Consider the following 288,358-nt stretch of genomic DNA (forward strand, 5'->3'; position numbering starts at 1 on the left):
ACTCATAACGCCCGCCACCATAGTCGCATGGTCGATTTACAATAGCATGTTCGATATGTATCGTTTGGACCCTGTAACTTCGATAGGCAATCATTTTTGGAAATTACCGAATATAAATGTATGTGATTTATTTAATATTGTGACGTATGTATTCAGGCTGCAAGTGCAGTGAGTACTGATGCTCTTTATAAACTGCAGATTTAGTTTCATAGTTGGGTGTGGGTGAGGCTATGCAGCTGTGCTGTATGCAACTTAGTACTGTTGTAATGACTGTTGGAGGACCCCTTCAAAGTTAACTCTTTAACTTCCATTGAATATCAAGTTATTTTCAGTGCCCTCCTTCATATCAAATTGTAGGTAGCTGAACATATCTTATATTGTACTTTGTGAAGTGCCATTCTTCTGACCTTGATGGCTTATTACAATTGTTTATTGTAACAAAAATTTGATAGTTCACTAATGTCCGAGTTCACTCAGCCACGTCTATAACAGAAAATATTGTTCACTTTCATCTCCCATTGGGACAACAACTTTCCATCTTTTAGTGAATACTTCAGAGCAACAAACCTAGCAAACTTGTAAATTATAACTGCATACTCAAGCTGAGTTTAACATAGTAAAATTAACAGGATAGCTTTCTTTTAATAAAGCTATAGTAGATAGCTGTTGTATTTATGAGTTGTTAGTATTATCCACATAATGACATCCGCATTTATCATAAAGTAATTGTTATCTTTGTCTTACAAAAGCGTGGGTACTGGTAGTTCAGCTAACAGGAGTCCTTAGGTATTGAATCTACATAATCATACCAGTGGAAGGACTGGCTGGAAAGTTGTTTTCGAATTTATCTTGAACTGTCTCAAGTCATTCTTTTCTTTCAGAAATGATCTGTTCCACCAATGAACCAGCTATTACGGCAACTCATATATTTTACCAGTGGTAATTTCCTTCTGCCCACTGGAGATGTTATTGGTATGGCAAGGGGATCAACAGCACGATTATTAAAATGATGTCTATGACCCTGGGCAACATATACAAGAGGTAGTTTTTTAATTTTTATTATGAAATCATTTGTTTTTGTTTTCTGGTTGTATTTTGAGCTTTATGCTCTTTTTTAACCAATCCAGTAGTTATTCCCTTCTCTGGTTCCCATCAAGCTACTTTTGATGCAGCGCCATCTGCAACTCTGCTAATTTCAAATTGGAGAAGAGTTATTTTCACTCTGAAAACAGAAGTGACAGTTCTAAGATGTCATGACTGCAGAAAAGAAGGAAGAACACAGTGAATGTGTCACATCTCCCGTTACTTCCCCATCCTTCCCAGATTACATATAGCTGCTAGAGATGATTGCACAATCCAAAATTATGTATGAAATAGTTACTGTTCCTCAAACATTTGTGGTGAGGAAGAACATGTCCCCAGTTTGATATATGCCATAGGTACATTTCTACTCCATAATTATAAAAAAGATAATGGTTCCTTATTTTACATGTTGCCATCTTATTCTGCATACATACCTTCAATGTGATTAATAACCACCACAACATAGAAATAGGAACTGCAAATGTGGATGCAGAAATAGTGTTCAATAATTCAGCAATGGTATTTTATGTAGCACGACGTTGACTACTGTAATGAATAAATCATTCTAAAACATAAATACAGAAGCAAACTAGCCAGTAATCGATCTCAAAATTTTAAATCAACTCAATCTCCATGATATTTGTGTTGTCAGAATTTGTTGGAGAGACTGAAAAGACCAACTATTTTACAAAGCAGACTGCATTTCACAGTTTCTTTTATATTATGAGTCTACTCACAATCAACCATCTATCATTCAGGTACATTTGATGGAATACTGTCGTATGTAGAAATGTTGCATCTGAATCGTACTGACTGCAGCGTCCTTCTATCGACAACTTTATCAAATCGTGTACTCCTCTGTACACATTATGGAACATACATTTGACTTATGGGGGCGCCACAAGTCTCTAGCCCCTGCTATCTTTTCTTTGCGTAGTATTTACGTGTTTCTTTCTTTTTTAAAAAAGAGTCTTATGTCTGTTGTAGCTTCTCAGTGGATCTGTGTGAAGTTGTTTGTGAATGGAACCTGTTGTAGATTTTTCCTGCACTTTATTCCGAAACCTAAAAGGATCTCTTACTGATCAAATAACAAATAACTGATCCTTTAACTAAATTCAAGACACATCGTTATATATATATAAGTACACTACCAATTTAGTTAAGTATTTTATACCAATATTTCATTGAATGAGACTACTGCAGTTTTCGTCTTTTCTGCTACATTCTTGAACGCATCTGCAGTATCTGCCAGCCTTAAAGTACACTCAAGTGAACAGTTTTGCGATCTGGAACGCTCATCTCTCGTGTTTACCATTATTTCTGCAGACGACGACTAAGTAAACGTGAAATGACATACGCGAAAATATCCAGCGCACTCGTCAGTTGTTACCAATTTAGTTGGAGATGAACGCTATTCCGGGAATAACTAACAGGGGAATAAAATGGCCTCATACAATGTGCACTCCAAAGTAACCCTCGGTTAGCCTATTCGTCGGTTAGCTACGCCTTGATTTATCCTGAGATTATACAACCTTCCCTGAATAGAAAGTCGATAGCCGATCAAGTGATCATCGATACTATGCGTGACAGCAAAACCACGTCATGTTATCAGGAAGTGGTGTGAAACGAGTGTTACTCGCACACAGCCCTGGCTGCAGCGTGCATTTTCTCGGAGCCTCGCCTGGCTGCTAATTGTAAGTAATGTAGTGGTAGTAGTAGCACAGTCTAACATAATAGTCGCGACACTCACAGCTGTAAAAGTTGGTACCGTTTGACAGATGGAGCTACACTAGCGCTCCAAGCGGCGAGTAAAGTGAACATCAGACGCGTCGTAAGCATAATGTCTGTTTTGCATCCATTTCCTAAGTAATTTACAAAAAAATATTTGAGTTATTTTCCTCCCTCCAATGGTTTGTGTAGTATCAGAAGGCATATATGTTTCTAAAAATGATTCTAAAACAAGTGCAAGTACGGACAAAAACTATGAATCGAGTGGAAAGCTACAACACATTCAAGAAGAAACACTTGTGACGTTAATTAGAATTCCACCTTACCTCGTTGATATCAAAAGAATATAAACACACATATTCACACCTAAGAAGCACAGACATGTACCTCTACAAGCAAAAGCTGTCGACAGCTTATTTATCGTTCTGTAGGCCTACAGTGTTTGTCATTGTCGCCTGCTGCCACAAGTACAACCTTCATCTTTATATTATTCTAAGTGGGACAAGCAACTGCCAAACAGTGGGTGAAATATGTTGAAAACATTATAATGAGCTGATTACATTACATTTCACGAAATCCAAATATTTGAATAATTTTCTAACAATCTGTCAGTGAACAAGGTGCTAACAAAATAATGTCATCACACGAAGGCAGCAAGGAAAATTAAGTGACTAACAACAGAAGTGAATGAAATACATACCAAACCTTACGCTTTTGTAAGACACGAATAACTGCACTCAATCTAACCATTTCATCGTCAAAGCAGATCTGTGTTGACGATTCACACGAATCTGGCACTGATACATGGAGAGCTGAACTGGCTGCTTCTGTGTTGTAGGACTGTTTTACAGCTTTAGATGGGTTGTCGAATCATTGGGGCAGTTTCCTCTTCATTGTCAGTTGAGGTGGCTTGTTTAGGACATCAAACAGTGCGGGTACTGCATGTCACACGAGTTTATTATTGTCTGCGTTCATGAACTGGTTTTGTTCCAAAAGTAGCGAACAAAACCTAATATTATCACACAGGTAAAATGGGTCTTTTTTGGTTGGTTGGTTGTTTTGGGGAAGGAGACCAGACAGCGTGGTCATCGGTCTCATCGGATTAGGGAAGGATGGAGAAGGAAGTCGGCCGTGCCCTTCCAGGGGAACCATCCCGGCATTTGCCTGGAGTGATTTAGGGAAATCACGGAAAACCTAAATCAGGATGGCCGGACGTGGGATTGAACCGTCGTCCTCCCGAATGCGAGTCCAGTGTCTAACCACTGCGCCACCTCGCTCGGTGGGTCTTTTTTCATAAGGTCTTCTCGCCTGCTATTAACTAGCCATTTTCTGCTTCTAAAACGAAACATTAATCATTAATACGCATGTAGTTTGCAAGGAAATCCTGACGATACACTTTAGTAACATTACGGTATATACCTCTCAGGACCCTTAGGAAACCTTAAAAAAAGACAGCTGTGGTGTCTTCTTCCTGTTGTTGCTGCAATTTATTGCGCTACAAACGCTCCCGCTTGTAAAAACCATTGTAGAAATCAAAATAAACAACCACTATTCGCTTTCACGATCGCGCCGAACTCACAGTTCAAGTTACTGGGCGCTGCTGGCGCGGTAGGCAACAAAATCGAGGCGAAGTGTCGCGACTGTTATGTTAGACTATGGTAGTACTCACTGCACACACAAACACACACACACACACTGGTGATCTCTGGGCCATTTTCTGTACCAAAACTTCCCATTTGCAATCCTGAAATACTGAGTCAGCATCCATCTATAATGAGTGAGATGTTGAGCTCAGAAAGAGGAAGAGGTGTTAGTATTGTGCTATGCATAGCTTGGAGGTACGTTTTTCTAGAAAAAGAAAAAAGAAAGGAAAAAACATACTATGAAGGTGTTATGTGGAATGTTGGATGTTTTGTAATCATTATTATTTATTTGTATAACTTTTTTAACCAAATACCTACTGTGTTTTGTCTAAGTAATTCTTCAGTGTATAAAATGTATTGTATAACAGGTACATTTTAGCTGCCTTTTTAAATAAGTGTATTTTGCAATTTCTTTAATCTCTTTTTGTAATTTATTGCACAGTTTTATTCCTTGGCAGAAAAAGCTATTTGACTTTTCTGTTTATTTTTTCTTGGTAACTGTAAGTTGAGTCTAGCTCTTGTTCCATGGTCATGGACAGAGCGGTTTGTGCAGTAATTACCAATGTTATTTTTGATGTGGACAACTGATTGGTAAATGTATTCACATGGCGCACTTAAAATCCCCTGTGTTGTGAACAGTTCCTTACAATGATCTTGACTACTATTTATGGTTATTATTCTTATGGCTCTTTTCTGGAGGTTGAAAATTGTGTTCCTATTTTGTCCATTTGTTCCCCAAAAAAGAATGCCACAGCTAAGAACTGAGTACATATGAATAGTATGTAATTAAAAGACACTCTATATTACACACTGATGATAGTATTTTAAGGGCATAACACGCTGATGACATTCTGTTTGCAAGTACTTTTGTGTGTTCACACCACTTCAACTGAGAATCAATATTCATTCCTAGAAATTTTGCATTTGTTACACAGTCTATAGAAGTGCCATCTACATTTAATTTAACATTTCAAACTGAAACTCATGGCATTAGTTTTCTTTATGTTCAATGTCACTTTATTGCTTATTGACCAATCATAAACTTCCTTGACAGTTTCATTTATTTTTCTCTTGTTTTCTCAGTGATTATAATATTGCTGTCATCTGCGAAGAGAATTTTTTCACCATGAGTAACATTACTGGGGAAGTCATTGATGTATATCAGGAATAGTGTTAGTCCCTAATATGCTTCCTTGCAGAGCCCCTACATCAATGTATTTTGGTTCTGATAAGTGTTTTGTTAAATGTTTAGAGCTATTTGAAGTATGTGTTATCTCTACTCTTTGTGCCCTATCTGCTGGGTGTGATCGAAACCAGTCATTAGCTACCCCTCTAATTCCTAATGTTTCTAATTTGTTTAATAGAATCTTGTGTTCGACTGTATGAAAGGCCTTAGAAAGATCCAAAAATATGCCTGTGACACACTCATTTTTGTTAAGAGCATCAAGTACAACTTTTGTGAATCCTACTACGGGTGACTCCATATTTTTGCCTTTTCGGAAACCATCCTACTATGGGTGACTCCGTATTTTTGCCTTTTTCGGAAACCATACTGTGATTCACTTAAAAACTTGTATTTATTCAGGTAATTCATTAATCTGTCTTTGATAATTGCTTCTGTTATGTTTGAGAATGGGTACAGCAGAGAAATGGGCCGGTAATTTTCTATGTCTTCTGCATGATCTTTCTTAAGCAACGTTACAACTCTTGCCTGTTTTAACTGCTCTGGAAATGTCTCTGACGTGAAGGATTCATTTATTATACTTGTTAAGGGGCCTTGTATACTGTATGCATTGGTACTTCATCTAAGCCTACTGACTTCTTATTTTTTAGTTTTTGAACAGTTTTATTGACTTCATTCTCTGTGGTTGGAAGCAACATCATTGCATTTAGGTCAACATCATTTACAGGTGTTATATTTGTTTTGGGGAATGTTTGCTGTAACTTCTCTGCAATACTTGAAAAATGCTCGTTTGTATAGTTTGCGAAGTGTTGTGGATCATTTATTACATTATCCTCCTCCCTTATCAGTATGTTATTCTGCGTTTGTTTGCCTCTCCCCATATCCTTTTTTATAGCACCCCAGACTGCTTTGCTTTTATTCTCTGCATTATATATTAGTTCATCATTAAATGACTTTTTGCAGAAGTCAGCACCTTCCTATAGATCTTTTTGTATCTATGATAGAAATTTAAGAATTCTGGATCATTGTGACTCTTTTTCATGGAACTGAGATATTTAAGTGTTTGGGAGGAGTTCTTAATACTTGCTGTAACACATCGCTGACAAATCAGAGCATACTCGCCAGAATGGCCTACCTTTTTAGTCCATCATGAATTGGACGATCGCGATTACAGGATGTTTAAGTGCAGAAGCTCTTGTGTGCTTGTGTATGAAGGTCAACCAGTCGACAAGATCTGGAGCAAAGTGTGTGTTAGAACAGAACGAAGATCTGAAGATAAGAGACTAGCAACCATGGCTCAAAATGACAAACAAGAAGAAACTAAGGAGGTAACGAATAAGACCTTGTTCAATAGTGGAATACCTGGTATTTATCCTTTAAATAAGGATCCATGTCCCCTTTCTCACACGGAGACATTAGTGCAGTCATCGGGTATTAAATATGCTAGTGAACAGCAATTGGAAGAAGCACAGACCCCACAGACAGAAGTTACATCTCAACCAAATGTAAGTACAATATATGAACAAAATAAATCCAACAAATATCAGACTGATGCAGTTGGTCTTTTTTGTGTGTTTGTCAAGGGAATTTATAGAAACATTGGTAAGTACCATCCCATGGCTCTGGAGAAACTGTACACCTCATACTCTGATTATAATAATAAAATTGCATATCTCGAGATCATTGGGAAGAATAGAATTTGAATTGATTTGCTACAAGGACAGCCGCCAATAAATTTGTAGAAGACACACCACTGAGACACAAAGAGGTTACTGGTGAGAAGTTATAAGAAATGTCTATCAGAGCAAGAGCTAAAGGACGTGAATCCATGTACAATACCTGTTACACACATTCAAAAGATGTTCAAATGTATAAATAACTTATGCACACTACACAAAGTGCCTCAACAAACATGTGTCCTCACATTTGCGTCACAGTTCTTACCAGATCATGTTTCAATAAGTGGTACGCGATGCCCAGTTAAGTCTTGTGAAACAGCACTTCCGTTCCCAGAATGACATTTTCACTCTGCACTGGAGTGTGACTGATATGAAACTTGCTGGCAGATTAAAACTGTGCGCCAGACCGAGACTTTAACTCGAGACCTTTGCCTTTCGAGGGAAAGTGCTCTACCATCTGAGCTACCCAAGCACGACTCACCCCCCGTCCTCACAGCTTCACTTCTGCCAACACCTCGTCTCCCACCTTCCAAACTTTACAGAAGCTCTCCTGTGAACCTTGCAGAACTAGCACTCCTGAAAGAAAGGACAGGCCGTGAGTCGTGTTTGGGTAGCTCAGATGGTAGAGCACTTGCCCGCGAAAAGGCAAAGGTCCCGAGTTCGAGTCTCTGTCTGGCACACAGTTTTAATCTGCCTGGACGTTTCAGTGCTTCCGTTGTCTACAATTTGGTCACCTAAGCTTTCAGTGGCGATCAGAAGTCCATTGTAGTACTTGTTGAAGTAACCATTAGGCAACTCTGTGTACAAGCCAAACTACTTGTGTACATTGCAAAGAATATCACACATTGAGAGACAAATCTTGTTCAATGTACCTGAAACAGCAGGAGCTTAAAAAGACATCAGATATTCTCAACATGTTATTAATGGAAGTTGAGGAATATGTAAATAAAGGACTGTGCACAATAGGCTGCATGATGTGCAACTTCACTCCAGACGTCTGTCTTTGCAACCACGACACCATGAAGCGCGGTACTGCAACATGCTGAATGGACATTTCAGGATTGGCATCGCGTTCTCTTCACCGATGAGTGTCGAACATGCCTTCAGCCACACAATCGTCGGAGATGTGTATGGAGGCCACCCGGTCAGGCTGAACACCTTAGACACACTGTCTAGCGAGTGTAGCAATGTGGAGGTTCCCTGCTGTTTTGGGGTGGCATTATTTGGGGTTGACGTACGCCGCTGGTTGACGTGGAAGACCCTGTAATGGCTGTACGATATGTGAATGCCATCCTCCGACCGATATTGCAACCATATGGACAGCATATTGGCGAGGCATTCATCTTCATAGACGACAATTCGCACCCCCATCTTGCGAATGAGTTCCTTCAGGATGACGACATCGCTCGACTAGAGTGGCCAGCATGTTCTCCAGACCTGAACTCCATCGAACATGCCTGGGATGTATTGAAAAGGTCTGTTTATGGACGACGTGACCCACCAACCACTCTGAGGAATCTACGCCGAATCGCTGTTGAGGAGTGGGACAATCTGGACCAACAGTGCCTTGATGAACTTGTGGATAGTATGCTACAACGAACAGAGGCATGCATCAGTATCAGTGCTATTGGGTATTAGAGGTACTGATGTGTACAGCAGTCTGGACCACCACCTCTGAAGGTCTCGCTGTGTGGTGGTACAGCATGAAAAAAAAAAGGGTAGAAATGATGTTTATGTTGATCTCTATTCCAGTTTTCTGTACAAGCTCTGAAACTGTCGGAACCGAGGTGATGCAAAACTTTTTTTTTATGTGTGTATATTACAGAAACTTACTTCCTTTATTAATACACTTTTTGTCCTTCACGAAAACTGCATAGCCAAGGTCGCAATAGTTATAGTACCCTAATTTTGTAAGCTTTTGAAGCTGACAAATTACTTTGTCAAAACAAATAAAGCATAATAAAATATATATTTATTTATGCAAGCATTTTGTTTAACAAAACAGTAGACTTATTGGACAAGGATGCTGCCGTATCTGGATCTTAGATAACAAGCTGTCTTGCACTGACTTATTACATCAAATTAAAATGGATATCAGATCCCAGAGAGTATCCGATATTTAAAACAATATTATCGGTCATCGATACATCGACGCATCGCCCTATAAATACATCGTCTGCACATTGTAAAAATACTGCCGGTTTTAGAGCTGGCAGCTGGGTATCGAGTTATTATTAGATATTCCATACATCAGCATTCTAGCATTCTGCCTATCTCCCTTGGAGCAAGAAATGAAAACTATGCACATTCACATTTGACGATAAGCACTTTGCAAACAATAGCATGCAGCAAGTAAGTGGCACAATAAAAGGTGTCCGATGGGTCCGTCGTTTTCATCACATGTTATATTTGTCCGAAACTCTTCCCCGTTTTTTTCATTTCTGCCAACGCCAGCGACCTGCTGAAGTGTCAAAATTGCATGGTGATGTTAAATGTTGCAGTTTCAGTTGCTGACGCCGATTACGTCAACATTTCGCCTCGTACGTCTCCGCGCACCGCAAGGATCAATCTTGTCATTTAGACTTTTATTCAAAATTTTCAGCAACTGTTTTTTGAAGAATGTTGACAGGAAGAGAGAGTATACTATTCACATTCAAAATTGTTTTTTAACGCAACTGAAGGGCTACTACTTCACATTATAAATCTCGTTATGCCATTCACACGACCCCCCCCCCCCCCCCCCCCCCACCTCACTCCTAGTGTAATCCTACTTTGTGCCACCTAACTTGCTTCACAGAGTCAAATAGAAAGAGAAGACGTGATGAAAGCTCAAAAGTAGTGATAATCCTGCACAGAATGAAAATAAAATAATGTTCTTCTACAATTTCACATATTTACCAAGCATTGTGAAAAAATATATAATATAAAATAAAAGTATTGCTCTTCGATGTGGATATATCGAGCAGAAACGTATCGCCGACATGGGTTCCATTTCGTTCAAGTATTATCAGTCTTTTAATAAGGAATGATAGAGCAGGGCTTCAGTGTCTGTCAGGATTTATTTTAGTGAGCAATTTTCAAATCTGACACCAGAACCCTAGGTTAGGTGAAACACTAGTGTTTAGAAATTAAGTTTGCCTTTGCTTGCATAATAATGCAGAAACAATGTTTAGTTACACTAATGAATCACATTCATGACCAAGTTGAAGGTATTAAAAACATGTGGTTGCAGCGTTATCGGCGAGAGACGTAGAAACAAGGTTGAGAGGGAGATGGAAACATTTACAGGCAGGAACAGTACAAAATATTCTCCACAGTTGGTGGACAATGTGGCAATACTTTGGCAACTACTTGCAACATCAACAGTATTGTCCATCCACACCACAAAATTGCTGTCTATTGCAATAACGGCAATATTTCCATAAAATACAGCCCACCTAAACGTACCTTCAGAATTTATGATTTTATGTGGAAAATTATGTTGGGGTGGGTGGAGGACTTTCCACGTATTTTATTCTGTGGTCTGAGGTCATTAAAAATCATGGGTTTGATTGTTAATTGGGGATAGGACCATTTCTCATTTCAGTTCTGTAGGAACACGACATTATTCTTTCAGTATTATTAAAGCCCTGTAACAGTAGTCCAATGTAAGTTAGGTGTGGGTGACTTGGTCCAGTTAGAACACTTACCACCACGCTGAGGGGAATAGGTTGTGGCATATGAGTCTCTAACTATCGTGCCAGTGAGACAACCATCTTTTCATTTGTCATTGCCCCAGATGAAGCAATTAAAAGGACTAGTGGGGGAATTGTTTGAATATGGGTTAATCTGTCCATCTAAATCGTGCAACTTTGTTCAAACAAATTTTGGGCTTGCAGCTGGTCGTTGTTTAATTCATCCCACAATATTTTGACTAGGCTCTTGACAGCCATATTCAGGTGAGCTGTCGAAGACTTGTTCACGTGAATAAAGCTGGTAGATGCAGAGTCAAAATATTGTGGCATGAATTAAATGACTGTCTGCAAGCCTGAAGTTTTTTGGATATCAATTCACCGGAAAAATTTTGAAATTGACATGCAACTTTATTACTGTTGTGGGGCCAAAGTTTATCTGGAGAAAATTTTATGGTGTCATACCAGGTGTTAAGCCATTTGGAAAACTGAATGCTAATTCCTGAGTGTCTATTGCCTGTGACTTTGTAATTGTATGGGTCAAATGTTAATAATAATGCTGGACAACAGAAAACCTGTGCCACATTCACAAGAAGACACTGCAAATTACGGTATACAAGGCCACACCTTTAGACAGGACTTCTTATTTATCTACAAGGGTGGTTGGAATAGTTCTTGGAACACAATATGAGAAAAGTACATACATCACTTAATTTTTTTGTTTTTGAATGTAGTGTCCTTGTAGATTAATGGATTTAGTCAAACGATGTTCCAGTGCCTTGATTCCATGTCAAAAATTAGTTTCCTCCAGGCCTGCAAAATGTTTTATCAACTCCGACTATAAATTCTTTGTCTGAAGTGAATCTTCGTCCACCAAAAAAAATTTTCAGTTTTGGGAAGAGATGGAAATCTGATGGAGCCATATCAGGTGAATGAGACGGGTGTGGCAAGAATTCAAACCTTTGTTCGTGTAATTTTGCCATGGCGACGGCACGTGTGCGGGTACGCATTGTCTTGTGGAAAATGACTTTCTTCCTTGCTAAACCTGACCTTTTTTCACGCATCTTTTGTTGTAACTTGTCCAGGACGTTAGCATAGTATTCTCCAGTAATAGTTTGGAGATAATCTACAAACAGAATCCCCTTTTCATCCCAGAACACTGATGTCGTGACCTTTCCTGCCAAAGGAACTGTCTTTTTTTTCTATGGTGGCAGAGAATCAGCATGTTTCCACTGCTGTAACTTGTTTTGTTTCTAGGGTATAGTAGTGCACCCAAGTTTCACCTGAGGTCACAAACCGGCTCAAAAAATCTTTTCCACTTCTCCTAAAACGAGCCAAACATTATTCCAACTTGTCCATTCTTATGTGTTTTTGATCCAGCGGCACCCATCTTGCAGATAATTGTTTCATTTCGAATTCTACACTTAAAATGTGATATTCCCTTTCAGATGACATCTGGCAAGCACAAGCAATTCCATGCACTTTCAATCGGCGATCCTCCGTGGCCATTTTGTGCACTTTTGCAATGATTTCTTGTATATGAATGAGCAGAGTCCTTCAGTGTATTCGGAAAATCGGTATTAATATCTTTGCTTTCATACCTTTCTTTATGAAGTACTTAAACACAGTCGATTTTTCCATCTTCGCAAATCACTATGTGGGACGAACAACAGAGCCACGTCACCACCATAGCTATCTTCCAGGAGCACTGACATGGCACATGTTTACAGGCAACAGTCCATTGGATATCATGTGAACAACTTGTTGCACTAGCACTGACCTCTCGTAGTGATTCCGAAACTTTTCAAACCACCCTAATATATGGAAAGCTACTGATCACATAGAGGGATTTAGTTCCAGACAGGCACAATGACAATGAAACATATTTCTAGCATTATTTTTGGTTTTGGCAGTATGCTACTACTAACCATGTAGAGGTGTTGACTCTCATTCTACACTTTCCATTGCTAAATTTGTATTAGATATTGACAAGTTCCTGTTTTTTAGAAATGCTTTTCTTGCTATGGCTTCAGCATTTGTCAGTTATCTTGCAGCCCAAATAGTTGAACTCTTCACTACTATTTAATATGACTATATTCCATTACCTTTGTTTTAGTTTTGTTGATGTTCATGTTGTAATCTCGTTTCAAGACTTTAGGCATTCTGCTCAATTGCTTTTCCAAGCTCTTTGCATCTCTGATAGATTTATAATGTTGATGGCAAACTTCACCTTTTTTTTCTTCTCCATGAAATTTAATTCCGTTTCCAATTTTCTCCTTTGTTTCCTTTACGGCTTGCTCATTGTACAGACTTAATATCAGAGATAGGCAACAACCCTCACTCACTCCCCTTCTCAACTACAACTTCTTTTCACAACTTTAGATGCTTATAACTGCTGTCTGGTTTCTATACAACTTGTTGGAAACTTTGTGCTTCTTGTACTTTATTCTGCTGTCATCGGAACTCAGTGTTGATCCAGTCAACATTGTCTTATAAGGTAAGGTGTAGGGTCTGTATAGACTCACATCCTCTTGCGTTTCTTTGGAACCCAAACTGATATTCTCCAAAGGTGACTTCTACCAGTTTTACTTCTGTAAATAAGTCATCAGCATTTTGCACCTTAGTTCCTTTCTCTAATTTTCTGCTGCATTTTAAGTACAAGGTGTCTCACGAAAGATGTTTGGGAAGGGTCCATGGATTACGCGGTATGTCTACCGGCCTCCACTGCACACAACTCTGACACTAATCCGCCGTTAGTCGGCTGTGCGGGCACTTCACGAGAGTTATTCATAAACAACGTTGCCATCTGATTAACTTAAACTTACCTTTTTTACAGTAGGTGCTCAAAATGATGTCCCTTTGTGGTAAGAGCAGCCTGACGTCACCTGAACATTTAGCAAATTCAACGAATTTCCGTTGCCGAAATCTGGGAAATGACTGGCTAACCTTGTTTTCAGACATGTGGAGGATTGGTTGGATACATCTTGTTTTTCATCATTACTGCAAGATAAATATCACATGGATTTAAATCTGGAGAACTAGTAGGCCTGACAACAATCCTGTCATCAAAAGCTCTTTGTACTGGTGTCATAGAAGCATTGACAATGTATGGTCTTGCATTGTCCTGCATAAAATAACTGCACATCTTTCCCATAGGTGTTAGTTCTCAAAGAAGGAAAAAAATTTTAAAAATGATGCAATATGTTGTTCGCATACCTGTCAGAACGTGTTGTTTTGGGGGACAAGATTGGTTCTATAATTAGTCTTGCACTAATTGCACACCACACTCCTGTTTTCACATCATGTGACGGTTGCTGATGTAATACAAAATGATTTTCGTGCTCCAGCATTAACTAATGCAGCCATCCATGCTTCATCAGAAAAAAAGCATCTCAGGCTCAACTTCCCCATCAGCCAATTGCAATGATGATGTCGAACAACAGTATACGAGTTCCTCAGTTGATGCACTACCATTATTTAGTATGGTTTCAATTTCAGTTTGCGCACAGCTCTGTGAGCAGATGCTCTTGACGCACCAGTTTGAAGTGCCAAACAGCGCAGAGATTTTCTCGAAATTCTTTCCAAGGCCTCCTCCTTCTCATCTAATTTATTTTCAGTTAAAGCACAGATTCTCTAGGCCGACGTTTGTGCAACAAAGATAGTTTCTTGAAATTTCTTCACTAATTTGCGTATTGTTGAATCATTGGGAGCATGCACACCAGGAAATTTTCATAAGAATTCAAGCCAACATTCCACATACAATTCTGTTTTTGCACAGTTCAACACAGGAAACACTTTTTGATCCTTCGTGTATACCATACTGAATGGAAACTTGACAGGAAACTGAACAAAACACCCCAACACGCAGTCTGTGCGAGGACTGGGCCCAACTACATACGGGGAAGGAAAGCCCTGGACTTAACACAGTTGCATTAATGACATCTAGCGACAATATTTTAAGTGATTAAACTTGACAAAAAAACTCAAGACAACACCACTACACTCAGTCGCACAGTGTAGGGAACACGTGCGAAGTATTGATGTCCGAGAACTATGCATAGCAACAACTGGCAGACGTAATGGCAACAGTTAGCAAACGCACTGCGGCACCCATGGACCCTTCCTGGGCTTCTTTCATGAGACACCCTGTGCTTTTATATAAGTAATATATGATGTATGTAGCGCTATTCCAAAAGTGTAATTAAGCTTTTTTCCATTTAAATTTATTGCTCAGATTACTTTTGGCTAATCTGATTCCAGGAGTAACATCAGTTCGGCTACAGAGCATGGTAACCGAAATTAGCTCTGTAGTTTCTTACATGTAAAACTTTATGAGCCAGTCAGCATAATTCCATGTGACACACAGCTTTGGAATGGAAAGCATTCCAATTTTTGAGTAACATACTTTATTTTGCATGAAACTGATTACATTCCAAAGTAATCAGATTTGAAGTTGTGTAAGATAGCATCATTTTTCATTGCGGATTTTGTCATAGCCACAGTTAGATTCCAAAATTCGACTACATATCTATGTTAGTTTAATTTCTCTAGACAGTACGACAGATAACATTTAGTAATTAATTTACTAATTAATAATTTCATCTGATTTATGATTTTTAATATGGCATGTGCAGTTTACGAAGTAACAGTTTATATGTATGCCTTTCTTTATACGGACATCTTCGTGACAAATTGGCAGTCTGTGGTCAGAATCTAGACGCATAACGTCTGTGCCGAAACATGTGAAAAAGTCTGCATCTTGTGTTAACTTGTGTAAGGAATATTATAAAAAAAACTGTTTGTATGCTGAATTGGGAACATAAGACTGTGCCACACTTAATTATTTTAGTCGGATTGATGTTTAGAGCTGTGTTCGAATTATGGAATGTGTAGTGAAAAACTATGCTGCAGTTACATGACAATAGATTTACTGAACTTCACCACAGTGACTTAGCTATCTCAAGGAGTAGACTGATGCGGACACTAATATATCTTACAAACTGGTCACTGTCTCAATGAAAACATCTATAAATTAATAAATGTGTGAATCAGAGAAACAAATTGTTGAGGCGTGTAAATTTTTGAATGGAAACCTACCAATAGTTAGTTAGAATTTGCAGTTTTATCTATAGACTGAAGAGGCAATGAGTGGAGGCAAACATCAGGTTAGTGACAATACAGGATCTCCCAAGGATCAGCAATTCCCAGGGAGTGTCATTTACTGCAGGGGATCAGTTTTGACTTAGACCTTTCAGAGCACCATAAAATTAGTTTTACAATATCAGTATCTCCCATCTCACATGCATTTTCTTCCTCCTCTCATTCTATAATGCTGCCTCCAGCGTTTCCCTCACACACAGCCCTTCAACGTATTTCTTCTACCTTTCTGCCATTCCTTCTTTGCTTAGTATGGATTTTTCATCTGAGCTTTTAATATACTTATAGATTCTTCACTTTCGTCCAAAGGTGTCTCTTATTTTCCTATATGCTGCTTCTGCATTTCCTGCAGTCATATATGCTTTTACAGCCCTGCATGTGTCCTCTAACATTCTGCACTTTTTGTCACTCATTTTTTTTTTACTCCCTTTCACCTGCTTCATTTGTGCATTTTTCTCCTTTCATCAATTATTTTCAATATCTCCTGTGTTATCCAAGGATTTGCACTAGGCCTTGTTGTTTTACCTGTTTGATTGTCTGCTGCTTTCACTATTGCATCTCTCAAGGATACTTATTTATTATTTGTTGTGTTCCTTACCCTTATTTACCTAACGCCTCCCTTTGAAACGCTCAGTAAGTTGCTTCTTTCAACTTATCCAGGTCTCATCTCCTTAATTTCCTACGGTTTTTTTTTTTTTTTTTGCAATTTCTTCACTTTTAAACTGCAATTCATAACAAACTATGGCCAGTCTTCATTCACTCTGGAAATGTCTTACAGTTTAAAATGTGGTTTTGAAACTAATAATTACATAATCAATTTGAAACCTTTTAGTGTCTCCGGGTATCTTTGACATACACAACCTCCTTTCATAATTCTTAAACCTAAACTTGTTTTCAGCCATTCACAGAAGCAACTGAGTGAAACCACAATGGATCATGTTACGAGGTCAGACCAACCAATCATCCAGACTAGCCCCACAGATACCCCTTTCCAATGTGGTTGCACATTCAGTGTGGCTATCTGACACAAATGTATGCGAGCCATCCCATCTAGTCAAGCCTCATGGTTTGTGGAATGGACAGTGGCAGCATGTATTTTGATTGCAAGGGATGGTGTCAGTTTTTTTTTCTTCTGCAAGATGTCATTAGAGGCAGATGCACCACTATGAAAGAAGGCAGGGAGTATTATGTTGTCAGTAGAGAAGCAGTACTAGCACAATTGGTAAGGAGAGCTCAGCAACTTCAAATGTGGACTAGTCATTGGATATCACCTGAGTAACAAATCTACCAGAGACAATAAGCGGCTCAGGCACGAAGAGAATAGAAGCCTTTGAAATATGACGCTACAGAAGAATGCTGAAGATTAGATATGCAGACTGAATAACTAATGATTTGTTACTGGACAGAATTGGGGAAAAAGAAATTTGCTAAACTGCTAAACAACCTGACTAAAAGAAGAGTCTGGCTGATAGAACATATAGTGGACATCAAGAAATTATTACTTTGTTAATGTAGAGGAGAGTGGGTGGGAAAAATTGTAGGAGGAGACCTAGTCATTGTTTTGTTTTGTTTTAGGGTGCTAAAACAACTAAGGTCATGCGTGTCCATGTCAGAACTGTAGAACACTAAGACGAAAAAGCAACTACACATTAAGCCTAATCGATGGAAGGAAACACAGCTAAAAAGTAGAATTTCCTCTTGAAGAAAGGTCCACAGAACACGCCAAAGAGACAATGGAGGTCCTGAAGCAAAGATTAGATGTCCTTGGTCATATTACTATAATGGATAAAAAGTAAAATGCAGTCAACAGCCCATACGGTCAATAAGTCAGATGGCATACATAAAGCAGAATTTAAGTGGCTAAAAAAGGGCCTTGGGTCAGGAAATTGCGAACCATTGAAGGTTGAAGAGCACAAAGTGGTGGAGGAAAGGCAGTGCCCAATACACAACCTAACTAAAATAATCTCCTTGTGGCGAGAGGTGGTCAAGCCAAGTAGCTGGGAGAGGCTCAGTTCCCTGGAGCTTGTTCCCATTAAGGAAAGACCAGTGGTGACGCCAAAGTAACACCGCCTGCTGGCAGAAAGCAATATGGAGACCACTGGAAGGAATGGAACAACTAGCAGGCTACGAAAATTGCACCCGTGGCGGCAATGTCAGCAGCCTCATTTCCCCTCCAACCTATCTGACCAAGGACCCAAGTAAACATCACAGTGGCTCCATCAAGAGTGAGCGAGTGGAAGCTTTCTTGGATTCGTTGCACTAAGGGATGGACTGTGTACAGCACGCAGAGGTCCTGAAGGGCACAGAGTCAGAGCAGATAACAAAATTGAAAAGCCTGTGTCATTGGATATACTATGTGGCCTGACAGGGCAAAGAGCTTTGCTATAAAGATTGAGCAATGTTCCGGAAGCCAATACTGAAACTCATCAGTGTCAATGATGAAGGCACACCTGACACCGTGGTTAGTCCGAGAGCCATCAGTACACGCAAAGGTACTACTGGTAAGTTCTGTGCGATGGTAGAGGAACTTACAGCAACTATAGTAGTTTCCTTAGGAAGCGCATGATGTCCAAGATGAACATGAGGTGCTGCACAAAGCCAAGGTGCTGAAGGGTCCCACCCATCGGGTAAGTGGCATGTAATGTGAAGTTAAACTGATGGAGCAATAGCCGAAGGTGAACTCCAGGAGGTAACAGAGAAGAGGGACGCAACCCATACTGGCACTCAAAGGAGTCATTGGAGAAAGAGGCATGCTTATCTGCTGAGGAGGACATCACATTGTTATGACACGTGTAGTTCAGCAGCAACTGCATAGAGACTCTCACCCAAACTAGTGTAAAAGGCACCAGTGGCCAAATGGATGCCACAATGGTGGATTCTATTAACATGACATGAGATGGACGATGTCCAGACACATAAACGAAACACCCATAGTCTAGTTTTGAACGGACAAGGATAATCACAAATGGAGGCCGCTCCCCAGGAAGTACCACTGAAAACACATAGGACACTGAGGAAACGGGAACACGGCTGGCCAGGTAAGACACATGGGAGGACCAAAAAAGTTTTCTATCCAGCATGAGCCCCCTGAATTTGAAGTTTCAGCGAACGGAAGAGCAACAGTGCCCATGAAGTTAAGACAGAGGAAGAAACCCATTGACATGCCAGAAATTCATACAAACAGTTTAGTCAGTGGAAAAGCCAAAGCCATTCTCAAAGCTCCACAAGTAATGACGACCGATGCATCGCTGAAGATGACACTCCAGGTGACAGGACAGTGGAGAATTACAATACGCTGCAAATTTGTCAACGAAATGGAACTGAAGATGCCCAGTGGGAGATAAGCATAATAATGTAATGGCAATAGCAAAGAGGACGACACTCAGGGCGGAGCCCTGAGGCATTCCGTTTTCCTTGATAAAGGTGTCTGACAAGGCAAAAACCACATGTACCTTAATGAACTTTGTCTTAAAAATTTCTGAAGGAAACGGGGCAGGCAGCCTCTGGAGTCCAACATGTAAAGGATACAGAGAATACCAGTAATCCAGCAGGTGGTATACACTTTCTACAGATCAAAAAACACGGCCACAATCTTGTATTTCCACAGAAAACCATTAATGACATGGGATGACAGAGTGACAAGATGGTCAACAGCAGAACGGTGTGCCCAAAACCAACACTGTGCAGTGGTTAGTTAATTGCCACAATACCAGCTGGGTGTGAATCACACATTCCATCATCTTGCAAATACTGCTGGTGAGAGAAATGGGATGGTAGCTAGAAGGAAGGTGTTTGTCCTCACCAGCTTAACTACGGGTACAGCAGTAGCTTCACAACAACGTCTGAGAAATGTGGCATCTGCCCAGATGCGATTGTATGTAAGAAGGATAATGTGCTTGCTTGCAAGAGAAAGACGCTGCAGCATCTGAATGCGATCATTGTCCAAGCCCTGGGGGCAGAAGATCGGGATGAAGTAACAGTACAATCTAGCTCCCTTATTGTAAAGGCAGAACTGTAGAGTTCATGGTTCTCAGAGGAGAAAGTGATCACCCGAGCCCACTCCACTCATTTCCAATGGAGGAATGCATAGTGAGAGTGGAAGGAGCTCAAAATCTCCCTAAGGTGTTCGAGATAGCAATGGGGTCCACAATGACATCATCTGTTATGGTCAGGCCAGAAACAGGGCAATGTACATTGTTCCCAGAGTGTTGTCTGAGGTCAGCCCACATGATGGAAGAGGGAGTGGAACTTTTAGAAGAACTACTAAAAATAATCTAGCTAACTTTTTTGTTATACCGAAGAATTCAACAACACTGTGCACATAACTTGTTTTGAATGCAGTTCTCCATTGTTGGATGACAGTGAAAAATGCAGAAAGCATGTCTCCCTGTGCGAATTGTCACAGCATGACTTAGTCAACCAAGGGATCAGTACACGTCGAAGTAAAGGTCAAGTGCGAGGAATGGAACATACTTTGACGGTACAGATAATTTAATTTTATCCATATTTTGCAGCTTCAAACGATGGAGAAAAGAATGTATGATGGTGCTAAAACGTTAAAAATGCTTTTCTTGGATTATTTTATAAGTTTACACTGTTCATCTTTTCCACTATTTCGCACATATTTTGCATGTTTGACTTACGGAATTCATAACTTAACATCAAACTTTTTCATGACAGGAATATGCATTTCACCTCAATAAAGCATTTATTAAGATGAATTACACCTGATGATTGACCCACAGGGTCCGAAATGCATCGTGTATTTCGGGTGATGCTGAGGGAATTAGATTAGGAAATGAGACAGTAAAGGAGTTTTGCTATTTGGGGAGAAAAATAACTGATGATGGTCGAAGTAGAGAAGATATAAAATGCAGACTGGCAATGGCAAGGAAAGCGTTTCTGAAGAAGAGAAATTTGTTAACATCGAGTATTGATTTAAGTGTCAGGAAGTTGTTTCCGAAAGTATTTGTATGGAGTGTAGCCATGTATGGAAGTGAAACATGGATGATAAATATTTTGGACAAGAAGAGAATAGAATCTTCGAAACTTAGTGCTACAGAAGAATGCTGAAGATTAGATGGGTAGATCACATAACTAATGAGGAGGTACTGAATAGAATTGGGGAGAAGAGGAGTTTGTGGCACAACTTGACTAGAAGAAGGGACTGATTGGTAGGACATTTTCTGAGGCATCAAGGGATCACAAATTTAGCATTGGAGGCCAGCGTGGAGGGTAAAAATCGTAGAGGGAGACCAAGAGATGAATACACTAAGCGGATTCAGAAGGATGTATGTTGCAGTAAGTACTGGGAGATGATGAAGCTTGCACAGGATAGGGTAGCATGGAGAGCTGCATCATACCAGTCTCAGGACTGAAGACCACAACAACAACAAAAACTTCATAAAACACAGGTAGCACACAGGAAACGGTCGTTCAAGTATGTGTCAGAGGGAACGGACCACTTGAGACTACAAGCAAGCTGAGCAGTGCTACACGAGAGGTCCAAATGGGAATATGTGTATGTGGAGTCTGAAACAAATATGGTTGCTCCTGTGTTAAGGCGGAAGACATTGAGCTGATTGAGATGGTCAGCCAAGAGGGCACCTCTTGTCAGGTTCACAAAGAACCCAAAGAGAGTGATGCACATTAAAGTCACCAAGCAGCAAAAAGGGCTGAGGGAGTTGCCCAATAAGCTGGAGGAAGTCTGCCCTAGTGACACCAAATGACGGAGGAATGTAGATGATACAAAGAGAAAAGGTGAAATGGGGAACGAAAATGCAGACTGCAATAGCTTGCAGCCGGGTGTCAGTAAGATTGTTTAACTATAAATTTCATCCCAAATGAGCAGCGTGACTACCCCATAAGATGGAATGCCATCCTTGGGTGGAGAGGGGAAGGTCAAAGCGGACCAGAAAGAAATGCAAGACATCAAATTGATCATGACAATGTGATTTTGTCTCCTGGAGGCAGAAAACAAGTGGACACTGTGGCTTGAAGAGCAGCTGTAATTCCTCCTCGTTGGATGGAACGGCGCGAACATTCCATTGGAGTTGAGTCATGACGGGGATAGGGGAGAGAAAAAAATGATGGATTGTCACCTCAGTGGCTGCTGAATGCCTGCCTTCAAAGACTCACTGCTACAAGGCACAGAGGCCAGAGGATCCTGATCCATGAGATCTACAGAGGCATAGGCATTCTCACTGTGTCGGCCAGCAGATTCCAGGACAGAGGAACGGTTGGCAGTGCGCACCAGCGAAACGGAGGTTGGCCAAGTGAGGCTATCACACGGTGACACTGTAGAAGAGGATCTCTGAGTTAGTGAATGAGAAGAATGTTTGACTTTGTTTGGTTTCTTTGAGCCTTTGCAGTTGGCAGATGAAGACTCAGGTGTTGGTTGGCTGGAGGGACATATAAAGTATTCGTGGGAGTATTCCTTCTGTCCTTTATGGCCTGCTGGTTGTGTAGCAGGTGATTTCGCCACCAGAGGTGAAAATTGGGTGGCTTGTTGCACAGCTGGACGACGAGGAGATGGAAATGCTATCATGACATTAAGCAATTTTACAACTTTGGTGCTGCATTTGCAGTTGCAAGTCTGCATGGCCGTGTCCATCATGGAGCGCATTGTGGTAAAAACAGTACTGTAAGTACCATATAGTAAAACGTAGGGTTTCCAACTAATCAACAACTTGTGAGTGACAGGGTAAGGCACTTTCACTCGCCCAGATCTCCTGGACGGCCCACTCACGATACATGTGACATTCTAGGGATGAGGCTGCACGGTCGCCATTGCAATTGATGCAGCAGGAAGGAGGAGATGGGCAATCGCCCTCGTGAGAATCCCTACCACAAGTAATGCATTTGGCCAGGTATCAAAGGAACATTCAACTGTGGTTTGTATGTGTGGAATAGTAGTAGCGCATCGAGTTCGGAATGATGGTCAGACCGTGATGACTTCATAGCCGGCTTTGATCTTTGATGGAAGCACTATTCTATCGAATATGAGAAAAAAAAGTGCATGTAGGCACGCAGGATTCAACAACCTTTGTCATTATCGAATCGACTGCAGTGACTCCCTTATCAGAGAGGCTACTTTGTATTTCACCCTGTCCAATCATCACGCAGACTAGTGTAAATAACACCACGTGAAGAATACAGGGTTCAGTGAGTGACATGAACAGGATGGAGGAGTGAACCTGCAAGCAGTTGTGCCTGAGAATCACAATTAGCCTGCAAAAGCAAAGTGCCATTGCATAAAAGAGAGCAGGATTTCACAGGGCCGGCAACTGCATCAACACTTATGAAAAATAAACAGATTAACCATAGCAAAGGACTGGCCTCCTCCAGCATGCGGTACCACAAGGAACCGAGGTGTGGGTGGGAGAGTCTTCACATCTTTAGCTTAATTCTATTTGTGTTTAGTAGATGTAAACTGAGTTGGTGATTGGCTCCTTGGAAGAAAATCCCCCATGATTGCCAAAGTCTCCAATGGTGCACTCCTTCCAACTGGGGCCCCACTCACTCAGAGGGGGACTCATCCGCCTTAAGTGATTGTTGAAACCTCACGTAACACCTCCCCGACTCCTCACAGAGGGACCAATTGGCAATTTGGGAAGGTAACAGCTGAAGCAATCACTCCTCTCTGGTCCTGGCCTGTACTAAGGTGTACGTGTGAACCCTACCTGTCGGCCTGTGGCCAGGAATTACACACTACCCAGTCACCTTTTACGCATCAGACACATGGGCTGCGGTGTTCATGTGTGCACAGGGAGGAAGAAAAAACAAAGAGGAACCTCAACGCAGAGCAGTGGAGGAAGGATAGGAGATAGAGACTGAAAAAAAAAAAAAAAACCAGTGGAGGGATTGTTTTGAAGTCAGGCTACTGAAAATTAAGAACATATACCCAAAAATATCTCAGATATGTTCCCCAAGGGAGGGGAAAAAGAATAGCAGAAGGATAGACATGCAGCACAGAAGGGGAAAAGGTGGTGCATAGGATGGAGTTCCATGGTAGCCAAGCACGAACTCACCAAAGAGTGGTGATCCCCATGGGAGAGACCTAGTGATGAATACAGTAAGCAGGTCAGGTTGCAGGAGTTACAGATGAAGAGTCCTGCACAGAAAATAGTAGTGTAGGCAGCTGCATTAAAATAGTCTTTGAACTGAGACCTACAACAACAAATTCCACTGTGTTTGGGGACTTCAAATTACGTATGCTTTTCTTTCATACTGTCTATGAAGCATGAAAAGTTCCATTTAAAGGAGAACATATTGCTACAAAAATGCACTCCTTTGATGTTTCTGGTGCCTGAAAAATAGATTGTAAACAAAGTAATAACAGATAAATTTTGACATACTGGTCGCTTGTCCCTTACTCATATGTGCTCAGAAACTTTGCCAGGTTCATCACATGCTAGTTTGTGTGTTGTGTAAAAATAGAGATTTTTTTCTTTTTTGGATTGCGGTCAAAGTATCGTTGTGTAAACAAGGTGTGTGTATCACCAGCTCTCTTCCTGAAAAATTTTAATAAATGCACATCACACATGGAAGCAGCACTGGCTGCAGCTTGTTAGCACTTGCCGTAATTAGCACTCAGTTGGGAAAAAAAACACATACTGAAATCAAGTTCATAAGCGTGTACCAACATTAAGGTAACCATTTATCTATGTACTATAATGGAGAAAATTTATTCCTGCTAAGACAGTGTCCCCTTTTGTTTGCACATTGGGACTTTACTATGTACAAATTGTATATTTTTTTAAATAATAATAAGCTATAATAATTCCTTTCCTTTTGGCCTACTAAAACTTCACTGAACGTCTGCAGTTCACCATATCAGCAGGTGGGACTCTGCTACACTCCTGTTATACAGTTCAGACAGTAACCCTGAAACTAACATAATACTTAGCATGAGCATCTTGTTATTGTGATCCACATACTGAGTGGTTACTTCAGTCACTTTACTGTCTCAAGAATTATTCTCCACACACTAAAAAGTTTTGCATCCCCTCGGTTCCGGAACCTGTACAGAAAATTGGGAGAGAGATCAACATAAACATCATTTCCACCCATTTTATTGCTCATGAAAACCACACTTTGCATGTTATACCACCATGCAGCGAGATCTTTGGAGGTGGTGGTCCAGATTGCTGTGCACACCATTAACTGTAATACGCAGCAGCATGTCCTCTTGCATTGGTGCATGCCTGTATTCATCGTAGCATACTATCCACAAGTTCATCAAGGCACTGTTGGTTCAGATTGTCCCACTCCTCAACGGTGATTCGGTGTGGATTTCTCAAAGTAGTTGGTGGGTCGCATCATCCATAAACAGCCCTTTTCTATCCATCCCAGGCATGTTCGACAGGGTCATGTCTGGAGAACATGCTATCCACTCTATTCGAGCGATGTTGTTATCTTGAAGGAAGCCATACACAAGATATGCACGATGGGGGTGCAGATTGTTGTCCACAAAGATGAATGCCTCGCCAATATGTTGCTGATATGGTTGTACTATCGGTCGGAGGGTGGCATTCACATATCGTACAGCCATTATGGCACTTTCCATGAACACCAGCAGCGTATGTCAGCCCCACATAATGCAACCCCAAAACAGCAGGGAACCTCCATCTTGCTACACTCACTGGACAGTGTGTCTAAGGCATTCAGCCTGACCGGGTTGCCTCTAAACACATCTCCGATGATTGTCTGGTTGAAGGCGTATGCGACACTCATCACTGAAGAGAACGCGATGCCAATCCTGAGCGGTCCTTTCGGCATGTTGTTGGGCCCATCTGTACCATCTGCATGGTGTCGTGGTTGCAAAGATGGACCTCCCCAAGGACGATGGGAGTGAAGTTGTGCATCATGCAGCCTACTGCACACAGTATGACTCTTAACACAACATCCTGCAGCTGAACAAAAAGCATTATCAACATGGTGGTGGTGTTGACATGGTTCCACCGAGACATAATCTGCAGGTAGCGGCCATCCACTGCAGTAGTAGCCCTTGGACGGCCTGAGTGAGGCATGTCATCGACAGTTCATGTCTCTCTGTATCTCCTCCAAGTCCGAACATCACTATTTTGGTTCACTCTGAGACACCTGGACACTTTCCTTGTTGAAAGCCCTTCCTGGCATAAAGTAACAATGAGGACACTATCAAACCACAATATTGACCATCTAGGCATGGTTGAACTACAGACAACATGAGCTGTGTACCTCCTTCCTGGTGGAATGACTGGAACTGATCAACTGTCAGACCCCCTCCATCTTATAGGCGTTGCTCATGCATGATTGTTTACATCTTTGGGGGGGGGTTTAATGATGTCTCTGAACAGTCAGAGGGCTTGTGTCTGTGCCACAATATCCACAGTCAACATCTCCCTTCAAGAGTTCTGGAAACTGGGGTGATGCAAATTTTTTTTTTGGTGTGTGTAGTTTTTGCTGAATTCCTATCACAAAAACTACTTTATTACTAATTTGCAGCGACTTGAGAGCAAATTTTACCAGACACGGGATTTCCATCGAAGTGCACATCTCTTAGAGGCGGTGAAATCAGGAAACACCTCAATGTAAATGATAAGTCACGTAGGGGATAAGTAATCCAAACGTCAGACTGTTTTTAACACCATAATATGACTGTCCAATTACTGAGGCCCTGATGAGACCAGATTTGTTATTCAAAATATGAACATCATGTATGTACGATAGGCTGTTTTACAGTTCTGATGACACACATTTCGATCTCCTGAAATACAGGTCCTACGAACTAATGTTTGGGAAACTGAACAATAGAAGGGGGAGAAAAGCAGACATGGCAGGAACAACCCAAATCAGTAACAAAATACAAAACAAAATTAAAATGAAGAAACATGATGTAATAGACTTTCAAGAAAGGTGACAGTATATTAGCATGGCAAGGTCTCCTGAATGCAAGAGGAAATACTGACAAGCCAAAATGCTGACAAACTGGTGTACCAGAGAACACACATGGGCTATGAAACAACTGAAAAACCAGTAGTAGTGACAACATACATGAAAAGAATGAGTGCTGTTGAAAGAGCCAAACATTACATTGCTGCCTACAGTTTACTTAAGAAATTGGGAAAGCATTTTTCCAGTTACTAGAATTGTGTGTAGTAGGAGTAAACCATTTAATGTGTTTGCGCTACCAATACAGGACAAAAACTGCTTATCCTATGGGTTAAGTAGGAATGAACTGTTTGCTATTTCTCTAGAAGATAGGGATTCTGTTATTAGTTGTGGCTGAAAGTATTGTTATTCTCCTCTCTTTGTTTTCCTAATGACTGTGTATGGTTCTGTCTGCAATAAAGTTTAGTGAAACAAAGACAATAGTGCTGATCGAATTTCATTGTCAGATGATGGTTCACTGGTGCATGCAACTCCCTGAAGGTCATCAAGTACACTCAAGAAACGACAAATGACACACCATGAAGAAATTATCCAAAGGGTATGGAAAATGGAAGGGGTGATGTATATGTATCGTACAGACAAACCGATGATTACAATTTCCAAAAAATTGGACGATTTATTCAAAAGAAAGAACTCACAAATTGCACATGTTAATATTATTTTGGCCCTTATGCTAGCAGTTATTTGGTTTGTACTGGTTGATAAGAGTTGTTGGATGTTCTGAGGCATATCATACCAGAATTTGTCCAATTGGTATGTTAGATCACCCTGCCGATAATGCTCCAAACATTCTCAATTGGGGAGAGGTCTGATGACCTTGCTAGCCAAGGTAGGGTTACGCAAGCATGAAGACAAGCTGTAGAAACTCTCGACGTGTGTCGACGGGCACTATGTTGTTGAAATGGAAGCACAGGAGGCTCGCCATCAAGGGCAACAAAACGAAGCATGGTATATCGTTGATGTACTGCTGTGCCGCAGGGATGCCACAGGTGACACCAAAGGGGTTCTGCTATGACCGTCCCTCATCAATTTTTGGAGCTGGTCCACAGCTCCATGATTGGGGAACACAGCAGCCATTGTGATGATAATGTTGCATGAAACTGTCACTAGCACTGCCATTGTAGTGTGTGACAGGTGGGTACTGAGAAACCTGATACCCAAAGAGAGAATTAATTTTTATGAACAATTTTGCAACTCTGGTTGTTTCTATATAAAAAAAATTTAGCTTTATACTTACTTGCGAGTCTGGAAGAACAGACACTGTTAATGATACACTGCTTTACGAAATACTTCAAAATTTATTCGCTGACTGACTTTCTTGATATCAGCTGTACATTTATAAATCTACTATTCAATAGTGACACGTGAAAATTTGTGTCAGACTGTGACTGGAGTCCAGATTTCCCAATTACCTTGAGTGGTTGCCTTCACCACTTCAGCTATTTGTGCTTGTGGAGGGGTGATATTCAGGTACAGTGCCACATTATTTCAGTGTGTCACTTTACAGCTCCAACATTAAATGTTTTAATTGAAAATACTAGAATAATATTTCCAGATCAGAATTATGAGTTGAGAACCTTTAGTTGCTTAGTTTTAGCTCTTATTCACGTGTTAGATTCCATTCAGCATACCCAGTTTTTAATACAGTAATTTATTTGTTGTTATTATGGAGGATGGGGAAAATATTCCATTCATGTAATGTATAATCACAAAATAAAAAAAAATAAAAAAGAATTTGCTTTTATGTGCAGTATGAATCAATGGGCACTAAGCTCCAGCTGCAAACATGGACAAATATCTTTGAAAGATTTAAAGTAATATGCCACAGTAATGTGGCAGTGTGATCATCTGATCTGGTGAGAGACACGGTCTTGTGTGACACACTACATGAAAACCTTTAAACTAATGTTCATTTCACATATTCAACATATATCACTATGACCTTAAAACAGATTTTTCCCTATTACTTTGATCCTGTAACATAGGATTCTGCCTTCAGTATAGCTTACAGCCATAGGCAATATTACCAGGACTGTTAAGAATGGAGCTGACACTGGAGGACTGGAAACTATTGCAAGCCATATATGTTAAAGTGAATGCAAAATTTACCTGGTTACTCACAGGAAGCTACCAGTCATTGCAAATAATGTTAATAGGCAAAAGTGACGTTGTACAGATGCAGTGAGGTGTCCACTTCATGCAAGTACAGAAAAAACAGTTTCCAACAGTCATGGTCATCATAAACATGCCAGCCGGAGTGGCCGAGTGGTTCTAGGCACTTCAGTCTGGAACCGCGCGACCGCTACGGTCGCAGGTTCGAATCCTGCCTCGGGCATGGATGTGTGTGATGTCCATAGTTAGTTAGGTTTAAGTAGTTCTAAGTTCTAGGGGACTGATGACCTCAGAAGTTAAGTCCCATAGTGCTCAGAGCCATCATAAACACCTATTACTAGCTACATATGCCTTATTTCTCATCTAAATATGACTTTGTGAATGTACCTTCAAGACAGGACTGCCAGGTTGGACCTTAACCAGGATCTTTTGTCTTCTTCACATGCATATCGTGCACAATTCATCTCTTTAGTTGAAGTTCCTGTAATTAACAATGCTGACTACTGCATGCATAGTGATGGATGTTTCACCACCAGGTAAGGCCAAGACACAGCATCAGATGAGAGACTCTGCTGTGGCAGCTGGTGGACACACAGTGTTTAGCATAAGGCTCTGCTGTGGTCTGGTGGCAGTCAACTTATTAAAAATTACGTTTTTCATATCTTTTCCTCCTTAATCAAATCTTGAAATTAAGCTTTAAGAAACTGCTGAAGTTCAATATATATGAAAAACCCTTACCACAAAATAGTAAGAAACAACTACACACATTCTAAATATCTAATAGTAGCTTTCATAACATAATTTACGACAGTGTTAGATCTCTTCACAGACTCAATTGGGACTCAGTTCTGCCCATAAAATTTCTCTGTAATGGTAAGAGTACATAATTAGTGAATTAATAAATACTAAACACAGAAATTAAAGCATACAGATTTGTGGTCCACATGGTATACTTGCATTAATACACCATGGGAACAAGAATGAGTCAATATCACTATAACGGTCTGGATTTAACAAAAATCAATCTAATTCTGTGGCACCATTTTTCATTTTTCCACAACATTAGTAACAATTTTTCTAGAGCAAATACTTTACAATCAATAAAAAGTTATAAACGAATAGCAGTTCACGGGTCCAGCAATAAGGATGGCAGAGACATTGAGTCACAAAGTAACAGTTTACACCCTCTTAAATCATCTCTGGTATACAAGAAACATGTGTTCATGACATGGAAACATATTCTGTACCAATAATTATACAAGCCATCAACCTCTGCAAACAGTGACATGGGCTAAAGAAATGACAATTCATAAAATTATAATTTACTGTTCCTCTCAAAAAATGTTACATTAAATCGACAGTAAACAACATACTGTACATGTACTCTGGATGTATCAATAGTTACATTCACATATTTCAAGACAACAATTAGTCCATGTTGGCTAACAGAGATCCAGTGACCAAAACAGCCTGCCTTCTTTGGAACAATAGTGCCTTCAGTACACAGAAGGAAGCAACAGAAAGCAGTGCTACAACCAGCAGCAGCATAGCTTCCCATCCATAGGCATCAGTGACACAGCCAACCAGGGGACCTTCCAGTACTGCTCCCAGGCTCCCAAAACCATTTACAAGACCAGCCACAGCGGCACCAGCTCCTCTGCCATCACGTTCACCTGCAGCTACTGCGAGTGAGCCTCCCAAAAGGGCATCAGGTCCACAGATGCATGCCCCTGCCAGCAGCAACAGCATAGCATTGTACAGGGGACCCCATGCTGCAGTTACAAGGAACAGGATGAAGGCCAGTGCACTAACCACCACTGCTAGCCATGTGTGAAAGAGAGAGCTGTGACGATCTGCAGCTAGTCCCAGCAAAGCACTTCCAACAACACCGCCAGCATCGAATACTGCTGACAAGATGCCTACCTGCAGAAGAAACAGAAAAAATTGTAACAGGTCACCTTATTTGGACGACATTAAAACTCACTGAAAAATGTAATGGAAAGGTCTCAAGAAATTTGTCCAGAAAATATTTTTTTTTTTTTTTTTGAATGGCCAACAAACTCAGCAAGTGGTGACATGAAAGTTAACACATGTAAATGCTCCAGTCTCTTAAAAAATACATATCAACCCCCTTAACGATTTTTTGTTTTTCAAATTATGTTCCAAAAAATAATATTTTTTTATTAATGAAAAACATCCTATAAATAATGACATTACATATAGACACAAAGACAGTTTTTAAATATCAAAATAATGAGCTACAAAATTTTTGAAGATCACTAATAATAAAATATCAAGTATATTCGATCACTGGACTTCATCTAACATATCCTGAAACTTGAAGTCATTTTGTAATTTCTGTGTAGCTAACCGTGTATTTAAATCTTGAAGGAGCTGGCTGGAGCACAGTGAATGTATTTATCTCTTAGCACTGGCCAGCACTTTTAACACAACTGATGAAATATCATCACTTTCAGTCTAGAATGTAATAATTTTACATTCTTCTTCACTTCCTGAGCCACTAAATTCAATGTTCAACCCAGGATCACTATAGCCATTCTTTTTTGAAAGCCTTGCCTAAACAACAACACAGAAAAGAGTCAAAACATGCATTTTGTTCTCGAGTACCCAAAGCTGCACACAGTAAATATGATACCTAATGACAACCATAACACAATAGCCAGTCTACAAATGTAGTACCAGATGTTATCTTGTGGCCAAAAACTTAACTATCAGTGCCAAAACAAATGAAGTAGGGTTCTATTTTTTCAAAGATTGTTTTCTAAGCTACCCAAGTATACTAGCAATTTTAAGCTTCCATCAAAATAATAAAAATGAGATACCTGGTGTTTTAAGTTAAGGGGTTAAATCACAAGTAATGGCCTGGATCACGGTCATCGATGGCATGCAAAGCTGATCTGTGCACAATGTGCTGCATGCGTGTGATCCAAGGCTTGGCCTGTCTCAGCACTACTTGGTAAGTCTCAATTTTGCTTGGTCCTTCTCAGAAGCACTCTGTGAACGGCGACATTCCACATACCAATGCACTGTTGCATTTCTTATCAGTATGACATTCTTCACTTCGGCAGAGTCATGGTCTCAGCACTGTTTACCTTCGCTATTTGTTTGTGGTACAGATAAAGTTGAGAGGTCCAGTGGCTGACTGCACAAAAAGAGGAAGTCAAGCAATCTAACGTCACAAGCTTTAAAAATGAATTGGAATGACAGAAGAGAAACACGAGAATTCTCTTTTATGTAGTTGCATAACACGTACAACAAATTTGCTATGGAACAATGTTACAACATTGTGCAGAAAGGATTTAAAGATATAGTTGATGATGGATGAGAAAAAAAAATTGTAACAATCGACAGATTTCTGCAGAATTCCTTGTTCTATACGTCAAGAAGCACTTCATGCTAAGTTTGCAGGCATGGAGCAAATGATGAAACTGGGGGTATGAATAGTAAATTAAACTGTCATTCGCTACAGTTTTTGATGGAACTGAACAGAGTATGGAGACTTTAAATATTATTGAAAATTGTATACATGGAAGAACCCTGGAGATACTAAAAGGTATCAGATAGATTATATAATGGTAAGACTGAGGTTTAGGAACCAGGTTTTAAATTGTAAGACATTTCCAGGGGCAGATGTGGACTCTGACCACAATCTATTGGTTATGACCTGTAGATTAAAACTGAAGAAACTGCAAAAAGGTGGGAATTTAAGGAGATGGGACCTGGATAAACTAAAAGAACCAGAGGTTGTACAGAGATTCAGGGAGAGCATAAGGGAGCAATTGACAGGAATGGGGGAAATAAATACAGTAGAAGAAGAATGGGTAGCTTTGAGGGATGAAGTAGTGAAGGCAGCAGAGGATCAAGTAGGTAAAAAGACGAGAGCTAGTAGAAATCCTTGGGTAACAGAAGAAATATTGAATTTAATTGATGAAAGGAGAAAATATAAAAATGCAGTAAGTGAAACAGGCAAAAAGGAATACAAACGTCTCAAAAATGAGATCGACAGGAAGTGCAAAATGGCTAAGCAGGGATGGCTAGAGGACAAATGTAAGGATGTAGAGGCCTATCTCACTAGGGGTAAGATAGATACCGCCTACAGGAAAATTAAAGAGACCTTTGGAGATAAGAGAACGACTTGTATGAATATCAAGAGCTCAGATGGAAACCCAGTTCTAAGCAAAGAAGGGAAAGCAGAAAGGTGGAAGGAGTATATAGAGGGTCTATACAAGGGCGATGTACTTGAGGACAATATTATGGAAATGGAAGAGGATGTAGATGAAGATGAAATGGGAGATATGATACTGCGTGAAGAGTTTGACAGAGCACTGAAAGACCTGAGTCGAAACAAGGCCCCCGGACTAGACAATATTCCATTGGAACTACTGACGGCCGTGGGAGAGCCAGTCCTGACAAACTCTACCATCTGGTGAGCAAGATGTATGAAACAGGCGAAATACCCACAGACTTCAAGAAGAATATAATAATTCCAATCCCAAAGAAAGCAGGTGCTGACAGATGTGAAAATTACCGAACTATCTGTTTAATAAGTCACAGCTGCAAAATACTAACACGAATTCTTTACAGACGAATGGAAAAACTGGTAGAAGCCAACCTCGGGGAAGATCAGTTTGGATTCCGTAGAAACACTGGAACACGTGAGGCAATACTGACCTTACGACTTATCTTAGAAGAAAGATTAAGAAAAGGCAAACCTACGTTTCTAGCATTTGTAGACTTAGAGAAAGCTTTTGACAATGTTGACTGGAATACTCTCTTTCAAATTCTAAAGGTGGCAGGGGTAAAATACAGGGAGCGAAAGGCTATTTACAATTTGTACAGAAACCAGATGGCAGTTATAAGAGTCGAGGGACATGAAAGGGAAGCAGTGGTTGGGAAGGGAGTAAGACAGGGTTGTAGCCTCTCCCCGATGTTGTTCGATCTGTATATTGAGCAAGCAGTAAAGGAAACAAAAGAAAAATTCAGAGTAGGTATTAAAATTCATGGAGAAGAAATAAAAACTTTGAGGTTCGCCGATGACATTGTAATTCTGTCAGAGACAGCAAAGGACTTGGAAGAGCAGTTGAATGGAATGGACAGTGTCTTGAAAGGAGGATATAAGATGAACATCAACAAAAGCAATACAAAGACAATGGAATGTAGTCTAATTAAGTCGGGTGATGCTGAGGGAATTAGATTAGGAAATGAGACACTTAAAGTAGTAAAGGAGTTTTGCTATTTGGGGAGCAAAATAACTGATGATGGTCGAAGTAGAGAGGATATAAAATGTAGGCTGGCAATGGCAAGGAAAGCGTTTCTGAAGAAGAGAAATTTGTTAACATCCAGTATTGATTTAAGTGTCAGGAAGTCATTTCTGAAAGTATTCGTATGGAGTGTAGCCATGTATGGAAGTGAAACATGGACGATAAATAGTTTGGACAAGAAGAGAATAGAAACTTTCGAAATGTGGTGCTACAGCAGAATGCTGAAGATTAGATGGGTAGATCACATAACTAATGAGGAAGTATTGAATAGGATTGGGGAGAAGAGAAGTTTGTGGCACAACTTGACCAGAAGAAGGGATCAGTTGGTAGGACATGTTCTGAGGCATCAAGGGATCACCAATTTAGTATTGGAGGGCAGCGTGGAGGGTAAAAATCGTAGAGGGAGACCAAGAGATGAATACACTAAGCAGATTCAGAAGGATGTAGGTTGCAGTAGGTACTGGGAGATGAAAAAGCTTGCACAGGATAGAGTAGCATGGAGAGCTGCATCAAACCAGTCTCAGGACTGAAGACCACAACAACAACGTTGATTACGTAAAGGGATATGCCTAGATTTATTTCTCAGTTTAAAACCAGCTATTGTTAAATTTCTGAAGGAAAAAGGAAAGCAGGAACAGAAACCAGAGCATTTGGAACGGATTGCAGACCTTGCAAAGTGGATTTGACAGCGCACAGTCCACAGTAATACGCTGCAAGGTGAGAAACAATTTATTTCTGATTGTATGGTGATGTATTTAAAAAGAAAATTGCATCATAGAAGGAACATATTCTGACACACACACTGTCCATTTCGTAAAAGACAACGCAAATTTTCACAAAATCACCATGAGATTGAAAGAATTACAAGGACAATTTTCTAAGCATTTTGAGGACAATGCCAATAACATATCTGTTTTTGAGACTGATTCCTGTTTCAGGTGAAAATACCCCCGTGCATGTGCAGCTGGAACTGGAAGCCATGATTACGTGGTAACACATGTGACAAAACTCCGCAAAATTGTCTCGATGCTGACAGTTTATACCAGATAAAAAATTTATTATGTCTTCCGGGTGCCAAAAATGATGACTGAAGACTGAAAATTTGTTTTTGTGATTTATCTTGTTGAGAAATGTGAAAGCAGACCACTTGCAAGCCATCCAACCTTCATTGTGCACCCACATTGTCAATGTGGGGTATTTGTAATTTCTTCCTCTGCCCCCTCCTACCACTCAAGAATTGTGTACCCAAGGGAGAGAGATTCGCACACATGACGGAACTGAATGTGCACAGAATTCTTGCTGTCTATGGGCTAGGTGCTGATAAAGAGTTTAATGTATGTGACATAGACCAATGTAACCACTTGTGGAAGTTTCTTTGATCTTACACAACAGGAACAGACTTATTCTCACATTCTCTGCCACTGGTGTGAAAATTCTTTATTACTACTGTGCCTGAAATAGTGATCTACATTCTACTTCTCTCTCCCTACATTTCTGCGTAATGTAAGTCAAGGATCATGAAAGGTATTGTTTCATTTGTTGATTCCCAGTGCATCTGCCAGGAATAACTGATAAATCAGTATTCTGTAACATACAATGCCATTGTGATTCATGTAGGATCCCTAGTCATTTGTTGGAGCCTTTGGAATTTGAAGTTTGTGCTGGAGAACATCTGTTTGATTCCAGTCATGGTACTAAGTAGGACGTGGCTACATATCTGAACATGGGATTTCTGCAGGTAAATTATTAAGAGTAAGCAAAATGGCATTTGCCATCAAAATTAATTATAGTTTCCAAGTCAAAATAGGCACCCCCCGTGGTGTCCTTATCTTATCATGGTGGTGGAGCTTGTGTGGTCAAGTGGTCCTGAGAGCTAGGCTGGGGGTAGCTTCGCTTCTAGTAGGGTCTCCCATACCAGATAGGTCAAAGGTGGTGATCCACACGAAATGGGACAACCTGGTCCTCCAGGTTGGGGGTTGGGCGTGGGGGCCAACACCCCCACATTGTAAAAAAGATGATAATTACAAAACACCAAGAAATAGCCTCGAATTCGGTATGGAACCATGGAAATGACCCCAGGTCAAAGCTTAATGCCAGGTGGTCACGGAAGAAACAGAGTGAAGTGTGGCACTTGGAATGTAAAAACACTATTCTCACCTGGAAATGAAACCAATAGAGAAAATGAGTAAGAGCAGAGGATGGTTTAATGATAGGTGTAGAGATGCGGTCACCAAGAGAAAAGCAGCGAAACTGTTACAGCGTACAAATGAACAGGACGAAAGAACAAGGTTGGGATACATGGAAGAAGCTAGAGAAGCAACAAGACAAGTCCTTCGAACAGAAAAGTGAGAGTTCACAGATAGTAAAATAAAGCTGGCAGAAGAAGACCAGATAGCAGGAAATACAAGAGACTTTTACAAGACAGTCAGGTTCTTCAAGAAAGGATACAATCCAAGGATTGAAGTGATCAGAGGTCAAGGAGGACAGATAATCACAGATGAAATAAAAGCTACGGAGGAATGCAAAAACTACTTCGAAAACCTCCTGAATGTGGATGTAAACACCCAACAGAAAATGAAGAAGATGAATCATATAGAGAAAACAGAGATACTGTACCACTTGAAGAGTATGAACTACCAAGCATGGAAGAAGTAAGAGCGACCATAAAACTGCTGGAAGGAGTCTGTCATATGCCCTATACTGAAGAAAGGAGACTCAATGAGATGTAGCAACTATAGAGGAATCACACAACTATGTACAGCTTATAAGATCTTGGGATTTCAACAAGTAGGTTTCAGAAATGGAAAGTCAACAGTACACCATTTACATACAATATGGCAAGTGCTAGCAAAGAGCTGGGAATTCCGCAAAAATGTTCACTGTCTCTTTGTGGACTTCCAAAACGCATATGATAATGTGAATAGACAAGCAATAGGGCAAGAACTCAAAAGGGCTCAAGTTCCCAGAAAACTCGTAAAACACACAGATATGCACCCAGGAGACAACATGTATGGTGAAAGTGGATTGGAGTGTGACAAGGAGACTACCTCTCCCCTTTTCTGTTTAACCTGGTACTGGAGAGAGCCCTGAGAGAAGTAGCAAGCTTAGAGACAGGAATGCAGCTGGGAAGAATCAGCACCCTGGCCTATGCAGATCATGTAATTTTAATAGCAGAGAAAGAGCAAGACCTGGTCCTGATGACAAGAACATTAATGGAAGAGGCAATGAGAGCAGACCTAGAGTTGAATATGGATAACACAAAATACCACTTAGCAGAGAAAATGACGGACCCCTGAAGGTGGAGGTCAAAGTCTTTGAAAGGGTAAAAGACTTTAAATATCTTGGGGCTATACTCAGCGAAAGGAACAAGATAGACCAGGAAATTACAGCACAAATACAAGCAGGAAACAGGTCCAGATTTGCTCTGGGAAATCTGTTAAAGTCCTGGCTTCTATTGAGATCCTCAAAGACCAAGATCTACAAGACAATAATACAACCTGTACTCCTATATGGAGCAGACACCTGGACCATCACCCAAAAGATGGAAAGAAAACTCCTGACATTTGAGAATGCTGTTCTCAGACAGATTTTTGAGCCAGCGAAGGATGGAGATGAATGGAAGAAAAGAAAGAAGACTAAAGTGGTATAGACACGTAATATGTCGAGAAGGCCAGATCACGAGGCAGGTAGTGGAGGAAGATGTTAGAGGCAAAAGACCATGGGGAAGACGATGACTCCGATGGATTGATCAGGTCAAAGAGGATATGAGTACACTGGGGCTGTCTGAAGAAGCATACATGGACCGAGGATGCTGGAGGAGGCTGATTGGTGAGGCCAAAGACCGAATGCGGCTTGTGTGGCCAATGCAGTATGTATGTAAGTAAGTAAGTAAATCTAGGCAGAGAATGTAGGAGTAGAACTGAAAGTGACCATGTATATTTAGGTGTTTGGTTGGATGGTTGGACGGGAGGAGAGGGAGTTAAGGGTCTTAATGGAAGCTCATCATGCTCTCATTCAAGGGATTGCCCATCTGCAGTTACGAACATCAGCCACCAGAAATTTGATCAAATTTCTACAGTACGCAGGAGCGGTAAAAAGCAGGTTTTGAAAGCAATATTGATGCCAGAAATGAGCAATTGCATGAGTGACAAAAGTACATCACTCTGGCCAGTCCCAGATAGCAGACGAGTTCTGGGTCAGGATGAACTACAGAATGATGAAAGAAATCCATTCATTTTCACAGGAGAATATTGGAGGCCATGGGAAAGTGTCCAAGTAAATGCCCTTCAGAAGGCTCCTTGGAGCTGGTGGGCAGCAAAGGCTACAAATTTGGAGCTTTACCAAATACAGAAGTTGTCGGCATACAGAGTGGGGGTAACTAACGGTTTGACAGAGGTCACTAGCCCATTAATGGCGACAATGAAGGGTGTAACGCTCAGCACTGAGCCCTGAGGGATGCCATTCTATTGGACTCAAGGGAGCTGATTACCAAATATAACTTGAAATGATTGGTGGGATAAAAACTGGCAAATAAAAATCAGTTGGAGGGTAAGTAAAATATGATGTTGCGAGGCAGTGTTGTATGAAGACAGCAACGAAATGTTGGCATTTAGGAAAAGCTAGTCAGATTGCGAAAGCCATCTTAACCAGATAGTCAGTTGTAGATCATCATCACTTATAGAGGGACAAAAGGTGCTAAATTCAAGAACTGAGCACAATTGTTAGCCTACCTTCAATTCAAGCATTTTGCACAGCAGGTTTGAGACGCTAATCAGTCAGCAGCTACTAACATATGACACACTTTTGCTCATTTAAGGACTGCAATGTTGACAATATCTCTCCACTGCGAAAGGGAAACACCTTCTGGCCAAATACAGTTGAGGGCCCTGAGTAAACAGAGACTGAGATGCACTCAGTTGTTTGGTCATTTGATTATGAATTGCATCAGGGTCTGCGTCCGTATTATGACGCGAGTCATGAGACTGATGCACTTACCAGTCAGTAAATGTTTCATTACATAATTCAAGGTTACTGTGCCAGGGGTTGATAACCTGCGAAGTGGGCCACAACAACTTCAGAAAACTTATGCATATGTAGAAATACCACCAAGAAGGAGGGGACTTTGAATAGTTGCTGATCCTTGGCAGCCCACTAGACTACAGAGTTCGGTTCACATCTGGGATCAAGATGTAAACCTTTGCAAGGAAGAGACAAAACACTCCTTTTTACTGTCTTTAATTAGGTAGTGAGCATTTAGACCAAGCCACCTAAAACTGATGAGGTCAGTTGTGAAGGATGTTGCTCAAGATGTTGAGGGTCCTGTAGAAAGGAGGATAGAAGTTCCAGCAACAGAGACATCTTCAACAAGGGATGAAGGTGATGGCAGAGGTATACAATTGCCAGAGATTCCAAGTGGCAATTGCTCTATTGGGTGGCGACAAAGAAGTGACAGTATTACTGGAAAGATACTGTCATCACAAAGATCATCAATTAATGACCATTGTAGTGAAGCCACGAGATTGGGTGAAGAGATCATAAGGTCAAAAGCCAAAATGGTACCATGGGCAGCACTAAAATGGATGGGATTACAATAATTGAAGACACACAGATCAAAATCTGACAGAAGCTGGTCAATAAGAAGGCCCCTACTGGTACTCTCCCACGAGGGACGGACTGCACTGAATTCCGCTAATGGGAAAAACAGGAGAGAGTTGTCAGATTAAAATGAACAAATCAGGTTAAGTAAGTGTCAGGCCTGGGTGTAAGTAAATGGCACAAGCAGTGATCACTGGAGTCATATGCATTAGTAGTGTTTGCTGTTTCAAATATGGTATGAAGAGGAATCCACACACCGACAATACCTGTGTGAACCAATGTACAGATCCCTCCAGATGCTCTCTCATGGCGACTATGGCTCCAACAGAATGCAGGGTAACCTTGAAGTCTTAGAATGGTTATCCATGAAATGCATTTGTTGGAGAGCAACAAAGATTACAGAAGGGAAGGACAACACTGCACTAGGAGCATCACAATAACAGACTATGATTTTGAGTCTCTCACAAAGTAAAACCTGAACGTAAGGACGGATGAATACTCTGCTGTCTCCTTATTGTCTGGCACACCTAAACATACAAAGTGGACCCATCGCCTATCTAAGAGTTTGCAAAATTCTCAATCCATCTGCAGTGTTTTGTTTTGTGCTGTTTTGTTTTATTTTAGGTCAAACACACCTATAACACTAATATGAAAAAGGAGTTAAAAAAAGTGCCTACATGTTAATCCCAATTGATGGAAGGAAGAGGGCTAAGAAAAAGGACTACTAGTTAGAGAAAAGTCCACAAAACATGGTGTAGAGGCAATGGAGGCATCCAACTAAAAGTTAAATGTCCTTTGCCACATTGTCACAATGGATAAAGAGTAAAACATGGTCAACAGCCCACGTGTTGTTTGCTAAAACGGCCAATAACTCAAACAGCAAACATACATGTGCATTCAGTCAGGAAATGGCGAACCGTCAGAGGTTGATGACATTGAGCACAGAGTAGTGGGAGACAACCACCTAACAAACAGCAATGGCTAAAATGGCAGCACCCAATATGCAACCTAGCTAAAAAGATCTTGCAACAAGACGGCCTAGAGGAGGTTGGCCAACCCGCTGGGAGAGGTTTAATACCTTGAAGCTTGTTCCCATGAAAGAAGACAAGCGGTGATGCCAATGTGACACCACCTACCGACATATGGCAACATCGGGAGAAATGGAAGAACTAGTGGGCTGAGGTAGGCGGACTGCAATCCTGGCAGCAGCAGCCTTGTTTCACGTGAGCCTGACCAGGGACCCGCATTAACATTACAGTGGCTACCTCTAGAACGAGCAAGTGGAATCTTTCTTGGACCCATTGCACTTGCACTTGCACTAAGGGATGGATTGTGCACAGTACACTGATGCTCTGACGGACACAGAGCGAATCGGATCAATGACAGAATTGAAAAGCCTGTGTTACCAGATGTACTGCATGGCCTGATACAGGGCAAAGTGCTCTGCTCTAAACACTGAGCAGTGTCCTGCATTCCGGAAGTGGATTCCGTCTGTGTCGAAGGCACACTTGACACCACAGTCAATCAGAGAGCCATCAGTGACACAAAGGTACTATTGGTAAGTTCGGTGGGACGGTTGAGAAACTTACAGGAATAGATAAAATTTGGAGTAGTTTCCTTAGGAACCACATGACATCCAAGGTGAACACAGACTGCCACACAAATCTAATGGTAAAGGGTTCCACCCATGGGGAAAGTTGCAGGTAGCATGCAATTACACTGCCAGGGCAATAGCCGAAAGTAAACTCCAGGAGGTAGCAGAGAAGAAGAACACACCCCATACTGGCAGTCAAATGAGTCATCAAAAAAGCCATAGGATGGGTGACTGGGCATGGCAGACAAACAGCATGCATTTCCGCTGAGGAGAACATCACGCCAATATAATCACGGTAGTTCGGCAGCTTCTGCATAGATACACTCAACTGAGCTAGTGTAAAAGACACCAGTAGCCAAACGTATTTCACAATGGTGGATTGTATTTAGACTGTGTAAGATGGACTGATGCATAAATGAAACACCCATAGTCTAGTTTCAAACGGACAAGGGATTGGTACATATGGAGGAGGGAGGTCCGATCTATTCTGCAGGAACATGTAGGACACTGAGGGACCAGGTACAGCATATGGACGGTAAGACACATGGAATGATCAAAAAAGTTTTCTATCCAGCATGAGCCCCTTGAATCTGGTAGTTTCAGGGAACAGAAGAGCAACAGCACCCATGATGTAAAGCACCACTCCTGGAGAGACTTCTGTGGAGACCTACAATAGACCACAAAGTCATCAACGAAAAGAGCTGGAGATGCTCAGAAGAAGACAGGCCATAATACAGTTAATGGTTGTAGCAAAGAGGATGACACTCAGGATGGAGCCCAAGGCACCCGTTTTCCTGGATAAAAGAGTCTGCCAAGGCAGAACCCAAACTTACCTTGAAAACACGGTCTTTTAAAAATTCCTGAAGGAACCGAGGCAGGCCGCCTCGGAAGCCCACGTGCAGAAAGTACTGGGGATACCAGTCAGCCAGCAGGTGTCGCAGGCTTTCTCCTAATTAAATAGCACAGCCACAGTCTGATATTTCCACAGAAAACCGTTAATGACATGTGTTGGCAAAGTGACATGATAGTGAACTGCAGAACGGCGTGCATGAAATCCACATTGTGCAGTGGTTAGTAAATTGTGAGACTTGAGCCACGATACCAGCTGGGCATGAATCATACATTCCATCACCCTGCAAACACAGTTGGTGAGAGAAATGGGGCACTAGCTAGAAGGAAGGTATTTGTCCTTAGCAGGATTATGAATGGGTATCACAGTGGCTTCACCCCAGCATCTGGGAAACGTGTCATCTGCCCAGATGCAATTGTATGTATGAAGGAGAAAGTGCTTGCCTGCAGGAGACAGGTGCTGCAACATCTGAATGTGTTCATCATCTGACTCTGGGGGGATCATCGGGATGATGTGAGAGTATTCACAATTCTGAGAGGAGAAAGTTATCATCTGAGCCCATTCCACTCGTTTCCGATGGAGGAAGGCAGGGTGAGAGTGGGTGGAACTCGAAACCTCCCAAATAGCAGCCTAAAGTGTTGGAGATAGCAATTCTGTCCACAATGACATCATCTGCCACAGTTTCGCAGGAAATTGGGGAATGGACCTCGATCCAAGAGAGCCATCAGAGGTTGGCCTACACGACTGAAGAGGGAGTTTCGTGGGTTGTGCAGGACGTATTTCCCACTAAATGTATTTCTTTACATCTTTTAAGGAAATGTGTTACTACTTCTGTAGGCTCCTGGCATCTAGTGGCAGTCTGCTGCAACAGTTGTAGATTCTGTTTGTTGTGGAATATAGCCTTCAGGACTGTCAGACGTACATGTTCCACCAAACACTGGTGTTGTAATTGTGCTCGGGAAGTATGACCACAACCAAAGTAGCTTCTGGAAGGGGATTGGGAATTATACTTATCACAAAATTGATCTGTTATCTGTGGTCCTTGGGAAGTGTACTTACCACCAACTTAGGGGTATCCCAAAGCTTTTGGGAATGTCTTACCATCTCTGTCTATGCCTGACATCTTTTGGTAGTACACTGAACCAGTGGTACGAAAACTGCTATGACAATGTCGTGGGGTGCTACTGTTGTTGGGACACATTACTTCGCTTCTGCAATATACATTATTGTGACCTGTATCAGGTCGTACTTTTATTGCGTGATAAAGTTTCTAGTATTGTTTTCCCATTGTGGTAAGTACACTTTAATATCAATAACCACCATTTTTTTAAAATAAAAGGAAATATGAAATAAAAACTGAAAACACTGTTCATTATTTTTTTATGTGTAATAGCAACACACAACAGCACACAAAATGGAAATGCAAAATTAGTTTACCACCATAGTTTTACTATCTCACAAAGGTAGCCATGGTGATATATGTACGATACTTTTTGGTCCTAAGTCACAAAAACAAATTTATCAAAAGATAAATATAGTCAGTTGATCACAATTCTAATAGGATAGCAAAAAAAAAAATTATCTTCACTGAGCTGCTACAAAATATGTGCATGTGAAAGGGTTAAAAGAACAAGTAAATGAAATCCAGCTAGCTTTTTTTGCTATCCCAAAGAATGTGACAATGCTGCATACACAAAAGATTATAACTAACGTAGTTTGTCATCATAGGATGTCAGTTGAAAATGTGGAGAAGCTGCAAATTGTGTTGCGGCACGCTCAGTCCACAAAGGGACTAGGACATGGCGCGGTAAAGATGAAGAGCGACATATGGTATGCTGTGTGGTGATAAAGATAACATTTGTAAGATACTCTACCTGGTCATCACAACTGGGGAAATGTCATTCGTCAAAGGTCACCAAGGAGAAGTAAAGCCTCCAGTCAGCGACCTTTTGTCTTTGTTTCATTTCTTTGAGCCTTTTCAGCCTTTGCAGTTGGCAGATTACTCAGATGTTTGTTGGCTGGAGGTATGTAAAAAGTCTTCGCCTTCTGTCCTTTCTGGCCTGCCTCTTGTGTAGCAGGTGATTTCGTTACTGGAAGTGAAGATCTGGTGCCTTGTTGCATAGCTGGAGGGGGAGGAGAAAAAAACGGATGCTTCCATGACACTGGGTGATTTTTCAGCTGCAGTGCTGAATTTGAGGTCGCAAGTCTGTGTGGCCGTGTCCTCTGTGTAGCGAAGCATAGCAAGAATGGTACTGTAGGTGTCAGATGGTAAAACACTGGGATTTTGACTCATCAATAGCTTACGAGTGACAGGGTAAGGCACTTTTTCTTCACCTGGATCTGCTGGACGGTCCGCTCATCGAGATACATGGGACATTCTTGGGATGATGCTGCAGGGTCGCCATTGCAATTGATACAACGGGGAGAATAACGTGGGCAATCACCCTCATTCGCATCCGTACCACAAGTAACACATTTGGCCATGTTTTAATAGGACATCTGAGTGTGGTTTTAACATTGACACTGGTAACAGTGCATCAGGTTTAGACTCTACAGTCAGACAGTGATGTCTTCATAGCTGGCTTTGATTTTTGATGGAAGCGCTAGTCTACCAAATGTGAAAGAGTACCTGTAGGCACTAAGGTTGCATCAACTTTTTTCATTACCCGGTGGACTGCAGTGACGCCCTGATCAAAGACAAGTTAGGATTTCTCCCTTGGTCAGAGCGAGGTGGCGCAGTGGCTAGACACTGGACTCGCATTCAGGAGGACGACGGTTCAATCCCGCGTCCGGTCATCCTGATTTAGGTTTTCCGTGATTTCCCTAAATCACTCCAGGCAAATGCCGGGATGGTTCCTTTGAAAGGGCACGGCCGACTTCCTTCCCCGCCCTTCCCTAATCCGATGAGACCGATGACCTCGCTGTCTGGTCTCCTTCCCCAAAATAACCAACCAACCAACCCTTGGTCAGATCATCAAGTAGCCTAGTGTAAATAACATCATGTGAAGAATTCAGCAGTCGATGGGCCTCAACACGAACAGTACAGTCATGGAGGAGTGAAGCTGCAAGTAGTTGTTGGGCTTGAAAATCACAAATGGCGTCCAAAAGCAAAGTGCAATTACATAAAGGAAATCACGATTTTACAGATCCTGCATCAACACCTTTCTGAATAATAAACAGTTTAACCATAGCAAAGGACTGACCATCTTCAGTACACAGTACAACGAGGAACTGAGGTTCTTGGAATCTTTAACCTCATTCTGTTTATGTTTAGTAGATATAGTCTGAGATGGTGAGTGGCTCATTGCGAAAAAATTTCCCACGACTGCCAGCGTCTCCAACAGCGCGCTCCTTCCTACTGTGGGCCCAAATAGCAAAACTCCTTTACTACTTTAAGTGTCTCATTTTCTAATCTAATTCCCTCATCGTCACCCGACTTAATTCAACTACATTCCATTATCCTCGTTTTGCTTTTCTTGATGTTCATCTTATATCCTCCTTTCAAGACACTGTCCATTCCAATCAACTGCTCTTCCAAGTCCTTTGCTGTATCTGACAGAATTGCAATGTCATCGGCGAACCTCAACGTTTTTATTTCTTCTCCATGGATTTTAATACCTACTCCAAATTTTTCTTTTGTTTCCTTCACTGCTTGCTCAATATACAGTTTGAATAACATCGGGGAGAGGCTACAACCCTGTCTCACTCCCTTCCCAACCACTGCTTCCCGTTCATGCCCCACGCCTCTAATAACTGCCATCTGGTTTCTGTACAAATTGTAAATAGCCTTTCCCTCCCTGTATTTTACCCCTGCCACCTTCAGAATTTGAAAGAGAGTATTCCAGTCAACATTGTCAAAAACTTTCTCTAAGTCTACAAATGCTAGAAATGTAGGTTTGCCTTTCCTTAATCTATCTTCTAAAAAAGTCGTAGGGTCAGTATAGCCTCACGAGTTCCAATAGTTTTATGGAATCCAAACTGACCTTCCTCGAGGTCGGCTTCTACCAGTTTTTCCATTTGTCTGTACAGAATTCGCATTAGTATTTTGCATCCATAACTTATTAAACTGATAGTTCGGTGATTTTCTCATCTGCTAACACCTGCTTTCTTTGGGATTGGAATTATTATATTTTTCTTGAAGTCTGAGGGTATTTAGCCTGTCTCATACATCTTGTTCACTAGATGGTAGAGTTTTGTCAGGACTGGCTCTCCCAAGGCTGTCAGTAGTTCTAATGGAATGTTATCTAATCCCGGGGCCTTGTTTTGACTTAGGTGTTATGTAGCAGTGAACAATTAAAGGAGAAGAAATAAGAGCTTTTAGATTTGCCGATGACATTGCAATTCTGTCAGAGACAGCAAGGAATGGAATGGACTGTGTCTGAAAGAAAGGAAGGAAGGAAGACAGATTGGGTTTAGCGTTCCATCAACATCGAGGTCACTAGAGACAGAGCAAAAGCTCGGATTGTGTCAAGGATGGGGAAGAAAATCAGCTGTTCCCTTTCGTAGGAACCATTCTGAGATCTGCCTGGAGTCGTTTAAGGAAATCACAGAAAACTTAAATCTGAATGGTCTGATGCATGTATGAACAGTTGTATATCATGTAACTAAGGACGAGTTACTGAACAGAACTGGGGAGCAAAGAAATTACTGGTGCAACCTCACTAGAAGAGATCAATTGGTAGGATACATTCTGAGACACCAGGGGATCACCAATTTAATACTGGAGGGAAGTGTGGGGGCGTAAAAATTGTGGAGGGGGACCAACAGATGACTACAGTAAGCAGATTCAGAAGGATGTAGGTTGTAGTAGTTATTCAGAGATGATGAGGCTTGCACAGGATAGAGTAATGTGGACAGCTGCATCAAACCAGACCACAACAACTACAATTAAGACAGAACCATTTTGTAATTTATTAAGTAAAGAGGTTTCCACAAATACATTTTCAGTATTCTCCACAAAGAACATTGGCTTAGTAGCTGTAAAGAACCTCTGCTTAATAACCAGAAAGAATCCTATGCGAGTCCAGATGGAATCAGGCATTGAGGGAATAAGTTTCTGCAGTTTGCTTAATTTTGATTTCCTTACATGGCTTAAGTTATCTGTACTGATGCATTAAGGTCTACCTGAACTGACTGCTGCAGCAACAAGGCCACCAACTGATAACTTCTGTCTTTCCACTGCACCAGATATCCCCCATGAAGATATCGAGGGCTCTCCACACAGGTGCCACCAGACCCGAGCAACGGCCACCTACCCTGACTGCCACTGCCCAGAATTCTGGTGATTCCAGTTACCTACTCATTGGCATATTCCAGGAGACAACAGCTCAGACAACAATGAGGCATCCCCTGCATAGTCAGGGGGCTACAACAATACTACTGTTACCTGAAGACCCCCGCCCCCACCTCCCTGCTCCCTCACGGACTGGCTACCATGCTGTGCACTGGGAATCTTCCTCGGACAGCCTGCTCTTCCATAAAAAAAAAGGGGGGGGGGGTTTGGAAAAACTATAATCGATGTGCTATGAGCAAGCTGGGTAGTCAGGAGGAAATCTGATCTGGAGATCAAGTCTGAGAAAAGACACAGTCAGAGAGTAACACTGCAGTAAAGGAAAGGAAGGAATATTGCAATGGCGTGATGCCCATGTTTATCATGCATTTATTCACTGCAGAAGAATTGTAAGGGAAAGGTTGAGCTTCAAGCACAGAATTTCCATACTGGGTTAAAAAAAAAAAAAAAAAAAAAAAAAAAAAAAAAAAAAAAAAAAAAAAAAAAAAAAAAAAAGAAAAAAAAAATATTAATTGGTCACAGTTGCTCTACATGGGATGTGTTTGGTTGCTGAGATTAAAGGTCACTAAACATCAAAATTGTTAGCAGTAAACTAGATGAATTGAAGGAATTCGGCTACCTTTGAATACATTACCAGGAAAGGAGGACGACATAGAAAGTAGATTAAAACAGGCAAAGAGGGCATTCCTGGCAAAACAATGTCTACTAGTATCAAATATTGGCATTAATTTGAGGAAGAAATTTCCTGAGAATATGACTGGAGCACAGTATTTTGTGGAAGCGAATAATGGACTGTGGGAAAACCAGAAGAGGAGAATCAAAGCATTGAGATGGGGTGCCATAGAAGGATACCGAAAGTTTGGTGGACTGATAATATAAGCAATGAGAAGGTTCTCCGCAGAATCGGCAAGGAAGGGAACATGGAAAACGCTGACAAGAAGAAGGGACATGCATTATGACATTAAGGAGTAGCTTCCTTGGTACCTGATGGAGCTGTGGAGGGTAAAAACTGCAGGGGAAGACAGAATTAGTGATGGAATCAAAACTATCAATTCATTCGGTTGTAGTTTTATGTATCAGTTACATAATTATCCATTCATTTCTTTCAAGTATATCTGGTCTGTAAGCATAACCAAATGGAAACAGCCAATGAAGCCCATTTTAGTTCTGCATATTGACTGAATTACCTATTCTTTCTTTTCAAGTGAAATCGGTCTGTGGTACTTCCATTAGTTGAACTAACATAATGGTTTACAATCGTGGTACACACAACCCCGGAGGGTAGCTCAACCACCGAGGGCATTTGAAGACATCTCAGGGAGTACGATAACATTAAAATAAACATTATACATTCATTTAATTATGCACTGAACACAATAATTTTTCTTTTCATTGCTTACAACTTATTGGATGTATTGCCATGGAGAAAGTGGTTCCAGATGCAATTCGCGTAACTAATTGAGCTGTATCGTTCGCAAAACAAAGTTCAGCACAAAAATGTTCCCTTAGGGGTCAGTGAAGAAGAAAGGAACCCTGCCAAATTTTTTTGAGTTTTTGCATTCCATTTTCCTGAAAATGTGTTACGATGTCCATTAACTAAAAACTAATCTAGCCTCATAGATTATGTGTGCATCTTCTGTGCTCCCTATGCAAGGAGGAGGTTCAGTTGCTGGTGGCATGTTTGTACTGTACATCAACTGGGCCTCCTTGAGCTGGCGCAATACAGTCCTGCAGTAGGAGGAGACTGCTGGCCTGCTGGCAGCTGGGCCACCTCCTGATACTGGCTGCACTCCTGGCAGCATCAGGAGCCTGCCAGCAGTCGTGCCATATGTCATGGGGGGAAAAAAAAAAGATTGTCAAACCAAAAGACTGGGTGAAAACACTCGTACAGCAGACATGGCCACAGAGACTTGCTTCACTCAATTGGGAAAAAAAAAACTGACTGAAGGGAAAGACAATTGCCTCAATCATCAGTTGTGAAAGACATTCTGTTGTTACATCACTATGGATGGGAATATATTCAACAAATAATGATTAAACTGATGGCGAGAGAGAGAGAACACCAAAGACATGTGGCAGTGTGTTTCAAGCCTTAAGTGGTCTGCACTCTACTATGAGAAGTTCTGTCATATGAATAGTAGGGGCTCCAAAACCGCATAAACTAAATGTAAGCTCCATTAGCTAATCCGACACCCTTGTGATGCATTTACGACGCAGAGATCATGCTGACAATACAAGCAAAAGATAGACTGCTACTCACTGTGAAGATGACATGTTGAGTTGCACACCGATACAACAAAAAGACACTTACACATTAGCTTTCAGCCAATGCCTTTTTCAGCACATTTCATGCACAGATGACCGCCATGTCCAGCAGTTTGGGACAAGAATGCAACTGTCATGTAGAACAGAAACAGCAATCTGGAGGAGCTGAGGATGGGAAAAGGACAAGAGGATACAGGTGAGTGGAGAGAAGAGTGCTATCTGCCACAGTGTGCTGATGTGTGTGTGTGTGTGTGTGTGTGTGTGTGTGTGTGTGTGTGTGTGTAAGGGGGGGGGGAGGAGGAGGAGGAGGAGGAGGAGAGGAGCGAGGAAGGGGGAAAAGGAGGAGGGGGAGGAGGAGGAGGAGGAGGAGGAGGAGGAGGTAGGACAAAAGCGGTGGAAACTGTTGGGTGGAGAGTAGGTTACTGTAGATTCAAGCCGAGATAATTTAGGAAATGGAGAATGTGTTCTAAGGATAAATCCCGCCTGCGCAGTTCAGAAAAGTTAGCGTTGGATGGGAGGATCCAGACGGTCCAGGTTGTGAAGCAGCCACTGAAATCAAGCATGTTATGTTCAGATTCTACTCTGCTCTTGGCCACAGTTTGGCAGTGGCTGTTCATCCTGGTGGACAGGTGGCTGGAAGTAATACCTATACAAAAAGCTGTGCAATGATTCCAACAGAGCTGTTACATGACATAGTTGCTTTCACACATAGCCCAGCCTCTGGGGGAGGTAGGATAAGCCCTGTAACAGGACTGGAATAGGAAGTGTGGGTCGGCGGACTGGACAGGTCTCCTACCCGGGTCTTCCAGAAGGATTAGAATTGGGAGTGACATAGGGATGTACTTGGATGTTTTGGAGGTTGGGTGGGTGACAAAAAACCAGGCTAGGACATCAATCATTTCAGGGCATGTTGATAGGTAAAATTGGGGTGTGTGTGGGGAAATGGCACGAGAGATTTGTTTGTGGACTGGGGGACAGTGCTTGTCTGTGAAGGCCTTGCTGAGACCCTCAGCATACTGACCAAGGTGTTGATGGGATGGCAGTATCTGTCAAAATACAGGTGCAATTGGTGGTTTTAACATGGACAGAGATATGGATGGAGCCTTCAGAGAGGAGGTAGTCTACATCCGGGAAGGTGGCACATTGTGTTGAGGAGGACCAGGTGAAGTGGATGTGACAGAAGGTGTTGATATTGTTAAAGAATGAGAATAAGAGGTCTTGGGCCTGAGTCCAGATCGTGAAGATCTCATCAATGAACTTCAACCAGACTAGGAGTTTGGCGCTTTGGAAGGTTAGGAAGGTCTTCTTCACATGACCCATAAACAGATTGGCATGGCTGTGTCATGGATTTGTATGTATACCTTCGCTTCAGAGGACCAGTAGTTGTGAGTTAGGATAAAGTTGGTACGATGTAAAGAACGAGGTAGTGGGTTTGGATTGTGAAGGACACACAGAAAGGTTTTGTTCAATAGTGTTCACTTCCATACAGCTTGGCCACATGAGGACGGCATATCTGCAGTGACAAGATTTCCCTTGCCCACCATACTGAGGGTCTCATCAAGGTCTTCACAACAGGCACTATCCCCCAGGCCTAGTACGCAAACAGATATCCCGTGCCATTCCAGACAAACCATTGCCAATCCTAACCCCCAGCCTAGAAAACAGGGTTTTACATCACACAGGGAGACCAAAATCTTAACTTTTTCCATTAATAATTCCCCTCAAAAACCAAGATAAATGTGCTGGTATTTGGTTATCTTTACTTTGTTGGACCCCATAGATAAAATGGATACTCTGTCTTTCCACATGTGCACACTAATCCTCATCTAAAGTAAAACATTAATGTGGAATACCATACCCGTAACAACATACAAGTTCTTTAGAGGGGTAACTGTGACAGGATTTTGCGGATTTTGCTGCGCCATAACAATGCCTGTTACTGAAAGGAGGTGGCTGTTTTAAATCAGAATGGATACATTCTGCGCTTTGTTTATTGAAGACATATGGCCACCAGCATGGTTCACTTAATTCCCTTCAGTGGTACCACCCACTCTGACAAAGGGCTCTCCCCAAGTCCAGCATGCCCTTAAAGCAAAACTACCAAGCATGGATGTCACTGCCTTAAGTCCTTGTGTTCTAAATATGAAAAACGTATCACTGAAAATAGTTAATTTTCCATTTTTGAAACATAATGTAACTGGATAAATTAAAAAATTTCACCAAGCATTGGCAGGAGAACACCCGGGGTTCTGGATGACTTTTCCACAGTATCCCCATTTCCTAAACCTTGCCAGTCCTTTTACTTCATCTCCCTTCCTTTCCCTTCAGCCCCTCTGCCAGGGGGAGGAGCCACTGGCTCCCGAAAATTGCAATTTTCTCCTGTCACCATTTGGTGGATACATTTTTTAAATAAGATAAATACTAACACGAATTCTTTACAGACGAATGGAAAAACTAGTAGAAGCCAACCTCGGGGAAGATCAGTTTGGATTCCGTAGAAACACTGGAACACGTGAGGCAATACTGACCTTACGACTTATCTTAGAAGAAAGATTAAGGAAAGGCAAACCTACGTTTCTAGCATTTGTAGACTTAGAGAAAGCTTTTGACAATGTTGACTGGAATACTCTCTTTCAAATTCTAAAGGTGGCAGGGGTAAAATACAGGGAGCGAAAGGCTATTTACAATTTGTACAGAAACCAGATGGCAGTTATAAGAGTCGAGGGACATGAAAGGGAAGCAGTGGTTGGGAAGGGAGTAAGACAGGGTTGTAGCCTCTCCCCGATGTTGTTCAATCTGTATATTGAGCAAGCAGTAAAGGAAACAAAAGAAAAATTCGGAGTAGGTATTAAAATTCATGGAGAAGAAATAAAAACTTTGAGGTTCGCCGATGACATTGTAATTCTGTCAGAGACAGCAAAGGACTTGGAAGAGCAGTTGAATGGAATGGACAGTGTCTTGAAAGGAGGATATAAGATGAACGTCAACAAAAGCAAAACAAGGATAATGGAATGTAGTCTAATTAAGTCGGGTGATGCTGAGGGAATTAGATTAGGAAATGAGGCACTTAAAGTAGTAAAGGAGTTTTGCTATTTGGGGAGCAAAATAACTGATGATGGTCGAAGTAGAGAGGATATAAAATGTAGGCTGGCAATGACAAGGAAAGCGTTTCTGAAGAAGAGAAATTTGTTAACATCCAGTATTGATTTAAGTGTCAGGAAGTTATTTCTGAAAGTATTCGTATGGAGTGTAGCCATGTATGGAAGTGAAACATGGACGATAAATAGTTTGGACAAGAAGAGAATAGAAGCTTTTGAAATGTGGTGCTACAGAAGAATGCTGAAGATTAGATGGGTAGATCACATAACTAATGAGGAAGTATTGAATAGGATTGGGGGGAAGGGAAGTTTGTGGCACAACTTGACCAGAAGAAGGGATCGGTTGGTAGGACATGTTCTGAGGCATCAAGGGATCACCAATTTAGTATTGGAGGGCAGCGTGGAGGGTAAAAATTGTAGAGGGAGACCAAGAGATGAATACACTAAGCAGATTCAGAAGGATGTAGGTTGCAGTAGGTACTGGGAGATGAAAAAGCTTGCACAGGATAGAGTAGCATGGAGAGCTGCATCAAACCAGTCTCAGGACTGAAGACCACAACAACAACAACATGTACTCTTGGACACTCAAGGTGGTAGGAGAGGAAGGGGGGCAGCACAGGCACAAACCGTGCATTCTCTGCTGAGTCAGGGGCCTACCACCACGCAGGTGTTGTGTACATTGCGGCACTACTGAGAAATTCTGAAGACACAACAGAGACCAAACCCAGTAATGGGAGCCATTTGTAAATGATTCAAACAGGTAGTTGGACTTAATAAAAAGGCAAAGTTGAGTAACAAAGCAGAACAGGGTCAAATCAACATCGAAAAAGGCATCTGTTGGAGATTAAGTTGAATGAAAAGAGCGAGTTCAAAACCCGTACTGCATTACAGGAAGAGGAGAAATGCTGCAATAGTTCATGGCATACAAAATAGTTCTAGATCAACTGGTGGGAGGGTGGGAGAGGGGTGGGGGAAGGGATGTCATCTGCTACATCATAAAAAATATTTATTCTGAAAGACAGCAGACTAATGAAATCACAAACTTCACATGGTGTAAGAAATGTTTTTCTCTCTAGGTCCGTGCAGTTTTTTAAATTATTTTCTGTGAAAACAGTCAGAAAATCATAATACATGTCATCTTTCATACATACTCTATTATGCCCTACTTTCATAAATTTATTAAGCAATAGTTTTATAAATTTATACTATGCATATGGCTGTATCCAGTGTTCAGCTGTCTTCATCCCATTCCTGTACTCAATTTGAATCTGAATTTTTGCTGTCAATTCTGTATAGTTATTTTTGTGTGTGTTGAATACTATGTCTAAACTGCACTCCAGCTATCACAACCCAAATTTTAGTGCAGTTATAATTATAGTTGAAACTGCAGTAGCAATACAAGTAAATGCTTTTTCATACCGTTGCAGCGTTTAGTCCTAAAGCTTGGATCAAGTAAGTAGGCAGCCACAGGTACACAGTATAGCGCACCAGCTTCAGACAAAGCACTGCAACAGCCATCTCCGCAACAAGCGGAAGTCTCCAAAGTTCAAGCAATGATGATCGTGGCCTTGATGAAGAACCAGTCTGAACAGATGGGTGCTCTTTGCCAGGTACAACTATCCCAAAGTCAGTTGGTAATCGCATTGACATCCATGCAAGAAGTGATAGAGCAAGAACCACTGCACCCATTGGTAAGTAGACAAGACGCCAACCATATGCCGCTTGCAGCCACACTGCCAGACCTGTAGCTGCAGCACCACCAGCATATGCTGATGTTGACATTAGTCCAAATATAGTGTTTAGTGTCCTATCTGGAAACCTGAAATCACAAATAGAAGAAAATTATTTAAAGTACTAAAAGTATCATGGGAGAACAGAAAAATACAGCATCTCAAAATGAAAATGTGGTGGCCCCCTGGAACAAATTTTAAACTGAGATCAAATATCAGCTGGTCACCCAAGGACAAGTATCACTTGGAAAAAGGATAGATACCATGTTTTCAGAATTGCATCACAAATACAATTCTAATCCTTCAATACAGAAAGTTTTTTTGTATGCATTATACATCCTCATAATAAATGCATGTCCCTATTTAACAAAACTAGATATAAATTTACAGGGTGTCTCCAACACAGGGTCAAAACGGTACAGATAGTATACGATCTGTGATTGAGTACTTCAAGAACAAGCCTTAATCATCAAAAATGACTATTTAGTATTTTACCAACACACATTATTTCAGTCTTTGACATTCTGAAGGTAATGGGAATAAAATACAGAGAGAAAACATTTGTTATCTACAGCTTGCACAGAAACAAGACTGTAGTTATTAAGAGTTGGAGGACATAAAAACTGAAACAGAGAGAGAGAGAGAGAGAGAGAGAGAGAGAGGGGAGGGGAGTAGTAGCATATCCCCAATGTGATTCATTCTGTACATTAAGCAAGCAATAAAGACAACCAAGGAGACATTTTGAGAGAATTACAAATCAGTTGGAAGAAATAATGCCTTCGGCTTGCTGATGACAGTCTAATCAGGTCGGAGATGGCATAGGACTTCAAACAGCGATTGAATGGAATGGACAGTGCCTAGAAAAGATCATCAATGAAAGTAGAACAATGGTAATACGTGCAATCAAAGACATGCACATGAAAATAAATGTGTATCTAAATAGGAGATGCATAACATTCATTTGATCAGCCACTTCAAAATAGCACTAAAGGTGGTGTTGATAACCAACGATGACGCCAATGCAAAGAGTAGAGGTTGTGTGATATCTGTAGTATTGCGCTGCTGATTACTTAGTAAACATTACCACGAGTAATAAATTTTCATTGTTCAAAAGTATTTGGTCTGTTGTTCTTATACACACACTGTAGCCCCTTTTAGTGGAATAAATCCAGATACTGCTGTGCTGAACAAGTCAACAATAATGTGATTAATTTCCCATTTGCAAGAATGAGGATCAGTTCCAGATATGAAGAGGACTGTGAGACCAGCCTTTTTGACGACACTCAACTGGGTGAGGCAAAGATGTGATGCGAATTCACCTGGAAAGAGTTTGGCAGTGCTTAGAAAGTGATGCAAAATTTAAAATTTCATGTGTACCATGTTTGTAGTGTCCAGAAATTGAAGTCGAAGTACAAGAAAAGTCTCTAGCATACTGTACATAATTTTGGTCAGTTGTTGACACCCACTGAATCGCAAAATGGACCGTGTGTTTTTTTTTTTTTTTTTCATGTGTGAAAACTCAAAACTTATGAATTTGGTCAACTGAAAATCTCCATGTGTTCCATTAAAACACCTTGCACTGTCAGAAAATTAGAGCGCGGTGTGCTGTATCATGTAATCAGAAAGTGAAGCCTATTTTCTTTGAGACTACAGTGAATAGTATTGTGTACCACGATGACATTACACAATTTCTTTTGCTTATTGAGGCTCATGTACAAAACAGATTGAGCAATGCTGGGATTAGGCTACAACCCTGTCCAACTCCCTTCTCAACTGCTGTTTCCCTTTCATGCCATGACTCCTAATAGCTGTCTGGTTTCTATACAAGTTAGAAAAACTTTTTCTCTCTGTATTTTATCACTGCAACCATCAAAATTTCAAAGGGTGTAGTTTAGTCAACACTGTCTAACAGTTTCTCAAAATGTACAAATGATAAATGTAGATTTGCCTTTCTTCAACCTGTCTTCTAAGGTGAGATGTACAGTCAAGCATTGCTTCCAGTGTTTCTATATTTCTTGGGAACTCAAACTGATCTTCCCCAACATTGGCTTCCACCAGTTTTACCTTTCTTCTGTAAATAATTAATGTCAGCAGTATGAAACCATGATTTATTAAGCTGACTGTTCTTGCCTGTCAACACATGCATTATTTTGGAATGGGAATTATTACATTCTTCTTGAAGCCTGAGGGTATTTTGCCTGTCATATATCTTGCACCCAGGTGGAATAGTTGCCACTCTTCCAGGGATCTCAGTAATTCTGAGAGAGTGTCATTTACTGCAGGAGATTTGTTTCGACTTTGAAGCTTCAAAGTCCTGTCAAGTTCATCTCGTACTATGTTATCTCCCATTTCAACTTCCTTTACCTTCTCTACTCATTCTATAATACTATCTTTGAACTCTTTCTCGTGTACAGCCCTCCTACCTACTTTTTCCCCCTATCAACCATTCCTTCCTTGCTTAGTATGGGCTATCCACCTTGTTGTTGTTATGGTCTTCAGTCCTGAGACTGGTTTGATGCAGCTCTCCATGCTACTCTATTCTGTGCAAGCTTCTTCATCTCCCATTAACTACTGCAACCTACATCCTTCTGAATCTTCTTAGTGTATTTATCTCTTGGTCTCCCTCTATGATTTTTACCCCCCACGCTGCCCTCCAATGCTAAATTTGTGATCCCTTGATGCTTCAGAACATGTCCTACCAACCGGTCCCTCCTTCTTGTCAAGTTGTGCCACAAACTCCTCTTCTCCCCAATTCTATTCAATACCTCCTCATTAGTTATGTGATCTACCCATCTAATCTTCAGCATTCTTTTGTGGCACCACATTTCGAAAGCTTCTATTCCTTTCTTGTCCAGACTATTTATCGTCCATGTTTCACTTACATACGTGGCTACACTCCCTACAAATACTTTCAGAAACGACTTCCTGACACCCAAATTTATAATCGATGTTAACAAATTTCTCTTCTTCAGAAACGCTTTCCTTGCCATTGCCAGTCTACATTTTATATCCTCTCTACTTTGACCATCATCAGCTATTTTGCTCCCCAAATAGCAAAACTCCTTTCACCACTTTAAGTGTGTCATTTCCTAATTCCTTCAGCATCACCCGACTTAATTAGACTACATTCCATTATCCTCGTTTTGCTTTTCTTGATGTTCATCTTATATCCTCCTTTCACGACACTGTCCATTCCGTTCAACTGCTCTTCCAAGTCCGTTGTTGTCTCTGACAGAATTACAATGTCATTGGCGAACATCAAAGTTTTTATTTCTTCTCCATGGATTTTAATGCCTACACTGAACTTCTCTTTTGTTTCCTTTACTGCTTGCTCAATATACAGATTGAAATAACATCGGGGAGAGGCTACAACATTGTCTCACTCCCTTCCCAACCACTGCTTCCCTTTCATGCCCCTCGACTCTTATAACTGCCATCTGGTTTCTGTACAAATTGTAAATAGTCTTTCGCTCCCTGTATTTTACCCCTGCCACCTTTAGAATTTGAAAGAGAGTATTCCAGTCAACATTGTCAAAAGCTTTCTCTAAGTCTACAAATGCTAGAAACGTAGGTTTGCCTTTCCTTAATCTTTCTTCTAAGATAAGTTGTAAGGTCAGTATTGCCTCATCCAAACTGATCTTCCCCGAGGTCGGCTTTTTCTAGTTTTTCCATTCGTCTGTAAAGAATTCGCATTAGTATTTTGCACCCGTAACTTATTAAACTGTTAGTTCGGTAATTTTCACATCTGTCAACACCTGCTTTCTTTGGGATTGGAATTATTATATTCTTCTTGAAGTCCGAGGGAATTTCGCTTATCTCATACATCTTGCTCACCAGATGGTACAGTTTTGTCAGGACTGGCTTGCCCAAGGCCATCAGTAGTTCTAATGGAATGTTGTCTACTCCCGGGACCTTGTTTTGACTCAGGTCTTTCAGTGCTCTGTCAAACTTTTCACGCAGTATCGTATTTCTCATTTCATCTTCATCCTCTTTCATTTCCATAATATTGTCCTCAAGTAAATCGCCCCTGTGTAGACCCTCTATGTACTCCTTACACCTTTCTGCTTTCCCTTCTTTGCTTAGAACTGTCCCTTCTTTGCTTAGAACTGGGTTTCCATCTGAGCTCTTGATATTCATACAAGTGTTTTTTTTTTCTCCAAAGGTCTCTCTAATTTTCCTGTAGGCAGTATCTATCTTACCCCTAGTGAGATAAGCCTCTACATCCTTACATTTGTCCTCTACCCATACCTCATTAGCCATTTTGCACTTCTTGTCGATCTCATTTTTGAGACGTTTGTATTCCTTTTTGCCTGCTTCATTTACTGCATTTTTATATTTTCTCCTTTCATCAATTAAATTCAATATTTCTTCTGTTACCCAAGAATTTCTACTAGCCCTCATCTTTTTACCCACTTGATCCTCTGCTGCCTTCACTACTTCATCCCTCAGAGCTACCCATTCTTCTTCTACTGTATTTCTTTCCCCCATTCCTGTCAATTGTTCCCTTATGCTCTCCCTGAAACTCTGTACAACCTCTGGTTAGTCAGTTTATCCAGGTCCCATCTCTTTAACTTCCCACCTTATTGCAGTTTCTTCAGTTTTAATCTACATTTCAAAGCAACAGATTGTGGTCAAAGTCCACATCTGCCCCTGGAAATTTCTTACAATTTAAAACCTGGTTCCTAAATCTCTGTCTTACCATTATATAATCTATCTGATACCTTCTAGTATCTCCAGGATTCTTCCATGTGTACAACCTTCTTTTACGATTCTTGAATCAGGTGTTAGCTATGATTAAGTTATGCTCTGTGCAAAATTGTACCAGACAGCTTCCTCTTTCATTTCTTACCCCCCATCCATATTCACCTACTATGTTTCCTTTCCTACTCTCGAATTCCAGTCACCCATGACTATTAAATTTTCATCTCCCTTCACTACCTGAATAATTTCTTTTATTTCATCATACATTTCATCAATTTCTTCATCATCTGCAGAGCTAGTTGGCATATAAACTTGTACTACTGTGGTAGGCATGGGCTTCGTGTCTATCTTGGCCACAATAATGCGTTCACTATGCTGTTGGTAGTAGTTACCCGCACTCCTATTTTTTTATTCATTATTAAACCTACTGCTGCATTACCCCTATTTGATTTGTATTTATAACCCTGTATTCACCTGACCAAAAGTCTTGGTCCTCCTGCCACCAAACTTCACTAATCCCCACTATATCTAACTTTAAGCTATCCATTTCCCTTTTTAAGTTTTCTAACCTACCTGCCCGATTAAGGGATCGGGCATTCCACACTCCGATCCATAGAACGCCAGTTTTCTTTCTCCTGATAACAATGTCCTCTTGAGTAGTCCCCGCCCGGAGATCCGAATGGGGGACTATTTTACCTCCGGAATATTTTACCCAAGAGGACGCCATCATCATTTAACCGTACAGTAAAGCTGCATGCCCTCAGGAAAAATTACGGCTGTAGTTTCCCCTTGCTTTCTGCCGTTCGCAGTACCAGCACAGCAAGGCCGTTTTGGTTAGTGTTACATGGCCAGATCAGCCAATCATCCAGACTGTTGCCCCTGCAACTACTGAAAAGGCTGCTGCCCCTCTTCAGGAACAACACGTTTGTCTGGCCTCTCAACAGGTACCCCTCCGTTGTGGTTGCACCTACGGTATGGCCATCTGTATCGCTGAGGCACGCAAGCCTCCCCACCAATGGCAAAGTCCATGGTTCATGGTTTAACATTCATACAGCTGCTTCTCTTTTCTCCAAGGATTTCGTTAATTTTGCTACTGATGGCATCTCTCTTTCCCATGTCATGCATGCTTCAATGACTTCCAATCCTGCTTATGTCTTTGGTATTTTTTTGTCAACTTCATTTTTTAGATATATTTTCCTTCTGTCTTCTTCATTTGACGTACTTTTATACTTTTTCCTGTGGTCAAATTCAACATCTCCTATGTTACCCAAATATTAGTACTAGGCTTGTTCTTTTTACCTATCGATCATCTGCTGCTTTCTTCACTACATCTGTTAAGCATACACATTCATCATTTGTCATGTTCAGTCAGTCATTATCTAATGCTCCCATTGAAACTCGCAACTACTTCTTTTCCTTTCAACTTATCCAGGTCCTATCTCCTTAATTTCCCAACTTTGTGCAGTTTTTTTCAATTTTAATCTCCTGTTTATAATCAGTAAGTTATGTTCAGTGTCCATAACTACTCCTGGAAATGTCTTCCAGTTAAAATCTGGACTTAAATACTCCTTTTATACAATCAATTCAGAATTTTCTAGTGTCCCCAGGTCTCTTCCACATATACAATCTTCTTTCATTATTCTTAAGGCAAGTGTTAGTGATTTCCAGTTGCCCATCACCATTAACTTTTTGTGTGCCATAACTATCTGAATAATTTCCTTTATATCATTATACATTCCTTCAATCTCTTATACATTTGTGGAGGTAATTAGCATATAAACTTTTACTATTGATTACTTTTGAATGCATTATGGGAACAGCAGTGATCAATAAAATTGTAAATAATTACTATTAAAAACAGTCTTGATCACAATTTATTTTATAAGGTGACCGGTTTCGACCACTGCTGTGGTCATCTTCAGACCATTGAGTGGAAACCCCTTTCTGTTGGAGAATCACAACTGATTGTGATTCTCCAACAGAAAGGGGTTTCCACTCAATGGTCTGAAGATGACCACAGCAGTGGTCGAAACCGGTCACCTTATAAAATAAATTGTGATCAAGACTGTTTTTAATAGTAATTTTTTACTATTGAGGTGCATGCCACCTTCGTGTATTTTGGCTACAATAATTTGTTCACTAAGCTGTTCATCGTTATACCCTAATTCCTATTTTTTTAATTCATTATTACACCTATCCTGCATAGTCCTATTTCATTTTGTGTCGACAGCCCTGTACTGACCTGACCAGAAGTTCTGTTATGCTTATCAACACATTTCATAAATTTGCAATATATTTAACTTCAACTATCTATTTTCCTTTTGAATCCTCTAACCTATCTAATTGATAAAGGGATCTAATATTTCATGCTCCAACCTGAGGTTTGATAGTTTTGTTTTCCCTGAAAGTTATATTTTGGGCAATTCTTATCCAGAGATCCGAATGGAGCACTATTTTACCTTCAGAATGTTTTACCTGAGAGGATGCCATCACTTAATCACACGGTACAGCTGCATATCATTGCGGAAAAAAGGGGGAAACATGGCTATAGTCCCCCCCCCCCCCTTGTTGACAACTGTTCACAGTAACAGCACAGCAAGGGCAAGTTGGCTTATGTTGCAGGGCCAGGTCAGTCGATCAACCAGACTATTGCCCACCTGCAACTACGGATAAGAATGCTGCCCCTTTTCAGGAACCATGGGTTAGTCTGGCCCCTCTGCATATACCCTTCTGTTGTGGCTATCTGTACTGTTGAGGCATGCAGACTATCTCATCTTGGCAAGATCAAGGCTTGTGGGGAGACGTTCTCTCTACACTTTGCATTACTGTTTTCAGTTAAGTGGATTCATGTTGCTCCTGTATGTTTTCTAATATTGTCCACCCACTTTCTTTTAGTAATTGTCTTCTTTTACCACTCAAAAGCCAGAAAAGGACTTCATATCCCCATCTACAATCCATTTGCCTGGCTCCATGTCCTGCCCCCTTCTGTTAATTTTCGAAGTCCAAATTAATATCTTACATTTCAGCCTGTTTGTTATCCATCCATCCCTCACTCACTCAGCAACACTCAGTTTCTGAATGGTTTTCATACTGAAAATCCACACCATACTGCCATTTGTCAAAACTGACACTACACACCAATTGCAAACATTCTGTTTCAAACCTATTGTAGCTTTGTCTTCAAAACTTTGCAGGACAGTTTTACTCCAGGTTTGTTTCTTTCACTGCCCCAAAAACAAGGAACTTAACAATTTGTTGTATGCCTTCAATACTTCTGATTCATCTCTCAAATAAATCAAATGTTTAAAGGAAGTTCTGAATACTTTTAAAATACTCTTTGTTCTCAGTTACTGATGTAACATGATTCTACCCAACAATAAATATAACTGCACCTTCTCGCATTCTCTCAAAGATATTTCCGAATAGTTTTATGGAGTTATCCACATTCTATAATGTTGCTACATAACATTCCTCTTTAATAGTTGCCTAGAAATATTTCAAATTTTCTCTCTAGCCCTCTCTGCACCTGCAACATCTTTTATTGCTTGCGTAAGTACCTTTGATAAATAACTGATGATTTGGTATAATCTATTTATTAGTATGCTAAGGTCATAATTTCGATCTGGTATTTCTTCTTTTAATCATGTCTGGTAGTCTCTCTCTTTTTTCTAACTTTGTCTTCATTATTCCTCCACACAGTAAGAGGCTATGGCCACTTCAAAGTCTCATGTGGTTTAGAATCATCATATCCTGTGCAATTCCCTTGTTGTTTGATAAAATAGTGAATTTCATTTTTTGTTCCACTTTGAATGTGTCAAGTACATTTTTGATTTATTTTCTTCAGGATGACTGCAGACAAAACCCAATCTTACTGGCAAAAAAAAACTATTGCATTGTCCGTGTCATTTCTACAGCCATACTGAAAAATCAAGTTTTAGTTTTTGCCCTACTTTTGAGTTAACACTCCATCTCCCAGATTATAATTTCTGGTAGGATCTTCTGCCAGTTCATTGAGGTCTTTGTATTTCCTCCTCACAATGTGAGCCCATAAGTGCACAGACTAATTATTTCTGTGGAAGAGATTTTCTTTATTTTTAAAACAAATGTTCCCACTCTGTCCAAGATTGCTACATATCTGTTTTTAAAATTATTTCTTGATTACAATAAAGCCTAGTTCTGAAATTCCTACTTGCTCTGTTTCACCATAATAGCACACATTTCCCAATTTTAATTCAATTTGTTCTTTGATCGATATCTAATTATATACCATTTGATTTAAACTATAACATGCCTTTCTGTTTATTGATACACATGTTACATTTGTTTATGTCAAGAGCCAATTTTACAACCAGCAACATGTGTCTATTCTCAGAAGGTTTTGTTCCACTTCACTAAAATCTTATGTTGTTGAAATTTCCCTAATTACCACATACTTTCAAAGCTTTTAAGATCACTTTTACTTAATATACTTCTCTAACATATTTCTTTGGTACAGTTGCTGTAAGTCATTGAGGATAAGACAATCTTTATACTTCCTAGCAAAGATTTCATATACGTGTACAGCAAGCCACTACCAAGACCCTTAGCCTGATTCTGAGACAACTAAGAACAATGAACTAGATACTACAACTTCTCAAAATAAATAAGGGTGCCATGTTACAGTATATTCCCATAGCCATGCTTCTCTTTACTGGACGAGAATAAGTGACCAAAACACATCTGTTCTGCGCAAAATGTTTGTGAATCCACACATGTGGCAGTGAGTTCCACTGATTGAAGTTTGATCTGGGCTAGCTGACTGACATTGGAATTAAATCACTTGGGTCAAACACTACAGGGGAGAGGGGAGGGCGGGGAGGGGGGGGGGGGGGAGAACCACCACACATTAAAATTCTTAACATCAACTTACTCCTATTCTTGAGTTATTACAATTCCTAAACATCTGATTATTTATTTTGATTATGTCAGATACACAGATGATGCAAACCATTACAATGATATTAACAAGCACAGAACATATACACTCCTGGAAATGGAAAATAGAACACATTGACACCGGTGTGTCAGACCCACCATACTTGCTCCGGACACTGCGAGAGGGCTGTACAAGCAATGATCACACGCACGGCACAGCGGACACACCAGGAACCGCGGTGTTGGCCGTCGAATGGCGCTAGCTGCGCAGCATTTGTGCACCTCCGCCGTCAGTGTCAGCCAGTTTGCCGTGGCATACGGAGCTCCATCGCAGTCTTTAACACTGGTAGCATGCCGCGACAGCGTGGACGTGAACCGTATGTGCAGTTGACGGACTTTGAGCGAGGGCGTATAGTGGGCATGCGGGAGGCCGGGTGGACGTACCGCCGAATTGCTCAACACGTGGGGCGTGAGGTCTCCACAGTACATCGATGTTGTCGCCAGTGGTCGGCGGAAGGTGCACGTGCCCGTCGACCTGGGACCGGACCGCAGCGACGCACGGATGCACGCCAAGACCGTAGGATCCTACGCAGTGCCGTAGGGGACCGCACCGCCACTTCCCAGCAAATTAGGGACACTGTTGCTCCTGGGGTATCGGCGATGACCATTCGCAACCGTCTCCATGAAGCTGGGCTACGGTCCCGCACACCGTTAGGCCGTCTTCCGCTCACGCCCCAACATCGTGCAGCCCGCCTCCAGTGGTGTCGCGACAGGCGTGAATGGAGGGACGAATGGAGACGTGTCGTCTTCAGCGATGAGAGTCGCTTCTGCCTTGGTGCCAATGATGGTCGTATGCGTGTTTGGCGCCGTGCAGGTGAGCGCCACAATCAGGACTGCATACGACCGAGGCACACAGGGCCAACACCCGGCATCATGGTGTGGGGAGCGATCTCCTACGCTGGCCGTTGAGGGGACACTGAATAGTGCACGGTACATCCAAACCATCATCGAACCCATCGTTCTACCATTCCTAGACCGGCAAGGGAACTTGCTGTTCCAACAGGACAATGCACATCCGCATGTATCCCGTGCCACCCAACGTGCTCTAGAAGGTGTAAGTCAACTACTCTGGCCAGCAAGATCTCCGGATCTGTCCCCCATTGAGCATGTTTGGGACTGGATGAAGCATCGTCTCACGCGGTCTGCACGTCCAGCAAGAACGCTGGTCCAACTGAGGCGCCAGGTGGAAATGGCATGGCAAGCCGTTCCACAGGACTACATCCAGCATCTCTACGATCGTCTCCATGGGAGAATAGCAGCCTGCATTGCTGCGAAAGGTGGATATACACTGTACTAGTGCCGACATTGTGCATGCTCTGTTGCCTGTGTCTATGTGCCTGTGGTTCTGTCAGTGTGATCATGTGATGTATCTGACCCCAGGAATGTGTCAATAAAGTTTCCCCTTCCTGGGACAATGAATTCACGGTGTTCTTATTTCAATTTCCAGGAGTGTAATTAAATATAAACCTGCATGGTTTGTGAAATATTCCTTCGTTATTTCTGTCGTGTGATAAAATACAAGCCGAATTTCAAAGGCAGTTCAAAACAACAGTGACAGACACTGTGTTTCATTACATTTGGTAAACCTGAAAGAAGCTTTTGTGGCATCATGCACATACTGACAATAAAAATTTCAATTGTTCATTGTACCATGCAGCAAGGCACTTGCAACAGGCTGGCCAAGCAGGACCCTGAGCTGCTCCACAAAGTGCCAACAACAACATTGGGCCTGCAAATCCACTCCAAGCACCAATAGCTGTCGCTACAGTGCCTGCTACAGCCAGAGATGCTGCCGCTGTAAGACGTGGTCCCATACGATCAGCAGTGGCACCACCGAGTGCCTGTGCCAAGGCATAAGGTAGTAGTAATGCAGTGTCTAGCAAGCCCAGACGAGATCTAGATAGCCCCAGTTCCTTGGCCATTCCAACCTGCAAATGGGTAGACAGCATCAATATTATCTCAGTTGCATTAATAAACCACATAATTTCACTCAACTCTGTCAGTGCATAATAAAAGACGACAATGACATTAAAAAGGAAACACTTCCTGAAGTTCTTCAAGTATTTGTTTGATCATAAACTGACTTTCAGCTACTTATGCACATATGTGTTTTTGAGTTAAATTTGTAAAACAATTTACTGTTTAACTGCATATGATGATAATTACAAGCGTCTCTGGCCATTCTCAAGTGATGACTGAATGGTACAACCACAGGTAAAGTGACTTGCAACTTACACAGATATTACAGATACAGATGATTGATTAAATGGTGAGATACAGTGTGTTAATTTTTTAATTATGAAGAAATCACTAAGTTAATAAAAAGGAGCAATAAAGTTGAGTTTACTATTATAATCTGACATTTGCACAACTTAATTTTACAGAATTTAGGAAGCAGGTAATATTTGCACTTTTAAGACATGGCTGGCATTGTGTGTCGCATTTACTGATTTCAAACATTTCTATTTTTCTATTTCTGACAGTATGTAAAATATCAAAATGCACTTAATGTGGGTAGTTTTCTGTTAAAAGAAGTTCCAAAAAGATTGATTTCTGTGTTTCCTAGGCTTCAAGTTCTCTCATGTTTTGATAACCTAATTGACATAGGCCTCTCTGACTGATGCACACACTTTTATACACTATTTGCTACAGGTTTCACTGTGTCTTTACTGCTGAATTCACTGTACAACAGATCTGTAGCTGCAAGACTAACTTTTTTGCAACACTCTTTGAAATTCTGCTAAAATATGGGTTAATGCACCTGTTTTTGCTGACTGGCTATTTTGGTCAGAATTACATACGTGATAATTTTACACAGAAGTTTCACTACTATTGATAAGCACTTTACAACAACAACAACAACAACAACAACCTCATTTATTAATAATAATTATTTAATAATAAATAAAAAAGATACAATTAAACCATTGGCATAGAGAGCTACATATAAAATCAATGGCCAAGCACAGAGAAAAAGTAACCACTGGCCAGTCAGGCAGAGCTGTGCAAATTAGGTTATCTGAATACAAAAGAACCTGGAGATTAGAACAGACATAAATCAATCTTTTTGGAATATCTTTCAACAAAAAATTACCCACATGTTTTAATTTGTGACTTTTACACAGTGATATGAAAAGCAGAAAGATTACACTACCGGAAATCAATAAATATATTACACAGAATGCTATCTTAGTTTTTAAACAACCAAGTACAATTCCATTTTTCACTCAGTTAAAAATGCTTCAGTCAATGAAAGTATCAGTTAACAATAGTTAATTCAACTTGACTTTTAATTTATTGTTAAAAATATGATTTAAGCATGATATAAAAAATAATATGCAATCTGGTGTCTTCCTGGCGTATTTCTAACTTTGAGAATTCTTGGATATTTGTCCGGATCATGTCATAAGTTCTGCTCGATATTTCAGCAAAAAAGCTCATAGTGATCTTCAGGTGGTTCCTTGTGGCTACTGCTCCGCTCTTGTTGATGTTCTATACATGTTGACAGTTACCCCCTCCATCCCTCTGTAGGTAGCAGCAGTGGTGGTGGTGGTGGTGGTGGTGGTGGTGGTGGTGGTGAAGGTAGTGGTGCCAGGTTGCAAACTGTGACATTCAGTATCCACACTTTCATTGTCAGGTGTGGACAGCTGCAGATGTTACTCCTGTGCTCAAAATATAAACAAAAAATATATGAACTTCTTGATGAAGCAGTGCACAGGAAGACAGACTAAGATCTGTCAAGTTGCCTCTGGAGGAAAAACACTGAAAGTCTTTGCAGTACCTTCAATGTGAACACTGTTAATAAACTCTGACCATGAGCTGCTGCACCATCACAGCTGTATGAGCTGCCAAAAGTTCACAAAGGGGGCATTCCACAGTATCCCGCAGTTGGAAATGTAGGAGCACCAACATATGGCTTGGCCATACACCTAACTGTTCTCCTGAGTCCATCTGTGGGGAAATGCAAACATCGCATCTGCAATTCCATTCATTTTGTATATCAACAAAAACTTCACCTCACTGATAGTGACCTGTTGGTGAGTCGTCATGACCCTCTTCACCAGGGTACCACTAAAGGAATTCATGGAATTGATAAACAGGAAATTTGAGACCAACCTGATGAGGATCTTCGAGTTTGTGCTTACCTCAATTTACTTCCTGTTCAATGGAAATTACAGCTACAGTTGGGTGGGACAGGATGGCACCTTCCCCCTTCTTGATGTCTTGGCGAAATGGAAACCATATAGCAAGCTGGGATACACTGTGTATAGAAAACTTACACACTGACCAGTATCTACATGTTCCCAGTAATCACCACAACTCCCAGAACAAAGGAATTTTATGCACACTTGTTCTTAGGGCGCAATCCCAGCAGCAAGCAGAAAGGGCTTGTGTTTTGGCAGGTTGTACTTGGAGAACAGCAGGAAGAAACAGAGGAGCAAAAATCACTAGCACACATCCTCTTTGTTACCAATATCTGCAGAAAAGTTGGCAGAATCTTGGAACATCACAATGTTACATGCGTATTTCACCCATCCCCTAAGACGTTGATGCTACTAGACTTGGTAAAGAACAACCTAGGCCTTTGCAAACGAGCAGTCTACCAAATCCCATTAGTGTGGCAAAGCATACCTTGCAGTAAGCCTAGAAAAAGAAAACCATTCCCACATAGCGGCACCAACCCTTGACAGCAGTGCAGAGACAGGAGATTACAGTTCACAGCCTGGCACCGCTACTTGTATCTTGGCCCCACCCACTGCGGCAGCTGCACAGATAGCAACATAAGCAGCAGGAGGAGGCGGCATAGCAGCCAATGTATGTAGGATGATAAGTGTGGAGCAACAGTCATCAGGAACCACCAAAAGATGGTAATGAATCTGTCTGCCAAAATATTGTGGAGAAATAAAAATGTGACCGGTCAGGCATCTCATAATTCTACAAGTAGAGAAGTAATACTTTTCTTTGTAAATATCCTGTATCATCATTTTACAAGTTTTCTGTATCGGTAAAGTCTCAACTCATTTTATCTGTGATTGCATCATCTGATGTTGGCCTAAGAAGCTGAAAGCCAGTTTTTAAACAAACAAATAATATTTGCAGAACACCTGAACAGGGTTTATTTATTAGTGTGAATTACCCAACTGTTTTTCACAGCAAACATCAGTTGAAATAAGCCAGTAAAATTAAATGACTAATTATTCTCACTTCTTTTGACAGTGAATCTGGGTTCGCATAACATCCTTTAATATTAGTATTTTTATTTCATTAATGATTTTACTTATTTCTGTTGCATAAAAATATTTTTTCCATTCTCCATTAACCAAGTGATTTATCTCTGGAGATGCTCGATAAGAAATAATAAGACACAGCTAAACAAGAACAAAAGTTTATTATGACCACAATACAGAGATTTAATAACAAAGGAAAACGCTTCTCAATAAAAAAATAAAATAACTTCTCTGACACTAACAGGCATATGCCTCAAATACACAATGAATAAATGTAGTGGGACATAAGGACTATGCCACTGATAATCCCTAATGACGGAGGTTGAGCATTGGGCGTAGTTGACCAACAGGTACATCACAGGATATCGCTGGAAAGTCTTAGGTCCCACTATGGTGGCTTCTGAAAGGGCACTGACTGATGGGCTGCTAAGAGCCAGCACATGAATTGGCCCAGATCTTTGGTGGAATGTACTGCTGACGTGTTGGCTCAAGCCGCCCCATCTAGCCAGGGCTGTGAGGAATTCATGCCGATCCAGTTCGCAAGCATTACACAGCGAAGTAAATAGGTTCCTGTCACAGAGGACATCAGGTGGAGCTTGTCCTGCCGTCTGTCATGCTTGTTGTGATTTATACAGTCTGGGGATGTAATGCTTTGTTCATATACAAACCCTTCGTGCTTCTGTGTGAGGGCTTGCTAACTGTTTAGGCAAACATTGGGTACAAGGCACCAAGCATTTTTGTTTCTTTAACTGGAATGAGGTTACAATTTTTCTAGACTATTTTCATACATGAAGCTCTTACTCTAATTCACAAAATATCAGCAATACATCAAACTAGACCTAGGACTTTTGGGTGCAATAGAGTGATGAAGAAAGTATGAAGTTTTAGTTGAAAAAGTTACCAGTTCCAGACGCAAAAATTTATAATGGAAAGCCTATATAACTCATTAAATCATAAACCTCAAAAAAGAATTTACTCTAGAACCGAAAAGCCTACGGAAAAAGCCACTGACTGAGGTTGCATCTACAATTCCTCGGCAAATATTTGTAAATAGAAAGGAACATTCTTCTTCAACAGAAACAGGAGCATATTTTATATCTAAATGGTAATGCACTTTTTTTGAATTCTGGCATGGGATCTACATCTCTGTATACAACCTAAAGGTTATTATAGGTAGACACAGCAGCTTTTAATCGAGTACCACATCTAGTGATAAAGGGAAATCTGATAAAGGAAGTCTTTTTATACATTTACTTTTGTATTATGGAAAATCATTTATCAGAACACAGACCTGAGATTTGGGAAGACAAGTAATATGTAAGGAAATTTATCTGTAAGCGTACCTTACCATATTTCATTCCATCAAGCCACTATACAAACCATGCATTGTTAAAATTTCACATTGTGGTGGAACTGTTTATTTTTTCCAGGAGAAGTTCACAAAGAATCTGTTTCCCTTTTTCTTTACTAAAATGTATCACTAAAATACTCAACATGTTTGTTCTGTACATCAGTGTTTCATATAGAATTAAATATACTGAATCATCAGAAACTACTTGCCCTACTTGAGATATTTTTTCTTCATGTAGAAGCTGGAGGTATTACTTTCTTATGGTAATCTCTTTGGTAATGGACTTTTCAGTACGCTTCCAAATACGATTTCATAATGGGACTGTTGGGGCTAGAAAGTACCACGTAGCAGAAATGCCACCACTGTGTCAAACATTTTTCGTACTTTTTGGAGTTGAAGATACCAGTGGCTCATCAATAAGTAGTGCGTTACCACATTGTAGTTCCTTCACCACATTATTTCCACTTTTAGTTCCTTATTCTTGCCATGTTTTGTGTTTCCAGAAGCTGCAGAATGCAATTTCATATATGGTTTTCAGAAATTGTGACAGACACATTACAAATAATACCTTACACCCTGAGAATAATCACTACTACTGAACAATGTCACACATTCTTTTATCGCCCACTTTGGATTCTGGCAGCTTTAATGAAGACAAAAGAGCAAAATTAAACAAGCAGATCATCATCATAAGTTGCATTGGCAACACTCTTCACTGTATGCGACATACTGAAACCCAAAATGCTTCTGTATATGGTGTGGTCACCCTTTGAACAGCACGGTGACCCTTGTTAGCAATTACTTGAGTAGTTTCTCCTCCCATGAATTTTCACAGACAATTCAAGTAAAACAGGAACAACTTTTGTTGTTACATTAGCCTTTTTGTGATTGATTTACTCAGTTGTTAAAAGCACTTCATCAATTTTCTCTTACATATTTTATTTGGGATTTTTAAAAATTTTTTGTTTGTTATTCATGGCAAGATGATAGTATTTTGTATTACTAAACTACAATTCTTTCTTCACTATATACAAAGTGTCAAAACATTTCTGTTCAGAGTATTATGGTACTGCTTTTACTTCTGTTTGTAACTTTACTCGTATTTAGGCAAGCTAATCAGCTGCCTAGGATTAGTACAAGGTGAGGTGAATTTTTTTTTTTTTTTTAAAAAAAAAGCTGTGCGGCCCCAGGGCCAATGAACAATGTGGCTGGGCTGGCCGCCACGGCTGCTCCAGGTGAGTGCATGCACTAACAAAGGACCGGATGTGGGGAAAATCCCTAAGCTGGGAATGTGGACAGCTGTTACTCGCATGGCCTTTGTGCAGGAGATGCTCCGATAAATGGCAGTGTCTCAGACAATCTTAAAAATGGTTAGGTTACTGCTCTCTCAGATCTGATGATAACTCACATCAAATATTAATGTAAATCTGAATACATTTATGATCTCAGAAAAGTGAGGCACATCCAATGACAGAACAGTATTTCAATATCTTTAAAACTAAAGAAGTTTATATCTCACGGCGAATATAAATTTTCACAATGAACCTCTGAATTAACAACTTCTAATCGCTTCAAGCAATTTCAACGTAATGATATCTCAGATGGCAGCATTGTGCTACAGCTATCGTCCCTGAAAGCTGTGTGTCTGTATCTATTTTATTTATTGACTTTTAACATCTTTTATATGCTTTCATTATGCAAATGTTACTGAAAACATCCATTCTCCACATTTACAGAGCAAATGAATACAGCATCAGTGCCTTATATTTTGTCATACTCGTGTATTTATTAACTGAACCTTTAGTATTTAGAAAGTGACTTTACTTAAATATTGATTGCAAGTGCTAATAAAAAACGGTGCCAATTTAAAACTGGTCAATCGCATGTGTTAGTGGACATCACAACTGAAAAGAGAACTGAAAGATGCTTCTGTTAAGAAGATGTAAATAATTGTTTAAATACTATTTAGCGATAATCTGTAATAATTTACCATGAGTATGCTTGCACAAGAATACTGCCATATTTATTTATGGACAAATTTTTAAAATAGTTATTGTATTACTATGATTTAATTATTGTACATTACCTGGATATGACAATGTTTATAACATTTCTTTATTTAAATATTATTATAACACGTAAGTTTAGTCCATGATGTGGTCAACTTGAATCACACCATGTCTGCAGAGATTGAGAATGATATATTTTTGATGGGAATGACCTTCTGCCAAAGAGTTTGACAGTGGCAGAACAGTGCTAGAGTCACGTGAAGACTGGGACTTCTCGAGTGAAGAGCTCTAGGGAGCGAGCCTGGACACACTGTATTGAGTGCTTGAAGAAAGCAGACTGCCTATGGTAATGTGAGAGATTCACCGATCTAGGTGATGGATTCTGAGTGGGAATGGCTGCTACAATACTCTCTAACTTTTGAAGGGACTAACTCACGAGGGATCTGAATGTGCACCAGGAACTGAGAACAGATTGAGTATGGGTTACTATTCTTTCTATCGTTTATGTGAATCATCATGTTGAACTCTGAACTGTTCTGAGCTGATGAATATTTCGTATACTGTGATCATGAAATGGACTTAGTTTCGCCAGTCTTTGATGACTATTTAGTTTGAGTATTTTGCTACCATCCTTGTAACACACTCAACGTAACTTGACTGCATTTGATAAGGGTATTTTCTGTCTGTATTTTAACTGATTATTGTAGGACCATTCCCTATTTATTTGAGATGTCCTTTCTTGAATGAACATTATTCATCGTAATTCTCTGTCATCTACATCAATTATATACATTAGAATAGAACCTTTTATTACATTATTCATTGAACTTTTATTTTATATTTCTGTGTATTAAATTAATTCACAATTCTAGCTAATGTGTAGACTATCCCAGATTATCCCCCACCCCCTGTGAACCATGGACCTTGCCATTGGTGGGGAGGCTTGCGTGCCTCAGCGATACAGATAGCCGTACCTTAGGTGCAACCACAACGGAGGGGTATCCGTTGAGAAGCCAGACAAACGTGTGGTTCCTGAAGAGGGGCAGCAGCCTTTTCAGTAGTTGCAGGGGCAACAGTCACTATGATTGACTGATCTGGCCTTGTAACACTAACCAAAATGGCCTTGCTGTGCTGGTACTGCGAGCGGCTGAAAGCAAGGGGAAACTACAGCCGTAATTTTTCCCGAGGGCATGCAGCTTTACTGTATGGTTAAATGATGATGGCGTCCCCTTGGGTAAAATATTCATGAGGTAAAATAGTCCCTCATTCAGATCTCCGGGCGGGGACTACTCAAGAGGAAATCGTTGTCAGGAGAAAGAAAAGTGGCATTCTACGGATCGGAGCGTGGTATGTCAGATACCTTAATCGAACAGGTAGGTTAGAAAATTTAAAAAGGGAAATGGATAGGTTAAAGTTAGATATAGTGGGAATTAGTGAAGTTCGGTGGCAGGAGTGGTCGGGTGACTACAGGGTTATAAATACAAAATCAAATAGGGGTAATGCAGGAGCCAGTTTAATAATGAATAAAAAAAATAGGAGTGCGGGTAAGCTACTAGAAACAGCATAGTGAACACATTATTGTGGCCAAGACAGACATGAAGCCCACACCTACTACAGTAGTACAAGATTATATGCCAAATAGCTCTGCAGATGAAGAAATTGAAGAAATGTATGATGAGATAAAAGAAATTATTCAGATAGTGAAGGGAGACGAAAATTTAATAGTGATGGGTGACTGGAATTCGGTAGTAGGAAAAGGGAGAGAAGGAAACGTAGTAGGTGAATATGGATTGGGGCTAAGAAATGAAAGAGGAAGCTTCGTGATAGAATTTTGCACAGAGCACAACTTAATCATAGCTAACACTTGGTTCAAGAATCATGAAAGAAGGTTGTATACATGGAAGAACCCTGGAGATACTAGACAGTTAGATTAAAACTGAAGAAACTGCAAAAAGGTGGGAATTTAAGGAGATGAGACCTGGATAAACTGATTAAACCAGAGGTTAGACAGAGTTTCGGGGAGAGCATAACGGAACAATTGACAGGAATGGGGAAAAGAAATACAGTAGAAGAAGAATGGGTAGCTCTGAGGGATGAAGTAGTGAAGACAGCAGAGGATCCAGTAGGTAAAAAGACAAGGGCTAGTAGAACTCCTTGGGTAACAGAAGAGATATTGAATTTAACTGATGAAAGGAGAAAATGTTAAAATGCAGTAAATGAAGCAGGCAAACAGGAATGTAAATGTCTCAAAAATGAGATTGGCAGGGAGTGCAAAATGGCTAAGCAGGGATGGCTAGAGGACAAATGTAAGGATGTAGAGGCTTATCTCATTAGGGGTCAGACAGATACTGCCTACAGGAAAATTAAAGAGACCTTTGAAGAAAAGAGAACCACTTGTATGAATATCAAGAGCTCAGATGGAAACCCAGTTCTAAGGAAAGAAGGGAAAGCAGAAAGGTAGAAGTAGTATATAGAGGGTCTATACAAGGGGATGTACTTGAGGACAATATTATGGAAATGGAAGAGGATGTACATGAAGATGAAATGGGAGATAAGATACTGCGTGAAGAGTTTGATAGAGCACTGAAAGACGTGAGTCGAAACAAGGCCCCGGGAGTAGACAACATTCCGTTAGAACTACTGACAGCCTTGGGAGAGCCAGTCCTGACAAAACTCTACCATCTGGTGAGCAAAACGTATGAGACAAGCGAAATACCCTCAGACTTCAAGAAGAATATAATAATTCCAATCCCAAAGAAAGCAGGTGTTGACAGATGTGAAAATTACCAAACAAACAGTTTAATAATCCACAGCTGCAAAATACTAATGCGAATTCTTTACAGACGAATGGAAAAACTAGTAGAAGCCAACCTCAGGGAAGATCAGTTTGGATTCCGTAGAAATATTGGAACACGTGAGGCAATACTGACCCTACGACTTATCTTAGAAGCTAGATTAAGGAAAGGCAAACCTATGTTTCTAGCATTTGTAGACTTAGAGAAAGCGTTTGACAATGTTGACTGGAATACTCTCTCCAATTCTGAAGGTGGCAGGTGTAAAATACAGGGAGCGAAAGGCTATTTACAATTTGTACAGAAACCAGATGGCAGTTATAAGAGTCGAGTGGCATGAAAGGGAAGCAGTGGTTGGGAAGGGAGTGAGACAGAATTGTAGCCCTTCCCCAAAGTTATTCAATATTTATATTGAGCAAGCAGTAAAGGAAACAAAAGAAAAATTCGGAGTAGGTATTAAAATCCATGGAGAAGAAATAATAACTTTGAGGTTCGCCGGTGACGTTGTAATTCTGCCAGCGACAGCAGAGGACCTGGAAGAGCAGTTGAACAGAATGGACAGTGTCTTGAACGGAGGATATATGATGAACATCAACAAAAGCAAAACGAGGATAATGGAATGTAGTTGAATTAAGTCGGGCAATGCTGAGAGAATTATATTAGGAAATGATTAATGGAAAATCTCATATAAGATGTGAAACAAATACTGACAAAGAGATAGAGGGGCTGGCCAGTACTTACCTCAGCTCAGTACAGCCGATAGATACACATAACAAATTACTCCGCCAGGGATATGACTTTCTCAAGTCAACCCCTGAAATGAGATCATCCCTTGACAAAATTCTCCCCACACCACCCAGAGTTGCCTTTCGTCGCCCCCCTAACCTCCGTAACATCCTTGTTAAACCCTACAATATTCCCAGACTACCTTCTCTACCCAGCGGTTCCTACCCCTGTAACCGACCCCGCTGCAAAACCTGCCCCATGCATCCGCCCACAACCACCTACTCCAGCCCCGCGACTGGTAAAACATACACAATTCAAGGCAGGGCTACGTGTGAAACTACACATGTCATTTATGAACTGACGTGCCTGCACTGCACAGCCTTTTACATCGGCATGACAACAACCAAACTGGCTGAGCGAATGAACGGACACAGACGAACTGTCCGCCTAGGAGATGCCCAATACCCAGTAGCGGAGCATGCCCTCCAGCATAATTCTAGGGACCTAGGAACCTGCTACACCGTATGTGCCATTTGGCTTCTCCCACCCAACACCAGTCCCTCTGAACTGCGGAGATGGGAACTTGCACTCCAACACATCCTTTCATCCCGCCATCCCCCTGGACTGAACCTACGTTAAACAACCTCACTCCCATTCACTCTTCAGTCTTCTCCTCTTTCCCTTTCCTCTTTAGCCATTCACGCATCTTTTCATCCACATAGTTGTGTTTATCTTTATACTTTACTTCTGTATGCATCCTCTTTGGTTTGAAGCTGGCACAGTACTTACAGTAGAATATCTTTGGCTTCCCTCTGACAACCATGCCTCCATCCTTGCTACCCTCCCTGTTTACCTTTCCCTGTTGCTTCATAACCTGGGTTGTGAGTAACTGAATCCACTTTCCCTTCTTCCCTTTTTTCCCCTCTCTCCTCCCTGATGAAGGAACAAAGTTCCGAAAGCTAGGAATGTAAATTTTCAGTTCTGTTTTATGTGTATCTATCGGCTGTACTGAGCTGAGGTAAGTACTGGCCAGCCCCTATATTAGGAAATGAGACACTTAAAGTAGTAAAGGAGTTTTGCTATTTGGGCAGAAAAATAACTGATGATGGTCGAAGTAGACAGGATATAAAATGTAGACTGGCAATGGCAAGGAAAGCGTTTCGGAAGAAAAGAAATTTGTTAACATCGAATATAGATTTAAGTGTCAGGACGTCATTTCTGAAAGTATTTGTATGGAGTGTAGCCATGTATGGAAGTGAAACATGGATGATAAATAGTTTGGACAAGAAGAGAATAGAAGCTTTCAAAATGTGGTGCTGCAGAAGAATGCTGAAGATTAGATGGGTAGATCACGTAACTAATGAGGAGGTTTTGAATAGGATTGGGGAGAAGAGAAGTTTGTGGCACAACTTGACTAGAAGAAGGGATCGGTTGGTAGGACATGTTCTGATGCATCAAGGGATCACCAATTTAGTATTGGAGGGCAGCGTAGGGTAAAAATCGTAGAGGGAGACCAAGAGATGAATACACTAAGCAGATTCAAAAGGATATAGGTTGCAGTAAGTACTGGGAGGTGAAGAAGCTGGCACAGGATTGAGTAGCATGGACAGCTGCATCAAACCAGTCTCAGGACTGAAGACAACAACAACAACAACAACAACAACAGTATAGACTATTTGCCTGCAGGATCATAGGTACAGTTTATCATCTGCAGCAAATTAGTTGAGGAGCATGTAAGCAAATGTGCTCTACCCTAAGACTACAGTGAGCTATTCTTTTTAAATAGAGGCATGCATAGCCCAAGTACATAAGGTACAAGTAATATTAGGCAAAGTCACAACTGGTTTGCTCTTATGGGACGTTGTTTGAAGAGCAGCTACACTCAGCAGTTAATGTTAAGTACTGTCGCAATTGGGAGCTCGTCCAGGATATGAATCTAATCCATGTTGAATTGTAATTGTAGTGCTAACACTTTACAGTATTCTTTGAGCCAGGTCCAAAATCTACTGCATGATAGGCAGTTTGTGTGAAGGCTCCAAGCATAAGATTTTGCAGCAGTTATGTGTGTGATGATCTGTAGCAAAAGTTAGGCATGGGAAAGTTAGCTGTGAAACTTCAAGAAAGAAGGAGGAGGCTATGCAGAGGCAAGCTGAGTTCGAGTCTACAGCGACCAGCAGCAGCGAAGACTTCAACGGCATGTGAGCAGCAGTAGCGGCCACGACAACGTGGGCCACTGGCAGCGAAGTCGAGTTCATCGACAGCACCTGCATTTTCAGCAGCAGTAGTACAGCAGAAGCAGCCAGCATAACTCACAAGTTAAGGACTTGTACGAACAGTATTAATATGTGTAAACCTGCAGCGTCATCACCAGTGATGGAGCTTCCAGTGATTAAGCGATCACCCAGGATGTGTGGTTAAAATGATGGTAACCAGGTAGTCCAAAATCTGAGCACGGTGATAGGTACCTCGATAAGGGCGATATTAGTGGAGCAGATAGTATGAAATCAGATAAAGGAGATGTAACTGAAGATGATTCCATGGCATGGTTAAGGAAAATTCTGACAAATGTGAACTCTAAAATCGGGGTCTTGGGTAGGAAAATAGGTACAGCAAAAACAGAAATAGGTGCAGTAGAGACAAGTGTTGCAGAAACAGTAAAAGCTGATGTGAAGAAAATTAAATCAGATATAGAAGGCATGATTGATTCAAAATTAGAAGCTTTAAGGGATGATGCAGACAACATTTCTGAGAAGGTTGGTCTGGTTAAACCAGAGTTGACACTATAGAAAAAGATTTTAGGGACAAGTTGGAAAAGACACATTACGAGCTGGGTGGCAATGTTAAGAAGCAAAATCCACTAGAAGTGACCAGTAAGTTAATTAACAATTTGCCTGGTAGAGTGTAGGAAAGAGGTAATGAAAGACAGACAGCAGTTGGAAGCAGAGATTTATAAGGAAGCTGTGCAGCATGAACAGTGTTTTAGTGACAAGAGGGCAAAATTAAATTCTTAAGCAGTGAATCAGGCTACTACTGTGATAGGTGTTACATGGCTTAATTAAAATACCATCCAGGTGCTTGCTGTGTGGTTTTGTGATAGTGTTGGAAGTGGCAAAGATTAAGTTTGCTAAAAGACATCTTGAGGGCAATGCACAATCATGGGCAAATTTAATGAGTGCTTTATATACTACCTATGAAGAGTTTGAGAATTGTTTCCTGATCAAATTCTGGAGTGAAGCAAAGAAACGTGACTTCAGAATGAGTTCCTAAATGGCTCAAGTTTCAAACAAGAAAGTGGGTCGCTGCGGGGATTTTTGCGCATAGGAACTAGCTAAGTTGATGAACATCAATCGTCCATTGGAAGTGTTGACAGAGTTATGATGCTCAAGAGATGCTTGCCAAAATATTTACAATTGGATCTTGTCCCCAATCTGACAAATTCCATTGATGAATTTTTAGGTTTAGTTTAGAAACAAGGTGCTGAAGCTCAAAACACACAGTGGGAACAGTAGACAATGAAATGGGTTCCAGTACAGGAACAAAATTAATATCCACAATAATTATAATAATCATAACAGAAATTATTATCAACGTAAGAATAATTTTCAAGGCGGAAATGAAAACTGGAACTTTTGTAAATGAAACCAAAACTTGGAATTAAGATTTGAGGGGCAGGAGCCTCATGAAATGCAACATTAGAATAAGAGGTCGGAAAACTAGAGGTCGCCGTATCGCACGCCCAGAGCTAGCAAAATAAACCAGCACTGAAAGGGATATGTTATTTCAAAATTCTGTCAGTGCTGAAAATTCGGCAAGGAAGTCACACATGTTGGAAATGAAGGTTAGAACAAGTAAGAATAAAATGGGAAATAATTTTACGCAGCACAACTGAACAGAGGGCGCAAAAGAAAGGTTGTAAATATGTAGAGAAATTTGATAATGAGGATATGGGGCTGAAAAATTTATTTTGTGAAAGGAAAGTGAATGTTGGAAGGAATGTGTATTTGGTGAAAAATTCTATACTCAGAAGAGAGGCTGAGGTCAATCTGGTGTCGGTTAGTCCGTCAGTGAGAGAGCACTGTGTGTTCCTGCTGCTAGTAAGGCGGGTACACCATTCGTTTACTACATATCTTTACGTACGAATTTCAAACAGGAGCGAGTTCAGAAATGGATAGGCACTGTGATTGCCGTGTACAGATGCGAGCTGAGTTGGTGATCCTTTGCTCACAGATGCAGGCAGTGCTGGCTTCCATCACACAGCTTGAGACTGCTGCCAAGGGGCATCACCGTGGGGGTTCGGACGCAGGGATGCGAGGGAAGTCGAGCACGACACGTGTCCCCCGATCGATCCACTGCTGTGGCCGCCCCGGGTACTGCCTACACTGAGGTTGACCCCTCACCTGTGGTCGAGTGGGAGATCATTTCAAAGTCTGGCAGGCAGTGAAAGACTTTCCGTGGGGCTGATCATAGGGCCTGCCCGGTTCGTTTGACGAAGATATAATCGTCCAGCCTGTTCCAGAGGAAGCTTCTCTTCCTGCAAGGTCTGGGCATTCATAGAGGGGTGGGTTTACTGGTAGTTGGGAGCTCCTTAGGAATATGGCTGCCAAGGAGGGGAAGAAAGCCAGTGTGCACTCCGTGTGCACACCGGGGGGTGGGGGGGGGGGGGGGTGGAATCATTCCGGATGTGGAAATGGTGCTTCCGGATGCCATGAGGTGTACAGGGTGCAGCCAACATCAGATGGTAGCCCATGTCGGTACCAATGACGTGTCTCTCTTTGGATCGGAGGAGATTCATTCTGGCTTCAGGCGGCTAGCAGAAATTGTAAAGACTGCCAGTCTTGCTTGTGAGATTAAGGCGGAGCTCACAATCTGCAGCATCGGCGACATAACCGACTGTGGTCCTTTGGTGCAGAGCCGAGTGGTGGGTCTGAATCAGAGGCTCAGGTGGTTCTGTGACTGTGCAGGATTCAGATTCCTTGATTTGCGTCATCGGGTGGTGGGTTTCCGGGTTCTGCTTAATAGGTCAGGAGTCCACTACACACAGGAAGTAGCTACATGGGTAGTGGGTGCTGTGTGGAAGGGACTGGGCAGTTTTTTAGGTTAGAGAGTCTCTGGAAGCCACAGAAAGAGCGTCCGTTGAAAAGGGGGCAGGTAAAACACAGTAAGGTAGTTGTAGAAACAATTGATATTGTAGTTGTAAACTGTCATAGTTGTGTTGGGAAAGAACCACAGCTCCAAGCCCTAATAGAAAGCACTGAAGCTCAAATAATTGTAGGTACAGAGAGCTGGCTAAAGCTGGAAATAAGTTCAACTGAAATTTTTTCAGACGATCAGTGTTCAGAAAGGATAGATTAAATACAGTTGGTGGTGGAGTATTTATTGCTGTCAGAAGCAGTTTGCCTTGTAGTGAAATTGAAGTAGATAGTTCCTGAGAAATAGTACGGGTAGAGGTTACACTCGACAATCTGACTACACTATTAATTGGATCGTTTTACCGAGCCCCGACTCAGAAGGTATACTTGCTGAACAGTTCAAAGAAAACTTTAGTCTCATTTCAAATAGGTACCCCACTCATACAGTTATAGTCAGTGGCGACTTCAATCTACCCTCGATATTTTGGAAAAATTACATGTTTAAAACCGGCGGCAGGCATAAATCATCATCCAAAATTGTACTGAATGCTATCTCAGAAAATTATTTTGAACAATTAATTCATGAGCCTACTCTAAGCATAAATGGTTGCAAAAGCATACTTGACCTCTTAGCAACAAATAATCCTGGACAAATAGGGAGTATCATGACTAATACATGGATTAGCGACCACAAGTCAGTTGCTGCTAGGCTGAATACCGTAACACCTGCAACCATCAAAGTGAAATGCGAAGTACATCTATTTACTAGGCTGCATCTATTTACTAGGCTGAATACCGTAACACCCGCAACCATCAAAGTGAAATGCAAAGTACATCTATTTAAAAAAAAAAAAAAAAAGCTGATAAAAATGCTCTTAACACATTTTAAAGAGACAGTCTCCACTCCTCCTGATCTGATCACGTAAGCGTAGTAAAGATGTGGAATGATTTCAAACAGATAGTATCGACGGCAGTTAGATATATAAACATAAATTAATAAGTGATGGTACTGATCCCCCATGGTACACAAAATGGGCCAGATCACTGTTGCAGAAGCAATGAAAAAAGCACGCCAAATTTAAAACAACGCAAAATCCCAAAGATTGGCAAAGTTTTGCAGAAGTTCGAAATATAGCATGTGCTTCAATGCGAGATGCTTTTAATAATTTCCACAACAAAACTCTGACTCTGAATCTGGTAGAAAACCCAAAGAGATTCGGGGCATATATAAAGCACACCAGTGGCAAGATGCAATCAATACCTTCACTGCCCGATAACAATGGTGAAGTCACTGATGACAGTGCCACCAAAGCAGAGTTATTAAACATGGTTTTCTGAAAGTCCTTCACCAAAGATGAAAAGTAAATATTCCCAAATTCCTATCAAGAACAACTGTGAAGATGAGAAACATAGAAGTAGATATCCTCAGTGTAGCAAAGCAGCTTAAATCACTAAATAGAGGCAAGGCTTCCAGTCCAGATGGTATACCAGTCAGGTTCCTTTCAGAGTATGCAGATGCAATAGCTCCATATTTAGCAATTATATACAACCACTTGCTCACAGAAAGTTCTGTACCTAAAAACTGAAAAGTTGCTCTAGTCACACCAATACCCAAAAAGGGAAACAGGAGTAATCCGCTGAATTACAGGTCCATATCACTAACGTCGATTTGCAGTAGTGTTTTGAAACATATACTGTACTCTAACATTATTAAGTACCTCGAAGGAAACGATTTATTGACACATAGTCAGAACGGATTCAGAAAATATCGTTCTTGCGGAACACAACTAGCTCTTTACATTCATGAAGTAATGAGTGCTATCGACAGGGGATGCCAAATTGACTCCATATTTTTAAATTTTCAGAAGGTTTTCGACACTGTTCCTCACAAGCGTTCCAAATTGTGTGCCTACAGAATATCACTTCAGTTGTGTGACTGGATTCATGATTTCCTGTCAGAAAGGTCACAGTTCGTAGTAAATAGACGGAAAGTCATCGAGTAAAACAGAAGTAATATCCAGCGTTTCCCAATAAGTGTTATAGGCCCTCTATTGTTCCTGATCTATATTAACGACATAGTAGACGATCTGAGTAGCCCTCTTAGATTACTTGCAAATGATGCTGTCATTTATTGACTTGTTAAGTCATCAGATGACCAAAATGAATTGCAAAATGATTTACATAAGATATCTGTATGGTGCAAAAAGTGGCAATAGAACTTGAATAAAGAAAAGTGTGAAGTTATTCACATGAGTGCTAAAAGAAATCCACTAAATTTCGATTACACGATAAGTCATGCAAATCTGAAGGCTGTAAATTCAACTAAATACTTAGGGATTACTATTACAAATAACCTAAGTTGAAACGATCACATAGATAATGTTGTGGGTAGAGCAAACCAAAGACTAGGATTCACTGGCAGAACACTTAAAAGGTGCAACAGATCTACTAAAGAGAATGCTTACACTACACTTGTCTGCTCTATTCTGGATATTGCTGTGCGGTGTGGGATGCATATCAGGTGGGACTGACGGATGATATTGAAAAAGTTCAAAGGAGGGCACTCGCTTTGTATTATCGTGAAGTAGGAGAGAGAGTGCCACAGACATGTTACGTGAATTGGAGAGGCAATCATTAAAATAAAGGCGTTTTTCGTTGCGATGGGATCTTCTCATGAAATTTCAATCACTTGTTTTCTCTGCCGATTGCGAAAACATTCTGTTGGCCCTCACCTACATAGGGAGAAATGATCATCATGATAAAATAAGAGAAATCATGGCTCACACCGAAAAATTTAAGTGCTCTTTTTTCCCATGCGCCATTCGAGAGTGGAATGGTAGAGAGACAGCTTGAAGGTGGTTCACTGAACCCTCTGCCAGGCACTTAATTGTGAATAGCAGAGTAATCATGTAGATGTTGACGTATCACGTAGATGTAGATGAATTTGGTGGAGGTGGAAAGTATGACAAATTCCAATGAGTCACTAGTCGGTAGCAACAATCATAGTAATGTAGGTGAAAGTAATATAGATAATATTGTATTGGAGGAAGTAGATGAAGCTATGTGCGAAAGGGGCGAAGCTGAAGTCTCATCAGCTGGAGATCAATTTTGTGGTGTATCAACGGTGGTATGCGAAAGTATTGGTGAGGGTGGTGTAGCAATAGTCTCATCATCTAGTGATGAATTTAATTATGGATCGGCAAATGTGGGTGATTTATTGTTAACGGGAGGTGAAGGTGACATTTTAGGTGCTGAAGTTGCGAAGGTTCAAGCTACTGCATTAGGTACCTCGAAAGGAGGAGTTTATACATTAATTTCTATTGATGGAAGTGAACCTGTGGCTCTCGATGAAAACATGAATTTTAAGTGGATGTTGAAATATGAACATGTAAGTGTGTCAGATAGTGTGTTAAAGCATGAGGTGACAGGAGCGTCTGACGGGGAAAAAGTGAGGAGGAGACACAGATCCAAGTTTGGCACAGTTCATGTGTACTGTGAATTCTAATGTGGAGCTATGCAATAGTGGCAGTTTATATGATGTACAGGCAGAGGTTGAGAGAGCTATTCATGGTGGCTTGCATACTATATTGGCGGATGTAATGGATTTTTTATTAAAGTAAAGAAGCTTATGAGTTGTCATTGGATGTTAAGGGAGTTGACTGTGATGAAGTTTGCAGCGATTCGATGGAAATGGGTGAGGATTTGTTTAAAAGAGATGAAGTTTTATGTTGTGTGGTTAATTGCGAGAATGTTGCAGCTACTGATATCATTACTTCAGAGAAAGGGAACAGTATATTTTATGCTTATGAGGATGATAAAATGACAGGTTTTGAGGGTGATTTAAATCCTATAGATGAGCTGGAGATAGATCAGAAAAATCCAGGAATGGATAATGGTGCTGATAGTTGCTCTGAAATTATAATGCGTACTATAATAATGGAAGAAAAAGGAAGGGTCACTGAAAATGATCTTTTGAGGGAGCAGTGTTTAGAGAGGCGTGAAATTAAAAATGTGCAGTCTGTAAGTGAAGTGATCAATTTTGAAGAAGAAAGGAAGTGTGTGACTCTCAAAATTAAAAATGGTGTTGCAGAGGTAGTCACAAATGTTGTTGGTTCGTTGGGAAAGAGTCCTCGAATTTGAGCAAGTCAAAAAACGTAAAAAAGTGAGATTCAGAACATACATACACTGACAAGACAAATGTTGTCAGAGGCAATGGTTGCCAAACTGACCTGTTGAACAAAAAACATGGCTTGTATTGATATAAGTGTGTGTATACAAAAGTAATTTTGTGTGTAGCATGTAAAAATTTTGGGGTTTATACAGCTTGCATAAAGAGTGAATTTGGTGGATTTAATATGTATGTAATAAAGTACAGAAGCACAATTTAGTGCAAGGAGAGTGTCGATGTTGGCCGCACAGATCTCGGTGCACGGTGTTCAGCAGGACAAAATTAATTTCTTTATTCATGTAAGAGTGATGTAAACTGTATTGTATGTAATATCTGTAGGAGAAATTTCAAGGTGTTCTTTAAATATGTTACCCATAGCATTTTGGATGGGTCTTTCGTGTGATATGTGTAATTTATTCGTAATTATTGTTCGCACAAAATTTGGCGCATACATTAAAATTTAACTGCTTGTGGGAGTAGTAGATGTGTTTAGGTGCAATGTAAATGTAAAGTTTTGGGGTATATTCCATGGGTTAATTCTGTGATGTATGTTATTTTGAAAGGGTTTAGTATAGATTTCTATGTGAAATTTTCGGGACAACTTCATAATATGTTTAAGAAAATAATTTTATGGATAAATATTTTATTATGCAAATAGGGTATTGATGAATTTACAGAGCTGTTTAGCTGCTGAGAAAAGGAGAGCTAAATGGATGATTTCTGTGCAGGGTAATATTAGTTCTAAAGTTTCTAATTAGATGTGGTAAAGTTGCAGAGAAATGATAAAATGTTAGTTGATTCATGATGTTGAAAAAATTTCATAGCACGAAGGATGTGTTTTCTAGCGGGAACATTAACAGAGTGTTTGAAACGTCGAACTAAAGCGAATGTGTTTCTCCCATCATGCGCTGCTGCTCGCAGTCTGGCTTCAGCTGCCAGAGACTGCAGTCATGTGTGTATGAGCTGCATTTGCGTGATTTGTGTGTGTGTGTGTGTGTGTGTGTGTGTGTGTGCGCACGCGCGCACACGCTGTTTTTGACTAAGGCCTTGTTGCCAAGTGCTCACTTTCCTATAGTCTTTTTGTTGTGTCTATCTGCACCTCAGCATCACTGCTACATGGTGAGTCACAACTACCCTTTTCATAATATTGTTAGAGTCCAATCAAAACTGAATGGCAATTAATACAAAAAATATGAAAGCAAATTTTACAAGTTTACCACGTTAATTTCCTCAAAGCTTTACTACTGAAAAGGAAGCAAAAAGTAGGGGACAGGGGACACAAATGAGTGCACTGAATTTCATTAAGGTACTCTTCATTGCTTCTTACAGGTATACGCATCTGTTAATTATACAAGGAGAATCCGAAAACAACCTCCAATTATTCAGAGGTTGATAAATGTTTGTCGTGAATATTAATCTGTGGAATTCTTTGCTTCAGGAAGTTCATTCACTAATTCATTGCACCACTTATCTTAGTGACTATCGGAGTGGGGATAGGTGCAGCCTAGTGCACAGATGAGTTTTAAAAAAATAGTTCAAATGGCTCTGAGCACTATGGGACTTAACATCTGAGGTCATCAGTCCCCTATAACTTAGAACTACTTAAACCTAACTAACCTAAGGACATCACACACATCCTTGCCCGAGGCAGGATTCGAACCTGTGACCGTAGCGGTCGCATGGTTCTAGACCGAGTTTTACAGAGCAGGTGTCACAACTGTGATACAGATATTTCTACTGATTTTCATAATTAATCTTTCAGTCTACAGGGGAGTGTGTGCTGATTTGAAACTTTCTCTTAGGTTAATACTGTTTCCTGCATCCTGCACTAGCACTCTAGAAAGGAACCTTTGTCTTTGAAGAGAAATGCTTTCACCACCTGAGCTATCCATGTACTCTCAGAGCAATTCTGCTAGTACTTTCCTTCTACTTTCCAAACTTCACAAAAGCTCCCCTTCAAAACTTGCAGACTAGCACTCCAGGAGTAAAAGATATTGCAAAGAAATGGCTTAGCAATAGCTTAGGGGATTGTTTCCAGAATGATCTTTCGTTCTCCAGCAGAGTGTATGCTATTTTGAAACTTCCTGTTGTACTAAACCTGTGTGCCAGACAGGACTGTAACATGGAAACTTGAATTTTGTAGGCAATGGCTTGGTTGCAATCAGCATATTTCAAAATAATGCACATTCTGCTGCAAACAGAGATTCCTTCTGGAAACAATTCCTAGGCTCTGTGTAAGTCACTTATTCACAAATTAAAGTCATCTCAATCTTTACTGAGAATTATCAGACATTGACCTTTTTTTCTTTTTTCAAACTATATGTGTATTTTCTTGTTTTGTTCATTACTCAGAGTGCGATTACCTTCTTCGTAACAAATGTGGGAAAACTGACTAGCTATTGTTATTTGAGCTATTCAATGGCCCTAATATTAAACAACAGCTAGCTACTTCATTCAAAAGTAGTAGTTTGACTGATACATGTGACTGGAAGACATCTGAATTTACATAAAAAACTTATGAACTCAATTTGAGCTCAGATTCAGATGTAGCCGCATAGGAAGGTATTTGTGATAACCGTATTTTACGGAGTATAAGAGACACTTTTTTCCTTCGAAAAATTGCCTCCAAAATTCAGACTTGAAATTAATGTAAAAATGTCTGATGTTTGATTTTAAATTCCCACCAGACTTAAAAATGGATATATATTCAATACTGCGAGAAACCCATATTTATCTGGCAACAATGGATTCAACTGGCCGCAGCAGTGTGCCAATGTGATCAATTTGAGTTTTGGGGATTCATGAGCTTGCTAACACTGTCTCCCTCCTGTTCTGCCATCACAAACCCAGAACACTGCCTCACCTTTGATGCGTCGTTGCAGTCTATAGTGTCCGTGAACTTAAACTGAAAGTGATTTATATTATCAGCACAGTACAATATTTTTGTTAGTAGCTAGTTTCATAATGGAAAAAAAAGAGTATTCAATAGATGCGACCTATAAATTGAAAGTAATAGCATATGCAAAAGAACATGGAATCAGTGCAGCTGAGCGCCTTTTTGACTCTCCACCAACAGAGGAGAAAAAAAAAAAAATTTGCTATTGGCCGGCTAGTAAAGAAGAATGGGAAAAAAATTAGGAAGACTAAATGTGCATATAGAGAACCTTGGAATTAATACAAAAATGATTCAAATACACACTTGCGAGCTAGCACTACAGTGGAACTTAACAGACTTTCAGGGTGAGGTTGGTCAGTGCAACAGGTTTGTAAAGCATCATGGACTCAGCATGTGAGACAAAACCAAAATCTCTCAGAAAATGCCAAAAGAATATGAAGAGAAAATATTATCTTTCCATCACTTTATTATTCAATATCAAACGCAAACCCGTGTGGAACTTCAAATTGCAACCTCCTAGTGTCTCAATAAATAAACCATTTAAAATATGTATGAGAGAGGAATGGAACAAATGGATAATGGATGAAACCCAATATGAATTCACTCCAGAGGGAGCTTTAAAATGACCTACAATCAAACAAGTGTGTCAGTGGATAAAAAAGTTATGATCTAGAGTGAGAGAAGACATTATTGTTAAATCTTTCAAGAAGTGTGGCATAAATAACACTCTTGACGACAGTGAAGACCATCTCATATACGAAGAGGACAACGATGACAATTTTCAGGGATTTCAAAGATCAGTTCAGTTTTATAAACTAAGATTTTTTTTAGCCCGGCTTTGCAATCTAATAATAAAATTGGTAAAAATGTTATTTTAAAAAGTGCTAAAAACTAAGGTGCGCCTTGTAGTTTATAGTGTCTTTTAGTGTAAAATACGGTACAACAAATTAAGGATAACAAAGCCACAATTCTGTTTGTATAAACAGAAATAAATGTAGTGTATACTAAGATGAGTACTGCTGCAGTTTGTGCATTTAGGTAAATGATTTTCTCCATACAAGATATGATGTGAGCAAGATGAAGTAAGCATGTCTTCAGCAACTAAATGAGACAAAGAAAATCTGCACCTGGTGTAATACTCACTATTCATTAATCCTCTAACTCTTCACAAACAGTTACTTGATGATTCTGTTCAGGTCCCATTCAAAATGGCCATGCTACCACTCATGCTTTGATAGTGTTTTCAGCCCAACCCATCTGATATGAATGCAAGAAACCAGCTTGCAGGTTTTCGTCACTCATACAACTTGCTTCATGACACTATTTCCTCGCTGTGGCCTGTTCTCTATGTAGCACTAAGCCCTCAATTTGCTTGTGTTACAAAATGCTCAAGACCTGATACAATAATGGCACAACTAAAAGAAAATTACAAGGAAAAAATCTAAAAGCTATGGATACACTGGTATAATACCTGAGGAAATTTGTAAGTGCCCAAATTTTTAGAAAGTGGATACTGAAAATTGGTGCAGGGCTCTCTGAAGTCTAGGGAACATGCCAAAATGACTAAATCCATACTGCAGTATAAGGGACTGTGGAGCTGACGGGCTGGATACAGACAGACTGATATACCATATAGTTATATTTTCTTTCCGTATTAGCTTTGTAGATGAGGTACTGTTCCAGACAAGCTGAATGTAATATGATGTCAGCTAAGTATTACACAGAAGTTACGATAAATATTTTTGTGTGAAATGTCACAAACTAAAATGTCACCATGGTGCAATTCTTACAGATAAAGGTCACTTGCTGCAGAAGAATTTAAAGTGTCTTCCTTACAGTAAATTGACAAAAATACTTTTGTGGATATGATTATGATAATGGCATGAACATCCATACTACAGGAAAGATGCCTGTGTTACCAATGCTAACACAAAATTGTTAAAGACAAAAAAATGTGTTTCTTACCTTTATCACACCCAAAGGTTTGCGCAACAAATATGTTGAAGCATACACGAGCCATACACCTCCAAATACCAACCACTGCATGCGTCTAATAAGTGACATTTTTCTGCAGGTGGCTTGACAATTATCTCAAATAGTTATTCCACCTACTCGTTTTTCCCATATAGTGCTTGGAAAACACCTTGAATTATAATATCAGATGATGCATCATCTCCAATATGCTCCAAGAAAGGGTCTGCCTTGAAATAGAAGACTGGTTGGTGATCAATGCTCTTATCTTCAATGTTCTCTGAAGACCTGGGGAAAAAATATTAATTTTCACTATGTTAGATATAACCTCTGCAATTGCTGAGATCACAGAGGACAGTTACAAAAAGAAAACAGATCTACAAACAGCTGACCTTCAAAAAGCCTCCCTTTTGAGGAATAGACTGATAAAAATAGGCAAAAATCAAAAGAATGATAAGCTTATCCATTCATGACTTAGTTATTACATAAATAAAATTCATTTTTACCACAATGGTTTATCAAAAACAAACCACTTTAGAAAGATTGATTCTCTATCTTCACACATTTGACTGTGACAATTACAGTCACATTCCAAAGGATGTGTTAAGCCAACAATGATACGTGTGCATGTAACTCGATGCTTGTGACACATCTTGTGCCATGTTTGTGTGAACACTCGCAGTTTCCAACACACAGTCAACATAGATGACATAAGGTTATGCACATATAAGAACATTAAACTATGTATTAGACTAGGCCTGGGCAAGATTTGGATGCTTCATGCATCCTTGTGCCCCAGGAGCACAGCCACATTTTACCAGTACTTTGACTTCCCTCCACCAGCTATTCAAAGCTGTGCAAATGGAACAACGATATGATGAAGGTCTTGTCAAGTGGGAAGTGGGAAATGGCAAATGGTGTATGTCTAGTACAATGAGACTACTAGAACTTTAATATTGCAACTCAGTCTTCAAACCAGGAAATAATCGGTAACACTTGTTTTCAACTTTAGATCATTACATCAATGCTCTAAATTTCTAATTAAGCATGTTACATAAAATTATGAAATTAGATGACATCTACATTTTATTTGCTAGACAAAACAGTTCATTCTCTCTCTCTCTCTCTCTCTCTCTCTCTCTCTCTCTCTCTCGCGCACACACACACACACACACACACACACACACACACACACACACACACACACTTATTATCAAGATATAACATTCAAACATTTGGATTTGACAATGTGTAATGTATACAGAACAATGCTTCAGAATGTGCCAATATGCAGAACAAGGTATGTTGATCCAAAAGCTGGCTGTACTTGATAAAATCATGACAGAGGACACAAATTCACATAGATAACCTACAATAAACATTGACGTGACTAACATATTTGTGTGTAATTGATGATACTGCTTGAGAGAACTTGTATTATAAAACTCTTGTAAATTCTAGGATTGAAGAAACAGATTCTTGAATTGGGTGTTACACTATAGGTCTATTAACTTAAGATAGAGGTACATTGATACATCAGCAGCCCAACGCAAGTACCATGTAAGCAATCTTGAAACTGCTCATTAATATGTTTCGGAACCTCTAGAAAACTCTTCCTGGAATGTTTCAATTGCTGAATTGTAGTCATCCATGTCTGCTCCATAATGTCTGCTCCATAACTTACTCCCAGGAAATGGCCTTTGCCTTGAAATTGAAATTTATTTCCCCATAGGTTTAATTTTTGTTTAAAAGCATCCATTCTGTTTGGCACACCTGTCACATATTTCTCCTGTTGCGTAAAGAGGTTTAAAGTATGGAAATAATTGGTGTTGTCTACTTTAAAAGCAAAGTTACCAACCCACTGAAAATCATGGATATACTTCCCCTCTGTTCTATTTATTTATAAGAGAGATAAAATCTCTCCAAAAGCCAAGAGAATGTAGCTTTTGTTTTCAAGTAGCAATGGTGATCCAATGTATCTTTTTTCCAGCACACAATAATATGATGTAATAGTATGCACTGTGCATAGCATTCAAATGATATGTAAAAATAAGGCAATTCCAAGTCCACACTGAATGGTAAAGCTCCTCTCCTCTGCTTTTTGGACAGGTGCATGGTATATTTAATGCAGAACATAAATCTTGTGAAACAACTCAAATTGCATGGAAACTGTTTGACACATGATAAGGCTTTGACGGCTATTTGTCAAGCTGAAACTGCAAATGTACTGCTCTAGACGAGTCCTGCTACAACTGTCTTTCCATTTGCACCACTTCATTCTCATCCCCTGGTTATGCTGGGCAGGACCATACGCAGAAAACATTGAATGCTGTTTACTGAAATGTTTTAAATGCTTAATTACAAGGAGATGTCAAAGCACAGTCAGAAACATAAAGCTTTTGTTCTGAGACTTAAAACGAACACACAATAATGATGGTGGTGGTGGTGGTGGTGGTGGTGGTGGTGGTGGTACAGGGCGAGTCACACAAGACGTAATGCCCTTCGTTTTTACTTTATTTATTTATCTACTTATTTTTGGAACAGTTCCACATATCAAAATGAGGTTTTTGGGGTATGTGATACAGTGTATTCACACTTATGTAGGTTGAGATATTGAAGCAAAAACTTACCAAACAAAAGCGCTGGCAGGTCGATAGACACACTAACAAACACAAACATACACACAAAATTCTAGCTTTCGCAACCAATGGTTGCCTCGTCAGGAAAGAGGGAAGGAGAAGGAAAGACAACAGGATATGGGTTTTAAGGGAGAGGGTAAGGAGTCATTCCAATCCCGGGAGCGGAAAGACTTACCTTAGGGGTGTCTGTGTATGTGTGGATGGATATGTGTGTGTGTGCGAGTGTATACCTGTCCTTTTTTCCCCCTAAGGTAAGTCTTTCCGCTCCCGGGATTGGAATGACTCCTTACCCTCTCCCTTAAAACCCATATCCTTTTGTCTTTCCTTCTCCTTCCCTCTTTCCTGACGAGGCAACCATTGGTTGCGAAAGCTAGAATTTTGTGTGTATGTTTGTGTTTGTTAGTGTGTCTATCGACCTGCCAGCGCTTTTGTTTGGTAAGTTTCATCATCTTTCTTTTTAGATATATTTTTCCCACGTGGAATGTTTCCCTCTATTATATATATATATATATATATATATATATATATATATATATATATATATATATATATATATATATATATATATATATATAATGGTGAGTTACCGAACAAAAGCGCTGGCAGGTCGATAGACACACAAACAAACACAAACATACACACAAACTGTTGCCTCATCCTAAGGTAAGTCTTTCCGCTCCCGGGATTGGAATGACTCCTTACCCTCTCCCTTAAAACCCACTTCCTTTCGTCTTCCCCTCTCCTTCCCTCTTTCCTGATGAGGCGACAGTTTGTTGTGAAAGCTTGAATTTTGTGTGTATGTTTGTGTTTGTTTGTGTGTCCATCGACCTGCCAGCGCTTTTGTTCGGTAAGTCACCTCATCTTTGTTTTTATATATATATAAAAAACAAAGATGATGTGACTTACCAAATGAAAGTGCTGGCAGGTCGACAGACACACAAACATACACACAAAATTCAAGCTTTCGCAACAAACTGTTGCCTCATCAGGAAAGAGGGAAGGAGAGGGAAAGATGAAAGGATGTGGGTTTTAAGGGAGAGGGTAAGGAGTCATTCCAATCCCGGGAGCGGAAAGACTTACCTTAGGGGGAAAAAGGACGGGTATACGCGCGCGCGCGCGCACACACACACACACACACACACACACACACACACACACACACACACACACAGACACAAGCAGACATATTTAAATATGTCTTCTGGTGCACTAATCAAATGTGTGTAAAGTTTTCATGTTTTTGTGGAAACAACTATAGTTTTGTCAGGCACTTTTCTATTCAAATCCTCCCAGTTGCGCTTACTTGTCAAAGCCAAAGTAGAAATGTTGGAATTCATACTTCATAATGATAAACAGCTGTACTGCTTTCTTTGATTTAAAAAAATTCTTTGTCTGGACATGCCTGAATGCTTCTTAAAGTGAACTACATGCTGTCAGACAAATGTGTCCATAAATATTTGTCAAAACTGTGATTAGATGGAATACAATTTAAATAAACTAAACAATTTATTTGGGATTACTGGCAACATGTCACACACAAAATAAATACTTTTTGTGACAAAATATACTATTACAACTTACTTAAATATGTACTCAAATTGTTTGCCACTGACTGCAAGGCACACTTTCAAATACCATTCATGAGGCAGATGAACAGATGAAAGTACATTAGATGATACTTCATTGCATGCTTAGTTGGGGCTTCATGAATGTATCTTTCAGAGATTCCTACAGAAAGAAATCAAGGGAAGTCAAATCAAGATACCTGGCTAGCCATTGTACTGCAACACGCCATACTATCCAATGGCCAGTGAACTTTTTACTCAGTATTTGCAGTGCAAGATGAGACGAGTGAGCTGGGCAGCCATCTGGTGTGAATCAAATACACTGTTGCTTATCCAGGGTACCTCTTTTAGAAGAACAGACAGAAAGTACACAAGAAAGTGTGCATAGCTATTTTCATTTAACATCCCATGGACACAGTAAGGTCCCACAATAGAATTTATTATAATGTCACATGGAATATATTAAAATGCCACATCAAATGTTTAGGCTTCATGGTAATTGTTTTTGTGCCTGACTAAGCAGTGTGGATTTTCTGCTGCCCAGGACTGCATGTTACGTAAATTTGTGTAACCACAGTTCATGGATGTTGCTTTGTGGTAAAGAGCACATATTGGAAAAATGTAGTGTTACCTCCAAAGTGGTACATGGCAAACCAATAAAATTCTATAACACTTTCAAAATCACGTCCTCTGAGTGACTAAAGTAGCGACAGACGATATGGGTGGAATTTATGTCAATGACTGATGTAAATGACACTCCTCTGGCTGATCCCACACTCTTTGACAATATGTCTCTGCCACCATTTGCCATATAAAAGTAGCACGTCTAACTTCTCCTCATAGGTGTACACGTCTGCAGCAAAGGAATGTGGAAGCGGAAATGACCTGCTGACAGATGAGACAGTTCCTGCTAATTCTGAAGTGCAGACAAGTAAAGAGTTAAAAGGCTTGATACAATGATCTAGCCTGGTATGAGAGTCTATACAGCAGACTAGCCAATTCTGGTAGACTTGGCTTTGAATTTTACAGTATTCCTCAGATTCTTTTGCAGAGAGTAACAACCTCAACATTAACAAGCATTACATCACTGTAGTCATCATTTCGAGTGCTTTCAGATGCCATTAAAAATTTATATCATTCTATTTTTTAAAAGTCATACTTGCTTCAGTATCTTGATTGAGACAATAGTGAAGACTATCATATACCAAGTACATGCCCCCTTAGTGTAATATCATTTGCCAAAAACCTCATTTCGATATCTAAAATCATTCACAAAATAAAAGGGGTGTTGCATCATATATCTCAACCTGTATAGTGGTCTGGGTGCATAAAGCTAGGTCTTTAGTGCCATTATGAAACTGTTACAAGACAGTGATTTGCATGCCACAGATACCGCACACAGGGAAGGTTGGGAGTGGGGGTGGTTTCCTCTTACCTGAGTAAGAGTAGGAAGCCATATGTAAAAGAGCAGGGCCCAATTCGGAGAAGGATCAGAGACCCTTCATCCTGCCCAAGTGACTGGCATGTGGAATGCCACAGCAAGACAATTGGTTTCACCAACCATAGCTTATTGTCAGTCACTGCCAGCTGCCCTCCCCCCCTTTCCCCCACAAATGTATGGATTTCTGACTCACTAGCAAAATGACAGCCTGCAGGGGAATAGCACATCATGTTTCCTGCAGGCCTCCTTGGGAGGCCTGCTTATGACCTGAAATTCCCACATGTCCTAGTACCCAGCAGAATGACAGCTGCTTCTGTCACTGTTGAGGAATATACAGCCAGTCATGTACGAGCTAGGCCATTTTCTCTGCAGGGCATATGTGCTGCAAAGATTGCAGGGCACTAAAGGAATTGGGGTAGATGAGAAATTGTTTGCTATGAGACCATTCACTTACTACAGTGCCTTTAGGACTGCATGGAGCTCTGTAGGAAGTACAGCATGTTAAAGGGGAAGATGAACCCTGAAGACACAGTCAGGGAGTGTTACTGAGCAGTCTAGGGAGTCCTGTGTTTGGAGTCATCAGTGTACACAACTTTAAAACTGTGATGTCTATCTAAAACATTTTTAGAGAGAGAGAGAGAGAGAGAGAGAGAGAGAGAGAGAGAGAGAGAGAGAAATTGAAACACAAAAACTGGAGTGTAATCTGCCTTATAATTCATCAAGTTCAAAATAATACTGAGCCTCTGCTCCAATCTTGGCATAAAACATTCCAACAGGTCACACCCATTTCTAAAAGGCAACTCTTTGCCTGAACCCTGTAGGGCCTAATTGCTCACTGTCAATTATGGAAAACCCTTTCCATTTTGTGACTGAGCAATTAAATGTTGTGTAGGTGTGTATGGCATGGACAGTGTTTTATATGCCAGCTGCACGACGAGGAGTCATTGCCTGATGTGAAGAGGCAGCTCGCTAGCCTCAGCACAAAGACTCAGTATGAAACTGGTCCAAAAAGCCCCAGTGGCCAGTCAATTTTTTTCATGGTGCACCATGTCCAACATTTTTAAATAAGGTCATGCAGACCCGTACACTGTGCACCCACAATCAAGCCAAGATCGCACAAAGGTCTTGTAAAACTGGAGCAGACAAGTTCGGTCTGTTCTCCATGAATTATGGCTAAGACATTTTAAAATGCTGAGGGCTTTTAAGGGCCATCTTTTAAGATCCTTAAGCTGTGGCAACCGTGAAAGTTGAGAGTCAAATTTGAGGCCCAGAAACCTTGTGGTATCTTTAAAAGTAAGAACTGTGTCCCCCATCTGAAATTCAGGACAGTTCAATACAGAATGTGAACTGCTGAAGATAATGTGCACAGACTTCTTGGTGGAAGAAATAAAGTCTCTCTCTTATCTGCCTATTCCTCCAACCGTCAAAAAGTCAGTCGCAATTGATGACTTGTTGCAAGGTTCGAGGAGGAGCGAAACACTGAGGAGACCTCAACAAACAAAGAATACTGGACAAAAGATTTAACTATTGATGTTATGTAACATCAAATTACCTTGAATATACTGTGTTTTTAAATATTAATAATATGACAATCAATACTGGTTGGTAAATGCAGCCAGTGAAACTGTATTACTATGGGGGTAATCCCAAAAAAAAGGTCTCCTATTTTTTTATAAGTACATAGACCTGTTTATTTCTACAATGGTTTACATCAGTTTACAGCTTGAACATTTAGCTATTTTTCAACATAATCACCATTTCTGTCAATGCATTTTTGTAGATGCTGTTGCAGTTTTTGTATCTCCATGTCATACCAGCTCGCCGCCAACTGTTTAGAAAGTTTTAAACCTCTTCTTTCACCTCGTCATTGGAGCTGAATTGCCGGGACCACAATTAACACTGACAGGTACTGTAAAACTCTGAAAAAACTCAAACGGGCAATTCAGAACCAGAGAAGAGGAATGTTGAGCAAGGGTGTGCACATTCTCCATGACAACGCTGGCCCACACACCGCTCGGCAAACCGTTCTCTCCTGCGACAGTTTCAGTGGAACATAATCACCCACCCACCCTCCCTATAGTCCTGACTTGGTGCCCACTGACTATAACTTGTTCCCTAGGTTAAAAGAACATTTGGCCGGAAAGCGATTCAGCTCCGACAACGAGGTGAAAGAAGAGGTTCATAACTTTCTGAACAGCATGGTGACGAGCTGGTATGACATAGGCATACAAAAACTGCCACAGCGTGTACAAAAATGCATCGACAGAAATGGTGATTATGTTGAAAAATAGCTAAATGCTCAAGCTGTAAATTAATATAAAGCATTGTAGAAATAAACAGGTCTACGCACTTATAAAAAAATAGGAGACCTTACTGTTGGGATTACCCTCGTATCATTGTTTTTAAATATCTGAATGCTTTATGAATATGTGTAGCATAAATTAATAGTTAATACTTTTTAAAACTGATTTAGTAACTGTAAATGACTGTGCATCTGCCAATGAACCTTTATGATGTTGAACTGGTGTTTGTAATACTAAATTGAGTAAATCTGAGAACTACGCAGTCTTTCCCCCCGGGTGATTTTGTTCGGATGATCTTGGCGTTCTTTTAGAGACAAGGCATTTTGGATATTTGTGGTGGTCAAACAATTACACTACAGCCACTTCAAGAACTATGGCTCTTGTCGGCGATATGGCGAGCCCCTAACAAACAACCATATTTGAGACTTGAAGAAACTGTATCATATTTGCCACCACTACAATGTATGCTCAGCTGCTACAAAGCAAGAATCTTTACATAATTTAATATTTAGTTGTTTATAAGGAAGAAACAGACATCTCACTGCATGTGTTATAAATTTCCAAATTTGAACAATACAGTTATTTATGTTTTAACACAACTATGGAAATTATGTTTTAACACAACTATGGAAATTATGTTTTAACACAACTATGGAAATTATGTTTTAACACAACTATGGAAATTATGTTTTAACACAACTATGGAAATTATGTTTTAACACAACTATGGAAATTATGTTTTAACACAACTATGGAAGCATGGCACAACAGTATGTTCATAATTTTTCATTCAGTTGACTTTAAAAATGAACATTGCATGTATAGTATATAATTGATTCTAAAGTCATAATTTTACGAAAAGGATAGTTGCTACTTACCATATAGCAGAGATGCTGCATCGCCTGCGAGTTAGTAGCAACTACCATTTTCATAATATTGTTACATTCCATCCTGGATTTTCCATTGTTTAAAGTCATAACTTCATACTCATCTGTCCATATGACTGTCCAAATCCAATGTTCATGGAGTGCATCAAGCCATTCAAATACAATAAACACTGTGGATCCAATGTGCAAGCTTATTTCACAAGCGTATGATTGAAGAAGGTATTAGCAACAGTTATTCTGATGTCGAGAGACACGTACCTATTTAACAGTAATGGAACATGCTACACGAGGCATCTGTGTAACTTTTCTTAGATTATTTTGATTTAGATAGCCGTCTAAACATGTGATGGAGTTTTACAGCTATGAAATTGATAGCATAAACTAAATATGAGAACTTAAGTAGAGTGTGGAGTGTTACACAATCTCAATCTCACACTCTCTCTCCAATTTTTTTGTGACTGAAAATTTTCCTGTTTGCTATGCACAAAATAAACGGAGTTAAAAGAAAAAAACAAAATTTAATGCTTAGATAAATTTGCCATGTGAAACTCACCCAAACTGCTCTTCCTGTGGTACACCTAAAAATGTAAGAACCTGAGAGCGACTCGATTGATCTGCTGCCAGCATGGCACGGAGGTACCGCTCCAGAGACTGCTGCCGTCGTTGCAGTACCTTTGCGTGTGAGCTGCGCACACGTTTTGGTGGAAACTCTGGTGTACTGTAGTGTTTCCGTAACTGTAACCATCAAAGAAAATTCAAGTAATAGCATTTACAAACTCTTCCACCATACAAATACTGTAAAAAGAATTTAATATCCCTGCCAGTGAAAGTGACTGACAGTAAAATGGAGGCACTACAGTTAGACTTGCGCAGGCACAATTATTGGATCGCATGGTCTCCAGCGATTGTGGTTTGGCTCTAGCCGAGAGGCTGCAGCCCCAGTCTAGTACTGTATGCTGCACAAACTTGTTTAAGTCTAGCCTAATTGCTATTCAGGCTTCAACCTGCTTTGGACACTGACTTTGTGGATTACTTTCATTGTGTTTATACAGTACTCCACTCATGACAACCTTGGCTTTTTTTCACAGATCATAAGTTCGTATCAGGTGCAGACACTTAAAGAACCTGGAATTCTTGATAATAATTTAACTGTCATAAAAACTACATTATTAATTAGCAACTTTTGTCCACTCCAACTGCACATAATATGAAAGCTATGTTATCAGTTATCATTAAATATGAAATGCTGTGTACTGACTGTACGCTTATGATCCAAAAAAATTTGCACAATTCATCTCAAACCTTCATACATTTGAATGTTAAGTGGGTACTAGTGTTTATTGTGTGCACTGAGGTGACACATTGTTGTTCAGCTTTTGTTTTTTTCCTTATTTCATCATCATTCATTTTTGAAAATATCATTTAGTCAATGGTCCTGTTTACATCTGCCACTGAATCCTGTGCCCTCTTGACACCTTTATATATTTTATCATTTTAAATCACAGTATATTGACAGATTGTAGTAAACATCTGTCTGCCTTTGCTACCTGAAGGTCAAATACCACCTCATGTTTCTATTGGTGTATATCTTCAATGCATTTTTCCATTACCACCACTTTATTTCCCCTCCCCCTCCTGCTCACATGTAAATCCAATTATTTTGGTCCTTTTGAAAACTCTCCTTGTTTTTACCCTTTACTGCCTATTACAGAAACAGTAATGTGTTAATTTTCATTTTTAAGTAGCCTTCTGCTTGTAGACAATACCGAGACCATTTCTTACATCTCATCATAACAATTATGGTCACACACTATGCTAAAGCAACAGGTGAACTACTGCTGTAAATTAAAATCAATACATAACAAACAACAACACTCAGGTCAGCAGCAACAGATTTCTGAGTCTACATCTATGAAACAGAAAAACTGAGATACTGACAATGCCTTAACCAAACCAAAACCAATGTAGTAAAGGTTACATGATAGTTTGAGTAACATAGCACTGCTGGTTATACTGTAGAAAGTAAATTGTACATCATTCAAGACTGATCATTTCCAAGGAAAATTTAAATATTTAATATAGTTAACACACTGCAAGACTATTACATTAACAACTAGACAATAGTAATACTCATAGTGTTATGAAAAATCTTTGACACAGTCCAGTACTACAAGACAATTATTTTAACTTACATTCATCTATGGGAAGCAAGAAGACATCTGGTCAGTATGTGAGGATTGATGGTATCACCTTCAGTGCATGTTCTAAATTTCTTCATTCAGTGCAAGTGGTTTCACTGCTACAGTGGCTCTTCAATTTCTTTATTCAATGTGATTGGTCTCGCCACTGCTACACTGTCTTCAGGAATTGACGAACTGACAATAACTGGATCCAAACCAGCTTCCCATCCTCACATTGCATGGGATAAAACTAAACCAACATCCACAGGTCTCACTGAACACACCAAACAAAAAGTGGTCCGAATTCAAATATTTGTATCAGCTGTTGCTTTGATGTGCGTACCAAACTCTCCATACACAAACAGATCTGCAGACAGTGTTTTAATTTTACCCCTTGTAATCCTAACTGGATTAGATCCAGTTATTGCAACTGAGTGTCTGATGGTGCAGTGTAGCACTGAGACCAATCACACTGAATAAAGAAATTTAAGAGACACGGATGAAAGGGGGACCATCAGTCCTAATGTTGTTTTTCGTTGTTTATTCCAGTGTGTACAATTTGCCACTGGAGCCACATTGCAGTTTTAGTAAAGCATTAGCGATTACTTGAACAATTTGCCTCCTGTGATGCACATTTCAAATAAGCCCAACTGATTTAAGAGTGAAGAGTACAACCAAATAAAATACTCGTGTTTTGTGACTTCCATTGGTCTGCCAGGTCTATAATCTGGTAAGAAAGATTGTGGTCAGGTTAATCAGTAGAAAAATATATTTGACAACAAACTAAAACATAAACATACATCACATATGAAAAAAGAAATATGCAATTACAATTAATGATACACCCAGACACCCTTAGCATCAATAATTGCTTGGCACCCGTGAGGCATGTTTTCCACATAGAAGAGACCTCCAAATGTGTCGAATCTGAGTTGTCAGCTGTTTCAAAGTGAATTTTGCTTTGTACGTCATGAAGCGTTAATGGGTTTCCCAAAAAAGGTTTCAATCATTTTTCCCACTTTTGGAGTCACTTAACCAATCGAACAACATTCTTCAAAGTCATCTATGTTTTTAACCAATTTATAGAATGTTACCCACTTTTTGTGAAAATGACTGATTTCCCCATATACACTCCTGGAAATTGAAATAAGAACACCATGAATTCATTGTCCCAGGAAGGGGAAACTTTATTGACACATTCCTGGGGTCAGATACATCACATGATCACACTGACAGAACCACAGGCACATAGGCACAGGCAACAGAGCATGCACAATGTCGGCACTAGTACAGTGTATATCCACCTTTCGCAGCAATGCAGGCTGCTATTCTCCCATGGAGACGATCGTAGAGATGCTGGATGTAGTCCTGTGGAACGGCTTGCCATGCCATTTCCACCTGGCGCCTCAGTTGGACCAGCGTTCGTGCTGAACGTGCAGACCGCGTGAGACGACGCTTCATCCAGTCCCAAACATGCTCAATAGGGGACAGATCCGGAGATCTTGCTGGCCAGGGTAGTTGACTTACACCTTCTAGAGCACGTTGGGTGGCACGGGATACATGCGGACGTGCATTGTCCTGTTGGAACAGCAAGTTCCCTTGCCGGTCTAGGAATGGTAGAACGATGGGTTCGATGACGGTTTGGATGTACCGTGCACTATTCAGTGTCCCCTCGACGATCACCAGTGGTGTACGGCCAATGTAGGGGATCGCTCCCCACACCATGATGCCGGGTGTTGGCCCTGTGTGCCTCGGTCGTATGCAGTCCTGATTGTGGCGCTCACCTGCACGGCGCCAAACACGCATACGACCATCATTGGCACCAAGGCAGAAGCGACTCTCATCGCTGAAGACGACACGTCTCCATTCGTCCCTCCATTCACGCCTATCGCGACACCACTGGAGGCAGGCTGCACGATGTTGGGGCGTGAGCGGAAGACGGCCTAACGGTGTGCGGGACCGTAGCCCAGATTCATGGAGACGGTTGCGAATGGTCCTCGCCGATACCCCAGGAGCAACAGTGTCCCTAATTTTCTGGGAAGTGGCAGTGCGGTCCCCTACGGCACTGCGTAGGATCCTACGGTCTTGGCGTGCATCCGTGCGTCGCTGCGGTCCGGTCCCAGGTCGACGGGCACGTGCACCTTCCGCCGACCACTGGCGACAACATTGATGTACTGTGGAGACCTCACGCCCCACGTGTTGAGCAATTCGGCGGTACGTCCACCCGGCCTCCCGCATGCCCACTATACGCCCTCGCTCAAAGTCCGTCAACTGCACATACGGTTCACGTCCACGCTGTCGCGGCATGCTACCAGTGTTACAGACTGCGATGGAGCTCCGTATGCCACGGCAAACTGGCTGACACTGACGGCGGCGGTGCACAAATGCTGCGCAGCTAGCGCCATTCGACGGCCAACACCGCGGTTCCTGGTGTGTCCGCTGTGCCGTGCGTGTGATCATTGCTTGTACAGCCCTCTCGCAGTGCCCGGAGCAAGTATGGTGGGTCTGACACACCGGTGTCAATGTGTTCTGTTTTCCATTTCCAGGAGTGTATTTAGATGCCATGGAATGACTCACTTTCGAACCTTTGGGATGGCTGCTGACAGCCTCAAAACACAATGTGGAAGCTGCAGTCATGTTTCTTCTTATGTATCTCAGTCAAGAATTCAAAATAAACTAATGCTTTATGGACATTGCATGATGGACAAAGATTACCTCTCATTTGGCTGAGAAAGAACTAAGGTAATATCTTTTTCCATTTGTGTGTAATGCTGACCACACACTTACTTACCAGACTGTGTTCCTACAATGCTGGCCATTCAAACTGCAACTCTAGGAAGGGCACAAATAATGAAATTTTACTTCTTGTGCATATACAGTGAACCAGAAAAGACAAAATCACATCCGTATGTGGTTTGAGGGTATACAGAGTGCAAAATTTAGTAAGCAGAGCTGCCACCTATGGTAGCAACAATAGTGCTAACCAGCTGAGTACCGAACCAGACTGAGCTAGCATGACAGATATGGGTACGTCACTCTGTGCTGCTGGCGACTGACAGTGAGCCACTCTCTCATCAACCCATGCCCATGTTTTCAATAGTCTGAAGGAACTGGAGAATGTGCTGGCCACCAAGGCAACAGTTAAATACTTCTTTGTAAGGAGATGAGTCACAACATAATGGGCAAAACACAGTCTTGTTTATCTTGCTGAAAGATAACATCATACAATTTTTCAACATAGGAGACAGCCACAAACTATAACAGACAGAAAGCTATGCAAACCACTGACTGGGTTGTTGGTTGGTTGGTTTAATGATTAAAGGGACCAAACTACGATGTCATTAGTTCCTCTTACCTGGAACAAGCACGTTACCAAAACTGCACACCAAAGAAAGGCATAGCACGCAAAACCTACAGAAAGAAAACTCTCAAGGTCTCCCAGAGGCCCTCAAAGGCAGAGAGCATGATTGCGGACATTCTCTCTCTCTCTCTCTCTCTCTCTCTCTCTCTCTCTCCCTCCCCCCCCCCCCCCCCCCCCACACACACACACACCACTCAACAATACACAGGAAAGACTAGTGACATATGGACAGGGCGAGAGAAGCACAGGAAAATACAGGAAGAACACCAAGTAAACATAGCAAGAAACCAAGTAAAACAGAGCGTGTGAGAAGAAAAAAAGAACAGATAAGGTGAATGCTGGGCCATTGACTGGTCAGGGCAGAGGAGGTAATAGGCCATCCTGCCAAGCCCTCAATGGGCCAAAGAGGCTGAGGTGCCCTCCGATAGGTAGAGTGATGAAAATCCCCTTCACAAATAAACTGTAAAACCAGGTCAGCCACTGAGGCATTGTCCGCCAACACCAGGTGTAGTGAGTTAGGAAGATTAAGAGTATGCCACAGGGCGGGTAGATTAGAACAGTCCAGAAAAATGTGGACCACTGGCAAATGGCACCAGAACGAGAGCGGGGTGGATCCCCGCAACAGAGGAAATCACCGTGAGTCAGCCAAATATGGCCAATGTCGAGCCGGCAAATTAAGACAGAGACATTGTGTGAGGTTCACATGGAGGACCTCCACAAATTTGTGGTCTGCTTTATCGCCCATAGTTTGTTTGGTGAAGGAATATGCCATTCCGTATTCCAAATTATCAGAATGTGGCGGCATAATATTAATCACAAGTCCAGTTCTGAAATATCAATCTTAAGCAGCAGCTTGCCTGTAGCCAATTTAGCCAGCCTGTAAGCGAGTTTATTCTCTGGGATCCCAACGCGACCCTGGGTCCAGACAAAGACCACTGAAAGGCCACATTGAGGGCAAAATGGGAATCCTGGAAAGTCAGGACCAAGGGGTGATGAGGTTAATGCCGGTCAAAAGTTTGTAAACTGCTCAAGGGGTTGCTACAGATGAGGAAGGACTCCCAGCACAGGAACGGATATGATTAAGAGCATGAGAGATGGCTACTAAAACACATCCAGCAAGGCATAGAGTTCATTACATCTCGCATGAACGTAAGCAAAGCCAGTGTGATCACAAACCATCCAGTCAACAGTACAAACTACTACCCTACCCTGAAACAAGGCTAGAATGGACAATAATTGGTGGTGGAGGCCCTTAGGTAGAGCCATGTCTTTCAGACCTTGTATTAGGTCAAGACAAAGCTGTGGACAGGGATGAACTATGGGAGCGTATGTGAGCAGGCCGGGAGAAGTGGTGGTACAGGAAAAGCCAGAGTTCTGAAAAAAGGGACCAGATGCAAATGGAATTGTAACATCAGAACTGGGTCATCGTTGCAGGAGATGTACCTCCATGTCTAGAAAGAGGAGACAGTAGTTTGGGTGCTCTGGGAAGCAGTGGATGCATAATGCAGAAGCAGACCCCGCAGTGATGGAACCATGGCCTCTGCCATCAGGTTGATCACGGGGCTAGTCCAAAAGGCACCAGTTGCCAGTTGTACCCAACAATGGTGTACAGAGTCCAGCATCTGTAACATCGAGGTGACACAGAGCCATATGCAAGACTCCCATAATCTAGACAGGACTGGACTAATGCTTTTTAGAGCCAGAGCAGAGTAAAGTGGCCCACACCCCGGTAGGTATTGCTGAACCAATGAACAGTGTTGAGATGCGACCCACATGTCTGCTTTAGTTGAAGATAGGGAAACCAAGTCAACTGGGCATCAAAGCCCAGTCCCATAAACCAATGAGAGTCCCTACGTTGGATGGAGTTGCACCGTACGACGTCAACAGAAATGCATAATCCCAGTCTTGGCAGCCGAAAACTGGAAGCCTTGAGTGACAGCCCTAGATTGCACTCTGTGTATTGCTCCCTGCAGTCTGCATTCTACAATACCCATCATGGATGAATAAAAATAAATGCAAAAGTCATCAGCAAACGAAGAGGTGGACACCTTAGGTTCCACAGCCACCACAGACCATTGGTTGCCACTAACAAGAGGACACTCAAAATGGAATACTGAGATACCCCATTCTCTTGCAGACGGGAGGGGCTATGGGAGGCACCAACCTGTACCTGATAAATGTTACATGAAAGAAAGTTCCAGATAAAACCTGAGAGTGGGTCATAGATGCCCCACTCACATAAGGTGTTAAGGATGGGGTGGTACCATGTGGTATCACATGCTTTTTGAGGACCAAAGAAGATCGCAACAAGGTGTTGATGCCAGGCAAAAGCAGTTCAGATCACAGACTCCAGGTAGACTAAATTATCTGCAATAGAATGGCCTTGGTAAAAACCACCCTGGACCAAAGACAAATGGTCCTGGGATTCAAGGTGCCAATATAGCCTTTGACTCACCATCTGCTCGAGTAACTTGTAGAGGCCACTGATTAAACTGATTGGACAATAGCTGTCTACCTGAACAGACAGTTTACCCTACTTGGAAACTGGAATAATGACACTTTCTCATCATTGGGAAGGCTATCCCCCTCACTCCAGAGACCGTTAACAAGAGCAAGTATATGACATTGGCTAGCCATTAATAAGTGTTGGAGAATTTGGCTTTGCACCTGGTCTGGTCCACCCACTAAATGGGTCATTAAAATGCTCAGACAACGAAAGATAAAGTGAGTTGTTCCAGATGCTATTTGAGGAGATGGAATGTGGGTGGATAGTGGAGCAATGCTGAGGCCTGTGTGAAATGCTGAGCAAAAAGCTCAATGCTAGAGCCTGGGCTGGAGAGTATAACACCATTCAGGGAGATTCTCGGGACACCTGTAGGAGGACGGTGGCTCGAAATGTGCCTGATCTTTGCCTATACCTGAGAAGAGATAGTATATGGCCCTACAGCAGTGACATATTGCTCCAAACAAATCTGTTTCTGGCATTTGGGTAGATAATAGGCCCAGGCATGAAGCTGTTTAAAGGCCAGGTGGTGATCGAGAGATGGATGCTGTTTACAGCACTAGAGTGGATAACAGTGGTCTTTAATAACCGAAGCAATTTCATGGTCCACCAAGAGAGAGTCTTCTGTCAGGTAGAACACGAGGAGGAGGGGATCGCTGAAGCAGCACCCGAAAGGATGGTGTTGGTCGAACTCTGTGTGGACTCATCAATACCGTCATGTTGTGTGTAGGATGGTAGATAGGGAAAAGGCATCCCAATCCACATTAGTAAAGGCCTAACTGGCAGGACATCCAGGCGAAGGATGCTGAAGAAAAGACAACGCAATCGGAAAAAGATTGCTGTCACTCAAATCGTCGTGAACTCCCTTTTGAACAGAGGGTACGAATCCAGGGCTACAGATAGAAAGATCAATGGCCGAGAAAGTGCTGTGTGCCACACTACAGTGTGTGGGAGCTCCAGTGTAGAGGGGGCAAAGATCAAGCCTTGCGAGCAGGTCTTTAATAATCTTGCCCCCGTCAATGGTCACAGTACCACCCCACAGAGAGTAATGGTCATTAAAATCCCCGAGGAGGAAGAAAGGGAGGACAGAACTGACTAAGGAGGTCAAGGAGAGCAGGAAATGTAGGAGGCCAGTCTGGGGGGAGATAAAGATTGGTGGTGTCATTCCTGTGTCCAGTGGCACTGTTGGGCACACCACTGTCAGCAGACTTCTCTATGCTTTAGTGCTAAGGGAAGTGGCACCAACACTCACTATACTGACAGTCCGTGGTGCTCCAGACATCGTTGCACTGTCCATATGTATATTTGTCTTGCTACAATGCAAGTCCATTTCCCGACCTAAGGTATGTGTTGTGATTTTGCATGACCATATGTCTACCCTCTTGGGCACTGATTGGGCAGGCCTGTTGAGGTAAAGCATGACACTGAGTTGTGTCCCTTCTATACCCATTAATTCACATTCGCACAGTCGTCGAATCCTGGCCAACACAAGCAGAAATAACATGCTACAAAATAAATAAATAAATAAATAAATCTCGTTCACAGTGGAGGGGCAGGGGTAGAGGGGGAGGGGGAATGACTAAAGTCTTCAATGTAAGTGTGATATTGTGTTCTAGGACACAAAATATTGCTCAAAGTAAATGCCAAGGCTATTAATGTCATCATATATTCTAAGTAAACAGTGTAAACAGGGCATGGAAAATAAATCTACAACTGCATTAACTCTTCTCAAGCCATCACAAGACATAAGATGGGGAGTGGCTTGTGCAAGTACAGCTTGCTCACCTTCTGTTCCATTTACAGATATCACCGATAAACTACTAATTTTGTCACACTGGTCTCTGCATGATACAAACGTAGCAGCTAGCAGTGTATTCGCAACAGTTTCTGCTAAGATACGTGTTTTTTTTCATCACACCGGTATTTATGATGCATGTCCATAACGCTTAGCTGTCACTTGTGGAAAACCATCAGATATTATGTATGTTATAATCGATATTTTCTACATTTTAATAGAATTTTTATGCATATGTACAAGTGCCATGACTTTCAGTTTTGTATTCAGTTGTTATTTTGCTACACATGCGTACATTACAATATGTTTCTATAGAATTAACACTTTGTTAATAAACATTATGCATTACTATACTGTTTCATGAATTACAATTATATGGCCATTTACAAAATAACATTACCTCCCCCCCCCCCCCCCCCTAGTTATGAAGATTCAAAGAATTGTGAAGACAATCCACAATGACAATGGCAGAACTCGCAGAGCTTAGAGAGATATTTACACTCCAACAGCGGAAGTTTATGGAACAATGTGAATTGTTAAAACTGCTGACAAAAATGTACCAAAAATCAAATGTACCAGCATTCCACATATTCAAAAGAACAAAGGAATGATGGAATACATGCCTGTGCCACCTACATCACCATTTCGAAGTACACCTGATAACAGATGGCATCCAGAAACAGGCTTATTTCCTGTCGTGGGTTGACACTGACACGTTCACTCTGCCAACACTGCTCTTTGGAGAAAAGGGCATAAGTAAGAAAAAATATTCTGAGCTTGTTAAATAACTATTGGCATAGTTTAAGGCAAAATCACATGTGCTGTCACCCACTTACAGATACTTCATCACAATAGGGATTGCAATTTCATTTGCAAACGTGATGGCCAAGAGACTGCTTATACTGAGACTGATTGGAGGTGTCGTCATACTGCCAACCCTTCATGACACTTTGCTTATTTCAGCTCTCCAATACAGCAATCTTTCAATGGTTGGAATTTTAAACACTTCGGACACATTTGAAGCAACTCAGTGAACTGTGAAACCAATAAAGAGAGAAAATACAGAAGAGTTATATGACATTTCTCAAATGACCACTCATTACATACTGAAAAGGTCACGTTCAAGAAACTCATCAAAAGAAAGGAACCCTAATTGGGAAAATTATGTCTTGCTTAAAATGTGAACCACAGCTCGAATCAATACAAATTTAGAAACACAATGTGCAATATCTGCAAGAAGGCTGGCCCCATTTCCACCATCTGCCTATGGAGAAATGAAAATCTTTTCACAGCCAAGAAGCAACAACATTCAAACTCAAGGACCTATGAAATTATTAGCGGTGAAGATGCAGGAAAACCAACATATCACTGGAAATCTATGGCTACACAATGATATTCCTGCTGGATGCTGGTGCAACTTGCTCACTATTACATTCTGATGCTTACAAATTGCTGGTATCACCAGATTAATTCAATTCAAACTCAACATTGAAAACATTAAATAAGAGTCCAGGTTAACTTAGAGGGGAAAAGGATGGCAGTCATCAAATACAAAGGAACAATCAAAATGCTTCCATTAATTACTGTCAACTCACAAAAAACAGTCAAACTCTTTGGCATCAACTTGTTCAATGTTTCCCACCTTATCGGATTGTAGAGTGGAGGCACCTTGGTCCTCTCCGCAGATGATTTCTGTGACAAGTAGTGCTGCTGGCATTGGGGCAAAGTTTACCGTATTTAGTCGAATCTAAGCCACACTCTAATCTAAGCTGCACCTGAAAAATGAGACTCGAAATCAAGGAAAAAAAATTTTCCCGAATCTACGCCGCTCCTGAAACTTGAGACTCGAAATTAAAGGTGAGAGAAAAGTTTTAGACCGCCCCTCCAAATTGAAAAAACAGTTGGTCCATTGTAACGGGAAACACAATTGAGGTCGAATGGGTGAAGATACAGCTACAGTAGTTTGGTTCGAGTCGTAAGCTTAACAGTTAAGCTTTACCAGGTAGCCACTGCTATGTGTCAGGCGCTCCGTCCGTATTTATATGGGTACCCTTCCTTTTTCGCGTGCTTCGTCTGGTTTGAATCGATTACTTATTTTGCTTTGATCTGATAAGATCAGAAGTTAGTTGTGGCGACACCTACCAACATTTTTCAGAACTTCCGCTTACTTTGCACTCGATTCTAAGCCACAGGTGGTTTTTTGGATTACAAAAACCGGAAAAAAGTGCGGCTTAGATTCGAGTAAATACGGTAAGCCTTTCTCATGGACAGACAACACACTGTCACTGATGGTTTTCCCTATAATATTCATGATCATTCATCCAGTCTCTCAGTTTGGCTGTTTTGACACTAATTGGTTGAATTTTGATGATACATTCATAGGTGCACATTGTTGTGCTCAATCTGCCTGCGACTAGGATGAACATTCAACACAGTCCCAGGTAATGGGGGTGAGAGCAAGGTTGCCAGTTGCAGATGTAGGGCAAAGAGTTTGCATCCTATGTAGTCAAGCTGGTGGCGTGTGTGTCTGATACGTTCATGCACTAAAGCCAAACTGACTGGCCCAGTAAGTCGGCTCACTGCTGGTGTTTGGTTAGGTTATGATGTACGATCTTGACAAAGGTTGGCACAATGTGGATGTAAGGCTCATTTTCAAAGGCAACTGCACTCACAAAATGTTGGTTCTTGTTTTGGCACTCATCAAGCTTCTTATTTTGCTGTAATATTCCCTTGGATTAGAGGAAACTAATTCTTAGGTTTTCTCGGCAAATAATTCATTTGGGCATGCAGCGATTTGACTGATCATTCTAGAACGAATTTTCAACAGTATAAAATGTCATCATCATCATCATCATCATCGTCATCATCATCAGATTACTCCTACTGACTGACATGCTGACCAGTGGATGCGGTACATACAGATGTCGTCTCCCCCCTGACCCTGTGTATGGACTGTGCACTGTGCTGGACGTGGTGATGCAGGAAGCTTGTGCTCAGGTTTGAGTGGTGGTCCTCAGTCAGTACTCCAGCTTTGCCATGCTCAATGTTCCCTTTCCGCTGCATCTGGAGAACTTTCAGTGCCACAGTCAACACCTGACTAAGTTGAAATCCATTGTCCTTGTTGATGAGGTTTTCATGAAGCTGGGTTTTGATAGCCTTCTTGTACACACAGTCCCAATAGTGGGATGTGTTCTGCAGAATCTTTGCCTCTTCGTATTTTATTTTGTGGTTCATTTCAAGGCAAGCAAAAGACCACACCATAGCCAATACCCAATGAAGATAAATCGAAAAAGATAGTCTATGTTCCATGTCGGGAAACATATCTGGAAAGATCGGTAGAATTTCACATAAAAAAAATATCAAATATGTGTACCACCCACCAGCAAAGACCAAATCCTTTTTAAGGACAGTAAAAGATGAAGTGGGACTCTGGTAAATTGGAATGTATTACATACCATGTTAGTGTGGGAATGCATATGATGGACAAACAATTTGCACAATTGAAGAAAGGAGCACACACCAACTTCCAGCAGCCCACAAAATCAGCAATTGCTGAACACCGTCTTGAAACCAACCACAAAATGAAATATGAAGATATAAGAAATTCTTAAAAACACATCCCACTGTTGGAGCTGTGTGTACAAGGAGGCTGTCGAAACTCAGCAACATGAGAACTGTATCAACAAGTACACTGTGTTTCCATTTAGTTATGTATGGGTTCCAAAACTGAAAATTCTCCTAACACAGTAGAAACTGAACACTGAGCACAGTGAAGGTGGAGCACACACTGAGGATCGCCACTCAACTCTCAAGAACGAGTTACCTCACACAATTGTGGCTGACAACACAGTCCATACATGGGGGTCAGTGGAGACACTCACTGGTTCAGAATGTCAGTCAGCAAGAGTAACATGATGATGGAACATTAAGCCATTGAAAATTTATTCTACAATGATCAATCAATTCGGCTGGATGCCTGTGCGACTTTCAAGCAAAAAGAGGTTGGATGTCAATACATCAATTGGGCATTTTGAATACCAGATGCTACCATTTGGTGCAGCAAGTGCTCCTGTAATATAGCATTGAATTGTGAACCAAGTCACAAATACCATAACTGTATGTGCCAATTATGTGGATGATATAGTTACCACAGGCACAAATATGTATGAACACGAAGAATCTGAGCACGCTTTTCACATGATGGGAAGAAAATAGCTGCAGATGCAATAGAATTAAATGTGAATTCTCGAAAAAAACAAAGTGGAATACATAGGCCACACCACTGATGCAAGTCAAATCCAATGGCCTGCAGCTAGTGCAGATGCAATAAAAAAGCTGCCTCATCCAAAGAATAGACTGAAACTAGGCTTTTTATTGGAAAAGTACGTTACAATAACAAATTCACCAAGGAACTTGCTGAAATCACTGGACCACTGGATCAACTTTGAAAGAAAACTGCACAGTTCAAATGCACCAAGCAAAAAGAGGCAGCATTTTTGAACCTCAAGAAGAAAAACATCAAGAAAACTAAATTGGTGCACTTTGTACCAACTCAAACTGTTTTATTGGCCATCAATGCTTCTTTGTATGTAATCAGAGCAGTATTGTCTCAAGTATTCAGATGGATTATTAAAACCCATTGCCTTTGCTTCTAAGGCTAAAGGACCATCAGGCCAGATACAGCCAGATTGAAAAGAAAGTGCTGTCTATAATTTATGGGATAAAGGAATTTCAACAATAGTGTATGAAAGAAGTTTAAAATGATCACAGGTCACAAGCCTCTGCTTTCAATATTCTATCAAAGCAAAGCTGCTGCCAGTAATGGTAGCTCAGAAACTACAAAGATAAGAAATCACGCTGATGGAATGTAACTATGAAATCAATCAGATGCAGGCAAAAAAAGAAAAACCATTACAATGCAGATGCCTTATCAAGACTAGTACTGCTCCAGATGAAAAATCAATACATCTGGCTGGATAATTCTGCTTGCAACTTATGAAGAAATTAATTTAGATCAATTAATTTTCAGTTGATTTTAGGAAAAGTTCTTAAGCTATGCGCAAAGAGGCAGCACTAAAATTGATTCTGCATTAAGTGAAAAGCAGATGGCCACACTATTTGCCAAAAGACAAAAAATGTTTTCAACCATATTTTAACAAAGGGCTGCCATCAGCACTAGCCACGATAATCTTCACACAACTTTCATAATGGTTATCATACCCAAATATGCCAAAAGAAATTTTTGAAGAAACTGGGACATTGTCAGAATAAAATAAATGGCAAGAAGGTATCACTGACAGTAAAAAGTGGAGAAAGACATTGAAGAAATGGTTTCACAATGTGTTCGTCAAATGGCAAAACAAAATCGCAAAAATAATTTTCAAACCTGGCTCCAAGCAACAGAACCATGGAAAAGAATTCACACTGATTATGCTGGACCACTCTGGAAAACATTGTGGTTCATGTACGGACACAGTTCCATAGGCATTTGACATGGTGTCAGCAACTTCAGAAGCTACAATAAAAGCATTCGAGAAAGTCTTTGCCACAGGATTCCCCAAGACCATAGTTCCTGGTACTCTTACACAGTTTGTATCAAAGGAATTCAAAGATTTTTTGTGGCAGGTATGGCAAAGAACACTTTACTACAGTTCCATTTTAGGCTGCTTCAAATGGTGGAGCAGAAAAATGTGTCAGAACTTTCAAAGAAGCCATTAGAAAAGCTAATTGGGAGAGGAAAATAAGCAAGATGCTCTACAAAAACTGCTGATTACTTATCGCACAACTCGAAATCCAGTAACTGAAACTCACCAGCCAAACTACTTCGTGGCTATCGGCCAAGGATGACATTGTCACTGATCCTTCCCTCAGAAGGAGATACAAAGCCAAAGAAGAGCTTCAAAGTTACAGGTTGGTAATCAAATGTACGCCAAAAATTTTTCAAACAATTTGTCAACTGGATCACAATGGATCACTGGCGGTATAATCAAACAGCTGGGAAATATGCTGTATGTCAAACTGCATTATGAACTGTCAAAAGGCATCAAAACCAACTCAGAAAATGCAGCATCTTTAAGAATAATGGGCAACACAGAACTGAAGATGAAAGGGACTTAATTCGACTGCTTCCCAAAACGACAGTAGAACACGATGAAAGTGGACCACAGGATACTTCAGGGACTGAACCAGAAAATACACAGATTGAGGTGACATCTATCGAATTTGGAAGACCAACAAGGATTCTTTGAAATGTGGTTCACTACACATTTCATCAAATTCAATTAAGTTAGTGACAATGGAGGGGCAGTACATTAAAGATGTATTCTTGCATTCCAATGGATGACAAAAACAACTGAGCTTCTGTGCAATGGCATGGAAAACACCACACAGAAATATTCTGACAACACTGGAAATGACTGCAGATGTGTGAGAACTCAATCATACATCGAAGGCAACCATAACTGACAGAACACATCTGGTAACTAAACATTTGCAGCATCAATCCTATTTATCTTGTATTAGTCATTCAACTGTTGTACACGTAATTTTCTGGTGGAACATATGAATATGATCATAGTGAACAAACAGCCTCAGGGATTAGGCCTTAATCCCATTCACACTGCTGCCTACAATGCAGTAAAAGGTGCGATCTATGATTGTGGGACATAGAATCAGCATGTCGCCAATCCTTTCCACCTTTATTCAACTAAATCTGCATTTGGTCTCAAGTCTGAGTGGATGGTAAACAAAAATTGAACCTGGGCCCTTCCGCACCAAAGGCAGTAATGCTAACCATTTGACCAAGGATGCAGTCTATGTTTATTATTGACTGCTCATTCAGTACCTGCAAAGAACCAATTTCGAGGACTGCAAAATGGCATAGCTCAAAGTCAAAAAACTGTCATTTACTACCATACCATGACAAAGAGTGCCTTAGTAACCTGCAAAGTACTTCTTTCTGTTGGAATTTGTGTTTTTCAAAAGTCCAACATTCACTCAAAACAAACAACAGGGGATATTCGAATACAGAGAATTTGTGAAAATTGAGGATCTGAAGGCCATCAGTAAAAAACTACCTCAACCAATAAAAAAATGAGGTATCTGGAGAGTAATAGTGACTGAAGAACAATGCGGTATGTGTGCTTGCATTGACAGTGCTTAATATGTTACCCGATGTTTCTTTGAAATTATTTGGTACTTTGCTCAAACTTAATAAAAATCAGAGCAGCATATACCGTATTTTCTACAATACTGTGATGGTTATTGTGTAGTGAACTGAGACATTGTGAAATTACAGAGTATCATTCTGTGTTGCTAACAAAACAAACGGTTGTACAGTAATCATGAAAGGGGCATTAAGCCCTCCTGTGATGGCACATTATAATCAACGTGTAATTTACCCATTCATGTAGTATACGTTATTTGCCTAATGTTGCAGATAACATATGGCTAAGGTGTACTTCCATGAAGTGACAAACAACGAAAATAAAGTACTGAAATTGCACTGTGGGCGGAATAACAAACACCTTAAGAAGCTACAGATGATGCAACTTTGCAGTGTGGTACAATGAACCTTGGAGGATTGACTTTGAAGAAGGTACACGAATGTACAAATGTGACAGGAATATTTTGTTAGCCAATCATATGCTGAGTCAGTTTGCATTTTAAGGTAATAGGTCAAAATTATCACTTTTGTAACCTTAATTACTTGCAGCCATCTATGCAGAAGGGGGGCAAAATTCAACTGTAAGCAAATCAAGATAGAGAAAAAACAGAATATAGACAAAAATACCAAGATCTAGATGATTGAATAGCAATGAAATGTGAGTGTTTTGCAAACTTAAGTTGACGTGTCACTGTTTAAAACAATCAGACTCACCACCCATTGTCTGAAACCTACTCCCACACACAAGAGCTAACACGTACCAGGATTAGCTACATCAACAATTTGATGGGAAGCAATTGCCTACAAGGGGAAATTAAACACTTTACATCCACGCATCATTCATTAGTGGCATTTGACCAATTACTCAAAGACTAAAATCAAGAAACAGTTACCTCAGAGCAATCAAGGCTACAAACACCATACTAGAGTGGAGATGCTGTCAACTTCAAAAGATAATCCTAGTTAAAACCATCCAAACTGGTCACTGGCCATACTGAAAACTGGAAATTATGGAATCTGTTAACAGACTACAGACAGGAACAATAAGATCCAAAGCAAATCAGCAAAAATAGGTATACTCAATACCGTCAAATGTTTGGATGTGTAGATATGTCCAAACAATCCAAACACACGTTCCCATCCTGATTGTTCCACCAAGTGATAGCACCTATGTCAGCAACTTTTAAGTCCTAATGCAACTAAAACTGCACACTTCTGAGCTCAACTAGCCCAACTAATCTGTTCTGTACATATTTATTTCTATTGTTATACTTGTGTCTGAGATGTGTTATAGGTACTATAACTATTGTTTAATATATTTTCATGAGCCTTACTTCCTTTTCTCTTCACAACTGTAATCTGAAACTTGTACAAATTATGAGCTATTGTCATAAGAAAAACACAAACTGTTTGTGTGAACAATAGTACAAAGAAAACAAGTACATGCTGAGCTTGTTATAAAGCAACATACAACAGTCATACTGATAGAAGTACCATACCTCTTTGTGCAATCTCAAAAATTCACTGTATCTTCTCTCTACAGAATAGTACTTTCCAGCCAATAGTGTCTCTATTACATAAACATAGTAGGGTTTCTCCGGTGGTTCATCCACAAGGCGATAACAACGAATAGAAACTTGAACCATGACATAATTTCTCTACCAGTCTGGAACACACAGCAAAGAATAATATATAGTTATCAACAAATTTAAATGGTAGTGAATAATATATTTAAGGCTACAGTGCAATAATGATGATGATGATAATAATAATAATAATAGCCACAAATATGCTTCTTTTCAAAAGCATTCTACTACATACTGAAAATCAGTATAGAAAAAAATTATACTTGTGTACACAGGTACCACTGTATCTGTTTTATCTTCTGGTGTCTTACCTACACAACCTGTCACTACTGTTATTTCTGAAACATTCTCAGTGGTGATTCTGCTTAGACCTTTGCTCAAAGCTGTATCAAAATAGGACTGCATTAAGTTATTCTGTACAGTCCTGGTCATACTATGACCACAATTCATGTTTTTAAAACCACAGTAAAGCTGCTGCTCATGCAAATCTCAATAACAGAACATCTGACTTTGTAGGTTGAGTAAATATAGCTCAATCATGCCACCGAAGAAAGGACCCAGACAAAACCTTGACTCATAATGCTTCAAAAATCAAAGCAGCAAAATGCATATGGCAGACAAACAGCCTGTTCACTATAGCAGAAGTATTTGCCTCTAGAGAATCAGAAACTGTACTGATATTAAAATTCTTCCCATTTATTATTCAATTTCAATACCAAATCTTGTTTTTTACCTAAATGACCACTTTCAGTCACTCTGGATCATCTTCAGATCTAAGTTAGTTGGTTTGGGGTATAAAGGGACCAAACTACAGCGTCTTTGGTCCCTTTTTCCCAAAGCAAGCAAGGCTCAAGGTACAAAAACACCCGAAGTATGTTTGAGAAAGTAAAAGGGGAAAAAGGAATGGGGAACCACACCTAAAAAGAAAACGAATGGCGCGAGCAAAAAACGGGGAAAACATACACCAGAAGGAAAAGTAGAAGAAGGTATTTAAACCAGCAATAATAAAAGAGGATGAGCCAGCCACTCTGCAACACATTAAAATGTCCACCCCCAAAAAGACAAGGCGAGATGAACACACTCAGGGAAAAGACGACCACCAACACATACAAATGCAAAGAAAGTGCAACAGAGTTAAAATGAAGGGAGGCTGGCGGCCTCTGAGAGAATGCTGAATGCCAACCCTTAGACGGTACGAAACCGCAGAGCGGCTAAAAGTGGTCAGTCCAGCAAGATGTGGACGACAGTCATATGTGAGCCACAGTGACACCAAGGTGGGTCCTCGTGATGGAGGAGGTAGCCATGTGTTCGCCTCGTATGGCCAATGTGAAGCCGGCAGAGAACCACACGGTCTCTGCGAGAGGCCCACATGGATGTCTTCCGCACATTTGTAGTCTCCTTAATAGCACACCGTTTGTTGTGCTTACTGAGATTATGACATTCCATCTCCCAAAGCTGAAAAACTTTGCAGCATAGTAATGTGTAGCCTGGGATCCACACAAACACCACGGAATGACTGGACCATTCCAGGGCATAGATTGACTCCTGGATGGTTGCTGCCAAAGGATGGCAGGGCTTGTAGGCTGCTCAAGGAGTCAGTACAAAGAAAAAACGACTTGCCAGGGCACGAGCAGATGCGCTCAAGAGCACAAGAAATAGCCACCAGCTCTGCAGTGAAAACACTGCAGTCATCTGGCAAGGAGTGCTATTCAGTATGTCCTCTATGAACATACGCGAGGAAAACATGACCACCATCTATTGAGCTGTCGGTGTAAACCACTTTGTGGTCCCAGTTTATGTCAAGAATCGAGAGGAAGTGACAGTGGAGAGCTGCGGGGTTAACTGAGTCCTTAGGACCACATGAAAGGTCCAGGCAAAGCTTCGGCCTAGGTTTACACCATGGAGGTGTATATGAATGGTGGTAAAGGTAAGGACTCAACTTCATACAGAAGAGATCAGACGTGAACCGCAATCTTAAGGCCTAACCTGGGCCTCCAATGCGGGAGATGAACTGCTGTGGATGGGAAAAGGAGACGGTAATTCAGATGCTCAGGAGAACTACGAATATGTGGAACGTAACTGGCGAGCAGTTGTGCACGCCTAACCTTCAATGGAGGGTCTGGCATCCACCAGGACACTGGTCACCAGACTAATCCTAAAAACTCCTGTTTCCAGTCGAACGCCACTGTGGTGCAGTGGGTCGAGTAAACACATAGCTGAGGGCACTGCCAAACCATAAACCAAACTCCCACAGTCAAGGTGGGATTGAACAACGGCTCTGTAGAGCAGCAGCAGCGTAGTGTGATCTGCACCCCAGTTGGTGTTGCTCAAACTGCATAGGACATTGAGGTGATGCCAGCACTTCCGCTTAAGCTGACGAAGATGAGGAAGCCACGTCAATCAGGCGTCAAAAACCAGTCCTAAGAATCAATGTGTCTCCACTACAGTGAGTGGATCGTCATTAAAATAAAGTTCTGGTTCCAGACGAACAGTACGACGCCAACAGAAATGCATGAGACACGACTTCGCAGCTGAAAACTGGAAACCGTGGGCCAGAGTCTATGACTGCACCTTGTGGGTGGCTTCCTGTAGGTGCCGCTCAGCAACACCACTACTGGAGGAGCAGTATGAAATGTAGGAGTCGTCTGCATACAGAGAAGGTGAGACCAATGGCCCAACAGTTGCTGCTAGACTGTTAATGGCAACTAAAAATAGAGATACACTCAATACAGAGCCCTGCGGGACTCCATTCTCCTGGATGTTGGGGGGAACTATGGGAGGCACCATCTTGGACAAGGAAAGTAGGGAGCAATAGGAAATTTTGGATAAAAATCAGGAGCTGGCCCCGGAGACCCCACTCATATAATGTGGCAAGGATATGATGTCGCTAGGTCATGTCTTAAGCTTTTCATAAATCATGAACGACGGCAACCTGGTGTTGGCAATTGGAAACGGCTGTTCGGATGGCAGACTTGGGGGAAACTAGATTATCAATGGTAGAGCAACCCTGGTGGAAACCGCCCTGGCATGGAGCCAATAGATCGCTTGACTCCAGGACCCAACACAACCGCAGACTTACCATACATTCTAACAGCTTACAAAGAATGCTGATAAGGCTGAGGGGCCGATAGCTACCCATATCAAGCGGGTTTTTGCCAGGTTTGAGCACTGGAATGATGGTTCTCTACTGCCACTGCGATGGGAAGACTCCATTGCACCAGATCCTGATGAAGATGACAAGGAGATGTCACTTTTAGTCAGACGAGAGATGTTTGATCATCTGACTGGATTCTATCTGGCCCAGGAGCTGTGTCGGGGCAATGTGCAAGAACGCTGAGGAGCTCCCACTCTGTAAATGGGGCATTATAGGGTGCACTGTGACATTCAGTGAACGAGAGGGCTTTCCTTTCCATCCACTGTTTGTGGGTGCGAAATGCTGAGGGATAATTCTCTGACACGCAGGCTTGACTGTAGTGCTCAGCAAAGTGCTTGGCAATTGCATTTGCGTCAGTAACGCCATTTATGAATGCCAGTGACACCTGTTGGTTGTCTTGTACCCACAAACATGTCTGATCTTCGTCCAGCCTTGGGAAAGTGACGTATGGCACCCAATGGTTGAGACGTACCTCTCCCAACACGGCCATCTCCATCTTTCTGTAAGCTGGTGAACACAGGCACAGAGCCATTTAAAAGGGATTAGGTGCTCTAAGGAAGGGTGCCGCTTATATCGCTATAGAGCTCGCTGATGCACTTTAATGGCCACAGCGATTTCCAGCGACCACCAAGGTACTGACTTTCGCCGGGGGCACCCTAAAGAACAAGGGATCGTGTTTTCCGCTGCAGAAACCATCGCTCTAGTGACCTGCTCAAGTACCACATCGATGGTGCCATGTGAGGGAGATTCAGTGGTGTCAGCAGAGGTAAAAGCTTCCCAGTCTGCCTGGTTTAAAGCCCACCTTGCTAGACATCCGGGGGAATGGCACTGGGGGAGTGACTGGAAGATGGGAAAGTGGTCACTACCACACAAGTCATCGTGGGCACTTCAGTTGACAGATGGGAGACATCCTGGACTGCAGAGGGATAAATCAATGGCCAAGTAAGTGCCATGAGCCATACTGAAATGTGTGGGGGCCACAGTATTTAAAAGGTAGAGGTCAAGGTTAACTTGAGACAGGAAAGTTTTGACATCTCTGCCTCGGCCAGTAAGCATGATACCACCCCACAAGGGGTTATGGGCATTAAAATCTCCCAAAAGTAGGAAAGGTTTAGGGAGTTGTTGAATCAGTGCAGGCAACGAGTTCAGGGGCACTGCACCATCTGGAGGAAGATATACTTTGTAGACAGTTATTTGCTGTGTTGTCCTTATTCTGACAGCCACAGTTTCAAGAGGGGTTTGAAGGGGCACAGGTTCACTGCATACTGAGTTCAGGAAATGTACACAAACTACACTTGACACATTATTATAGTTGATACAGTTCTTGTAATATCCCCTCTAGCCACAAAGAGCCAGGGTCCGCATTACCGGGAACCAGGTTTCTTGTATGGCAATACAGAAAGCAGGTGTAAAGGTTAACAGTTGCCATAGCTCAGCCAGGTGGTACAAAAAACCACAGCAATTCCACTGGAGGATGACATTATCATGAAGTTGGGAAATATGAAGCATGCAAGGAGGCAGGTTATGCCTCAGTGTCACCTGCTGCCACTGACTGAGTATTTGTATCCATTCCTATTGTGGATGAGGCATCAATGAGATCCAGGTCCTCAGGGGACACAGAGATCTCCACCTCATCCACAGGTGCAGAATTGGTAAGGAGTGGTGGTATTGGGGCCACCGAAGGGTTCTTTTTCGTAGCACACTTCTTTGTTTGCTTGTGCTCTCACTTCTCTTTAGGGGCTTGCTAAGAGGACTTCTCTGCAGTAGCTACAGCCGCAGAGGAAGACCGTGAAGTTCTTTGTCGAGCGGCATTTGGCTCCTTTAGCCACTGGCGAGTGTCTGCTGTGGCATTAGTAGAGACCTTGGGAGAGAGGGTCGCATGGGACACCTCCCACAGGAGAGGAGCTGGAGGAGGCTGTTGCTCCTCCAGCTGGGGGAGAGGACTGATGTCCCTTGCATTTGGGAAGAGGGGTGGGGGGCTTGCTCCTGAAGTAGGTACTTTGGGAGCAACGGAAAGAGATTTTCCCCTACCACCAAGGGGGTGGATGTATTCAGGAGGCCCGGAGGTCCCACTGTTCGTGGCACAGAGTGTGGCACGACTGGTAACTGTGATGGCGATGGTAATGTGGCTGCAGCATATGTAGACATCAACCGAACAGGGTGGAACCGTTCAAATTTACGTTTAGCCTCATGGTAAGTCAACCGGTCCAGGGTCTTGTACTTCATCATTTTCTGCTCCTTTTGGAGTACTGTGCAGTCTGGCAAGCTGGGGGAGTGCTGCTCTCCACAGTTGATACAAGTGCGAGGAGGCGCACAGAGAGTATATGGATGCAGTGGACATCCACAGTCTCGACATGTGGCGTAGGAATGCAGCAGAAGACGTGCCCAAATTTCCAGCATTTCAAGCACTGCATAGGGGGATGGACATACAGTTTAACGTCACAGCAGTGAACCATCGCCTTGACCTTTTCAGGCAATGAATCATCTTCAGAGGCCAAGATGAAGGCACCAGTAGCAACCCTGTTGTCTTTGGGTCCCCTGTAAACACGCCAGATGAAATGAACACCCCACCATTCTAGATTGGTGCAGAGCTCGTCGTCAGGCTGCAAGATGTCATGTTGGAAATAAACCCCTGGACCATGTTGAGGCTTTTATGGGGAGTGAAGGAAACAGGAATATCATCCAGCCGGTCATAAGCGAGTAACACCCGGGATTGGGCTCTGGATGCTGACTGAATCAAGAGTGCACTGCTTCCCATCTTGGACAGCGCTGTCACTTCCCTAACTTATCCTTAAGATGTTCAACAAGAAACTGAGGCTTCATATGTAGAAAGGAGACCCGTCCATTCTGCTACAGACTAAATACCGAGACGAATATGGCTCTTCTTTCTGTAGCCCTACGTTTCCAAGGAAGGGAAACGATTTGGACTCATATCTGTCAGCATTGTACTCAATCTTGTCCTCCTTAGAGACTGCTGGCACCGTACAGTCACCAGCAAGAGACGACAGTCCACTTCATTGCGGGTCAGCTGCCCTGATGCCACCCACTCTGATCAGGGGCTCTCCCCACTGGTGCCACAGCAAAAGCCACCTGGCATGATGGCCGTTGCCGGGAGGCATGATGCCCCAGGAAGACAGACATCTACTCCTTGGCATATGTGGGGAGTTTACAGCTCATTCATCAGCAGTGTGATCCCTGTGTTGTCAGAGGGCTACCACCAAATGGGTACACGAGGGCCCCACAACAACGGACTGGCTACCATGCTGGATATTGGGTGCAGAGAAATCCGATACTGTCATGGGGACGAAAGAGGACAGAAGACAACAGAAGAAGATGACATACATCGGGAAGTGTCCTCACCCATATAGTTGAATTGCAGGTGCAGATGCAAAGCCATGACAAGAGGTTCAGGAGATCAAATACAAGGGAGCTATGGATAACTCATGCACCACATTAGGCATCCTTCCCCATATGGGCCACACTTCTGTAGAATTTGGAAAGTGACAGGTCAAGCCATTAAATGGGACTTGAACTTATAGGGCCGAAAAGTGTGAGACTCCTTTTATTCTTGTTTTAGTCACCTCTTACGACAGGCAGGGCTAACTCGGGCCTATTCTAACCCCCAGACCTGAAGGGGGATCAGATCTAAGTAACTGCGTCAGCAACCCACCTTATCTATTCAGAACCTCATATCACAGTGCTCAGGTATGAGGTACTGAATAGACATGACAGGTTGCTGGCAACTACTTATATCTCAAAATGATACAGAGTAATTGAAACATGTCATTTAATTTAAAAAAAAAGATGCAATTGAGACTGAACAATAAATGAGCATTATTTTAAACAGCCTGTAATTTAGGTACAGAGATGGATCTTATAAATTAAGAAAACAACTTACTTAGTGACTAATGAATGAGAGATGACACACAAAAGGCATTACATCAGTTTTTGTTTAACACCAGTTTGTTTTCATCACCTCTGTATAAGCCAACAGCAAAATATATAAATATTTAAAGGTTTGTCACCACTGTGCATCATTCGTAATCAAGTGTTGAAGAGTTTATAATTCATTTAAACTATGGCAAAGTCTTTACAGGAACAAATATGAGTCTTAATAACATAATAGAATATCCTGGGTAGAATATAAGCAGTAAAAGGAGTAAATGTATAGGTGAGATACTGAACAGTCAAACAAACATTTCCTTCAGAGCTAAATGTACAAAGTCACACCAATCAAATATCTATGGTCGGTTGGTTTAAAAGAGGAGGGGAGGGACCAAACCACGAGGTCATCAGTCCCTTGTTCCTAACAAGAAAGCAGATTACAGTGGCTGGCCAACCATGAGAATAAAAAGAAGTCAGCCCCTCTGAAACACATTATAACCTCCACCCTAAAAGCACTAGGACACAGAGGGACAAAGGACATGCGCTAAAACATAGATCAAATGATGAAACCCAACCCTCACAAATAAAACATAGGACTAAATCAACCAATAAGGCGTTGTCAGACAAAATGAGCGGCAACAAGTTCAGTAACTCAAGATTTCGTCGCTGGGCAGTCAAAGTGGGACAGTGCACCAGAATATGGGCCACTGTCAACCGGGCGCCACACTGACACTGAGGCGGGTCTTCATGGCACAAGAGGTAACAGTGGGTCGCCCAAGCGACACCAATGTGGAGCCGGCAGATGACAACTGATTCCCTGCAAGAGGCCTGCATGGAAAACTTCCACACATTCGTGGTCTACTTAATGACACACAGTTTGTTGTGTTTACTGCTATACCAACCATCTCCCAAAGCCGAAAAACCCTCTGGTGTAGGTCAGAATGCAGATCAGGTTCAGAGATGCCCATCTCCACAAGTGGTTTCCACGTAGACTGTTTGGCCAGACTGACGGCAAGTTCGTTGCCTAGGATGCCGACGCGTCCTGGGGTCCACAGAAACACCACTAAACGACAGGATTGGTCCAGGGCATAGACAGATTCCTGGATATACACCACCAAAGTACGGCGAGGGTAGCACTGGTCGATAGCTTGTAGGCTGCTCAATGAGTCAGTACACAGAAGAAACGACTCCCCGGGACATAACGGATATACTGAAGTGCACAAGAAGATATGGCCACCAGATCTGCAGTGAATATGTTGCAGCCATCAGGCAAGGATGCTGTTCAATATGTCTTCCATGGACATACGCAAGGCTGACGTGAGCATCAGCCATCGAGCTGTCAGTGTAAACCACTTCATGGCCTCGGTACTCGTCAAGAATCAAGAGGAGGTGGCAGCAGAGACCCAAGGGGTTAACCGAGTCCTTAGGGCCAAGTGAAAGGTCCAGGTGAAGCTGTGGCCTAGGTGTACACCATGGAGGTATACGTGAATCGACCTCAGGTATAGGTGGTACAGGCAAGGACTCTAGTTCAGAAAGAAAGGATCGGACACGATCTGCAATTGGAAGCCCTGAGATGAGCCACCGATGCGGGAGATGATCCGCTGTGGGTGGGAAAAGGAGACTGTGATTCGGATGCGCAGGAGAACTACGAATGTGTGCTACGTAACTGGCGAGCAGTTGTGCATGGCTAACCTGCAATGGAGGCGCTCTGGCTTTCACAAGGATTTTGGTTACCGGACTCATCCTAAAAGCTCGTCGCTAGCCGAATGCCACAGTGGTGAACTGGATTGAGTAAACGAATAGCTGAGGGCGCCGCCAAATCGTAAACCAGACTCTCATAGTCCAGGCAGGATTGAACAAGGGCTCTGTAGACCTGCAGCAGCGTAGAGCGATCTGCACCCCAGTTGGTGTTGCTCAGGCAGTGGAAGGTACTCGGGTGCTGCCAGCACTTTCGCTTAAGCTGACAAAGATGAGGAAACAACGTCAATTGGGCATCGAAAACCAGTCCTACGAATCGATATGTCTCCACTACAGTGAGTGGATTGTCATTAAGGTAAAGTTCTGGGTCCGGATGACTGGTACGACACTGGCAGAAGTGCATAATACATGACTTTGCAGCGGAAAACTGGAAACCACGTGCTAGAGCCCATGACTGCCCCTTATGGATGGCTCCCTGTAGGTGCAGCTCAGCAGCACCAGTACTGGTGGAGCATTATGAAATGCAGAAGTTGTCTGCAGACAGAGAGGGTGAGACAGAAGGCCCTACAGCTGCTGCTACACCATTAAACGCCACTAAAAACAGAGAAACACTCAATACAGAGCCCTGTGGGACCCCATTCTCCTAGAGATGGGGGGCGAACTATGGGAGGCACCATCTTGGACATGGAAAGTATGAAGCAACAGAAAATTCTGGATAAAAATCGAGAGTGGGCCTCTGAGACCCCACTCGTATAATGTGGCAAGGATATGATGTTGCCAGGTTGTGTCATATGCTTTTCGGAAATCAAAAACGACGGCAACCAGATGTTGGTGTCTGGGAAAAGCTGTTCGGATGGCAAACTCTAGGGACACAAGATTATCAGTGACCCTGGTGAAAGCCACCCTGACATGGAGCCAGTAGGCCGCATGACTCCAGAACCCAACCTAACCGCCGACGCACCATACATCCCAGCAGCTTACAAAGAACGTTGGTGAGGCTGATGGGCCGATAGCTTTCCACATCGAGTGGGTTTTTATCGGCTTCGACCACCAGAATGATGGTGCTCTCCCATCACTGTGATGGAAAGACGCCATCACAACAGATCTGATTGAAGATGATGAGGAGACGCCGCTTGTAGTCAGATGAGAGATGTTTAATCATCTGACTGTGGATACAATCTGGTCCAGGAGCTGTGTCAGGCACTGAGGACCTCTCACTTTGTAAATGGGGCATTATAGGTTTCATTGTGGCATGTAGTGAACGAGAGGACTTTCCCTTCCAGCCCCCATTTGAGAGTGTGAAAAGCTGGGGTGTATTTGTCGAACGCAGAGGCTCCAGCAAAGTGCTCGGCAACTGCATTTGTGTCGGTAGATAACATGGCATTTATGTTAACACCGGGAACACCTGTTGGGGTCTGGTACCCGAAAACATGTTTGATCTTTGCCCAGACTTGGGAAGGTGATGTATAGCACCCAATGGTCGAGAAGTATCTCTCCCAACACTCCTGATTCCGTCGTTTGATAATTTGGTGAACACAAGCATGGAGCTGTTTAAAGGCTACTGTAAGTAGTGCTCCGGGGAAGGGTGCCACTTATGCCACTGTAGAGCTCGCTAACACTCCTCAATTGCTTCAGAGGCTTCTGGCGACCACCAAGAGACTGTCTTTCGCTGGGGGCACCCTAAAGAGCAAGGGATCATGTTTTCTGCCAGAGAAACGATTATTGTAGGCACCTGCTCAACCGTCACATCTATGTTACCAAGTGGGGGAGATTCAAAGGTGACAGCAGAGGTGAAAATTTCCCAGTAAGCCTCGTTTAAAGCCCATCTGGGCAGGTGTCCATGGGCTTGACACCGGGCAGTGACAGGAAGATGGGGAAGTGGTCACTACCAAACAGGTTGTCACATGCTCTCCAGCGGATACACGGGAGACGTCCTGGGCTGCAAATTGATAAATCAATGGCCGAGTAACTACCTCGAGCCACACTGAAATATGTGGCAGCCCCTGTATTTAAGAGGCAGAGGTTGAACTGAGACAGTAAAGTTTCGACATCTCTGCCTCAGCCAGTAAGCATGGTACCACCCCACAAGGGGTTATGGGCATTAAAATCTTCCAGAAGTAGGAAAGGTTTAGGGAGTTGATCAATCAGTGCAGCCAATACATTCACGGGTAATTCCCCATTTGGAGGAAGATATACATTGCAGACAATTATTTCCTATGTCGTCCTTATTCTGACAGCCACAGCTTCAAGAGGGGTTTGAAGGGGCACATGTGCACTACAGACTGAGTTTAGGACATAAACGCAAACTCCACCTGCCACTATTATAGTCGCTATGTTTCCTGTAATATCCCTTATAACCATGGAGGGCAGGGGTCCGCATTGCTGGGAACCAGGTTTCCTGGAGGGCAATGCAGAAAGCAGGTGTAAAGCTTACAGTTGCCATAGCTCAGCCAGGTGGTGGAAAAAACTGCCGCAATTCCACTGGAGGATGACATTGTGAGACTGGGAAGGCATCAAACATTCAATGAGGCAGTTGACGCCTCAGGGTCACCTGCTGCCACCGACTTTTTGCCTGAGCAGTCCATTTTGTCTGAGGGTCCGGCGAGATCTAGGTCCTCAGCGGACACCAGAATCTACACCTCATCCACAGACGCAGAGCTCGGAGGTAGCGGTGGTGTGTGTGCCACTGCAATTCCCTTGGTCTTGGGGACCTTATTTTTGGATTTCTCTTGCTGTTCCTTGGGTTTCCCTGGCTGGGATGACTTCACTGATTCTGTCTCCGGGACTGAGGATGAGCATGAACCCTGCGACCAGTTGCTTTTGGGCTCTTCTGCCACTGGCGGGTATCATCTTACCCACTCGCAGAAACGTGGGAAGGGAGTGACCCAAGGGACACCTTCCTAGCAACAGCAGCTGAAGAAGTTGTACGCTTCTCCAGCTTAGAAGTGGGGACAGACGTCCCCGATGGTTGGGGGAAGGTGTTGCTCCAGAAGTAGGTCGTGCAGGAGCAACAGGGAGGGAAGTGCCCCCTCACCATCAAGGGGGCAGGTGCAGTCTTCTGGCTCAGACAGGTGACTGGTTGGAGAGGTGACTGGGGTTGGCGGAGCTGATGGGGCTGGAACTGTTGTAGCAGCAATGTAAGACAATGTTATACGTACAGGGTATAGGCGTTCAAATTTTTTCTTAGCCTCAGTGTAGGTCAGTCAGTCCAGGGTCTTGTACTCCACGAGTTTCCTTTCTTTCTGGAGAATGCTGCAGTCTGGCGAGCAAGGCGAATGGTGCTCTCCACAGATGACTCAGATGGGAGGCAGGCACATGGAGTATTTGAATGTGATGGGCGTCCCCAATCTCGACATGTGATGCTGGAAGTACAGCGGGATGACATATGATCGAACTTCCAACATTTAAGCACCACATTGGGGGAGGGATATAGGGTTTTACATCACAGCAGTAGACCATCACCTTGACCTTCTCGAGTAATGTAGCATCCTCAAAGGCCAAGATGAAGGAACCGGTGGCAACCTGATTATCCCTCAGACCCCAGTAGACATATCGAACAAAATGTACACCTTGTCATTCTGAATTGGCTCTCAGCTATCATCGGACTGCAAAAGAAGGTCCCTGTGAAATATGATACCCTGGGCCATATTTAAGCTCTTATGGGGTGTGATGGTACAGAAACATCCCCCCCCCCCCCTCCCAGTTTGTCACAAGTGAGTAACGCCCAGGACTGGGCAGAGGATGCTGTTTCGATCAAGACTGACCCAGATCTCATTTTGGACAAGCCCTCCACCTCCCCAAACTTGTCCTCTAAATGCTCAACAAAAAACTGAGGCTTTATCATGATGAAAGATTCCCCATCAGCTCTTGAACATACAAGGTATTGGGGCAAATAAGAGCCACCACCATCCTTAGCCTGACGTTCCTCCCACGGTGTGGCCAGGGAGGGGAACGATTTGGGATCGTACTTCTATGCATTGAATTGAGCCCATGAATGCTTACAGACTGCTGGTGTTTGACCCCCAGCAAAAGACGGTGCACTACACTTCATCGCGTGTCATCCACCCTGATGCTACCCACTCCAAACGGGTGCCCTCCCCACGTACGCCACCCTGCCGCAGCACTGGCCACCTTCTCTTCAGGAAAATTTTGAAAAATAGAGGTCAAACCCCACAGGGGACCATCATAAAGGCCGAAACGTGGGAGACTCATTTTAGTCGCCTCTTAGGACATGCAGGAATACCTCGGGCCTATTCTAATCCCTGGACCCGCACTAGGGAAATATCTAAACCTGCATTTGTGACAGACTTCAGAATAATTCTACTACTTTAAAAGCGAACAATTTTGGTTACGCTTTACCATGACTGTTTATTGGCATTAAACGAAACAACAAGTTTACTGTTACCAGTCACTATTTATCTCCATGGTGCGTTTCAAAGGTTTAAACCTCCATCAGGTGGATTTACATTTGTTAGTATGACGTGTGTCTCTGCATTGTGCAAAACACAGAAACGTGTCATACTAAAAAATGTTTTGCAACACACAGACACACGTCGTACTAACAAATGTAAATCCACCTGATTGAGGTTTAAACCTCTGAAATGCACTGTTGAGATAAATAAACAATGACTGGTTACAGTAAACTTGTTTCCAGAATGAGATTTTGACTCTGCAGTGGAGTGTGCGCTGATATGAAACTTCCTGGCAGATTAAAACTGTGTGCCGGACCGAGACTTGAACTTGGGACCTTTGGCTTTCGCGGTCAAGTGCGCTACCAACTGAGCTACCCAAGCATGACTCACACCCCATCCTCACAGCTTTACTTCTGCCAATATCTTATCTCCTACCTTCCAAACTTCACCTGCAGGAGAGCTTCTGTAAGTTGTGAGGACAGGGTGTGAGTTGTGCTTGGGTAGCTCAGATAGTAGAGCACTTGCCTGCGAAAGGCAAAGGTCCAGAATTCGAGTCTCGGTCCAGCACACAGTTTTAATCTTGCAGGATGTTTCAGTAAACTTGTTGTTCCATTTAATTCTACTACTACCGACATATATCTCATGTAAGGGCCACGAAGACAAAAGAAATTAAGTAGGGCCTACTGTATGGAAGACCCACAATGATGTAGGTTGCAGCAGTTATTCAGAGATGAAGAGGCTTGCACAGGATAGAGTATCATAGAGAGCTGTATCAAACCAATCTTCAGACCAAAGACCACAACAATGTAGAAAATACTCCACCAAGCATTGTGTGGTGGCTTGTGGAGTGTGGCATGTATGTAGATGCATGCACAGCTACATTGTAGCCATGTGGATGAGTGAATGTAGTCTGCACTAATTAGCACTGAGAAAAGACACTGCCTGAAAATTTAGCACTTTTTCAGTCTTGTTTATGTATGTACACCCACTCCACATCTTGGCTATACATTGGATTACCACTTCCATTAAATATGAGTATTAATGTAAGAATCTCTGAAATAAAAAATTTAAAAAATCTGATCTGAACAAGGTATGGATGCCAATGGTAACAAGTTGCCATACACAGGCGATTGACAACAACAGGTGGCATAGCATAGGAGAAAAGCAGCACAGTAACACATAATGATTGTAGTTTCCTGCATCCATCATAGAAAAATGGTTTCAATGTCAAATGATGATGATAATGTCCACTGGAGTCGCTGATGAAACATTCTGAAGTGATATGTCCCACATACAACTGGCGTCAAGCTCTAGGAGCATTTCATTTTAAAGCTAAATGTTGTTGCCATTCTTTAAATGGAATAAAATATCTTTCTTCCGTCCTTTTACCTCTATTATCTCCATGTTAAGCTTCTATTACGAACACCATTACGAAAGTGAAATATTTATAAAAGCAACAGCAGTACCACACTATTTGTGAAGCAGAGGTATAAAAAACTTCAGTAAAGTTGTAAAACAAGCTTCTGACCTCTTCTGGATCAACTGATTAACAGAAACAGTCTTACTTTTCAATGGGCTTGTTTGGTATTACATTTACAGAAAGCATGGTATCTTTCCTATTGGCCAGTATTACTGCAACAACTGTTAGTTGTATCATGGTACATTTCAATAACAACACCAAACAATTGCCCTGTACCCATATTTTGCTTTGTGCATCTTTCAGGTGTAGGGTTTAATCCCCAATCATAAGAGTGTCAGACAGTTGAACAGTGAGGTTCCTAGTTATCTTCCTCATCTCACCTCCAGGTGGGAAGTCTGCATCAGACACAGATTGTGCTAAACTAGCTGGCATCCACAAAAGAGCCCTGACTATCAAACAGAATTCTGAACTAGTTACTTGTTGATTGACAGGTGAGAATCCCTTTTTAGGTTTGCTTTGACTTTTTTGTTGTGTCTTTCACCTTCAGTGGAGTGGCAGATAAAGAACCCAGTGGAAGGAAGGAAGAGATGAAACACAACCTTGGGTAAGGGGAGGAAAAAGGCAGTCTCCTTTTCAAAGGATCCATACACACATTAAACGATGTAGGTAATCCATGAAAAACCTAATTTTGGATGGATGGATGAGGATTTGAACTGCTGCCCTCCAAAATTTAAGTCCAGTGTCCCAAGACTGTGACACCTCACCACTTGCAGATGTAGGAGCACTTTATCTTACAATTGTTGCCTTCTGTGCTGTAGCACCTGACTCAAATCAAACACAGAAACATAGAGGGAAATATTCCACATGGGAAAATATATATATAAAAAACAAAGATGCTTTAACTTACCCAACAAGAAAGCACTGGTACGTTGATGGACACAATAAAATAAAAAACACACAAACACACAAATATTCAAGCTTTCGCAACCCATGGTTGTTTCATCAGGAAAGAGGGAAGGAGAGGGAAAGACGAAAGGATGTGGGTTTTAAGTCATTCCAATCCCGGGAGTGGAAAGACTTACCTTAGGGGGGAAAAGGACACACACACACACACACACACACACACACACACACACACACACACACACACAGATTATATATATAAAAACAAAGATGATGTGACTTACCAAACGAAAGTGCTGGCAGGTCGATATACACACAAAATTCAAGCTTTCGCAACAAACGGTTGCTTCATCAGGAAAGATGGAAGGAGAGGGAAAGACGAAAGAATGTGGGTTTTACGGGAGAGGGTAAGGAGTCATTCCAATCCCTGGAGTGGAAAGACTTACCTTAGGGGGCAAAAAGGACAGGTATACACTCGCGCGCACACACACACATATCCATCCGCACATACACAGACACAAGCAGACATTTGTAAAGGCAAAGAGTGTGGGCAGAGATGTCAGTCGAGGCGGAAGTACAGAGGCAAAGATGTTGTTGAAAGACAGGTGAGGTACGAGCGGAGGCAAATTGAAATTAGTGGAGATTGAGGCCTGGTGGATAACGAGAAGAGAGGATATACTGAAGGGCAAGTTCCCATCTCCGGAGTTCTGACAGGTTGGTGTTAGTGGGAAGTATCCAGATAACCCGGACAGTGTAACACTGTGCCAAGATGTGCTGGCCGTGCACCAAGGCATGTTTAGCCACAGGGTGATCCTCATTACCAACAAACACTGTCTGCCTGTGTCCATTCATGGGAATGGACAGTTTGTTGCTGGTCATTCCCACATAGAAAGCTTCACAGTGTAGGCAAGTCAGTTGGTAAATCAAGTGGGTGCTTTCACACGTGGCTCTGCCTTTGATCGTGTACACCTTCCGGGTTACAGAACTGGAGTAGGTGGTGGTGGGAGGGTGCATAGGACAGGTTTTACACCGGGGGCGGTTACAAGGGTAGGAGCCAGAGGGTAGCGAAGGTGGTTTGGGGATTTCATAGGGATGAACTAAGAGGTTACGAAAGTTAGGTGGACGGTGGAAAGACACTCTTCGTGGAGTGGGGAGGATTTCATGAAGGATGGATCTCATTTCAGGGCAGGATTTGAGGAAGACGTATCCCTGCTGGAGAGCCACATTCAGTCCCGGAAAGTATCCTGTCACAAGTGGGGCTCTTTTGGGGTTGTTCTGTGGGAGGTTCTGGGTTTGAGGAGATGAGGAAGTGGCTCTGGTTATTTGCTTCTGTACCAGGTCGGGAGGGTAGTTGCGGAATGCAAAAGCTGTTTTCAGGTTGTTGGTGTAATGGTTCAGGGATTCTGGACTGGAGCAGATTCGTTTGCCACGAAGGCCTAGGCTTTAGGGAAGGGACCGTTTGATGTGGAATGGGTGGCAGCTGTCATAATGGAGGTACTGTTGCTTGTTGGTGGGTTTTATGTGGACGGACGTGTGAAGCTAGCCATAGGACAGGTGGAGGTTAACGTCAAGGAAAGTGGCATGGGATTTGGAGTAGGACCAGGTGAATCTGATGGAACCAAAGGAGTTGAGGTTGGAGAGGAAATTCTGGAATTCTTCTTCACTGTGAGTCCAGATCATGAAGATGTCATCAATAAATCTGTACCAAACTTTGGGTTGGCAGGCCTGGGTAACCATTAAGGCTTCCTCTAAGCGACCCATGAATAGGTTGGCTTACGAGGGGGCCATCCTGGTACCCATGGCTGTTCCCTTTAATTGTTGGTACGTCTGGCCTTCGAAAGTGAGGAAGTTGTGGGTCAGGATGAAGCTGGCTAAGGTAATGAGGAAAGAGGTTTTAGGTAGGGTGGCAGGTGATTGGCGTGAAAGGAAGTGCTCCATCGCAGTGAGGCCCTGGACGTGCGGAATATTTGTGTATAAGGAAGTGGCATCAATGGTTACAAGGATGGTTTCTGGGGGTAACAGACTGGGTAAAGATTCCAGGCGTTCGAGAAAGTGGTTGGTGTCTTTGATGAAGGATGGGAGACTGCATGTAATGGGTTGAAGGTTTCGTTTGTTGCGAAAGCTTGAATTTTGTGTGTATGTTTGTGTGTCTATCAACCTGCCAGCACTTTCGTTTGGTAAGTCACATCATCTTTGTTTTTATATTTAAAAACAAAGATGATGTGACTTACCATACGAAAGTGCTGGCAGGTCGATAGAAACACAGACAGACACATACATACACACAAAATTCAAGCTTTCGCAACAAACTGTTGCCTCATCAGGAAAGAGGGAAGGAGAGGGAAAGACGAAAGGATGTGGGTTGTAAGGGAGAGGGAGGGAGAGGGTAAGGAGTCATTCCAATCCCGGGAGCGGAAAGACTTACCTTAGGGGGAAAAAGGATGGGTATACACTCGCACACACATACACATATCCATCCACACATATACAGACACAAGCAGACATATGGTCTTTAAATATGTCTGCTGTGTGTGTGTGTGTGTGTGTGTGTGTGTGTGTGTGTGTGTGTGTGTGTGTGTGTGTGTGTGTACGCGCGCGAGCGAGCGAGCGAGCGAGCGAGCGAGCGAGCGATAGTGTATACCCGTCCTTTTTCCCCCTAAGGTAAGTCTTTCCGCTCCCGGGATTGGAATGACTCCTTACCCTCTCCCTTAAAACCCACTTCCTTTCGTCTTTCCCTCTCCTTCCCTCTTTCCTGATGAGGCAACAGTTTGTTGTGAAAGCTTGAATTTTGTGTGTATGTATGTGTCTGTGTTTCTATCAACCTGCCAGCGCTTTCTGGTAAGTCATATCATCTTTGTTTTTAAATATATTTATCCCGCGTGGAATGTTTCCCTCTATTATATTGATATCATCTTTGTTTTTAGATATATATTTTTCCCACGTGGAATGTTTCCCTCTACACACACACACACACACACACACACACACACACACACACACACACACACACAGGCAGACATGTAAATGCAAAGACGTTGGGCAGGAGGTTGGGCAGAGATGTCAGTCGAGGCGGAAGTACAGAGGCAAAGATGTTGTTGAATGACAGGTGAGGTGCGAGGGGCGGCAACTTGAAATTAGCGGAGGTTGAGGCCTGGTGGGTAACGGGACAAGAGAATATATTGAAGGGCAAGTTCCCATCTCTGAAGTTCTGATAGGCTGGTGTCAGTGGGAAATATCCAGATAACCAGGACGGCGTAACACTGTGCCAAGATGTGCTGGCCGTGCACCAAGGCATGTTTAGCCACAGAGTGATCCTCATTGCACACTGACCCAGTCTCTCCCATCTACGCAATCTCCCACTTCCAGCTCCACTCTCCCCAAAACCTAAAAATTCTAATCAACACAATCTGGAACCACAACACCCTAATTCAGTAGTTAACCTTTCCTCCAAACCTCTCTCCCAATCCAAAACCTCTGTCCTATCCAAAGGCCTCACCTTCAGCCCTACTCCCAGATTCAACCAAACAGCCCTCGTCAGAGATTTACTGTCCTACACTCGTAGTCTCTGCTGGAAATATCACTTTGCCACGAAGAGAAATAATCCTTATCCTACTCCTAATGATCCAACTCCTCAAGACACTATCCAAACTGAACCCTGCCTGGAACAGTTCCGTCTATAAAATCCACTGTTCCCAGTTTACAAACATTTCTCGTGTAGCCTCGTGAATACTATTTCACAGCTTCAGTTCCTTTCACCTATTAAACAACCATTTCGGCAAGTTCTGACAACTTTCGCTTTATTTCCATTCCCATTTTTCCCACAGCACCAATCATTTTTTAGCAGCTTCCCACAGGTTTTAACGTTATTATTTCTTCGACAGACAATTGTTAGCCTCATTTTCATAATCTGCCACCACATAACCAGTCCTTTTAATACATTTACATGCAGTTTTTTCGAAATTTTCCCGAATTTCTTCACCCTTTAACATGTTTTGAATGTTAATACAACTACCTAAGCTTTGTGCACATCGTTGTTTACCAACCTAAGTTCACCACAGGACCAGCTTAGCTCAGCTTTAACCAACACTTTTTCGACTTTTTTCGCACCAGAACTTTAATTGCTTTCTAGTTCACCTTTATCTCTCCCCACATATTTTTATTTTTATTTTCATTTTAGCCTCATGTTACACTTTCCACCTTCTAAATATTATGTCACCCTCACAACATCCCCACAACGACCCCATCAAGTTTTATTCACATTCCCTCCGCAAACATGCCTTCGCCCTAGCCAGATTACGCTCCCATATTTTATTTACTCAGGCTTGTCTGACGTTTGGCATTACCCCCAAAGGCCTCACACTTAAAGTTCTCTTCTCTGGCTGTAACCCTTCTTTCCATTAGTCCCTATACCAGTTCCAAACCGAACAATCCATAGCCCTCACCTGCCGAATCTTTCACCTACACATCAACTCAGCCAATGAACACACCTGTCAACTCCTATCCCTAATCAAAGTCCTCAATTTTTCCTCTCCCACATCCACACCGGCAGTTCGGAGCATCCCCCCTAAGGTAAGTCTTTCCGCTCCCGGGACTGGAATGACTCCTTACCCTCTCCCTTAAAACCCACATCCTTTCCTCTTTCCCTCTCCTTCCCACATCCTGATGAAGCAACCATGGGTTGCAAAAGCTTGAATATTTGTGTGTTTTTTATTTTATTGTGTCTATCAACATACCAGCGCTTTCTCGTTTGGTAAGTTAAAGCATCTTCGTTTATATTATATAAAAATTCAAAATGTATTGCCAGAAGTAGATTACAATCTTACACAAATGTAAAGGTAGGCAAGAGCTTTATTTTTCATACTGAGGAAATTATTTACAGGACAGTATATTTTTCAACAGGTGGCATATGACAGTACCAGAGTTAGGGCCAATCACATTTTAAAAAACTTATTTATGTAGGTTAACTGGCTGGTGCAAAGGGAACGCAATGTAGACTGCCAGTTAAATTTGTGGGTGTTGGAGAAAACAATTTCTTTATTCCCACATATATTTAGCAATAACTTAACACTGCACACATGAATGAATTGTGTAGACATGAACAGCACGGAATAAAATAACTAACAAAAGCTAAGTCAAAGAATAACTATATCACTGCACGTAAATTAACACTTCACAGAATGTTTATGAAGCACTGTACACTTGTAGGGATTGATTGTCAGAAATAGGTCACTACATGACTCCCCCCTTTAATGCTAACGATACCGCAGATTAAATTTCACACGCCGTCCAGCTCTTGTAACTACTTCTTTCTTGAAACCGGGCGGTGCATCACATGTGTCAGTGCTTGTGTCAGGGAGTGTAGTAGTCCTCGACGTCGGTCTTGGGGTTGCAGTGACTGGTGTTCGCTGAGTGTTGTGGTGTTCATGGGGTATAGGAACACATCTTGTAGCTTCTCCTGTCTTCTCTGGTTTGTGTTCAGTGGTAGCTGTGGTGTCTGTTGCATCCAGAAATGCAGGCTTGATATGGTCCACTGCAACTGTGGTGGGTGTACCGTTAATCATTATGCGGAAAGTATTGGTATCCCTACTGACTACCAGATACGGTCCGTCATATGGTGGCTGCAGTGGTTTACGCATAGTATCATTGCGTAAGAATACATGCGTACACTTGTCTAGCTCCGCAAAAACGAACGAGTGTCTTCCAAGCTGGTTTCTGGGCATTGTTGGCCTCAATTGGCGTATATGCTCTCTTAATCTTGTGGCGAATTCTGAGGCTGTGATTGTATTATCTGCCATGCTGTGCAGAAATTATCCAGGTAGGCGTAACGTTTGTCCATACACCAGTTCTGCTACTATTGCTTTCAGATCACTTTTAATGACATTCGTAGACCCAAAAGTACAATAGGTAGTGTCTCTGTCCAATTCGGTGTTGCGTGACATCTCAGTGCTGCCTTTAACTGTCGATGAAGACGCTCAACCATGCCATTTGATGCGGGGTGGTATGCCGTGGTGCGTATGCGTTTCGTACCTAGTAACGTAGCCAATGATTTGAAAACGTAGGCTTCAAATTGTCGTCCTTGATCAGTTGTAATTCTCAGTGGAACTCCAAACCAGGCAATCCAACCACGAAAAAATGTTTGAGCTATAGTTTCTGCAGTGATGTCCTTCATTGGAAATGCCTCAGGCCACCTAGTAAATCTGTCAATCATCGTGAGGCAATAACTGTAGCCTTCTGATGTCAAGAGTGGGCCGATGATGTCAATATGCACACGGTCAAAACGCTGATTTGGTGGAAGAAATGTGCCTAATGGTGCCCTGACGTTCTGTGTGATTTTATTCCTCTAGTACGCCAAGCATTGCTTCAGAAATGTTTTACAGTCTGTGTGCATACCTGGCCATACAAATTTTTGTTTGACCAATCTGAGTGTGGCTCTTACTCCTGGGTGTGACAGACTGTGCATTGATGCAATTGCCTGTGTTCTGAATTGCTGTGGCACAAATGGACGTATCTTTCCTCTTGCTACGTCACAGTACAACTCAAAGCTTGCTTCAGGAATTGTCACGAGCTGTAGCTTCAATCCTTTCTCTTGTTGCAATAGATCACACAACTCACTATCACATTGTTGCACACGCACGAGGGCGTCGTAATCAATGGCCTTTGTCATTGCTTCCACCTGTGCGATGTCATCTGCTACTGTAGACACTGCTTCTATGCGAGAAAGTGCATCAGCTGGAACATTTAGCTTCCCTTCCATATACACAATGCTGGTCGTGAACTGGCTGATATAATCTAAGTGTCGCAGCTGCCTGGGCATTGCTTTCTCTGGCTTTACCTTAAAGGCATAGGCAAACGGTTTATGATCTGTGTAAATCGTGTACTGTCGCCCTTCTAATTCACGTCTGAATTTTTTTACTGCCGCATAAGCTGCGTACAGCTCAGTCATATGTTGCCCAATGTTGCTGAGATGGTGACAACTTATGACTATAAAATGCAATGGGTTGCCATAACTGATCAATTTGTTGCTGAAGTACAGCACCAATGGCAGTGGACGAAGCATCAACCATGAGAGCAAGTGGAGCATGCGCGACCGGGTGTGCTAATTGCGCGGCCTCTGCTATAGCTTTTTTTATAGCGTGAAACGCGGTGTTCGCCTCTATAGTCCAATGCACACTGTGGTTAGGTTTAGGTGCGCCTTTAAGTAGTTCATTCAATGGTGCAGTTATCAGTGCATGATTGCAAATGAAGCGTTGGTAAAAATTCACTACTCCAATGAATCGTCGTAATTCTCTGACTGACAGGGCGGGGGTATTTATTTATGGCCTCTACTTTACTATGTGGCGGTCGAATACCCTGTGCATTCACCAAATATCCTAGAAAGTGGACCTCTTTCTCACCAAAAACACACTTGGCAGGATTAATTACTAGTCCATGTGTGCATAGGCGGTCAAACACTTGTGCCAAATGCTGTAAGTGCTCCTCTTATGATGCAGACATCACCAATAAATCATCTATATACACATAGTAAAAGTCTAAATCTCTTGTAACCTCATCCATAAAACGTTGGAAGGTCTGGGCGGCATTACATAGTCCGAATGGCATTCGGGTGAATTCAAATACACAGAATGGTGTTCTCACCGCTGTTTTAGGAATGCCTTCTGCAGCTATAGGGATCTGATAGTAAGCTCGAGCTAGATCAATGGTAGAAAATATAGTGTTACCGTGAACATTTGCAGAAAAGTCTTCTATATGTGGAACTGGGTACCGGTCTGGAATGGTCCTTGCATTGAGTTGGTGATAGTCACCGCAGGGGCGCCATCCATTCTTCTTTTTAGGCACTATGTGAATTGGGGATGCCCACCTGCTACTAGAAACTCTGCAGATACCTTGTGACAGCACGCTGCGAAATTCCTGCTTTACCACTTTTAGCTTTTCGGCCGTTAAACATCTAGGCCTAGCGTGAGTTGGCGGCCCCAGCGTGGTCAAAATGTGGTGGACGGTTGTATGCTTGACTGGTAGGAGAGTAGGCGATTGCTGTGTGATTTCGGGGTTTCCTTTCAGTAATCGTATATACGGTGTGTCGCCTGTGACTGTACGTACCTCTAGTGGTGTGATACAACAGACTTTTCCTGTTGTATGAAGACTAGTAGTCAAATCTATTAGTCGCTGACATTGCAGATCTGGCAGTAAGTCGTAAAAGGACAAAAAATCTGCTCCGATAATAGGCTGTGATATATCTGCCACTGTAAATTGCCATTCAAACACACGGCGTAGCCCCAAATTAAGGAATAATGCTACTCAACCGTATGTTCTAATTTTGGAGTCATTGGCGGCGTATATATAACAGTCGTCGCAGCTCCGGTGTGATAGGCGGTTTGCTGGATATACGGACACTTCTGCACCTGTATCGATGAGAAACTGTAGTTTTGTTTCGCGGTCTGTCACAAAAAGTCGGCGAGTGTTTGCACTGGAAGTTATCGCTGCTGCGGTGTCTGCCTCATGTTTCCACTTGCAAGGTGGCGTACACTTTCTTGCATCATTACCAAATGTCTTGTGGTACCAGCATAAGTTCTGTAGTGATGGTGATCGAGTGCGACTTCGTGACCGTCGGCGGCGTGGCCGTTGGCGGTTGTGCGTTGTTTGTAATGCAGCTACCTGTGCGGTCAACTCTGCCAGTTGTGATTGTAGGGAGACTAATGTCACTGTGGGTGAATTTTCTTGTTGTGGCGTTAATGTTGAGACACTTGATGTGGGATACATTTCAATTAACCTGTCGACCGTTTGTGCTAGTGCGTTTAAATCACCTGCATATAACGTGAGAATTTTTTTAGTATCTGACGGCAACCGAGACAACCATATATTTCGTAGCACATCATCAGTTACAGTGTTACTTGCCAGAGTGCGCAAACGTCGTAAGAGTTGTGATGGAGTGCGATCTCAGAGTTCTTCAGTGCGCAGTAGCTTCTCTAGCCGTTTTGCCTCTGATTGTGACAAACGCGTTGTTGATGCGTTTTTAATGGATGCGTAACGATCGGTATCCGGTGGTGCAGCTAGGATATCTTGTACTTCTCCTGCTAGATCTTCTGTAAGTGCTGCAACCACATAGCTGTACTTAGTTTCGTCCGCCGATATTTGTGCGAGGACGAACTGGCTTTCTAACTGGGCAAACCACAATAGAGGATTATGTAACCAGAATGGTGGAGGTTTTATTGTCACCCTGTTAATTGCACTGCTGGCTTCAGGTTGAATTGAGACTGGCGAATCGGTCATTATCATGCTGAAACGAGCATGACGAGGCTGGCGCGGAAGTTACAAACGTGAACGTTGGGGAACTTCGTTAAACGCTGAAGCCGACGCGGATGTTAACGTAGTTCGTCGAGGTCACCAAATGTGGGTGTTGGGGAAAACAATTCCTTTATTCCTACATATATTTAGCAATAACTTAACACTACACACATGAATGAATTGTGTAGACATGAACAGCACGGAATAACTAACAAAAGCTAAGTCAAAGAATAACTGTATCACTGCACGTAAATTAACACTTCACGGAATGTTTATGAACCACTGTACACTTGTAGGGATCGATTGTCAGAAATAGGTCACTACACATTTAATATTTACTACTTAATTGATATGTGAACATGGGCAACTGTTAATTACGCTACAGTGTGATACAAATGTATGATTCAACTTAAGTGCCATCTGTTAGCGAAAATTTTGCTTTTAAAAAGAAATTCCACATATTTCTGTACACACCACATCATACTGAAGGCAATACTTTTCATAAGAAGAATTTTCCACTCCTGTCACAAATAGTCCATTACATCCTCTAATCGCACATAATTTGAGTTCAATGTTTTAAGGGAAGAGTTCAACGGAGTAAACGCATGTAAACATTGTGTTAAATGCTTCACTATAATATATCTGTACACATGTGTTCACTTTTTTAATAAATATACTTACAGCTGATTTAACAGAAACATCAAAGGGATTTAGTAATTTATACATTTACTTTGCCTCAACATATAGCAACTCATTTTATTTTATTTTATTTTACATACATATTCTGTAGACATATGGAAATGAAATACATCAAGACTTATTTTATTACATGCATGTCATTTACATCACACAAATTTATGCATATAGCTTTTAACAATATTACATTAATTTACATACACACTTACATGTATTACACAAAAACATAAAAAGGGATGTAATTATGAATTATAGAACATAGGAGTTTGCAAAGATTCAGTCTGAGTTATCTTGTAAGGAAGAGTATCTTTTAATTATGCTTTATCATATAGATAAAAACGTTGTGTCTTTTGCAACTGAATTACTGTGTGGGTACCTAACACTTTTTGCCTATTCATACTAGGCATCTTCCACATAATTAGTTGTATACTATACACAAATTGTTGGATTTAATGTGTACAAATAGGACAAGAACAGCGAACAAAAATGTGGGAAGCAGTCAGCCTTTCTATCAAAAAAATCACCGAAAAATGAAATTTTTCAAGCAAAAATCTTAATTTACTTTTGAATAATTTATCTTGTAGGGACTTAATATCACTTGCAAGTTATTAAAAAATTTTGGTACAAGAGTTTTTTGACACTGTTATAAACTGTAGGAATTCTTCCTGTCACAGAGTAGATTGCATTTACTACTTGTTTTATGAGTAAGGTCTTTTGTTTATTTCACAGCAAGGAGGATTGTCAATTATAAAGATCACTGGATATATGTATTGTATGGAGCTAGTGCCAACGCTATCCACACTTGCTTAAAAAGACTATAATAGAAGGTCCTAGGAGGCACACACAATTCTGAACAGCCTTTCCCTATATGTTGATTTTTTTTTATGCCCGCAAATTGTCCCAGAAGAAGATTCCTTACCAAAAGTGAATGAAAATACCCAAAATAGGCAAACTTTGACACACTGATATCTCTGATATTAGAAACTATCCTCATGGCAAGTGTCGAGCACAGGCTTCTCAAGCTTTGGAGAATGCAATGGTCCCAACTAAGCGCACTATCTATAGGATCATCTAAGAATTTTGAGCAATGTATTCAGTCTGTTGACCTTCATGTGCATGAGCACAGTGCAAGATCTGTAGTATACCAAGATATTAATTTGCATCACCTTGTGACAGATTTCACACCTACTAGGCCAAGACTCTCCACACTCATAGTAACAGGAAAATTATTCTATAATCAATGCCCATGAACTAATCAAAGAAACAGAGGAAGAAGAAAAGGACTTGTTCTACAAATTCCTGGAAAGAATATATGATGACAGACTGGGTCACATCACAAAAATATCTGCTGGTGACCTCAGTCCTTAGGTGGGAAGTAACAGATAGTGAAACCAACAACTGGGCCCCACAGCACACACACCACAAGCAACGGTAATAGAACAAGGTTCATATTATTCGCAGTATCTTAAAACAAGGTTGTGGGTTCCTATTTTCCCACACTAAGGTATACACAAAGGAATGTGGAAGTCACCACATGGGAACAGGATTGATCATTTCATGATTGATGCAAAATACAATTTAGTCATCTAGGACGTGCCTTGCCACAAAGACCTACTTGTAGGTCCAGACAACTTTTTGGTATGGGCACTAGTCGGTACACCAGAAGATGATATCACAGATCCTTGAAAGGACTTTAAGAGTGCAGCAACTTTGAGAATCAATGGGAAATGATAACGGACTGCAATGGATAGGTCAAAGTGAAACAGTGGGAACTGAAGCAAGGCACATAAAATCTCCACAGTTTGATAGTGAGTAAGATATAGAAACAGAGGAAAAGAACAAGGCATAAAAAAGAATAATGCAATACATGTAGTGTAAACTCACAAGGAAGAAAAGGACTGAAATGAGGATCCATCAACAAAAAGGGAGAGACTGGATGAAAGTAAACATCAAGAATTGGAGAGCAACTTTTCTGTGGAAAAATTAACTTGGTAAAGGATAAAACAGGGAAAATCTTAAACAAGAGGACAGCCCAGTTGAAGATGGTGCTGACATTTTGATAAACACCTGGCTCTCCAACTCAAAGAAGTGAGAACTGCCCTTAAGAAAGTGAATAAGTCACCGTCAACTGGTTATATTCCACTGAAACTATCCACAGAAGACAGTAATCAATATAGATTCTCCTTCAGCTTGAAATGTCAATATGAGATGAGGAGAAAATGCCCCAGCAATGAAAAGATAGCTTTATACCCTGTATACCCCGCATACAAGTAAAGAGATGTTTAACTGTGGTACCTACTGAGGAGTTACACTGCTAAATTTGAAGTATAAAGTATTGTCTAACATACTGTGTGTATCTCCTCTCTACTGTTCAGAGAAAGATCTGTCAATTAAAAAGCAGCAAATGCTTGCATAGACATGAGCAACTGTACTGTGCTTTGATTAACTAGGAACTCCAAGAAAATTGTTAGGGCTTATAAGAATGAATATGGATGAGGTGCAGAGTAGTACAAGAACAGGTGGAATGGCATCTGATCCACTATATGCACAACACAGTATAAGACGAGAAGATATGCTATCAGATCTCGTTTTTAACGTTGCCTTTTTGAAGGTTATGTAGGATGCTGAAAAGACTGTAATGAGGTGCTGGTGTCGAAAAAAGCCTGTCAGGCTGCCATTTCAACTAACCAGATGGTCTATCCCTTGCAGGAAACCACAGTGCTAGGGGGATAAAAGGCCCTGGATTCGAGAACCCAGCACAACAGGCAGGCATTCATTTTTTCACGCAGTTTGCCGAGCACATTGGTGAGGGTAATCAGCCAATAGTTGTTAATGGATGTTGAGTTTTCACTTGGCTAAAGGCTGGAATGATGATACTATCTCACCATTGCAAAAGGAAGAGACTGTCGAGCCAAATACAAATGGCTCTGAGCACTATGGGACTCAACTGCTGTGGTCATAAGTCCCCTAGAACAGAGAACTACTTAAACCTAACTAACCTAAGGACATCACACACATCCATGCCCAAGGCAGGATTCGAACCTGCAACCATAGTGGTCGTGTGGTTCCAGACTGTAGCGCCTTTAACCGCTCGGCCACTCCGGCCGGCGAGCCAAATACAGTTGAAGATATCGAGTACATGGTGCCGATGAGTAACAAGATGTTATATCATCTGACTGAATGGAATAAGGCCCTGGGGCCGTACTGTGAGATGAGGCGAGCAATTCCCAGACAGCAAACAGTTCATTATATAAATCGCCATGCCAAGGGGTGAGTAGAGGGGGTTATCTTCAATTCATCCCTTCTATTACTGGAAGCCAGCTTTATAAGAAGAGGACAGTGTCACAAAGTGGGTCACAAGGCACTCAGCAAAAGTCAATACATCAATACGGAGACTTTAATGAAGGAAGAGACCAAGTACAGTTGTGGATTCTTGGTGGCTTAGAAGACTACAGAGCTTGATCCAAACCTGAAACGAAGAAGCATATGTTCCCAGGGAGGAGATGTATTGCTTCCAGCATTTCTTCTTCCTGCACTTAATTAAATAGCAAGACTTAGCACATAGTCACTTCAAAATGATAACACTAGCCTGTGAAGGATGTTGCTTGAAGTATTGCAGGGCTCTTCAGTGATCGTGAACAGCAATTCCAATCTCTCTGGTCCACCAAGGCAGCGGCCAGGGATGGACAGAACCTGCAGAAATGGGAATAGCAGTTCCAGAAGCATGGTTGATCGCATCGAATATGTCTTGCACAAGCTCGTCCATGCAATCTGACAGAGAATGAGTGAAGATAACAGCAGCGAAGTTATACAACTGCCAGTTGGTTCTTCGAAGTGCCCTACACAGTGGTCTCTGTCTGTCTGTGGCAAGAAAGCGACAGGGTCACCATAAAGTGGTCACTTTCACACAGACTGCCACATAGTGACCAATGTAGCGAAACCATGAGACTTGGGAAAGATATAGTTTGATCAATAGCTGAAAAGGTTCTATGGGCGACATGAAGTGGGTAGGAGTACTATCACTGATGGGAAAAAGCTGGTCAATTAGAAGGCTCGAACAACATGAAGTGAAACACCCCACAGGACCACAGGAGGTAGTGCACACTGAAGTCCACAATTAGGAGAAAACAGGGGGAGGGGGGGGGGGGGTGCTGTTGGACTAAGGGGGTCAACTCAATGTACGTGAGATGTCCATCTGGAAGTAAGTAAATGTTGCAAATGGTACTGGATAGGCTCATTTGCACCCATACCACTATTTCTTCCAACATGGTACAAAGGGGAATGCACTTGCTGACAATATCTGTGTGATGGTGTAGTTCCGGCAGGTGACAGTAATACAGTAAAACTGCGTTTATACATTTCTCAGCTATATGTTTGTCACATTTGTATGTTATATACTGTGTACTTTTTTGATTTTGCACACCTAGTTACTCCACTTTCAGGTTTTCCATTTATACATCCTCGCACTTTTACATTATTATTTTACTCCTCAGTCATTTTTGTCGCATTCTTAACAATATAAAGACTAAGAAATTGTCTTTAAATGTTTCATTTATGGTGTGGCCAGCGACTATTGATTTGCTGTCTGCATGCAAAGTTGCATATATTATTGTGGGCCTTAGTTGCAGTATACACGGTGACACTGTTGTTATTGACCTTGTGGCAGTCAGTTTCAGATCGTGCAACTTGACTGAACATTGCTCCCAACAGCAGCCTTCGCAAGATGCCACTCAGGGATGCTGCTGCCCACCCAAGCAGTGAGTGGCACACTTACAAACAATTGGTACAAAACAACAGTGAACACAGCAGCAGTAGCAACAGCAGCATCAAAGTAGTTCACAGGAACAGTTGCACCTATTCTCAGTGGCAGCATAATGTGCTGCACTGTGTGAATGCAAGAGCTGCAGAGTAGCACTTCTCGATGGTGTTGTGTAATGGGGCCCTAAGGAGAGGGAATGCAGCCCGCGGTTCAACAATCACAATACATATAGGTGGAGAGCACACCGAGTGAAACTATGAGTGTTTTTGCCAGGGGGGTGAACTCAATTCAATTTTTCTAATGTAGTTTCCAATGTTCATGCATGATGAGTTTGTCACAAAATAAAAGGTGATGTCTTTCCATGCAGGAGAAAGTAAACATAACTGAAGAAGTGCAGAGTAGCCCTAGTGAACCCAAAGTGAGCATCACAAAGCATCTCAAAATCCCATACTCTACTTTAACTACTATAGTGGCCAATGACGTGCATAAGATCCAGTGTTTCAAAAGCGGGGCCAAATGGTGAGAAATGCACGTGCATCCAACGTGGGAAGTTTGCAGACGTGGAAAAATGCCTACAGACTTGGTTTCAGTAAATGTGCTTTACCTATTTCAGGTGCAATACTGAAAGGAAAACCTTTAGAATTATCAAAAAACTTAAATGTTGAAAACTTTCATGATTCTTCTGATTGGTTCAAGTAAGATGTGGCATACAGAATTTGTGGGGAGGCTAACATTGGGGATAATGTGATGTAGACTGTTGGAAAGACCATGATTGCCAAAGTATAATACCAAAACACAGTCTGAAAGATATTTACAACACAGACAAAACAGGACTTTTTTAACTTTTTGCGAGATAAAACATTAGCATTTAAGGGCGATCCCTGCTTTGAAGGAAAGAGAAGCAAGCAAAAAGTGACAGTACTCCTTACCGTAAACGCAGATGGCTCTGATATACTCTGCCCTCTAGTGATTGGGAATGCACCAAAGCCTCGATGTTTCAAGGGCATTAGGTCATATCCCACTAAGGATGAGTCAAACAAGAAGGCACGGATGACTGGAAACCTCTTTGAAAGTCACCTTGATAAGCTTAACACCTGCATGTGCCATGAGAAGAGGAAAATACTTTTGCTTCTAGACAGCTGTACAGCCCATTCTCCAGCACTATAGTTCAGCAACATAGAACTGACTTTTCTTCCAACAAACTGCATGAGCCATATTCAATCTCTGGACTCTGGCATCACTGACACCTCTGCCCAGCAACTGGGGTGTTTGCGTTGTCCTCATATCGTCATGCCCCACAAACCAATCATCATCATCATCATCATCATCATCATCATCATCATCACTGCAGCCACAAAAGCAAAGTACAGGAAAATGCTGGGTTCAACGTGACATTGCACATCTAGACAGTGGGAAGGAAGATCCTAAACTGTACCTGTTGCAAGTAAACCAAAGAATAGCATTGTATGTTAGGACAAACTTTACACATACACTACATTTGTATAGCATTTCCTGTCAGTTCCCTCAGAATTTCACTAAAACTTTTAGAATACATCTATAAATTAAATTCAGCACCGATATGTAAATGTAGCTTTTTAATTTGTATTTCTTATCTAGGGAATCCAGTACAAAAGGTCTGCTTGGGATCAACTGATGTCAAACACAATATGCAAGTTCTTTTGGAAAGCTGGCATCACAAGAGATGAAACTCAAGCTGACCCTGAAAATGTTGAACATTTTGTTGTAGATTTTGATACACTGAACACAATGACTGAGCTCATTTTTCAAATGGAATTGATTTTGATGATTTTGTTTACCATGATGCTGACGTATATTGTGTACAAAATGACATAATTAATAAAGCAGTGCCAGTATTAGCCGAAATAAATAGTTCTGAGGAAGCTGAAGAATCGGATGGTGAATCTGTGGATTCTCCCAGTATGTCAGAGGCACTTACTGCATTGGAAGTACCACAATGTTACATAAGATCAAAAAACATTAGTGATGACAGGATGTGTACAGTGATTGCATAAGAAAACTTTAATTATGAATGCAGTATTGCTTCCAAAAAAAACAAACCACTGTTATTTCACTCTTAAGCATAAATAACTTTAATTGCCCATAACTTTGACATAAGTCTATTTGAAATACTGTACCTATTACTGTACAATATATGTATCTTCCATTTGCACGCACTTGAGTTTAATAGAAATATACTGAAAACATTAATCCCACTTGTTCATTTATGTTATCATTCCCCTACAAAAAAACCATAAATGAGGTTTTACTGTATCCACTACATTTCCACTGAATGATCACATTTAGGTACAAAGAGGTCAGGAGGACCAGTCACGCTCCACGATCACTGCCTGTCATCAATGGGTATGGAACCACTCAATGAGCATTTGTTCTCCTTGTCGTCGTCCTCCCTCTTTGGTGCCTGAGATTTTTGTTAGGGCCTACCCACAATGAGCGTGTGGGAACCCCTCAAACCAACAGGCCATGTATCCTTCAGCCACTGGCTAGTTTCAGGCCTCTGACCTATGGATTTGAGGGAGAGGGGACCCAAGCCCTGTCACTTGTAGATACTGAAGGAGAAAGCTGCTTCTCTGGCTGCATGTGGGAATTTGTTCCTGAAGATGGTGCTGCAGGAATGACAAGAGAGCAGGCAGTGGAAGAACTAGTGTGGATGATGACTAACTTCTGCATAATTGGTCATCATACCAATAGTAAGTAGGTGTTCACATTTTCTTTTTTTTTATATGTTATGACTGGGTTAACCATTGAACATGGAGGGTGGTATTCTAGGCAACTGACATACAAATGTGTGTTTTTTTTTTTACCATGACTACCTTTGTGGAATGGGCATCTGCAGTTGCTGCATTTTGGGTCCGCTGTGCATCCGGGAGATATATGACCAAAGTGTAAGCATCAGAAGCACATCATGAATGACTGAATTTAAGGTTTCACATCACACCTGTACACCACAACTAATTTTTTTCCAAATGGACATTCCTTTCAGTGGCAAAGGTAAAGGTACCAAAGTCTGTTATATTATCATAGGGACCCTTTTGGACATATATGACACTACATACACCTCACCACTCAAGATTAGCCGTAGCTTCTCGCCTATTTGAAGTGTAAGGTGTCTGTGAAAGATATTGCCTCGGACCAGATCCAAAGTTTTATGAGAGGAAATGGTCACTAGCACATCATCCACACAATCACTTCTGAAGAACAGACTGTGCAGCAGAGGAGGCATTAATCAATTGCGATCCATTGCACATTATTCCCCGAGTTTCATTCTCCAAATTTATCTTTAATATATTCCACAAAAAATAAAAGTTTTGTCACAGTACAAATATCCCCATCAATTTGAATACATACCAACTATTGGATAAACTGGTTTGCTCCCAGATGTCTGGCTTGTTTCTCTTCACACGGGGTAGTCAGCGTAGAGAAAGCAGTAGGTTCCACATTGTAATGTGAAGAACAGTGATGTGATAGAACAGTGATCTGAATGGCCATTGTTTTGTTGTAACTTGACACATTTCACGAGCAAAACATCCGCCCTGATGCTACCTTTTCTGTTCAATGGCTCATCACGGATGCCATCCAGTTATAGCAAAGGCCATCTGGCATGACAGCCACTGCCTGGAGTCCTGATGCCCCAGGAAGACAGACATTTACTCCTCGGCATGCAAGCGAGCGAGCAGCTCAGGCATCAGCAGTTTGAACCCCATTTGTACAAAGGCGCAACAATAGGCATATAATGATCCCACCACAGCGGATTGGTTTCTGTGTTGGCTTCGAAGCACTTTTAACAATCTCCACAGGTAATGAGCATACAATATTTACCACTGCAAGCAGTAGGTGCCATTTAGCGTGTTCTTCCCCAGTCAGTCCACATTACAAAAAAAAATTGGGAAATAAAGGTCAAACCCAAAAGGAAACAAAAAATTACTTCAGCCAGAAGGTGATGTCAAGTAAATAAATGGCTATTCTGAGAAATGAAATCAAGATTTAGGGCATAGCCAGGTCAACATCAAATGCTTCCACCAACAGAAAGAGGGTATGAGAAGGCAGGATAGAGATGAGAGACTACTGCACAGGAAAAAAAAGTATGTGCTGCAATAGCCTGGGACACCATGCTCACAATGCAGGTATTCACAAAAGACCTGTGGGCCCTGGGAGGGAGGGGACAGAAATTAAAAATTAGTGGAGTAGATGATGAGCCGGAATGAATTTTCACGCTGGACTGTGTGTCGACATAAAATTTTCTGTCAGGTTAAAACTATGTTCCAGACCTGGATTCAAGCCTGGGAAGTTTGGAAGGTAAGAGACAAGGTACTGGGGGAAGCAAAGAGCTGTGAGGATGGATAGTAGTCGGTCCCCAGATTTGAGCCCAGCACATAGTTTCAGTCTTTTAGGTAATGAGAAATTCTAACACTACATGTAGAAGGCAGTACAGCAGGTTCAAAATAAATAAACATGAATTTCTTGCATAAAATTATACTGGGGGCAATATTACTCTTATAATAATTAAGTGACTTACCAGAGTGTATTAGACATACCAGTTGAGAATGATGATGCAGCTACTGAAAAAAGAAGAAAAAGGGGAAAATGGTCAGAATTAACAGCACAAAAATAAAATGAAACAGTAAGCAATGAATTGTTTCGAATAACCAGTCTTTCAATTTTTTTTCCTGTATTGTGCTGATCTCAAATCTACAGAATTACTACACAATACATCACTTATTTTATCTACTTTGGATATTGTAATCTCTGTCCACTGTTCTATTTTACCCCTCTGCTTCTCCTTTCACCACCAAGGTAATTTCTGGATGCAGTAGCATATGTTCGGCTAATACATTGCTTGTTCTGTTAATGGTTTTTTTAAAATTTCATTTAGTATTTTATCTGCATCAAATTTTGGAAAAGAAATGGGAATACAATAAACCAGTTCATAATCTCTTCATAGATTTCACAAAAGCATATGATTCAGTATTGCAGTCAAAATTTTACAGAATTCTTTTGGAACTTGGAATTCCAAAGAAGTATGTTAGACTTATCGAAGCGAGTTTGAAAACCACAAAAGGTAGAGTACACGTGGGGAAATTGGAGTCAGAAGAATTTGTAATAAAGAACGGACTTAAGCAGGGAGATGCCCTGTCTCCACTACTCAGCAAATGCGAATGCGTTAATCAAGGCTAGTGAAGATGTAGGTCTAAGGATAAGTGAAGACAAAACTAAATATCTGGTTACTACTAGAATGCCAACAGCAGTAGATCAGGAAATGTTAAGAGTTGGAGACATGCAGTTTGAAAAAGTGAACACATTTAAGTACCTGGGCGTGGACATCACTTCGAGAAATGAGATTGAATCCGAACTGAAGAAGAGATTACGGGCAGGAAATGCGTCCTACTTCTCACTGAATAGATTGCTTTCATCACGGATATTGTCTAGGAATGCAAAGATTAGAATATACAAAACTATTATTCTACCAGTTATGCTGTACGGGTGTGAGACTTGGTCTCTCATTGTGCAAAATGAAAAGCTGTTTCGAGCATTTGAAAACAAAATTTTGAGGAAAATTTTTGGAGCAAAAAGGGATGACATTATCGGAGAGTGGCGAAAACTGCATAACGAAGAGGTTCAGGAACTCTATTCAAGCCCTGACATAATCAGTATTATTAAATCATGTAGGCTGCGATGGGCGGGTCACGTAGCTCGAATGGATGAGGCCAGGGCACCTAGAAGGAAAACGTCCTGTGGGGAGGCCGAGGCGTAGATGGGAGGACAATGTGAAGGCTGATTTGAGGAGCCTAGTTATTGAAGGTGAATGGAAAGAAATAGCCCAAGACAGGGACAGATGGCGAAAATACGTTGCTGCGGTAATGGACTCTTGAGTCCGGTATGACCAGTGAGTAAGTAAGTTAGTATTTTATCTGCCCACTTAATTTTTAAATTTCTTCTATACTGTCACAGTTCAAATGCTTTTGGTTTCTTCTTCACAGATTTCTAATAGTGCACATTTCACTTCCCTGGAAGAGCACTCTTATTGAAGAAATCTTCCTTCACATGTGCCAGTCTAGCTCCACTACTTTCCTCGGTTAATACATTCTAAGTAATCTTGCTTTCTAGATTGGACAATTCATTCACTTCTTCCACTACAGTGTTCGATGGTTGGACATTAACGGACTAAACAGTGAGGTCATCTATTCCTTAGTCAAGAGGAAGTTTATCTGGAGTGAGTGATGTCTGCCAAAAATATTAGCGAATTATGGAAGTATGTAGAAATAGTAAAGGGGAGGAACTGAAATCAATGTTGATGACAGAGCTGAGAAATAATTTAAGGAGTTTATATGAGTCAGACCAGTGAGGAGGTCAGAGCAGACAAGGGTTCTCTCAGGTCTTATCTGTGGCAAAAGAAATCCTACCTGTATCGGACTTCTTTCACCCCCCCCCCCCCCCCCCCCCATACCCCAGCCAACCTAATTAAGAGCAAAGACAGTTACAGAGTAAATGCCTTGTAGCTGGAAGATTCTTAATAGTAAAAATGAGGAAGCTAGAAATATCATGGACATCAGTTGGACTGACTACAATAAAATCAAGTGAGAGAAATAATCAGGTCAATAGATCAGTGGATCCAAGCAAGTATCCCTGGGGCTTTGCATATGACTTGGGGCCATACAATACCTTAGAACAAAACCCATTTTCACAGTGAAAACAGGGAACCAGCTTAATTGCCCACAAATTGCCTGCCAAAGTGAGAGGCAAGGAATTTAGAAGACCACACTTAGCACGGATAGCCAAGAGGAGGAGGAGGAGGAGGAGGCATTCCAACAGGATGTGAGCTACTATCTGTAAGGCTCCACAACCACAACACGAGGGTAAAATAAACTATGAGTTAATCCGGTATGACTGACACAGAGGTGACATAAGATGGTGGGTCCTTCTGGGAGAAATGGAAGGAGTAGTGTCGTGTAGCAGTATTATCCTAAATAGTGCAGGGTTTATTAGAGGGGACAGTAGCCCACTGAATGTTCCATCTCAGAATGAGGAAAGAACTTACTTCACTTGCAAATCTGCACCTAGGATTGTGCGGTCAACCAAACAGTCAACCAGTTCATTTCCTGTGGTATCCACATAACTTGGGACTCAGATACAGACAACTGAATCCACAGCATGATTAAGGTCAGACAGAAGGTCATGAATGGAAACTATCACAGGGTGACAGGAGTAACATTGCTCAATACCCTGTAAAGGGCTCACTGAGTCACTAAAAATTAAAGTGCTGTGGAGAGAGATCTGATTAATAAAACATAGGGCTCTCTTAACGGCTATCAGCTCCACTGTGAAAGCACAATCATTTCCTTCCAACAGATTTCTTTTTTTGTCACGTGGAAGATGTACAAGCATATCACAGCCTATCCAATGTTTCAGAGTTCTCAGTGAAAATGACGGTTCACATTGATAATCCTGAAGAATCTAAAAAAGGAAGAGCTGCCAAAAAGTTGGTCAGTTGGTTTGTAGATTAAAGGTACTAAACTGCAAGATTATCAGTCCCTTTTTTCTTTTAGTCACACAGGTCTCGGATGAAAACCATACCCCAAAAGAATGTTACCACCTGAGATCAGGGGAAGGAACAAAATGCGTAAAACTGTGTGTGTAAGCACATTGAAGCAGAAAAAGAAAGAATCAAGTCAAAATGGGAAACATTAACTAAAAGAAAAAAAAGTGGCACAAGGTATTACAACAATATAGCAGACTGTGTTAGCTGGCTGATAGCAGGAATAATAAAGAATGAATGAGCCACACTGAAACACACTAAAATTGCCAGCCTAAAAGCACAAGGCAAGAGAAACAAAGATGGCTTGAAAGATGAGGATAGGGCACCCACCCTTAAACAGAATGATAAAAACCCTCTTCATGGATAAAACTTAAAACTATGTTAGCCACTGGTGCATTTTCACTTAAAATCAAAGGATGCACATCAGGGAGATTGCAAGTCCACCACAGGGTGGCTACATCTGGACAATCCAACAAGATATAGAGCACTGTCAAGTGTGAACCACAGTGACACCGAGGTGAGTCTCGCAATGTTGGAAGTAACAGAGTCAACCAAGTATGGCCAATGCAGAGCCGGCAAAGGATAATGGCATCCTTGTGAGAGGCTCGTATGGAAGACCTCCACACATTCGTCATCTCCTTTATCATACATAACTTATCCGGCAAAGTCAGGGAGCGCTATTCTATACTCCAGAGCCCAAAAATGTTGCAGCAGAAAACCAATCTAAAATCAGATTCCGGTAAGCCGATCTCCAGACTCTGATTACAAACAGCCTCTTTGGCTAGCCTGTCGGCTAGTTCATTTCCCAGGGTTCCGACGTGTCCCGGGGTCCATAAGAAGTCCACAGTACGTCCACATTGTTCGAGGATGTAAATGGACTCTTGGATGGTCATTACCACAGGATGGTGAGGATAGCATTGGTTGGGAGCTTTTAAAGCATTCTAGGAGTCGCTACAAATGAGGAAGGACTCCCTGGCACAGGAAAGGATATACTCAACAGCACGAGATTGTTACCAGCTCTGCAATGAAAACACTGCAGCCATCTGGAAAGAAGAGCAAGTCATTGTGTCCTGGATGAGCATAAGCAAACCCCATGTGATCATCAACCATCAAGTCATCTGTGTAAACTACCTCTGAATGCTGGGATGCATCAAGAAGAGAGAGAAATAGGCGGCGGAGGCTGCAGGATGAACTGAGGTTTTTGGAACTTGCGATTGGTCCAGACGAAGCTGTGGTCGAGATACGCACTACGGAGGTGTATATGAGTGGAGCCGGAGGAGAGATGGCAGAGGGATAAGGGACCGGACACAGACTGCAATTTTATCCCCGAACTGGGCTGTCATTGCAGGAGATGGATCACCGTGTTAGGGAAAAGTAGATGGTGATTTGTATGTTTAGGCAAGCCGTCCATGTGAGAGAGCCCTGTGGGACCCCATTGTCTTGGATATGGTGGGACCTGAGTGAAGCACAGACTAACTCTGAAGGTGAGGAGTCTAAAGAAGTTCTGTATAAAAATCACGAGTTGGACTGGAGACTCCAACTCACTTAATGTAATGAGGATGTGGTGTTGCCAAGTGGTGTCACAGGCTTTTGTCAGATCAAAAAAGATGGCAGTGCGGTGATGATGGTGGGAAAAGGCTATTCAGATGGCAGACTCCATAGTAAGTTGTCGGTGGTGAACTGACCATGGCGGAAACCAGCCTGATGGGGAGCCAGAAGGCTCAGACTCACAGGGCCAACACAACCATCTGCTCACCATATGTTTGAGCAGCTTGCACAGAAGGTTGCTGTGGCTAGCAGGGTCTTAACAGGTTTTAGCACTGGAACAGTGATACTTTCTCGCCACTGAAGTGAGAATTCGCCATCGCTCCAGATGCAACTGAAGATGGTAAGGATGTGATGCTGGTAATCCGCTGATCAATGCTTAATCATTTGGGGATGGACATGGTCTAGCACAGAGGTTGTGTCAGGACAATGTGCAAGGGCATATTCACCAAACAGAGTACTGTATGGCTCAAGATGTCATGTAGTAAAAGATAAGCACTTTTATTCCACCCACTGTTTTAGGGTACAAAAGATGTCATGGTCTCAGATGCACAGGTTCGATCATAAGGCTCAGCAAAAGGCTCTGCGATTATATCTGGATCGGTACAGATAGCTCCATTTAAGGAAATCCCAAGTATACCAGCAGGTGTCTGATATCCATAAAGGCGCCTGATCTTAGTCCAAACCTTCATGTTCCGATGGTGGAGATGTACCATCCACAACACTCCCACTTCCATCTTCTGATTATTTGACAGACCCAGGCACAAAGCCGTTTGAAGGCAATGAGGTGCTCCATTGGTGGGTGCCACTTATGATGTTGGAGAGCCCACTATGCTCTATAATGGCCACAGTGATATCCGGCGACCACCAATGCAATGTCTTCTGCCAGGGGCCACCTGAGGAACAAAGGGTTGCCGATTCAGCAGCAGAAGCAATCGCTGTAGTAACATTGTGGATTGCCACATTGATGTTACCAAGAAATGGAGATTCAATGGCGATAGTAGAGGTGAGAGCAGAAAGTGGTCAGTACCACACAAGTCATCGTGAGCTCTGTGCAGTGTACAGATGGTAGAAGGCCAGGGCTATAAACAGAGATCAATGGTCGAGCATGTGCCTCGTAAAATGAGAGGGGGCATCTGTATTTAGGAGGCAAAGATCAAACTGAGTTAGTAGATGTTCAAATCTTCACCATGGCCAGGGTTGTGGGTCCTTAAATGACACAAAAGTAGGAAAGGTGGGGTGGGGTTGAGAAATTAGTGCAGCCAATACATTTTGTGTACCTCACTATCAGCAGGAAGGTAGATGTTGGAGGTGGTGATTTCCTGTGTTGTCCTCACCCTGAGAGCCACAGCTTCTAGGTGTGGCTGAGGGGCCGCTGGTAAGGGGCAAAGGTAAGGGGACATACCTGACATCCTGTTACAGACATTATTATTTTTGTAATACCTCTGATAGCCATGAAGAGCAGGGGTTTGCACTGCTGAAAAACAGAAAGCAAACGTAATGCTTAAGGGAGGACGTTGATGAAATTGATCAAAAATTTTAATTTTCAATTTATTTTTTATTTGTTAATACAACTCATGGACAATAAGTTCCCAAAGTTTCAATGTTGAAATCGCATCCAAAGTGCCTGAAAATTAATTAAAAGTGTGACGCGGCCTCCCTGCCATGCCCACGTTTTGAAGCAGCACTTCAATTCCAGCTCAGTGAACAATGATTCTGTGTATTACTTTCAACCATACGTGTGTGGGATACATCTAGAAGGCTGTGATACATACTCTTTGGTTCTATAGATCATCTTTGTCTCTGTTCTGTATCTTATATACAATAACAAACTAACTGCATCATTTATAACGAAACAATTCTTTTTTTGCTTTGTGATACTGATGGAGATTTATACAAGTGTTTCATTCTTTCTTCATTCAGTTATGCCACGATCACAAAGAAAGTATAAAAAACTGGATAAACTGCATTTGAATAAGTTAGTGAATGGAAGATGTGAGAAACGATGACAAACCAGCAATGAGGCTACATCTCTGCAGCTGAAAATTCAGTTGAAGACCTGGTAGAGGAAAGAAGACAGACAACAAGAAACCAGAAGAGAAACCTTGAAGGGAAAGACAACCCAGAGTACAAATGTGATGCCTTCTGAAGAAGTGACATAAGGAAAGAAGTTAGGTTGAACTTTTAATTGCATTTCCTGAAAAGTTTGTTTTTTAAAGTTTATGTACCTTTTTCTCAGATTCTATGAATGCTAGAATTATGAAATTTTGTACACATATTTCTGTAAATCTATTAAACATTGCCTCATGAGCAAATTTTGAAATTCTGATTGCAAGCTGAGATATGGGGAAAAGTGCTTGAAATTTTGCATGAATTTAAAATTGTACTTGTGGAATTATAATTAAAAAAATATGAAAATTCTATTTGACCTATTCCAAAAACCTCATGAGAGAAACTTACAACATATAAAGAGATGAAACAGAGAAATTTTTGTAGAACTCTCTTGGATACTTTGAGAAAATGGAACATACATTTTTTTTTAAATTAAAGTTGAAATTTCATTTAAAAAAAGTTGAATATATATAATCGTATATGTAAATGTCCTACCCCCATGAATCATGGACCTTGCCGTTGGTGGGGAGGCTTGCGTGCCTCAGCGATACAGATGGCCGTACCGTAGGTGCAACCACAACGGAGGGGTATCTGTTGAGAGGCCAGACAAACATGTGGTTCCTGAAGAGGGGCAGCAGCCTTTTCAGTAGTTGCAGTGGCAACAGTCTGGATGATTGACTGATCTGGCCTTGCAACACTAACCAAAACGGCCTTGCTGTGCTGGTACTGTGACCGGCTGAAAGCAAGGGGAAACTACAGCCGTAATTTTTTCCGAGGGCATGCAGCTTTACTGTATGGTTAAATGATGATGGCATCCTCTTGGGTAAAATATTCCGGAGGTATAATAGTCCCCCCATTCGGATCTCCGAATGGGGACTACTCAGGAGGACGTCGTTATCAGGAAAAAGAAAACTGGCGTTCTACGGATCGGAGCGTGGAATGTCAGATCCCTTAATCGGGCAGGTAGGTTAGAAAATTTAAAAAGGGAAATGGATAGGTTGAAGTTAGATATAGTGGGAATTAGTGAAGTTTGGTGGCAGGAGGAACAAGACTTTTGGTCAGGTGAATACAGGGTTATACACACAAATCAAATAGGGGTAATGCAGGAGTAAGTTTAATAATGAATAAAAAAAATAGGAGTGCGGGTAAGCTACTACCAAGAGCATAGTGAACACATTATTGTGGCCAAGATAGACACGAAGCCCATGCCTACCACAGTAGTACAAGTTTATATGCCAACTAGCTCTGCAGATGATGATGAAATTGATGAAATGTATGATGAGATAAAAGAAATTATTCAGGTAGTGAAGGGAGATGAAAATTTAATAGTCATGGGTGGCTGGAATTCAACAGTAGGAAAAGGAAGAGAAGGAAACGTAGTAGGTGAATACGGACTGGGGCTAAGAAGTGAAAGAGGAAGCCGCCTGGTAGATTTTTGCACAGAACATAACTTAATAATAGCTAACACTTAGTTCAAGAATCATACAAGAAGCTTGTATGCATGGAAGAATCCTGGAGATACTAAAAGGTATCAGATAGATTATATAATGGTAAGACAGAGATTTAGGAACCAGGTTTTAAATTGAAAGACATTTCCAGAGGCAGATGTGGACTCTGACCACAATCTACTGGTTATGAATTGTAGATTAAAACTGAAGAAACTGCAAAAAGGTGGGAACTTAAGGAGATGTGACCTGGATAAACTGACTAAACCAGAGGTTGTACAGAGTTTCAGGGAGAGCATAAGGCAACAATTGACAGGAATGGGGGAAAGAAATACAGTAGAAGAAGAATGGGTAGCTCTGAGGGATGAAGTAGAGAAGGCAGCAGAGGATCAAGTAGGTAGAAAGACAAGGGCTAGTAGAAATCCTTGGGAAACAGCAGAATAATTGAATTTAATTGATGAAAGGAGAAAATATAAAAACGCAGTAAATGAAGCAGGCAAAAGGGAATATAAACGTCTCAAAAATGAGATCGACAGGAAGTGCAAAATGGCCAAGCAGGGATGGCTAGAGGACAAATGTAAGGGTGTAGAGGCTTATCTCACTACAGGAAAATTAAAGAGACCTTTGGAGAAAAGAGGGTCACTTGTATGAATATCAAGAGCTCAGATGGAAACCCAGTTCTAAGCAAAGAAGGGAAAGCAGAAAGGTGGAAGGAGTATATAGAGGGTCTATACAAGGGCGATGTACTTGAGGACAATATTATGGAAATGGAAGAGGATGTAGATGAAGATGAAATGGGAGATAAGATACTGCATGAAGAGTTTGACAGAGCACTGAAAGACGTGAGTCGAAACAAGGCTCCGGGAGAAGACAACATTCCATTAGAACTACTTACGGCCTTGGGAGAGCCAGTCCTGACAAAACTCTACCATCTGGTGAGCAAGATGTATGCAACAGGCGAAATACCCTCAGACTTCAAGAAGAATATAATAATTCCAATCCCAAAGAAAGCAGGTGTTGACAGATGTGAAAATTACCGAACTATCAGTTTAATAAGTCACAGCTGCAAAATACTAACGCGAATTCTTTACAGACGAATGGAAAAACTGGTAGAAGCCGACCTCGGCGAAGATCAGTTTGGATTCCGCAGAAATGTTGGAACACATGAGGCAATACTGACCCTACGACTTATCTTAGAAAATAGATTAAGGAAAGGCAAACCTACATTTCTAGCATTTGTAGACTTAGAGAAAACTTTTGACAATGTTGACTGGAATACTCTCTTTCAAATTCTAAAGGTGGCAGGGGCAAAATACAGGGAGCGAAAGGCTATTTACAATTTGTACAGAAACCAGATGGCAGTTATAAGAGTCGAGGCAAGTGAAAGGGAGGCAGTGGTTGGGAAGGGAGTGAGACAGGGTTGTAGTCTCTCCCCGATGTTATTCAAACTGTATATTGAGCAAGCAGTGAAGGAAACAAAAGAAAAATTTGGAGTAGATATTAAAATCCATGGAGAAGAAATAAAAATGTTGAGGTTCGCCGATGACATTGCAATTCTGTCAGACAGCAAAGGACTTGGAAGAGCAGTTGAATGGAATGGACAGTGTCTTGAAAGGAGGATATAAGATGAACATCAAGAAAAGCAAAACGAGGATAATGGAATGTAGTCGAATTAAGTCAGGTGACGATGAGGGAATTAGATTAGAAAATGAGACACTTAAAGTAGTAAAGGAGTTTTGCTATTTGGGGAGCAAAATAACTGACAATGGTCGAAGTAGAGAGGATATAAAATGTAGACTGGCAATGGCAAGGAAAGCGTTTCTGAAGAAGAAAAATTTGTTAACATCGAGTATAGATTTAAATGTCAGGAAGTCGTTTCTGAAAGTATTTGTACGGAGTGTAGCCATGTATGGAAATGAAATATGGACGATAAATAGTTTGGACAAGAAGAGAATAGAAGCTTTCGAAATGTGGTGTTACAGAAGAATGCTGAAGATTAGATGGGTAGATCACACAACTAATGAGGAGGTGTTGAATAGGATTGGGGAGAAGAGAAGTTTGTGGCACAACTTGACCAGAAGAAGGGATCAGTTGGTAGGACATGTTCTGAGGCATCAAGGGTTCACAAATTTAGCATTGGAGGGCAGCGTGGAGGGTAAAAATCTTAGAGGGAGACCAAGAGATGAATACACTAAGAAGATTCAGAAGGATGTAGGTTGCAGTAGTTAATGGGAGATGAAGAAGCTTGCACAGGATAGAGTAGCATGGAGAGCTGCATCAAACCAGTCTCAGGATTGAAGACGACGACGACAACAACAACAACATATGTAAATGTGTTACTGTCAAGTAAAGTGTGGTACAAAATTTCTCTGCCATATCTCCAAAACTGGATTTATTGCATTTTTGAAATAGTGTGTGTTTTTTATCAATGTTTCTCCTTAGAGCTGTTGTAACTCAGCCAGGCGGGCGAAGAAAACCGGCACAATCTCACTGGAGGATGACGCTTTCTATAGTATGGAAAGGCATGAAGGGACCAAGAGGGCAGTTTATGCCTCAGGGTCATCTGCGGCCACTGGTTTAGTGCTTGTATCTACGACCATCACTGCTGAGGTGTCAGCGAGATCTAGGTCCTTGGGGGAAGCTAAAATCTCCCCTTGTCCTTAGTCACAGAACTAGTACCGAGTGGTGGTGGTGGTGGTGGTGGTGGTGTGGAGGACACCCGAGTTTCTTGTTTCTTACCAGGCTGCTACTACATTTTTTTTTGCCCTCTCGCTTCTCTTTAGGGGCTTGTTGGGAGAGGGCTTCTCTGAATCTGAAGCAGCTTCACGTACAGATGAATAGCGTGAGGCCCTTTGACCAGCAGCTTGTGGCTCCTTCAGCCAGTGGCTGATGTCCACTATTGCATTGTGTGTGTGGGGGGGGCTTGGAAGATACAGTCCCAAGAAACCCCTTCCATGCGAGAGAAGCAGGAGGCAGTTACTTCTCCAACTGAGGGGAGGGGACTGACGTCCTTGGCATTTGGAGGGGGGGGGGGGGGACAGCACTACTCCCAAAGTAAGTGCTTTGGAGTAACGGAAGAAGAAGTGCCCCCAACCACCAATGGAGGGGGGGGGGATGTAGTCAGGTTGCCCTGAGGGCTCACTGTACAAGGCAGAGACGAGCGAACTATCATCACCAGCAAAGGCGACATCGTCATAGCTGCAGCATAGGAGGATATCAATTGGATGGGGTTCAACAAGTCATATTTCTTTTTGACCTTTTGGTAAGTCAGCCCTTCCAGGGTCCTGTACTCCATACATCCACAATCTCCACATATGGCACTGGAATTGCACCAGGAAGACATGTGCCCAAATTTCAAGCACTTAAAGCACCGCATAGGGAAGGACATATGGTTTTACGTCACCTCGGTATACCATTACCTTCACCTTTTCTGGCAACACATCATCCTCAAAGGCAAAGATGAAGGCAGTGGTAGCAACTCTTATTACCTTTCGGTCCCCTGCAGACACAGCATTATAAATTGGTGTGTAACTTGTCATCGAACTGCAACAGGAGGTCTCCATGAAACATAACCCCCTGGAGCAGGTTTAGGCTTTTATGGGGAGTGCCCAAATGGGAATATCACCCAGTTTGTCACACGTGAGCAGCACCCATGACTGGACTTTGGATGCTGCCTTAATCAGGACTGACCCATTTCTCATTCTGGATAGTGCTGCCACATTCCCAAACTTATCCTCCAGATTTTCAATAAAAAATAGAGGCTTTGTAGCTAGAAAGGAGAAAACTAAATATTGAGGCAAATAAGGCCCTCTTGTTTCTGTAGCCCTATGTTCCTCCCATGGTGTAGCTACGGAGGGAAACAATTTGGGGTTATACTTCTCAGCACTGAACTTTAGCCTTTCTTTCTTAGAGACTGCTGGGGCCAATCAGCCACCAACAAAAAATGACCCGGTTGGCTTCACTTCGGGTCATTCACCCTGATGCCATCCACTCCAATCAGGGGCTCTCCCCAGGGATGCCACCCAGCCACAGCAAAGGCCACTTGGCATAACGTCCGTTGTCAGGAGTCCTGATGCTCCAAGAGGACAGGCATCTACTCCTTGGCATACATGGGAGTTTGCAGCTCAGACATCAGCAGTGTGATCCCTGTGTTGTTAAGAGGGCTACAACCAACAGGGTACATGACGACTCCTCCACAACGGACTGGCGGACTGGCTACCACGCTGGATATTGGGTGTGAAAAGATCCATTTTCATCATGTGCGCAGAAGATCACAGTGATCAAGGGATGTAGATTACGCACCCTGTAAAGTGTCCTCACACAAACAGCTGGATTACGGGTGGATATGGAGAGCCATGACAATATTAGGTGCAAATGGTCTCAGCACACAATGGATACATGATGCACCACGTAAGGCGTCCTTCCCCAAATGACATGCACATCTGTAGAATTTGGAAAGGTGTAAGTCTAACCCTAAAAGGGGACCATAACTGATCAGGCCAAAAAGCAGAAGACTCCTCTCAGTTGCCTCTTATGACATGCAGGGATATCTCAGGTCTATTCTAGTTCCAAAACCCACAGGGTTAGGGGACGGGGGTGGCATGCCGAAAGGTCATGGGAACAACAACTTTAGGTACTTGAAATAGATTGGTCCTAATTCGTGGTCTGTTTGCTAACTGAGGGGGGTATGAAGGAAAACAAAAGGAGCACATTCTTAGGATGATAGAGCATGGCAGAGACCCTCGAACTGCATTCTAATCAGTAATCCGGCCTGAGGGTGGGTGTCTGGGGTCAATGCCCCTCACATAGAAAATTATAAGTTGGATGATTAGGAAATTGTCCGGTTGGTAATTGCATAAGTCAGCAAGAGTCAGTACCATCAGAAATGAAGAGGGATTACCTGTGCTTTGGTAATATGACTATCTACAGGACTAGTCCAGAAGCCGCCAATGGTGGACTGGATCCAGCAATTTCAAAGCTGCAGATGCTACTGAGTCACAAACCTGGAAACCAAAGTTTGACTGGGATGAGACCCTGGCCGAGTAAATATTGAGGAGAGTACAGTTATCTGCACCCCAAGAGGTGTGGGCAAGGCTGTGGAGAGAATTATGTTTTCGCATGCAGCTAAACTTCAGTTGATGAATACCGGCAGCCATGTCAGCCTTTTATCAAAGAGCAGCCCTAAAAGTTCAGACTGTGCAGCAATGCCCAACTGCCGGGTACCCAGAATTCCAAGTGAGGACGGTGTGATGGTAGAAATGCAAGACTTGTTTTTTTTTTTTCCCACAAGAGACAAATGGAAGTTACGGGAAAGTGTCCAAGCAGAGGCCTTTCAGGTGGCACTCTAGCTGGCATTCAGCCATGGTTACAGACTGGGAGCTGTACCAAACACAGAAGTAGTCGACATACAACATGGTGGTTAGCAGTGGTCTGATGGAGGTCACTAGCCCATTGATAGTGGTAAGGATGAGTTTAACACTCAGCATGGAGTCCTGCAGGACACCGTTCTTTTGGACTCAATAAGAGCTGAATGATGTACCAACTTTAACCCAAAACAAGTGGTGGGATTAAAATTTATGAATACAAATCAGTAGGGACCCTCAAAAGCCCCTATTATGGAGGGTAAGTAAAAGTGATGGGGCCAAGCAGTGTTGCATGCCTGACATAGCTAAAAAGAGATTGCAATGAAGTACTGGCATTTAAAAACAGGTAGCTGGATTGCTGTTTACAACCTAAGCTGATGGTTGTGGACCATCCCTCCCAGAAACGACACTGACGTGGGGGGAAAAAAAGGTCCATTGATTCAAAGACCCAGCATAGTCATTGGGCTACAATCCTTTCAAGCAGTTCAGTGATAACTGATTGGTAGCTTTCATGAATGTTGGTCTTTTGCCTGGTTTAAGGGTTGGGACCATGATATTGTCTGCCACTGCAAAGGGGAAGTGCCTACTAGCCAAATGTTGTTGAAGAACCTGAGCAGATGGAACCTGCAACAGTCAGATGTTGGATCACTTAATTATGCAGGTACCTAATCAAGGCTGATGGCTGTATTCATGACAGCTCAAGAGCTTGAAGCAGTTCCCAGTCAGTGGCGGCTCACCCGATTACACAGGTACCGAACCAGGACCAGGGGCCACATTCATGACAGCTCAAGAGCCTGAAGCAGTTCCCAGTCAGTGAAGGACAGGGAAATGCCTTCAATTTATCATTAACACATTCCCAAGATGGAGACATAGCACTCCATATGTTCTGTCTCACAGTGTTTAATTAGATAATGAGCCTTATTACAAAGAAGCTTAAAAGCAAGGATGGTGGTTGTGAAGGATGTTGTTTGAGATTTGCAGGACCTTTCAATGATCCTCTATAGCTCTCAGAATATCTTTGGTACATCATGGCATCAGTGGGTGGCAGTAGGGGCCTGTAGAAAGATGAATTGCAGTTCCAGTGGTGCAAGTAATCACCTCAGAGAGATATCTCACAACCTCATCAATGCAATGTGACAGACAGAGGGCAAAGGTGACAGCAGAGGTATAAAACTGCCAGTTGGGCCTTTGAAATGCCCAATGTGATAATTGGTCCATTGGGCAGTGACATGGAAGTGACAGGGCCACTGGAAAATGATCACTGTTGCAAGACCTTTGTTGATGTGACTAAAGTAGTGAAGCCATGCAATTGAGGTAAGAGATTGTAAAGTCAGTAGCCAAAAAGATACTACAGGCATTCTGAAGTAGGTAGATTACCATCATTGAGGAGAGACAGATCAAGATTGGACAGAAGTTGATCAATCAGAAAGCCCTTACCAGACGAAAGTCGTGCTTCCCTATAGAGAGTGGTGTGAACTGAAAGCCCCAAAAAAGGAGAAAAGAGGGGAAAGTAGTTGGATTAATGTGGACAACTCAGTATATGTAAGTAGCTTGCCTGGAGGTAAATAAATATTGCACATGGTGATCATTGAGGTGTTTTGCACCTGCGGCACTAGCGCTTCCAACATGCAATGAAGAGTAATCCATTCACAGATGAAATTCGTACAAACCAATGTACAACCCCTCCAGATGCCCCCTCTGAGCCAGCATGGTACTGAAAGAATGCAAAATAACCACAGAGTGTTGTGTAATGGTTATCAGTGAAGCATATTTCTTGAAGAGTAACGTAAATTGCAGATGAGAAGGAAATAAGGTGGTGTAGTTCCAGCTTGTGACAGTAATATCCATTGTAACTCCATTGGATCACCACAGTGAGGAAGTCCTGGTTAGATTTGAAGGGGCCAGGATCACTGTGCCACCAGTGAGGGGTGGAACATCATCAATTCGACATCCAACGATGTGGGGGAATGCATCTCCAGTGCCAATGGGGTAGCCATCTCCCAAGATTTCTTCTTCTTCTTCTTCTTCTTCTTCTCCTGCTCCTCCTCCTCCTCCACAAAGATGGGTGTCAGGTTTCTTGTGAGAGCTTATCTGCTGTTGTGGGTTATGAACAGAAGAAGAGCAGGCATCCTTGAGATCCACTGTCTGTGGCTCCTGCAGCCACTGGATGGTGTAGGGTCTCTGATCTGTGGATTTCCAGGGAGAAGTTCCTAAGGGGGAGGGGAGGGGCTGTGACAGGCAGACGTTTCTCCAGCTGTTTGAAGGGAATGATTACTGAGGATAGTGCCACAGGAACCATGTGACAAGTGGCCCCCATGGTCAAGTTAATAGGTGTGACTATCAGATCTCAATGCGGAGGGAGTAAACATGCCAGATACTGCTGATGACCTGGAAACAGTAACGATGAAGGTCATTGTCACAGATTGGATTCAATCAATAATCTTTTTTTCCATTCTTCAAGTGACCTTCAGTTCCTGAATTTTGCATTTCTCAAATATGTTAGCACATTTATGGGATTGGGGAGGAGAGGGTAGTCGTTTCCACAATTGACACAGGCAGGTTACAGCAAACCTCGGAGCACTCCATCTGCATGGAGAGTCAACTGAATGGCAGCCGTCCTCATCACTTGCTACCCACATGGCTCAGTCTCAGTCAATAGTGAGTGAGCACAGAGTGCAAGTAATGGGCCAATTCCACCCAACTGGGTAAGGAATGTTATAACAGTGTTAGACATGTGAAAGAGCATCAAAACTCCCATCAATCGAATTTCTAGGCCTTTGCACACCCATTTGATGTGTGTGCTGTGTCATCAAGTGAGACAGTGTTGGTCATCTTCACTAACTTTTCTGCACAGTTTATTCATCCTCTCTGTCGCACACAGTAGCTGAGAACACCACACAGATCGGGCACACACTTGCAGTGATCTAGCACCCATGGTGGATGTTTGTGAAGTGGCTAGCCAAAGTCCCCACAATCTGGGTCACAGGTACATCAAGAAGACTTCTGACTGAAGTGCTCACATTTAAAACACCAAACTGGGGGTGAATAATACACTTCACATCACAGCAGTAATGTGATTTTGATCTCTTATGCAAATGAATCCTTGTCAAAAGCAAGGATGAATATGCCAGTTCTATCTGGCAGGTCAGAGTACACAGCATATGAAAAGGCTCCCTCATCTCTATACGGGTTTGTGTCATTTTTTTTGTCTGCCTGGCACTAGGTCCCAGTGAAACATTAATTCTCATATGACACTGAAGTCCTTATGGTGTGTGATGGCAACAGGTATATCACCAAGTTGTTTACAGGATAGTAACACTTGCCACTGGGTAGGATTTGGTGTCTTAACCACCTCATAACTTGCTAAGGAAAAGGAATTAACCATACAAGTTTAAACTACTCTCCATAAAAAAACATAGGTCTAGCAGAGAGAAAATACACTATTTAGGCTAAAAAAATGAACTGGGGGGGTGGGGGAACAACTGTCTGCATGCTGCTTTGTTTTGTTTTCCTGGCATGACGTAGCCACGTATGGCACTGAACTGGAGTCTATCCGAAGAGACTGCTAGGGCCTCACAGCCACCTGCCAATAACTCTGGTCCCTTCAGGACAGGAAACGTCTGTTACAATGGAGCCTATTCTGAGTGAGGGCTCTCCCAATGGATGACACCCAGCGAGAGCAAAGGTCACCTGGCATTACAGCCAGTGCCATATCCTGGTACCACCAAAAGCAGCCCCTGCTCCTTGGGATGCACATGGAGGTGACAGATTGGATACAAATCCTTGTGTGGTCATGGAACTAACACCACAGAGGTACCTGACAACCCTTTCAGATGTGCAGACTAAAGAAAAGTTGACTAAAATATGTGGAGTGAAATAAAGCGAACAAAGTAAGAAAAGCCATACTCGACATCCTATGAACAAGCTAGGTTGTCAGCAGGGAATATGTCATAAAGAATAAATAAGAGAAAAGAGCAAAATTGCAGCACAGGGATGTAAGCACTGCAATTGACACACACACACACACACACACACACACACACACACACACACTAACGGGACAAGCGCAGGAAATGGGGTGTTTTTGGGTGGGGGCAATATAAATATAAACAAATTTAAGACACCCACCCCCATACAAAACCACACAAAACGACGAAAAAAACCGACATCACAAAACTCCCCAAATACCACTAAACACAATATCATCTGGAATCGGACACTTCCCTTGACCTATAAAGCTCAAGAGCAGCTCCCGATCCCATAAATTAGGATCAAACACTTCCCTTGGCCTATATAGCTCAAAACTATCTCCCGACATACACAGCCACACATTGGGATTGAACACTTCCCTTGACCTGCGCACTTAATTTTATCCGTCATGTCCATTCCTGAACAAAAACAACAACCGATTAATTTTACTAAAATCACCATATGATACACAGCAAACACTAAATTAACTTTCACACAAAATCGTTAACTCACTGAAACGAATTCCACTACAACACAGCCGACACTAACAATTCTGGATAATGAGCAAAAGCAAACTGAGCCCATAACACCACAAACGAAAACCCTGAACATACCACCAGAGATAACAAACCACAACACAACGACATCTACAAACACGCCACAATCACAAACCAAACTCCGCGCCGTCATGACGTCGCACACGACAACACCTTTATGTCACAGGTCAAAGCCGACGTGTGGGATCGAACACTTCTGTCGACTCGGAACTGTAAGCCTCCTGGGGGTCCACACAGTGTTCTGTGGTTGACATGCTTCTGCACAGACATGTGGAAGTGAGCTGGAGCACCAATATGTAGTAGCAACAATAATACCCTTCATACTGCCAAAGGCAAAGGAGCAGGGCCTCCCACATAAGCACTGAGATGCCACACCTATGAGGTGTTGTGGAAAAGCTATTGTCCCACCATGAGGAGATTGCCAAAAATCCCTGTCCGTCATAACATGGGAATTCTCTGTAGCCCAGAGATGGGTGTTGTGAAGACTGGCAATACTGCCCCTCAGAAAGGTTGCCTCATCTGTGAATGTTATGGAAGACAAATCCGAGCACCATGGTGACCTGAACAACAATCCAGTGGCAAAAACATCACCATAGAGCCAAGTTCATACATAATAAACCCTGCAAATATTTTAAGTGATACATAGATAGTGGCGGATGGGATGGAGAATGTTCCACAATTTAATCTTGTTTACTCCATGCTGGTGGTCCACCTGCCTAGTGCTGATACTGGGGTCATATTCAACAGTGTTCAATGCCTTTTTCTCCAAGGCCTGTTAATGTATGGGGTGGACCCATCTTTCATAGTTACCAATTTCTGTAAACAAGCCTGTCTCACACAAAATGATGAAACATTATCATAAACACTTTACAGTACAGCTCCTATCGATATGGATGCTTTTCTCAATACAGTCATGCTGCTACCCATCCACTGTTATTTGCCTATCAGAATGTAAAGACCATGATGGGGGTGAGTGGTGTGACCAACAAATCTACAAACATCCATGAATGTGCAAAGCAACACAATAGAGTAGCAATCCTGTTTCTTTCAACAAAATAATGGGAGACTACACAAACAATTCAGAGGCTCCAATCTAATTAACCTGTCTGACTGTCATTTCCTGTCGGAAATCTTGGCTTTCACTCATTTACACCTTTCCACAAATCCCATCTCGAAAGAGATACCTTTATGGATTAGCATTAATCTACTCACATTGATATTTATGAAAATTACACCTAGATAAATAAGTATATATCAGATGCACAGTTGCTACTTTCCACAAGCCACTGCCTTTCCTGTTCTTCCACCCAGCTGATGTCTTTACTTACTACTTTATACAAAACATTTAGCATTACTGATTTCAGGCACTATTAGCAGTTTGTACTCTGTCAAAGTAAAAACATCTACGAGGTAAATATAAGTGGCAGCTAGAATCTACGGATTAACTGAAGCATTCTACACCATTTCACCAACTCACAGCAAAACTTGTCACCACCCAACCTAGCACTCAGGTTATACTACAGATCAGTAAGTCAGCATCTCTTATGAATTTGTATTCATGTTTGTTGGCTTTGACAACTCAGAATCAGACTGACACTTTCCAATCCAACCTAGACCCTGGGCTCTTGTGCAGCTCAATCTGTCACCACAACATACATATATAAATGTAATATTGATGCAAAAGAAATATTGTCAGCATTCCATCCTCTTTGTGTTTGCACACTTATGAAGCAACACTCCACAATCATTATGCTAAGGCGACACAGCCGAAATCGGGTATCTGCAGGTTCAGTTGACTCAACTGATATGAGTGATTAATTATTCTTATCTGTAGCACAGACCAAGGTGATGATTAGGCTGGATAGTGATAGTTTCCTGAAGCCAACAAAACTGAATACAAAAGATTGATGTTGATAGACTGATCTGCAGTGTAATCTTAGTTCTAGGTTGGTAGTGGCCAACATTCACATCTTATTAAATACATTTTTCTCTAGAAATAACGAAATCACATAGTACATTCAACAACATTAAGTTCCACAATCGAAAAACCACCTATTGGTATTTTAATACACACCAGAACAATCAACAACCCCAATTTCATACATATTCCATAACCTTTTCTGTCCATATAGAGAAACTTTTGAGGTCTTAAGGTGATTCACCAACATAAAACCAAAAAACAGTCTTGTATATTCTGGCACAGGAGGTTTTTTTTTTATAACGCAACAAAAAATTACTGTTGACATCCTAGTGTGCAACTACCCTGTTTTCCTTCCATGTCAGTCCAAGTAGTGCAACAATCATTATCATTTTTATGAGCATACGCCTAGGTAAAACTGTCTCCCAAACCCGCATTTGTGCCATCCATAATAATCTGTTTTAATGAACATTTTAGTGAGTTTCGAGGGAGGAAGGGAAGAAGGAAGATAAAGATCCGAGGCCTAGCTGGAGAGAATGAGTTTTCGGGTGCGACCACTTTACAGGCATCAAGCAAACATTTCCCTTTAAGTCACTTGCTTAGCATCTTGAAAACATTCAATGTATTATCAGGATACGGATCCGAAATGCACATTTTGAATATGAAGACAGTGTCGTGACTTTTGAACCAACTCTGTTGGTACGGCAAATTCCATGCTAAATTTTTTACGGGCGATTAAGAAAACGATAAGGAAAGAACCCATGCTATTTTCTCCAGTGTGCTTCTTTCGACGCCGGGTGTCTCCGCATATGACAGTTTTATACATTCCTTTACTCTAATTTAGTTCCTTCACTCACTCCATTCCAACTAATTTGATGACGTCCTCCATCACTTCGTGTCCGTCGACAGTTTTTCCATGTAAATATATATGTAACGGTTTTGTAACATATGGGCCAATTCCACTGTCTGAAACACCAAATATTGACAGAGTGATTACGCTAGCTCTCAAAAGACAAACATACGAACCGAAGGCTGGCGGGAACTGTGTAGAGAAAAATGCAAAAATGCCAGTTGGCTACGTCGTCTTGACGTAACTTTTGCCGCAACACATGTGAACACTAACAGAACATGCAACAAACACTAACCTGCCACTTTTTCTCCCCCCCACTCATTGACAACTATACACATTACACATTACACAAGAAGATGCCAAAGATATTACACAAAATCTGACGCACAGTGATTGACGTTTCGACCGTAGAGTATAAATATCTGTGGCGTGAGCATTAGGATGCGCAGAACGAGAATACTGTCCCCAATATCTCCTGCGGCTCAAGTGAACTGATTTTGGGGCGGCGCAGTTTAGCCCGTAATGCGCTTACCGTATTTTGAGCGTTATTACATCACTGCTACACATAGATCACCTTCAGAAGTACCGTGAAACGTTTTATAGACATCTTGATAATTTTATACCAGGACCTGAAGTTGGCTTAAAGCTGTGAAGATCACTAGTACTGTGCTTTTTCACCACAGTATCATAGCTCAGATTCAATTTATTTGCGATTTTTTGGTAACGGGATAGGAAGTGACAGCCAACAATATTTTTCTAAGTTTTCTATTGCATTTGCTAGTATTGTCGAATCTCTGTTATTAATTACGTCACGGTGATAGTATACACGATGCCGAAGTACCAAGAAAAAACAACGCATTTGGAACTATGAAGCTGTTTTTGTAAATAGCCTAAGATATGCACCATCTGCTTGTCTACAACTATTTTCAAATTTTCTGCTTTTTGTAGACAAGTAAAATATGCAGAACATTTTTTCTCCACCTCATCAGAAAAATAAAACCATACACTACAAACAAAAAATACCAGATCAGTGTTCGAATTTTGGGGTAATAAAAGAACTGACAGCCATAAATATTTTTGTTCTGTTATCTACTGCACCGATTCAGATTGTCGAACCTGTTCTAATTAATTACATGTTGTAATTACTGTACATACTGTATAGGAAACTGTCTCATACAGAAATACTTAGCCACACACAGGGGTATGAGAACTTGCACAGATTGGAGGGAATTAATCAGACTCTCATGTATAAATTTTATATGCGTATTAAAATAACACGATTTTGTGTACACTGACTGTCAGTATTCTTGGAAACTTATCTAGCACTTGTATCGTAAAAAAATGAGCATAAAATCACAGAAATTATCTCTACAATGCAAGATTTTGTAATACCTGTATCAATATTTTTCAACATAGAAAGTGCCTCATATCAAAATGACATTTACAATTATACGTTTATTGCACATATCAAAGAGAATTAACTAGGCCTCCTTTCACTCACTTCTCTTGACAACCGTAGCAACGACAATACTGCCCCACAGCTGTTCCTAAAACTCACATGCAGAAAACTTGGCGAATACGTGCAATATTCAGCTTTCACTACTACTGCAGATTGTAGATAAGTAGCATCGTCCCAAAATCACGTGACTAGCCCTGTTTGATGTTGAGAATATGCGCAGCAGACTATTCGCGAGAACGGAAACGTCACAGAGATTTGCGCTATACCCTCCAACTACAACCAAGTGACCAATGAAAAGTCAGAACTGGAAAGCAGGTTGGAAAGCACTTTGTTCCACCCACGTACAGCTTTATTTCCGTTTTCTTACTTAAGTTCTTTTTACTGCATTGAAGATTTATCAGAAATATGTCACCTTTTGTAGGATTTCTTATAATTAAATATCAGGTAATGACACATTGACAGAAAAAGTCATCAGGAGGTCTTATCATGAAAATTAATTTAAGATAACTTTATTTCTCGAATTCAACGATTTCTTTGGCTGTGTGGTTAGAGGTATCATATTACTGTTTCAAAGTTCTCAGGTTTGCGGCTTGATGTACGCAAAAATTATGTTTTTTTTTTCATTTTCACGTTAGTGATGAACTCTGAGATCATCAATAATATTTGTATTCTTACTTGTCAGAAATATTTGACTGTTTTTTTCAACTACGTTGCTATTTCCATGAGTGTGGTTAGGCAGGAACCTAACACTACTGGTTAAGTTCCTCTGAGAGAACAAGCAGCAATGACATTTAGACAGGAAAGGACTATCATTTCGTTTTTTATTTTTAAAAAGTGGAAAATAGTAACAAAATATGTTTTAAAAGCATGTAATATTTATTTTATAATCTTATGCATGGTTTACATTTTAGTCATAGAAAATAAACGAAAATTTGTTATGAGAAAAATATTTTTAAGAAAATATTTAAAATACCTTGCACTTAGCAAGTTCCAAAAATAGCTATCAAAATCGGACTCCATGTACAACTAATCAAAATATCGCTAAACAAGATTAGAAGACGATATTAAATTGGAGAAAACAAAATGCTAGTTTCAAAGTAGATATAATATAACATCTTCCATAAAGTTCTAGAATTTCTGTCTGTTTTCTTTTCTGAACCCAAGAACACTGTTAAAGGATGTTCTCGTAAGATTTATGTCTGATAGCTTAACTTTGTGTCGTTTAAGAACATCCCCACATTTTCCCAACAATTTCGTCTTTGAATGGGTGTTCAGTGTTATTTCTCTTTGCTAGTTTATACAGCGTGAGTCACAACTATTGCCACCAAGACTAACTCTGAAATTATGATACGAGCTGAAACGTTTGTGGGAGAAAAGTTGCATGGGGCAATAGGGGCCATAATATGACGTATTTTTTTTGTTGCCAGGTGTGGTCGCTTCAGAGATATTAAGGTTAACTTAGTTTTTTTTTATTGGGATGCTATAGTTTGGTACTTATTTTTTTGTAGTGACTGTCGAGATGAATCCAATGATATGTAACAGTAAGGTCTTTGAAGGTCAACGAAGGTCAGAAAGGTGGCATGAACATCCATTTACAGAAGGTGTTCGAAGTATTGACCATTAGTATCAATGCAGTGCTGCAGCCATCTTATCATGGATTGAGTGGTATTCCTCATCACATCAACACTTATTGAAGCACAAGTTGTGACAATTCTCTCTAGCATATCTTCAGGTGTAGTTGGAATGTCTTTATAAACAATGTCTTTTATGCATCTCCACAAGAAAAAATCCAGAGGCGTTAAGTCTGCGGACAAGCTGCCCACGACACATTTTCTCCGTGTCTAGTCCAACGATTTGGAAATTGCCTCTGCAGCTCATTTCTAGCCATCAGTGAAAAATGTGCCAGACACCCATCATGCTGATACCACATTCTGTTCCTTGATCCTGAATGTACTTCTTCCAATAACGGACTTGATTTCTTGCAGGAATGTGGTGTACTTCCTACCATTAAGATTTCCTTTGATGAAATAGGGGTCTATAATTCTGTTCTGCAGAATCCCGCACCATACATTCACTGACCAAGCTTATCGGCGTGCAACTTGCCACAGCCAGCATGGATTTTCAGTTGCCCAATAATGCATGTTATGCAAATTAACATTTCCATGGTTAGATAATGTAACCTCATCAGTAAATAAAATCTAATTAATAAATGTGTCATACCTCTGAATCTGAAGTTGAACCCACCGGCGGAATTCAATGCGACACATACAATCCATAGTAGTTAATTCTTGGTAGAGACTGATATGGGTAAGGATGATATTTATGGCGATGTAGAACACGAACTACTCTGGCTCATGCCAGATTCCCTTGCAATTTGACGTGAACTAAAACAAGGATCTCCAACCACAGTTTCCTCGTTAGTAACTTTTATTTGCCAGATATGTTTCCAATGCGTTACAGATCCAGTAGTTCTCAATCTATCATACACATATTTAAATGTGCGACGTGTAGGATGAGATCGTTGAGGATATCTTTCAGCGTATAAGTCTCTAACTCTCACTGAATTTCGTTGGCATTCTTCATGAATCAGGAGCGTATTGACTTGTTCCTCGAAGGTATACATCATTCACATTCGCTTGATTCGACGATGCTAGTCTTATCGTTCCTATTAGTGTTGTATTGCGGAACCATTGAATGATGTTTACATGTAAATGGCGCCGTATTCAGCGAATAGTCGTATTTACTATTTTCATGATATATGAGAGAGAATTGTCAGAGTATGTGCTTCGATAAGTGCCAAAATGATAAGGAATATCACTCAACTCATGATAAGAAGATTGCAACACTGCATTGATACCAATAGTCATCACTTCGAACTCCTTCTCTAAGTGGACGTTCATGCCACCTTTCTGACCTTCGATGAGCTTCAAAGACCTTACTATTACACATCATTGGATTCGTCTCGATAGCCGCTCTCAGAAAATAAGTACCACACTATAGCATCCCATTTAAAAAAACAAAGTTGACCTTCATATCTCTGACCACCACCACACCTAGCAACAAAACACCAACGTCATATTATGGCCCCCATTGTCCCATGCAACATTTGTCCCACAAACTTTTCAGCTACTGTCATACTTTCAGAGTTATTGTAGGTGGCACTAGTTAGTGGTTCACCTTGTATAGCCATTCTTCAAAAGTCATTGAGAGTAAGCATGAAGAAAGAAGGAATACAACACGAAACCAGTTTTCTTCAAGAAGTTTGCCGAAAAGGGTGGGTATATCACTTTTTGTTTTAGCTGCTAACTCAACTGTTTTTGAACTGCATCAATAGCTTTAGTCATTTTTGGCAGACTCCGCTTTCTTTGATCAACCCTCCCTATTGCCCTCTTGGAATCATCAAGAGAATTCCAAGAGAATAAGAGTGAGTACTAACACAGGAACTCTTTATACATAAAATGTAAGGGGCCCAGTTTAAGCAACTTCAGGAGTTCCTATTTACATGACTGAACCCTACATTTTGTAACAGAATAATTTTTTAACTAAGCCTCTCAAGCAAAATGTGTCAATATTTGATACAACAGATGCATCAAAGTACAATAGATATGATGTGTGTGAATACTGTATCAGACATTACTACGAGAAATACCAATTTTCCAAATAGTTCTATGCATTTACATGTTGTGTAAACAACTTCACTTCAGATAATTTATTTCTCGCCCATTCGATACCATTCACAATACAGGGCTTCCTTTTGGCACTGTGCTAGTGCATATTCAACTGTGAAGTACACCAAACATTTCTGGCATAAATTATTCCAGAAGCTACAGATTTCACTTCATACACACAAAAAAGTGGCCAACTTTAAAGGGTCAACAAGAATCAGCTGTTTCCATTTTTGAAGTTAATTAAGTTTACACACACACACACACACACACACACACACACACACACACACACACACGCACACAGGTAAAACTTAGTGCTTTCCCATTGGCCTTTCGGTTCTGATTTCCCATTGGCCGCTTGGTTAGAGCTGGGAAGGCATGGTGGGGATAGTGCAAAGGCCTGTCTTGTTTCCGTTCTCGCTAGACTGTGCTCATTCCACAGATATAAATACTCTGTGGTTTCAACTACAAAACACCAAATTATAAGTATTATGTTACGATATGAAAATGGAAAACTACATTAGTTCTCATAGTGGCCTAACAGTCAACTTCGAATGGGGGAAAATATGGCGTGAAACTATGTATTGTTGCTCTGCTAAATACTAGTATTTTTTAATTACAGAATTTGGCCAATTACAAACCATTTAGAATCTAAGACAAAGGTACAATCTTTTTCATATTATCTTTCCAGAACTTCCTCCTGATGGCCTGCCTCTGTTCATTTGACATCACCCTTCCATGTTGTGAATTTCGTTGTTGGACAGGAAATTTTCGCTGTATTGGTCAGTGCCCTGAAGCTTTCCTTGTTGTGTACGATTTTTTCTCCGATGTTAAGTTTTCTCAAGTTCTTTCTTGTTTCTCCCAGCCATTCCTTGGTCTTTTTTAATTTGGAAATGAAGTTAATAAATTTCTTCGTTGTTATTCATTCTGTACATATGAATGTAAAGTTTAATCTCCTCTTTGTTATTGAGTCTTTGATTGTTTCTATGCTTCTATATTGATCATCATTTCTTCTCTCTGTCCAGTTGTTACCTTTGTTCTTTTTCGGTCCTAAAATTTTTCTGAAGATTTTCCTTTCTTTCTTTTCTGGTTCTTCTTGTTCATCTCTTTTATCCAGTGTTAGGCTTTTAGATCTATAAAGTGCTTTCAGTTTAATTATTGTTGCAGAGTGTTTAATTTTTGCCTGGAATGATACTGATCTTTTATTCTATCGGTTTTGCGTGAGTTTGTTTGCTAATCGCATTTTCTTCAATCTTTCCTTACTTATGGTGTTATCTGGCCCATTTGATTGTATCTATTCTCCCAAATACTTAAGCTTATCAAATCTTCTGATGTTTCTGTGTTGTGTTTGTATATATTTTTTTCTGTTGTGTTTATGTTAAATGGATTCTGTTTGCTCATATCATGTTAGTAATCCGGTTTTAGCTGCAGTTTTTTGAAATGTTTCTATCATCATCTTTGCAGCTTTTTTGTTCTTAGAAATTACTGAAATATCGTCAGCAAAATTGGAACATTTCACTTCAGATCTCCCTCTTCATTGTCCTAGATGGATTCTTCTGACATTTTCTCTTGTAGTTCCTTAACCCACTGTCTTATGACCTTGTCTGAGACCAGATTGAAGAGAATTGGCGAGAGTCCATCGACCTGCCTTTGTTAATACTGAAGGATTCAGAAACTTCTCCTAGAAATTTAATGTTTGAAGTTGTGTCTCTAGTGCTACGAAGGAATACCATCTGTCTGTCTGTCTATAGAATCGCATGCTTTTTTTTAAATCAATGAATATAACGACTGTGTTAAGGTTCTACAATGTTGTGATCTTGAGAATATTTTCCAGGTTAAAAGTTTGCTCTGGCCATGATCTGTGTTTTCTGGTCCCTGCTTGTGACTTACCAATTACGTGGTCTGCTTGATCTTCTATCTTATTTAGTAGAGCTTTGGACATAATTTTGTAAGTGACTGGAACTAGAGATATGCCTCAGTAATTGTTGGTGTCTGTCCTGTGACCCTTGTTATGCAGCAGACGGATTATGGCTTCTTTCCAGTTGTCCAATATTCTTTTTTTCTCTCAGTAATAATTAAAAACCGCATAAATGGTTTCAGCTGTCTGCTTCCCTCTGAGTTCCACATCTCAGTTAATATGCCATCTTCAACTGGTGCTCTGTAGTTTTTCAGCCAACCAATGTATTGCTCAGTTTGATGCAGTGATGAGGGTTCTGAAGTATACAAGTATTAGGTGACAATATTTTTCAGGGGTGGACCTTGTAGTCTGTTGATAAAGCGTATGTTTAAAAACTTTTTGAGACCTTTCCAACTAATATATTAAAGCAATCTCTATCAAAAAGTAAAATTAACTTCTCATAGCTGTGTTTCACAGTTGTGTAAAAATTTTGTAAATGATATAGTAGTCGTATTTTGACAGTAAAATGATTTATTTGTAAAACCCAGTATTGCGACTTCGACCATGAGTCTAATATCAACTGAAAACAATTGCGCTTTAGCACTTGTCAAAACCTAAAAATCATCTGACATGACATTACATGACACAGAGACTGGTTTCATCGCATTCTGTTTCTGATTATGATTTTCTTGTGTGTATTTCACTCTTAGAAGTGCTTTGGAAATATGTTGCTTGCTTTCTGCCTTGCTCGCCACATTCATAATGCAATAGTGAATAATAAATAGTTCCATATTTGTTTTTGTTTCATATAAAACAGAACCAAGTTTCACCACATGGTATTCCATGGATTAATGCCCATTTATTACTGCTTACGAATTCATGTGTTACCTCCTCAATTTAAATGCTGTGTAAGTATACTGTTCCTACTCAACATTATTTTCGTTTGCATCCTTTTTTCGTACTTTCTAAGATTTAATGGTGGCTTCCAACATTTTCATTGGAGTCAGAGGATGATTCTAGAGCATTGACTTCTGCTAAAATATATTGTTTGTAGTATATGTAAATGACATGTGAAAACTTTTGTATAGCTACTGTAGCAAATTCTTTAGTCATGCAAATCATACTCATCTGCATCTGCATTCATACTCTGCAAATTACTATGAAATGCATGCAGTCAGTGACAAGAACCAAAACCATTCAGAGGAGAGTTACATACTCATTCCATGACAAGATGTAATAAAGCTGAATACCAATTCTGTCAAAAGCTGCTAACATGGAGTTCTCCATTAAATGCGAGAAAGCTTGGAAAACAGATGTATACTAAAATAAAAAAGTACTCCGTCTTCACGCCACAAATGGCCCATCGGGACCAACTGATCGCCATGTCATCCTCAGATGTGATGCAGATAGGAAGGCCATCTGGTCAGCACACAACTCTCCCAATCGTTATGATGGTTTTCTTTGACCAGAATCGCTACAATACGGTCTAGTAATTTGCTTCACGAGGCTGAGTGCACCCCAAAAAATAGTGACTTCACTTGGCAGCCTGGATGGTCACCCAGCCAAGTGCCGGTAACGCCTGACAGTGTTTAACTTTAGGGATCTGACAGGAACCCGTGTATCCACCACGGCAAGGCTATTGCCAAAACTAAAATAAAGCATCATAAAAGCAACATACAATGCTGGCCACCCAAAACGCAACACCAAGAAGGATCAGAGATCTCACAGCTACAATGATTTTGGAGACAATATGCTGTACAAAGATGACATATAGGCCCACGTGAAGTGAGGAAGATGATGAAATCAGTACCTACTGAGTGTTGCCACCATTGCTGGCTATAGCTGCTGCTACACACCTTGACATTGGATCAAAGAGGCTCTGTATGTGTTGTTGGGATATAGCAGTTCATGCTGATTCCATATATTGCCAAAGTTGATCTGGTGTAGCATTGGGTGGTGTACCCCGGGCCAGGCGTTCACCAGTTATCGACCAGACGTTTTCAATAGGCGAAAGATCGGTAGAACTGGGAGACCAAGGCATCAGTGCAATCTGAAGGACGATGAAGAAATCTTGAACATTGTGTTCCACTTGTGGTCGCGGATTTTCCTGTTACAAGGTGGCTGCCAGCAAGCTCTGAAGGTACGGAAGGACAACAGACTCCAATACTTCAGAGATGTAACGCTGGCTGGTTAGTGTGACAGTTATGCATACTAATGGGGTTCGGGAGTGAAATAGAATTCCATACTAAGCCACAATACCAGGTGTAGGACCAGTGTGGCGGTGCATAAGGCAACAGTTCAACAATCTCTCACAACAGTGCCACTAGACTCTAATTTTACTATAATGGTGGTGAAGGCTCAATCAGGATTTGTCAGTAAAAACAATGTCGTTCCAATTGGTTGCTCCATGTCCGTCGTTCATCGCGTAGTTTCCCGTGCAAACACCTGTGGCATTGACTTAGTGGTAAACGCAGCAATGGATGCCTTGTGGACAGCCCACTCGCCTGGAATCGACGTCGAATGGTATGTGCAGACCTGCCTGTTGCACAACAGGCCGAATTTATTGTAATACGGTTTGTGATGTGGCAGAGTGATCCATTAGTGTCATGTGCACAATGTGCCTGTCAGCACTTGTAGTGGTATGACGAGGTGGTTGCAATCGGACTTGTTGGTCCCTCTGCATCCAGTGATTACACGTTCGCATCACAGTTGCTTGGTTCAGTCCGACATAATCAACCATTTCTCTGAAGAATAGTCCACAATTCCTGTTGAAAACAATTTTTCCTCGTTCGAAACATGCTCTAAAGAAGCTCGCTGTCTTCTATAAGACATACTGAAGTTGCTTACGCAAAACAACCACACGATAAAACAATTCCAGTACGTCCACATGGTGGTCTGTTTCCCCTTTATATGGCACTTTCAGGTGGCGTTTATGGCGTACATGAGGTACACCTGCGCTGAAATGCTAATCAAGTGCATCTTTTGTCGCTGCAAACGCATGGTGCAAATTTCATGTGATTTGGATACTTCCTTCAGGACGTTGAATTTTGGGTGGCCAGCATTTACTTACAAATTAAACTGAGCACTTCACACAGAGATTTGTAAGGAGTAACAAATGTACATAGTCCACAAAAGACCATTCGACGAAACCATCTTCTGTTTCATATGAAGCAAAACAAATATGAAATTACCTATTCTGCCCAATATCAAGGGTGCAAGCAGAACTCAAGTAGAATAAGAGTAACATATGACAGACATTCAATAAGTAAAGCAACACATTTTTCGACCAATTTCAGTTGAAAAAAATGCTGAATTTGTTGTGGGACATCGTGAAATATTGCAGTTTCAGCCCCTATGGTATCATGAAGTTCCGCTAGATGGCGGCGTATATGAGGAATTCGAAATGGCATCTGTAACAGAGGTGGGTACCAAGCAGAGAAGGTATCACTGAGCTTCTTTTGGTGGAAAACCAGAGCATCACAGACATTCAGAGGCGCTTGCAGAATGTCTTTGGAGACCTGGCAGTGAACAAAAGCACTGTGAGGCGTTGGGTGAGACATGTGTCATCATCACAACGGACTGCGCACACCTGTCGGATCTCCTGTGTCTCGACCTACAGAATACAACTGTGATTCCTGAAGTGTTGGAGCGTGTGGACACTCTTGAGATAATCAGTGGATCACATCAAACATCTTACTGCTCAACTGGAGGTCTCTGTTGGTAGTGATTATACCACCTGTTGGGGTACTCAAATGTATGTGTCCACTGGATTCCTGAAAGCTTAACACAAGACCAGAAAGAGCAACAAAGGATCATACATGCGGAATTGCTTGCTCGCTATGAGGCTGAGCATGGCAAGTTTTTGTCGAACATCGTAACAGATGATGAAACATGATCACATCACTTCTAACCGGAAACAAAACGGTCATATATGGAGTGGCGCCAAACCATCTCACCTGCACAGAAATAGTTCAAAGTCGCACCCTTTGTCTGTAAAGTCATAGCGACGTTCTACTGGGACTCTGAAGGGATAATTCTGTTTGATGTCCTCCCTCACGGTGCATCGATCGACTCTGAAGTGTATTGTGCTACCCCCAGAAAATTGAGGAAACGACTTTAGCGTGTTCATCGCCACAAAAATGCAAACAAACTTCTTCTCCATGACAATGGAAGGCCTCAGACAAGTCTGTGCACCCAAGAAGGGCTCTCAAAACTTCATTTGACTATTCTTCCTCATCCACCCTATAGCTCAGATCTCGCACATCCGACTTCCATCTGTTTGGTTGCATGGGGGCTTAATTAAAAAGAAAGGACTAATATTAATGAATAAATGCAATAATTTTAGTAGCTGTGACGAAGTCTCGTAACCGGTTGGCCCTGACCAGTATTAGCACGCAATCCGACTGCATAAAATAAAAATAAAGAATGACAAGGAATTTCTATTAACACAATTGATTAATTAAGTCCCCTGCAACTATAAAAGCTACGAAACAACAAAGCACAACTGTAACTGTTCTGTGTGTGGTAGTGTGACTCAACGTACATGTATCTGGCTCGGTTCTTTCTCAATACGACAAAATATTTTTTACATCATTTACAATGAACTAATTGAAAAACCAGAAATACTATAATTGCACATAGACACCCGAATTACAAGTCTAATAAATGAACACGAGCCAGATGATTTGTTGACTGTACCTGTGAGCAAGAGGGATTGTCATTAAAGAAAACTGGAATACCTTTTTACCTCATTACACATTGACAAAAATATTCCATTACACCAGCATCATAAATCAAAAGCCCATCACCATTCCCAAATATATTCTGACAATTTGCAACTTCTTCCATCTATACATTACACCAACCGAACAGTGTCTACTCTCTTGCCCAACAGAACAACAACGGCCCTTGACATCCTCTGAACTACTACTACCCAGTGGAGGCGGCGGAATAATAATCTTTGGCGCAATCTCTGGCGCTGTGAGTCAGTGTAGCCACCTTTCATGGTCCAATGAAGGATGCACTCCAAAGAAAAGAATATGTGGATGATGGGAAGGTTGCAGTGTATTATTGTCTGTTCCTACCGCAGGGTTTCGTTAATAAATTATTACATCGAGCTGAGACAGGTATAGCCAGCTGGAGTGGCCGAGCGGTTCTAGGCGCTAGAGTCTGGAACCGCGCGACCGCTACAGTCGCAGGTTCGAATCCTGCCTCGGGCATGGATGTGTGTGATGTCCTTAGGTTAGTTAGGTTTAAGTAGTTCTAAGTTCTAGGGGACTGATGACCTTAGCTGTTAAGTCCCATAGTGCTCAGAGCCATTTGAACCATTTTTTGAGACAGGTATAATTCTCTTATTCAGCCTACAATCACACGCAAATGTTAAACCATCGATCGCGGTAATTCAAACCGGTACCGACATTTATATTAGGGATAGAAGACTGATAGTGCATCACAACAACAAGGACAGATGAAATTGAAAGTGGGAAGAAAAATGTTCGAAACACCAAAACATGCTCATGTTTCGTAAATAGAATGGGTGTGCGACTTCCTTGTGACCTTTCATGTGCCCCTCCTCCACGGGCTAGAATTTGGTGGTATTTTTGTCAGCATTGGTGCTGACGGTACCACCAAATTCGTCCAAAAACACAGACAAAAATAAAAGATGATATTAATAAGTAAATATCACATAACTAAATAAATTTTGGCTTTGCACCGACCCTTCAATAACCTAATATATAAAAATAAAATAAGGAATACAAATGCTTGCATACGTGTGATTTTACATAATAGTTTATGCAAGTATCACTTCTCAGAACAGTTCAATCAATGGCACCAATAATGATGAATAGGTGCAGATGAGAGTCTCATAACATTTCACAAGTAGTAAATTCACAATAAATCAGTGTACACAAATATTCACATAAAATCTTTTCAATAGTTCAATAAACAGGTAGCACTCCTCAGAGTAGTTGACAGATCCAACAGTAGCACCTGCAATAGTTAACAGGTGCAAATAGCAGTCCCATAACATTTCATCAGCAGTATTTGAACAGTTCCAACAGTGGCACCCATGAATGCTGAACAGGTGAAGACAGCAACAAGTTGCAACATCTCAATAGCAGCAGTTCCAATAGTGACACCCAGCAATGGCGAGCAGGTGCAGACAGTAGTCCCATAAAATTCACAAGTAGTAATTAAACAGTTCCAACAGTGGCACCCATCAATGTTGAACAGTTGCAGACAGCAACAAGTTACATCATCTCAGTAGCAGCAGTTCCAACAGTGGCATCCAGTAACGACGAGCAGGTGCAGGCAGGAATGAGTGACATCACATCATTAGTAGCAGTTCCAACAGTGCCACCCAGCAATGGCGAGCAGGTGCAGGCAGCAACAAATGACATCTCATCAGTGATTGAGCAGTTCCAACAGTGGCACCCAGCAATGTTGAACAGGTGCAGACAGCAACAGTTACATCATCTCAGTAGCAGCAGTTCCAACAGTGGCACCCATCAATGGCGAGCAGGTGCAGGTAACAGTCCATAATATTCACCAGCAATAATTAAACAGTCCATCACATTTCATCAGCAGAAATTAAACAGTTCATCACATTTCATCATCAGAAATTAAGCAGTTAATTACATTTTGTCAGCAGAAATTAAACAGTTCATCACATTTCATCAGCAGAAATTAAACAGTTAAGTACATTTCATCAGCAGAAATTAAACAGTTCATCACATTTTATCAGCAGAAATTGAAAAGTTCATTACATTTCATCAGCAGAAATTAAACAGTTCATCACATTTCGTCAGCAGAAATTAAACAGTTCATCACATTTCATCAACAGAAATTGAACATTTCCAAGTGGCACCCACCAATGATAATAGGTGTAAGCACGACAGCAGTTTGAATGCACACACAATTGCTTTTACAAACTTATTACCAATGCTATTACACTAAAATACAAATTATAATAAACACACATTGTGAGAAGAAGTATAGCACAGTTCTGGATCTTCGGGAACAAAACCTAAGATCACAACTAAAAGTACACGAAGGAGGTTGCCTGATTCACACAGTTGTGAACTTAAGAAACAGCCCAGGTTACAAAATTACAAATAATCTTAACCAGGTACTAACCAAGAGATTTTTACACCAAAAACTACTATATAAAAAACAGTCACCAGCTAACAGAGAAAATTAAAAAGATCGGCATCCCCATTCAGCCCAACTAATATCATGTGACATTACAAACCTGTACGCCAACATACTCGTCCCAGAAACACTTACAGTCATCAAGTCAAACCTCGAAAAACTGTAACTGCTTTAAACTGTCTAATTCATAGATAATCTTGAACAGGTACCAAACTACAACTATTTTTCATATATAATAATAATAAAATTTACATGCAACATAAAGGTCTCGCAATAAGTTCAAATACAGCAGATACAATTGCTGTCACGTATATTAACCCTCTTGAGCAAAAACCTCTTGCAACAAAATCAAGCTCTGTGGATAAAATTATTTACTATAAAAATTATGTTGATGATACTCTGCTCCTGGTACATGGCGACACAAACATAGTTGATACACACAATAAGCAGGATTAAAATATAAAATTCACAGTTGAATATGAAAACAATGGTAGCATCGACTTCCTAAACCTAAATATCAGTGAAGAAAATAATTTACATGTCTCCAAAGTCTGCAGGAAAACAGCAGCCTCAGACACAGCTCATCTTGCCACTTCTTGGCCCACAAACATGTTGAATACAGAGCACTAGTTAACATTAACAGAGCCAGCAGTATATCACTGGATAAATATGTGAAGTTTGACGGACTCAGCACAATCAAAGAAATGGCTGCAGCAAATGGCTGTGATAACACGCTATTGACAACTTGACACAGAAAAGAAAAGACAATAATAAACCAACTGCTTCACAGAAAATGCAGAAGAAAATTGGAAATTTGTGGTAAGATCTTATGGGACCAAATTGCTGAGGTCATCGGTCCCTAAGCTTACGCACTACTTAATCTAACGTAAACTAACTTATGCTAAGGATAACACACACGCCATGCCCGAGGAAGGACTCGAACCTCCGACTAAGGGAGCCGCGCGGACCATAACAAGACGCCCCAGACCGCGCGGCTACCCCGCTCGGCAAAATGTAGAAGAAACAAACTGCTTGCATACCATTCATAGGCAAACTCTCCTGCAAAGTAGCGAACCTTATCAGCCTGCACAACATAAGCATTGCCTTTGCAGCACATAACGAATTGCAACACATACTGAGACACAAAATAAACGCACAGACAGGATCAGACATGTATAAAACAGTAGGTAGAACATGCAAAACCTTCTACGTGAGACAAACCGGGAGAGACTTCCAGAAAAGATACGATGGACATACACTCCTGGAAATTGAAATAAGAACACCGTGAATTCATTGTCCCAGGAAGGGGAAACTTTATTGACACATTCCTGGGGTCAGATACATCACATGATCACACTGACAGAACCACAGGCACATAGACACAGGCAACAGAGCATGCACAATGTCGGCACTAGTACAGTGTATATCCACCTTTCGCAGCAATGCAGGCTGCTATTCTCCCATGGAGACGATCGTAGAGATGCTGGATGTAGTCCTGTGGAACGGCTTGCCATGCCATTTCCACCTGGCGCCTCAGTTGGACCAGCGTTCGTGCTGGACGTGCAGACCGCGTGAGACGACGCTTCATCCAGTCCCAAACATGCTCAATGGGGGACAGATCCGGAGATCTTGCTGGCCAGGGTAGTTGACTTACACCTTCTAGAGCACGTTGGGTGGCACGGGATACATGCGGACGTGCATTGTCTTGTTGGAACAGCAAGTTCCCTTGCCGGTCTAGGAATGGTAGAACGATGGGTTCGATGACGGTTTGGATGTACCGTGCACTATTCAGTGTCCCCTCGACGATCACCAGTGGTGTACGGCCAGTGTAGGAGATCGCTCCCCACACCATGATGCCGGGTGTTGGCCCTGTGTGCCTTGGTCGTATGCAGTCCTGATTGTGGCGCTCACCTGCACGGCGCCAAACACGCATACGACCATCATTGGCACCAAGGCAGAAGCGACTCTCATCGCTGAAGACGACACGTCTCCATTCGTCCCTCCATTCACGCCTGTCGCGACACCACTGGAGGCGGGCTGCACGATGTTGGGGCGTGAGCGGAAGACGGCCTAACGGTGTGCGGGACCGTAGCCCAGCTTCATGGAGACGGTTGCGAATGGTCCTCGCCGATACCCCAGGAGCAACAGTGTCCCTAATTTGCTGGGAAGTGGCGGTGCGATCCCCTACGGCACTGCGTAGGATCCTACGGTCTTGGCGTGCATCCGTGCGTCGCTGCGGTCCGGTCCCAGGTCGACGGGCACGTGCACCTTCCGCCGACCACTGGCGACAACATCGATGTACTGTGGAGACCTCACGCCCCACGTGTTGAGCAATTCGGCGGTACGTCCACCCGGCCTCCCGCATGCCCGCTATACGCCCTCGCTCAAAGTCCGTCAACTGCACATACGGTTCACATCCATGCTGTGGCGGCATGCTACCAGTGTTAAAGACTGCGATGGAGCTCCGTATGCCACGGCAAACTGGCTGACACTGACGGGGGCTGTGCACAAATGCTGCGCAGCTAGCGCCATTCGACGGCCAACACCGCGGTTCCTGGTGTGTCCGCTGTGCCGTGCGTGTGATCATTGCTTGTACAGCCCTCTCGCAGTGTCCGGAGCAAGTATGGTGGGTCTGACACACCGGTGTCAATGTGTTCTTTTTTCCATTTCCAGGAGTGTATTTATGGGTGCCAGTGCAAGCCACAACAAATAAGTAAAATAATATTTAGTAGGTGGGTTGGTACCAATTATTTTGGATTAGGAAAGGAAAACACACAAAACACACTCACTCATCATTTAGCCACATACTAAGTACTATAGTGTAATTGAATAGTGTTAATTGTGTAAATGCAATTCTGTCAAAATTTGATGTTTAACATGTGTATCAATTAGTAGTGGCAGCAGTGTATAATAGTCAATAGTAGTTAGTGTACATCAGAGTCATCATGTCAAGACGAATGTTTGCCGAGCCACATCAAAATATACAGTTGCTGAACAGCTGTCAGTTTACCAACATATGCAAATACTTCTTTCCCAAAAAGTATATACTGCTTATTGATTTAACAATGTGTGTATGTAGACAATCTTCCTTGCAGTAGAGTGTTCTAGTCTGCCATCTTCATCCTTCTTGTTCTATATAAACAAAAAAAAATATGCTCCTGACTTACCTTACCTCTTATCCACCAAAACTCCAATAATCATCAGCATCACACAATCTCAGTACTTCAATGATACCTCTTCAATACATCGATACATATAAACCTTATCACCAATATCATTTCACTTCCATAATAACTCTTTCCTCTAGTCAGTCTCCTCGAACAAGTACAGATAAAATCCTAGCGCAAACTTCAAGTCATCATCCCATACAATCCGAAGATACAATGTCCACACACAACCTCTGTGTAATCCACCTGAGCCAAATCTTCTACTCAGTATGAATTATAAAATACATTTTGGTTACCTTGTCCATCATGAAATAAATGAAATGCATACAAGACCTCTAACAGCCTTCAGTTTGAAAAACTCTCAGTAAGTAGGTGCGTGGATACAGTGATAATGATCACATAAGAATTTGAATGAATAAATCGTAATATTTCACAGTGTGTATACAACTTCAAGAATCATGGCAAAACAGAAGCAAACATGTGGAGTATTTCTTTGTATCAAGTATCACTTGTTACTTAAATTGCTCACAAAGAATGCAGTGTAATAAATGTCAATGGTCTAAACCTAGTGTTGGTATTTCATGTCGCCAGCTTCCCTTCTATAATAATGAATTTATACAGCTTCCATAAAACCTCCAGTTCATGTGGCTTCACTGAAGTTACTTGTACTCATATAGTTGGTAGAATTATAGCAGTTCATTTTCTTATCTTAAAATGTAAAGCACTGAGCATAAGCAAAACATGCAATAGCGAGTAAATATACCAGTAGAGAACAGAATGTCAACAAGTCGATGCAGCACAATCCCTACAACGAGGCTGTGCCAAGCGAACAATCTATAATTAACACCTTAGTGTAACCTAAACTCTATGTTTGTACACAGTATATAAGCATTTCTTTACACTAAATTAAAGAATAGTTATGACAACAAAACAGAAATGTGTAAATATGCTATCCACACGCAAAGCAGCAAGTATATATCTTACATAATAAATAAGTCATTAGCATCATATCAGCATAAGCTCATGTTGTTGTTGTGGTCTTCAGTCCAGAGACTGGTTTGATGCAGCTCTCCATGCTACTCTATCCTGCGCAAGCTTCTTCATCTCCCATTTCCTAATCTAACACCCTCAGCATCACCCGACTTAATTCGACTACATTCCATTATCCTCGCATAAGCTCATATGTAATATTAATAAGTAAACATGAAGGTGCAAGCAGATAAATCACAAAGTATAACTTACATACATAGCCATATCAGCGCAACTAATCAGGTGACAAATATAATTTAAATAAATAGGAACACCAGGCACATAATGAAAATATGATTAGATTAGATTACATTCATACTAGTTCCATGGATCATGAATACGATTTTTCGTAATGATGTGGAACGAGTCAAATTTTCCAATACATGACATAATTAAGTTAATTTAACAATACACTTAAGTTAATATAATAACTTTTTTATTTTTTGTGTTTTTATTTTATTTTATTATTTTTTTATTTTTTTAATATTTTTTTGTTTTTTTTTTCTTTTTTTCTTAACTTATATCTAAAAATTCTCTATGGAGTAGAAGGAGTTGTCATTCAGAAATTCTTTTAATTTCTTCTTAAATACTTGTTGGTTATCTGTCAGACTTTTGATACTATTTGGTTGTTTGTTGTGGTGTTCAGTCCTGAGACTGGTTTGATGCAGCTCTCCATGCTACTCTATCCTGTGCAAGCTTCTTCATCTCCCAGTACCTACCGCAACCTACATCCTTCTGAATCTGCTTAGTGTATTCATCTCTTGGTCTCCCTCTACGATTTTTACCCTCCACGCTGCCCTCCAATGCTAAATTTGTGATCCCATGATGCCTCAAAACATGTCCTACCAACCGATCCCTTCTTCTAGTCAAGTTGTGCCACAAACTTCTCTTCTCCCCAATCCTATTCAATACCTCCTCATTAGTTACGTGATCTACCCACCTTATCTTCAGCATTCTTCTGTAGCACCACATTTCGAAAGCTTCTATTCTCTTCTTGTCCAAACTGGTTATCGTCCATGTTTCACTTCCATACATGGCTACACTCCATACAAATACTTTCAGAAACAACTTCCTGACACTTAAATCTATACTCGATGTTAACAAATTTCTCTTCTTCAGAAACGATTTCCTTGCCATTGCCAGTCTACATTTTATATCCTCTCTACTTCGACCATCATCAGTTATTTTACTCTCTAAATAGCAAAACTCCTTTACTACTTTAAGTGTCTCATTTCCTAATCTGATCCCCTCAGCATCACCCGATTTAATTTGACTACATTCCATTATCCGCGTTTTGCTTTTGTTGATGTTCGTCTTATATCCTCCTTTCAAGACACTGTCCATTCCGTTCAACTGCTCTTCCAAGTCCTTTGCTGTCTCTGACAGAATTACAATGTCATCGGCGAACCTCAAAGTTTTTACTTCTTCTCCATGAATTTTAATACCTACTCCGAATTTTTCTTTTGTTTCCTTTACTGCTTGCTCAATATACAGATTGAATAACATCGGGGAGAGGCTACAACCCTGTCTCACTCCTTTCCCAACCACTGCTTCCCTTTCATGCCCCTCGACTCTTATAACTGCCATCTGGTTTCTGTACAAATTGTAAATAGCCTTTCGCTCCTTGTATTTTACCCCTGCCACCTTCAGAATTTGAAAGAGAGTATTCCAGTTAACGTTGTCAAAAGCTTTCTCTAAGTCTACAAATGCTATAAACGTAGGTTTGCCTTTTCTTAATCTTTCTTCTAAGATAAGTCGTAAGGTTAGTATTGCCTCACATGTTCCAACATTTCTACGGAATCCAAACTGATCTTCCCCGAGGTCCACTTCTACCAGTTTTTCCATTCGTCTGTAAAGAATTCGCGTTAGTTTTTTGCAGCTGTGACTTTTTAAACTGATAGTTCGGTAATTTTCACATCTGTCAACACCTGCTTTCTTTGGGATTGGAATTATTATATTCTTCTTGAAGTCTGTGGGTATTTCGCCTGTCTCATACATCTTGCTCACCAGATGGTAGGGTTTTGTCATGACTGGCTCTCCCAAGGCCATCAGTAGTTCTAATGGAATGTTGTCTACTCCCGGGGCCTTGTTTCGACTCAGGTCTTTCAGTGCTCTGTCAAACTCTTCACGCAGTATCTTATCTCCCATTTCATCTTCATCTACATCCTCTTCCATTTCCATAATATTGTCCTTAAGTACATCGCCCTTGTATAAACCCTCTATATACTCCTTCCACCTTTCTGCCTTCCCTTCTTTGCTTAGAACTGGGTTGCCATCTGAGCTCTTGATATTCATACAAGTGGTTCTCTTTTCTCCAAAGGTCTCTTTAATTTTCCTGTAGGCAGTATCTATCTTACCCCTAGTGAGACAAGCCTCTACATCCTTACATTTGTCCTCTAGCCATCCCTGCTTAGCCATTTTGCACTTCCTGTCGATCTCATTTTTGAGACGTTTGTATTCCTTTTTGCCTGCTTCATTTACTGCATTTTTATATTTTCTCCTTTCATCAGTTAAATTCAATATTTCTTCTGTTACCCAAGGATTTCTATTATCCCTCGTCTTTTTACCTACTTGTTCCTCTGCTGCCTTCACTACTTCATCCCTCAGAGCTACCCATTCTTGTTCTACTGTATTTCTTTCCCCCATTCCTGTCAATTGTTCCCTTATGCTCTCCCTGAAACTCTGTACAACCTCTGGTTCTTTCAGTTTATCCAGGTCCCATCTCCTTAAATTCCCACCTTATTGCAGTTTCTTCAGTTTCAATCTGCAGTTCATAACCAATAGATTGTGGTCAGAATCCACATCTGCCCCTGGAAATGTCTTACAATTTAAAACCTGGTTCCTAAATCTCTGTCTTACCATTATATAATCTATCTGATACCTTTTAGTATCTCCAGGATTCTTCCAGGTATACAACCTTCTTTCATGATTCTTGAACGAAGTGTTAGCTGTGATTAAGTTATGCTCTGTGCAAAATTCAACAAGGCGGCTTCCTCTTTCATTTCTTCCCCCCAATCCATATTCACCTGCTACGTTTCCCTCTCTCCCTTTTCCTACTGACGAATTCCAGTCACCCATGACTATTAAATTTTCGTCTCCCCTCACTATCTGAATAATTTCTTTTATCTTGTCATACATTTCATCAATTTCTTCATCATCTGCAGAGCTAGTTGGCATATAAACTTGTACTACTGTATTAGGCATGGGCTTTGTGTCTATCTTGGCCACAATAATGCGTTCACTATGCTGTTTGTAGTAGCTAACCCGCACTCCTATTTTTTTATTCATTATTAAACCTACTCCTGCATTATCCCTTTTTGATTTTGTATTTAGAACCCTGTAATCACCTGACCAAAAGTCTTGTTCCTCCTGCCACCGAACTTCACTAAGTCCCACTATATCTAACTTTAACCTATCCATTTCCCTTTTTAAATTTTCTAACCTACCTGCCCGATTAAGGGATCTGACATTCCACGCTCCGATCCGTAGAATGCCAGTTTTCTTTCTCCTGATAACGAGTAAGTGACCAAAGACTCAAGTGCCAGTATAATTCACCCATTTCTGTGCCAAAGTTAGATTTAGTCTTGAATAGTGAAGATCATCCTTTCTCTTAGTATTGTAGTTATGCACACTGCTATTACTTTTGAATTGGGTTTGGTTGTTAATAACAAATTTCATAAGAGAGTATATATACTGAGAAGCTACTGTGAATATCTCTGGATCCTTAAATAGATGTCTGCAGGATGATCTTGGGTGGACTCCAGCTATTATTCTGATTACACGCTTTTGTGCAATAAATACTTTATTCCTCGGTGATGAATTACCCCAAAATATGATGCCATATGAAAGCAATGAGTGAAAATAGGCGTAGTAAGCTAATTTACTAAGATGTTTATCACCAAAATTTGCAATGACCCTTATTGCATAAGTAGCTGAACTCAAACGTTTCAGCAGATCATCAATGTGTTTCTTCCAATTTAATCACTCATCAATGGACACACCTAAAAATTTGGAATATTCTACCTTAGCTATATGCTTCTGATTAAGGTCTATATTTATTAATGGCATCATACCATTCACTGTACGGAACTGAATGTACTGTGTCTTATCAAAATTCAGTGAGAGTCCATTTACAAGGAACCACTTAGTAATTTTCTGAAAGACAGTATTGACAAATTCATCAGTTAATTCTTGTTTGTCAGGTGCGATTACTATACTTGTATCATCAGCAAAGAGAACTAACTTTGCCTCATCATGAATATAGAATGGCAAGCCATTAATATATATTAAGAACGACAAAGGACCCAAGACTGACCCTTGTGGAACCCCATTCTTGATAGTTCCCCAGTTTGAGGAATGTGCTGATCTTTGCATATTATGAGAACTACTTATTTCAACTTTATGCACTCTTCCAGTTGGGTACGAAGTAAACCATTTGTGCACTGTCCCACTTATGCCACAATACTTGAGCTTGTCTAGCAGAATTTCATGATTTACACAATCAAAAGCCTTTGAGAGATCACAAAAAATCCCAATGGGTGGTGTTCGGTTATTCAGTTCATTCAAAATTTGATTGGTGAAAGCATATATGGCATTTTCTGTTGAAAAACCTTTCTGGAAACCAAACTGACATTTTGTTAGTACTTGATTTTTACAGATATGTGAAGCTACTCTTGAATACATTACTTTCTCAAAAATTTTGGATAAAGCTGTTAGAAGGGAGATTGGATGGTAATTGTTGACATCAGATCTATCCCCCTTTTTATGCAAAGGTATAACAATATCATATTTCAGTCTATCAGGGAAAATGCCCTGTTCCAAAGAGCTATTACGCAGGTGGTTGAGAATCTTACTTATCTGTTGAGAACAAGCTTTTAGTATTTTGCTGGAAATGCCATCAATTCCATGTGAGTTTTTGCTTTTAAGCAAGTTTATTATTTTCCTAATTTCAGAGGGAGAAGTGGGTGAGATTTCAATTGTATCAAATTGCGTAGGTATGGCCTCTTCCATTAACAGCCTAGCATCTTCTAATGAACACCTGGATCCTACTGTATCCACAACATTTAGAAAATGATTGTTGAAAATATTTTCAACTTCTGACTTTTTGTTCGTAAAGTTTTCATTCAATTTGATGGTAATACTGTCTTCCTGTGCTCTTGGTTGACCTGTTTCTCTTTTAATAATATTCCAAATTGTTTTAATTTTATTATCAGAGTTGCTGATTTCAGACATGATACACATACTTCTGGATTTTTTAATAACTTTTCTTAATATAACACAGCAGTTTTTATAATGTTTGATAGTTTCTGGGTCACTACTCTTTCTTGCTGTCAGATACATTTCCCTTTTCCGGTTACAAGATATTTTTATACCCTTAGTAAGCCATGGTTTGTTACAAGGTTTCTTACGAGTATATTTAACTATTTTCTTGGGGAAGCAGTTTTCAAATGCATTTACAAAAATGTCATGAAATAAATTATATTTTAAATTGGCATAAGGATCACGGTACACCTCATGCCAGTCTAACTGCTGTAGGCTTTCCCTGAAATTTGCAATTGTTAAATCGTTGACTGAACGTACTACTTTGGAGGACTGTTTAGTATTGCTGAATGGAGCTATGTCATATATTGTAACTAGCTGTGCACCATGATCAGAAAGACCATTCTCAACAGGCTGAGCATTTATCTGGTTAAACTTATCTTGGTCTATAAAGAAGTTATCTATCAGTGAGCTGCTATCCTTTACCACCCGAGTAGGAAAGTCAATAACGGGTGTCAAATTGAAAGAACCGAGTAATACTTCAAGGACATTTTTCCTATTACCCTCTTTCAAAGAATCTACATTGAAGTCCCCACAAATAATAATTTGCTTCCCCCTGTCTGACAGATAGCACAACAAGGAGTCCTAATTTTTCAGAAATAGATGAAAATTTCCTGATGGGGATCTATATACAGTTACAATTATAAATGTGCCTTTATTTAATTTAAGCTCACAGGCACCTGCTTCTGTATGTTTCTCTACACAAAACTTTTTTGTTTCTATACTTTTTGCACAGCAGTGAAAAAGCATAGCAGCCAAGCGATGCATAATATACACAAGTAACAATCCTGTTCAGTAATAAAACATTGTCAAAATCAGCAAATGTATGCAAGAATGTCGCTTCACAAGTAAATTCATGGAGCATAAAATTTAACACATAGTATAAATCACGTAATCGCGAGTAGCAAATTACATATAAAGTACATACCTAAGAAGAAATATGTTAACTGAAAAATAAACTCAATTGATAGTTTACCTTTTTAGTTTATTACTTTCTTCCTCGAAATTACATTCTTCCTGAAATTTTCTCGATAGCAAGTCTTCTTAATGTCGGACAAGCAGAGAATTTACCTGTAGTTCTTAAAGATTTTATACAACTGTATCCTGGAAAAACTGAACGTTAATAACGTAAGTTATCAAGTCACTATTGCTTTATACTGAATTTAACTGGAGAAATTAGACTGTGTATTTGTCTACGGCTGTCAATGCATTTGCACTGTGCGCTCGATCAGCTGTAGGTAAGCGTGATGTAGGAAGTAGTTGTTTGCAGTCAATGGCTCCCTTGTGCGGCGCACGGACTGACTGTCGCTTTGTGTATGTGCTGCCGCTATTAATGTCTCGAAAGTATGTAATTCCACAAAAATTTTAACTCTCGATATGTGATGTATTCCCTTAGAGCGCCGTGATTTAAGAGTTTCTATTTCAACAGCGTTATCATGAATAATTTTACGAACTCTATATGGACCATTATAAAGCAGAAAAAAATTTTCGACACAAGCATTTTCCTTTGTGGGACAAACGATGAGACTTAATTAAAACCTTTTGACCAATTGACAAAGTTTTTAAACGACCAGGACGTTTAGATGATTTCTCTCTTCTAGCAGTCACAGATGCAATGTTTTGTAGAGCCAGGTTAACAACTTCAGAATGCCACAGTTTCCATGTGGGTGGGAAAGGAACGATTTCAGAAATAACATTTGTCGGTGTTTCATTTTTTAATATCAATATAGGCGGTAAAGAAGTTGAATCATTAGGTAGTTCGTTCAGAATGTTTTGAAAAATATGAAGATACCGATCCCACGTTCTGTGATTATGATGACAATAAAGACGACACAATTTATTAATTTTCTTCATCCATCTCTCTGCCGCGTTAGATTGAGGCTGAAAAAGTCAAATGAAAATTGGTTTAATCTTACAACGCCATAGAGTTTGAAGCCAAATTTTAGAGTGAAACTGTGATCCATTATCTGATATAACTTTATCAACATACCCACTTCTTTAAGAAAATGTTTGATGAAAGCATTAGATACTGAACAAGCTGTTGCTTTTCATAAAGGTGTAAAACACACATATTTTGATGTCAATTCCACTACTACCATAATGTACGCAAAACCATTAGTAGAACGAACCACTGGACCGAACAAATCTACTGGAGCCATCACCTTTAATCTCGCTGGAATGAAAGGAAACAACGGTGCTCTGTGAGAATTAGTTGGCTGCTTAGCCTTTTCACTTAATTTATATTTAGCAAGAACAAATCGAATTCGTTTTTCCATGTTACTGAAGTAGCAATTTTCTCGTAATTTATGAAAGCATTTTCTCGGACCAAAGTGTGCATAGCTGAAATGTGTATACCAAATCAATTTATTAACCCACTCATCAGGAATGCAAACTAACCGAGCAGAGTTGTCAACCGATTTTCGTTTAAAAAGAATATCATTATGAACTTAATAATACTATCTAATCGCTACGCTTTCCTTTCTCCTCCACTTCTCTTTAATGTCCTTCCAGACTGGATCCTTGTTTTGCTCCTTAGCGATGTCCTGGAGTGAAGACGAAATGAAATTTTCAAACGCAACACCTTGAATATACATCAAACAATATTTGTTTTCTTTGCAGTCTTCATCAGCACTTTGTTTCAGACCTTGGTGCACGTGATAAAGCATCAGCAATAATATTAGAAGAATCCTGGATGTAAACAATACTAAAATAAAATTCCTGTAGATACAGTGCCCATCGTGATAATCTTCCATGTGTTAATTTTGTTGACAGAAGAAATTCCAGAGCTCGATGATCCGTGTAAACTTTAATATGTCTGCCATACGAAAAGATGCGAAATTTTGTGAAAGCCCAAACAACAGCCAAAGCTTCAAGTTCCGTGATCGAATAGTTCTTTTCTCATTTAGAGAGAATACGACTTCCAGATGCAATAGTTTTCTGTACTACAACGCCGTTTTCTTCTGTCTCTTGAAATAAGTTTGCACCTAGGCCTTTGTATGATGAGCCCGTCTCCAAACAAAAATCTTTAGATAAATCCAGGTGCGAAAGAAGTGGAGCAGTATCTAAGGCATCACAAAGTTGTTCAAATTCTAATTGAGCTTCCTCATCCAAACACCAATTAGAATTCTTTCCAGAAAGTTCACATAAAAGAGGTGTGGCCAAATTGTGCAATCTGACAAAACGTCTATGAAAATTACAGACACCAAGGAAACTATGAACATCACATTTAGTAGTAGGGACAGCATAATTACGAATAGCGTCGACTTTTTCTGGATCAGGAAGAATACCTTCTGTAGAAATAATATGACCAAGAAATTTCAACTGAGAACGACCAAATTCAAATTTTTCCAAGTTCACTGTAATGCCAACTCTTGCAAAAATACGTAATAATGAATCCAAAATTCTGTTATGCTCACTCCAAGAACGTTTAGCATAAGAATATCGTCAACATATGAAGTAATATTGTTACAAAGATAAACAGCTAAAATTTCATTTAAACCACGAATGAATGCTGCTGATGATACAGTAAGTCCAAACAGTAATTTCCGAAATTGATAACAGTTACCAAAGGCTAAAAAAGCAGTGTATTTTCTACAATAACGGTGGAGTTCAGTTTGCCAAAAACTTGCGAGGAGATCAATTGTGGATAAAACTTTAATTCCATGGAAATGTTAAAGAAGTTCATGGACGCTCAGTTTTATTTATCTGTCTGGAATCCAGAACCAAACGAATTGACCCAACCTCTTTAAGAACGACATGTAATGGGCTGGTATAAGGACTGAGTGCTGGCTCAGTAATGCCTTGATGTAACATGTACTGAAGTTTATTCTTAACCTTGTCTCTATAAGCCAAAGGAATAGCGTACGTTTTTCCCTGAAATGGTGTGTGTTCTTTTACTTTAAATAAATATTGTAAGCCTTGTATAGTTCCTGTGTGATGACTAAATACTGTAGCATGTGAAGTCAAAATTTGGTGTAATTCTTCTATTGCCACGTCATCTGTCACTTCAGCATTGTTAACCTTTTGATTAACTAATTCTTCACTATTAATCATATTATCCATCGCGTCTCTGTATCTATTGTCATTGTCATGAATGAACACATTGTTGTCTTAATACTCAGCGAAAACAATTTGTGTCTGATTCAGATTTCGTTACCCACTAGAAAAATTTCAAACATCTTGGCATTCCGGCAACAGTCAAGTTCACACTTCCTTCCTTAAAGTTAAAAATTACTTTATATGTGTTAAGAAACTCCATACCTAATATAATTTGTGTACTGAGTAATGAACAATAACAAAATTTGCAGAAAATTCATATGCGTGACAAATGAAATTTAAGTTGGTCTGTTGTTTGACTTCCACACTTTTTCCAGAAATAGCTCCACGAATTGTTGCTTTAGAAACAGGTAGCACAGGTCAAACAATAGTTCTTACACATATACAAAAAACTGATTCACTAATAACATTCAATGGGCTCCCAGAATCTAAAACCGCAGTGTACTTATTCTTACTCACACATACTTCAATAACAGGATGTAAAAATGCGTCTACATTATTTTCTTTTTCGTCTAGCAAAATATCTCTCACGTCTTCCAAGCGTACGTAGTGTAAAGTCGTAGTGTCATTACTTTCTGAACCGTCTATATTGCTGCCAGAAGCCGAAGCTACAAGTCATTGTCGATTCTTTGCGTCACGTCTTTGATTATTCACCTTACTTCGTGGATCAGTTTCTACGATTTGCACTTGTCTCTCTGAATTTCTGTCACGTGGAGGATGCCCATTAGGTCCCTCCTGTCTGTTAGATCTAAATTCTTGGTTTTGTCTGTTATTAAAATTTCTATTTTCATGGCTATCTGCATGACTACTTCTTGTGTAATTTCGACTGTCACTTCTGAAATTATTGTTAGGTCTACTACCCTGGTTATTTCTGTAGTAAGAATTTCTATTATTGTATGGACAATTTCTGTCTTGATGATGCCGATTACAGTTTCTGTATGATTGATCATTCCAGTAAGAATTTCTGTTATTATAATTGTCTGTGGAATTTCTGTTAGAACGTCTGTTATTGTCATAAGGCTGGTATCTATTGTACTGTCCGTTTCGTCTGTCATTTTCAAAATTACCGCTATAACGTCCGTTCCGATCATTATCCCATTTCTCTGAAAATCTATTGTGATTACCGTTACTGAAAAAATTACAAGAAGTGGCGTCATCGTTGTCATACTCAAGTTCTTGTAGCAAGGTCATAAAAGTTTCAATGTCGTCTTTACATCTTCCAGCTAAAGCAATATGTCTTATTGATTGTGGCAAATTAGTTAAACAAATATGAATTAATTCAGTTGGGCTATAAGAGTTGGAAAGAAATTGATTCTTTCGAATCATGTATTCTGCCGGCATGCGGAACTCAAGCTGTTTAAAATTACGCTGCATAATAAGACTATGTTTGACCATGTCTTACGTGTTTTCGGACCAATATGCCGATAGAAATGCATGATAAAAATCATTTTAAATTATTACAATCTCTAATAAGTGCGTGCATCCGCGTCGCCGGTTCGTTTTCTAAATATCCACACATAAATTCCAGTTTGTGACTTAGTGGCCAATTTGGCGGAAATGCGTACATAAATTGATCTAACCATGAACATGGATGAATGTCAGGATTAGAATTGCGAAAGATCTCAAATTTCCGAACAGTTAAAAAGTGGTTATAGACAAAGTTTATGCCTCCTGGCAACAAAGACCTACCGCGTCTGTCCCAGTCCGAATGTCGATTATTGTCAAATTCGCGCGCCTGACGCTCTCTTGTTGCATCTCGTAAATGAAATAAATTATTTTCTTCAATTCAAAATTTCTTCTACTGTCTTTTCCTACAATTTTGCTTTCAATTTGTTTAACTTTCTTTTGTAAAGCCTCAAATTCCCTATTAACACGTTCATTAAATTTTCCCTGATTTTCAACATGTTTATTTATATTCTGGTACTCTTCTGTTTCTGCAAATGGGAATGGAGCTGTATCAGCTGAATCTCTGTCCCCATTTAAACTAAGACTTGTCAATTTATCTAAAATCTCCTCAACTTTTTCCGATAAGACACCTATTTGTTCTTTCTGTTTATTTATGTCTTCTGTAAGTGTCGCGACTCATGTTTCAGTATTGACACATTTAGTAGTTAACTGTTCATATTGTTGTGTTAGGTTATTTATTCTGTCATTTGGTATGGATTCCTTGATTCTTTCAAATATATCTTCCTTATCATGTGCACGTTGTAAATTTAACTCTGAAAATCTTTGTACTATCACGAGGTCTCTTTCTTCCTGTTCTCTATCCTCTTCCTTTTGTCTAATTTCTATTGAAGTTAACCTATTATTGTGTGCATTCAAATCCGGTTGTACTTCTTTAATTTCTTTCTTTAATTCATCTTCCATGTTTTTAAAATATATCCCTATTCGCGAGTCTAAGTGTGTTTCCATTGTTCCCATATCAGTTTTAATTGTTCCAATTTGTGATCTCAAATTTAATATTGCACTCATCAACTGCTCCATATTAACAGGTTCGAAATTCTTTTCATCCCTAACATTTCCCGTAAAACTAACTTCCTTCGTCATAGTGCTAAAGCTATCTGTGTTCGATACTATTCCAGAATCTTCTATCGTTAATCTCGTATTCTGAAACTTTTTCGATTGTGCAAAATTTTGAACTGGTTCCTGACTATTTTCCTGGCTTATTTAATTGTTTTCTACTTCATTATTCACCATACTATTCTCCTGTGTTGGCGAGTTCACCATGTTAACAATTTCGTTATTCTGACTATCCATCATTCTTGCCTTTTTCACCGATAGCGTAATCATTTACAAAACATACAACACTCGTCACTATACGAAAATTACACACAATATAACACTTCATCACCAACAATACCATCCACACGAAATGCTTCCCGACAGACACGACCAATTAAAAATCTTCGCAATTGCACAAAATTGTCAAACCCCTAAACAACACATCAAAAATTAAATTCTACAAAAATACCATCAGAAGAATGACAGAATAACTACAAATGTTCAATTACAAAATCTACACATGCAATATAGACTACAATTACTAAACTGTAAATTACTACAACAGTACTACTATCTACTATGTTTACTATCAAAAGAATTCCAAGGTACGACCCGAATCAGTGGTTGACACCTGCATGGGGTCTTCATTAAAAAGAAAGGACTATTATTAACAAAAAAAAATGCAATAATTTTAGTAGCTGTAACGAAGTCTCGTACCGGTTGGCCCTGACTAGTATTAGCACGCAATCTGACTGCATAAAATAAAAATAAAGAATTTCAAGGAATTTCTATTAACACAATTGATTAATTAAGTCCCCTGCAACTATAAAAGCTACGAAACAACAAAGTACAAGTGTAGCTGTTCTGTGTGTGGTAGTGTGACTCAACGTACATGTATCTGGCTCGGTTCTTTCTCATTACAACAAAATATTTTAAACACCATTTACAATGAACTAATTGAAAAACCAGAAATACTATAATTGCACATAGAAACCAGAATTACAAGTCTAATAAATGAACATGAGCCAGATGATTTGTTGACTGTACCTGTGAGCAAGAGGGATTGTCATTAAAGAAAACTGGAATACCTTTTTACCCCATTACACATTGACAAAAATATTCCATTACACCAGCATCATAAATCAAAAGCCCATCTCCATTCCCAAATATATTCTGACAATTTGCAACTTCTTCCATCTATACATTACACCAACCGAACAGTGTCTACTCTCTTGCCCAACAGAACAACAACGGCCCTCGACATCCTCTGAACTACTACTACCCAGTGGAGGCGGCGGAATAATAATCTTTGGCGCAATCTCTGGCACTGTGAGTCAGTGTAGCCACCTTTCATGGTCCAATGAAGGATGCACTTCAAAGAAAAGAATATATGGATGATGGGAAGGTTGCAGTGTATTATTGTCTGTTCCTACCGCAGGGTTTCGTTAATAAATTATTACATCGAGCTGAGACAAGTATAATTCTCTTATTCAGCCTACAATCACACGCAAATGTTAAACCATCGATCGCGGTAATTCAAACCGGTACCGACATCTATATTAGGGACAGAAGAATGATAGTGTATCACAACAAGGACAGACGAAATTGAAAGTGGGAAGAAAAATGTTCGAAACACAAAAACATGCTCAAGTTTCGTAAATAGAGCGGTAGTGCGACTTCCGTGTGACCAAATGAAAAGAAACGCCGATGCCGACTAAACACGCGAAGAACTATGTCAGTGAGATGCCGTTAGTGAAAAAAGGCGAAAAGCGCGTGGGAGAATAAAATACAGTGTAGCAAGAGAAGGCGTTTTCTATTTACGAACAAATATTTCTGTGCTTGCTGCGGAGAATGGCCACGCAAAGGAAATCGTTAGCTACACATCATTTCAGGTCCCAGTTACTGTAACTTCATACTGACACCAACAGTGTCCTCGTGCTGCCAACTTCAGTGTTCGTTTCACTTGATTTTGTAATCACTTTAATGAAAGTCTCTCATTTCTTTCTGGGAGATTAGTTTCCTGGTCAGTAAGCTTTTTTCCCTTCTAACCAGCAAATGCGGTCAGTAATCGCTTCGCAAACCGGTATTTAGTACCGTTAAGAAAACTTCTGTTAACGTTGTCGTCGCTGAAGGAATTTAGTTTAATCTGAAAACATTTTCAGCAGCATCCAAAAATTGACCAAATAAGAAAACCGTATCGTCCAGGTAGGAAAAGGTTTAAAAACAAACTCTGCACAGTCTGGGCCAGGTCGATCATCTATTCCTCTTATTGCACTGCATTATAGCTTGCCTAAAAAGTATCACATGTTGTGTTCCTGTAGCAGTAGGAATCATTAGTTGAAACCAAGTAATGGTATGGTACTGCCCAAATACAAAACGTTTAACGGCCGAAGGCTGAGTTCATCCTCAATCTGAGGTTTATTTGTAATAGGGAAACGAAGGGTGACTGTTTGTCCTAGCCTTCTCAAGCGAGCATTGGAAGCCACATTCACAAATATTTACAATAATACGAGTACTTTGAACGTTACAGTTGATGTTTTCCTAAATTAACTGGACCCATTTTCTTGTCATTACAACTGCGAAATACTGGAGAACGTATTGCTTCCATCTGTGCATGAGAGATTTTCGAGAAGCAAATAATCTTCTAACAAGACTGTTCTGTCCACACAGTGAATTGTGTAAAACACTGGTTTAAAATGCCTCCCAAATGTGCTGACCTTAGTCCCATAGACCCATAGACCATGTATAGATAGAGATGGAGAAAATTCATAGATGTTGAAGGCCAGCACCATTAACCAAGTGACAGAACTTTCATAAAATTTCACCACAATGATGGCAAAGTCTCTCATGTGGCAATTGCTTGTGCAGAAAAAGGCTTTAGAATCTCTGAAGAACGTGTTCCGTCACCACGCTTGAACTGTATCGGAAAATGCGGTTGAATTATACACTTACCGTATCTATGTTACGTCTAAAGTTGGGTGTATGAAAGAAAACTCTTTATTTCAGTGACAGTTGGAAATGATCCAAGTATATCATACAGTAATCAAAATTTGTATTGACAAGGAAAATATATATCTTCTGATGCAGATACAAAAAGAAAGATATGAAAAAGGATCGCAGTTCTGTCATTAAATACATTTCTCAGCTCCAGATTTACCCCAGTATGTTCATTGCCACTGTAATGTATATCTCGAATGATGATACCCTAAATGAAAATAACACACAAATTGCTGTCATTAACGGTCCCTTGGAGACTTTTCTGAAACTTTCTTGTGAAGTAACCCAGTATTTCCCAAATAGACACTTCTGCTCACTCCTACAATTTATTGAATAGAAGCCATGAGATGGAATAACAATGAAATGAAGACCCTTAGATGCATACAGGGATTGATATAATTCAACGAGGACAGCTGAAAATGTGTGCCCCGACTGGGACTCGAACCCAGGATCTCCTGCTTACATGGCAGACGCTCTATCCAGCTTTTTTTTCATTTTGTTCAATATTGTTCGTTGAATTTGTTTGATGCGGACGTCTGATGACACCCTTTTAGGTCTCTGTTGATCTATTCACTCAGTTTTTTGTTACATGCTGAGCTACCGTACCAGCTGCCATCCATCTGAGCCACTGAGGACACAGAGGATAGTGCGACTGCAGGGACTTATCTCTGGCCCACCTCCTGTGAGATCCACATTCGCAACTCATTGTCCCGTACTATATTCATAGTGCCCCTGCCCATCATACTCAATACTCGCGGCTTTACTGCCGATTCCCGTAAGAGTTTGGTCACTGTTTGTGCATCAGCACAGAAGAAGATGGTCAAATGGCAGGTGAGCCTTGACTATATATATATATATATATATATATATATATATATATATATATATATATATATATTTGCAGATCGAACAAAGGCAATGAGAAAAACTCTTAACCACCATCACATTGCTCCTGTAGACATCTTTTCGTTACACTTATTTTTTCTAATGTAAATTACTTGGAACGTGCCATTAGAGAGCATTCGTAGCTTGGGTTCAATCAATGAATTTTACTTACTCAGCCTCACATCTTAAATGGAAGCCATTCAAATTGATTTATCTAGAAGACAAGAAAGTCCGGTCATATGCGTGACCTGCAACACTGCAGCATGTGGAAGTTATGGAGGAAAGTCTGTCCATCTACTCGAGGTGTTACAGTAACGTATCTGTTCATGGTCTAGGTCAACTTTGTGCTCTGTACTCCATTCCCTAGTTACTTAAATCGCATGGAGCCTGGGTCAATTAGAATCATTCCAAGAAGATCCACTGTAAAATGGATGATGGTATCAGTTGTCACGAAGTGATTAAGTTTCTGTAAATATTTAAGTGTGATTTTTTAAAAAAAGTCAGGTGACAGCAATAAATGTGAAGTGCTTAACAAGCAGGAGAGGCGGATTATCTACCGCATTTATAACTTTTTCAAACGTGAATTTGAAAGCAGGTCTCCTACTGTTGACATTTGAAAACACAAGATCGGACTCCAGAACCATGTGGTTTCGGCAAGATAATTGTAAAGAGAATTGTAACCGAAAGTGTCAGAGCTGTAAGAACTGTAGAGACAGTAGGTTTTGTGTATCCTGGAAAGCATCGAAATTGCAAGGAACCTGTGACACAGATACATGGTTTTAACCACAATGTTTTAAAATGCTCCATGTGAATGATGACTGTCCGACGTCACAAAAACGTGTTAGAGTTATGCAGGCTTCTATGGTAAGCCCTTCGTCAATGTAAAGTGTTTTGAAAGACGTTGGTTTAAGAAATGTTAAGAAGAAGTTTTTAGTTCAGAGAAGTGACATAGGTGCTGCACAAACTATATCCCATATGAAGATTCACGATAAATCATTTTGGATGGCTTCCATTTAAGATGTGAGACTAAGTAAAATTCATAATGTCGCGTGAATCTTTATATGGGATATAGTTTGTGCTGCACCTATGTCACTTCTCTGAACTAAAAACTTCTTCTTAACATGTCTTGAACCAACGTCTTTCAAAATTCTTTACACTAACGAAGTGCTTACCATTGAAGCCTGCATAAATCTAACACGTTTTTGTGATGTCGGACAGTCATCATTCGCATGGATGACTTTAAAACATTGTAGTTAAAACCATCCATTTGTGTCACAGGTTCCTTGCAATTTCGATGCTTTCCAGGATACACGAAACCTACTGTCACTACAGTTCTTACAGCTCTGACACTTTCGGTTACAATTCTCTTTACAATTATCTTGCCAACACCACATGATTCTGGAGCCCGATCTTGTGTTTTCAAATGTCCAAAGTAGGAGACCTGCTTTCAAATTCACCTTTGAAAAAGTTATAAATGCGGTAAATAATCCGCCTCGCCTGCTTGTTAAGCACTTCACATTTACTGCTGTCGCCTGAATTTTTTTTAATCACACTTATACATTTACAGAAACTAAATAACAGCTATACTGCTGCAAGGAAAAAAAAGGAAACGAAAAACAGTTGACAGTTAAATGAATAATGAGGTTGTCGTGAAGTACGGCAACAGTGCAGCATGTATGAGCGAGATTCTCGCTCTCTAGCTGTTATTCTCTGATAGTCACTCGGAAAGAGAATCAATATTATTGGCTGCCAGTGGCTAGTGGAAGGGGATGCGCAGAACGGCTGAAAATTGGGTCGCCTTCCTACATGACACAAGCTTTAGTTTCCCATCTGAGCTCTTGATACTCATACAGTCGTTAATTTTCCTGTATGCTTCTAAATCCTTACATTTGTTCCTGCTTAGCCATTTTGCACTTCCTGTCAGTCTAATTTCTTTAAACGTTTGTATCCCCTTTCACCTGCTTCATTTGGTGCATTTTTATATTTTCTTCTTTCATCAATCAAATTTAATCTCTCTTCCACTAGGCCTTCTCTTTTTACATATTTGACCCTCTGCTACCTTCACTATTTCATCTCTTAAAGCTACCCATTCGTCTTCTACTGTATTCATTTATACTGTTGTAGTCAAACTTTGTCTAATGACGCCTCTGAAACTCTCAACAACTCCTATTTCTTTCAGTTTATCCAGGAACTGTCTCCTTAATTTCATGCCGTTTTCCTATTTCTTAAGTTTTAATTTACAGTTCATAAGCAACAAATTGTGGTCAGAATCGACATCTGCATCGGAAATGTCTTACAATTTAAAATCTCGTTCCTAATTCTCTGTCTTTCCATTATATAACCAATCTGAAACCTTCCAGTGTCTCCAGGTCTCTTCCATGTATACAGTCTTCTTTTATGATTCTTAAAACATGTATTAGCGATGATTAAATTATGATCTGTGCAAAATCTAACAGTCTGCTTCCTCTTTCATTTCGTTCTCTGAGTCCATAGTCTCCTAGTATTTTTCCTTTTCTTCCTTTTCGTACCGTCGAGTTTCAATCCCCTATCACAATTAAATTTTCATCTCCTTTAACTATCTGAATAATTTCTTGTAACTCATTATACAGTTCCTCAATGTCTTCATCATCTGTGGAGCTAGTTGGTATGCAAACTTATACTACTGTAGTGGGTGTGTTCTTCATGCCTATGTTGGCTATGGCAATGTATTCACTATGCTGTTCATAGTAGCTTACCCTCATTCCTATTATCTTATTCATTATTAAACCCACCCTTGGATTACCCCTGTTTGATTTAGTATTTATTGCCCTGTAGCCAACTGACAAGAGGTCCTGTTGCTCCTGCCACCACTGATTCCCACTATATCTGACTTCAACCTATCAACTTCCCTTTTTAAATTTTCTAACCTACCTGCCTGATTAAGGGATCTAACATTGCATGCTCCAATACATAGAACTCCAGTTTTGTTTCTCCTTATAATGACATTCTCCTGAGTAGTCTCCACCTGGAGGTTCAAATGGGCGACTATTTTACCTCCGTGTTATTTTACCCAAGTGGATGCCATCATCATTTAGCAATACACTGGAGCTGCATGCTCTCAGGAAAAAATTTCAGCTGTTGTTTCCCCTTGTTCAGCCGTTTATCTAGATCTACATACTACTCTGCAAGCCACAAAATTGTGTGTGGCAGAGGGTACTTTCGGTACCATTATCTGGTCTCACCAACCTTGTTCCACTCGCGAATAGTGCGTGGGAAGAATAATTGTCGGTAAGTCTCTCTATTGGCTCTAATTTCTCTAATTTTTCCCTCGTAGTCAATACGCGGGATGTATGTGGGTGGGGGGAATTAATACATTGTCCGACTCCTTCTGAAAAGTGCTGCCCCAACATTTCAATAGTAAATCCCTCCATAATGCTCAACGCCTCTCTTGTAATGTCTGCCAGTGGAGTTTGTTTAGCATCTCCATAACTCTCTCTCTCTCTCGCCAGCTAAACGATCCCATGACGAAACGCGCCGCTCTTCGTTGCATCTTCTCTATCTCCTCTATTAATCCTACCTAATAGGGATCCCATGTAGATGAACAATACTCAAGAATTGTGGGAACAAGCGCCTTATAAGCCACTTCTTTCGTGGATGAGTTACGTTTCCTAAGATTCTTCTGACAAATCTGAGTCTGGTGTCTGCTTTTCCCACTATCTGTTTTATGTGATCATTTCGCTTAATGTCGCTCTGGATTGTTACACCCAGATATTTTACAGCAGACGGTGTCGCCAGCTGTTTGTCATCAATAGTGTAGCTGTATAGTAGTGGATTTCTATTCCTGTGTATGCGCAATATATTCAGGGCCAACTGCCAGATCCTGCACCATTCATCAATTTTCTGCAGGTCTTTCTGCAATTTCTTACTATCTTCTGGCGTTGCTACTTTGGTATAGACAACTACATCATCTGCGAATAATCTTAAAGAGCATCCGACGCTTGCTACTAGACGATTTAGATATATTGTTAGCAGAAACGGTCCTATCACACTTCCCTGTGGTACTCTGGATATTACCTTTACATCTGTCGATTTTGTTCCATTAAGAGCGCCGTGTTGAGTTCTATCTGCAAGAAAGTCTTGAATCCAATCGCAAGTCTGCTCTGATACTCCGTAAGCTCGTGTTTTTTTTTTTTCATTAAACGGGAATGCAGGACGCTGTCAAATACCTTACTGAAATCAAGGCTTCAACCTGAGCGCTGTTGTCCACTGTGCTGTGGATTTCATGGAGGAACAGAGCGAGCTGAGTTTCGTAGGACCTCTTTTTGCGAAATCCATATTGATTTTACAGAGGAGATGTTCATTTTCCAAAAACGTCATCATTCTTGAGCATAAAACACGTTCCATAATTCTACAACAGATTGACATCAATGATATAGGACCCTAATTTGTGGATCTGTCTTACGGCGCTGGCCGGTGTGGCTGAGTGGTTCTAGGCGCTTCAGTTTTGAACCACATGACCGCTACTGTTGCAGGTTCGAATCCTACCTCGGGCATGGATGTGTGTGATGTCCTTAGGTTGGTTAGGTTTAAGTAGTTCTAAGTTCTAGGGGACTGATGACCTCAGATGTTAAGTCTCATAGTGCTCAGAGCCACTTATCTTACGACCTTTCTTAAAAACAGGAATGACCTGCGCATTTTTCCAGTCGTTAGGTACCTTTCGTTGCTCAAGTGATCTACGATAAATTACTGCCAGAAGGGGAGCAAGTTCTTTCACATAATCTTTATCGAATCTTATAGGTATCTTATCTGGTCCTGACGCCTTTCCACTACTAATTCGAGTGGAGCTGCTTTTCAGTTCTGCGATCGGTTTACGATGCCTAAAGGTTGAAATACAGATACAAAACAAAAAAGTTTGTTATGTCGTTTAAAGTTCAAACATTTGCCCAGATAACTGCTCAATCATGAATACAGAGAAATTACTGGTGATACAATGTTAATTTTGAGGGTCCCATAGAGTGCTTGCCGCTGTTAATCACGTTAGTTTTAACTGGTTAGTACAACATCCAGTTTATGCCAAACCACACATATCAGGAACGATGTTTCACAGCTGTGGAAAAACCTTTTAAAGGCCAAAAATACTTCGAATTGTCGTAGAATTTCAGGAGTCCAGATATTGTCCCAAAATCTCTTGTTAATAAAATTATTTAATTTTGCCTAAAGATTGCTGGAGTGACTTGTGTGATAGAGTTAGTTAACTCAAATTCTAATGAGTATGGTAGGGATTTTGAAATGTCACTTACTATAATGAAACTGAGTTTACAAGCATTAATGACTCTATTGCAAAGAGATTAGAGAACCTGCAAGACAGCTATGTTATGTGGGTTGCATGCAATTTAAGCGTAACACAGTTCAGGTTGTTCGTATACTTTTAGGTATAATAGCACCTTCAGTGTATTGTAGATAACATAAAAATTCAGAAATATTGCTTTTCGGAATGCAATGCATTCATTGCAGTGACTCTGGTTCCTAGATATTTCAATGTAAAACCATTTTCCTCATGCATGAATTTCTTACACTTATATCCTCCCACAACTACATTTACATGCACGTTAGCATTTCTACACGTCGAAGTTGGAAATGCTACTTATGCGACTTTGGAGATGGCGACAAGTGAAATTTAGCCAAAGAGCTTACAGTGCAGATAGCCAGTTCTGTAGGATATTCATAGCATCACACAGCATTGTTGCTTTCATTACTTTATCTGCACAGTTCGTAACATGGTTTGTCATCACATGGTTTGCAGATCACATCTCTTTTTTGTCAATACTGGTGGTTACATCACACATATGAACAACATTAGTGTCCAGTTAGAGGTGGCTGACTGCTCATGTATTTTGCCCTGCAAATATCCTCCACAGTGATCGTGTACTGTTTCTATTTTAACTCCAGTCACATGTGAGAAACTCGCAGCAACTTCTGTCCATTCTAAAAGTATCGACTGTGGGATCTTGCCCTTCATGCCACTGTCTATACGATTGAATTATTCCAATTGACTTGAGTATCTCAGATGTTTAGTGTACGAAATTTAAACTTTAATGACACTGTATATTCCTTTCAAGTCTTATTGATTTTCACTGTTTCTTTTCACTGCTTTGAAGTTTAAGCACAGTTACAGTTCAGAACAGAAATTGCATCGTCGCCCTGCATACATGTCTTTAAAGATTAATTACGCAAAACAAGTATCTTTCAAAATAGTATCTCATATAGTTCTCAGTAATTCATTATCGTTCGTTTACATGAAAAATTTCAATGTTCCATTTTGTGGATACAGTATACAACCAATTTTGCTCGTTTTTAGAGTTTTTTCTTAGAAGAGATCAACGAAGGTCAAAAGCATTTACAGATTCCTGGAGTCAGCTGTAGACTGTGTATTACCAAGATAAGAAGTCTAAAGCTCTTTTTGAATGACAAGAGATTGATGAAACAGTTCGATTTGTGAAGGAAACATATGACAAGACTGATAGTTGTGCAGGAAAAATTAAAACAACCAACATGAAGAAAATGATGCCTAAAGAGAAAGCTGCAGACAAAATGCTGATTTTTCACCAGGAACTGAGTGGGTCAATGTTAAAGAGATATAACAGGTTTCTAAAAGAAATGGATAAACGTTGCCAAACTGTGGAACATATATATAGCTGGCTTTCTGCATGCATGAATTTCTTATACGTGCATCCACCCATCACAACACTTACATGCCCTTTGTATTCCCACATGTCGACGATGGAAATCCTACTTACGCGACTTTCAAGATGGCGATAAGTGAAATTACTTTTACAGGTGTTTGGCTGCTATTAGCCGAAAAGCATATAGCGACGTTGATGAACAAAAATCAGTGACACAAATGTTGGGTATGGGAACGGACATTTGTAGGAATCGTTTGGAAACATCCAATCTGTTTTGGTTTTATCCATATCCAATTTGTTAATAACAGAGTTATCCGCTGAGGTCGATGTTTCGTTCGAAAATCGTTTGAAATCTTTTTGAGCGATTTTTCTGTCTCTGTACAGAAATCTAATACACATATGTAACATGCTGTGACAGCAGCTGCCTCTGTGATCAGTTAAATGTGTAATTGGAAAAGACTGCTATAGAATAAAATGAGTGTAAATGTTACAAATATTTAATGTATACATTGAAAAATATGTGTTGTAGTTATTTAATGTATCTCAGTACCATTCGATGTGAAATAATCTAGTCGTTTTCCAAATTTAGCTCCATGTGCAGCTACAGAAGAAAACATCGTTGATAAGTTCCAGCCGCTGCCATTTGCAGTACATTTGAAATTATTCAAACTGTGTGAAAGATGCACAATTTTAGAAGTGATTTAATGTAAATATTTTCTCTTTCAGCAGTGCAACAATCCAGTATATATACTTCAAATTATTTGTTTCAGTTGATTAAGAAGGAATAGCACAGATAATCTTTGGCCTGAACTTGCATAGGAACATAATAATTCTAAAGTTTTTCTCAGTTAAAAGCATTGATCTATGGAAATCAGACTAACAACAGAAATCCTGTTATTTTCAGCTTATTTGACAAGAGTAATAATTATCCATTCATGAGTATATACCACTCTTCATACTTCTCTCCAACTTTCACTTGTTGTGCACCCTGTAAAAAAAGCATCTCTGTAAAGGAAAGACTTTATTTTCATTCTAAGAATTAACCTAACACAGAAAAGATAATAGTACTTTTTATTTCAATAAAATTTAAATGTTATTTTTCAGCTAATACAATTAAATTATATAGAAACAGGAGGGAGAGACTATAAACCCTTAGATTTTCTGGAGTAGGAAAAGGCCACTGAGATACGATACAAAACACAATATTACTACTATTAAGTAGGTGCATAAGTTCATAGCGCTTTCGTTTTGCATGTTGGTGTTCCGATTGCTAAGTATATATTTATCGATTGTCATTTTTTATTTGTAGTTCAATGTTGCTATTTGAGTTTACATTTTGTCATTGGGGATAGTGAGTGGACTCTTGGAGAAACCGGCCTTCATTTCCGGCATATTCTTCTTTTTGAGGCAGTAGAGGGGTGACAGCAGTGGAGGCAGTGAGAAATGTGTGCGCCATGTATGGGGCAGAGAAGGCCAAGAAAATAGATTTCCCGTTTTATGGAGGATCATTTTGGCATTAATGACTATGAGCTTTCATGAAAACCTTCAGCATTTGATGAAGATCTTTTAAATGCATTAATCCGCAATGGTCCACATCAGTGTTATCGAGAATTGGCAAATGTGATTAACTGTGATCCTTCCACAATCGTGCGACATTTGCATGCAATGTGGAACATACAGAAAGAGAGTGTATGGGTAGAACATGCTATAAAAGGGTCGGTGGGTGGTCAGATGTGGATATCTGCTTGCTCGTCTTTGATTGATTCATGAACAACACCAACCATTGCTATCCTGTTTCGTTACTGGTAACGAGAAATTGTGTCTTCATGCTAATGTAAGTTAAAGAGAGGAGTAGTTGAGCCCAAACAAAGCCGCAACTCCCTGGACAAAAACTTGCATGCATGTACAAAAGATAATGTTATGCATGGTGGAATGGCAACAGTGTGGTGTACTATAAATTTCTTCCCAGAGGTGTAACTATCACTGCCGACATTTATGTCAACAACTAAGAACAACGACAGGAAGACTGCCTGAAGCGAAGTTAGTCCACAATAACCCCCACCCATATTCTGCTAGACTGACAAAAAACACTGTATGTTGCATGCACAGATTTTCAACTTTTCCACTCTCTATCGAACAACCTTCAAGGACCTTCCTTTCTGGATGAAAATGTGCTCCAAACATGATTCAATAAGTTCTTCTGCTCAAAACCACATGATTCTACAGTTGCGGAATCAAGAAGTTACCCCACCCTTCGCATACTGCTGTAAATAGTGAAGGAGAATATATTATTGACAGCCAAAGTCTGTCATTTGCGTCTGTAATGTTTATTAAACTTTTGGAGAAACGCTACGAACTTATGCAGCATCCCAATACTTTCAGTGGTTTCTTCTTCATTTGCTCCCTGTTTATCAGGTGTGTTGTCTCCCAATCTATTCTGATTTACACTGCAACTATCTACGAAATTTACTACATTTTCTTTTAGCTTTCAGATTTCTTCATGAATGTCTACTCTAACTGGTTCTTCACTTTCTGTCAATTCTTTCATTATCTGCGAATTCACTCCAGGATTAAGATAATTTTATATCTTCCTCCTAGTCATTCTGGTATGGTGCTTTTTGAATACTTGATGCTGATGTAAAAGGTTTATTACATTTCATCACTGAGTTGTCCAGTGACTGTTCTTCCAAAACTTTGTCCATCTGTTTTCTCCTTTGCTGTGCTTCAGTTGGATGATGTCGTTTTATTTTCATGTGTATGCATATTTTAAATTATATTACTACAAAATGTAATAATTGTATCTAAACATTTATTTATTTTAGTCAATAAAAACAACTACTTATTAACGAAACCGACAGAATTATAAAAAGTGTTAATTCCTTAAATGCAAACAAGATTTACATATCATAACTTAATGACACTCAAATTATTACTTGCAAAATAAAGGAAATCTAACTTAGTACACAAACAGTGTTTCAATATTATACATAGCGTTAAAAATTTTTATACATACAACATTGGAAAGCAGTTTGCACACACTTCACTTGAAACTAGAGCACTATATCATTTTCTGTAGTGTTGGCCTCGTGCTTTTGTTGTTCCTTCCGCTGCTCCTGTGCTGGTGCTTCTATTGCTCTAACCATTAAAATCAACTCCATTGTGTCTACTGACATTAGCAATTTCCACATTACATTTTCGGCAACACATTAGTTGTAACATGTTTGAAACATATGGGCACTCTTCTTTGTGTCTTTTTATTGGTGTTCGTTTTGTGAATGAGGAAGAAGGTTAATGTGCAGACGCTTAAAAATTAGAACACAGCAGGGTGTCATGTGCTAGTTCTGCACCCAACTTTATATTTCTTACATACATGTTTGCACTTGTTCGATTCTCCCTTAGGACAGTCGTTAAAGGCACGTCTGTCTTTCTATATATTGACATCAATTGCACTGCTTATATCTGAAATAAACAATAAGACTTCCTCGCAATGCTTGTCGCATAAAACCAAGCGAATTTGAACTCAACATTCCTGTGTTTATTGGGCAGGAGCTTAGTAGGATATTCATGTTTATTTTTGTGTAATATCCCCATTAAAGTCTGGCTTAAATCGATCAAGGCTCTGGGAAGTAGGACACTGGTATGCCAGAGATTCGTCTGATCAGTTAGCAGTGGCCTCATGCACATGCACAGAGCTGAGGTCGGGCCTGAGCAATGCCTTCTCCTGCTTCTGGATACTTGGACTGTGGCTATTGATTGTTTCATCAATGGGTAGTAAGCAGCCAGAATCTACCGGTATCAAACTTTTCAGGCACTTCCAAGCTACAAGATTCACATATGCGTGTAGCTATCTGGGTTGGGGGGGGGGTGGAGGAGGGGTGGAGGGAATTCTCCACATGACCATAGGGTAGAAGCATCTTTGAAGTGAGCATTCGGGTATGCAAAACAGATTTTGTGTTATCAACATACATAGCCACACTGGTCACATGATCCTGGGACACAGTACATTCATCCATAATGTGCCTTGTACACTTAGAATGTCATTACATTGCCAGCACAAACGGATACTCTTCGTATGTGTTGTGGATTTGGTATAGGGGCTTCATAAACATCATAACAATTTGCATTTGACACCTGGAATAAGCAGGACACTTTATCTTTGAAGAGAAAAATGAAGTGGCATTTTGTTTCTTTGTGACAAGTGTCACAGTCCAGATGCACTCGTTTTTTGATATCTTAGGCACCCACCACTATTTTTCATGTTTTATACGAGACGTTTTCGTGTTGCCATGTCTGTTATGGTAAATTTTTCCTATCACAAGCATTGCAAAATGGCTTAATACCAAGGCAGTGCCTTTGAAACTGCCCCCAAAAATACTGAATTTACCACACATTATGGATTAGAACAACTGTTTTTTCGTCTTTCTTCTCCAGTTTTTGTGTATTTATCTATCTTTTTTCTGTAGGCTAGAGGACAGTTTTGCTTAATGATTTTTGACATATTTATTTAGTGCATTTAATGTGCATACTCCCACTACATTACAGACTAAGTACAACTGAAAAAATTCGGATTGCTCGTTAAATGTACTAAAAGCCAATTGTAGCCCAAATATTAAAAATTTACATGCCACATTTCACTCTCCTCTCACCAACGACCACCCTCTCCAACACACTGAAAATTGCATTAACTTACAATACAGTTCCCTCCATGAAATTTATTTTAGGTCATCTGTGTCATCTGTTGAGGTGTAGATCATGTAACAGCATGAAGGGAAGTGGACAGTGACACACATGGAGGAGTTTGATGATGTACTGATATTTTATGTGTGTTAATCAAATGGTAAAGACAATAACTTGAGGATAACTCCTAAAAGGTAACTCAATTTTAACTTTGATTGCAATGTGTGTGTTTATATATATATTGTATGTATGTATATATGTATATATATGTGTGTGTGTGTGTGTGTGTCATATTTGTTCCCTACTATCACAGTTCACATTCAGTCTGTTGACTTTTTATTGACTTACTTGCAAAGCAGAATATACATCCGAGGTGTGAGAATGCCAGTGTTGTGATAAAAATAAATAAATGAAGTGTTCTGTACCAAACCATTGCAGAAAATGTGTTTAGATAAATGCTGAAATTTCAATCAGTACAGCTTGTCACGTTTTCCAGCTTTCATGTACTTCACAGATCTTCATTCCATATTGCTATTAGTATATATTGAACTCCCCTTTTACTGGTACCATATGGGAAGCATATTTCAGTTTAAAACAGACAAACTGTCCATAAATTACGCGGATGTGAGCATCAGAAAAGCATAAAAAGCAAAGAAGCCTAACTTCTACCAGTATTTTTTGAGATTCACCACAGTCAAAAGAAAAACTATTTTCCGATCTGTGGGTTTCTTGCCTTCTATGTGTACAAATACCAAGAAATGACTTCGTTAAAACATCCTACACATTTTACATACATAGTAATAGTTTTAAAACATTTATTCAAAATGCAACCAAAACAGCACAGTACATATCAGTACATCAAAGTCTTTATACAACAACTTTTCCACTTTCTTGTATTTCTCTTTGCACTTATAGCAACTACAGTAAATCCCCATTGCTATTACGAATAAAAAAAAACAGTGAAAACACAGCAAATACATGTAATATTATTTGTTCACACTATCGCAAAATCAAACGAACACCATCGTCCCGAGATCACGTCCTCTCACAGTGCTGACAACATGAGCAGAACGCAAATTTCACTCCAGAGATATTTCCACTCTATACACGTGTTTACATTTCGTGATTTTGTTCTTTTCTGTATGTACTTCGTGTACAACTCTCACTTCATATGAGAACAAAACAAATTTCTGCGGCTGGGAGCTATGAAGTGAATTAAAATACATTCAATAATCATGGGAGACTAAAATACTATATTATTAGTTTCAGTTTTTTGATGTATTTTCTTTCCATGTTCTTAGCAGATCGAGCGTTAATCATGTTGCAGAACACTGTAGTGAATTTCATAGGGGTGCTAAGGCAGTTGTTAATCAGCTAAAATGAACTGTGAATTCAGACATATGACAAGCGCTTGGAATCCATCGTTACCTGGCACATCAATGACCAACTCCACCGACGCCAACTCCTCCCCAACGCCCAATGTGGCTTTCGACCTTCCTTCTCTGCCGACAATCAACTCCTACATCTCACCCATCTCCTCTCCCTTTAGCTTAACTCCCGTTGCTCCGCTATTTTTGTCGCCCTAGACCTCGAAAAAGCCTACAACCACGTATGACATCCTGGTCTCCTGTTTAAACTTCAGACCTACGCCCTTCCTATCAACTATATCCGTCTGATTACCTCCTTCCTCTCCCACTGCCCCTCCTACGTTACCATCCATAATGCCGATTGCTGCACCTTCTACCCTTCTGCAGGTGTGCCCCAGGGCTCTGTCCTCTCTCCTTTTCTCTACCCCTTGTACATAGCAGATCTGCCCCAACCTCACCCCCCCCCCCTCCAGGCCACCTCCTGAAGTATGCAGCCTTCCCTGCCCTCGCTCCTACCCTTCAATGGTCCCAGTGCCTCTTCCAGAATCACCTTGACGTTTTGCCACATGGTGTAACCAGTGGCTCATCAAAATTAATCCTTCCAAGACCCAGGCAATCATCATAGGTCATACCACTCACTCCTTCCAGCTTCTTGATTTTTCCCTTACCATCTGCACCCATCTTGCACGCCTCTTCCCGATCGTCACTTACCTTGGACTCACCATCGACCGACACTTCACCTAGATCCCTCATCTCCGCTCTATCCAATCCAAAGCCCAATACCACCTCCATCTCCTTAAGATCCAATGGCTGGACATGGTGGTTGAACCCCCCTACCATCCTTGCACACTTACAAATCCTTAATCCATCCCATCCTCTGTTATGCCAGTGCTGCCCGGATATCCGCCACACCCCCCCCCCCCCAGACTCTATAAGTCTCTCCAGATACTTGAGCGTCATGCACTCTGCCCCGCCTTATGTATACTACACCTCCCATCCTCCATGAAGATCCTCTATGACCTGATTCCTTTCACCCATCTACTCCTTTTCCTCGAACATATCTGCATCCTCTACACCTCCCGCCAATTTGATCCCCCCCCCCATCCGCTGGTTGCTCCTCTGCTCTCCAATGTCCTCTCACTGCTGCCCCTTCACTGTGGTGTCCTCCGTACCCTTCACTTCTACACGCTCCATCTCCTTCCCCAAGGTGGCTTCCATCAACTCCTCCTCCCGGATGATGCCCTCTCTCCCTCCATTTATCCCTCCTATTCTCACCTCCCCCTCCCTCCCCCTGTCCTTTTCCCGGCTCCCTCTCCCCCTCTTCTAACCTGTTTTTCCCCACCTACCCTCTCTTTGATTCCATTCTCTCCCCCGAGTCCTTTTTCTTTCCCCTCCTCTGCCTTCTCCGCTCCTTCCCACGTCCACCGTGCCCCCCCTTTAATGTGTCATCTCCCTCCCCCGGTTCGCCCCTTTTTTCTTTTCCTGTCCTCCTCCCCTTTTTCCCCTCATCGATCTGGGTCCTCCTCTCCCCCCCCCCCCCCCCCCAATCTTCTTTCGCGTCTCCTCTACAGTGCAGTTTTTAGTGAGTGTTCAGTGTTCTGCATCCCCTTTCAGTTTCGCGAACAGACACCATACTGTCGCTAGGTGTTTATTTTAACTCTTGTGATCAGAGACCAGACTGTCGCCGTGTTTTTTAATTGTGAAGATCTATTTACTGTGTGTCTTCATTCGCATCGTCAACCCCGTGTTTTTATATTTTAACTTCCACAGTTTTCCACCATTTTACAGTTATTTAAAGTCACCATTTTATCGCTTGTTTTTATTGTTTGTTATATTCTCATTCTGTTTTTTTTAACTCTTCTGTAGGCTGTAGAGAGGCCTTTTACGCTGCTGCCAGCCCCCCCCCCCCCCCTCTGGGAGGGTCTCGAAATGCAATAAAGACTAAAAAGTGGACATACTAATGTGCACTTTAAGTCGAATTATGCTTTTTTTACGAAATTCCAATGCTATTCATTGATGTTTATCTTTTTTAACATAATGTACGAACATACCTAAATAATCACTGGAAGATGGCTGAGCAGGCGAATTTGGTCAGTAACGTGGAATAAAGTATTTTGTTTCAAATGTATTGACAGCTGTAGCAGGATAAAATATTTCTCTTATGAATTTACTTTCCTCAAAATACAGATTTTCTGTCACAAGACATTTTTTCGACACCTGTCTGGTGCCCCCTACGTTTCACGTTATTTTTTTATTTGTATTTACGTCTTAAATTTTCAGAATGTCTTTCTTTGATAAATTATAGATTGCCACCTCTTTTATCATTGTAACTTCCCATATGACTATTCTGCTCTGGGAATAAATGTTAACTGCCAGTTGTACAGTTTATTGGCTTCACATATAAACTTTATAATTTTGTACTCAGTTTGAAATAGTCATAAACAGATTCATACAACATTGAGACAAATTCACAGTATTGTGGAATTGTCGTTAATTAATTGACATTTGGAATACAGTAGCGTTACAGAAGGGGAAGGTTAACATGAAATTCCCACATGTTGTATAATGGAAGAAAATGTAAGAGCAAGGTGACCGCGAGTGTATAGTGTGTGATTCTAACTTGAGAAATAGTTATAGTTATGCTGTTAAAAAAGGAGTTTATAAGAATTGTAAGACTGAAATTACAACGCTAAAAGAACGAATTGCGAGCCTACAATTCATGGTCAGTTCCTTAAGAAGCGATATTGACTCACTCAAGAAAGAAAACCGGGACTACGATCGAAGCCAACACTTATGGCCGAGTGCACCAGCCCCGGTCAAACAGCATGATAACCAAGGTCCCGCGATCATGGTTAAAAGTAAATCGCGTTTAAAATGTTTCTGCAGTGCACCAACGTTAATCGCTGGTCAGCAACCCGTCGTCAGCCAACTGTGCATTTGACCGCGGTTAACTCTCTACATTGCAATGGAACGTGCCCTGGCAACGCAAAGTTGTTAGTAAACAAGAAATTGCACCATGGAGGTAAGAATAGAGGGAGACGTCGTGACGTCACAGCTGTGAAGCTATGTGAAGCTGAGGGTAGCCATCTCAATCGCACCAAAACATTGCTGCTGTAAGCTTGTGTGCATAGGGTTGTCGCTGGCTTTTGGAAGGATTTTGCGCTATTATGGTGACTTGTGTGGTGTTCGGATGTACGAAACATTCTGATTGTGGTGCGAAATCGAAGGAAATAACATTTCATGTGTAAGTTGTCTCGTTAAGTGTGATTTTACAACTTCATTGTGAATGAACGTGTGCTACATCGGTACTTGTACTATAGCGTGTTTTTCTCCTGTATGATTTTAGATTTCCTAAAAATGAAAGTCGGAAAGCTCTGTGGGAGAATGCCGTGAGGAGGAAGAATTGGCGTGCGTCTAAATGGAGCACTATATGTTCTCAGCATTTCCGAGAAGAGGACATAGACCGAACTTCCCTTTCAACAGTAAGGCTCCGAGAAAATGCTGCATCATCAGTTTTCCCTACACACCGAAAACATTTGCAAAAGGTATGTTAATTCAAATAATTAAATTCTTAGTTTTCAAGTTCACGTTTCCGTATAATACGTACGTATCGTCGATAATCGAAGTGTTGAGTAACTCACTTTGTCTTCATCATGTACCAAATTAAAAGCTAACACTACATTAACTGGCGTAAAGTATAGGCCTAAACAGGACACTGTGTAGATTTGCCATTCTATGTACCGTATTTCAGTAAATATTGGTGGTAATGAACAGTGTTTCCCAGTAGTGTAACGTAACTGAAATGTCCCAGTACGTATTACGAACAAGATGTATTTATGGGGCTTTGGAGGGAGGGTATAAATAACTTAGTTTTCAGTTTCTATTACTTAGTTTGTGATACACGTTTATTACTGAATTAATAAAGTTGTATCGTTTACATTGAAGGCTATCTATTCATAATATTACATTAAAAACTATTTTTAATCAGAAGAAACGCGGAATTTCGCCTTTACGAGATTTTATTTTAAACAAAAACTTTGAAACAACCAATCTGATGACGTTACATGCGTATATGGTGCAATTAGCGACTGTAATACACGCAGCGCTATAGCACACTGGCAATGTTTTGGTCAGAATGTCATGGCAGCGAGCCACGCCCCCATGGCTTCAAAACGTAGTCCGGCTGGGATACGTAGCGCCATCTCCCCTTATTCTTACCTCCATGAATTGCACAGATAATCGCTGGTGCCACGTTCTATCTTTGCTGTTTTTTTCCGTCGACAAGCAGAACTACAGAAGTGTGTTTACGTACCTCGGTACCTATTTCTGATCTGTTGGTTTCTTTTTTGGAGAATAAAAGAAGAACACCGAATTTCTCGAAGTACGAGATAGATGTACTTCTTGAACTAGTGGGCGCAAATGCCTCCGTTCTTGAAAATAAGAAAACCGACGGCTTCAGCTTAAAAGAAAAACAGGCAATGTGGTCCCATGTGGAGGCGCAATTTAATTCTACTCCTGGTAAGTTTACTCATAAATAAATAACTTTTCTAGGTACATCGTAAGCGTAGGATATGGGACACACTGGCTTTTAGTTTGAAATTTAAAACTGTTATTGGCGTACCACTGAAATACGTGATAGGACTATGCATATTTACGGTTGGAATAGTTTTGTTAGTTTTAAATTTAAAATCCAATGCCATGCTACTGTTAACTAAATATTATGTGACTAACGGAAGCTTTTATGTTGAAAATTGTGAACATACGTTTCTCACTTAGCCCTGTGCCGTATTCATCATATATGCCTATACCACTCTCTTTTTAATGAACTGATATGTAAACAAAAGCCATATACAGATCTTAGATGTTTATTGCAGTTATAAGTTAAGAGCCTCAGAATGCAAAATGGACTTATGAATGCAAATAATATAAGAATTAATTTATGGTACCACAAACTACATTTATTTAATTTCAGGTGTGCCAAAAAGATCCTGTGACAGGCTGAAAACCTGTTATGAAAATTTGAAAAGAAGACTTCGAAAAGACCTTGCAGAAGAAAAGGTGGAAGTGTATAAAACAGGTGGGGGGAAGCCTACCCAAGAAACCACGATCCATGATCGGGCTAAACTATTAGAAATTGTTGGTTCCTCAATGAAACCGTTAACAAATGCATATGATTCCGATGCACAGTTCAGCATGATTGTGGATGTTGTCAACATGGAGAGCAGTGAAGTGCAGTGCAGTGAGAATACGCCACCTGTTTCAGTTGTCGAGTTAGCAGAGTGCACACAACCTAGCACTTCCCACACACCTGTCGTATTATTAAGTAAAGAGACACCAAATAATGTTCTGGCGGATGTCACCCAGTTGCAATCTGTTTCACAGTCTCCTGATCAACCGAATAAAAACATTTGCACGCCAAAATATAAATGGAATCGTCGCAGGATGCCTGCAAAACCAAGGCCATCAGGTTCGGGAACAGTGATTGACAATGTGTGCAAGAAGAGAGTGGAACTACTGGAGGCCCAATTACTCATGATGAAGGCAGAGCACCAAAAGGAGCTGAGGATAAAAAATTTAAAGATTCTGGCCCTGAAAGAAACACTGAAGTACTGGAAGAAGAAAAATGCCAGTGACACGTGACTTTTTTTTCCTGTGACAGTGAATTTTTTTAATTTTTTGTGCTATGTTGTATTTTGTCTAATGTATTAAAGTTGTCTCTCAGTTCAAATTGTTTCTCTGTGTTTGTCCTGTTAGTGATACTGCTTCTATCCAAGTTGGTGTCTAATATCTGCTTAGAGCTTATTTGGTCTGGACTAAGTTTCATCCAATCACTTAAATTAGAATTACTTCGTATATAAAAACAGATTAGCAACACTGCAGTTTACACAAGTAAGATACATGTCAGTTGCAGGCCTGCAGCCATAGCGTCAGGTGCCAATTTCTACTTAAATGACTTAACAATGAGGTAGACTGTTAATTAAACAAAATAATAGTAATAAAGCATCCTTGTTACTCTAACTTTGGAATGAACATATGTGCTGTAACAGTTATATACATGAGGCCCAATGTTATCATGTTTTGCATTGTTTGTACCAGAATATGAGGGAAAGTGCTCCAAATCGTAATTTTGTGTGTGCCATTTTCCGTGCAATAATCTGCGCCAGGTAATGTTTATAATGGGAACCTATATCTTTTTTGACAATACAGTTTGAAGTGAGGCATGTTGAGAAATACATCGCTGTGGTGGGTTCCCTTTTCTGCAAAAGTAAGCATAGCATATGTGGCTTTCCTAGCCACACCACTTGGTAATGTGTGTGGTGGAAACCTGTAACATTTATCATAACAGTATTTGTAGAGAGGCATTATTGAATAATATATTGCTAATATGGACAGTAGTGAGATTAGAATTGTGTGGCTTCTCTAGCAATATTCTGCACCTGTTAGTGTTTACAATGTCAGCCCATAACTTTTATCACAGCAAAATTTGTAGCAGGATATTTTCAGAAATGCATTCCTATGATGGGTCACTGGTTTCTGCTATAGTAGTCATAGCATGTGTGGCTTTCTTAGCAATATTCTGCACCTGCTAATGTTTATGATGGCAAACCAGAACTTCTGCCACAACTGTATTTGTAGTGAGGCATTTTTCTGTGGCACTATGCAATGACAAGGAATTCCCTTCTCTACAGGTGAGCATTAAATATGTGAAAAAACTGCATCAATTTCAGTGACAGGGTGAGGGAGGGAGTTTTCAGTAATAACTTAAAGTATGACACTTTGTACTGTCAACTCACAGCATTACAGTTCTGCTTTCATATCTTCCGAAGTAGCACACTCCTTAACTAATTATTGCTCTTGCACTGATCCCCAAAGTATTAGACATTGCTCACAACATTCCATTGCCTTTTGTAGCAATGAGAACTTGTTTTTGGTGGCAATTTCTAAACACAAATTTGTCTTCAATTTCATGTATTTTTTTTAATGCCATACAGTTGTGCATAATATTGTGTAAAGTGCTGCTACACGCATGACTGACTAGAATTAACAACGTAATTCAATTCTTTGCACAACCTTATGGCCACACACACTTATGTTTAAGAAAATCATATTGTAAATAAAGAGTAGTGATTAATATGGAAGCAATTTAACAAATAAACAATCCCAATCTGACAATTTGTTATTACACAAATGATTATTTTGTGCCCATGTGTGTACTGCATATTCACAATTTTAAGCTTATCTAGGTGATAAATGGTTTAAATGGTTCTGAGCACTATGGGACTCAACTGCTGAGGTCATTAGTCCCCTAGAACTTAGAACTAGTTAAACCTAACTAGCCTAAGGACATCACAAACATCCATGCCCGAGGCAGGATTCGAACCTGCCACCGGAGCGGTCTTGCGGTTCCAGACTGCAACGCCTTTAACCGCACGGCCACTTCGGCCAGCTATCTAGGTGATAATACTGCATTACTAATGAGGAGAAGTGCAGTAAAATAATCTCCAAACTGTAAGGTTCTAATAATAAAGAATGTGCTGTTTTACTATTGCAAAACTGTTGGACATTCACATATTTGTTGTTACAGTAGAAAATTTAAGAGATGTTTAGGATCTATAGTGAAGATAATACAGAAATATAATGGATATTTTATTCCACTCGCTTTTACTCTCACACTCTCTAAATGTAATGGAGTCATTTGTTCTCAAATTTAAGTACATACCCAGAAACTGAACATGTATATAAATAACAGAGTACTGCATTGCTTTCACAACCAATGTGATGCAAGAAATATATCTTTAATGATGAATTAGCAACAGTTCCACACTAAAAAAAAATCTCAGAAAAGCAGCAGCTGGGTAATTGTCTGTAGGCAGCACATCCTGTCCCTGGCACAACAAAACTTCAAATTTCGCATCACACACCCAGTTCAGTGAGTACTTTTATGTTCGCTAGACAGCAGAAACAAAATAGATTACATGCTGAAATAATCTGAAAAATTGAAAATACGGCGAAATCCCATAACTATAATCACAATTTTTCATTACGAACAATGTCTGAATTTATGTTAGATTATCGGAAATGTTCATTAATTATAGCACGGCGAACTGCTCTTCCAGGTAATGTATCATCACGATACATCTGCTGTCCAGGTAGCACTTCTTCGTTGTCTTCAATGTTGGGGCCTCTCTCATCACGTAACTGATTTAAAAGTCGAGAAATTTCAGGATCTCCTGGTGGTTCATCACTGCTTGTACTCCTCGCAATATTATGCAAGACAGCTGTACCCACAATGATTGACATTGCTTCCTGTGGATTACATCTTATTCCTACAGATAATATGGGAAATCTTCTCTTCCACATGCCGTATTTTCTCTCAACAGTGTTTCTAGTTTTAATATGAGACCTGTTATACCGATGCTCTGCTTCATTTCGCGGATTTAGAGGTGGAGTTAACAAGTAGGATTTACATGCATAACCACTATCTCCCAATGAGTGACCTTGTGGTATTTCTCCGTTTTCAAATTGAGCTCTGCGAGCACAGTTGAGAAATATGGTACTGTCGTGCACAGAGCCCGGCCATCGAGCGACAATATCCCTTACTAACAAATTGTGATCACTAATGGTTTGACAGTTAAAGGAAAAATATGATTTCCTATTGCAGAAAAGTTCAGCATTATGTCCTCCAGGAGACTGAATTCTTATATGGGTACAATCCAAGGTACCAAGAACGCCAGGAAATCGGTCCAATTGACTAAAACCATACATCACAGATCGCACTTCTTCTCTTGTTGGAAATTTTATAAAGCGAGGAGAAAGTGATGCTATGATGTCTGATACATCACTGATGATTCGTTGTGCTGTTGTACGATGTATATTACTGTTGCCCCAATAAGAATGTTGAATGCACCTGTTGCATATGCCCTTAAAGTAATCAAAAGTCTGTTTATCGGAGAAACAGGGTTATTCCGATCAGTAGGAAATTCTAACCTATAATTAATTTGATTTAATAACCACCACACTGTTTCTTTTGACAGACGAAAGCTCTCTTCGAACTTCCTGTCACCATAATCTTCAAAAGGGTTTCCCCTTTCCACAATCACTGCAACACGATTTCGGTCACGATTTAAATGGTCTAGGTATAACAAATCTTCCTCAATGCCATCCATAACATCAAAACGCGCCGGCATCTTAATAGCGTATGCTTCCAAAACCGTGGTTATGTCGAGAAAACCGGGAAAGAGCACCGGTTAAATATAACCGCGGTCGATTCCCTCGTTTAACTTTGATCGATGTTGGTGCACCAGAATACTGCGCTGAACAGGATTATATATCGACTTAACCGCGGTTAACTGTTAATCGAGATTGGTGTACTCGGCCATTAAGTGAAGTGATGCAAGACTAGAGGTGGGCCAAACGGTTATTCTGGAGTAACCGTTATCACAGTTCCAGTTATTCTTTGATAACCGTTATCCTTAACGGTTATTAATAACTGCCAAGTTATTTTTCGCTAGCGAATACCGAATACTCCGACAGTAAAATAACGACATAGTTGGAATCCATCAGTTTAGTTATCAGTATAGCTGCGAGTAGTGTGAAATAGCAGGAATGTCGTATGAATCGTGTCATAACCGTAGCTTATTAACTCCTGGTACATTTTAGTTGATGTTAGAACGATTATTAGTGTTTCATATTATATGTTTGTAGGTTATCGGTCGCTATTAGAAATATTATCTTCGCAGCTGCGACACAAAGTACGCGGAATTTAGCCAAAGCACTGTTTAAGTAAAAAGTTAACAATGTGCGTTTTTAAGTATGAAGTAATATGTAAACTGATTACTGTAGGTTAAATTCGAAGCTTAATTTCTTGTGGTGCTCACATAATAGAATAAAGTGTACAGCCTTGTAATACAACAAAAAATATACGTAATGTGACAGATTCTTTTACTCTTCTGCTGTAAAAGCTAGTCCTATTGGGGAAAGTGTGAGTACGCTAATCCAAGTTTTATGTCAGATTTGGAAACTGCTCGATTTCTCCAGCTACAGCATGTTTATAACATATGAAGACACGCAGATCGAAAAGGTTGACAGTGTTACATTTCTGGGACTGCAACTCGATAATAAATTCAGTTGGGAAGGGCATACCACATTTTTTCATTCTATTATTTCATAAGGGAGCATATTCTGTGGTAACTTATGAAACGTAGCAAAAGTTTTTCGCATGTAAAAGCGTGTAATAAAATTCGTTTGTGGTATCAATTCAAGAACATCATGTAGGAACCTGTTCAAGGAACTTTGTATTCTAACCACTAGTATATTTATTCCTTAATGAAATTTGTTACAAGTATTTCCAACCAATAGCTTAATACATAATATCAGTACTAGAAATAGGACAGCAATCTACATAAAGACCTAAAATCACTTACCTTGGTCCAAAAGGGGCCCAATATTCAGGAACTGCATTTTCAATAAACTGCCAGCAAGTCAGCAACCATTAAAAACTTGGTTTCAGATAAAGCACGGTATACAGTGTGTTTGAAAGACTATTTGATACAGAAGTGTCTGATTCCACCCGTCATCAATATGCCGGAAATGGCTATTTTAAGTGTGTCTATGACGTTACTACATACACATGGCAACAAACACGAAGATACATATAAATAATACAATAACATTTCCCACCAAAAATACAATCAAACCAACGAGACAACTGCAGGAAGTTGGGGGTTTTAGGGTGAGGACAAGCTAGTAAAAAAAACACACCATGATCCCAAAACACAAAATGAAGAACAAAAAGAAAAAAAATACAGCATTCTGATACACCAACAAAGATCTGCAGGAATCGGACACTTCCCTTGAACAATATAGGTCAACCATAGCTGACCATACCAAAACACCAATACCCACAACTAAAAGTACGAAAATTGGAATCGGACATTTCCCTTGACCTACATAGGTCAACCTCAGATGACGATACTAAAACATCAGCACATACAACTATGAAAATGGGAATCGGTCATTTCCGGTAACCTATATGGGCCCACCACAGCTACTGATGCCAAAAAACCAACACCTACAACTGCGAAAAATAAAACCACAATCCCAAAAGTTCACAAATCAATCATCCCTACATAAATTAAATCACATTCAGTACTTCATAAATACACAAAACATCACAACTAGAAAAAAAAAATAATTACCACCAGCAAATTCCGGCACTGCAACCTAGATCGACAGCCCCCCCACGCACACACACACAAAAACCAACTCATTAACACCGTGCCGTAATGACATTCACACACCACAACACCTTTACGTCGAAGCAGACGGGTGGAATCAGACGCTTCCATTGACCCTTCCTTCTACTCTGTAGATGAATATCGTAACAGAGACTGATAGACCGGCTTATGTAAAAATTCTGCTATATTTCAGTTTTGACAGCACTTGGTTGCAACAGTCAAGATCGGGTATTCTGTGTATGATAAATTTATTGAAAGTGCGTAACTGTGTTTTATTCTGACAGTGTATCAATTCTGTAAATATTAGCAGTTACTGTGATATATTCACCTATTTTGACAATCTCCTGACAAATGATGATAATAATTATTGTATTCCACTGTATTGTGTTATACTTTCTGACATGTTATTTGTCATTCGCGATGGCCAGCGGCTATTTCCGAAGAACTACGTAAATATTTGTTCGCTCCAGTAACTATCGTCTCTGTTATATCACCGGGGTCTAAGACTGGAGTCACTGTATCAGAAACACAGACACACGGTTATTCTGTTACCAACTTCCAGGTTACTTGTAATGGTAGTCCGATAACTGCCAGAGAGCTTGAACTGTGAGCCAATAACGATAACTGCCAGAGGATAATACAGATCTCTGACAGTTATTTCCATAGTCGCTCGAATTCCTCTCGTTATACAACCCGTCCAAGCTAAATTGACATATGAGGCGGTGGCTTAAGGGAACGACCGTACTTGTTAATGCCAGTACTGCAGCTCCTATCAGCCACAGCTCGGACATTAACCTTATTTAATTGTTTGCGCTAAAAGTTATGAAGGCGAACGATATAGTACACAGTTCTTATCAACAGATGGCGTGCAGTCTCACAGTTATTCCCATGGCCTATAGAACGCCTTCCAAATGGTCTACCCTCTCCTTAGGTCCTAGCCAGATCTCCGATGAGTTGACGGGAAAGCGTAGTACGATCTTCGATCAACAGATGGCGCGAGGCACTGTTGACATTAGATAGTTATTGAAATAACTGCCTGTATCAGAGGAACGGTTATCGCAGTAAGCGTTACTTTTCAGTAACCGGTTATTTCTATCAGTTACGTTATTTTTTGCCACCTCTATGCAAGACAAAAGTAATATATCGTCCGAGTGGGTAAAAGTGTCGCACAGAAATAGTGTTCCAACTACAAAAAGAACAACAAAGTCTGCTAAAACTGTCACATTTTCGGAAAAAAACGAACATCATGTTTTGCAAACAAATGACTGTGATAACGACTCTCCAAATGATCGTGAAGTTGAAAAAGTCAGTGAACTGAAAATGAATAGCGTTTTTTTTCAAATAATGTCAACAACAAACACAGATCATCAGGGAAAAAGAGTAATGTACTATTACTAACAGACAGTTATGGCAGAAATCTATCCAGCATGCTCCGTGAGAAAAATCGCGACATAGCAGTGACTAGTGTAGTGAAACCGGGAGCGGGATGTAAAAATGTTGTACACATTAACTCTCAGACGAAATTAATGCAAGATAATGACTTTATCGTCTGTATAATGGGTTCAAACGATGTGGCAAAAAATGAAGCAGAGGTTTGCGTGAAAACTCTGCAGAATTTTTTACAAGCTAATAAGTGCAGAAACACAGTAGTTGCCACACTTCCTCATAGGCATGATCTGATTTATAGAAAGAAATTCGGAAAACAAACATTAAAATAAGAAAACTGTGTTCTCAATACGCTAAGTGCGATGTACTGGACATAAGCAAGCTGCATCGAAATCTCCACACGAAGCATGGAATGCATTTGAACTATGAAGGGAAAAGGTTTGTTTGTGATCGTGTTAGTGAAATAATTAAAGACAGACTTGTAAGGGATAGAACAATCTATCAGCTTCCTGAACATCCTTCCAACAACAGCGAGGAAAACAAAATAAACAAGAAAGAAGAACGAAAATACAACACTGCTGACGTTCCTAATTTGAACTAGAGGTATGTGATGCTTTAAATATGATTCCCAATTACCAAATCGTGAATACGCTCGAACTAAAAATTTATCACCCTAATGTGCAATCCCTGCGTAATAAGATCGATGAAATTAACGTACTATTAACACATGAACTTAATGATATCTCAGTGTTATGCATTTCTGAGCACTGGCTTAACCCAGAACTAATCCAGAATACGAAAATAAACAAATTTGTCTTGGCTGCTTACTACTGCAGGAAATACAGCAAGCAGGGTGGGGTAGCAATCTACACAAAGGATAATGTAGATTTTATTACACTACCTGACTTAACTAGGGCAAATGTCGGAAAGGATTATGAAATTGCAGCTATCAAAATTACTCAGTTCAACCTGGTTATTGCTACAGTTTACCGATCTCCATCCGGGAATTTTGAACTTTTCTTAAACAAAATGGAGTCATTGCTAAATAAAGTAAATAAAATGGATTGTGAATTGATAATCTGTGGTGACTGTTAACAGAAAAGAAAAATTCCTTGGCGTCTCTATTTATGTGCTGCTCCATGACTCTGCTGTCAATATCTTTATTCTTGGCTTGTGTGTAACTTCTATGTTTTTTCTTACAGTAAATGTGTTTTTTTCGTATCCAGGGTGTAATTACAAAGCTAATAAAATGTTTTCTTGCCTTTAAATAATATTTTTCATCAGGTTATGGGCCCAGTACACGTGTAAAGGCAAACAACACAGTTTAATTAAAACAATATTTGAAATGAGCGTATGTCTGTAAAGAAACATGACTGCTAGCGGCGATTATAAGGTCAGCATTGATAAGCTTGAAGGACCTGACGACTGGGCCAAATGGAAATGGCATATTTCTATGGTGCTACGTTCATATGGACTAGAAGATATTATTAACGGTACACGTGAACGTGTAGAGTTGCCGCAAGATGCGACAAGTGAACAAAAAGAAGCGTATGTGGAATGGCTCAAGGACGACGCAAAGGCAGCAAGTCTTATAGCAAGTGCGCTAAGTAAACCTGTTGCAGAACTCGTCTTAACGTGCAAGAATGCTAAAGAAATCTGGGACAAATTACGCGCCCGATTTGAACGTAGCAGTACTCAGCGTTTGAATATGTTGATTGAAACATTTTTCCGTGTTAAACGTGATGAATCGGAAGATATTAATGCACATGTGGCCAAACTGCAAAAGTTATTTGTGGACCTGAACGATGAATTATCAAAACATGAAGAAAATACGCTACCTGAAAGAATCTTAAATGGTCGAATTTTGTCTACACTGGGAAAGGACTACGACAATTTTAAGGATCTCTGGGATACGATACCGACAGAAAAGCAAAGCTTGAATTTATTGATTGAAAAACTCTGTACTATTGAACTGCGTGAACAAGACGTTAATGGAAGTGCAGCTTTTGTCGTTTCTAAAACAAGAAAACGGCAAACAAGTAATCAGCAAGTAAAGATGACGAAGCCACAATTAAAACAGAAGTTTCCGTGTAATATATGCAAACAATTAGGTCACTGGGCAGCAGAGTGTCCACAGAACACTCGTGACAGCAATAAAAGAAAAGAGAAGAAGCGAGACAGTGAACACGCTGCATTTACTTCATACGCTATGGGTGTGTGTACCAGTAATCACAGTGACCCAAATAAATGGTATTGCGACAGTGGCGCTACAAATCATATCACTCCCAACAAACAGTATTTTGTTTCGTATAGTGAATTTGATGTTCCTCAAGTAATTTCATTGGGAAAACAAAATGTGAAAATGTGTGCGTACGGTCAAGGAACAGTTTACATCCAAATCCGACGAAACAATAAATGGTGCAATGCTAGAATGGACAATGTTTTATACGTCCCTGATGCGAGTGCTAATCTGTTCTCTGTGAGAGCCATTGCCTGCAGAGGCTACAGTACTAATTTTAGTTATAATAATGTCTGTGTTCGAAAACAAGTCAGTGGCAATATTGTTATGACAGGTTATGTGAAAAATGGACTTTATATGTTGAACATGTGTGTTGTTAGAAATGCAAAAATGAATCGTATGAGCTTGACGACTTCATCCGAAACATTGCAAGTGTACCATGAAAGGTTTGGTCATCAGAATAAACAACATGTGAAGAATATTTTAAAAGGAATGAACATTAATGTGGAAGATGCCAAGAGTGGATTTTGTGACGGCTGTGCGCTTGGAAAGATGCATAGGCTGCCATTCGAAACACGAACAATACGCGCTACCAGTACTGGTGAATTAATCCACGCGGATGTAAATGGACCAATGAGCACGAAATCTTTTGGAGGCAAGCATTATTATGTATGTTTCAAAGACGATTTTAGTAAATTTCGTCGAATTTTCTTTTTAAGACACAAAAGTGAAGTGTGTACTGTGCTTAAGCAGTTTTTAAATGAAGCACGAACTAATGGACATGTTGTCAAACAATTTAGATGTGATGGTGGCAAAGAATTTAACAATAAGAATGTCAGTGAACTGCTTGCAGATGGGGGAATAGAGCTACTGATTCCTCCTCCTTACACTCCTGAACAAAATGGTGTGGCTGAATGGGAAAATAGGACCATTGTTGAAGCTGCCCGGTCAATGCTAAATCCGAGTAAATTACCTAAAGGTTTGTGGGCAGAGGCATGTAACACAGCAGTCTACCTAATAAATCGTACTGGAAAATCTTCAGTTGAAAATAAAACCCCTTATGAACTATGGTTTAATCGACCAGTAGGACGACTTGATCATCTCAGAATTTTTGGTACAGGCTGCTATGTTCACATTAACAAACAATTCCGTTCCAAGTTTGATGATAAGGCAGTTTTTGGACGACTTGTTGGATATGTTAATGACAAAGATGGGTTCAGAGTTTGGATTCCATCTAAAAAAAAAGTGGTGTTGAGTCACGATGTAAAATTTAAGCCAGAAATTGTTTGTGATTTACATAGTGATCATGTTGAATTTGAAGTCCCTCGGGAAGAATTTAATGATCTGAATTCATCTAAAGATGACCAATGTAAATCTCCTAGGCTGTACACTTCTGGAGGAAGCCAAACTCAAGAAAAAATTGGCACTCTCGATTCTAGAGAAAGTCAAGAGTCGAGTGAATCTGAAGAAAATAAAGAATTAACAGAATTTCTAAAAGCAGAAGCTGCTGAATCTTCTAATGAAGAGAAACAGAAGAATAAAAGACAACGAAGAAAACCAACCTGGATGGAAAGTGGTGAATATTGTATGGCAACAAAAGTTGATGCACTTGGATACAAAGATCCAAACTGTTTTTCAGAAATATTGCAGTCAAACGAGAAGGAAGAATGGATGCAAGCTATTAGTGAAGAACTTCAATCACTTAAGGAAAACAATACCTGGGTGCTGGTTGACCGTCCGAAGAATGCCAAAGTATTGCAAAACCGCTGGGTTCTATGGCGAAAGGTCGCAGTCAATGGAGGTACTCGCTTTAAAGCCAGATTGGTTGCAAAAGGCTGTATTCAGAAAGCAGGAATTGATTATGACGACGCCTTTAGCCTTGTGGCACGTTATGACACCATACGAACTCTGTTGGCTGTAGCTGCTTCAAAGAAAATGCTGCTAGAACAATTCGATGTAAAGACAGCTTTTTTGAATGGAATACTTGAAGATGAAGTATAAATGGAACAACCAGAAGGTTTCGAAGATGGTACAGGCCGAGTATGTTTCGTAAAAAAAGGTCTTTATGGGTTGAAGCAAGCGCCACGTTGCTGGAACAAACGTTTTGTTGAGTTCATGAAGAAAGCTGGTTTTTCAAACAGTGATGCAGACCCATGCCTATTTTATCGTAGACAAAATGGAAATAGCTTTTATGTGGCAATCTACGTTGATGATGGCCTGATTGTCGGCAGTAACAAGAAAGAAATTGCTGTTTTTATGGATGTTTTACAACATGAATTCGAAACAACAACTGGCAGTCTTGACAATTTTCTTGGCATAAAAATAAAGCAATATGAAGATGGAGCAATAATGATAAGTCAAGAGAAATACACAGAAGAATTTCTGCAAAGATTTCGAATGGCAGAATGCAATACAATCTCAACTCCTATTGGACGTGAGGACAATAATCAAAACGAAGAAGTTTCGTCATCTGTACCCTACCGTGAAGCAATTGGTTGTCTCATGTACCTTTCAACAGTAACTCGTCCAGACATCACTTTTGCAGTCAATAAAGCTACTCGAGCTATGGAGAAACCAACCACTGAAGACTGGAATAGACTAAAGCGCATTTTCCGGTATTTGAAAGGGACCTTAAATTTTGGAATTGTATATAATAAAAAAGAAGAGTTAAAGATTTTCGCTGATGCAGATTTCGCAGGTGATAACCGGACAAGGCGCTCAACAACTGGAATTCTTGCAAAGTACTCAGGTGGTGCAGTGTCATGGACAAGTCAGTTGCAGAAAGTAGTGGCCACATCCACAACCGAGGCGGAAATAATTGCAGCTAGTGAAGGAGCAAAAGAGTTAGTTTGGTTACATCGTCTGCTATCAGAATTAGTGGAAATGTCGGGGCAGCCTCCAGTTCTTTACATTGACAATGCTAGTGCATTGAAGTTGGCAAAAAATCCAGAATATCATCGACGTTCTAAACATATAGAGGTCCGACATTTCTATGTTTGTGAAAGATATCTGAACGGTGAGATTTTCTTGGAACGCATTGATGGACACAATCAGTTGGCAGATATATTGACGAAACCTCTTGAACGAGTTCGATTTAATTTTCTATGTTCAGAAATTGACATGCAAGAGACAAAGCAATAATTTCATGATTTTTTCTTTTGTAGGAAGTGTTAAAAGAAAAGAAAAAATTCCTTCGCGTCTCTATTTATGTGCTGCTCCATGACTCTGCTGTCAATATCTTTATTCTTGGCTTGTGTGTAACTTCTGTGTTTTTTCTTACAGTAAATGTGTTTTTTTTCGTATCCAGGGTGTAATTACAAAGCTAATAAAATGTTTTCTTGCCTTTAAATAATATTTTTCATCAGTGACTTCAATATTGACTTCCTCACGAATAGTGGAAAGAGGGAGACGATTTTGAACCTTGCAACGTCCTACAACTTAAAAGCTGAAGTAAAAGCTGCTACCCGAGTATCAGAAACTTGCCAAACAGCTCTTGACCAGTTTCTAGTCAAGAAGAGTTTACACAACACCTCACTAAAAATTTACAATGCAGGTTTTAGTGATCATCTTGCTCAAATATTAAGCATAAAAGTACAAGCAGTATTATGAACAATATGTCTTTCAGAACAGCATATCAAAGTTATAGGGTCATTCCACATCAAATCACCCAATAAAAAATAAATTTTACACCCACCTCCTTAGATTTTCATGAAATTTGGCTCAAATGGGTTCTAATACCATCCTGACAATACCTGCAAATTTTTTTGCTGTATCTCTTATAGTTTTTTTTAAATAAATTTTTTAAGTTTTTATGTTTTGCGTTTTCCGAACCTTCCGAAATGGTAAATTTAATTTGTATTCAAAACTTTAAAATTGCTTATCTTAAAAACTCTTCTAGATAACATCACGAATTTTTGCAGCAAGTTTATTTATTATACATATTTGAAGATAAAAATGATACTATTAAAATATATTAATATTTTCTATGAAAAATATATATATATGTATTTTTTTTCTTTTCTTTTTTTAACGGATATTTTGTTTTATAAGAATTGCAATATCTAGAGTCTCAGCCCTGATAGAATGCTCAAATTTGTTTTAATTTACTCTTAAACATATAGGCTACTTGATAAAACAAAAATGATGATGGCTTTTTAACATGTTTATTAATTATAGTAGATTACATTAGAATTATGTACAAAGATATTGTACTTACGACACTTATGTATAATCCAACTGATTGCTCGAAACATTGAATTTTTTGAGTAATTTTGTCTTTTTAATAAACATTAATGCTGATTCAACTTGTTTTTCCACTTCATCCAAGAGCTTTCAGTTCTTTTGATACAGTCTTTATTGAAGTAATACATTCTTCCAGTGCCGCTTGATTGAGGTGCGTCTACTACACAGACTATGTGCTCCAAAGGCACTATGCAAGAATCTTCTCTTTCAGGCCAATGAAATGGTGTAGCTGGTCCTGAAGGATGTAGAAATAGAATTTCTGCATCTTCTTCATCATTGAATATTGTTTTTACCAGTCCAAAGTACCAGTTACCATCATAATTTACAGCCACATAGCTATTTATGGATGGTTCAACACGAACCCAATCAGAAGATGAATGGAAAGAAAAGAGTAAGAAGGGTTTTACACTATCTGTAGTCCTTCTAATTTCAAGGTTGTTTGTTGCAAGTGGTTTGAAGTTATGAAAACTTGTTGTTCCAGGAATGGTTTGGGTTGCTGAAAAACGGTTTTCTAGTTTTAACCGTAGCAAATCAGCTTCTTTTTTGTCAATAAAGTGAAAATGAACACACATCGATTACTGTCATTATTTGTTCTTTGTCTGAAAGCTGTAGACCAGCTTTCCTTAAAATTCTTTTAATAGTTCCTCCTAGGCCATCACAAATTGACTTCCCATGACTTGTTGCAAAAAAAGAGTGTTGCGCCTTCAAATTAAAGTCTCTCAAGTGTTCAGTCAAATTTTTAAAACTGTTTCTATTTTTGTACTGCGCAGCACAACCATCTGTAAAGTAGTGAACTGAGTCAATGTCAGTATGATGTAATGACAGCCACTTTGTAATTTCTTTTTGTACAAAGTTAACAAAACCAGTGTCATGTTCTTGGTCATCACTAATAAAACAGTGGTTGGAAACAAAAACATTGTTTTCCTCATTTCTTAGAAAAACTCCAACTGGATGTAGAGTACAACCACCTCTATTCCAGTGGTAACTTTGGATCTCATTTTGTATAACAAAGGAATAATTTTCACTGAAACCCATCACAATAATTGCTGTTTTGGGTGGTGGGTCTTCTTTCAATCTTTTAAAGGCTGCTGATTGGGATTTTGCTATAAACGAGTGCGGGGTGAGCTTTTCCAATGACCTAACCAATAAAGAAATGTAGTCTTCAACACTGATAAGACTGTTTGATCATTTCTGCCCTGTCTGTATTAACCCACTGACTGATTACAATTTCTTCTTCTAAATCATAATCTTCACTTAGTTTTTCAGATAAGTACTCAGTTAGTGCAGTATTTGCAGTACAGCTGTCACAATGACGTAGCATGCAGTTTTGGTTTTTCGTGTTGCACACAAGCATCTTAATTAGGTCTTTATAAGATTCTTCAATTTTCACAGCATCCAGTAATAGTTTAACATTCTGGTGGATACTGCATACACATACAGTGTGTGTGCCTGCAGCACCAGCAAGGATACACCATTTAGGTCTGAAGAAACAAAATTTTGAAAATCCTACTTCTACCTCGGGATTCTCCCATTAGAAAGAATAATAGAGTTCTCTCAAGTTACACAAAATGAGTCTTTTTTGCATGTACACATTTTTTTGAACACTTACTTTGTCTTTTGTTCCAGGTAGCACTCTGGAACTTTCATGCTTTTCATAAAAATCTGTTACAAGTCTTACTGTATTTTCAGAAAGAGTTTTACCTTTTTTTGGACCAGGAGTTTCCAAAATACCCTTTTTTAGATTTTAGCTTTCTAGCTTGTCGCACCATGTACTCACTTACATTAAATTCTTTCAGCACTTTATTTTGACTCCAAGAATCTGGAGCCAAGGTCAGAATCTGGATTTTTCTAGACCTCCCAACAGATGAAATCTTCTCTTTCATAAGAGAAATCATTACATCAAAATCCTTTAATTCAACCATGACTTCATCATCTGTTTCACTTTCATTGACTTCAACTCTTTATTTTTCCTCACAAAAGTTATGGCATGTTGAGCAAAACTTTTGACCAGGTTTTATGCTAATATTTTTTTTCAGTAATTGTTTAGAAAGATCCAAGCCTACACTTCGCAACGATTTTTTGATGGGCTTTTTGCGTGTTTTTAGTGGGTCTACACATGTTGTTTGATACTTTTCAAAAACATTTAAAAAGTAGTAGCTGTGGTATGAACATATATTCTTAAATTCACACAGATTAATTCCAGATTGTAAGTGGATCAAATCTTTTTCTTCCTCACTCAATTCAGATACCGGCTGTAACTGTTTTGAAGGTGTGTAGGTTGTTTGGAAACAGTCAGATTTTTTAAATAACCCTACGCTACAGGTTTGAATATCTGACATACTGGTTTCACTTTTGGTCTGATTACTGTTCTGGTTACTTTTATAGGATATTGGAAAAGAATCTCTGTAAACTAAGTAACAGTACTTACTGAAAGTTCGAATAAACTTAATAAAATACTATCCAAGCACTATTTAACACTTTAATAATTTTTTACTTCAAAACACAGGAGTAACAAAACAAAATCCAAGCGTACATTGTTACTTGAAGAAGACAAAAACTTATTTTCGGTGTATAAGTCACTTGGTACTTTTTATTTTTAAAATATAATTAATATTATTTTAAAAATTAGATAACTATTAAACAGGTTAAAAAGCCAACATAATTTTTCTTTTATCTAATAGCCTATACAATTAAGAGTATTTTAAAACAAATTTGAGCTTTCTATCAGGTCTGAGACTCTAGATATTATAGTTTTTGTGAAACTAAACATCCGTTAGCTAAAAAAAACTTGTAAATTTTTATTCATTTGGAAGGTTTTAATATATCTTCATGGTAATTTTTTTTAACATTTAGATATAATACACAAACTTATTCCAAAATTTCATACTGATATCTTGAGTATTCTTTAATATACAAATTTTTTTAGTTGTGAGGACACGTTTAAGTTACGATTTCCGACTGCTGAAAACGCCAAATCTAAAAACTTTAAAAATTTATAAAAAAAACTATAAGAGATAGAGCAAAAAAATTTTACAAGTGCTTTCAGGATGATAAAAGAAGTAATTGTACCAAGTTTCATCAAAATCTGACATGGTTGGTGCCAAGGCCTGGGTGACTTGACATGGAATGACCCTATAATCAGCATAATGTAAACTACTTCACCAACTTGTTATAGAAAGAAAAATGGCTAGGAGTGTACAAAATGAACGATACAAATGAAAAATTCAACAGTTTCATTGATACATTAACCCATTTCTTTGAACTTGCATGCCCACGGAAAACATTAACCATATGGGGGGAACTTTAGAACAAACAGCTGGATCACAAAGGGAATAAGGGTTTCATGCCAGAAGAAAAGACGAAATATGTAACTCGAAAAATTCCTCACCTGCAGTACGCGCATACTATAAAAAATACTCCAAAATATTAAGAAAAGTAATAAAAGCAGCAAAAATAATGCATAATGATGAAATCATTTATAATTCAGCTAATATATCAAAGGCTATGTGGAGTGTTATGAAAAAAGAATGTGGAGAATACAGACAACCTTGCAAAAATATAACACTATCACATCAAAATAAAAGTAACAAACCCCTTTAGAAGTTGCCAACACATTTAACAACTTTTTCATAGGTGTTGCTGATAATATGTTACAATCAAACTTTAAGAGCACCCAGGCAAATGAGTATAAAATAAGTGCATGTAGAGGATCAATGTACATCAGTTCTGTTTCACAAGATGAAGTAGCTAAAGCAATAAAAGGACTAAAAAATTCCAAATCGGTAGGTATTGATGGTATACCTGCAAAAATGTTAAAGAAGAGCGCATCAAACCTAATTGAAGTACTCACACACTTATGCGACTGCTCACTTCAGGCAAGCACTTTCCCTGATGTGTTGAAAACATCAAAAGTTATTCCTGTATATAAAAAAGGGGATAAAGACAAAGTAAATAACTACAGACCCATCACAGTTTCCTCCTGCATCTCTAAAGTACTGGAAAAAGATATGTATGAGAAACTTACGAAATTTATAAATAAAAACAGCATCCTATGTAATGAACAACATGGATTCAGAAACAAGAGGTCAACGACAACTGCTGTCTATTAGTGCATCAATTCCATCCTAAACCTGATGGACAAAAAACAGGAAACAATAGGAGTCTTTATTGACTCGTCAAAAGCTTTTGACATGGTGGACCACAAAATTCTGCTATCAAAGCTAGAAAGATATGGTATTCGAGGTCTGTCCAACAAGTGGATCAGTTCCTTCCTGACTAATCGTATGCAGGCAGTGTGTATCAAGCACACAAATATTGAACTAAAAACTGTATCTAATCACTTATCTGACTATAAACAAATTAAATGTGCTCCATTAAATTTCGGGAATGCAGCCGCATAAATTCTGCTTCTTCTTCTAATATTTCGGCTGTATATCTTTCAGCCATCTTCAGAGAGAGCCGTACGACTGACGCTCCATCGCTCGCTCCATCCTTTTAAACTCGCGGACAGCGCCACTGCGCATGCGGCCACAGATGAACAAGGCGCCAGTGATGTTGATCGGCGGCAAAGACGTAACATATGTATGAGTTACGTCTGTGGCTGCGCATTCGATCCATGCTGGGAGATCAATGTATTACTGGGAGCTGAACTGTAGCGACGTCTTTGTAAGTTCAATATTGAAAGTGCCGGATTCCATGATTTATCTAATGTGAAACCGCTGTCTCTATTAATTAAATTCTTCGCCAAGCGGATTTCAATGGCCTCTTTTACTACGGAGTCCCAGAAAGATGAAACAGAAGTCAGAATTTCGACATTTTCATATACCATAGAGTGACCAGAATCAATACAATGCTCTGCCACAGCCGATTTACTGGGTTGTAAGAGCCGAGTGTACCTGCGATGTTCCGTATACCTCTCTTGGACTGTACGATTCGTTTGTCCGATATATGAAAGGCCACATTCACATGGTATCTTGTAAACTCCAGGTTTGCGGAGTAGTAAGTCATCTTTAACGGAACCCAGGAGTGCAGCCGTCTTCGCCAGTGGACGAAAAATCACTTTTACTTTATGTTTAGTGAGGATCCGTCCTATTTTGGATGAAAGGCTTCCCACATACGGCAGGACAGCCATGGATTTAAATGTTTCCTCGTCATCTTCTGCATTCCTTACGGACACCTTAGGTTTTATTTGTAGTGCCTTACGTATCTGTTGTGGAGAATACCCATTGTCCTCAAAAACTCTCTTCAAATGTAAAAGTTCGTCTTTTAAACTACTTTCATCAGATATGACGTGTGCTCGGTGTACCAAAGTACTTAGAACACTACTCGTCTGCGAAGGATGGTAACAGCTATTTGCATGTAAATATAAGTCCGTATGGGTCGGTTTCCGATATACTGCATGACCCAGAGTGCCATCTTCTTTACGCCGAACCAAGACATCCAAAAATGGAAGACATCCCTCGTTTTCCACTTCCATTGTAAACTGAATTTTTCCATGGATGGAATTCAGATGGTTTAAGAAGTCCTGCAATTTGTCCTCGCCATGGGGCCACACTACAAAGGTGTCGTCAACGTACCTCCAAAAAACTGTAGGCTTCAAACTAGCAGACTCCAGGGCCTTCTCCTGGAAATCCTCCATAAATAAATTGGCCACCAAGGGTGACAAAGGACTACCCATGGCAACACCGTCAGTCTGTTCAAAAAAGTCATTATTAAATAAAAAGTATGTGGAGGTCATCACATGGTGAAACAAAGCTAAAATCTCCTTATCAAAACTTTTTCCAATGAGATCTACAGATTCAGAGAGAGGTACCTTAGTAAATAGCGACACTACATCAAAGCTGACTAATAGATCAGAGGTGTTGAGTTTCAAAGATTTTAATTTGCCAATGAAATCTGCAGAGTTCCTTATATGATGATCACATTTTCCCACAAGCGGCCTCAATAGTGACGCCAGGTGCTTGGCACAATCATAGTTGGGAGAACCAATATTGCTCACGATAGGACGTAGAGGAACGTCTTTCTTTTGGATCTTTGGGAGTCCATAAAGCCTTGGAGGCACTGCACCACTTGGTTTCAGTCTTCGTATGACTTCCGGTGGGAATGGGGAGGCATTCAAAAGCGACGCCGTCTTCCTTACCACCTTGTTGGTGGGGTCCTTACTGATCTTCCGGTACATACTATCATTCAGTAAGCTGTATATCTTATCATGGTAGTCGTCACGTGACATTAAAACAGTGGCATTACCTTTATCAGCAGGGAGAACCACCGTTTCGGTATCTTGGCGGAGCATACGTAGTGCAGTCCTCTCTGCCACAGATATATTGCTTCTTTGTGGGCGAGCCTTCATAACAGCTCGACAAGTTTCGCGTCTTATTTCATCCGCAGAATCCGTAGAGAGTGGTCGAACAGCTTCTTCAACGGCACTGATGAATGCAGGTATAGGCAAAACCTTTGGCGTGGGTGCAAAATTCAGTCCTTTGCTTAAGACCATCATCGTAGCATCGTCCAAATCTTCTTCTAATATTTCGGCTGTATATCTTTCAGAATTTATGCGGCTGCATTCCCGAAATTTAATGGAGCAGTCTTTGCGCCGCAAAAACCTGAAGATTCACATCAAGTACCTCTTCGGGGAGGAGATGGTTTTATGTGTTCGACGACTGGACAAGCTACGACATTTGAGAGCGAGATTATTGACCTCTTTAAGTTTTTTACTGAGGTGCCGTGACCATGGCATAATTCCGAAGTTTGCCAGGTTAGTACATTTTATAAAATCGACTTCCATGAATAAGATTTTATTTAAAGCTGGTTCTGCTATCGTTAAGGAGAGGATCCGATTTACACGAAGGAAGCTGGATCTTGTTTCTCAAGAACTTTATCGTCTGCACCTGAAGATGTCTGTGGAGTTACCCAGCGACTCTTGGAACTGGATAGAGGGTACAACATGGGCCAAATCAGACTGGGTTCGTGAGGTAGCGACATCAAGACAGACTGCAAAGTTCAGCCGACTTGAGCCATCTCCACAGCAAGAAAGTATCATTCGACGCTCCGACATTAATATGACGGATAGAGATTTGGACGATGCTACGATGATGGTCTTAAGCAAAGGACTGAATTTTGCACCCACGCCAAAGGTTTTGCCTATACCTGCATTCATCAGTGCCGTTGAAGAAGCTGTTCGACCACTCTCTACGGATTCTGCGGATGAAATAAGACGCGAAACTTGTCGAGCTGTTATGAAGGCTCGCCCACAAAGAAGCAATATATCTGTGGCAGAGAGGACTGCACTACGTATGCTCCGCCAAGATACCGAAACGGTGGTTCTCCCTGCTGATAAAGGTAATACCACTGTTTTAATGTCACGTGACGACTACCATGATAAGATATACAGCTTACTGAATGATAGTATGTACCGGAAGATCAGTAAGGACCCCACCAACAAGGTGGTAAGGAAGACGGCGTCGCTTTTGAATGCCTCCCCATTCCCACCGGAAGTCATACGAAGACTGAAACCAAGTGGTGCAGTGCCTCCAAGGCTTTATGGACTCCCAAAGATCCAAAAGAAAGACGTTCCTCTACGTCCTATCGTGAGCAATATTGGTTCTCCCAACTATGATTGTGCCAAGCACCTGGCGTCACTATTGAGGCCGCTTGTCGGAAAAAGGTGATCATTATATAAGGAACTCTGCAGATTTCATTGGCAAATTAAAATCTTTGAAACTCAACACCTCTGATCTATTAGTCAGCTTTGATGTAGTGACGCTATTTACTAAGGTACCTCTCTCTGAATCTTTAGATCTCATTGGAAAAAGTTTTGATAAGGAGATTTTAGCTTTGTTTCACCATGTGATGACCTCCACATACTTTTTATTTAATAATGACTTTTTTGAACAGACTGATGGTGTTGCCATGGGTAGTCCTTTGTCACCCTTGGTGGCCAATTTATTTATGGAGGATTTCCAGGAGAAGGCCCTGGAGTCTGCTAGTTTGAAGCCTACAGTTTTTTGGAGGTACGTTGACGACACCTTTGTAGTGTGGCCCCATGGCGAGGACAAATTGCAGGACTTCTTAAACCATCTGAATTCCATCCATGGAAAAATTCAGTTTACAATGGAAGTGGAAAACGAGGGATGTCTTCCATTTTTGGATGTCTTGGTTCGGCGTAAAGAAGATGGCACTCTGGGTCATGCAGTATATCGGAAACCGACCCATACGGACTTATATTTACATGCAAATAGCTGTCACCATCCTTCGCAGACGAGTAGTGTTCTAAGAACTTTGGTACACCGAGCACACGTCATATCTGATGAAAGTAGTTTAAAAGACGAACTTTTACATTTGAAGAGAGTTTTTGAGGACAATGGGTATTCTCCACAACAGATACGTAAGGCACTACAAATAAAACCTAAGGTGTCCGTAAGGAATGCAGAAGATGACGAGGAAACATTTAAATCCATGGCTGTCCTGCCGTATGTGGGAAGCCTTTCATCCAAAATAAGACGGATCCTCACTAAACATAAAGTAAAAGTGATTTTTCGTCCACTGGCGAAGACGGCTGCACTCCTGGGTTCCGTTAAAGATGACTTACTACTCCGCAAACCTGGAGTTTACAAGATACCATGTAAATGTGGCCTTTCATATATCGGACAAACGAATCGTACAGCCCAAGAGAGGTGTACGGAACATCGCAGGTACACTCGGCTCTTACAACCCAGTAAATCGGCTGTGGCAGAGCATTGTATTGATTCTGGTCACTCTATGGTATATGAAAATGTCGAAATTCTGACTTCTGTTTCATCTTTCTGGGACTCCGTAGTAAAAGAGGCCATTGAAATCCGCTTGGCGAAGAATTTAATTAATAGAGACAGCGGTTTCACATTAGATAAATCATGGAATCCGGCACTTTCAATATTGAACTTACAAAGACGTCGCTACAGTTCAGCTCCCAGTAATACATCGATCTCCCAGCATGGATCGAATGCGCAGCCACAGACGTAACTCATGCATATGTTACGTCTTTGCCGCCGATCAACATCACTGGCGCCTTGTTCATCTGTGGCCGCATGCGCAGTGGCGCGGTCCGCGAGTTTAAAAGGATGGAGCGAGCGCTGGAGCGTCAGTCGTACGGCTCTCTCTGAAGATGGCTGAAAGATATACAGCCGAAATATTAGAAGAAGAAGCAGAATTTATGCGGCTGCATTCCCGAAATTTAATGGAGCAGTCTTTGCGCTGCGAAAACCTGAAGATTCACAAATTAAATGTGGTGTACCCCAAAGATCAGTATTGGGACCCCTTCTGTTTCTTCTGTACAGAAATGATCTAAGCTTAAATCTTGATGCACACAAAACAATCGTATTTGCAGATGACACCACGATTCTACTAAAAGGAGACGACAATGAACAGTTACAGCAGACAGTAAACACGGTCACGAAACAATTTAGCAGCTGGGCACAGAGTAATCAGCTTGTAATAAACAGTAAGAAAACCATTGCTCTAAAATTCCACAATGTTCCTAACAGGGACATGTTTATCCCATCAGTCTCTATCAATGACGAACCAGTTGGTAACAGTACTGAAACCAAATTTTTAGGACTTTGGCTGCAGAGTAACATCAGATGGAATAAGCATATCGAATATCTCAATGCAGAACTGAGCAAAACATGTTACCTTCTTTGTTCATTAAAATCATGCTGTAGTGAGAAAACAGTATTGAATGCATATCATGCATACTTTCATTCTCGTCTTAGATATGGAGTCACCTTCTGGGGAAACTAAAACAGCTAATAGCACTTTTAAACTACAGAAAAGGGCCATTATAATCTTGTTTGGGTGCAAGCCTAGAGACTCTTGTAAACCCCTGTTTAAGAAATATGGTATTCCTCCATTACCATGAGTATACATTATGGAAACCCTTTTGTTCTTTAAATTAAATGTAATAGGCAAGGACCGCAGACGGCAAAAAAACTGTGGTATGCACAAGCACTTTACCAGACAAAACAGAAACTTACATATGACTCAAATCAGCACAGCACTGTGCCAAAAAGGTACTTTTCACATGGGAGTTAAGCTTTATAACAAACTTCCTGAAAACATAAAAGCTATCACTGAGGTCAATACATTTGGAAAATCTCTTAAGTCATATTTACAGCATCACTGCTTTTACTCCATTGAACAATATTTAAATTTATGAAATGTGTTATATAAATACGTGTAAAGTGTATTATTGTAACCTTAAATATGTATGCCTTGTAATGACTTTCAGCCTGTATATTTATAACTTGACTTGTCCAATGTCTTATGCATAAGCTGCTATGTAGACAACAGGACCAATAAAAAATACAATACAATACAATACAAGTTTGCTGCTTAACATATGAGCAGTATCTTTTAGGTTCCTCTTGGTCACGTGATACTCCAGCACGCACTACGCAGTAAAATCAAAGTAGTATTGCGACCGCACCGGACAAACAAAGTTGTTATGCAGAGGAAAACAACGAGAACGGGTTTTCTCATGGAGGTAAAAATAAGTTGTTCTACCTCCATGGGTTTTCTACGTCATCACAGCTGCGTGTGTGCAATAACGCGTATTTTGTGACAGTAGAGCTCTGGCGTCTTCTAATACGGACTTGCCAGTTATCAAAGGTAGAGGTTTTTTTTTTTTTAACAATCTTGAAAACGACGATTAGACTGCCTGTAGGAACCATCATACTGCATGGGCCACTAATGTGTGCTAACAGAAATATCTGTGTACTACAGCATCCAGCTTTTACTCAAAATTTCTTTGGATATTTTGGCAAATACTGCTTAAATGAGCAACCTGGAAACTGAATGAGTTTCTCACCAATCAGATATTTAAAGAAAAGTTTATAAAAAAAAGTTATAGTAGCGTGTAAGAAGCTCATATATCGGGAAAGGTACTAACAAGATGAAAGTGAAGGGAAAACAGTTGAGGACCAACTACAGATAGCCAACATATTCAACACACATTACACAAATATTGCAACAAAACTAATTCAAGGATGATGTGATTCCAGCTCCAGAATGCAACTACCAATGAATGACAAAACCATGTTTTTGTACCCTGTTACTGCATTAGAGGTACAAAATGCCTTAAATCAGTTAAAAATAAAATGACATGTGGCTGTTATGTGATTCCAGACAAAGTAATAAGAACAGTGCAAGATACATAGATTCCACACTTGCTGACATGATTAACGTGTCATTTAGCACATGAGTCTTCCCAGAAAAACTAAAGAAATCGACGTTCTAGTCTATTTACAAGAAGGGTGATCAGTCTGATGTAATCAGTTACCGGCCTATATCATTGTTATCTGGATTTTCAAAAGTAATTGAAAGGGTAATGCATTATGTCTTATTTTCTTAATAAAAATCAAATTCTAGTTAATGGGCAAAACGGTTTTAGGAAAAATAGGTCAACTGACACAGCAATTTATAACTTTTTCAAACTGATCATAAATTCTGTAGACGAAATGAATTAAAGTGTGGTCTGTTTTTGGATCTGTCTAAGGCATTTGATGTCATTGACCATAATTTACTGCTCAGGAAACTATATTGGTACGGGGTTTGTGGAGTAGCACATGATTGGTTCAAATCCTATCTTTCTAATAGGTATCAGAAGGTAGAGATACAGCATGTGGATAAAGTCTACTCATCAGCATACCAAAGAGTCAGGTATGGCGTGCTACAGGGCTCTGTACTGGGGCCATTGCTGTTCTTAATATTTATAAACGATATGCCAAGCCATATATCAACAGCAGATACAGTATTGTTTGCTGATGACACCAGTCTGTCTGTCAAAGCTATTATTGAAACTGACTTACTGGAGAGAGTCGCAGTAGCCACAGAAGAAGTAATCATTTTAACACCAATTTGTTTGAACTCATACATATAAGAAACGAAATAAAATCTGACCTAACTGTAGGATTTGGGCTGTGTAAGATATAGCAAACCCCGCATACTAAATTTTTAGGACTACAGCTAGATGAATATTTAATATGAGAGAAACACACAAAATGTTAAACAAAAAATTAAGTCAGTATTGTTTTATTCGTAGAATACTAAAAAATTGCTGTAGTGTTGATGCAGTGTTATGTTCGTACTTTGCACTCATACAAAGCACACTAAGATATGGTATCATATTTTGGGGGAATACCAGTTTGGCTAAACACTCATTTGTGCTTCAAAAGCGGGCAATAAGGATAATCAGTGGTATGACACACGGAGAATCTCTCAAGGAACTACAAATCATGACTCTACCATGTATCTATATTTATGAAAGTAGGCTATATGTTTTATAAAGGCGCACCAGGAACATTCATGTCAAACAGTCAAATTCGTAGCTACAAAACAAGAAATAGAGACAACTTGCATAGAGAAAGTCACACAAAAGCTATGTGTCAAAAAAGTGGTCTTTTTCAGCCAAAGGAAATAAAAAGTCTACCAAAATTCCACATATTCAAAAAAGAATTTAAAAAAATTTAATTAGCAAGAGTTTTTATAGTGTCAAGGAATACTTAAATCACCAGCATTCAATATAGGGTAGCTTATTTCCTTCATTATAATGACCCAAAATGCTCATTGAAAACTAAATTGTATTCATTTATTATTCTAATTTAGCATATTATGAATGTTGTTATGTGTATGGTTTCATATTATATGTAATAGTATTTTATTTATGGACATCTAATTGTAAATCTTTTCATGTTCTATTTTATATGTAAGGCAATGTATAACAAATCCTATATCATTTTTATAATGATGAGATACACGGATGCTAAGTAAATAAATAAATAAAAAATAAATGTATCCTTTCATATATTTTTATGTGTAGGGGTCAGAAATTCCCGAAGAGTAAAGAACTGACAGATTTCTTCATCTCACAACCACATACATAATAAGTAGATAGCAAGTGATACCACCAATGTCACAGTTGCATTATCTAATTAACCTATTTATATTTTCTTGTAATTTTCAGTATCTTATTGCTGCCCTATACAATATAACATTTTATACTGGTAGCTACAGCGAATAAAGCTCTGGTTTTGTGCTATACCATTTCTATGGCGAGGTCGAGCTTTTCACTTATGATCCCTTGGTCACCCTTGCTACAGGTAGATAAATGTGATAATATTGTTGTTTTCTTAGTGGGACTGCTTTAGCTGAATGGCTGTGTATTTCATTTGGTTTTAACTTAAGAACAGATAAAAGGAGCTATTGTTAGATAAAAGGAGCTATTGTTCGCACTGACTGTTTCAATACCAGAAGTACCAGTACTATTTGAATTAAAATCGTGTTCACTTTCTGTAACATCATGTCCAAGTTCAGAGAAACATGGCATATATTCATCTTCACTGCTGCAAAGTAATTTTTAAGCATTTCATGCCAAGAAAAAAGAAGCCCCTTCTTATCTTCCTTAACCTAAGTGGAGGAATAAATGACATAACAGGAGGAGGCCACCACTCGCGCTGGGTCAGACTATAATAGTAATTTAATGTGAAAGAATAATGCCGACAACGATTCTAATTACACTATTCCAAACATGTTAGCAGTAAAAGAAATTACATCGCTGTAGAAAGTTGCAGAATAGATTAAAGAAAATTATCTCAGTTTGTTTTGACCCGACTGGCAACCAACATGGAAACCTCACCTACTAACATTCCAACAGAAAGCCCACAATAGACTAAAGCTAGTAATAAGACGAATATGTGGACTATGACCCTCCACCATACTCCACACCTACAAAGATGTTGATTCGCCCTGTCCTCACCTAGGTCAGTGTTGCCTGGATATCTGTTCCACCCAAGTTCTATCACTACCTCCAAATCCTTGAGTGCCATGTGTTCCAACTGTCTTTCTGCATCCATTTACTTTCCCCCTACATTAATCCTCTACCATCTCATCAAGCTCCATCTCCTCCTCATCCACACGAAACACTTATGTGTATCTTACACTATTGGGAAAGTAGACTACAATAACCCATTTCCCCATTACATATCTGGGCATACTGTTACTCCATTGCCAACACATCCCATCATCCCTACACTTACCCACACTCCACATTGTATCCTTACACAACTTCAGCTAACTGTCCCAGATGATAATATCCGTCTGGATATTTACTCATCCTATCATCCATAATTGCTTCTCTTTCCGAGATATGCTGAAAGACAGTGGCTATACAAGCTGTTTTCATAACATTGTGAGGACATTCTGTTACCAGTATCATGTAAAAAATTCAAGAAGATATGCCAAAACATCAAGCACTTCAATAGACCATGTGCTCTCAAACATACCTAGAGACAGACAAAAAGTTCAGGTTGTGAATACTGTTGTGGCAGACCATTTTGAGCAAACAATTAAACTGGGAGATGATAACAAAGCGAGGACAACATCATGGCTGAATTTAGAGAAACAAAACTTGGAAATTTGAGTATGCTAGAAATTCTGCTAAAGGCTGAGAAGTAGGATTATGTGTGCATAGAGGCCAGTGTTGAAATGAGATGGGAATCTTTCTGTCATGTATTAAGACACCACATAGACACAGCTGGTCCTAAAATATCAAAACTATTAGGGGTGAGCAAAACAAAAAATGGTACACTATAGAAATTAAAAAAGCAAGAGATGAACTGACTGAGCCATGAAAATTATCAGAAAGATACAGAACAGTCATGAGGCTTGCAGATGCAAGAAGAAAGCACATACTAGGATGATAAGAGAAACAAAAGCTAGCCCTCAAAAACCTGAAATACAAATTTCTTCTAACATTTCTAAAACAATCTCATATAAATGAGAACAGGAAAGTCTCATAAGACCAGAAAGAGGTGGGAAAGAAGTGTCAGAGCCACATCAAGTGTTTTTCAATCAGTGCTGTATAGCTGTAGTGGAAAAACTTCTAAAACAAAACATAACAATACCAAAGAACTGGAAAGGTCCAAAAGGGTGGCTGATACTTTATACTTACTCCCTACAGATGAATCTGAAGTTTCAAAAATAACTGCTGCTCTAAAAAATAAAAATACAGAGGGTCTGGTTGGCATATCAGCAAAATGGTAAAACACTGTGCTAGTTATCTTACATTCTTGGCAAATTTAATAATGAATGAAGGAGTGTTCTCAAAATGTTTATAAAGAAACAGGTAGTGCCAGTATTTAAAAGAGGGGAAGAAGGAGATCCAGGAAACTGTTGACCCATAACAATCAAAACGGTTCTGTCTAAAATAGTAGAAGCAGTGATTAAAGAAATAATTATAAACTTCACAGAAAGACAAAAATCCAGCACAATTTGGGTCTAAAAAAGAGAGATCCATTAAGACTGTAGTGGAAAACTTCATAATACACATCTCTGAGGCCCTGGATCATGAAAGAAAAGTATCTAGTGCATAGTTAGATCTTTCATAAGCTATTGATTGTCTCATCATCATTTAAGACTGATTATGCCTTTCAGCGTTCAGTCTGGAGCATAGCCCCCCTTATACAGTTCCTCCATGATCCCCTATTCAGTGCTAACATTGGTGCCTCTTCTGATGTTAAACCTATTACTTCAAAATCATTCTTAACCGAATCCAGGTACCTGCTCCTCGGTCTGCCCCGACTCCTCCTACCCTCTACTGCTGAATCCATGAGTCTCTTGGGTAACCTTGCTTCTCCCATGCGTGTAACATGACCCCATCATCTAAGCCTGTTTGCCCTGACTGCTACATCTATAGAGTTCATTCCCAGTTTTTCTTTGATTTCCTCATTGTGGACACCCTCCTGCCATTGTTCCCATCTACTAGTACCTGCAATCATCCTAGCTACTTTCATATCCGTAACCTCAACCTTGTTGATAAGGTAACCTGAATCCACCCAGCTTTCGCTCCCATACAACAAAGTTGGTCGAAAGATTGAACGGTGCACAGATAACTTAGTCTTGGTACTGACTTCCTTCTTGCAGAAGAGAGTAGATCGTAGCTGAGCGCTCACTGCATTAGCTTTGCTACACCTCGCTTCCAGTTCTTTCACTATGTTGCCATCCTGTGAGAATATGCATCCTAAGTACTTGAAACCATCCACCTGTTCTAACTTTGTTCCTCCTATTTGGCACTCAATCCGTTTATATTTCTTTTCCACTGACATTACTTTCGTTTTGGAGATGCTAATCTTCATACCATAGTCCTTACATTTCTGATCTAGCTCTGAAATATTACTTTGCAAACTTTCAATCGAATCTGCCATCACAACTAAGTCATCCGCATATGCAAGATTGCTTATTTTGTGTTCACATATCTTAATCTCACCCAGCCAGTCTATTGTTTTCAACATATGATCCATAAATAATATGAACAAGAGTGGAGACAGGTTGCAGCCTTGTCTTACCCCTGAAACTACTCTGAACCATGAACTCAATTTACCGTCAACTCTAACTGCTGCCTGACTATCCATGTAAAGACCTTTAATTGCTTGCAAAAGTTTGCCTCCTATTCCATAATCTTGTAGAACAGACAATAACTTCCTCCTAGGAACCCGGTCATATGCCTTTTCTAGATCTATAAAGCATAGATACAATTCCCTGTTCCACTCATAACACGTCTCCATTATTTGCCGTAAGCTAAAGATCTGGTCCTGACAACCTCTAAGAGGCCTAAACCCACACTGATTTTCATCCAATTGGTCCTCAACTAATACTCGCACTTTCCTTTCAACAATACCTTAGAAGATTTTACCCACAACACTGATTAAAGAGATACCTCTGTAGTTGTTACAATCTTTTCTGTTTCCATGTTTAAAGATTGGTGTGATTACTGCTTTTGTCCAGTCTGATGGAACCTGTCCCGACTCCCAGGCCATTTCAATTATCCTGTGTAGCCATTTAAGACCTGACAGTCCACTGTATTTGATGAGTTCCGACTTAATTTCATCCACCCCAGCCGCTTTATTGCACTGCAATCTATTGACCATTTTTTCCACTTCCTCAAATGTGATCCTATTTCCATCATCATTCCTATCCCATTTTACCTCGAAATCTGAAACATTACTGATCGCATTTTCACCTACATTGAGCAACCCTTCAAAATATTCCCTCCATCTGCCCAAGGCATCCACAGGATTCACCAGCAGTTTTCCTGACCTGTCCAAAATACTTGTCATTTCCTTCTTACCTCCCTTTCGAAGACTGCTAATTACACTCCAGAATGGTTTTCCAGCAGCTTGACCCATAGTCTCCAACCTGTTTCCAAAGTCTTCCCACGATTTCTTCTTGGATGCTGCAATTATCTGTTTGGCTTTGTTTCTTTCTTCAACATAACTTTCTCTGTCTACCTGGGTTCTGGTATGTAGCCATTTTTGATACGCCTTCTTTTTCCTTTTACAGCCTGCCTTGACTGTCTCATTCCACCAAGCTGTCTGCTTCATCCTACTTTTACACACTAATGTTCCAAGACATTCTTTAGCCACTTCTAGTACTGTGTCCCTGTACCTTGTCCATTCCTTTTCCAATGACTGTAATTGACTACATTCAACTAACTGGTACCTTTCTGAGATCGCTGTTATGTATTTGTGCCTGATTTCCTTATCCTGAAGTTTCTCCACTCTTATCCTCCTACATATGGACCTGACCTCCTGCACTTTCGGCCTCACAATCCCAATTTCACTGCAGATTAAATAATGATCAGTGTCATCAAAGAATCCCCTGAATACACGTGTGTCCCTCACAGCCTTCCTGAATTCCTGATCTGTTATTATATAGTCAATGACAGATCTGGTTCCCCTGTCTTCCCAAGTATGCCGGTGAATGTTCATATGTTTAAAAAAGGAGTTTGTGATTACTAAGCCCATACTGGCACAGAAATCCAAGAGTTGTTTCCCGTTCCTGTTGGCCTCCATATCCTCTCCAAATTTACCCATAACCTTTTCATACCCTTCTGTTCGATTTCCAATCCTGGTGTTAAAATCACCCATGAGCAGAACACTGTCCTTGTCCTTTACTCTAACAGCTACATCACTGAGTGCCTCATAAAAACTATGCATCTTATCTTGATCTGTTCCTTCACAATGCGAATATACTGACACAATCCTAATTTTCTTGCTAGACACTGTCAAATCTATCCACATCAGTCGTTCGTTTACATACCTTATTGCAACTACGCTGGGTTCCATTTCTTTCCTGATGTAAAGCCCTACACCCCATTGTGCTATTCCTGCTTTGACTCCTGACAGGTAGACCTTGTGTTCTCCCACTACCTCTTCTTTCTCACCCCTTACCCGAATGTCACTAACAGCTAAAACGTCCAGCCCCATCTTACTTGCAGCCTCTGCCAGTTCTACCTTCTTCCCAGAGTAGCCCCCATTGATATTAATAGCTCCCCATCTCATTACCATTTGTTTGCCAAGTCGTATCTTAGGAGTCCCTGGTTTGTCAGCTAGAGGTGGGACTCTGTCACCTCCAAAGGTCCGAGGCATTTTGCTCTGATTGTTGCCAGCATCATATTTAAAGTACCAGGGAAGCAGGTTGCTAGCCTTACTTGCCCTGAGTCCCATTGGGTTTTACCCCTAACGGCTGAGGGACTAACCGGTGGATTTGGTAGTCTTTGCCGTATGAGCACAAAGGTGACCACTACTCAGAATATGTCCGAGATGCCCAGCCTTATTCCAAAGTAACTGGTATCCCGACTGTCGGGACCACTTACTTGGCCACTCATACGTTGCCCGTGGTTCATGAACTAGCACTTGACTACAGGAACCCACACCATGAACCACTATTGTCTCTGTCATAAAATTCTTCTAGAAAAATGGGACTGCTGTGGCATAAGAGAAAGAAGCTGTAGTTGTTATAAAACATTTGTTGAAAACAGACAGTGTGCTGAAATAAAACATAAATCTGGAAATACAGAGAAAAATGTCTTCTCTGATTTTGTACAGGTAAGATATGGAGTAGCTCAAGGCTCTGTACTGTAAGTTCTTAACTAATAAAGGACATAAAGGATAGGATATACTGTGAGGTCACTGTTAATATTTTATGTGTTTTAAAAAGATTTCTGCGTGAATGATTTCTACTCATTCCACTTAGATTTTGGTTTGCTCTTTTCTGAGTGACGAATACTTTATTTGCCAATGGCTGATCTTCCCAAAACATTATGCCATTTGGCAACAATGAATGAAAGTAGCCAAAATAAGCAACCTTAACAGTGCCAATATTTGCAGTCACTGCTATAATATGTAGAGCGTAAGTTGCTGAACAAAGTCTTTTTCTCAAGTCCAGAATATGACACAGCCAACTTCATTTATTGTCGATGTGAAGGCATAAAGAGTATACTTGACAGATATCATGATCATTACTGCTTAGACTTGTGTCCTCCCGCACTTTCTGAGACCCATGGAAATGATATTTATTTATTTATTTCAAACGTCAGGCCATTGCATGTGATACATTTATAGAGATCACTGAACACAAAGTTGGCAGATGTTGCAATGGCTCTGTCAAGTGTTTTTTCAGCTAAAAGAGATGTATCATCTACTAAGAGAGTTAAGTTCATAGCAGAGAGTGAAGTTGGTAGTAGCTTTTGTATAGTGTGGAAGGTCATTAATAAAGATAAGAAAGAGCAAGGGGCCCAGCATAGAATATTGCAGAACTCCTGTACCTAACGTTCCCCAACCATATGAGGCTATTACGCCATCTCCATGGTTAAGCGATACCCTCTGTTTTCTACCAGTTAAGTACGATCGAAGTGACATTCCCATTGTGCCACTTAAACTATAATAGACAGGGATGTGAACTAACAATGGCTAAGAGCCTTGTGGATGTTCAGGTGCTCCACAATTCTTTCATGTATAAGTTTCTCAAGAACTTTGGAGAAACTTGTTGAAAGGGAAATCGGACAGTAGTTAGAAGCATCAGTTTTATCCCCTTTCTTGAATAGTGGTTTCACATCTGCATACTTTATTCTGTCTGGGGCGATACCTTGTTAAAGGGATTCATTAAATATATGGCAAAGTACTACAGAAATAGCATTATGAGAATGTTTAGGTACCTTAGAGGAAATATTATCAAAAGCCAGATGAATTTTTGGTTTAATTTTAGTGAAGGTCCTTTTCACCTCACAAACAGTAACTGGGGCTATATGCATTTGACGTATTTTGCACAATACAGATTCTTTCAGAAGGTCCATAGCTTCATTGACTGAGCCCGTACAACCAGTTTTCTCAAAAGCTGTTAGAAAGTGCTCATTAAGGACACATGCAACTGCATCAGTTTCTTTAATCAAACTACCAAAATGTCTTATTTCTATGTTAGAAAAACTATCATCTTTTTTCCCCAGCTCCCTTTTATAGTGCCCTTGATGGTTCTTATTTTATTGTTTGAGTTGTCTATTTCGGATTTAATATTTTACAGCACCTTTTAATGCTTTTCAGTATTTTACAATATTATCTACAATGTTCTTTTACAATAGGCTCATCAGAATATCTTTGAGATGCATATAACTCTCTTGTGTGTTACATGAAATTTTTACCCCTTTTGTAATCCAGAGTTTCATTTTGCAAGGCTGGGGATTCATTTTTACAGTTTTTTTCTGACATACTGCTTTGAATGTTGAAGCAGTACTTACAGGCAAATCCACAGGACAAATATAAAGTTAATATGGAATAAAATACTTTCTTTTTCTTGCGGAAGCAAATTTACTGAAAGAAAGAAAGAAAGAAAAACAAAGTGCAGTAGTGAAAATACAGAAGAGGACACATAACAAGTGTATTTGGTGCAAATATGATTTGGTTTTCACTATGTATAAATGCCTACATTTTCTGCAGTATGTATAAACATACATAATCTAAAAAAACTAGTTTTCACCTTCCTTTCTACCAACAAGACCTTTTCTGAATTGTGCAGGTGGGACCTCTCCCTGCAATACACTAGACTCTCGCTAATCTGGCCATTCCTGGTGCATATGGATGCCGGATTAGCAGAAGTGCCGGATTATTGAGTGTCTGAAATTTATTTTATTCGTTTATTTTGTTTTTTATTTATTTTGAAAACACAGGGGATATTTTGTACTGTACTTTATTAAACCAAAGGATACAATTTTAAAACATAGAGGATACACTTTATTAAATCCAAAAATACATTAATTTTCAAAGAAAACTTAGATCTTCAGCGTACTATATACTGTACATAATTATACAGTCATATCATTCACTACAAAACTTGTCTCTAATTTTTAACTGTTGCAATGATGATACGCGACGGTGGTATGCTTTATCATGTAACTGTTTTACAAGCATTACATTGGTACTGTATGTATCTGGCTGTTGTATAATGTACTCCAGGAAGTCCTCAGCAGCTTCAGCACCAGCAGTGTGAGAAATCTGCATGCTCTCTCTCCTCCTGTGTCCTCTTCTTCGTCACTTTCATCATTACTTTCTTGCACGCTTTTGATTATTTCTTCATCTGTTAAAGTTTGGGCCGTATCACAGTTTTCCTCACTCAGTCACATAGTAACATCTTCATCATCATTTTCTTCTCCTCCTGGAAGGTTGTGGAATATGTAAGTGTACAAAGTAATTGATAATTCCGAATTGACTGACTCATCACTGTCACTCAGTACTGGCTCCAATTCGGCATCAGTGGATGGCCACAATTTTCTCCAGCTCTTCATTATGGTAGCACTCTCCACTTTATCCCATGCTTCAGCTGCTTGGAAAACATCATGTATGTTAATTGCTTTCCATGACTTCAGCATAGTCTCAATAGAGTCGTTTTCACTTATGTTCAGCAAGGCGATGAGAAGTGAATGTCGATAATGGCGTTTAATTGATTCCAAAATTCCCTGGTCCATAGGCTGAAATAGGGCTGTCACATTAGGTGGGAGAAAGAGTGCTTGTATACCATCAGACTTTAGAGGAACATTTGAAGGCTGACTGGGAGCATTGTCAATTATAAGGATAGCTTTCAGTGGAAGCTTTTTCTTCTTTAGCTCTTTTCTCACTGCTGGTACAAACTTTTCATGGAACCACCAAGAGAATATTTGTCTGTCCATCCACACTTTCTTCTGAGCACAATACTGCACTGGTAGCATTTTTATGTCAGTATGTTGAAAACAACATGGATGTTGGGATTTTCCAGTCACCATAAGTGGTAGTTTATGGCTCCCATTTGCATTACAACACGTCATAAATGTTACACACTGTTTCTGTTACTTGTAACCGTGAGATTCCTTCTCGTTCATGGCAGATAATGTTTTTGAAGGAAGCATCTTGTAAAAGAGTTCTGTTTCATCAGCATTATACAAGCAGTTAAATCTTCTTCCTCTATTATCTTCCGTATCTTGCTTATAAACTCATCAGCATCCTTATTGTTAGCTGAGCAACTTTCCCCAGTGACCGTCAGCTGCTGAATGCCATGTTTTTTCCAGTTTGATAGCCAACCTTCACTTGCTGCAAACAAGTTACTACTGCCAAGTTGTTTATTAAATGCAGCTGCTTTTTTCTTTATAATCAGGCCACTAACTGGAATTCCTTTACTGCATTGATGTATGAACCATCTATAAACAACTACGTCTAGTTCTTTTTTTGTACTCTTTTGCATAACCTTCAGTTTCCTCAACTCACTATTCATTTGTGTTGAGTACTGTCGAATAACATCTTCTTTCTTTTTGATGTCATAAATAGTTGCTCGTCCAACACTGAACTCAGCAGCAATGGCTTTCTGCAAAGAACCTCGCTTTAACTTATCTAAAATTTCGAGTTTCTGCTTAATGTCTACCATAATGTGTTTGCTTTTAGAAGATATGATTCTGAACTATAAAGAAAGCTACAATTTCAAATACAGTATATAAAGCATTGCTTAACTGAGCATTGTTGTGCACAATAATTCATTGTGCACGTGTTTTTGGATGTGTACTGGATTACTGAGAGGCCAGACTACTGAGGGCCGGATTAGTGAGAAGCGTATATCCTACATTCTCGTAACTCTCCTCACCTCAACCTTCATTAGTCATAGTCCGTCACCCATCTATCCCCTTCCCTGTTCCCACTCCAGCACTACACAGCCGTCATTACACAAGCATGCCCACATTCTCACATTCTTTTTACTTCTCTACTCCCCTGTCTCCTTGCCCCCTCCACTCCCCATCTAACCTCCTAACGGAACTTAGCTTCCCTACCCTCTGTCCTACCTTGCCCCTGTATGCTCCCACAAACAGCACTTTACCGTCTCCCATGCATACCCTGCTCTCCCTCCCCCTCTGACCGTGCGAGTGGTGCAGTGGTTAGCGCACTGGAATCGCATTCAGGAGGATGGCAATTCAATCCTGCATCAGGCCCTCTTGATTTAGGTTTTCTGTGATTTCCCTAAATTGATTCGGGCAAATTCCAGGATGGTTCCTTTGGAAAAGCACGGCGAACTTCCATCCGCATCCTTTCCTAATCCGATGGGACCAATGACCTCACTGTTTGGTCCCCTCCCCGAATCAGCCAACCAACCTCTGCCTCTCTGCCCCAGTCTCCTCCTTACTCCCACCACCCAGATTGCTTCTCCGATCATGCACAGTTGCTTGCAGTCTGGCCTCAGCAGCCAGACACAGTGGCCATGTGTGTGTGAGCTACGTGTTTAGAAGTCTTTTTGTTGTGCCTGTCTGCTATTTAGCATCTCCACTGCATGGTGAGTAGCTATCTATCCTTTTTCATTATAGTGTTACTTTTCCATTCTGGATTTTTCATTGTTTGAAAAAGTTTTCAGTTTTTATAAATGTACACTCCTGGAAATTGAAATAAGAACACCGTGAATTCATTGTCCCAGGAAGGGGAAACTTTATTGACACATTCCTGGGGTCAGATACATCACATGATCACACTGACAGAACCACAGGCACATAGACACAGGCAACAGAGCATGCACAATGTCGGCACTAGTACAGTGTATATCCACCTTTCGCAGCAATGCAGGCTGCTATTCTCCCATGGAGACGATCGTAGAGATGCTGGATGTAGTCCTGTGGAACGGCTTGCCATGCCATTTCCACCTGGCGCCTCAGTTGGACCAGCATTCGTGCTGGACGTGCAGACCGCGTGAGACGACGCTTCATCCAGTCCCAAACATGCTCAATGGGGGACAGATCCGGAGATCTTGCTGGCCAGGGTAGTTGACTTACACCTTCTAGAGCACGTTGGGTGGCACGGGATACATGCGGACGTGCATTGTCCTGTTGGAACAGCAAGTTCCCTTGCCGGTCTAGGAATGGTAGAACGATGGGTTCGATGACGGTTTGGATGTACCGTGCACTATTCAGTGTCCCCTCGACGATCACTAGTGGTGTACGGCCAATGTAGGAGATCGCTCCCCACACCATGATGCTGGGTGTTGGCCCTGTATGCCTCGGTCGTATGCAGTCCTGATTGTGGCGCTCACCTGCACGGCGCCAAACACGCATACGACCATCATTGGCACCAAGGCAGAAGTGACTCTCATCGCTGAAGACGACACATCTCCATTCGTCCCTCCATTCACGCCTGTCGCGACACCACTGGAGGCGGGCTGCACGATGTTGGGGCGTGAGCGGAAGACGGCCTAACGGTGTGTGGGACCGTAGCCCAGCTTCATGGAGACGGTTGCGAATGGTCCTCGCCGATACCCCAGGAGCAACAGTGTCCCTAATTTGCTGGGAAGTGGCGGTGCGGTCCCCTACGGCACTGCGTAGGATCCTACGGTCTTGGCGTGCATCCGTGCGTCGCTGCGGTCCGGTCCCAGGTCGACGGGCACGTGCATCTTCCGCCGACCACTGGCGACAACATCGATGTACTGTGGAGACCTCACGCCCCACGTGTTGAGCAATTCGGCGGTACGTCCACCCAGCCTCCCGCATGCCCACTATACGCCCTCGCTCAAAGTCCGTCAACTGCACATACGGTTCACGTCCACGCTGTCGCGGCATGCTACCAGTGTTAAAGACTGCGATGGAGCTCCGTATGCCACGGCAAACTGGCTGACAATGATGGCGGCGGTGCACAAATGCTGCGCAGCTAGCGCCATTCGACGGCCAACACCGCGGTTCCTGGTGTGTCCGCTGTGCCGTGCGTGTGATCATTGCTTGTACAGCCCTCTCGCAGTGTCCGGAGCAAGTATGGTGGGTCTGACACACCGGTGTCAATGTGTTCTTTTTTCCATTTCCAGGAGTGTATTTTAGTTTTTTTGGCAGTGTGGCGAAACCAAACAATGAACTTTGTTTACTTTTCTTACGTATCCAATATTCATGCATAAATTGATTCAGGCAATTAGCATATATCATCAAATTACATTGCTATTGATTTTGTTAACATTGTACAAAACAAAATTTATTTGGTATCAATGACAAACTTCAAAGAATTTTTTTTTTGTATGAAACTGATAAATGACATATCTAATACCATTGTAAAATATGATCTATGGACAAAAGAATAAACTATAATTTTCCTCTCCGTCTTTCCCCATCCCATCTCCTCTTTACACTAGGCCCTGCCCATATATCAAACTCCTCTCTTTCCATCTTCCCACTATCCAACCCCACCACAGACCTTCATTTCCATAGATACCAACCAATGGCTCCTATATTTATACCCACATGCTTCAGCCCCACACAACACCCACTTTCTGACCACAAAATCATTTTCTCCGCAGTGTAGGTCCTTCGGGTTTTTAAGAACAAGAGTGTGCTTTTGGTGGCTGATCACAACTCCATCTCTTGCTGGATTCTACTGGCTAGGTATCTGGTTTAGGGTCCCCTGGATTAAAAGAAAGTGTTTTTTCCGCAAAACGTGTAGCTGAATATATTCACCAATGTAAGCATATTAAAGTATGTCTTCCTTCAAGACCAAATTCTGTAATTGCTTGAATTTGTTCACAACCAAGACACGGCTGTCATGTTTGTTAAATCACATAACTGTGTAGCTATATACATGTGCCGGACTGGAACATGAACCTAGATCTCCTGCATAATACAAATAATACAAACAGTTGTCTTATCTACCTTGTCCATCTGGACATAGTTCCCATCTGACCCAAATTCTCAACTTGTCACACACTTGTACCATCCATTGTCCATTCACCTACTTACTCACAGCAAATCCTGTTCTCTTACAAGTGGCTTGCACCCAGTTGTGCATCCACACTGAAGTTATCAAGGCAGTCACATGCCTGACAGAACACATAAAGACACACATATTCTTGCGGAAATATGGGTTTTGCTGTGAGCAAGTAGGTGAATGGACACTGGCCACTGTTAGTTTGTGGCAAGTTAAGAATGTAGCTTGGACAGAAGTGTGTAGGGATGGCTGAGGCAGTTAAGGCATCTGCTTACATTACGGAAATTCGGGTTTGACTCCTAATTACATAATACAAATAGATAAGTGCTCGCATTTTAAATATCTATTTTTCTTTTATCCTTTTAATCTTCCTGATTTTAAATAAAAAAACAAAGAAAATAAACTGTAATTTTATGTAACTAGTATCAAACATTAATCGTCTTATAGATTTTAAAAATTATTGTAAACTTGTTGCAGACTGTAATCATGTTTGTAATGTCTTAATATATTTTTAGAGCTTTTCCCTGAATAGTAGGATGTTGTACTGCTGACAACACACTCTCATTCATATGAGGCAAGGGGAATGAAATAACAATAAAGGAAAAAATGTTTAAGAGCCATGTATCACTTACACTTTAAGTGATTTCACTACTGCCGTTCTGTAGATGCAGTATTTTGTGGTTCATGGAATCTGCATGATTTGAGTTAGACAGATTACATTATCTCTGAGTAATCATTTCGGTGTCATCAAGGCAAAGGGTGAATTGTGTGATTATTATAAGAAACCAAATGGGGCAACTCTTATTTGTGGTAATTTTAAAGTTGCAATGAACACCCAATTCAATGTAGATTTATCCCCACTCCTCAACCAATGGATCAACCAGTGAAAAAATACTCATATCAGAGCACAAAACAGATGAATATGCTCCTCTTCATTAAAATAATCTGACTGAAAAGTGGGGCACCAGCTGCCTTATTCTACCTTCCTCAGAACCTTTAAAAATTATCACAAAAATATTGGCAAACAAACATATTCACGCTCTTTTTAACATAAAAGTCACCTCTCACTCCCACAAGCTGCTCTCACTGTAACTTGCTCACACCCAGTCCATCACTGTAAGTTTCTCATACCCATGCACTCCCAGCTGTCCGTATTGCTCACTCATTTGGCTCAACTCATTGTCATTATATCTTTGTGCCTCTCTACCTGTCACTGTCTCCTGTCTTACAGCCACAGTCACCTTCAATCTGTCCTCCTACTATTGTCTCCTCTTGCTGTCATTTTCTTGCCCTTATTCTCTCTTACTACTACTATCGCATCCCTTCCCACTGCTGCTGTCGCTTCTCACTGTCCACTATCTCTCTCTTCCTCACTGTCATTGTCAAAAACTGTGTCTCATTACCACTGGCTCTCACCCGCTTCTGCTTTCTCCTTCTCTTTATTTGTCTTCCACTGGCACTGTCTCCTTCAATCTTTTCCTAGCACTGTTCTCTCACTGTTTACTATGTTCCACTGCCACTGTCCCCCTCTCTTTCTGTCACACTGTCATTATCTCCTTCGCTCTTTCTGTACCACAACCATTCCCTACAATCTTCCAATATTTATTACATCTCTCCTGTCGCCACTCTCTTCTGCTATCTCATAAAAAAGCATGAATATGTTTGCATGCCAATAGTTTTGCAAATATTTTTAAAGGTGGTGATAAAGGTACAATGGGACACCTGGTACCCCACTTTTCAGCATGATTTTTTAATAAAGAGGAACATATTCACCTTTTTTGTGCTCCAACAGGTGCATTTTTCTGCTGGTTCCTTTCTTTTCGTTGTCAAAGTAGGGCAAGTCACTCATATGTAAGCTATTACTATTACTTAGTCAAAATCGTTCAACAGCCGTGGCTGGACAGATTGTGTTATATCTTAGCAGTTATATATTAAAACCACTGCTAAAACTAAGATAACAGACTAGAAGCATTACACAACACTGATGTTATAAACAATGTTTATAAACAACACTTTACAGCACTTAAATGTTTCCAGTTTGTGGCTTCACATGTGATAGTACAAGTGTGGATCAAATATAAATGGGATTTTGTTTTTTATTTAAATTCATTTATTGAAAAACTCAAGGCAATTATAATTTATTTTTCCACATAGTCTCCTGCTTTGGAAATGCATTTGCTGCAGCATATGGACAGCTTTTTGATTCATTCTTTCTTTCTTTCCTTCACTTATGCCATAGTCCCACAGGGTCGGCATATTTACAACGGATTTGGCAATGTTAGCTTTAGGGATGGCCGGATGCCCTTCCTGCCCCTCCCCCCCCCCCCCCCCCCCCAGGACGGATTCAGTGTACCCCAACTGTCTGCGTGTAGTGTAAATCGTGAAATAGTGCGGACATGTTTCAAATGTCTGTGAGGTGTGTAACTGAGGTGGAACGTGGGGACCAGCCCGGTATTCACCTAGTGAGTTGTGGAAAACTGCCTAAAAACCACATCCAGGCAAGCCGGCACACCGGCCCTCGTCGTTAATCCACTGGGTGGATTCGATCCGGGGCCGGCACGCCTACCCGAGTCCAGGAAGCAGTGCGTTAGCACTCTCGGCTACCCTGGCGGGTCATATGGACAGCTTTTTGATGCCCTCATCATAAAAAGAACTGGGTTGTGTCACCAGCCAGTTGCGCATGAAGTCTCCCCACTCTCGTCATCTTCAAATTGTCGCCATCCTAGAGCTTCTGTAAGCGGTCTGAATAAATGGAAATCGTAGGGCGACAAGTCTGGACTGTAAGAGGATGACCAAGTGTAGTCCAGTGCATTTTGTGTACCTTGGAGACAGTTAGAACTGCAGCATGGGGTTGCACATAGTCATGTAGGAGGATTACCTGTCGAATTGATTGGTCTCGTCTTTTGCGGCGATGTGCAGCTCTCGCCCTTTTCAACAGTTTGCAGTAGTAAGCAGCATTGATTGTGCGTTGCTCATGCAAAAAAAATCAATCAGGAAAGTGTCTCGTTGATCGAAAAAAAGGTTGAAAGAACCTAAGAACCTTGCCAGCTGACAGTCAAGTCTTGGCTTTCACTGGTACTGCCTCCCATTTCCTCCACCACTCCTTACTGGCTTGTTTGGACTCTGGAGGGTAGTGATGAACCAATGTTTCATTGCGAGTGATGATCTGATTCAAAAATGCATCACCTTCTTCTGCAAACCTTGCTGTAAGTCTCTGACAGACCTCCAAATGTCTCAACTTCAGATAGGGGCAATTTCTGTAGGAGCAATATGTTTTACTTCCAGCAGAGTGTCTCCATACAAGTAATCCACATATGATGTGGCTGTAAAACAGTTCATAGTACACAGTAATTAAGTTCTGGTATGTTATCACACGTTTGAGCTTCCTGAGGAGGTAAATTACTCTTGAGAGCTTAGAACACACATGTGCAGTGTGTTTGGTCCATGTCAGCTTATTATCAATAATGATTACCGGAAGTCTGACATTATTAACATTTGCTACGGGTCCACAGTCACCAAGGCTGCATACTATTTTCTTGGTTTTATCTTCATTTAATTTCATTTTGTTTGCTTTGAACCACATTTTGGTTCCTTCAAACAAGAAATCAGCTTCCTTTAGTGCCTCAGCTGTTTACTACTCTTAGTTATTAAAGCTGTATATCACTGCGAAGAGCAGGGTATGACCATCACAACTTAAACCATTGACAAATAGTAGAAAGAGCTGAGAGCCCTGCAGTGCACTGCATTCAAGGACCATTTCACAGGACGTTGCTCCCTGGATACAAATGCTATGCTGCCTATCTAAAAAATGATACCCTTTGCACCACAAGACTAGAATTTTTCAAACAGTATCCTATTAGAAATGCAGAAAAGAAATTGATGGGTCAGTAAAAGTGTAGTAACACTGTTCACGTTTTCCGTCGCACTTCACATAGCATATACCGGGAACTGTCTTCTAGGCATGCCCGATGTGAACTGACTGGGCACAGCCTGTGCTGCCTGAGTTGTTGTTGTTCTGCCGGCAGAGGTCGCGGCCAAATTCTCGCGTGCCCTCTGGTGGACGGGACTCTACTTGCGGCAACTACTGTTCATAATGCACTGTGCCGATGTGCGCCTTCCGTGATCTTTCTGGTGGCTACAGCACCCCCCCCCCCTCCTTCTGGGGGTGAAGCCACTGTGATCCACTGCGTCGGAAGGTGGAGCGTCATGCAGGAGTGATGACCTCCAAGTCCATCGGAAGGCCGGAGTCGAGGGGATCAGCCAACCCTCGAGCCGGAACCTTCGAATACGGCTGGAAGTGACCCACACGAAGAGGCCCCCATCATCCCACCACCGGAGCCTGGGACAGAACGGGAGACAAGCCGTCGAACTCCGGATCCTGGTCCACCTCGGGAGGGGCAAGACCCAGTGGCGGGGATGATGAGGAAGGGACAACCACAGGTGAACCAGCCTCCTGAGAAACCGGGCCTGCGAGGGGGCCGGCTCTCGCCGGGGCATCTCTAACAATGGCGATGCCGGTGCTGGAGCTACTGGAGGCTGCCAAGGCTGAGAACCATTGGTGTGTGGGTGGAGGGGCGGTAGCGGCCCCTGAGAAAGTGACACAGGTGCCGGCAATGGGGAAGCCGGTGCCCGAGGGGTCGGAGGGTGGGTGCCCAAACATGGACGTAGCTGATTTTGGTGACGACGTACCTCTCGGTCCCCCGCCTGCAAGGTATAGAGCCAGCGGCCATTGCGGTGCAGGACCATCGCCAGTATCCAACGTGGATTGTGACCAAACCCACGTGCCCAGACCGACATACCCGGTGAAAAGCCGGGTACTCCGTTGTACGAAGACTGGCGAGGACCAGGCCGGAGGAGGTGCAGCAGAATCCTAGGTTGGCGTCCGTGAAGGAGCTCTGTGTGGCTGCGTTCTCCCATCCGTGTGGTCCGGTATGCCGTCAGGAAAAACGTCAATGCCTCCTCTGCCGGAAATTCATGCACATACTTTTTCTTCTGCGTCTTAAATGTGCGCACCATGCGCTCAGCTTCCCCATTTGATTGTGGATGAAAGGGGGGAGAGCAAATGTGCCGAATACCGAAGCACCTACAAAAATCCTGGAAGGTCTGTGAAAGAAACTGAGTCCATTGTCTGATACCAGGGTGACTGGCAGACCTACCACCAAAAAAATTTTTGCTAGTGCCTGGATTGCAACTTCTGTAGTGGTTGAGGAGCAGCAAACCACATATGGGAATCTGGAATAAGCATCAATGACAATGAGCCAAAAGCCATTGAGAAACGGGCCCACAAAATCTATGTGAACACGTTCCCATGCCTGGGTTGCAGGTGACCATGAAGAGAATGCTGACCTGGGAGATGCCTGTTGGCTCGCGCACTGGGAACAGGCTGCCACCAAGTGCTTAATTTCTCTGTCAATACCGGGCCAGTACACATGTCTGCGAGCCAGGGTTTTAGTACGGGAAACACCCCAGTGCCCCTCTTGTAATAACGTGAGTACCTCCCGTCGCAAACGTGCAGGAACAACCACGCGAGGAGCTGTATCGTCGGTAGCCAGAAGGAGAATTCCTTCCAAGATGGAGAGGCGGTCTCGTAGAACAAAATAATTTCGAAGAGGGTCCGAGGCCCGGCCTGAAGGTCGGGATGACCACCCCTGCTGAACGAGGCGAACTACTTGCCAGAGAACCGGGTCAGCTGCCGTTTCCCTGGCGACTCTAGAACTAGTGATCAGGAAGCCATCAACCGCTTGGCGGGACGCCACATCCAAATGAAAACACATAATCTCCTCTCGATCAAACATAGAATCCGGGCCCACCGGAAGACGGGAAAGAGCGTTTGCATTGGCATGGTGTCCGGTAGGGCGAAAATGAATGTCATAATGGTACTTAGAGAGGAACAAGGCCCAGCAGTGTAGTCTGTGGGCCGCCCTATCTGGAATCTGAGAGGCGGGGCCAAATAACGATATTAACAGCTTATGGTCAGTGATTAACTGAAACTTCGTGCCATACAAGAAAGGGTGAAACTTGCTAACAGAGTAGACAATGGCCAAAGCCTCTTTTTCCACCTGGGAGTAATGGGCCTGTGCGGGACTAAGAGTTTTAGACGCAAACGCCAGTGGCTGCTCGGAGCCATCCGTGTTGCGATGGGCCAGGACCGCCCCCACCCCATACTGCGAAGCATCTGTAGCTACGACCAACAGCTTATGGAGGTCAAAAGTAGCCAAACAAGGCGCTGACGTGAGGAGGCCCTTCAACGAGGTGAACGCTCGATTGCATGCAGGCGACCAATCAAGAGGAACACCCTTGTGCAGAAGGCAGTATGGGGGGCGGGCTATGGTGGAAGCCCTGGGAATGAACTGGTGGTAATAGGCAATCTTGCCTAAAAAAGCTTGTAACTCCTTCAGCGAAGCGGGCTGCGGAAGGTCGACGATACCTTGGACCAAACTTCGTAGCGGCTGGACGCCGTACTGAGAGATGGTGTAGCCCACATACTTAATGGACGGTTGGAAGAAGTTCGACTTACGCAGGTTGCAACGCAAGCCCACAGACCTGAATTTGAGAAAGAAGGTGCGAAGGTTGCGCAAGTGTTCCTTCGTGCTGTAGCCTGTGACAATTATGTCGTCCAGGTAATTAATACAATGAGGGATTGTCGACGTGACGTGCTCAAGATAACGCTGGAATATCGCCGGGGCACTGGATATTCCGAAGGCCAACCGCTGATATTGGTAAAGGCCAAACGGGGTGTTGACGACCGCCAGCCGTTTCGAGGCCTCATCAAGTGGTATCTGATGATAAGCCTCCGAAAAATCGATTTTCGAAAAATATTGGCCTTCTGCCACGGTGGAGAACAATTCATCAGCACGAGGCAAAGGATAGGTGTCCACCACCAATTGGGAATTAATGGTGGTCTTGAAATCGCCACAAAGATGTAATTTTCCCGAGGGTTTCCTGACAATAACGAGGGGCGAAGCCCACTCACTAGAAGAAATGGGAAGAACGACCCCGAGAGCTGTCAGCCGGTCTAGCTCTTCTTTTACCTGAGGGCGGAGAGCCAAGGGAATCTGCCTCGCGCGTAGAAAACACGGGCGAGCCAACGCCTTCAGCATTACGTGAGCTTCAAAGTCTGAAACACGTCCCAGGCCTTCCTCAAAGATATCCGGAAAGTCAGAGATCAAAGGTTCCAATGATTGATAAGGAACGTCTTCGGAGACCAACTGTATGGTGTCAGTGATAGAAAAACCAAAAGCTTGAAAGGCATCCAAGCCAAAAAGGTTAGCAGAGCTCGCATCACTGGCAACAATAAAAGTAATAGGCCGAGTGACTGATTTGTAAGTCACGTCGGTAGTGAATTGACCCAGTAGTGGAATGAACTGTTTACCATAACCGCGTAGATGCCGGTAAACTGGCTCCAACGGGGGCGACCCAAGGTCGGAGTAAGTTTGTGCATTCAACAAAGAAACTGCCATCCCCGTATCTACTTGCAGTTGTAATCGGCGCGACCGAACCGACACCTCGATAAAGAGTTTGTGTGCCGATGCGTCGGGAGCCTGGCCCGATGAAACTTCCTGAATGTCAACGTCCATGTCCTCTGTACCTGCTTCCTTCGATTCTTTGGAGGCTGAGCGGCAAACTTTAGCAATGTGTCCTTTTTTATTACATTTGCAACAAACGGCCCAACGCTGGGCACACTCTGACCGATCATGATGTATATAGCACGACACACAGGACAGTAACAGGGGCCGGCGGCCGGAACTCTGTTTACGCACCGTGCAGGAGCATCCGTAATGGCCAGATTGTACCGCTCGCACGTCGTCCACCCCGGACGCGGCCGTGCCGCCCTGAACCGCCGCGACGTCGCACCACACTTCCAACTGTTAACCTGTGGCGTGAGAGACTTCATACGATTGAGCAATGGACAGGACTTCCTCAAGGGAAGGGTCTTCTAACTGCAGGGCCCGTTGCTGGACCTCCCTATCAGGGGCCGAACGAATAATGACGTCGCGCACCATAACGTGGGCATATGACTCTCGCAACTGCTCCATGACAAAATGACACTTGCGACTAAGACCGTGCAAGGTAGTGGCCCACGCCCGGTAAGACTGATGGGGTTGCTTCTTGCATTGATAGAACTCGACCCTAGCCACCACAACATGCGTGCAGCGGCGATAATATGAAGACAGCAATGAACACAATGCGTCAAAAGACGAGGACGAGGGTTCCTGCAACGGCGCTAGCTGCCGCGAAACTTGATACAGTGAGGGAGATATCCAAGACAAGAAAAGACCACGACATACCTCTGCATCGGCAACATGAAACGCCTGGAAATGCTGCCGAAGGCGATGTTCATATACGTCCCTGTCTTCCGCCGTCTCGTCATATGGGGGGAAGGGAGGAGGGAATGGCGCTGGAGCAGACGGCCTGGAGAGCAACGCCGGAAGCACTTGTTTCATGGTTGCCATGAGCTCCGCCTGCTGCTCAACCAAAACCCGCACTAAATCCTCCATGCCGTGGATAAGCTGCAAAACCAGAACAATGACGCAACACGCGAAAGAACGACCCTACTCATCGCCAATTGTGTAGTAACACTGTTCACGCTATCCGTCGCACTTCACATAGCATATACCGGGAACTGTCTTCTAGGCATGCCCAATGTGAACTGACTGGGCACGGCCCATGCTGCCTGAGCTGTTGTTGTTGTTGTTCTGCCAGCAGAGGTCTGGTGGACGGGACTCTACTTGCGGCAACTACTGTTCGTAATGCGCCGTGCCGATGTGCGCCTTCCGCGATCTTTCTGGTGGCTACAGCAAAAAGTTTGATAGTTTACAAATGTGAAATTGAAATAATGCAAAACTAGTTTTACATCTCAGATTGGAATTAACATGCACAAAAATTTTGCACGTGCTTCAGTACTACAACATGGAGTTTCCAGAACTCTCCTGATAATGGAGACACTATACATCATATTTCTCTATGCTACATCACTTTATGGACTATGTTTTCACCTTACACCATATTTTACAGGTACAAGTAGGGTAACTTTGAATCTCTGTGTCTCAGAAATGGATCAAGATATCAAGAAAATTTTCAACGTTATTCGAGATTGGGATCTTAGGAATATATTGTGAAAAAGTACAGCCATTTGCTGTGCATAGCCACCTTTGAATCCTTGGGTGGAGTTTGATAACAAAAAATTGCATTTTCAACAATTTTTTAACACTTGACAAATTGTATGTACAAAAAGTACAAAGACGCAGCATCATGGGTATACCCATCAGTTTAAATCAGGGGACATTACAGATATCAATCAATTTATTTGATAATTTTTATGTGCATATTTTACTTATACAAGTAGTGTAACTTTGAATCTCTGATACAGATAATGATATTAAGAAAATTTTGAAGGTAGTGTGATATCAAGATCTTAGGTATATACCTTAAAAGTGTCAGCCATTTGCTGTGAGTAGCAATCTTGGAATCTTTGGCTGGGTTTCAGTTTGCTGGTAATGGCAGAAACTCTTTTTTGGGGGTTTACTGAGGAACTGCCCATAAACTAATGATGCTCCATAAGTCCCATCAAGCCCACCATACACCATATCAGATGCAAAAAGAACTAACTGATTTGCTCCATTTGTGTAAGCAGGAGAAAGTGTGTAATAGTCGTCCTACTATGACTGTACTGTATGATAGTGACACCAAACAATCCCATCTGCTGGGTCGTTGAAAGGGCTATCCAGGACACTTGACCCAACCTTTTATCATCAATAGAACTTTAGGTGTGAGCCCTGGAAAATACCAGTTTTATGCACAGTGCTTTAGAACAAATTGGTCAGCATGCTGTCAAATGCATACCGATTATAAACTGGATCAGGGGTCACCATTTTTCTAAAATAGATCTAACGGGGTAGCAGTTTACAATTGAAACAGACACACAACAATTCGTAGAAATACCTGCATGCTATTCAATTAACAGAGGTTACAGGGGAGCAACAGTTATTCATTTGCATGCATTATTCAGACTAGTCCAGTTAAATAGCTTGCACTGCTGGCAGGATAATTGTAATTTCTGTGAGATTTGCATAAAGTACATTACGCACACTTTGATCAAGAGTAGAATCATGCTCATGGTGGAACACGTTGGGCAAATTGCAGACTCCAAAAGACCTTATTGAAACACAGACTTTGTAGTGCCTCAAGAATTTTGGAGTGAATTCTAGAGACACTCGTATTTTCACTGTATCAAACACACGTTATTTTAGAGATAAGTGTGGTAATTCTTTAACAGTACAAATAAATCAAATGTTTACGGACTTTAACCAAAGACAGGAGGAGCAATTACAGAATTTGACCAAGAAACTAGAATTTGACATTGAAGACAAGTGTAGTAGTGTAGAGTCGGAGTTAAATGAAAAATTGGGATCACTTCAAAATGTGTGTAATATTACATACGACGCAGTGAAACAAAGGTTACATACTTTAAATGATTCCATTGAAACACAGGACAAACTGATCCCTATTGTCCAATCGCAAAATGCAGGGGTCCACACTCATGTAGATGAGGCAGAGAGAAATTTTAATGAAAAGATAGTCGACTTCGATACTATAAATGTAAGTAATCTGGTGGAACCTTTTGAGCTAATTATAGATTGAGAAGTTTAGACTGTTTCTTTTTACAAAACTAATGATGCTAGCAAGGCTATGGATGAAGAATTCAAACTTGTCCATGACAGAGTGGAAAACAAAATAACTTTACCTAATGTTGGGTTATGTAATAAAAGGGCAATGGTTTCATTGTGGGGAGACTTCCACATGAAAGTTAATGAGAAATATTGGTCTGTGAATAATCAAGTGAGGTTAATATCAGATCCACGGGATCCGGGCAGTGTCACATCTGTTCCCCAGGGACGTTAACATTCAGTGTTAATGGGCGGAGTCACGACTGTCGGATCCTGAGTTGGGTTCAGTGTTACTTCCTTATTCATTTTCCCACACCGAATTCTCTTCAAGTCTTATACTATCCTGTATTCTGTTCTTGTCCTATTATACTGTTATAGAGTTTAGTACTCATCTTGACAGGGCAGATAACCAAGCGTTGCAGCAAATCACTGATATCAAGGTCATACTCCTTCTTGTGGAGGTAGCCGTAAGTGGTCTTGTCATTATACGCAGCCGTACTTGTTTTATGGGGGCGTTTTTATATCGCGTCAAGACTGAAGCATTAGGTAATATATCATAATATGTGAATTGGCAGCATGCTCTGCTCTAGTCTCAGTGTAAAAGTGCTTTGGCAGCGTGCTCCGCTCTAGTCATCAAGGATCTTGAATCGATCATAGTTAGGTTTTATTTTTGCCGAAATTAGTCTTTGAACTTAATTTCTTCACTAGTTTTCCATACGAACCTGTTTGCAGTGGTATTCATGGATGGCAATGGAAAAAAAATTATACCCGTTGGAACTTCCTCCTCGGTCCTTCCAAAAGCGCCATTGCTGGTCTTTGTAACTGGTCCTGGGGTTTCGTTGATAGTGTCAACAGCAGCCGATGTCATGTCCATGGATAGTTAAGTCTTATTTTTGCCTAGCCAACCAACATATAGTTAGGTCTGATTCAGACCTAAACTATTGAAGGATACGATATAATATGAATATTTCTAATAATTTTTTACTTACTACTGAATATTTTTATATCCTTTGTGAAAAATGATGTGGATGATACGATACGGGGTGTGATGATATGATGAAAAATTTCTGTTTATAATGATATGATACATAATATGATATGATATATAATTTTGATTTGTGATGATATGATGAATAATTTCTGCTTATAATGATATGATACGTAATTTCTGTTTGTGATAATATGATGAATAATTTCTGCTTATAATGATATGATACATAATATGATAGGATACATAATTTCTATTTACGATGATATGATACATAGTTTTCTACTTATTATGGAATAATTTATACCTTTTGCGAAATGTGATATGAATGGGGAGGGTTTTTTATAAATTTTGAAAGGGGTGGGTAGTGTAGGTACACTAGGTTAACACTACACACGCATCACACCTTTCACACTAGCCTCGCAGACAAGTGTGACTGATTCTTCACCATTTGCCGTTCCATAGGAGTTGCTAAAATCTTTCTTCAGGGACTTAAAAGGTGAAGGTGAAAATGTCCGTTCTGCAGGAGACATTTAATATATCTCCTCTGGCTTCTCACTTAAGTACCGGTGAACAGGGGATCCTGGTGAAAGGGGGTTAGAAGGGTTTCCTGTCTTTGGGGCTATCTTCTTTCTCTTCTTCGATCTCAGCAACCATTTCTACTTTTTCCTTTCTTACTTCTCTTTTGAATACCAATCTATCTTTCCCTCTGTCCATATGCGTACACTTCTATCACTGAAGTCCTTCTCAATTTTCGTGGTTTTCTATAACCTTCAACTTATTTTACATAAGCTGTCTGAAGAATCAGGCTACACGAATACCCATATGCATACACACAGTGAAACACAAAGACACAAATAGAAAGAGTTCAGTTTAAGCTAATGTAAGAACCGTCATGTGTTGGAGGGGCAAAATTGTGCACATAATGATAGGTATACATGATGGAGAAGGAGAACATGTTACAGCATATATTTAAAGGGACAGAATTGGTGTCAGTCTCACAATTGTTCTGATGGATTGTAGGATAATGGAAATGTGTTTGGATCTGAGGTTAGTCAAATGACTTTATGAGAGTAGGACAAATAGAGTATAAGTGAGAACATAGATATATTAAATAATATTCCCAAGTATGGTGTCTATTGGTCTATTGGAAACTTAGGACTGGACAAGAAATGGAGAACTCAAAAAAGGGTTAAAGGAAATATTGTGAAGCGAGTGTGAGGGGTAAAGTCGGATATTAATATTTTTCCAGGTAGTTTTGAATCATAGTGTACATAAATATGTACACTAGGGCAATGGACTACGAAGCCTACTCAGGAAGAATAAGGAGGGCGCACCCAGAATTGATTGGATGGAAAAGGGCTGGTAGGCAGACCCAAGGAAGGCTGACCTATACTGTGCGGGCAGGGGCACAAAGAAGGGGATTGACCTGTACCATAGAATATTAGGAATTTGTTTAAAGGGGCATACCTACCAGAACAAAAGAATGTAGTGCATTCATAGTGCCCACAATTGGGTAAGGTATAGGTACTGTGCCTAAAGGTAAAGGGCAGTATCGTGACAAAAGTCACACATCTTGTAGAGATTATTTTGATAAGTTTGCACTCTCATTCCCACTCGCATTGTTATGTTTGTGAGAAGTTACATGTGTTGGGAAGAACACCTTTATTAACCCAGAGTTCCTCCAGATTGTAATAAGTAATGAATAAATCCATACTTAGAGAAAATAGTATGTGAAGTAAGAGCAAATAACAGCATACACTTGGGTAATGCACACTTGGAATTTACAATTAGAAAGGGAACAGAAAGATCCTTGTCCTTACAAAGTTTAAATTAATCAAAAGGTCCATGATGTATTAAGTACACAATTGTTAAAAGGAAAACTGTTGGAATCATAATGTTATAGAAATATGATATTGATGTACATCATGAACATGTATAAAATATCATGTGTTCGAGCTAAGGAGGGTGATATGTAGTGCCTCGAGAATTTCAGAATAAATTCTAGAGACACTTGTATTACCACCATCTCGAACACACATTATTTTAGAGACAAGTGTGGTAAAGTAGAACCATGTCTACTGCCCCACAATTATGTGTGTGCAGGACAGACATGTATCGGATGGATGATCAGTGCAAGCAGGTAGTCACCGAGCCCACCTAAGAAATTACACGTCCTGCCCATGGAGTAAATGCATCGTACTCTGTGAGATGTAAAACATTATTGGTGTGAACATTTGAAGGTTGTTGAAAGAAAAGAAGAGACTTTTATTCATTCATTCTCTCATTCACTGCCGTAAAGTCGGGACAGTTGGCTTGGTAAACTTGGAGAGATTTATAGACTGTATGTATAGAAAGATGATTGTAATAGCTTCTGTCGGACCGGAAGGTGTCGAGCTTACAGGAAATGTTTAGTGTATGAAAACTGTTATGTGTTATGAAATATAGTGAGACTGAATTCAAAGTATTCTTGAGTGTACCGAGTTATTTAAAAGTATAGAAAATTACTCCAGAGTAGCATCTGTCCTTCGGAGAAGAAGTTGGGCAGAATATTGCAGCCGATTAACCAGAAAGAAGATCGGCAAAGTAACTCCAAGTAAGTTCGACAGCCAAGGGGGAGTGTGAGTCTTGCACACCAGTACCACACTGCTAACCTTAATCACTGGAAACAGCCAGAACTCTGTTGTATAAGGTTAACTTAACTACTGGGGATAGTGCATTTCTCAGGGGAAGGAAATTTTTTACTCACAACAAAAAAAAAAAGAATGCCAAGTTTATATGGGCCACAGTGCATTTCTATGACTGAAACAGTACCTTAAAACTGCTCTGTGCTTAGGGACTTGTGCGATGGACAAGTGTGTCATGCTTGTGATATTAGTGTTGTACTTCTGCATCAGCACTGTGTTACCTCACAAAGATGCACTGAGCAACCAATGGCATTTACCCCTCAAACATTAACGGCAGCACAACACAATTACACTAAAATATAGAAGGAGGTCTTGGTGATCTTTTATAATGTAATAAATTTCATTTCTATTTTTATGAAACCATGTTTCACTATTAACAATATGTAAGCTGGCAATATGCATTTTTAGCCCCTGTTCAGAGCTCCCCTAGAAAATGGCTCAACACCTATAACAATGGGCTTTGTTCCTTGGTAATTATAACTACATCTGTTATCACAGTGCCACAAAATATGCAAATATGGATGGTGTACCCCTCCTTCCCCTGGGATCCATCATAGTTTTCAATCACCATGAAGCCATACGTCTTGCAATTATTAATAATTTTGTGTCACATCCCAGATGAGGTCCTGCTGACTTCACGCAAAGTAGCTTTAGTCATAACGCTCCTCTCAGTATGTTATCTTAAATGCTACAGGGGTGAGTGGCTAGAGCACTTACTGAAAGAAACAAATTCAACTGACAGAATATTCTTCTTATTATGACACTAGCTACATGCCACAGATGGTGTGTCATACTAGCGACAGAGGGACCAGAACACAAGTCATAATTTCACCCACACTTTGGCCCTGAATCCTTCAGCTACTCCATTCTTTACACTGGGGGTGACTGGAATGTAGGCACTGGCCTGTAGGCATCAGTGTGGAAATATGTCTACTGATCCTATAGCTTTACTACTGCCAACTGCAGTTCTCAATTGTTCTAATTTCACTTGGGCTGTTGTCAGATCGACTCTTGTGTTATAACTTCACCTGCTCTTTCTCTATAACTGGGAAATATAGCCAAAACTACTCATACAACAGAAACAAAGACTAACCACACCTCTATCCAAAGTGGTTGTTTTCAAGCATCCAACAAAAAAAAAAAAAAAATAAATAAATAAATAAAAAATAAAAAAAATAAAAAATTACACAGTCTTCACTGTCAAGTGTTACGCAATGCTCTGCATTATTTTCTACACTTGTCCATATTTCATTAGTTTAGACAGTTTAGTTAGTGCTAGCTTGTAATGTGTCGATTAGGCAGAGTGACAAGGGCCTGAAGGGAAGGGGAAACACATACCAGCTAGACACACAGAGTAGACGCTTACCAACTGTACAAGGACCTGACAACACTGTATCTTGGACTGCATCAAAAGCAGACATTTGTAGATATAAGGACACTTTTTGAAGATGAAATGATACAAGTACTGGACTTGAGATATTTGCAAGTATCAGAGAAAATGCAACTTGCCTCAACAAAAGAATACCTTCTGAGAAAAACTTTCTTGGACAGCATGTGTGGTGCTTTTACCACAGAAAATGAGGACCGTATGTAACAGTTACAAAATCTGTTGGAAAATAATTTGCTTGGCAAGGTGAAGAATCGGAGCTGGCCAATTGAATGCACACTCCTTCCCATAGAAATCTTTGCAGATCACTAGGAGAGAGATAGTTCTAGTGAGACACTTCCATGCTAAATTTTGGAGTAGAGACTTTAATGCTAGCCTTGATTAAACACGTGTCAGCATCATTGCTGCTGCAGCCTGAACCAAAATCGCAATCACAACTACATTAGCATGTACAAGCCACACAAGAGCCACTGCCTGAGACTGTTGCCTGTGGGCACCTGCTGCTTTCTGTTATCCATGGGCTGTTAACGATACACACTTAAGAATGCTGTCACAATCAGCTCTAGAAACTCTGGTAACTAGCCTGAAAGGCTTTTATCGGTATAGTGGGAATCATTATCAATCAAAATACTTTTTTGGGAAATAATTGTTTTGCGGCAAAGTCTATCTACATTCCTGCAGGTTGATATATAATAATCCATCATTTCTTTATTATTCTGCAAATGCTGTGTACAAGTGGAATTATTTATGATAAATAAATGTAATCACAAAAAAATTAAAGCACCACATAACTGGCACTCAGTGCAGTGACTCCACAAAATCCACCACCAGAAGCTTTTAAAAAAATTACCTGTTACAGTAATTTTTGAAGTCTTAAGTGTCTTATAAACAACTCTGTGTTCTGTGAATCTATATTGTAAACAGATCACAGGATATGGAAAGAGTCAATTTTACAAGCAAGCTGTGGTTAAAACTATGGTATTAAGTAAATACAACTAATCAGTTTTATACTTAAATATTTAAATGTTAGACAGAGTCATTCACAAAAGTATACAATGTTTAAAACAACTTACAGTGATAAGTACACACACACACACACACACACACCCACACACACACACACACAAGGAACTGAGGATGAATCTCAGTGTTACAAGTATGTGGGTATTACACATTACGATCCAAGAATTCTTCTATAGTATAGAACTAGCATCTTTCCCCAGCTTCAAGCAGATAACGTTAAGTAAGTACAGCTGGACAATTTGTCTGGCATAGCAGTAATTTTGTTTATAGGCCACTGCTTACAGTTCTGATTCAAATTCACGGGACAATGTTAGGTAATTGAATATCATCGCTTTTGTAGAATTTAAACAATTTAAGCAGCACATGCCATGGAAGTTCTCAGAAGGCATGAATGTTATCTGTTTCATATTTAACTGGTGTGTGAAATGACAGCTCATGGCAAAGGTGGGAACTGCAGTCCGCCTGACTGCAGCGCCATTTTGGCACAGGCTGTGGGCACCTGCTGGCCAGACAATTGCAGCATCTGACCACAGTGCAGTTCAGTATGAACTAAGGCTACTTGCTGGCACCCTAACTCCAGTGCCAGTCTGGCATTTGCTACATTTTTCTCTGTGTCTTCACCTACATTTTCCTTCACACATCTTAAACATTGACTTTATACCAAAAACTATGTTGTTATCAGCTTCATATCTGATACATCCTGCATCGCAGGTCATTTAGAAGTTAGCAGCAACTGATCCAGCCTCCCGGTGTTGGTAACTTGTGCTGATCTCTTGCTGCGTTCAGGCAGCATTATACCTTTATCCTGTGTCCTAAACTTTTCTCATGCCTCGCTGTATCTATAGGTGAAGATTGTAATACCCTCAATAGATAATTCCTTGCGCCACAGTAGTGTTAAAGTAACCACAATATACTGAATTAATAGCATCTATATGTCTTCAAGGTCACATGATGCATAAAGCAAAAGTGCAGAAAATAGTTATTTGTGTAGATATAAGTCTGTTTGCTGTTGTTATATAAGCCTAAGTATCTTTTTTAGTATTCACCCTTGCTATCTTTTGGTCAAGCAAGGTGTCTCCCCCCCCCCCCCCCCCCCCCCAATGAACCATGGACCTTGCCGTTGGTGGGGAGGCTTGCGTGCCTCAACGATACAGATAGCCGTACCGTAGGTGCAACCACAATGGAGGGGTATCTGTTAAGAGGCCAGACAAACGTGTGGTTCCTGAAGAGGGGCAGCAGCCTTGTCAGTAGTTGCAGGGGCAACAGTTAGGATGATTGACTGATCTGGCCCTGTAACACTAACCAAAACGGCCTTGCTGTTTTGGTACTGTGAACGGCTGAAAGCAAGGGGAAACTACAGCCGTAATTTTTCCCGAGGGCATGCAGCTTTACTGTATGATTAAATAATGATGCTGTCCTCTTGGGTAAAATATTCCGGAGGTAAAATAGTCCCCCATTCGGATCTCCAGGCGAGGACTACTCAAGGGGACATCGTTATCAGGAGAAGAGAAAACTGACGTTCTACGGATCGGAGTGTGGAATGTCAGATCCCTTAATCAGGAACAAGACTTTTGGTCAGGTGAATACAGGGTTATAAAAACAAAATCAAATAGGGGTAATAATGCATAAAAAAATAGGAGTGCGGGTAAGCTACTACAAACAGCATAGTGAATGCATTATTGTGGCCAAGATAGACACGAAGCCCACGCCTACTACAGTAGCACAAGTTTATATGCCAACTAGCTCTGCTGATGATGAAGAAATTGAAGTTATTCAGGTAGTGAAGGGAGATGAAAATTTAATAGTCATGGGTGACTGGAATTCTACAGTAGGAAAAGGAAGAGAAGGAAACGTAGTAGGTGAATATGGATTGGGGCTAAGAAATGAAAGAGGAAGCCGCCTGGTAGAATTTTGCACAGAGCATAACTTAATCATAGCTAACACTTGGTTCAAGAATCATGAAAGAAGGTTGTATACATGGAAGAACCCTGGAGACACTAAATGGTTTCAGATAGATTATATAATGGTAAGACAGAGATTTAGGAACCAGATTTTAAATTGTAAGACATTTCCAGGGGCAGATGTGGACTCTTGACCACAATCTATTGGTTATGAACTGTAGATTAAAACTGAAGAAACTGCAAAAAGGTGGGAATTTAAGGAGATGGGACCTGGATAAACTGACTAAACCAGAGGTTGTACAGAGTTTCAGGGAGAGCATAAGGCAAAAATTGACAGGAACGGGGGAAAGAAATACAGTAGAAGAAGAAAGGGTAGCTTTGAGGAATGAAATAGTGAAGGCAGCAGAAGATCAAGTAGGCAAAAAGACGAGGGCTAGTAGAAATCCTTGGGTAACAGAAGAGGTACTGAATTTAATTGATGAAAGGAGAAAATACAAAAATGCAGCAAGTGAAGCAGGCAAAAAGGAATACAAACGTCTCAAAAATGAGATCGACTGGAAGTGCAAAATGGCTAAGCAGGCATGGCTAGAGGACAAATGTAAGGATGTAGAGGCTTATCTCACTAGGGGTAAGATAGATACTGCCTACAGGAAAATTAAAGAGACCTTTGGAGAAACAAGAACCACTTGCATGAATATCAAGAGCTCAGATGGAAACCCAGTTCTAAGCAAAGAAGGGAAAGCGGAAAGGTGGAAGGAGTATATAGAGGATCTATACAGGGGCGATGTTCTTGAGGACAATATTATGGAAATGGAAGAGGAAGTAGATGAAGATGAAATGGGAGATATGATACTGCATGAAGAGTTTGACAGAGCACTGAAAGACCTAAGTCGAAACAAGGCCCCGGGAGTAGACAACATTCCATTAGAGCTACTGACAGCCTTTGGAGAGCCAGTCCTGACAAAACTCTACCATCTGGTGAGCAAGATGTATGAGACAGGCGAAATTCCCTCAGACTTCAAGAAGAATATAATAATTCCAATCCCAAAGAAAGCAGGTGTTGACAGATGTGAAAATTACCGAACTATCAGTTTAATAAGTCAAAGCTGCAAAATACTAACACAAATTCTTTATAGACCAATGGAAAAACTGGTAGAAGCCGACCTCAGGGAAGATCAGTTTGCATTCCGTAGAAATGTTGGAACACGTGAGGCAATACTGACCCTACGACTTATCTTAGAAGAAAGAGTAGGGAAAGGCAAACCTACATTTCTAGCATTTGTAGACTTAGAGAAAGCTTTTGACAATGTTGACTGGAATACTGTCTTTCAAATTCTGAAGGCGGCAGGGGTAAAATACAGGGAGCGAAAGGCTATTTACCATTTGTACAGAAACCAGATGGCAGTTTTAAGAGTCGAAGGACATGAAAGGGAAGCAGTGGTTGGGAAGGGAGTGAGACAGGGTTGTAGCCTCTCCCTGATGCTATTCAATCTGTATATTGAGCAAGCAGTAAAGGAAACAAAAGAAAAGTTCGAGTAGGTATTCAAATCCATGGAGAAGAAATAAAAGCTTTGAGGTTCGCCGATGACACTGTAATTCTGCCAGAGACAGCAAAGGACTTGGAAGAGCAGTTGAATGGAATGGACAGTGTCTTGAAAGGAGGGTATAAGATGAACACCAACAAAATCAAAACGAGGATAATGGAATGTAGTCAAATTAAGTCGGGTGATGCTCCAGGAATTGGATTAGGAAATGAGACACTTAAAGTAGTAAAGGAGTTTTGCTATTTGGGGAGCAAAATAACTGATGATGGTCGAAGTAGAGAGGATATAAAATGTAGACTGGCAATAGCAAGGAAAGCGTTTTTGAAGAAGAGAAATTTGTTAACATCGAGTATAGATTTAAGTGTCAGGAAGTCGTTCCTGAAAGTATTTGTATCGAGTGTAGCCATGTATGGAAGTGAAACATGGGCGATAAATAGTTTAGACAAGAAGAGAATAGAAGCTTTCGAAATGTGGTGTTACAGAAGAATGCTCCAAATTAGATGGGTAGATCACATAACTAATGAGGAGGTATTGAATAGAATTGGGGAGAAGAAGAGTTTGTGGCACAACTTGACTAGAAGAAGGGCTCAGTTGGTAGGACATGTTCTGAGGCATCAAGGGATCACCAATTTAGTACTGGAGGGCAGCATGGAGGGTAAAAACTCTAGAGGGAGACCAAGAGATGAATACCCTAAGCAGATTCAGAAGGATGTAGGCTGCAACAGGTACTGGGAGATGAAGAGGCTTCCACAGGATAGAGTAGCATGGAGAGCTGCATCAAACCAGTCTCAGGACTGAAGACCACAATTAAAACAACAACAACAACAACTATTGGTCATCCAGTTTTACTCCATCTTTTCTACAGCCGTAGTAGCTGTTCAAAACTGAACAAAACTCATTTTACTGAATTTATGGTAAAGCAGTAAACAGTTCATAATGTCCACAAAAACCTTATTTAATGACAATTAAAGTTTGTCTGTTGAATTATCAATAAGTAAAGTAGTATCATTATTAAGAATAGTAAATTTACAATATTCTGTACAAAGAGATATACTGAAGAGCCAAAGAAACTGGCACACCTGCCTAATATTGTGTTGGGCCCCCACGAGTACGCAGAATTGCCGCATCATGACATGGCATGGACTCAACTGACATCTGAAGTAGTGCTGGAGGGAATTGACACCATGGATCCTGCAGGGCTGTCCACAAATCCGTAAGAGTATGAGGGAATGGAGATCTCTTCTGAACAGCACATTGCAAGGCATCCCAAATATGCTCAATAATGTTCATGCCTGGGGAGTTTGGTGGCTATGAGAAGTGTTTAAACTCAGAAGAGTGTATCTGGAGCCACTCTGTAGCAATTCTGGATGTGTGGGGTGTTGCATTGTCCTGCTGGAATTCCCCAAGCTGGTCGGAATGCACAATGGACATGAATGGATGCAGATGATCAAAGAGGATGCTTACGTACGTGTCATCTCATATCATTCCAGCTGCACATTCCCCACACCATTACAGAGCCTCTACCAGCTTGAACAGTTCCCTGCTGATATGCAGGGTCCATGGATTCATGAGGCTGTGTCCATACCCACACACACCCATCCGCTTGATACAATTCAAGGGCTCAACTAATGTCCGAAGTAGTTCTGGAGGGAACTGCCATTATGGATCCTGCAGGGCTGTCCATAAATCTGTAAGAGTATGAGGGGGTAGAGATCTCTTCTGAACAGCACATTGCAAGGCATCCCACACATGCTCAATAATGTTCATGTCTGGGGAGTTTGGTGGCCAGAAGAAGTGTTTAAACTCAGAAGAGTGTATCTTGAGCCACACTGTAGAAATTCTGGAAGTGTGAGGTGTTGCATTGTCCTGCTGGAGCTCCCCAAGTGCTGACTATAACACCACATTCAAACTCACTTAAATCTTGATAACCTGCCATTGTAGCAGCAGTAACCAATCTAACAACTATGCACAATGGACATGAAGGGATGCAGGTGATCAGACAGGATGCTTACCTACGTGTCATCTCGTATCATTCCAACTGCACTTGCCCCACACCATTACAGAGCCTTTACCAGCTTGAATAGTCCCCTGCTGACATGCAGGGTCCATGGATTCATGAGGCTGTCTCCACACCCATACATGTCCATCCACTTGATACAATTCGAAGCACGACTCTTCTGACCAGATAACATGTTTCCAGTCATCAACTGTCCATTGCCGGTTTTGACGGGCCCATGTGAGGTGTAAAGCTTTGCGTTGTGGAGTCATCAAGGGTACACAAGTGAGCCTTCAGCTCCAAAAGCCCATACTGATGATGTTTCATTGAATGCTTCACATGCTGACACTTGTCGGTGGCCCAGCAATGAAACCTG

At 40.8% G+C, this 288,358-nt stretch overlaps 2 protein-coding genes across 5 annotated transcripts; both read right to left on the minus strand.

Annotated features, from left to right (window-relative positions):
• Positions 1 to 30,497: 30,497 nt before the first annotated feature.
• Positions 30,498 to 90,960, minus strand: LOC124797942 (putative glycerol-3-phosphate transporter 5). The gene is made up of 4 exons (XM_047261078.1): positions 90,835 to 90,960; positions 66,221 to 66,498; positions 54,585 to 54,984; positions 30,498 to 31,114 (listed from the first exon to the last, which is right to left on the minus strand). The coding sequence occupies exons 1-4, from the start codon at positions 90,931 to 90,933 to the stop codon at positions 30,620 to 30,622; spliced, it is 1,272 nt and encodes a 423-aa protein (XP_047117034.1). The 5' UTR covers positions 90,934 to 90,960; the 3' UTR covers positions 30,498 to 30,619.
• A 17-nt stretch (positions 90,961 to 90,977) lies between these two features.
• Positions 90,978 to 174,187, minus strand: LOC124797943 (sorting nexin-24-like). 4 transcript variants are annotated; one of them, XM_047261081.1, is made up of 5 exons: positions 174,102 to 174,187; positions 153,030 to 153,072; positions 118,179 to 118,345; positions 100,229 to 100,410; positions 90,978 to 91,128 (listed from the first exon to the last, which is right to left on the minus strand). In XM_047261081.1, exons 3-5 carry the CDS (start codon positions 118,323 to 118,325, stop codon positions 90,978 to 90,980), a joined length of 480 nt encoding a protein of 159 aa, XP_047117037.1. In that variant the 5' UTR covers positions 118,326 to 118,345; positions 153,030 to 153,072; positions 174,102 to 174,187. The 4 variants fall into 4 exon arrangements, with proteins under 4 accessions (XP_047117037.1, XP_047117039.1, XP_047117038.1 ...); XM_047261083.1 differs by having other exon boundaries at positions 153,049 to 153,072; positions 174,102 to 174,150; XM_047261082.1 differs by having other exon boundaries at positions 153,049 to 153,072; positions 173,983 to 174,116.
• Between the last annotated feature and the right edge of the window lie 114,171 nt (positions 174,188 to 288,358).

This window comes from Schistocerca piceifrons, chromosome 5 (genome assembly GCF_021461385.2).
Source record: "Schistocerca piceifrons isolate TAMUIC-IGC-003096 chromosome 5, iqSchPice1.1, whole genome shotgun sequence".
Lineage (NCBI taxonomy): Eukaryota > Metazoa > Arthropoda > Insecta > Orthoptera > Acrididae > Schistocerca > Schistocerca piceifrons.

What these genes read in the sequence shown, in the direction of transcription:
- LOC124797943 (XM_047261081.1), bottom strand. Translation starts at nt 118,325, where the DNA reads ATGGTTCAAGTTTCTATTCGTTGTTATCGCCTTGTGGATGAACCACCG. An exon ending in TTTTGAGATTGCACAAAGAG is followed by an intron (nt 100,411 to 118,178) that starts GTATGGTACTTC and finishes TGATGGTTACAG; the next exon opens with TTACGGAAACACTACAGTAC. An exon ending in CCACAGGAAGAGCAGTTTGG is followed by an intron (nt 91,129 to 100,228) that starts GTGAGTTTCACA and finishes TTTTTTCCCCAG; the next exon opens with GTCTTCAGAGAACATTGAAG.
- LOC124797942 (XM_047261078.1), bottom strand. Translation starts at nt 90,933, where the DNA reads ATGTCACTTATTAGACGCATGCAGTGGTTGGTATTTGGAGGTGTATGG. An exon ending in AACCTTTGGGTGTGATAAAG is followed by an intron (nt 66,499 to 90,834) that starts GTAAGAAACACA and finishes ACCCATTTGCAG; the next exon opens with GTTGGAATGGCCAAGGAACT. An exon ending in TAGGACTAAACGCTGCAACG is followed by an intron (nt 31,115 to 54,584) that starts GTATGAAAAAGC and finishes TTTCTTCTGCAG; the next exon opens with GTAGGCATCTTGTCAGCAGT.